General features: G+C 22.9%; 1 protein-coding gene and 1 pseudogene across 1 annotated transcript; both read right to left on the bottom strand.

Moving 5' to 3' along the window:
• Window positions 1-43,751: 43,751 nt before the first annotated feature.
• LOC145831715 (uncharacterized) lies at window positions 43,752-48,772 on the bottom strand. The gene is made up of 2 exons (XM_082939028.1): window positions 48,205-48,772; window positions 43,752-44,056 (listed from the first exon to the last, which is right to left on the bottom strand). Exons 1-2 carry the CDS (start codon window positions 48,770-48,772, stop codon window positions 43,752-43,754), a joined length of 873 nt encoding a protein of 290 aa, XP_082795154.1.
• Window positions 48,773-98,107: 49,335 nt separating this feature from the next.
• On the bottom strand, window positions 98,108-211,318 carry LOC145831714 (uncharacterized; annotated as a pseudogene).
• Between the last annotated feature and the right edge of the window lie 77,040 nt (window positions 211,319-288,358).

Below are 288,358 nucleotides of genomic sequence, written 5' to 3'. Positions count from 1 at the left end.
TCAGTTTCTTTTAATGTTACAAGTTTGGTACTAGCTAAAAAACACTTTTGATTGGCCTGCATGCAAAATTGGTGTTCCGTACGAAAAATTCATAGTGCCAAAATGTCGCTGTGAAAAATTTCATTGTAAAAAAGTGACGTTGTGCAACAATGCTGCCGTAAAAAATTGTAATCATGAAAAAATGTCGCCGTGAATAAGTATCTCCTCTTGCAATTATGACTCCGTTCAAAAGTATCTTTTCGTTCAAAATAGACGCCATAAAAAAAATACTTATCATTTAATTACTTATTTTCGTTCAACTAAAAATAATTAAATTAGTTTAAATACCTATTTCTAAGTAGAAAGCAACATATACTTTAAACGTTTTAATAAGCTCTTATTTATAAATAAAACTTTTACTACGAAATATTACTTAACAAACTAACAAGTAGTAAATAGTTGAAATCTAATAAGAAACATTAAAATAAAGTTTATAAAGTATGTACAAAAAAACATGATCAACAAATAATGTAAAACAGATTGTAAAACTAACTTTAGTTAAGCTTAAAATAATAATCACTTAAAATTATATTAATTCTGTTACAAATTAGTGATGTTACTTAGGTTTACCCATAAGTATTTAAAAATTCATAGTTATACTATTTCGTTAATTAAAAAAAAGTTTTGTTTATATTACAACTTCAACTTTAACCACAAAAATGTGGCACAACAAATTTTTAAGCACATAAAACATTTTAGCTATTTGGTTTAATTGTATATTTTTAGTAAAAACTTTTGGTAAAACTAATTATATTATGTTTGTTTGTAACTTTTGTGTTGTGTTCTTAATTAGATGTAAAATACTCGAATTACCCTAACTAAATTTCAAATGAGAAAATCTATTGAAACACTACATAACATTTTAGTTTAATTTATTTTTAAGATTACAGTTATTTTGATTTTAATTAGAATATTTAATAATAGGTTATCTTGTTTACGTTAGGTTGATATGAAAATAACGTTGATTTCATTAATAACATGTCAAAAACAACAATAAAAACTTATTGCCACAATTAAGGGCTCAAATTTTTTTTGAGTGTGCACAAAACTGTTTGAGGGCAGTTCTAATAAAATACATACACCAATACAAATGATAAATTTGCAGGTAAATTTAGATGACGTCTAAGAGACAATTTGAGAAATATGATATTTAGCTTTTTGCTATTGACAACTAGTATTTGAAGTAAATTTGTTTTATGTGCTGCTAAAATAAAACATTTTTATGTAGCCAGTTACTTCAAACAAAATATAAGTAAGTGTTTATTACTTTTGATAAAAACTAGTTTTGTAGTTTACAAATATTTTTTTTAGCTGTGGGTTTGTAATTTGAATTTATTTTCTTTTTTTTTTCATTTCGTTTAATTGATTGTTTTATTACTAAAGATTTGAATATTTAAATGATAAAAAAATATTTGCAATAGATCCTAAGAAACTTTATAATCATGTGGTGTACGACTAGATAACCGAAAGGTTCTTTTGTATACCATGACCTTGGACCAAACTTTTAAGCGCTTATTTTACCGTTCAAAAAACAATGACAATATTACTGGAAATTAAAACATAAAAATTCTTTTTGATATCTTATTATACCGTTATACTGTCTTATTGTTTTTAAATTTGTTAATCAGAATCAATTTTACACACTTAACAGAGCAAACAAGTTTTAATTAAACTCTAATATCTAACTTTGATGAAATATTTTTTAAATTTTAAGCTTTAAAGTTTTACTTTCAAGAAAAGTAGATAACATTAGATAAAGTAGTAACAGTTATCTGAGTAATAAATAATCACATTTTAGCATTTTGTTATATTTTTTTCGCAAGTTTACTGTCCTACGCCGGACCTAAGAATTAAGAAATCGATTTTACTTAAAAGACTCATAAGGTAAATAAGAAAAAGAAATAACATAAACAAAACAATAATGTTAAAAATCAAAAAAGATGACAAATTAGACTAACATAGAAAAGAAAGTTAACACATAATAACTATACCAATTATCTTATTTACGATTCGAAGTAAAAATTATATTTTCAGATTGTAAAGTTCAACACTGATATTAACATTTTTTAATTGAAGACATTTAATTAAGTTTACTTAATTAGTTAACTTCTAAAACATCACATTCGTTTTGTAAATTAAATTTAATTAAAAGGTTATAATTATGTCAGCAGAAAATTTTAAACTTTAATTATTAACTTATATAGAAAAAAATTTTAATTAAATATTTAAGAAAGATAACGAAGGAATTCTATGAAACTAAACTTTTTGATTAGTAGTTTTTTATTATTTAATTTTCATCATTTTATACATTATAAGCTAATCATTATATCAAAATATAATATATTTAAAGATTTTGATAATGGCATTCATAAAGTGTGTTTTGTTAAAATTTCCTAAAAAGTCTTTGCTCTTTAGTAGTTTGAAATGTTAAAATACACCAAAAAACTTTGTTCGTTTTATTCACTTTTCATGAGATTGGTTTAAATGCATGTTTTAGTTTCTTTTTTATTATTTACTATTATTTTAAAATTATATATAATATTAAAACTTTTTTGAAAATATTTCTTGATGTCTATATCTTTTAACTTAAAAACTATTAATAACCTTATTGCTTTGTTTTAAGTATTTTTATAATAGGCACGTTACTTTTTTTTTAGTTGTTTCAAAATAAGTGCAACAAGGGTATTAAACTTGTCTTATTAAGTGTTGTATTAACGATTTTCTACAATATTAAATATATCACAAACATACATTTTTGCTCGTAAAACACTTTTTTATATGTTTTAAATACGAGTAGGAAAAAAGTTTTTAAGAAAAATTGTTAGGAAAAAAAAACATGACCCTACTACTATTAATCACAAAGTTGTTTACTATTGTTTAAAATAAACAAGTAATATTGTGTAATATTATGTAGACATAAGTAACAAGTTGTATATCGTAATATTGTGTTTTTATGCATACTTACATTTCTTTTTTATAGTGATTTAAAGCGAATTCAATTAAAAGTAATTGCGTGAAAAAACGAAACAATAAAATTAATAAATAAGTCAATTTTTAGACTGATAAATGATTTAGTTTTATAAACCTTTAATTTAATTTTTTTTTAAATTCAATTTTTTCACTATATATGCTTACGTGATTTAATTTTTGTTTTATAATCAACTCTTTAACTAATTAATCAGTTTGTAGAGTAAGATTTTTTACGTTTTTTATTTTTATTAAAGTTCTACTGGCTTCTACGTTAGTAATACATACTTAATAGTACATTTTTTTAAAAACCAAATGGTTCAATTTTTTACTACCGTTTTATAATAAAATGTTAACACTTGAAAACTTAGTTTAACAAGTTAATGACGCATATGTTCAATATTAGGTATTAATTACAGATTATTAAAAATTGAAAGACAAGACAACAACTTATAATTTTTCACTACAATATATTTTTTCCTTGATCAGATTTTTAATTCATTTGTACATTAGTTATTATCTAAAGTCTTTCAATGACGTCACAGAAATTAACTAGTAAATTTATTTGTAAATATTCTATTGATTTAACAATTCTGGAGTTTTTTGAACACATGTTTTAAATTTTTAGCACACAATTGTGTCAATATTTTGTTAATGCTCCGATCTTAATGAACTAAAATGATTAACTTACATATTTCACTTTAACAACATAACCTTTTCGATAATCAGACCACAAGTCGGTGGTAGGCTGAGACCGGTTTCGACTTTATTAGGACAAATTAATCATGACTGAAATACCTAAAAACATTATAAACTTATATGTTAATCACTAAAAACTAATGTAAGAATAGTACACGTAGAGATACAGCAAATAAAATCATATACATATAAAAGCATATATATCTATAAAATACAGCAGATAAGGATTTTAATTTGAAAACCATTAATTTGCTACTACGTTCACAATTAACATAAACTTTTAATACAAAGAATTGTATTTGAAAACTAGATTATTTTATTAAAACTTAAGTAAAAGTAACATAAATAATAACTTGTTTAATATAAATTTATTAAAATACTCAGTTTCAGTTTATATTAATTAATAAAAATTTATTTTTTCAACTATTCCAGAACTAAAGTTTTAAAATAAATTATAGCAGTTATAAATATACTTTTGAAGAAGATTATTAGCTAAACTATACGAAAAGTAAGTTAAAAAAATATGTTCTTTTATTTAATTCTTACATGCATTTTACATTTGAAGTTCATTAGAAAATTAATTTTGAAATGAATATAATAAAGCTATGATGTATTACCAGTAAACACTATGTAAAGTGTTACAAATAAATTAGAGCCAGGCATTTGACTTTTAAATTCCAATTTTAAAGAACTGTTTTTACTACATGTTTGTGGCTTATAAGAACTGTTGTAAGTTTATCTATAAACTTTGTTCAGTTAATATTAGTGTTAAAACAAAATTATATCGAACTCTACTTAAATAAAGTTTTAAAGTTTTGTAACAACATTTTCACTCTGTTTTTAATGATGAGTAAGCAAAAACATCATACTATTAAAAAATATACTAAAGTATTTTTTTACAGTAAGCCAAAATTTAAACACATCAAATATTTGAACTTTTAGCTTTTGTACATATAAAATTTAAAGAACATAAAATACTGTTGTTGATAAAACAAAAAAATAATTAGATTTAAACCAAATAATTAACATCTTCAGTTTTATTAAAAAAAAACCTTTATTATAAACTTTCAAAGTTATGGCCAACTAATTTTGCTACAATCAATCAATCAATCAAATTTGCTACAATGTTTTGCTGAATTTTATATTTAAAAGTTTTTTTTAATCCTCAGTACTTTTGTATTAACTTATGATTATTTTACTTTAATTTGTTTATTTATTGTAAGTTTTGCTGCGTTTTCAAATTGTTCATGCATTAAAATAAACAAATGTAGCTAAAAAGTCAGTTTTGATAGAAAAAAGAGTAATAAAAAATATTAGAAACGATTAAGTAACATTAGCAATTGTAAATTAAAAGTTACAGTGACACCTATCATGTTTAAGTCAGAATTTTTCTCATAATCGTAAATAACAAACATTTGGATAAATTATTGTGATTGAATTATTTTACGATATTCAATTCATAAATAATACCGCAAAAAAAAACTTAAAACTTTTAATTTATTATTATTGAAAGAAAAATAATGAACTATATAACTTATTTTTTTTATTTTATCAATTTAACAGCCAAATTTTGTGGTACAATTTCATCTCTGCAATTTAAGTTTATGATAAGACTTACCTTCATTTTATTTTAAAATATTCAAATTCATAGAAAAAATAAAATGACTCAAAGTTACTCAAAGTGATATTTAGCAATTTAATAATCAAAGTTTTATAAAGATCTTCAGAGTTTGTACAATATTTTTATCAATAATATCTAGATAAAACATTCAAATAGTTAAAAACGTAATTAGTTACTGTTACTGACTTATTAATACCTAAACTTATTCTCAACTCAGTGTTATATTTTAAAATCTTAATAAAATTCTTAAATAAATTAGAGTTTATCAGTAAAAACATTAAGTTCATCAGTATGTAAAATAGGTAAAATGTAAATATATTAAATAAATCTATATACCTAAACAAACATAATATAGTTTGTCAAAGTATATTTTTATATAAACATGAAAATATAAAAAAAAACTTAGAAAATAAATTTGCAAAAACAAAGACCTTTAGAAACAGATAAACTTTTCTAATTAAAACTTGTTATAAAAGTTCATTAAACAAAAAGTTTAAAGCTTCTAGTGACGTTTTTCGCATAAAATGTGGTTTACTTTAAAACTATATAATAAAAGTTTTTATCATATATACGTTGTCAGTTTTTTCAAAAATATTTTAAGCCACTTACATGTGGCTATTCAAAAATTTACAAATTTAGGTTTTTTTATATTAATTGTTTTTAAATCGCTAAAACGTTATAATGTTTACTATCTAGCATTAGTAAAATCAGATTTTTTAAAATTAGCTGGGAGTAAAACATCACTAATTATTAGATAAACCATTTTTATATATTTTTTTGTTCAGTTTTAAAATAAAACAGTAAGTCAGTCTTCCATAAGTATTATTTAATGTTTTATCTAAAATTCGTTATTAATTGATTTGTAGAAGATGTTTCAAAAAACTTAATTTTAAGTTCATAACCACAAGCAGGGTCGTGTTTTGACTGGTTTCCTGTTTCCTGTAAACCCCCTTAAGAAAAGAAAAAAAACCCTTGGAATATCACTAAAAACGTTGTTTGATTATTTGATGAACTTTAAATAATGAATATTGAATTTATAACACTGAAAGATTATAAGTATCCGTAACAAAAATGCTCGTTTTTGCCAAGCTGAAATATAATACAAAAAAACTTTAATTGTAACAAGATAATAAGTAAAAGTTTTAAAGTAGCATTTTTATTTATGAAACTCTTTACTTTAATCCTTTTAATTCCCATTCTAAATTGTTACTTAGTATAAATAACTGTTGATAAGTATTGTTTTTTAAACAGTAATTATAATTTTACTTAAAAATATTCTATATAATCTTTAACGTTTTATTTTACTTAATTGATTCGATATAATAAAGTTGTTTGAAGCTTTTAAACCTAGAAAATTATATTCAAAGAGAAAATTTTGAGATATTAAAACATTTAATTATAATTTAAAGATATTTTAATTTTGTTGTTTTAGTTTAAACAATTTTTAGTTAAAATTTATTCTTTTATCTTCTTATGGTATTTTAATACTTTATTTAAATTTTTTGATTTTTGTATATCTGTTGGCCATAAAGTTAGTTCATGATTTTTTGAAATGTTAAACTTAAAGAGATTTCAAAACCATTATTGAAATCCCTGCACCATCAGGCAAACATTTAATTATTATTTAATATATTTTAGTTGATTTGTATATGTGTAAACATTTTTTTAGGTAATTTTCAAATTTTATAAATTAAATTACTTGAGTTTTTTTTTTAATTTAAATAGATATATAAATGTAAAGTGTATAAAATGTAAAAGAAAAAAATTGTAGGTAGTCCATCTGTACTAGAGGTACAGAGTACTGGCCCGCGGAGTGAAAATGACCGGCCTTCAAACTTTTTTAAAATTTTCAATGGATAAAGTTAAGCCGCCAGTGGGTGATCCGGCCTGCTAAGCATTTTCAAAATTTATTTAAAACAGTTATAACCAACTTTGTTAAAGGACTTGAGTTTTATTAATTTTGAAAAGTTTTTAAAGATGACTCTGGATAGTTTGTAGTCACTCAGGATAGTTTGTTTTATTCGAAATAGTTTTTACATTTCTGAAAATCTTAACCCAGTTTCATGTTTCTAAATTTTGAATGAGATTTAGTTTCAATTTTATAATCAATTTTCTTGGAGAACTTGATTCTTATCAACTAAAAAAGATAAAGGATTTAAAAAACTATTTACAGTTAAGGTCACTCAAGAAAGTTTATTTTGACTAAAAGAGTGGTTAATATTTGGCTAGTATAAACCCCTCTTTGTACTCAATATTGACACAGATTTTTTTATTGAGAGCTTAGTATTGAGTATACTAATGAACATTGAAAAGTACTAATTATGGTTTCACTTGTTTTGGTTTACGAACTGTATTCTTTTTTTTTTAAATTAATTTTGCATCAGGTTTGTTAATCCTTATTTCAGAGTAAACTTTTTTTATTAGAGTATTAATAAGCATACTTATTTATTTACTTTTGTACTTAGTGAGAAAACAAGAAATACTTAGCAGTGTATTACAAACAGATTCGTTTTATTTTACCTTAAGTTTCAATGGCCCTATAATAATCAACAGTCTTAATTTTTGTTGTTTTATTTATACATAAGTATTTTATTTATTTTTTTTTGAGATCAGGTTTTTGAATATTAAATTTTTTTTAAAATTGGAAAGCTAGTAGGCAATTTGGTCTTTTAAGATTTTAGATTTTACATTAACTATTCATGGACTAACTTTGTAATTATTACAAGAAAAACAACTTAACTTAAAAAGGTTCGAAGTTAAGTGCGACATACTCAAAAAATATTGACAAACTTCTAGTTTTCTTTATTTTAAAACAGACATTAAAACTAACAAGAGCGACAAGAATTATTAATACTAATTTTTCATTTGCACAATTGGTTTTCGATTAACTTACTGATACTAATTATAAACTACACCCTTTCTAATAAATTTTTTTTGTATCTAATAGATATAAAATTAAATTTTTAGTACATTAAGTCATATTTATAAAATCAGTTTCAAGCAAACAATAAATAAATCAAATAGCCACTTTATTTGTGACTTAAAACTAGCTTCCAATTACCATCGCTAAACGTTTGATTATATATTTTTTTGTATTTAAGATTTAGTTAAATATTAGCGGGTTAGGTTCAATTGCGTCATTTTTTGATTTGAATTCAAATTTTTCATTAGAACTTTGTTACTTATTTAAAGGCTAATTATGAAGTTGGTTTATGTTATAACGTTTTATAATTCTTCGTTTTTTTAACTGTTTTAGTTTTAGCTTTATCGTAACATCATCGGATTTTTATTCGCTTAAACATACTGAGTAAAAGTTATATTCTTAATAGTATTTTACCATTTGTAAACTTAAACTTTAAGTAACATTCTTTAACATCATTGTCAAAAATTCTTGTAACAGTTGTTTTTTATCAAGTTCTTAATTTTGAATACAACTTTTTTCCGTGGTGTATGACCCAATAACTAAAAGGTACTGATAAAAATATTTTCGAGAATTTGTTTTGGTTGTTTGATAAACAAAATATTGGCAAAAATTAAGAGACGTTGATAAACAACTGACTTCAATACTGTTTGCGCTTTTGATTCGTTTTAACCAATTGCTTAAACATAGTTTAGAAAGTAAAATATTCAGATTAGTTTATAAAAAAGAATTCTTAAACACTTTTAAGTCTGCAAACAAACAATTTTGCTTCTTACTTAAAACAAACAGTTAACAATGCTTACTTGATAAAAACTATAATTTCAGTAAATTATAAAAAGGTATTAAAAAATATTTGTCAACTATTAACTCTCTATAAAAACTAAATTTTAAAGAATCTTTAACTTTGTAATGATAAAATATTCTTTAAGTTAATGTAAAAAACAAAATATAAGTCTAAAAACCGAATGCTAGGTATTTTAAATATATAAAAAGTTAAGTAAATCAAATTTTTTTTTTTATAAGCTTAATTTTGTTTGTTACATTTAAATAATTTTTATACTTTAAATTAAAATTAATTTTTTACTTGACCCACCTAGACTGTAAAATATATGCTTATAATCACTTAGTGTATTATTATGACTTAACCATTAATACATGAATTCTTTAATTATAAGTTAATTTCACAATAGTTTACTAGTACAAGTCTAAAGTATTATAGCATTTTGACATTTAGAAGTTAAACTTTTTATCAAAGTTCTACAAATTTATATAGTTTTTGGTATAACTATAAGTTTTGAAATACTAGGATATGCGATTGCTTTATTTATTTTATAAATGTTAAAGTCTGTATTAAAATAAATACATTTATATAATCAAATTCGAGCCAAATTTTTTCTTAAATAAAAAAATGAAAATAATTAATAGTTTTACAAATTTTCAGAACCTTTCGACAAAATAAATAAAATCTATTTAGTCAAAAAATATTTCTAATGAGTATGTAAGCTCATTGTCATTGTTGTGGCAATAAATATAAAATTATGTCTAAACGCAATAAATCTGAAAATAGGTCTTTGAAAATTTAAATTTACTAATGTTTCAAAACTACACTTTAAATAAAAATTTACTATAGTCAAAAATATTATTTATAGGTCTTATTTTAGACTGAAGCTTTTATTCTAAGCTTATCAAAAGTTATCTACCATAGATATAAATTTTGAAAATTTACATTCGAGCTCATTTATATTAATTTAACGTGCGTATAAAGAAATAGTTATATAATAATATTAACGCAACACATATCAATAAACTTAATCTTTATTATGTTGTAAAGTATAATAATTATAATTGATTGATTTTTTTTTTATAAAGCACTTGTGTTGTATTGCATTTAAATCAGCCATTGATCAATAGAAACAGAAAATCAATAGAAAATTGTTTTCAGGTACATACTTGTAAAAATTATATTTTTGCTTTTTAATATTTTTCTATACTAGTTAAAAAATTAATTACTTATTATTTTAAATTTAAAAAATCTTCTATATAAACATGTAAAGTATCTTTTTAAAATCATGTAAATAAGTTTTTAATCAAACTCAATTTTTTATTGTATCGTTGAACAAAGTAAAATAAAAATATTAACAATGCCTCGTTGAGGAACTGTGTTCTTTAATACTTTTAAAATAATTTGAATAAAAGTATGTATTTAAGTTTGTTTAAGCGCATTAAATTCAAAAATTTTTAGATCGTCGTAGCGTTGTAACTCACAACATGTTTACTATTAGTATATTAAATATAATTATGCATTTATGTGTCGATTGCATCACCAGAATGTTTTTACAACCAACAGTTATGTGGCTATTTATTTTTCAGATTTATTAAAAAGCTTCTAGAATAATAGCTATAATTATAGTTTGTTTTAATTATTAAATTTCATTTTATTTCAGTACAACTAAAATGTGATAGGTTATCAAAATAAGATTCTAAAATCAAAACATTATCAATAACTTTCCTATTTTAACTGTTGACAAAAAATAGTTAATTTCAGCTAATTTTAGCTAAGGTTTAAATATCTTTAAGACGTCATGAAATTGTCACAACAAAATATAATTTATTTAAAAAGCACAAATGAAAAGGGAATTAAGTAATTTTATTAAACAATTTGGGGATGAATTGTAAGTCATTAAAATTTGGCTATTAATTTAAGTAGAAAAAAAATGTAGAAGTAACTGAGACATGCAAACTAATTTCATGAAAAGTAAATAAAATGAATTAAGTGGTTTGAAATGTTTAGAAATTTTTTAAGTTTATTATTCTTACTTCAATAGAATTGTGAAAACATGATACAGGCTTCAAGATTTTAAAATAATTTACAAAATACTAATTAAGTTCATTAGTTTCTAATTGTATTGTTTTAAGCAAGAAGTATTTTTAGTGTTTTAATTATTCAACTTAATAGTTAACAAACACATTGGAAGCGTTTTAATAAAAACTTATTTAAATTTGGGTGTCCGAAAGGTCTTTGTGTCAACCCAAGTTCTTAGTTAGTTAACAATTTAGTTAAAATTTACGGAAACTAACAACGAACGTTCATATTATTTTTACAAAAATATTGTATGTTAAATTATATAGTTTACCGTGATTACAAATTTTTTATTTTGTACGGCTTATTAGCTGAATAACGAAAAAAAAGTTCTCTAAAGTGTACTTAAAAATTGCATTTAACTTCAGTTATAAAAACTGTATTCATAGAATACGAACATAGATTATGTTTGAATGAACTTTTATAATTTTTCCCTTACTGTCTTTATCATTGCTTTTTATAAAATTAATTAAATTTATACTTAATTAATTAACTACTTGGATTGTATAAGTTAAAAAAACTGTATAAAGCATATTGTTTCAAATTTTAATAATTATAAAAATTTTCTAAAAAAGATTACAATTTACTTTAAATTAAAGCCGCAGTGCATTGTTTTTAATTATCATAAAAATATCAAATAATTTTTAAAAATTTAATAACGATTAGTACTTTAGAACTAAATAAAAGGCTTTAGGGTAATAATTACATAAAAATCTTCAAAATTTTTTGATAGAAAAATTAAACTTTTTATTAATTCTGTTCACTTTCTAATAAATATTTATAGCTTCTGTTTTTAGTCTTATTTTTGATAAAATTTTATTTATATTATACTTCAATAACATAAATGAATAGCTTTTAAAAGTACACACAGTTAAAAGTTGAAAAACAGAATTCATCTACATATAGTTTCTGAGCATCACTTCAGATTTTTAGGATTTTAATCATTTTGTAAACTGTATAGTTCGTAGTGGTAAAAAATTTAAGTTTTGATGGATTTAGCAGTTAAAAAATACACAAAATGCAGGATGCCCATCGTGTAGTATTAAAGAGCTAGGTAAAAACAATGAAGCTTTAATAGACAAAGATTAGTTATAAATGTATTACATGTACAATTAATAAACAATTATTCTTTCGTTTGAGCTAGTTTGCTTTATCTTAAATTGTAGGTTTCTTAAAAAAAATTAAAATTTTTTTAAATTATATAAAAAAGCACTACTATTCAGCAATTACCAAAACCATGTTAAACTATTTTGGAAAAAAAAAAAAGTTTTGTTTTTGGAAGTTTTTTTATGATTTTAAATTTTAAACTCTACTTATCATAAATGTATCATACAAAGTGTGTAAAAACATAATTCAAAACTGCTAAGATTGTAGAAGTTAATTAAACATAGGTTGATTTCTTTATTAGCTAGGTTAACATTAGTAGAAATATTTTATCTAAAAAGAAGTTAAGCTACTTATAATAAAAATCTTAAATACAAATAAAAAAAAAACAGCAGATGTAGTGTTATATTATAAAAAAATAGACAAGTAGGTACTTTGATTTTTTTTTGTAGATTTTATATAAAACACATATTAAAAATTTGTTACCTTACTTTAAAATATATTTTATAAACGATAAAATAAGAAAAAAATGTTAAACGAAAAGATAAAATAACTGTAATTCTACAAAGCCTTACAAAGTTTAGTGACATCAACCTGAAATTGCAAGCAAATATTATGCTATGGTTTACGATTAAAAATAATCAAAATATTTAAATACTGGTTTTAAAACATCGGGATTGTTTACCACAAGATCTGGTTGGTGTCTAGTTTTACAAATCTATAAAACTATATATATTATAAACAAAAAAATATATTTTGTATATTAAAACTAAACGACTTATATCACGTAAAATCTACACTTTAAGTGCTTTAATATACTATCTCTATTAACTATATCAATAATAATTAAAAGATCAAATTGTAAATATTAAGGTGTTCTAAGTAACTATGTAAAATATATTTTAAAAACTAAAAACAATCGTTTTTTTTGATTTTTTTTTATGTTTAAAAAATTTATTTATATTAAGAAAAAAAGACTTCTAATCATCAACACAAACATTAATTATTCAATTAACTTTTTTATAATATAAAAATCATGTCAATAAAAATTTTTTACTGAAAAAATTTTAAAATTATCCATCTTAACGACTTCATATATACTATAAATAGCATTATGACGATTTGCCTCACTAATCAAATGGTTTACTATCATTTCTAACTCGCTATCATTTCTAACCTGATCATTTCTAACCCGATTACTTCTAACCCGATCATTTCTAACCCGATCATTTCTAACTCGATCACTTCTAACCCGATCACTTCTAACTCGATCACTTCTAACCCGATCATTTCTAACCCGATCACTTCTAACCCGATCACTTCTAACCCGATCACTTGTATCCCGATCACTTCTAACCCGATCACTTCTAAGCCGATCATTTCTAACCCAAAAAATTTCTATCCCGATCACTTCTAACCCGATCAATTCTAACCCGATCACTTCTAACCCGATCAATTCTAACCCGATCGCTTCTAACCCGATCATTTCTAACAAGATTATTTCTAACCCAATAACTTCTAACCCAATTAAACCCGATCATTTCTAACCCGATCATTTTTAACCCGATTATTTCTAACCCGATCATATCTAACCCAATCATTTCTAAACCGATCGTTTCCAAACCGATCATATCTAACCCGAAAATTAATAATCCAGTTTTTTTAATATTCAGAACTTGTCATTTACACGAATTTTAATTTAATTTTAATTCTTAAATCAACTGGTAAGTTGTATATAAAGATTAAATGTAATTAAGTTATAGTTAATTATAATAAGTAAACTATGAAAGTTTAGTGTGGAAAACAAATTATTACGCATTTTTTCTTTTTTTTAACAGAATTTATGTAGGGCGAATTAAATTTACATTTTTCATAAAAATTTATTAGTTATCAAAATTTAAAATTGCAAAAAAAACAATTATTCTCACGCTTAATAGTAAATATTTCTAAAATAATTTCCTTGATATCTTTTAAAATTTATTTTTTTACAGGTTTTCAAAAACACAAAAACTTAAGATTATTTAGCGATCATTAAATATGAAATGTAAGTATATATTATTAGATTAAACTATATAACTTAAAAACTTATAACAAAATAATAAAACCAGTTTGTATTGTGAAACCTATTATATAGGTTTAAAATTTTAATAAAGAAAAAACTCATCATATTTATAGAAATTTAGAGGTGCAAAAAACCACCGAGATTAAAGTCAATAGACTGCAAAATGACTTAACTGTAATGAATAAAAAATAAATATGTTTTGTGTAATAATCGTCTGGAAAAATATTTGATTAAAAGAAACAAATAAATTAATGGAATTTTTATAAAATTCTGCTCCTAATTATACTTAATTTAACTATAATTAATTTATTATTCTATTTCAAAATGTTTTAATTTAATACTTATTTTGTTTTTACTTACGTTATTTCAACTTCTCATAATAAAGTAATTTAAAGAAATGTTTGTCAATTAAATTACTAATTTAAGTCGCAATTAAAGCATAGGCGAGATTTATAGATGTACTTAAATCGATCTGGTTATACAAATAAACTTGTCCGTTCAACAATCAGTGTTAAAAATTTTATTGCTCTAAAACTATGTAGGAATTTATTAATGATGTGAAATCTAGACGATCAATCGACATAACAACTTTTGCGGTTTAGTTATATGACAAAACTGTTTTAACAGCTAGTTTCTATTAAAAACCATGCTTTTCCACTTAATATATCAAAAGTTTTTAACTTCTCCTAATGCTTGTTTGAATTACATAGTCTTAATAGGCCTATGCAAGTTGCATAACAATTTGTATAAGTTATTAAGATGAAACTTAAAACTACCCTACTATAAAAGATTAATACATTAGTAAGCAATAATAAAAAATTTACGTCAGACTTTCAATGTAGTTTTTAAACCGTAATATAAAAGATTTTGTATCTAAATATTACAATTGAAAGAGTTTACTTTTTAAAATTTGCTTATGTTCAAACTATTGTAGTCACGTAAATTACAATAAGATCTAACTAAAATATAATTATCATTGATTATTTTTAAATCCTATAAAGAAGAGTTCAAAATACTTTAAAGTAAACAATTTAGTAAATTGTGTATGATTAACGAAAAACGTTTAGGACAAAATATCAAAAAACAAGGTAATAAAATATATTAAGATTATACTAAGTTAATACTAAAATTAAAATTAATAATAAAAATGTTTTTATGTACCACATTAAAATTATTATGTATTTAAGTAACTAAAAGTTCAATTCTTTTTAATTGTTTTGATAACTTCATTACGACTAGTTTGTTTTTGCATGGAATCCAGATTAAAAATAAAAACGTAACTAACATAAGTAAAATGGGTTAGAAACGATCGGGTTAGAAATTATCGGGTTTAATTGGGTTAGAAAGGATTGGGTTTAAAATGATATTGTCATAAATGATCGGGTTAGAAGTGATCGGGTTAGAAATGATCGGGTTAGAAATGATCGGGTTAGAAGTGATTGTGTTAGAAATGATCGGGTTAGAAGTGATCGGGTTAGAAGTGATCGTGTTAGAAGTAATCGGGTTAGAAGTGATCGAGTTAGAAATGATAGCGGGTTAGAAATGATCGGCTCCCAATTCAAATAACTATGTTTTATAGTTATTTGAAAGATATTTAATTGTATTAAAGATAAACTAAAAATTTTAGTTATGTCATAAATTACATTAAAAAAAAGCGTAAGTTATTTAAGTTTCTAAAATAATTCAAATATAGATTTATTAACACAAATTAAAAACATACGTGGAAGTCAAATTGTAAGTTACGGTGAAAAAAATACAAAGAGTATAACTGATTTTATTAAGAACACTCACAAAACAAACATTTCTACTATTTCCATTATCTTAAAAATTAATTTCTTTAATGTTGAATAAAAACATTTTGGTAATGATTTTTATTAGGAAACGTATAGATAAATTGTTATATTTATACATACTTATTTTTATTTTATTGTAATAACCCATTTTGAGAGTTTGAAAATTTTATTTAGTATTTTTATTTAGCACTGAACACAACCAAAATGTAACGTCGTGCATAAGGTTTGCGTGTAAAAATGTCGCCGTGCAAAATGACCCAGTGTGCAGAAATGACCCTGCTTGCAAAAGTGTCTCCTCGTGGAAAAGTGACGCTGTGCAAAAGTGTCTCCTCGTGAAAAAGTGAACCTCCGTGCAAAAAAGCTTTAAAAACTTTTTGAAATTTATACCACAAAATGTGATTTGTGTCTAATTTTTACGAAACCTGTACAACTATGATAATTACAAAAAAAATTTTGAACATTAACATAAATACTAATTAGAAAATAAAAGTTTTTGATAGCATAAAAATCATATCAAAAACAGATTTTACTGAAATAAATTATAAAGTAATCCATATTAACGACTTTTTCTCAACACTAATGATGACAATATGATGATTCACCTCACTAATTAAAATAACTTTGTTTTTTTTTAAGTTGATAGGTATTAATTTTATTGAGCAAAAATAAAAATCTATGTCACATAGTTTTACCAGCCAACTGTTGATTATGTTTCCAAAGAACTTAAAGGATTTGTTATTCAAGGTTTTTTAATTCTTTTAAATAAGATTTGTTTACATCAGTATAAAACAATGTCAAGTTGTAAGTTATAAAAACAATTAAAAACTGGTATTTTATTAAAATAGAAAGTGTTTTGTTAGATGAGTTATTGATTTTTAAATTAAAACTTTATTGAAAATTACAAATCATCAAGTTAATTAATTAAGCTGATGTTAAAACATAATTAATTTATAGCATAAAAATGTTAAAACAATGTTTCTAATTTCTTATAACTTATAATTAAAAAAGAATAAATAAAAAACATATAGATAAATTATATTACTCTTCTTAAAACAAGAAAAAGTTAATGAACTGATTTTTTTATTAGTCAACCGTGAATTATACTTCGAAGAAAGTGAAAAAGCATTTGGTCATTCATACCCATTATTTGTAGTGAAAGTGAATTTTTATCTTCTGTTACACATAGTATGTATAAATCTCTATTAAATTTATTAATATAATTTAGCCTACAATTTGTGGCATAAATTACAAGACGTTAGTTTTAAGAGACTGTTATTCAAAATCTTGCTTTTCAATGCGTTAATCTGATTATTAGCTTTAATAAAAATTCATTTTTTTTAGTTTCATTAAATAATATTATCTAGTAAAAAATAATTTCTATTTTGACATTTAGACCAGAATTTTTAATATGTTTTTTAACTTGTTTGAATTAAAATAATAAAATCAAAATCGTGTTCACACAACTATAGCAGAACAAAAAATTAACGAAAACATTTTTATTTTTAATACTTATATTTTACCGTCAAATTAACTTTTAGAACCTAAATAAAAGTTTTAACTATATTAAATATTTTCTAAGTGTCGTAATCAAACAAAAAGCGCATTTAAGATATAATTTAATTTTTGAATAATGTAAAATTTGATATATAACTAAAAATATAGTTACATTTGAAAATAAGAAATGAAAATCACCAAAAGCGTTGTGTTTTACCCAAATCAAGTTATTTTTTAGGATTACTACATAATTATTCTTATTTGGTGGTTTTATTAGTTATAGCTTATACTGAGATATACCTTATATATAATATATTTAGTTTTTTATACTTTAATATCAATTTTAACCAAATACGTATGATCACGTTTAATATACCTTATCGTTAATAGAAATATGCATTTTTTGTACAAAGTCATTTTTGTAATAAACAGTATTACAATTCTAAGCTTAACCACAATAAATAAGTTTTTAATTAAAATAAAATAAATTTTGCATTATCTATTTTTCAAAAAATCTAACTAAACTTTATACATACTTATATAACCTAATTACCCATCATATAATAACTAAAACTTAAAAAACAAGTTTTGCTATATGTTTTTCATATGATTTAGCTATACTTTCAGTAGTTTTTGCCTAGTTTGTCAAGTATTTTAGTTACAGAATTGAAGTTTGATGATCCATTTAGTGGTAAAATTAAAAACTGTCTGATTTTGAATATTTTTTATGATTTACAAAAGCACCATAACCACTTAGTTGTTATTAGAGATAAAAATACCTTGGTAAGTTCGTGCAATAGAATTTTATGCGTTATAAATTAACAAACAGCCATATTCAAACAATATAGGTTTTATATTACTACATTTGCAAAAAACTTTTTCGTTCTGCTCAATTTTTGATTTACTAAACGAAAATATTTTGTTATCAAATTCAATATTTTAGTTTTAGTATTCAAAACTGTAATATATTAATGGATATGTAGATAAGTCTTATGAAGTAACCATTATATTTATGTTTGAAGAACTTATTATACTAGTGACATTAATCATTTTACATACTTTTCTTAGAAATATGAATATTTTGAAAAAGTAAAGATAGAACAGTATTTATTTTTGATTTGACAAAATATTATTTGAAACAAAACTTTACTAATATGTGGCTATGTTTAAATATTTCTGTTATATATATAGTTTAGCATAAAGGGATTTCGATTTTATGGTGATATGCACATTAATTTTCTAAAATAGTTTTGTTTATTGTAACGATTTTCTCTTCTATATACTGTAAAAAAATTGGACTTAAGATGTTTGCGTTGTTTAAAAACCTCTTTTCTTGTATTTGAAACAAGCAAATTCAATTATAAACTTATTTGAGCTGTTACAAAAATTATGAGGTTTTTCGGAAAATATAAAAACTATTGCAGTTAAGTAAGGCAATGTTTGTTTGTCTTGTTTGTTGTATACTTTACTCACAAACTATATTTCAACTAACAACTTATTAAAATTTCTAAACAATTTTGTTTTTTATTGTTCCTTTAACCATTGATTTAAAAATAATTTTCATCCGTATATACTGTTTATGTTAAAAAAGATTTAAATAAATCTTAAACTTCTATCTACTTTGTATCGCGATAAAAAGTATGCAAGTAGATATGTATGCCTTTTTTAGGTTAGAATCTGACAACTTTTTAGAATTTGACATATAAAAAAATGACAAATAAACACTTCGCGTTAAAATTATATTTTTGTTCTAATACAAATGTCAGTTTTAATTACCATTTATTGTTAACTTTATTACTAATTACCAGTTATTATAAATATATTTAACGTATATCTTACTTTGTAAGTTTTAGACGTTAAAATTAATTTATTTCAAAAAAAGTATTCTTTGATAGCGACTTTTAGTTTTAAAAAGCTTCTAAAAATACCACACTTTTTATTACCGTTTGTACGAATACTTGAGTAAATTCTAGTTAAATATATAAAACCAAAAAAATTGGAATATTCATGTTTTAATTAATATATATTTAGTAATTAATACTGTTTTTTTTTTTTAATTTGCATAATTCTTTCTTTTTACAATGCCAATTTACAAGTTTTTATTGGCATCGAATTTAATACTATTTTTATAGTACTATTTAAAATGTTATATTACAGAATTTTATGTAAGTCTTTTCGAAGTTGGTTTAACAAAATTAGTAATACTAATTTGTCAAACTAATATTGGTAATTACTTCACATTTTTTGTTTAAATCTTATATGACTTTGTTTTTGAAGATTAAACATTTCGGAATAGTTAAAAAAACCTATTTGTTAACCTTTTTAAACTGATAATAAAACATTTTAGTAAAGTATATTCAATTGTATCACACTTTGTTTTACTTTTAATCGATTAAATAAAGTTCCTTGTTAACAGATATAACATTTAGATTTCATTTAAAGTGTAAATTACGTTCGAAACTGTAAAAAATAAACATTTTGATATTTAAGTTTCACTTTAGTAAATTTTAAGTAGGTAATATTTTATACTTTAAAAATTTATCAAAACAAAAGTGAAGATTAAGGCAGTTTAATTAACTTTGTACTAACTTTAAAATACAGTTGTTAAGATATTCTTACTCTGATTATTAACTGCATAAACAAAAGTAAGTTTTACAAATTTTAAATGGCCTTAATAGTCTAAATTTATTAACAATTTTTACCAGGTTATGGATTGTTTAACATTTGTTCTACAATGAATTTGCAAGGTGATTATGAAAGACATATGTGTGTAACTTGTAGAAAATATTTTAAATCAAAGTCAGCATTGGTTAGACATGAAATAACTCATATTTGTGAAAAACCTTACAGTTGTGATGTTTGTGATAAAAGTTTTTCTCGAAAAGGTTGTTTAAAAAGATATCAGCTTACTCATTCAGGTTTGAAGATTTACCAATGTGATGTTTGCAAAAATTGTTTTGCATATAGACAAGCTTTAAAAAAACATGCAACAGTTCACACTGATGATAAACCATTCAAATGCGAACAGTGTGATAAGTTTTTCAACATAAAGTCTAACTTGTCGGCACACATGTTGGTTCATAGTGGTAAAAAAGATTTTAAGTGTAAAGTTTGTAGTAAGAAGTTTGCCCGAAAAAATTATGTAAAACAACACATGTTGACTCACACTAAAGAAAAGCCTTATGAATGTCAAATCTGCAACAAAAATTTTAGATTAAAAGGAGAATTGAACAAACACATTCGAATTCATACCGGAGATAGACCATTTGGATGTGATGTTTGTGGTAGAAGATTTAAACAAAGTTCAAATAGGAATAGTCATTTAAGAATTCATAAACAATGATTTAAAGTACATCAAGTAATAAACATAAAAGTTTTCTTTATATAATTTTGTCACATTTTATATAACATTTTGTAATATAATATATGATTTATATTGACTAAGTTTAAATGAATATATTAATTGATTTTTTTTAAGCTTTCACCTTGCAAAACTAAAAAACCTTTATACATTCAAAATGCTTCCTTAGTTTAACTTTTTATAATCTTTTTTTAGTCTGTTTGTTCTTATCTTCTTCGTAAAATTTAAATTATTAGGAAATTATTTAGTTCTCATTTGCGGTATTATTAAATTTTTTTTTTTTTTCATATATATTTGGTTTTCTAAAGACAGCTTAAACCAATTATAAAAATAGTTTAAATGCATTGCTGGTCAATTTATCTAATTGTTGTACATGTATAAATGTCAATAAAAATAATTTTATATGATTATTTACTTCAATAAATATTTATTAAAAGTTAAATTATTTTAAGCTCTGCTATTATTGTTTTTTTGTTATTGTTTTGTTGAGAAAAAATGTTGTTTTAGTATACTTAACGGTAAAAGTAGTATTTATATTTTATAAGTAAAAATCTAAACTTTTTAATCTTATGTTTAAATTTTCATTTGTCTAAATTAAATTTTAAAAACCAGTTTGTTAAATTGCAAAATCCCAAACACTTACATTGCTTATTGCAATAAAAAAATAGTTTTTGTTTAGCCAGTTAAAAGAGCAACTGATAGTTATTTCTTTTAAATTATTTAAGTTTTGCTTAAATATAATGGTAATCTACTGTAACAGTTCTTTAAGAGTAATAGCTTTCATAGTAATGTATATTTCAGTATGTTTTAAAAGTATGTATTAAAAACATGTGAATAACAAATGAAATACATAAAATGACACCAAATTTTACTCACATCAAAAAAAAATAAATTAATTATTTTTGTTAAATACAGCATTGGACAAACTCTTAAGAATTGAAATTTCTCAAATAAAAACGTAGCGATTAAGTTGCAGTTTGTTGACTTCAGTAAAATTGGATGAAATATATTTTATTTGATTAAAATATCTGTTAAAAAAGCTGTAATTGATACTGTCAACTTTTAAAAAAATACAATGAATGTTTTTTGTTAAGTTGGAGTATGCCGCATCGCTATGTAAAACTAAAAACTCAAAGTTGATTTAGTTTTAATGAAAGTATTAAACTCTAAACATATTTAAGTTATGACAATTGCGTTTCTGTTAATAATAATCATTTGCTTTCGCCGTTCTAGGAAAATTAGTATCAGTGTATTTATATTTAATGGATAGTTTTTTTGCTGAGCTTCTTTATATCAGGATTTTGAAGTCATAGCATTGAACTGCATGAAATAACAATAAATAAAGTAAGACTTATTGCACTTCAGTACGAATAAGACGAAGTAAATTATCAAAATAAAAACTTAATAACAAAAAATTGTTTATACTTTTAATATTTTAACAGTTGATAAAAAGTGTTTAAGTTGTTATAAGTAAAAGTTGTTAAATTACCTTTTATAAATTTAAACAATATCTTTATTTTGTTTTTTTATCTACATAATGAGTCTTTGAGGTTTAGTGGCCAAGGTTTTAATGTCTAGGTTGAGCACGAAAACTAAATTAGTGTAGCTTTATATTTATCTTATAACGATCAATTATCATTTTTAAGTAATAAATAAGTGTCAATTGGTTTAACTCTACTAGCTTAACTGTTTTAACTTTGTAATCAAAAAATAACTCTGAAGCCATTTGCATGAAAAATAAACAAAGTTTAAACGAAACAGCCAATATATCTAACATTTATATTCAAAACATCTGTATAACCGGTGAGTATAATAAAACTGTGTTGCTTTATAAATAACTTAAAACAACATTTTTAACACTTAAAAATAATAAAGAATCGTATATTATTTAAACTTTATAAGCTATACTGTAGTTAACTTTCTAATCAAAATTACCTACTGAAGCTGTTTGCATGAAAAAAAAAGCTAATAAAAACCCTTATGTTGAAAATCGTAATTATTTTTGACAATGTATCTACTTTATTTAACTTTTCTTTAAATTATGTTTAAAAAAAATAGTAAACTGAGTCATAAATGTTTCAAAACAATCTTAAAAACATATATTTTTAGACGATAAATTTTTGTAGAAATGTTTCAATTTTTAATTAAAAATCAACAATTTTGAAAATAAGCACTACAAGCATAATATATTTATTCGTATTGAAAACCTTAACAATACATAATTATTCAAAATAGTAAATAAAAATTTTCTTTATTTTTCAGAAAATAATATTAAAACTCTACTATTTAAGTTTTTTACTGTCGCGGTATATAAACTATTTTAAATAAACAGCCGCATTTATGTAGTGAAAATATTTGCTACAACGACTTAATCAACTAAATTAAATTATACTTTTTTATCTTCAAATTTTATCCTCAAACTCAAAAATCTGCTAAGTCTAAAGCAACTAAGCAATCTTGATACAGTCTGATTAGTATTTTTCCTTTATAATAATGAACACTTTATTGTTTTTTTTTACTTAGTATAACTGTTTCAAAAAATCAAATTAGCATTTAAATACTATAAGATGTCCATTACAAAATAACAGTTAAAAAACTTATAAATTAAAACAATACAGTTATGATTTATAATCAACTAAATTAAAATATACTTTTTTATTTTCAAACTTTAGCATGTGGTTTGTTGAATAAACCAGATGACGTCAACTATAGCAGGGAAAGTTAAACTGTAAGTAAGTTTCAACCAACATAATTCGATTAGGATGCTAGTATTCTATACAGATTCTGCTAATTAATTACAACATGTTTTAAATTTAGAAAGTGCATTATGTTGCCTGACAATTCAATATTTTAAAAATAAATAATGTCAAAATAAATTACTGTTCTAAACTATTAATTTTTATTTGTTAAAAAACAATAAATATTTCAAAATTAAATTAAGTGACCATTTTTGAATAAATAGACAATTAAAGTTTTTCTTAATATTAGTAAAAGTATATTGAACAAAAATAAGACACTAAAATTATTTGGTCTAAGGACCTGGTGCACAAATAACCTTTCAATTACCGAGTCGCACACCACGGATAAATTTTTTATCCAGGACACTATTACAGCTAAAAAATTGAAATTCTTAACAATACCTTTTTATCTATACTAGAATTTTTTAGTTATGCTAACTAGTCAAAAGCGTTAGATGTATGTATAGTAATATGAATTTCAAAATGAAAAACTATTTGAATAAGTTATTAAAACTTTTTCGCATATTTTTTCTACTACTTTGTTTATCAAATATCGCAAGTGCAATCACCAATAAAATACTAAATTATTATTTTAACCTAAAACTTAAGTAGTTGTTATGTAGTAAAACTTTAAAAAAACTGAATTGCCTGAGTCTCAATTACGGAAAATCTATGAAATTTTACGAAGTTCCCGCAAAAATGATATGACCTCTTCATTTTGTCTTTATAATGAAATTTTATAAAACAATAACTAATTAATATTTACATTCTAGGCAGTTAAATTACTTTAAGTTGTTTAATTAATTCATGTAAAACTTCACTCATATATGTAAATATATATATTTCATATGAAACTTGTTGTTAATGTAGATTTTAATTTTTATTTTTAATAATTTTCATTAAGTTTAATACTATTACATGCTGGTAGCTAAATAAGAAGTCTTAAATATTATCTTTTCTTTTATTCTTAAGTGATTTTAGATCTAAATAACCATTTTAATAAAGTAAAAGTTTTTTTTTTATTATAGCAGCATTTGATTGGTTTTATTTAATTTTGGTGATTCATAGTACAGAATTAAGTCATTAAAACAAGTAATACTATTTTGTGTTAATGGGTCAACACATTTCAACAAATCTGTGAAAAACAAAAAAAAAGATTTTCATAACTCGGTCGAAGTGTGTTTTAAAGAAAAGTTTTAAACTTATAGAGAAACAATTTTCAATGAGTAATTTTTTGGTATGCAAAGCTTAAACCAAGATGATACTCAAAAAAATTTAAAAATTGTAAAAAATTAAAAATAAAATTATGTCTAGACTCTATGACAAACTAATTATTGATTAACTATTTCGAATTAACTTATTGTTTCATGGTTAATAACAAACTAAATATTTTATAATAACGAAAAAGTATAAAAACATGTATAAAATAATTTAATAAAATGTTAAAAAAGTTTCAGTTCAATACAAAAGTTTTTGTTGTTGAGCTTATTAACATTGCAGAAAAAGTAAAATATATTCTAAGTTATGTTTAATTAATATTATTACGACCATTTAATACTTACAAACAAGAGATTTGTAGAAATGATTTTTAATGGAAATATTTGAAAATTCTAATTTTAGAGTTTATAAAACAGTAGGTTCTTTAAACTTTTATTTCAAATGTTTAAAGCTTTTAGTGACGTCGTTACGTTTTAAAATGAAATATTTTTTAATTCTAAACTATAAATTAAAATTAAAATAAATATAGTTTAGATCCAGTAATTCAAATGCATAAAAGCAAACTATATCAAGTATTAACACTTGGCTATCAAACAATCTAAGAAAAAATAAACAAGCTTATTATGAGAAGTATTGGCAGCATGCGACTAAACCAAACAACTAAAAACGATTTAAATAACAATTATTATATTTGTTATTATAAATAAACACATGACAGTCAAGATCAGTAAAGAAAATGAAACAAACCTGCTAACTATTTAATTATGTTAAACAGTTTTGTTTTTAATCGAAAATACAAAATTTTATAAGATTTTTAATTTTAATACAGCTTTTTACAGATTTTGTAAAAGTTAAAGAAGTTTAAAGTACTAGATTTATTATCTAAATTTATCAAAACTTAGAAAACTTGAAATTTCTTTATAAGTTACTTAAACATTTTAAAGTCGATTTGATGTATTGAAACTGTCATAAAAATGTTTAAGAAGTTTGTTAAACAATAACAGTTAAAATAAAATCAATGGAGTTAAAAAGTATACTGTACAAAAATTGAAGATAGTTTTAGCCACAAAACTGGGACTACAAATACCGCTGACTTAACCTTTCAAGCATTGGAATAATTTGTGTTAAATTTATTTTTTACAAATAAAACAAAAGTTTAAACATTAAGTTATATGACATCAACGCAAACTTAAACAAAAATTATGTATGGATGTGAAGTATTAACTTAACTAAGTTAAAAAAATACTTTTAAACTGCAAAAAAAAATGTTTTATTTCGTTATAGTAAATGTTACTTTCTACTTTAAACAAGGTAAATTAGTTTACCAACTATTAAATTTAATAAAGAGACTATAATTTGATTGTAATTTAATATACTTTTTATATTCTGAGTTTATAAACAAAAGCTAAAATATAAGGCTTTACATTTAACCATAAATTTTAATCGCTTTTATACTCAAGTATTAAAATGCACCTAAAATACTTATATTAAGTTTGTTTTAGTAGTTATGAAAAATCAAAAATAAATATTATCGAAAATAAATTAAACTACATCTGAAATAACCTTGAGCTAATTGAAATAACTCAATGTCTATAACTAATAAAATAATTTAATTTATATCTAATGTAAAAACGTACATTTAAATATTTTAGATGACGTCATTTGTTTATATCACAAAATTATTTTTAAATCTTTTTAACAAATATAATGAAATGAATAACCTAGAGCGCCATTTTTACTTTTACATCTTTTTACTTTTTTACTTTTCACACAGAAGAGTAATTTGAAAACACATCAGCTTACTCATTCTGGTTTAAAGATTTATCAATGTGATGTTTGCAAAACATGTTTTTTTCTTAAGAGGTACCTTAAAACAGCATTCATTAGTTCACACTGATGATAAACCTTTTAAGTGTAACCAGTATGATAACTATTTGCTCTAAATAGTAAATTAAAAAGACACATATTTATTTATAATGGTAAAAAAAATTTCAGTGTGGTATTTGTCAGTAGAAATTTACTCGAAATTTTGTCTTAAAACAGCACATGTTGACTCACACAAAAGAAAAATCTCATGAATCTGATGTCCGCAAGAAGAAGTTCCAACGGAAATCTCATCTAAACACTCACATTAGAATTCATACAGAGATAGACCGTTTAGATGTAATGTTTGTGGAAGACGATTTTCACAAAAATCAAGTTTAAACGCTCATATAAGAACTCACACTGGAGATAGACCATTTGGATGTGATATTTGTAGAAGGAAATTCACACAAAGTTCTAATAGAAACAGTCATTTAAAAATTCATAAACAATGACAAAAGTTTTTACTTTAAATGATTTGATATTTGTCTAACGATGAATATAATGTATAAAAGTTTGTCATTTATTTGACAATTCACAATTTTTTGTTTTATATAATATTTTAACTTTATACAATGTTTTTTTTTTTCATCTGTTTGTTTTTATCTTTTTAGTAATCCTTATTAATAAAGAACTTATCAAATGTTAATCTACGATAACATCTACGATGATTGTAATAATATTTTTTTTTACTATAACCAATGTGTAAAACCTTCATTGCAGATGCTAAAGTATTTGTTTTGTTAAAACTTAAATTAAAAGAGTATTTTTTTATAGTTGAAAATTGCTATAATTACTTTATAAAAGTTTAAAGAAAAGTAAGCTTATTGTTGTTAGTTTACAGAGCAAACATTGTTGCAAGTTTATTGTGACTCGTAAAATTCTGCTCAAATAAACTAAGCACAAAAAGATAGTATACTAAAAAATCAATTATAATAAACTTGTTGGTTTACAATTTATTTCAAAACTAGTCAGAAGCTATCAGAAACGTAGGTTGTTTCAGATTTTGTCGATATTCTTGTTGTCGTTAATTCAATTTTTTGACATATTTTAGTAGCTTTAAATATTCTCTTGATATCAACTGTAAAATGTATAAATTAATGTGCATTTTTATATTTCTATTAAATATAGATCTTTGCTGCAAATTTAAAATGACGTCAAATTATTATTAAAATTACAAAACAAATAAAAAGAAGTAGCTCAAAGTTTTGCGTCAATTGTTCTCACTACAACTTTATTTCTTTAAACAGACATCTTGTGTTTTAAAACAATAAAATTAAAAATATTTTGTTTTGTTTTGATAAGTTCAAGAATATTATGTTGTTTAAATTTTTACGATATATAATTTTATTCATTAGAACATAAGAACAAGTAATCAGATTTTATTCCGTGAAAAATACTTTATAATATTAATACTTTATGTCCACACAAATTTTAAAGCACTCAATATTAAAAACTGTGTAATTGAAATAAAATACAAATTACTTTATAAGTCAAGTTATTATTACAAGTAAAATATTTATCAAATTATTCTTACTTTATTACTAACATATTTAATAATCAAAACCAAACTTTTATTACCGAATTTGCAAAAAAAATATGTTGTTTTTCTAAGTTCTTTGCATTATAAAAAATTACTTAATTTAAACATTTTTTTACAATACATGCATATAAAGCTTTAAACTTTCATAAAAAAACTTTTTTTATAATGTTCTAAATGTGTTAAGAGTAAGGAAATCAAGACAACAAAACTTCATTAAAAGTGTTAAAACATGTTCAATCATTTTAAGTTACTTATAAGATAGCTCAATTTTACTTTTCCTTTGGTTAAAATTGCAGTTTTAAAACAATAAAAAACATTAAATAGTACTTAGTCATGGACAGTTATATATATAAAATATACATAAGGTTTTGTAATTTTTTAAAACCAACATAATCAGTTTAAATTTATTTAAAAAAAAAATGCGACCTAAGTAAAAGCTGTTTAAGTTTTATGTGTCTTAAGGTTGCTTATAAAAAAAAAATTCAAGATTAATTAAAAACACAAAAAAAAAATAGTATTAAGTAGTAAATAAAATTGTTAAAATAACTAGGTTTAAGTTGAAAAAATCGAAATAAAACACCATAATTAACGTTTAAAATTTACCTCCTGAGTAAAGTACTTTTTTAGAACTTCTTCTTGCTTTTATTTATTAAACTAGTTGAGAGAGAAATTATATTTTATGATCTAGATTTTATCTAAATTAACTTTATATTACTTTTATTTTTATAGTAAGAAAATAACTTTTTTATTTTATTGTAAAGGATAATATATGTTTTCGAAAAATTTATATATCAAAAAAAAAGATAAGTTTTATTCATAATTATTTATAAAACATATTTTCATTTCATAGTTTTTTAGGCTATTAAGTTTCGGGTTTAAATGCAAAAAAAAGAAACTGAAATAGTTAGTGTAAATGGGTTAATTAAAGTTTTATTTTGTTTACAAAACTATACTTAATTAGATTTTGTATAAAGCTGAGTAACAAGCTCTAAGTTACTCACTATACAATAAACGTCACTCGGTTATTGTATAGAGTGTAAATTTATAGTGTAAAAATTTAACTTAAAATTGAATTAAGCTTTGTGATTTATTAGTCACTTATCTTTTTAACAAATTTTGTTTTTAATTAAATTAAGTTGCTTCAAATATCGTTGTTAAAACCAAAGTTTTAAACAAAATGTTTCTGAATTGCTGCTAATTTGCCTTTGTTAATATAATTATTTAGCATTGCATGGGAATAAAATTACTGGAATTAAAATTTATAGTCATTTACTATTGAGAGAATCATTAATTGTATTGAAAAAACTTCTACTATTTTTTTCTGTACGAGTATAAGCAGCAATAAGATGTATAAAACTTTTGAAGTAAAACAAAAAATATCAACTGTAACTAATTTTATAAATTTTGTAATTTAATAAAGTCAGAGTTTGTGGCAAATTTTAATAAAATAAAATAGGATTTTAATTAAGTGAGCATTTTTATCAAAATTATTATTTTGATAACAAACTTAGCCTTAAAGAAAATTCTAAATAAGTTATTCAAATGTAATAACTTTTAATTCTGTTTGCTATAAAAGGATATTAATATACAGAGTTACTTAGATAATTTCTCAATTTCATTATTCAGTTTATATCTTGAGTAGTAAATTATTTTTCTTCAATCTCTTTTTTTTCAAAGCTTTTCAAAATAACCATAGTGTTATATCGTATGAACTATATAAAACGAAAACATTAAAACGTTAGTGGTATGTAATAAATATTTTAATAAAAACAGTTTTTGTTCATTATATAACTCTGCATAATACTCAAGCACAATAATCAAGCTATGCAAATTGTATTTTAGTCATAAATAAACCACAGTTTCGTGGTATAAAAACATGGTAAAAAAACAAAACCAAAAAATTTAAAAGTGTATATGCTTTAATATTTAATTCTAGAATATAACTTTTGGCATAAAACCTATAGTGTAAAACTAAATTCTAACCGACATACTTTTATTTTTTATATTATTACTTTGAGTTTTTTAGCTCCTGTTAATTTTATCTTATTTTTAAAAGCTTTAGCTTATTAATATATAATTCAAATTTACCTAAACTTTTTTTGGTTTACACATATTTTTTATCACAAACTTCATAGTTATTTTTCTTAATCAAAATAGATAGCTCGATTGACTGAAAAGTAAAGAGCTTGTTTGAAAAATAAAACAAAATCTAATAATAAAATAAATAATTTAATTAATTGTAAGTTATATCATAGCTTGAAATTTTTGAATCATCATAAAGACAATCTGTAAAAAATTAGTTTTAAATAAATGTCAATTTTAATTTTAAACAAAATAGTTGTATAACTACATTTAATAACATATGTATTTTTTCTGTTTAGTACAGATTGTAAAACTTTAATTGATATAACTTAAGTTGATGATATAAAATTCATAAAAAATGTTGTTTTAATTTATACAGTTTAAGTAAAAGAAGGTAAATGTCGTAAGTATAAAGTATACTTTTGTTTATAGATTTATTTAAATAATTTGTTAGAACTACAGACCTACGGCTGAGAGTAAAATTATAAATGTCATTTTTACATCATAAAAAGCTAGTCTTTACGAAAAAAATTAAGCAAACACTTGTATTATTTTAATGTAATTTGCAGCATAAAAAAGAATTAACCACAGTCACCTATACTACTTTAAATATTTGTTGTAAAATAAAGAAGTGTAACAACATGTTTTTTCAAATAATCTATTATTTACGTCACTTAGTTTTACCTACACATTTTTGATTATTCTTATTAAAAAGGTGATTTAAAATTTCAAGGTCCTACTTAACTAAACAAGCTCCTACTTAAAAAAGCTTTTAGCTCACAGTTGTGTCAATACTATATTTATGAATTGTTCTTAATGATTTTAAAATGATTAACTTACGTTTATCAGGTTAACAATACTAACTTTAAAGAAAATGTTAAAATCAAAACATAACAATAGTAATTGTAAAACAATTTTGTTTTTAATAAAATATAAGTCAAAAAAAATCCTTTGATATTTTTGAATAATTAAAAAACGATATAAAATGAAAGGTATACTTAGCTATACTAATATGCTGAACCAACTTCGTAACAACAAAAATAAATTGATTTATACGCTAATAAGAATTGTATCGCCACTTTTTTGTGGTTAAAATTTATGTTCCTGCATGCTAACAAATTTTTACTTTTTTCATAAAATATATTTTCAATAAAGTACAAATTATTCCAGTAAAATGTAACTGACGACATTAACCGTTACTACTTAAGCAACAGAATAAATACAATTTACTTAAAAGTGATTCTTAAGGTAGGCTTGATTAAATTCGCATTTTTTTTCGATAATGGTTTTTGATACGAAATTTTCAAAAAATTATATTCATGTGATTTTTTTTGTCTGTTAAGAAGTTATTTAGTTTTTATCTTTAATTTAGTATCTAATTTTCGAAAATTGTGTGAAGTTTAGCTGCCAATAAAAATCTCGAACAATTTTTTTCAATCAAAGTTATTGTACTATCATAAGAGTAAAGTAAAAAACTTTAACTAATAAAGCCTTAAGAGCAACAATATTTTTTTTTACTACTTTTAAAAACATTTACACACGATAAAGTTTTAGGTTTAAGTCTAGGTTGAAAAAAATTAAATTTTAAAATTTGTATTATCGTCATAACAAACTAACTTATAAAAAATTTTATAAAATTTGTTTTTATATAAAATATTAATAAACATATGCTGACTTTATAACAAACATATTTTTACCACATATATTTTACCACATTTTGGCTAATGTTTTTGTATATATTAAAAGTAAGAGGATAATATAGTATACCTAAACAAAAAATTTGTATTTTTTTCAGAAAAGTTTTGAGTTTGTAAAGTTTAAAGTAATTAAGTAAATAAGTAATTAATTAAAGTGAGTTAGTAAAGCATATGAATTACAAAATATTAAACGTAATTTGATATTGGTTCAGATAATAATAAACTAGCACTACAGCGTTCTAGCCCATAACTACAGATGTTTAATAAACAAGTTAAAAGAGCAAAAATAAAATATATATATTAAGAAGTTTTTTTTTCATAAATAAACTTAGTTACGTCACGATGCTTAAACTAAAGACTTTTTTTAATAAATAACAAAAACTTAGAATATTAGCAAACAAATCACTGATTTCGTGACATGTTTTTAAAACTTTTGTTAAGCACATATAGACAAACTTCATTTTTAAGGCTTTACAAACGTATTTTATACAAGTTTTTACAAAGTTATACTTTTTAGCTACAAATAACTGTACAACTTTTATTTTAAAGTTAATGTTTAAACTACTTGAAAACTTGTGTTACTAGTTTGTAACTAATTAAATAAACATAAAAAGTAATTTGTTTCTAATATGATAGTTATTTAGCAATACATCAACAGTTGGTTTATAGTTTTTTTAAGTTTATGTGTAGGTTATAGTTCAATAACAAAATAAAAATTAAATAATTCTTATGTACTACTTTACTTGAAATTCGAATTCGAATAATTAACCTGCTCTTATGTCAGTAATACTTTGATTAATGAGTTGTATAAATATATGATAACTGCAATAATGCTAATTTTTATTTAATTAGATTTTTTATTATAAGTAGAACTTAAAAACACATTGACAAGTTATTATGATATGTTTTAGCTAAACGACAATTCAAAAATTTATAACTTAAATTCCAACTATTCAAACTAGGACATCCTGAATTTTGACAGTTTAAATTTTAACAATTTAAAACATTAAATTTATAATGTTGCTTTTTTATTGTTTGCTAAATTTCTTTTTTTTTTATTTAAAAGTAGATGAGTGTTTCTATTAACGATAAAAGAGCAATAATTTTGTTTTATTAATTACTTTCTAATTATCGCTTTTTACTAAAAATTCGAAAATATTAAATTAAAAATAAATATCATTTCGGAAAATATAAAATATGTAAAATAAGTTTAAGTTTTATTAAAAAAAACATTGTATGTTTATAGTTTTATTAATTATTAAAGGTCTTGTTAAAAAGTTTAATTGCTATAAAAACTCTGTTTTAGCAACATAAAGTGGCTTCAAAATCTTAGCTTTAGTATCAATGTTTTGAGCTTTTTTACTTTATATATCGTGGTTTAAAACTTAAGTTGTTTTTGAAAATATACAATCTATTCTTAAGAAAAAAATTAATTAAAATTATTCGTACCATAAATGTATAATATCAAGTGTGTATAAAAATAACAAACTGCTTAAGTTAATAAAAAAAAGGTTATTTCCATAGTTAGCTAGGTTAAGATTAATTGAATGATTGTATCTAAGAAGAAATTAAGCTACTTAGAGTTAATAAGTACTAAAATAAAAACAGCATACATAAAAATATACTAAAGTAAAATAGAATACCAACTTTCCTTTTTTTTTAAGTTTCAAATAAAGCATAAATTAAAAACTATTTATTAAATTAAAAATAACTTTGATAAAAATAAAAATGTTAAATAAAAAGATAAAAAGAAAACTCTAATTATTAAAACTTTCAAAATTTAGTGACATCAACTTGAGTTTCCAATCCAATATTATGCTATAGATTACGATTATAAACAATCAAAATAATTATACATGCTTTAAAATATCTCGAAATTTTTACCACGAAATTTAGTTTGTGTGTAATTTGTACAAAACCTAAAAACCTATTCATATTATAAACATTTTTATATTTAATTGTTGAAAACAAACAATTTTAGTAATGAAAAACCTACACTTTAAGAGCTTTAATAAATTATGTCTACGAACTATATTATTAAAGATTGTAAGACTGAGTCTTAACTATTAATAAATAATTTAATAACATAATGATGAGTATATTATATTACATAATAAAAGTATAATAATAGTAATTTAAATTATTATTAAGTACGTAAAAAATAGTTTAAAAATAACAAAGTTAAATAAAAAAAACAAAATATTAATTAATTTGTAAACATTAACAAAAATTCATTATACAATAAAAGTTTTTGATAACATAAAAATTATGTCAAAAAACATATTTAGTTAAATAAATTTTAAAGTTATCCATATTAACGACTTATTTTCAACATTAATTGACATTATTATGATTATACTTACTTATTCAAAAAACTTTACTTTTTTTTTGTTTAAATGTTTTTATTTGTATTAAGCAAATCGTAATTTTGTCACATAGTTTTACCAGCCAAATGATGATTATACTTTCAAAGTATTTAAGGCATTGGTTTTTTAAATTTTTAAAATTATTTTAAATAAGATTTGTTTACATCAGTAAAAAACATTGTTAAGTTGTAAGTTAAGACTAACAATTAAAAAACGCTATGTCATTAACATATAAATTGTTTTGTTAGATAAGTTTTTGATTCTTAATTTAAAACATTATTGAAAACTACAAATCATTAAGTTACTTAATTAAGCTGATTTTAAACATATTAAATCTATAGCTAAAAATCTCAAAAAAAGTTCTAATATATATACATTACAAATATGTGGAAATAAATATACACCATATAAAAAATTAAAATTAGTTTTTTCAAACAAGAAAAATTAATATACTGATATACTGATAAAATAACACTGAGAAAACTTAATTAGTCTTACTATTCTTTAAATTAAAATTTTTTATCATAGGTTTTTCAGAGTTACTATTGTTCAAACATTAAAATAGAGACTTCAGCAGATGATCAAAATGTAACGATACGTTATTTTATTCCAATTTTCTATTTTCTAATTGGAAACACTTTGTTGTTCGGAAAGCTAAATTTGAAATTGTTGCTATAACAATAGGCTTCAGTCAAGTAAAAGAGTATTGTAAGCTTGGACATTGTTAGAGTGAGTGGTCTGAGTTCTGAGGAAAGAATTGAAGTGAAGTTTATTGTCTTCCAACAGAATCAACTTTTCCTGAGTGCTAGTGACTAATTTTATTGACTTTTTTTTATAAGCAAAATACTTAAATTGTTTTTAGACAAATTTAAGTATTTTCTTGAATTTTGTTAACATTGTATAAAATTTTATAACAATTTATAAAATTTTATTGATTTTTTTCATACCTGAGTTTTTATTGTAATTTTTTGTCTAATTTTAACTACCTTGTTCATTTTAAGTTTTTATATTTTGTTACAAATTGGTTTACTATTAAGTTTTTAGTATATAAATTTATTTCAACTATTTTGTATTTTATATTATTAAATAATTTTTATTAAAGTAAAATTAAACTATGTCACGGGTCAGTCCAAACCCAGAGTGTCTTCCAGACACTAGAAACTTCATTTCGTTTTGTCTACAGGAATGGTTTTGTTTTCATATTCAAGTTCGTGTTTAAAGTTAGCTTGTCGTAGAGCAACTTGGTAGATTTGCTTTGCATTATCAAAAGTTCTTGGGTCTGTAGACACCCTATTTATTCTTTTCTCTATCATTTTATGTAGGTTTATCCTAATTATCGTCGGATGGATATACATATTCACAAGTTTATAAAATTATCGAGTGTTTTATATAAAGTGCAGTAAAAAGTATACAAAACCTTTGACATTTGTAGAGTTAGACTGAAAAATCATACTTGAACATCGTTGTCCGAAATCCGGATACGTCTTTTCGTGTTTCTTTTGTTTTATTTTGTATTTTCTTCTTTAAGATAATTAAAAGTAATCTTTAATACATTTTTTTGTTATATAATTTTTATGTTTTACCTATAAGCTATTGTTAACTAGTAATAAACAGCTATATAACTTTGGCCTACACACATTTTTAACTATTTAAGTAATTTGTTAACTTTTAAATTGTTATAAAAATTTTTTAGTTGAACACTAAAATTTTTACTAGCTCATATGTATTAAATTATATGTAACAACTTTTCGACTTATAATGTTTGAAAAGTTTCTAGCAGTTGGCTGTCAATTAACAATTCTTATTTGTTTCCGCCGTGTTTAGAAAAACAATAGCAATGCCTTTAAATTTAACTAATAAATTATTCTTTAGTTTATTTAAATCAGTATTTTGAACTCATAGAGTTTAACTACGTAAAATAAGCTTTAGTTTAGAAGAACTGAGATTCGTTTAAATTGTTACTTTAAAACAACATTTTGTGATTTTGTTTTCTGGAAATAAGTATAAATGATTTAGCTTGTTCAGTAAACCTCTTTAAGCAGAATATAACTTATAACGATTTGAAGATAATATGTATAACAACTTTTTATGATACTGATAATAAAATTTATGTACTTAACAAAGGTCGAAATGACTTAGAGTAAACTTTTGCTTACTATTAACTTAAAATATCAAAAGTAAAGTAAAACTGAGCAATCTATTGTTTAAGAATAAATACGTTAAATTAAAAGTTTGTTTTAAGACATCTAAACAAATATGTCTATTTAAGTATAAAACAACAGTTTTCAAAGTAATTAATTATTTAAATTAATTTCATTACTTTATTGTAAATTAATGATACACTATTAAAAAGTTTTAAAAAATATATATAATTAAGGAAATAAACCATTATTTTTACAGTAATCAAAAATACTTAAACATTACTCTAAAGTAAACAAAGACACCTAAACAATATCAAGTAGTGTAAATCTTATGTATTTAAAACGAAATAAGTTATCATTTCAATGATGTAAAACTTACATAAACGAATTTCAAAAAATTATTCTTTAATTATTTTTAATTGTAAGTTTAATTTATAAGCAAAAACTAATAAAAAAAACGTTATTAGTAAACAGGAAAAAAAAAACTTTAAGTTGCCGACAAGTGTATATAACAAAAAGTGTAAACTATGATTGCTAAAAACAATAAAATTGTAACCGAGACGTGCGGTTGTAAAAATCTAATAAAAAGTGAGTTTAAACGTTATATTAATTATCAAAATAAGGTTTTATTTAAAAAAAACTGATTGTGTTTTTATTCTTTTAAATAACTATATAAAGTTAAAAATCTAAAGCTATTTTAATTAAAACTTTTAATCTCTAAATACGTCACAAAGTATAAAGGAAAAAATATTTTTTTTATTAAAAGCATAATTTAAAAGTAATTTTTGAAAAAAAAATCTTTTTTTTTCTGACAGTATTTTAAGTCACTGACCTGTGGCTATCAAAACCAATTGTATAAACTTAGATAACAGAAAAAGATAAGAAACAGAAGTAACTGAGAAATGCCATTGAATTAAACTCAGAAGTTAAAATAAAAAAGTCAATAAAACTAATAAAAAGTTTTTCTGCATTAAAAATTATCTTAGAAATTAACCAGTTTGTTAAGCTTTCTAAAATTTCTTTAATTAAAAAAATGTTAGTATTCGTATTCAACTATACATTCTGATCATATAATATTTACTACAAAACATATATATAAGTTTATTATTATAAGTTTTATGTGTTAACTTTGTTTTTTATGTTATTCTATAAATTTTCATTAAGTCATCTTTTCTGATTTTAAACAATACTATTTTTTATATATGATTTTTCTTTTTCGCTTTTAACTTATCAGTCTATAAGCTTAAGAAGCCCAATTTGTAATGCCTTGGTCCAGCGTAGAACAGTAAACTTTATGTTTAAAGCCTTTTTTATATATTTACAATACATTTATCTTATTTAACTTCAAATTTACATAGAGCATAGTCATATACGTTTAAAAATGATCTACGAAAATAATTCTGTTATAGAATATACAGTTTTTACTTTTAATTAACAAAATAAAAAACACCATTACAAATTTAATATATGTAAAAACATCATTAATAATAAAACTTACTATGAAATATTATCTTAGTTAAGGGTTTCTGATAAGTAGTTACTGAAGTCTAAGGTGATTTTACCGTAAATAGAATCTCGTTTTTAGGTAAGTAATATGTTTAATTTTTAGTAAGTTATGATACATGATAGATTATTAATATGGTTTTAGTAAGTTATGATACAATTTATGACAATTAACTTAAATAAGCCACATTTACGTGGTGAAACAATTTGACGTTCTACTCATGCCAACATTTACAATAAGTATTTCTTTTACTTTTAAAACTAAGAAAGAGGTTTGTGGGATAAATTAGTAGACGTCATTTACAGCAAGGAAGTTTTTAACTACTTAATTTCGTTTTTAAATAGAATCGATTTATGAATTTCAATTTTTTTCTAACAGTTTTAGCTAATATATTACAAGTTGTTTTGAATTTAAAAAAACAGTTACTTAACAGTTTAGTATTTTAAAACAATTTGTGTCGAAATTAATAAATTTGTGTAAAATAATTTTTGAAATTAATAAAAAATTATATAAATTTTTAACCATTTTAGATTCTGTACAACAGTTAAAAAGCTTTACTTTTGTTAGTACTAGTATATTGAACTAAAAACAAAAAACATTCACACATCACGGATAACTTTTTTCCAAGACATTATTGCAACTTCAAAAGTTAAATTTTTTAACAACCTTTTACCTTTTTCTTAAAACTAATTTTTTTAGTTATGCTAACTAATGACTAAATACTAATAGATCTACAAATATCAAAAGAAATATAGGTATCTAAAGTAACATGAACTTCAACATTAGATTCTATTTGAGAATGTTATTTAAAGCTTTAATAATTATTAAATACTTTTCGGTAATTATTATAAGTCATTGACATGTGGCTGTTCGAAAAAACACAAACTATATTAACATAAAATGATAAAAATGTAACCAAAGACGTGCAATTGAATTATGCAAACTAATGAAAAATGAATAAAATTAATAAATTGTTATGCTGCATTTTTATTTTCTAACCTACGAAAGTACAAATACTTTTTAGGATAGTTAAACAGAATATATTTTCATATTATATTTTCATATATAACTTCATTTAGACTCCTTAATGTTCTGTGTTTTGGTTAATGCTTGGCTAGTTATATCTAAAATAATTTAAATTAAAAAAAATGACTAACTAACAGATTTAGTTTTATAGAAATCCACATATCATCTTACTTAGATAACTTGTTACTTAGGTAGTACTTAGATACAAAATTATCATTAAGTCATCTTTGTGATATTCAACTACGTTATTTTTTCTATTTTATTATTTTATCTTTTTTGTTTTTAACTTATGAGTTTATATAAGTTATGTTAACAAAGTTTTAATACCTAGGTCCAGCGAAGGACAGTAAAGTTGCAAAAATAATATAACAAGTTAGTAAAATATTTATAATTCACAAAAATAATCTGACTCACACAACTGTGCTAATAATTGGTGTCAACTATTTCAATCTACATAAGTGTGGCTTTATATATGTGTTAAAACTATCGTAAATCTCTTTAAAGTAATAAGTAAGTGTATATTGTTTTAATTTTATTCGATTTACTGATTTAACTTTCTAATCAAAAATGAATTCCGAAACCATAAAAAATAAACAAAGTTAAAAAATATTTTCAAAACCTTGTTAATTAATCTAACAATATATTTACTTTATCTAAATTTTATTAAGAATTCAGTTTAAGTAAGTATTTTAGTAAACTGAGTCAAAATGTTTGAGACTAACCCAGGGTAACAATTTAATAGACTTGTTTCAACTTTTATTTTAAAACTAACACTAATGAAAACACAGCTGTACAAGCATAATGTATGTATATTATAGATCACAACAAAAAACAACCTTAGAAATGGTTTATAGAACATTTTTTACTGAAAGTTGTCGTGATTTTACGAAAAAATAAAAATTGAAAAGATTAGTTTTTATACAGTTACGGTACATGATAGTAAATAAATTTAAACAAACAACAATTATGTGGTGAAAAAGACTCGAAGAAAAACTCAGACCCATATTTACAAAAATATAATTCTAATTTTTAAATTTAGCATGCGGTTTATGAGACAAACCAGATGACATAAACTGTAGCAACGAAAGTTGTTTATACTGTTATATATTAAATATTTCTAAAGCAAAACAACAAGTAAATTTTAACTGAGCAACTACATAAAAGTTTAACGTTTATTGCTTAATTTACTATTAATAATTTCTACTATTTAACAAAAAACTACAATTAATAAACTTTATTATGTTTTAAAAAGACATTCAAGTCTTTTTTTAAGTTTTCTTTGTTTTCTAAACTTACACCTTTTATTAATTAATTTAGTTTAAATTAATCTAGCTTAACTTTACTTAGACTGTGAATTCCTGAAAAAACAAACACTATTAGATTTCTAAAGACTACTTACAAATTTTTAAAAATAAAACATAGTACCTATTTTACAACGTTTTAATAATAGCTCGCGTAGTTTAAAACTTCAAAGTACAGTTAAAATTATTTCCATTTTAGAAAGTATAGATTTACTAACATTTTACACACTTACTATATACAAAAATAAAAATTGTTGAGCATATTTTAAATTTACACATATATATAAGCTAAGCTGCAAGATGATATTGAAACAGTGCGCAAAGTTTAAAGTCATAAAGTTGACTTTTAAAATTAAAGTTTACTCTAAAACAGAATGAAGCTTTTCATTTATATGAAAAATCTAACGTATAAATCTTTGCACACTATTATATGTTATTAGGTGTACATAAATCTATAGCGAGAAGTTTAAGAAATCTCCCTTTTTCGCACGAAATCTGAATTAAAAGTAATTTTAAGATAAATAATATTTTGTTCATTACTATCCTTAACAGCTGATAAAAATTATTCAATAAAGTTAAATTATTCTCGTACAGTATATGAATTTAATAATTTAAGGTTATATGTTTTACTAATATTTAATAAGTTAAAAACTAATAAGATTTTTTGACTTTTTCTACCTATATAAGTTAATTTTTAACCATATTATACATTATATATTAACCATATTTAAGCCAAAATTCGATCAATACAACTATTATTTCATATTAGATTAATTCGTCTAACTTTTTCAGATGGCACCAAATAAGTACATATGCTTGAAGTTTTAAATATTAATTAATTAGTGACGTTAAATATATTTACAGTACTAACTCTTATAAAACTATAAAGTTAAAATTACAGCTGAATTACAAAAGTTTTTGTTTGTTTTGTTTCAAAATTTTTTACCACATAGAAGTGGCTTAGAGAAAAACAAATTTTTTCTTACTTTTTACAGATAAAATGACTAAGTTTTCGAAAATTTTAAAAACATAATAAGTTGCTTAGTTTGTTGGGTAAGATTAATTTGATATCTAAAAAGTCCGTTTGGATTAGGCCTGCAAGTACTGTTATTTTAATACCCCATTTTTTAAACATTTTGTGTACTTCTTTTGTTGTGTTTTATGTGGTTTTTGGCAATTTTATGTAGTATGTAGTTTAGTTTATAAATATAAATATATTTGTTTCGATGTGTACCTAAATCTATTTCAAGAAGTTTAATAAATCTCTTTTTTTTCACAAAAATAAATTTTGAAATTTTTCAAACTTAAATAATATACAATGCATTACTATCATTGACTGATATGCTTAAAAAAAGGCTATTTAGGTACATGATAGTTTTTCAGTTCACAACACTTTGTTATTTTAAACAAGAAGACTAATATAAGTGTCTAATTTTTTTAAAACAGTAGTTTTTCTAGAAAGCTTGAAAAGACTAGTTTTTAATTATTAGTTAATTTCAATTACTTCTATCCTAAATAATTGAAATGATATTTTTATAACTATTACTCTTTCTTTTAAGTTGATTGACGTAACTAAATGATAAACTTTAAATTATTTAAATACAAACTAAGGTTGTAATATACTATTTATTGACATTTATACATCGATTTGTTAAACTGATCAGCATTGTACATTGTGTTTAAGCAGTAGATCAGAAACGAATATACAGAAAATTTCAACGACTCTAATATCATCTGAAATTAAGACTAAAAAAGTTCAATTTTACTTAAAAGATAAAAAAAAAACAGATAAAACTTTTAAAAAGTAATATATATATAGTCATAATTAAATAGTATTTTGTTTTATTAAGCTATTTAGTTTTGCTTATCAAACCTAGTTAATAATATTAATTCAAACTTAGCCATTATAAATAATATATCAGCTCACAAGTAGAATAAAAAGTAGCAATTCATAAATTGTCGAATAAGTAAACAAACTTTTGAACAATGTTGCATTATTAGATAAATTTTAAGTCATTAGAAATTAGAACTTTTGTCGTTGTCTATGAACTCTAAAGTGTTAATATATATAAGAACTCGTTTTAGTTATTCTTCCACTAACATCACATCTAAATGGTCTATCTCCAGTATGTTTACTTATGTTTTTGTTTAAATCACTTTAAAATGAAAACTTAATTTTAAAGTATCACATTTACGAGGATTTTTTTAGTGTGAGTAAACATATGTTGTTTTATATGATGTTTCGAACAAGCTTTTTATTTTAAACTGAACACTGAATTTTTTTTTCACCACTTTGTATCAACATGTGTCTTGTCAAGCTAGATTTCTGTATTCTATTTTTATCACATTGTTCATATTTAAACGATTTACCATCAGAGTGAAATAATGCATGCTGTTATTTGAGTGAAAAACTTATTTTTCAAAAATAACATTGACAAATCTTCAAACTAAAATGAGTAAGCTGAAATTTTTGAAACTACTATTAATACTAAAGTTCTTGTCACAAACTTCACTAGAGTTTTGTATGAACTATTTTGTGAATACCAATTCATGACATCACATTATTACATTCAAATACTTTGTTTATCGAACGACAAAAACTCTTCAAAAGTATTACTAAAGACCTGATGATTGAAAACATTTTTTTGGTTTTTGAGTCATACACCACGGTCAAAGTTTAATGTTTTATCAAGGATATTTAAAAAAAATTGAAACAAGTTAAAATTTTTAACAATTACAAGCTAATGAACTATCATCTTTTCAAATATTGTGAAAGGTTTTATATGTACTCACAACAACTGTTTTAGTTTTAATGAAATAAAACTCAAAATACTGTTTAAAAGTGTAATTAGTCAAAGCGTTAATGCTCATTAGTTTAAAAATCAAATCAAAAAATTTCGACATACTAGTGGTACTAAGTAAAGAGAACAACTTTTAATCATATGCGGGACAATGTAACATGATGCCATTAGTAGTTTTAATATAAAATTCAAATTATAATAAAGTTTTTAATACATTGAGTTTACATAAGACTATTAGTAAAAAAACAAAATAAAGTAGCATACCAGAGGGATAACAGCTGCATCAGATTAAAAAGCAACATTACATTGTTTAAATATAAAATCTATTGTTTATTATTTTGAGAAACTTTTAAAAATAATTGTCAATGAAAAATCTTCAGTTATAGTAAAAAGATACCTTTAATGCTAACCAGTTATCTAAAAAAGAAACTACAATTTTAACTAATTAAGAAGTTTTAACTATTGGTTAAGCGTTTTGTAAATAATCTATTACAATTGTACAGTGTTTAAGTAAAAAAAATTTCCCGCAAACTTCACACTGAAATTCTTATTTACCACAATGTATCAAAATGTGTTTTGTCAAACTGCCTTTTCTCACACTCTTCATATCTAAATGGTTTAATATCAGTATGAACTATTGAATGCTGTTTTATATAGCTTCTTCGTGCAAAACATCTTTTGCAAACATCACATTGATAAATCTTCAAACCGGAATAAGTTAGTTGATGTGATTTTAAATTACTTTTGTGTGTAAAATGTTTATCACATGTTTCACAACTGTAAGGTTTTTCACCTGAATGAACTCTTTTGTGAACAACTAATGCAGATTTAAATTTGAAAAGTTTCCCACAAGTTACTCAACGATGCTTTTTATCATCAACTGACATTTTGTAATGCTAAATAATCCTAAATATTTTATGTTGTAGTTTATCATTTGCATAAACTTCTATGTATGTTGAAAACTCTAAATTTAGAAATTGTATTTTAATTGCGAAAATTAGTATGATCAATACTAGTTTTGGTATAAAAATAAGTGATGATATTGGTGCGGCTACAAATAAAATTAGTAAGATTTAAATTATTTCATTTAATAATTCTTACAATATTTAGGCTAATTGCTTTTATCAACATAATTTGTAAGTTACTTAAGGTTTTATTTTAATTTCTAAAAATTTAATTTTTGTATATTCACAATTTACTTAAATAAGTCAAATATAAAAACAATTAAATGAAAAATATACTTTAAATTTTTAAGAAATTTTCGTTAATTGTAAGCTGAAAATTTTATTTTTGAAATTAGTGAACTCTGTTTAAATGATCAACCGTTAAATAATTTGTGACACATTCTGTGTAATTATTAATTAATATTATTTAGTATAAAATGAGCTTATAGTAAAAATACTTTATTTTTTTTCAATTAAAAAAGTCTGTTTTTCGAAAGCGTTTAATCTACCAAAACTTATACATTTATGGGTATAACTTAATATACTAGTTTAATAGGGTCGAAAATTTTTTATTATAATGATCGGAAAACCTTAAAAAAAATTACATAATAACGCTTCAACATAATATACATGAGTATTATGGCTAAAGTTTTTAATTTGATACCCAGGTTAACATATATAATAAAAATAAGCAAAAAAAAAACTATTTCGTGAGTAAAGTATTTTAAAAACCTACTTAAATTCAAATATGAGTGATTGTTGTTTTATAACTTTTATAACTCTAGAAAGCTAATTTACTAAAGAAATTATAACAGAAATAAATACTAAGTGGCTTTTGTACTTTTAAATGCTTTGTCAAATTAACAGTCAGCATCAAAAAGCTTGGATCTTAAAAAAGTTGTTGTATAAGCAAATAAAACTATATATTATATAGTAACTTGTATTGTTTAATAAGTTATGAACGTTAGAGTCAATATTACTAATCAAAAGCTAATAATGTTTATTGTTAAATAAATTAATAAAAAAACAATGGTAGTGCACGGTTATAAAAATATTTTAATCATTTAAGCATCTATGAAATAAAGCTGGTATATATTTTGACAACAATCAAACTAACTACTGAAAAAAAAAAAACCGTTAAAAAATTTTAACTACTTGCATAAAAAATTTATGTCATACTCACGACAATTTGCATAAATGAACTATTTTTAAAACTAAAACAATATGTATAATAAAAGTAAACAATTATCTTATAAATTAATTATTTAATTTTTTAAGTATTATTTTCTTAGACAGTCGTAATCAGTAATTAGTTAAGATTTAATTAGAAAGTGAATTTTAAGTTACAAATTTAAAAAAATAAAACTTATAAAATGTTTTTTTTTTGGTTTTAACAGTTTTATATTTTTACATTACAGATTAAATTCAAACAGATATTGATAAAGATCGATTTATACTCTAATTAATTTCTAATTAAAAAACTTCAATGTATTTAGAAACAGTCCTTTCTAAGTTTTTGCAAATCTAATCGAAATTTCATATAATTTTTCATGAAGCAAAAACAAACTCAACAGAAGCTTATAGAAGCAATACGTTAAACTGTTATTATAACTTAAACAAGCTTCGATTTTAATAATCTAAGTTAAATTAAAGCAATCCAGTGAATTCAGTTTATGTTTTTACATAGCGATGCAGCATATTCTAACTTGGTAAATTTATCATTGTTTTTTTTTCTAAAGTTGGCACTGTCAGCCACAGCTCAATTAATTTAAATTTAAACCTAATTTATACTAGAAAATACTTAGAATCTTGTTTTTAGACTTGTATTTTTCATAGATGTTGTTTTATGCCGTTTTATACTTAAAATTTATGTATTTAAATACAATATTTATGCTTCTTTACATTTTAGTGATCATAAAGCATAAACTATTAATAAGTTAGTTACTATAAATTAATCGTAAACTTGGTTGCCAGTTAGTTATGACTTACAAAATAGATTGTCACAATAAACCATATTAATTAATTTCAGCTAAGTTCCTTTATATATGATCAAAGTTGTTAATTTTATTGAAACTCTATATGACGTCATTAAATGTTTAAGGATATAGAAACATTGTTTACACATAAAATTTATCGATTTTCATAGCAAATGAATCTTATTTAACGTACTAAATAACAAAAACTTTCATAACGGTATTTAAAGCATTAAACTTTTTTAAATTACGAAAAATAAAAAAAAAAACTTAAATAATTTTTAAAGTAAGTATAAAGGTTTCAAAAATAAAAACTAATTGTTTATCTTTTATCTAAGTTAAATTTTGTTTTATTAATAGTTTTATAAAAGTTTTTTTTGTCATATTAGTTTATTATTAACTCAAAAACAAAATATCGTTAAAATTTTATGTTTATAAGATTTACAATAGTTTATTCTAACTTTAAACAAAACATCTCACATTACATTAAACTGTAAAACTCATAAATTAAACAATTGATTATGTTACTTCTTTAAAGGCGGGCTTAGATTTTCCCACTAGCTGTTGTCTTCAAAGCGCCAAACTACATTTGAATTTCATAATGTTGTTGTCATCAGTTTCATTCACTCTCCCGCCTAACACGTCATAATGGAGCTAAAATTTGAAAATTCAAAACAAACAACCTTCTAGCGATGGCCATTTTGTTATGACGCTATCATACCAGGTATAAATACTAGGTTTACTGAAATCAAAAATAATGAAATCAAAAACTTTAAACTTTTCTTATTCTAAAAACATTCATTTTTAGAAAGAAATTTAAAATATATGTCTAATTAATAAAAGACTAAATTATATTTCATCTAAGAATTATGCAATTTCCTTTTTATCTATTTTAATTTAAAAACTATGAGTACTGTCATTTTAGGGAATAGTAAAACTAAAACTTGAACATTTTGTTAACATAGTGTGATAAAATCTAGAAATTAAAGCTAAGTTTACAAATGTTAAACAAAATATGTTTTAATTATTAAGCTCTTTATATTGAGCATTGTACGTCATAGAGTTTTGTAACATATGTAACATTTAGTGATAAATTATTATTATATAGCTAAGCTACTTGAAATAATATTCAACCTCCAAATTAAAACAATTAAAACCAATTCTTAATCTTTGAAAATTCCAAAATTTCACGTGCTTTTGCATTTAAGATAAATTACAAACATAGTTCAATGTGTTTGTTAACACCTTTTATAAAATTGTCTTATATATAATATAATTTCTTGCGTAAAAATTGTTTAGAATTGGAAACCCTTATTCCATCTATTAGTATTTTGTAAACTAAATTAATATTCTATTTTTTGTATCACTTTTATGATCAACATGTTTAGAATTTAGACAGTTAAGAACAGTTCTGTATAATTTTATAAGTTTGCGCGATAAATTAAAATGTTTATATGAAATATTTTATATTAAAGATGTACTTTAGTATCACTTGTAAAACTAAAGATTTTTTTAAATATTAAAACACGCTTACTTTAAAACTAGAAAATTTTATTTTTCAAAAGGACAAACATTTAGACCAAAAACTATATTCAGGTAAGATATTTTAGTTAAATTATCATAACCTAAACATTAACTCAAACAAATCTTTATTTTTTACAACTAAATAATCTCAGAATTAAATAGGTTAAAAAAAAAACAGTACAAACACTTTCAAGTATTATTTATTTTTATACAGCGTATATAAGACATATAATGCGATAACAACTATCTATTTTGAAAAAAGGCAAAAATATTTTTGAAATTCAATGATCTGTTTCAATAAAGGACTTTATTAACACATTTAAACATATAAAGTACCCATGATTCAGTTTATTAGCAAGATGTTGTTAGTCAAATTAAGAATAAGGTCATTTCACAAAAAATATTTCAAAAATGTTTAATTTATAAACTTTTTAAATACATTAAAATTGTTACACAAAATACTGTCTTTTATTACTAATTAATCGGTCTCCAAAAATAATTATTCTGGTTATTAAGAAATTTTCATTTTTTATGAAATTTCAAATGATTGTTTCTATTAGAACTCTGTGTAAATCTTCTACCACAAATATCACATCCAAATGGTCTAACTCCAGTGTGAATTCTGATGTGACGGTTTAAACCTGATTTATGAGAAAACTTCTTCTTGCAAATTTCACAATCATAAGGCTTTTCTTTAGTGTGAGTTAACATGTGTCGTTTTAAAGGATAATTAACAGCAAACTTCTTTTGACAAACATCACACTGAAAATCTTTCTTACCACTATGAAGTAACATGTGTTTTGTCAAATTAGTTTTTAGAGTAAAGCTTTTATCACACTGTTTGCATTTAAATGGTCTATTATCAGTATGAATTACTGCATGCATTTTTAAATATTGTCTTCTAGCAAAACATCTTTTGCAAATATCACACTGATAAATCTTTAAACCAGAATGAGTGAGCTGATGTGATTTCAGGCTACCTTTTTGTGTAAAACTTTTATCACAAACATCACAACTGTAAGGTTTTTCACCAGTATGAATTCTTTCATGCATAACCAACGCTGACTTTGATTTAAAATATTTTCCACAAGTTACACAAATATTTCTTTTGTAATCACCTTGCAAATTCATTGTAGAACAAATGCTTAATAATCATAAACCTTGTAATAATATTAATAATTTCTAATAGTATCAAAGCTACTTACAGTTTATTAAAATTGAGTGCTACCAATAAAACAAATCATAATATTAAAGTAAAAAAAAGAAAATGATGCAATCAAAAAGCAGTATAGTATTTAATTAAACATCCTTAACTTTTACTTTTTACTACTTACTTAAATGATTTAAATGTTAATTAGTAGTAGTATTTTTGATGATATAAAGACATTTTAAATAATTTATTAAAACGGTTTTTTCTTTTATTATCATAGAGTTTTATATAACTGACTAACCTAAGAAACTTAAACAAGTTATGACTTACTCAACTATATTTAATTTAACTATTGAAAAATCGTTAGTATAAAGGTTTTATTACAAATAATCATTTAATTAACTTCATTTGATAAAAAAAAGGTACTTAGAATTGTTAAAATGATTTGTATATAAATAAAATTTCACTGACCACAAACAAACTATACATAAAACAAAATGGTTTATTTTAATAAACTTTATTTTTTTATAATAGTTATACTACCTTAAAAAGACTGATAAAAAATATTTTAACATAATTTAGATATTAGTTATAAATCTAGAATATTAAAATTTATACCAAAATCAACTCATATACTAGTATGGTTGAATAAAGATAAGCAGATTAAAAATAATATGTATCGAGCTATTTGTCTTAACTAACAAATATTGCTTGTTTGTTAATATCTAAAAAGCGTTTTTGAATAATAATAAATGTGCAAATAAATAAGGACATTCATGACGAGGTTTCAGTAAAAAAAAGTAAAATAGTCGTTTAAAAACCTTTATTAAGATTGTTATTTTAATATGTGTTTTGTTTTACAATTTTTTACTTCATGTAGGTTTTAATTTTAACCATTTTTTAGAGACTTTAAGTTTTTAGCATGCGTCATAATTAGGTTATTTTCAAATTTTTCTTATTTGAAGGATATAAGTTCTAAATTACCTTAATGTGCAAAGTTAATGTAAACAAGACTTCTTTTTGATACAAATCTTTTTTAAAAACTTTAGGCTATTTGGTAATTTTTTGTTGAAGTAGAACAGAATTAAAACATCAAACTGCAGTTCTTTTTAATATAAAAATTCTAAAAGTCTCAAGACTTCAAAATATACATTTAAAATAGATTAAAAAAATTGTTTACTAAACCTATGTTTTGTCGTCAAAAAATAGTAAAATCTAAACTTTGATGACAATTTATGTTAAAAAGTACAACAATATGACAGAAGAGTTTTGTAGAATACATATCTACATTTTTTGATTTCTTTGCTTTTACGTTAAATTTGTAATTAGATGTTTTAATTTCGTAAAACATTTATTACTTGATTTTTTCCATCATTAAATTTTGGAGTTTGCTAAAAATCAGAATTCACAGCAACATGTTTTTTACATAAGAACAATTTCAAAAAACTAACATTTTGCTTGGTGAGCTTAAAGAAACCATTTAGTAATTAAAAATCAATTTATTAAAATTATTAGAAAAATAAATTTGTGTTGTGCTACTATATTGCACTACTGTTGTTGTAAGTTTTGTAACCGTCGTCCTGAAATTCAGAAATAGTGGTAAATCATGTCAAATACTACTGTGAAGTCTGTTTTATTTTGTTAACATAAGCAGTTGTTTAATTAAAATATTTAAAGTACGATCCAAAATTAAGAATAAATACAAAACAAACACTCAAAAATAAAAAATAAAGTATTTTTTTAATAGTTATTTAGTTTGTTTTGGTTTACGAAAATAAATCAACTTTTAAAAAAGATTTTTCTAACTTAGTTTGTGAACTATTGCTTAAACTTAAAAGCTCGTTTTTCAAAAGTACGACCTAGTTTTACTTTCAGTTTTAACGTCTTTCAGTTTAATAATTAATTTTTATCAGTTGATCTGGTTTTATCAGTTTTTCAAAATAAATGAGATTAAAGCAACTTATAACTATGTTATCAAATTTTTATCATTAATTTTTAAAACTTTTATACTCTTAACTCAAAAATCGAAATAAAGTATGTTTATGATTTAGTTTTTCTTTAAGATAAAGTTTTACCTATTAACAATCACGGGAGTTTTATGATTGAATTTAGTAAAATTTTTACTTCTTCTAAAAAGTTCTAACATTATAAAAGATTTATATCATTTTAATAGTAATTTTTTTGAGTTTTAATTTTGGTGAATTTTCTATGATTTTAAAAGATAACTTTTGACATTCTCAAGAGTTAAGTAAACTTTTAAACAAATTTATTTTTGAAAGACTGTTAAACAAAAACTGTATTAATACCAAAAAAAATATTATAAATTACAAGAGGGATAGTTAAACTTTTACAAACCATTTTATAAACCAATAACATAACAGATGCTCATTCTTCCTTCAGTTTTTTTATTCTAAAACTTAAAAAGCTGTCGGTGTTTTTGTACTAACACAGTACAGAGTTAAATCATTGAAGCAGCCTTTAATTTTAGGCTAAAATCTAAAAGTTACATTAATGTAAACTTATTTTTATGATTAAGGTTCGGAAGCCAATTATAATACAAATAATTTAAAAACTGATAAAAAATAAAATAACTGAAACTTCTAATGCATTAAAAAATTTAAACTCTTAAAATAATTTACAAAATTACAAATTATTTGTTTAGGTTAAAAGATTTAATTTCGTAAACTTTTAAATAAAAAATTTTCTTTTGATAGAAAGTTTGGGTTTTCTATATTATTGTCACATCACTGTGATTTCAAAATTCACTTCATCTGCACAACACAACTTAGATTAATAATACTTTCTATATAAGATAACTTTATTAAGCTAGCGTCCACTCGGAAAGTTAAACGACATCATTGAATGAAAAAGATTTGATTGTTAAAATGTTTTATCAAACTTATAGCTAAAAAACCTATAACAACAACACAAATCTACAATAAACAATAAGCCAAATGACAAAAGCTGCCTTCAGTACAAACAAGCATCTGAATTTTTAGAACTAAAAGAAAAATTTAAAAAATAAACAAGAATTACAAATTAACATGGAAAATACTTATAAGCGAAAAAATTCTTAACCAGGAACAATAAGATGCAGGTTGTACTTAAAAGAAGCTTTATTAACAATTGAATTGTGTTTAATGTAAGTTTATAATTATAAATGGGCTAAGCAACATTTTTTTAGTTAGATAAGTACATGAAATTTAAAGTCGTAAAATACGGCAACATATTTACAGATAATTTGTTAAACATATTTCACGTTGAAAACAAACTTTTTAAATTATGCTTACCTGCTAAAAGAACATGATAATATCACAAAGAGTGCATTTGTTATTATGAATTGAAAACTTCATTAACAAAATAAACTACTTCAATTATAAAAACATAGTTTTTTAAATGCAACAAATCGTATTAGAAATACTAATTTATTATATTTAAACTATAAATATGGTATATATTGAAAAATTTATAATATCAGTTAATTAGAATAATAAGTATGATTAGTTTACTATTTTTTATTTGAAAGACGTATTCTATTACCAAAGCTCGAAAACTATACTAAACTGATACAGTTATAAATATACTATTAAACAACATTGCAAACTTCAAAAAAGGTTATATGACAAAGTAATTTTAGAAGTTGATTCAAAATCTTTGTGCTTTTAATAACGTATTCAATGCTTTCGAAATTAAAATTTTAGTTAAACAACTTTTTTTTAAACTTAACTTTATGAAACCATGTTTCATTTATAGTAATTTTTTCAAAAATAAGTAACATCAAAGTTTAATCTTATTGCGCTATTTTATCACATGTTTGTGGCTTAAATAGACATGGTAAATAAACTTCTCAGAAAGTTCTGTAAAATTATTATTGGTATTAGCACAAAGTTATGTTGTAGTCAATTGAGTTTTTAAATTTTTTAAACTTCTTTAAACAACTTCCAATTAGCTTTTTATTATGAGTAATTTATGTCTAATACGACATTCAAAAAGTTTTTTTTTTTTTTTTTAAAGCAAATTATAAATTATAAAATGTTTACACCTTAACTAGATTGTCTAACAAAGCTTAGAAAAAAATTGACGTAAAACTTTATAAATATTAAAACAACATAATAATCAGCTTTAAACTAAACTATTTGTTATGTTAAGTTTTAAAAACGAAAATAGCTGCTATAAACATTTAATTTAATGCAAAACTTGTTCCAACATTTAATATAAAACTAATGATTTATATTAAAAAACAAAGTTAAATTTAAAAATTTTTAGTATACTTTTAAACGTATAACAGCTTTGAGCTTAAACAACAATTATATAACTTGAATTGTATTAAATAGTGCGATTTTTTAATCCTTAACACTTGTTATATATGTTTTATTAATTTATTTTTACTTTTTTATTTTAATAGATATTTTTGCTGCAAAATTAATTAATAAATTTTTTTTACTATTTCTAATGATAAAAATTAGCCAAGTTTTAAACTTACTTTAATAACTACTTATAAGTGGTAGATTAGTAAAATTTCAATTAATAACATTGAACTTCATGATAGTTTATTCTAATTAAAAATCGGGTTATAATCAACTATGTTCGAACACATAATAGTTTATGACTATTTTGTCCCTTTTGGAAAAATAGCCTAATATTACAGAACGTTATTTTATATTAGTTTAGAATAACAGTTTTAGTTTAAATCAAACGATAAGTTATAGCAAAGCCTTTAGTATAAAAAATACATACATTTACAATTATTAGATACTAAATGATTTTACTACTCTTAAACTACGTCAGGTAAGTTTACTCACAAATTTTACATTACTTTTAAAAATAATATTCAGCTTAAAATCAACAATGCATATTTACACATACCAACAAATATTTTTACCACAACTTGTGGCTAGACTTTATTTTTTGATCAGTGAAGTATAAAACTTTCAAATAACTTGATTCAAATTTGAATTGAACTGAAATGTATTGAATTATTTTTACATCTAATGATTAGTTATACTTTGTTAATATAAAGTATTTATAAGCCGTTAGTATAACGAGCAAACAAATGTTTACTTGACATTTTTATGAAACATCAAAACTCTATAAAATTAAATTCTATAAAAGCTAAAATGTAAAGAAATAGATACATTTATAAAAATACAGAATTTAATATTATTATATATCAAAATATACGTAAACAATATGCAATAACTTTTGCAACCTACTTGCTAAAAAAAATTATGTTTAGATTAAAATATATAAAGTTTTTTACTAGGTCATATTATATTTTAAGAAAACTATAATTTTGATTATAACTATAAAGGCTAATCTTATTATATTAGTATGGTTGAAATTTTCGTAGTGTTTTGTAAGTCTTAGCCAAATTTTTCACTAATCTTGCATTTAAACAAAAACTTGTAGTCAAACTTAAGTCTTGTATATAATTAAAAAAAATAAATTTAAATACTGAAATATATGAAAAAAGAGAAGTCTAAAAACCCGATGATAAGTGTTTTCTACCACAAATTCACAATACAACCTTTTTTAATGTTATTTTTTTTATAAAACTTTAACTTTTACTTTAGTCATTTAGTTGTAACATAAACTTAAATAAAATTTTTAAATATATCCAAGTAAAACTTTTTATCTCATACCGTAAGGATAAATTTTTGTATTTTGTTTATAATGTGATAAATTTTTAATACGATAGTTAAAGTAATACAAACAATATTGAAAAATTAATAGTGTAAAAGCAGAAAGCTTTGTGTACACATAATAAATTAGTTTATCATGTTTATAAAATTTAAGTTTTTAACATCGCCATTTGTGCTTTTATGTGGTATCTTGAAATTATAAGTTTCAATTCCTTTGGGTCAACAGAAACTCCTTTTTTTTTCTACAATACTACAAATAGTAACATATTTATTTATAACATTTTGTTAAATCTGTTATTATCAGTTAGAAGTAACGTATAAGTAATTTTAACGCTAAACAATGTAACAAAGAACAAATTTATTAATTGAAAAAACTATTTATTAAACAAAACTTTTTTTCAGCAACTGTTCTTTACACTTTTAATAGATATGTGCAACTAATAATAAAATATTTGTCAGAATGTCATATGTTTTATGAATCAAATGACTATACATTTATAGATATGTAATATAAAGCATAGAATATATTAGTAGTTAGAAAATGATGCTAAAGTTGAAAATCATATTTGTAAATATAATTAACTTAGTTAAAAGAACTTGGCATTTTTACTCAAAACTTAGTAAAGTATGAAAAATTACATTTACATTTAAATGTTTCGTTGTTATGTCTACATTTTTAACTAATTAAGAAAACTGTTGAACATTATTTCAAGTTGACAAGTAGCATATTTAAAAAACTTAAAATCCTAAAAAATTTTAAGTGACTATTCATGTGTTTTCAACTAAAAAAGTAAAAAAAAAACTTCTGCAAGTAATAAAAACATAAACTTATAATATTACAAATGTTTTTAAACTTTAATCAAAGTATAAAATAGTTGTTTAAACTAATAATTGATTTATATAATTTTTAAGTAACTTAATTGCTAGAAAATTATAAAAAATTAAAGCAGTTATAAGCATACTTTTGAACATGATTATAGATTTTGATACTAGTTTGGCCATAGATTATTAGTAACTTTAAAGTAATATATTTTATGGTTTTTGCATGTAGCTAATAAACTGTTAAAACTTCAGAACATTTCATGCACATGAAATAAAAACAAATATTTAAAACTTGCATTCAAAAGTTTAAAAATTTTTGGCAGAATTTTGTTACGTAATATTAATATGTGTACAATTAATAAATTGAGTACTTCACTGATAAAAATGTTTATCTTGAATGTTTTTATTTTTGAAAATTTCTTCAAAACGAACTAAAAATAAGTAATTTTTTTCTTACTAATTTATAATTTTTTTTGTATAACATTATAATAAGATTTGAAGTATATAAAAGAATATAAATTTAAAGATTTAAAGAATTTAAAATTGAAGTATATTTTTCATTTAAGTGTTTTTTAATTAACTTATTAAATTATATGTGAATACTCAAAAAAGTTAAATGTTAAGAAGAGATGATAAAAACAAAGGTAACTTACATTTAAAATGATAAAAGCAATTGGCCTAATCAATGTAAAAAATATTAAATGCAATAAATTTAAATCTTACTACCTTTATTTGTAGCTGCACAAACATCATTACTTTTTTTATACTAAAAATAGTATTAATAGTACGAATTTTTGAAGAAAAATATAGTTTCAGTTTTGAGTTTCTAACTTACATAGCACTCCATGCAAATAATAAATTACAAGTATAATATATTTAGGATTATTCAGCATTACGAATGTCAGGTGATGATAACAACCACGTTTGTGTAACTTGTGGGAAATGTTTTAAGTTCTCATCAGCATTGGTTAGACATAAAAGAGTTCATACTGGTGAAAAACCTTACAGTTGTGATGTATGTGATAAAAGTTTTACACACAAAATGTATGCGATTAAAATATTTAGTGGTTCGCCAAAAAACATTGATCACATTTCTTATTTTAACTTTTTTTTAAACTGAACATACTTTTTTTTAGTCTTAAAACATAACGTTATTGAAATAATTTCTTTTTAATTATTCTAGCTGATAATTTCAAATATGAACATACATTTATTAAATTTATGTAACTTCTTTATTACGCTATTCCAAATTATGTCATATTTTTATTAAAAATAGTATTTAGATATTGAATTACTACAACCATTTAAAATAGTTGCAGCCCATTAACAACTTATTTTTTTAATAGCCTGAGATTTGTCCATTTTAATATAAATACTACTCAAAATCGTTAAAATTATATTATATAAAGAGACAACCTGTTTTAACGATTTGCTGTTGAAACATAATATCTATAATAATACTATAAATTTTTTTTTATTTCTCTAAATTATTATTATATTAAAATAAAGAATTCAACTTATTATTTTTTAAAGTCTGATTTGTAGTAGAAAAATCTTAAATTTAAATTTTTTACTGTTGAACTTTTATTTTGTTCATGTATGTTGTTTTATGCAGTAACTTAAGGATTATATATTAAAATCTATGGTTTACGCTTCTTCACATTTTATTTTGCATAAAGAATAAAATATTTTAACATTTTAGTTAGTCATTTTGTTATGACTTACAAATTAATTTATTAAAAAAGATAATAGCTATTGTTTACAGCTGAGTATCTATATATATTATCAAGGTTTTTAACTTCGTCGTAACTTTATATGACGTCATTTGATGTTAGAGAACAAAAATATATCGTATAGTAAAAAAATTACTAATTTTTAATAGCAAATCTTGCTTACTTTACGTACTAAATATTTAAAATATTCATAACAGTAACAATATATTAAAGTATCTAACTTTGTTTTTCAGCCACCAAATATAAATAAATCTAAATAATTTATAGAATCAGTAAAACATTTAGAAAAATGTATTCCTTTTACTTAAATCGATTATGTTTTAATAAACTAAAAAGTTATCTATTAATATAATTGTTTTTACTGATTACATAAAAATACAGAACCATCAGTTTGTTATGTTTACAATAACTTATTTTAAACTTAAAAAGCATCTTAAATAACTTTAAAATGAAACACTTATTATATTATACATTTTTTTATGATAAATCATTTAAGGCAAGCTTGCATTTTCTAACTAGCTGTTGTCTTCTGAGCGCCAAACTTTATATGAATTTCATAATGTTGTTGTCATCAGTTTCATTCACTCTCCCGCCTAATACGTTATAATGAAGCTAAAATTTGAAAATTCAAAACAAACAACCTTCTAGCGACGGCACTGTTGTGACACTATTACACCAGGGATAAATACTAGGTTTACTGAAATATTTATAATGAAATCATAAACTTTAAATTCTTCTAACTCTAAAATCATTCATTTAAAGAAAGAAATTTAAAAAAATATGTATTGTTAATAAAAGGCTAAATTACATTTTATCTAAGCATTATGCAATTCCCTTTTTTTTTTAATTTGAAAACAATGAGTACTGTCTATTTTAGGGACAGTACTCATAAAATAAACTAAAACTTAATATTTTTTTGTTACCATGTTGTGATAAATTCTAGTAGTTAAAGCTAAGTTGACAAATGTTAAACAAAATATGTTTTAATTATTAAGCTCTTTATATTGAGCACTGTACTTCATAAAGTTTTGTAACATATGTTAAAATTAGTAATAAATTATTGTTATATAGCTAAGCTGCCTGAATTAATATTGAACCTCTAAATTAAAACAATTAAAACCAGCTCTTAATCTTTGAAAATTCGAAAATTTCACGTGTTTTTCAATCAAAATATGTTAAAAACATTGTTCAATGTGTTTGTTAACCCCAATTATAAGTTTGTCTACTATTTTAATATTTTAATATTTTAATATTTTTGAAAAATTGTTTAGAATTGGAAACCCTTATTCCATTTATTAGTATTTTGTAAACTAAATTAATGTTCTAATTTTTTTGTATCACTTTTATGACCAACATGTTTCGCATTTAGTCAGTTAAGAATAGTTCTGTATAATTTTATAAATTTGCGCGATAAATTAAAAAGTTTATATTAAATATTTTATATTAAAGATGTACTTTAATATCACATGTAAAACTAATTATTTATTTAAATATTGAAACACGCTTACTACTTTAAAACTATAAAATACATTTTTAAAAAGGACAAACATTTAGACCAAAAACTATATTCAGGTAAGATATTTTAATTAAATTATCATAACCTAAACATTTACTCAAACAAATCTCTCTTTTTTACAACTCAATAATAACAGAATTAAATAGGTTTAAAAAATAAAACAGTACAAACACTTTAAGTCTAATTTATTTTTATACAGCATACATATAAGACATATAATGCGATAACAACTATCTATTTCGAAAAAAAAAAGCAAAAATATTTTTAAAATTCAACGATCTGTTTCAATAAAGGACTTTATTTTCACATATTTAAACATATAAAGTACTCATGATTCAGTTTATTAGCAAGATGTTGATAGTCAAATTAAGAATAAGGTCATTACACAAAAAATTTTTCAAAAATTTTTAATTTATAAATTTTTCAAATACATTAAAATTGTTACACAAAATACTGTCTCTTATTACTAGAATAATCGGTCTCTAGAAATAATTGTTTTGATTATAAAACAATTTACATTGTTTATGAAATTTCAAATGATTGTTTCTATTAGAACTCTGTGTAAATCTTTTACCACAAACATCACATCCAAATGGTCTATCTCCAGTGTGAATTCTGATGTGACGGTTTAAACCTGATTTCTAAGAAAACTTCTTCTTGCAAATTTCACAACCAAAAGGTTTTTCTTTATTGTGATTCAACATGTGTCGTTTTAAAGGATAATTAACAGCAAACTTCTTCTGACAAACATCACACTGAAAATCTTTCTTACCACTATGAAGTAACATGTGTTTTGTCGAATTAGTTTTTAGAGTAAAGTTTTTTTCATACTGTTTGTATTTAAATGGTTTATTATCAATATGAACTACTGCATGTATTTTTAAATATTGTCTTCTAGCAAAACATCTTTTAATCACACTGATAAATCTTTAAACCAGAATGAGTAAGCTGATGTGTTTTCAGGCTAAATTTTTGTTTAAAACTTTTATCACAAACATCACAATTGTAAGGTTTTTCACCAATATGAATTCTTTCATGCATAACCAACGATAACTTTAATTTAAAATATTTTCCACAAGTTACACAAATATTTCTTTTGTAATCATCTTGCAAGTTCATTGTAGAACAAATGCTTAATAATCATAAACCCTGTTAAAGTTGTAAAATAGAATTTACTACTACAAAGGCTACTTAAAGTTTATAAATTGCTCAATACTGTTAATACTAGAAGCAATAAAATAGCTTGTAATAATATTAATAATTTTTAATAATATCAAAGCTACTACAGTTTTCTGAAATTGAGTGCTACCAATAAAACAAAAAAATAATATTAAAGTAAAAAAAGAAAATTTTGCAATCAGAAAGCAGTATAGTATTTAATCAAACATCTTTAATTTTTACTTTTTACTACTTACTTAAATGATTAAAACTTAAGTTAATAGTGGTATTTTTGAGGATATAGAGACATTTTAAATAATTTATTAAATTTTTTTTTATTTTATTATCATGGAGTTTTATTTAACTAACTAACTTAAAAAACTTAAACAATTTGTGACTCACTCAACTATATTTAACTTAACTATTGAAAAATAGTTAGTATAAAGGTTTTATTATAAATAATTATTTAATTAATTTCATTTAATAAAAAAAGGTACTTAGAACTGTTAAAATAATGTGTTTACTAATAAAATTCACTGACCACAAACAACGTATACATAAAACAAAATAATTTAGTTTAATAAACTTTTTTTTTTCTAATATTTATACTACCTTAAAAAGACTTATAAAAAATATTTTAACATAATTTAGATATTAGTATTAAATCTAAAGGATTAAATTTTATACCAAAATTAACTCATATACTAGTATGGTTAAACAAAGATAAGCAAATTAAAAATAATTAAGTTTAGAGCTATTTGTCTTAACTCAAAAATATTGCTTGTTTGTTAACATCTAAAAAGCTTTTTTGAATAATAATAAATGTGCAAATAAATAAGGACGTTCTTAACGAGGTTTCAGTAAAAAAAAGTAAAATAGTCGTTTAAAAACCTTAATTAAGATTGTTATTTTATTATGTTTTTTTTTTACAACTTTTTACTTCATGTAGGTTTTAATTTTTACCACGTTTTAGAGATTTTAAGTCTTTAGCATGCGTCATAATTAGGTTATTTTCAAATTTTTATTATTTGAAGGATATAAGTTCTAAATTACCTTAATGTGCAAAGTTAATGTAAATAAGTCTTCTTTTTAATACAAATCTTTTTAAAAAACTTAAGGCTATTTGGTCATTTTTTGTTGAAATAAAACAGAATTAAGACATCAAACTGCAGTTCTTTTTAAAATAAAAATCCGAAAAGTCTTAAGACTTCAATATATACACTTAAAATATATTAAAAAAGTTGTATACTAAACCTATGTTTTGTCATCTAAAAATAGTAAGATCTAAATTTTGATAACAATTTATGTTTAAAATCACAACAAAATGACAGAAGAGTTTTGTAAAATACATATCTACATTTTTTGATTTCTTTGCTTTTACGTTAAATTTGTAATTAGATGTTTTAATGTCGTAAAAAAGTTAAGACATAACATTTATTATTTGATTTTTTCCATCATTACATTTTGGAGTCTGCTCAAAATCAGAATTCACAGCAACATGCGAGCAACATGTTTTTTACATTAGAACAGTTTCATAAAACCTACGTTTTGCTTGGTGAGATTAAAGAAACCATTTAGTAAATAAAAATCAATTTATTAAAATTATTAGAAAAATAAATTTGTGTTGTGCTACTATATTGCACTACTGTTTTGTAATCGACATTTAAAATTTTAGTCCTGAAATTCAGAAATAGTGGTAAATCATGTCAAGTAATACTGTGAAGTCTGTTTTATTTTGTTAACATAAGCTTTTGTTAAATTAAAATATTTAAAGTACGATCCAAAATAAAAAATAAACACGAAACAACACTCAAAAATAAATAAAAAAATATTTTTTTAATAGTTATTTAGTTTGTTTTGATTTACAAAATTAAATCAATTTTAAAGAAATATTTTTCTAACTTAGATTGTGAACTATTGCATTAAACTTTAAAGCTCTTCTTTTAAAAGTACAACCTAGTTTTACTTTTAGTATTAACGTCTTTCAGTTTAATAACTAATTTTTATCAGTTGTTTGGGTTTTATCAGTTTTTCAAAATAAATGAGATTAAAGCAACTTATAACTATGTTATCAGATTTAAACCATTAATTTTTTAAACTTTTATACTATTTACTAATAAATCGAAATAAAGTATGTTTATGATATAGTTTTTCTTTAGAATAAAGTTTTACCTATTAACAATCACGGAAGTTTTATGATTAAATTTAGTCAAGTTTTTACTTCTTCTAAAAACTTCTTCTAAAAAGTTTAAACATTATAAAAGATTTATATCATTGTAAAAGTTATTTTTTTTTAAGTTTTAATTTTGGTGAATTTTCTATGATTTACATCAGTATTACAGAAGTTTTAAAAACCCTAACATCAGCGATATTTTGTAACTATACTACACAGATAAAAATATGCTTTAAAAGATAGCTTTTGACATGCTTAAAAGTTATAAAAAACTGTATATATATCCAAAACAATAGTATAAATTACAGGAGGGATATTTAAAGTTTTACAAACCATTTTATAAACCAATAACATAACAGATGCTCATTCATCCTTCAGTTTTTTTTTTCTAAAACTTAAAAAGCTGTCGGTGTTTTTGTACTAACACAGTACAGAGTTAAATCATTGTAGCAGCCTTTAATTTTAGGCTAAAATCTAAAAGTTACATTAATGTAAACTTATTTTTATGATTAAGGTTCGGAAGCCAATTATAATACAAAAATTTAAAAACTGATAAAAAATAAAATAACTGAAATTTCTAATGCATTAAAAAATTTAAACTCTTAAAATAATTTACAAAATTACAAATTATTTGTTTAGGTTAAAAGATTTAATTTCGTAAACTTTTAAATAAAAAATTTTCTTTTGATAGAAAGTTTGGGTTTTCTATATTATTGTCACATCACTGTGATTTCAAAATTCACTTCATCTGCACAACACAACTCAGATTAATAATACTTTCTATATAAGATAACTTTATTAAGCTAGCGTCCACTCGGAAAGTTAAATGACATCATTGAATGAAAAAGATTTAATTGATAAAATGTTTTATCAAACTTACTAGCTAAAAAACCTATAACATCAACACAAATCTACAATAAATAATAAGCCAAATGACAAAAGCTGCCTTCAGTACAAACAAGCATCTGAATTTTTAGAACTAAAAGAAAAATTTAAAAAATAAACAAGAATTACAAATTAACATGGAAAATACTTATAAGCGAAAAAATTCTTAACCAGGAACAATAAGATGCAGGTTGTACTTAAAAGAAGCTTTATTAACATTTGAATTGTGTTTAATGTAAGTTTATAATTATAAATGGGCTAAGCAACATTTTTTTAGTTAGATAAGTACATGAAATTTAAAGTCGTAAAATACGGCAACATATTTACAGATAATTTGTTAAACATATTTCACGTTGACAACAAACTTTTTAAATTATGCTTACCTGCTAAAAGAACATGATAATATCACAAAGAGTGCATTTGTTATTATGAATTGAAAACTTCATTAACAAGATAAACTACTTCAATTATAAAAACATAGTTTTTTAAATGCAACAAATCGTATTAGAAATACTAATTTATTATATTTAAACTATAAATATAGTATATATTGAAAATTTTATAATATCAGTTAATTAGAATAATAAGTATGATTAGTTTACTATTTTTAATCGAAGGACCTATTCTATTTCCAAAGCTCGAAAACTATACTAAACTGATAAAGCTATAAATATACTATTAAACAACATTGCAAACTTCAAAAAAGGTTATATGACAAAGTAATTTTAGAAGTTGATTCAAAATCTTTGTGCTTTTAATAACGTATTCAATGCTTTTGAAATTAAAATTTTAATTAAACAATTTTTTTTTTAAACTTAACTTTATGAAACCATGTTTCATTTATAGTAATTTTTTCAAAAATAAGTAACATCAAAGTCTAATCTTATTGCGCTATTTTATCACATGTTTGTGGCTTAAATAGACATGGTAAATAAACTTCTCAGAAAGTTCTGTAAAATTATTATTGGTATTAGTACAAAGTTATGTTGTAGTCAATTGAGTTTTTAAAGTTTTCAAACTTCTTTAAACAACTTCCAATTAGCTTTTTATTATGAGTAATTTATGTCTAATACGACATTCAAAAAGTTTTTTTTTTTTTTTTAAAGCAAATTATAAATTATAAAATGTTTACACCTTAACTAGATTGTCTAACAAAGCTAAGAAAAAAATTGACGTAAAACTTTATAAATATTAAAACAACATAATAATCAGCTTTAAGCTAAACTATTTGTTATGTTAAGTTTTGAAAACGAAAATAGCTGCTATAAACATTTAATGTAATGCAAAACTTGTTTCAACATTTAATATAAAACTAATGATTTATATTAAAAAACAAAATTGAATTTAAAAAATTTTAGTATACTTTTAAACGTATAATAGCTTTGAGCTTAAACAACAATTATATAACTTGAATTGTATTAAATAGTGCGATTTTTAATCCTTAACACTTGTTATATATGTTTTATTAATTTATTTTTACTTTTTTATTTTAATAGATATTTTTGCTGCAAAATTAATTAATAAATTTTTTTTACTATTTCTAATGATAAAAATTAGCCAAGTTTTAAACTTACTTTAATAACTACTTATAAGTGGTAGATTAGTAAAATTTCAATTAATAACATTGAATTTCATGATAGTTTATTCTAATTAAAAATCGTGTTATAATCAACTATGTTCGAACATATAATAGTTTATGACTATTTTGTCCCTTTTGGAAAAATAGCCTAATATTACAGAACGTTATTTTATATTAGTTTAGAATAACAGTTTTAGTTTAAATCAAACGATAAGTTATAGCAAAGCCTTTAGTATAAAAAATACATACATTTACAATTATTAGATACTAAATGATTTTACTACTCTTAAACTACGTCAGGTAAGTTTACTCATAAATTTTTCATTACTTTTAAAAGTAATATTCAGCTTAAACTCAATAATACATGTTTACACATACCAACAAGTATTTTTACCACAACTTGTGGCTAGACTTTATTTTTTGATCAATGAAATATAAAACTTTCAAATAACTTGATTCAAATTTGAATTGAACTGAAATGTATTGAATTATTTTTACATCTAATGATTAGTTAAACTTTGTTAATATAAAGTATTTATAAGCCGTTAGTATAACGAGCAAACAAATGTTTACTTGACATTTTTATGAAACATCAAAATTCTATAAAATTAAATTCTATAAAAGCTAAAATGTAAAGAACTAGATACATTTATATAAATACAGTATTTATTTATCATTATATATCAAAATATACGTAAACAATATGCAATAATTTTTGCAACCTACTTGCTAAAAAAAATTATGTTTAGATTAAAATATATAAAGTTTTTTACTAGGTCATATTATATTTTAAGAAAACTATAATTTTGATCATAACTATAAAGGCTAAGCTTATTATATTCGATATGGTTGAAATTTCCGTAGTTTTTTGTAAGTCATAACCACATTTTTCACTAATCTTGCATTTAAACAAAAACTTGTGGTCAAACTTAAGTCTTGTATATAAGTAAAAAAAATAAATTTAAATACTAAAATATATGAAAAAAGAGAAGTCTAAAAACCCGATGATAAGTGTTTTCTACCACGAGTTCGTAATAAAAACTTTTTTAATAATATTTTTTTATAAAACTTTAACTTATACTTTAGTCAATAAGTTGTACCACAAACTTAAATAAATTTTATAAATATATCAAAGTAAAACTTTTTATCTCATACCGTAAGGATAAATATTTATATTTTGATTATAATATGATAAATTTTGAATACGATAGTTACAATATTAAAAACAATATTGAAAAATTAATAGTGTAAAAACAGAAAGCTTTGTGTACACATAATAAATTAGTTTATCATGTTTGTTAAATTTTAAGTTTTTAACATCGCTATTTGTGCTATTATGTGGTATCTTGAAATTATAAGTTTCATTTCCTTTGGGTCCACAGAAACTCCTTTTTTTTCTACAATACTACAAATAGTAACATATTTATTTATAACATTTTGTTAAATCTGTTATTGTCAGTTAGAAGTAACGTATAAGTAATTTTAACGCTAAACAATGTAACAAAGAAAAAATTTATTAATTGATAAAACTATTTATTAAACAAAACCTTTTTTAAGCAACTGTTCCTTACACTTTTAATAGATATGTGCAACTAATAATAAAATATGTGTCAGAATGTCATATGTTTTATGAATCAAATGACTATACATTTATAGATATGTAATATAAAGCATAAAATATATTACTAGTTAGATAATGATGCTAAAGTTGAAAAACACATTTGTAAATATAATTAACTTAGTACAAAGAACTTGGCATTTTTACCCAAAACTTAGTAAAGTACGAAAAATTACATTTGCATTTAAATGTTTCGTTATAATTTCTACATTTTTAACTAATTAAGAAAACTGTTGAACATTATTTCAAGTTGACAAGTAGCATATTTAAAAAACTTAAAATCCTAAAAAAACTAAAGTGACTATTCATGTGTTTTCAACTAAAAAAATTAAAAAAAAACTTTTACAAGTGATAAAAACATAAACTTATAATATTAAAAATGTTTTTTAGACTGTAACCAAAGTATAAAATAGTTGTTTAAAGTAATAATTGATTTATATAAATTTTAAGTAACTCCATTGCTAGAAAATTATAAAAAATTAAAGCAGTTATAAGCATACTTTTGAACATGATTATAGATTTTGATACTAGTTTAGCCATAGATAATTAGTAACTTTAAAGTAATATATTTTATGGTTGTGCATGTAGCTAATAAGCTGTTAAAACTTCAGAACATTTCATGCACATGAAATAAAAACAAATATTTAAAACTTGCATTCTAAAAGTTTAAGAATTTTTAGCAGAATTTTGTTACGTAATATTAATATGTGTACAATTAATAAATTGAGTACTTCACTAATAAAAATGTTTATCTTGAGTGTTTTTATTTTTATAAATTTCTTTAAAACGAACTAAGGATAAGTAATTTTTTTTTACTAAGTTATAATTTTTTTTGTATAACATTATAATAAGATTTGAAGTATATAAAAGAATAGAAATTTAAAGATTTAAAGAATTTAAATTTGAAGTACATTTTTCATTTAAGTGTTTTGTAATTAACTTATTAAATTATATGTGAATACTCAAAAAAGTTAAATGTTAAGAAGAGATGATAAAAACAAAGGTAACTTACATTTAAAATGACAAAAGCAATTGGCCTAATCAATGTAAAAAATATTAAATGCAATAATTTAAATCTTACTACCTTTATTTGTAGCTGCACAAATATCATTACTTTTTTTATACTAAAAATAGTATTAAAAATACGAATTTTTGAAGAAAAATATAGTTTCAATTTTGAGTTTCTAACTTACATAGCACTCCATGCAAATAATAAATTACAAGTATAATATATTTAGGATATTTCAGCATTACGAATGTGAGGTGATGATAACAACCACGTTTGTGTAACTTGTGGGAAATGTTTTAAGTTCTCATCAGCATTAGTTGTTCACAAAAGAATTCATACTGGTGAAAAACCTTTCAGTTGTGAAGCTTGTGATAAAAGTTTTTCACGGAAAAGTAATTTGAAACAGCATCAGCTTACTCATTCAGGTTTAAAGATCTACCAGTGTGACATTTGTAAAAGATGTTTTGCTAGAAGATTTATTTTAAAACAACATGCATTAGTTCACACTGATAATAAACCATTCAAATGTGAACGATGCGATAAATTGTTTACTCAGAAGAGTAACTTGACAAAACACATGTTGATACATAGTGGTAAGAAAGATTTTAAATGTGAAATTTGTCAGAAGAAGTTTATTCTAAAAAGTGTGTGAAATCTGTAAGACAATGTTTTCGCGCAAATATAACTTAATCACTCACATAAGAATTCACACTGGAGATAGACCATTTGGATGTGATGTTTGTGGAAGAAGATTTTCAGCTAGATCAAGTAGGAACAGACATCTGAGAATTCATAAACAACGACTTAATGATTTGAAATTAATATTATGAAAAATTATATGAAAGTTTTTTACTTATTCAACACATTATAAGTTGCTGTTTAATATACTATTTTGCGAACCGATATATGATTTATATAGGCTAAATTTAAATTCAATATATTAACTAGGATTTTGAAATATTTATGTATGTAAACTAAAATACTTGATTTAAACAACATTCTTCTACATTCTTTATTTAAAACTAATTTTTTAGTAGTTTTATCAGTTTGTTCTTCTATTATAAGCGAATTCATCTATGGTATTATTAGAGTTATAAATTTTATTTATTTGTTTTTTATAAGTAATATAATGCTAAAACTAATAATAAAATTGCATTGTTGGTAATTTATAAGATTTTTGTACATTTATATATGTCGTTAAGTAGTATAAGGAACTTCATTTCAAATTTTTTCCTAGTTTCTACTTCATTCGACAAAAAAAAAGACTTTTTTATAGACTTAATATAATAGTGAATATCAGATAGCTTAGTTGTATTATTTTGGTAGCACTGCTATCATTGCGTTTTATATTAAATATATATAAAAAAAAAATGCTTGTAATCTGTTTAATGATAATAGTAGTAATATTTAGATTAATCTAAGCGTTGTGTATATTTTTAATTTCAACTTTTAAAATTCTTACTTTGTTTAATTTAAATTTTAAAGATTAGTTTTTCTACACAGCTTAAAGTTCACTCTCTGAATTGGAATTGGTTGATGCAATCAAAACTAAATTTGTGCTGCACAAGTTTAAAAAGCAAGTCTTTTTATTAACTTTAAATTATCTTGTGCTTAAATACAATGGAAGTCTGTTATGAAAATTCCTTAGGAGGTTTTGTGATATCTTAAACTTATATGAATAAAAGCAAATATATACCCAAGTGCGTAAAATTAACTGCACATTTTACTCTAACGTATTTAGATTAAATAAGATTAATTACTGTAATGTCTACTGTAAAATCTGTAGTTAAAAAAGTCAACTTAAAAAAGAATTAAATGATAATTTTATTAAGTCTGAGTATGCTGCTTTGCTATGAAAAGTAAAAAATGCAAATCTATTTATTATTTCATTTCATTCTAAATTAGATTTAAAACTCGTTTAGAAAAGACGACAATTAAAGGTTTTGGAAAAACATTGTAGTTTTTTTTTGTTGAGTTGTATTAAGTGGTTTTTTCCGTAAATAAAACTTTTGTACTAATTAGTTTTTTAATATAAAACGTATTAAATAATTATCGAACGATAAAAAAGCATTAAAAAATTTGTTGTATGACCTGTATTTCGCAAAACCGATTATAGAGTCATATTCCACGAATACAGTTAATGGCTGTTGAGGATTTTTTTTTTGCTTCCATAACAAAAAAAATTTGTTATCGTATAAAAACTAACAAGTTTTCAAAAAGTATAACAAATTAATAGTTTTATGTATGTTATTCAACTTTATTGTCTTAATTCTTAAACATTTTGCAATATTATAAAAAATTTAGATTTTTCTTGACTTACCTAGATTTAAAACATTAAGAACTTAATTAGAAAAAATGGTAAAAGTCTACTGAACCGAAGCTTGGACTTGCATTTTCCGTCAGACAAGCTCAAGTTCACGAGGTTTGATCATACCAATTTCGATCATCAAACCACAAAGCTTCGATCATCAGACCAGGTCAAAAAATTCAGGCCACAAGCTTTCGGCAGACTAAAAACTTGCAGTTCTTGGTTGTGACTGACTGATGAGTTTTAGTCAGGACGAAACTGGTCTCAGTCTACAAGTTACAATACTACGAATTTAAAAAAAATGCTAAGTGTAGCTTTAATTAAAATTATTAGTTTTAAGTAATAGTAAGGTTTAAATCTATTTAAATATTATCATACACTATATAATAAATATCATTGTCAATTTATTGAAAACAAAAGTACTATCAATAGTAATTGAATTTTAAATAATTCAATACTTCTAAATACACATAAAATATATCAACAGTAATGTTTAAACAGCTGGAAAATGAAAAAATGCAAAAGAAAAAAAAAATGTTTTTTTATATTCCAAGAAAAAATATTTTATTTTAAACAAATGTGTCTCAAAAGTAATTTGGAAACTAAAAAGCTGTAAAAGAAACTTGTAGACTCTGCTAAGTAAGATCAATTCAAGAAAAGTAAAATAATTTGTTTAGCCTTAAAAGATATATATATATATATAAACTTGTTTAAAAGTATGATAAATATTTTCAAAAATCAATATATATGTTATGTTCAATTAAGACAAAAATTAAATTGAGTTCATTACTTAACAATTGTTTCACGCTAATGCGATGATCACAAGTAAATAAACTAACAAGTTGCAATACACAAACACTTTATTTAATTATAGATGAGTAATTATATTGTTTATTAAACGAAAAAAAAATCCGCTCAAAAAGTTTAGTGTAAGGACCTGGAGTACAAAGGAACCTTTCAGTTATCGATTTGATGATTTAAAGTTTATTAATTAAATTTTAGTAGTTTTCAGCATGTTATCTTTAACGTAAAATCAAATAATAACAAGAAACAAAAACAAAAATACAATATAAAAAACATAATTATAAAATTAAAACTAAGGTAGGTAAAATGAACTCAAATTTAATAAATTTAGATTTTAAATGAAATTTTGTGAAATGTGTACATTTTCCCACCAATTCTAATCTCAAATTTAAAAGTTTGTTGTTGTCGGTAAATGCAGTTTCAAGACTCTCCAAATTGCAGAGGGTGCAAATTTACTAGATCTATTTTGGTTACTACGATGAATAATCTCGAATTTTATTATATTTCTCCAATCAACGTTGCTAGTATTGATTTTGTGAATAAATCTACTTAATTTTGTAAATTCTTTATTTTTTGCATTTCTAAAGGATTGCGTATGTTCAAAAATCTCCTTAAAATTTTCTTCCAGTTGAACCAATGTAAATATTTTCCTTATTGTTAAGCAAAACTGTTGCTTTATAAATAACTCCTTTAGTAAGGCATTCCATAATCATTTTTTTACTATATTGAGTAACTTTTATAAAACAAAGCATACCATGAAAATAATACGTTTAGTAATTACTACCCAATTTTTATGGCTTAAAATAGACTTGGCGTACTTTGTAACAATTAAACTTTTATTTAAAATTTAAAAATTAAAGTAAAATGTTGCACGTTATGTCTATTTGCGTCATTGCGATCTTATTTGATAGCAACACTTTTTTAAAAAGCAAAATGTTTTATGAATAGCATAATTTATTTCGAATTTCATTGTATATTCATCTTTCTAAAATATCTATTCTGAACACTAATTGTAAATAGTAACATAATTTTTTTTTCTTATATATTAGTTTTATAGAGAAGCAAGACGACGTTATAAAACTCTTTTTGACAAAGTCTTATTTATTTTTAAATCAGATTCTTAGACTTAATTAATATTGGTAATGAGGTATGAATTAACAAAAATATGAGTTTAAGTGTGCTACATTGTTGTTGCTTTTAAATTAGAAGCGAGGGCAAATGCAAAACATTTAAAATTTAGATTAATCTATGTCAAAGTTTGGTTACTAACTTATGGGATAATATTGATTGATATCAAATAAAAAACTTTTTTTATTTGTAATTCATTCGAGTTTTTCGTTTTTATTTGGTTTTGAAAAACAATATTCATTTAGATTTATACATTAGCTAAGTGTAAATTTTAAATCGACTATAGCATACATTGTGAGTTTACAACGTAAAATATTAAGTTAAATAAGAAATTTGGTTAAGCTTTGTATTTTATAAGTCACTTATCTAATTAATAAACTTAATTTTTAGCTAGACTCAAATTATATCAAATATTGTTTATCAAAAGTGAAAAGTTAAAAAGTATGTATATCATGAAGTACTTTAGTGACCTCGTAAATTTATTATTTGCCATTTGTTTACATGTTAGTTAACATTGCAACATTCCGCGTAACGTACACTTCAAAATTCTAAGACCTCAAACGTGGCAATATGAGTTTTCTATTATTTTAGTTTTGCTATTAATGAAATCAATATAAAAGTAAATTTTCTCACGTTACTATTATAGCCATACTAAAAACATTCTAATCAAAAACTAAATACCAGCGAAATTTTGATATATTTTCTCAATTGAAATTTATTTAAGGTAATTTATAGTAATTTAAAACTAATTAAAATTTAAAACACGACATAAAAATTACAAGCATACGTAATATATTCACAAAGAAAATAAGCTTATATTATTTAAACCCATTTAAAAAATAAGGTAAATGCTTAATAAAATATAAGAAAAACTATTGTATTAACGTAACTTTCATTCAAATTAATTTTGCACATTAATGTAACTTAGTACTAACATCCATCGAAAAAAAAAAATAATAAAATGTTACAAACTAAAAATGGCATTAAAAATATGTTACAAATAAATTATGAACGTTTATTCGCTAAAATTTAAAAATATTAAGTTTTAAAACACAAACGTTGGTGCTAATTAAATACCGCTTTTAAAGTGATTAGAGCTAAAAATAAAACTAAAACTGTAGACAGTAAAGAATTACCAAAATTAAAAAACATAATTATTCATTTTTTTAGAATTAGTCTTTTTTTTAAAAACAAACTATTGTTAGTATAATTTTTATTTTTAAACAGATTTATATAAGAAGAGCTAATAGTTAATAAAAGAAAATTTTTAAACAACACAATATTATTAAATACCATTATTTGAAATGGTTTATTATTCTTACTACGAGTTTCTAAATCTACAGACTAAAATTAACAATTTTTAATTACGGTTCGTTTACAAATTTTAATCTATGCAAAAGTAACACAAAATGCGAGCTTGGCTAATGTTATTTTGCTAAATTCTACGATTTAAATTTTAATCACTTGATGACGTTATTAACCCCACCAGCAAATGTTAGTTTTATGAAATTTTATTTATTCAAATAACGCCACAAACTCTCAAACACTACTGCTGTTGAGCTGTTGTTCAGTAAATTTTGACAGCCACAGTAATGTGGCAAAAAATTTAACTACTTTGTTTAACTCTTTACTATGTAACAATTTCAAGTTATAAATCAAAAGTGTAGTTATGAGCAATAAATAATCCAAAAGTTGTATATATGTATTTTATTAAAATCGTTATTATACTAGTATTGAAAAATGTTGAGTAAAAAGATTTTTTTAAAGTATTATATAATTTGATTATAGAAGGTTGAAACATAATTTCATAAGTGTACGAATTAGTTATAATCAAAATTTAATTTTGACATAAAGAATTAAAGCGTACATAAAAACAAGTAAAAATAAATTCTAGGTGTTTTTTGAAAATAACTAAAAAAAACATATTTTGGTATAACGATATCAGAATCTGGCTTTAGTTTTAGACTCTTGTTTATATTGAAAATAAACTATATACTATTTATGGTATAAATTGTAGTAAAATAAAAAGTTTTAATTAATTCTCCGGATAGGTTTTCAACAAAACTATTATAAACGACTTAAAAATAAGGTAAAATTTTATTAGGGCTACATAGAAAAACTTATTCTACTTTAAATTGTTTTTTTAAAGTCAGGCTAATTCTATACAGCTCTAAAGTTTCCGACAAATGCATCAAGCTTATTTGTTTCATTTTTTTTAGTTCAAAATTTAGTCTAATTTTTTTTTGCTAAATTTTAGTGTAGTTTTTTTTATTTTAAATAATTTTATTATAAATTTTGTCTCCATAAAGTCTTTATGTTTTAAGTTAAACATCAACAAGTTATACATCAACAAGTTATTGTTGTAATAACAAATATTAGTTGTTGCAATGATATACTAGTATTCTTTAAATTAAGAAGTTTTAAACATATTATACTATACTAAGTTATTAATTTTGATTAATATGAAAAAATTAATTAGCAGTTTTTAGACTCTCGATTAGTATGACAGATCTAAAAAAAAAATAATAAAATATCTAATAAGTTTTAAACCACCAATAATTTACGAAACATTATGATGTAATCAAAACATAGAAAAAGGTTGACACAAAAATCCACTGTTCACAACAATAATGTTAATTGACGTATTGGTTTTTTTTTAATTTATAAATTTGCTATTTTTTTTTTGTACTATTTTTGACTTTTGCTCACTTATTTTGACTGTGATTACGATTTAAAGGTTTTTATTTCGATGACGTGAGGTAATACTGCTCCGTGAGTTTTTTTTTGTATTTTAAATAGAAGATAACATTTAAAAAATTAAAAAAAAAATTAAACTATTAACCATTAACTGTTGGAAATCTTAATTTTCATTTGAAGTTAGTTAGATTTATTTCTTTTACTATTTATATCTTCTAAACATTGTTTCGACTCAATTAATGGAACTTAAAAATTGTTGTGAATACTTAAAAAGCTTTAAATTTTTTAAGTTCCGAAAGGTTCTTAAGACTAAAAACCGAGAAAGTATTTAGAGTTTTCTGTAATCCACTATTCCTTTGTACAGATTTTCTGAAAATGATTTTTTTTGATCATTGATTTAAATTTATTTAAATTTTTTAGCTTAAGAGTCTTTGATAAGACATTAAACTTTGTTTCGCTGTGTATGACTCATGACCAAAAACTTGTTTATTTAACGGTATACTATCAACATCTATCCGCCTTCAAAATATACCTAATCAAACCCAACCACGTTCAAAATCAAACTATTATTTGTTTTATTTTCTGTTTTTTTTTTTTTTATTTATTTTATATTTTTTTGCATTTATTTTTTTTCTAACTATCACTGTAACCCCTTACCCTTACACTCAATCAGTAACTGGTTCTCGAATTTGACTGGGTGGATTTAAACTGGGTGGATTTGAACGTATCTCTATCAACGGTTTTTGTATGAAAATTTTTTTTAAATTTGTTTTTGTCGTATTAATAAACAAATTATTATAATAACGTGACGTCACCAGAAATTCATGTTTTATATATTATTCTGTTATAACTTCCAATGCAACTATACAGATTAAACTTAGCTAATACGCTAACATCTAGGTTATTTCAAACTTCCAAATAAATTCATATGAAATAATGAAAAGAAAAAGTAAACATGACAACCATATAAAGTTTCATAAGAAAATTATATGTTATAAAGTTAAAGAAAGAAATAAACAAAGATGTTTAAACACATGCTACAAACTAAAACTATTATATCAAAAAATGAAATTTACAATATACTTATGACGTTATTTTGCACTAATACTAAATATTACTCTATATTCTATAAATAAACAATATCAATAAGTTCGTCATGTGTGTTTCAACAGTTTTGATATTTTTACCACAATACTGTGGCATAATGTATTTTTTATTTGTATACTAACCACACACTGTAATAAATTATTAAAAATAGAAATCATAATAAAAGTTTTAAACGCTTAGAGTAGTTTCAATTAATTTTTTCGATTAAACTGGCTTCGGGTTTCGTTTCGCATATAAAATTTATTTGAGTAATAGCAAATCCTTTAACATATATTTAATACATATTTAAAAAAATATTAGATACAAAATAAGATTACGACTTTTAGTTACGTCATGTAAGTTAACTCGCCAGCTTTACTTTATTTTTATACTTTTAATAGCTAAAACTTAAGACAATATAAACATTTAATGAATTGCCTATATTTTTACCACAAATTGTGGCTAAATTATACTGATGGTCAATAACTTCTTATATCTTGATTAAAATTTGAATTGAACACAAACATGACATTTATTTTTATATCTAATAATTAAAAACAACTTTGTTAAATTAAATCTTTAATAAGCTTTAAGAATACCCGAGCAAACAAGATTGACTTTAGAAATTGATAAATGCGTCATAACATAAAAGTATTTAAGTCATGTAACTGTGACTACAAAACTGCCTACAAAATCTGAACTTTTTTATTATAATTTAAGGTTTTTTATCTACACTAACATTGACGGTAAAACATTAACGTACAATGCAAAATTAACTTTACTTACGTTCTACTTAAGTTTCATTAGTTTCATAGTATCATTAACAAGTTAGTTTTTATTATACACACTTATTGAAATGTAATTAAAACTAAAACGTAAAGGTACAAATTTTATAAAGTTAACAGAACTTCCATTTTGCACTACTGTTTCAAATTGAGATCAAAATTTTGTAATGGATTATTAATTAAATGTTCAACTAAATGTTATTAACTATATTTTACAAAACTTATATTGTGCACTAATGTTGAACTTTCAAACTAGTCTAGTCGGATAATTATTAGTTATAGTGATTAAAATCACAAGTATTTTACTGATCATAGTTCTAACAAACTGTTGAGAACTTAGCAACTGTTTATTACCTTAAAGTTATCAGATGACTTTGTAAACCAAATAAATAACTTTTTAGAAAAAAAAAATCTAATAACTATAATATTACTTCAGTCGTCGACAATCTTTTTAAGTCACAGCACATATTTAAAGTTTCATTTATTTCTTGAAATTAATTAAAATATAAATAAAACATGTATTGTTATTTTCATTTTCTAAATTTTAAGCTTAAAACGCTTAAATGCTTTAATAAACTGTTTGAAGTTTTCTTGTTATAGCAACTTTTAAAAACAAAAAGTTACTTTCAGTTACGTCAAACCAATCAGTGTTTTTAAAATTTAAAAAATTGTAAAAAACCTAAGATTGAAAAACTTAGTCATTTAAACGTAAGAGTATTTTTACAATCACATGTTAAACCAAAAACCTAAATTATAAAGAATTGACATTTTAGTTAAACACTGTAATGTTTGTACAGTGTTTGTACACATAAACATTTTTACACTAAATAAAATTATTTATTTCATTGTCAACTTACTTAATCTAAGTAACTTTCAAACCAAGTACATAAACTTTTGTATACATAGAACTACTATCTGTCTTTTTGAATCTTTCTTTGAACATAAGCAGTGAAGATAAAAAATGGTTTTTATATTATATTCAGGAACTTAATAGTAAAACTAAAAAATATATTGTTTTTTTTTCGAAAAAATCAGTTTAAAATATAGTTTTGTTTAGCTTGAAAAATTTACACTTTATAGGGCCGCAGCTTTTTCTTTGCGGCCTGCATTACATTTAAATAAAAAACATGCTCGCAGGCCGCAGATTCACACTTAGTGGCCGCAGTTTGTCTACCCTTTCTTATAAATTTCTTTATTATTTTCTGTTGTTATAGTTTATACTTCTTTTTAAACTGCCCCATGTCAGCGGCTCTAAATATTACCCCCTACATACTAGACAATACTACTCTAGTATCTTTTGATTTATGCTTTAAAAATAAAGAATATTTTGTTAAAAAATTTAATGACGTCACTTAGAGATTCATGTTTTTGATAAAATAACTTACAAACAAGCAAATCCTATCAACTATTAAAATAAGAAAAAAACTTTGTTTTAAGATTTTTTTTGATAACTTACTTTGCTTTATTTGTACTTAAATACAATAAACTTTACACTAGCTAATGTTTTCAAGGTATTTTTATTTTGTATATAGTGAGGATAAACTAACTTTGATTAGTGTTAAGAAGTGTTTTAATTTCTTGTTGTAGTTATATATTTAAAACTTCTGTAAAATGTATTATTAGTTTAGCATAGAAAACGAAGTCAGCTTATTTTTTTTAACCATTTATAGAACACATTTATCCTTAATCTATAAATCTCTCATCTTTAGTTTACTTTTGATATTCAGCCTTAAAAGAAAAAAAAATCGGATATTTCTACGCTATATAAGTCATTGCAATTTACAACAACATTGCATTTAAATATAACATTTTATAATAAATTTCGTAAAAACTTTTGATTCGAAGTGTTTTCAAATCTTAACACGTTAAGAACTGCTTAAGGTAGTTTACTGAACAATCTAAACGTTTTAAACATATTTTGAAAGAAAAAACTAACTGTTAATAATTCAAAATGTTAGCTTATTTCATGTAGTTAAATTTTATGACTTTAAAATCCTGATTTAAATAAACTAAGTGAAAATTTACTTGGTAATAATTTAAAGGTATTGCTATTAGTACTCCGAATAAGGCAGAAGCAAGTAAGAATTGTTAGTAGACATTCAATTGCTACAAACTTTATCAAACGCGATAAGTATAAAATTTATGACATACAATTTCATACATAATATACTAGTAAAATTTTAGTGTTAAGTAGTTTAGATTATTTAGAAGTTAATTAACAGTTTAAAATTTTTGTAGGCCACAATCGAACTTTAATATTTGTTTTTTGCTAGCTAAGATATATTTATATGTAAAATATAAATATGTTGTAAACATATCATAGTATATTTTTGATAGAAGTTATTAAGAGATGAATCTACAAAATAAAATACAAAAAAGCACAAAAAACTTAATTAAGATTTCGCACAATGATGTTAAACTATGTTACTTCAAATTTAAAAAACAAATGTAGAAATTATTAAAAAACAGTTCTAATTATTTTTTTTAATAAAATCAAATTACAAAGATAAAACTTGTAAAAATAAAATGCTAATAAGCAAAGACCTTTTTCTTAAAAAGTTTAAGCGGATAAACTGCTTGAAAACTTAAACTGTTACGATAAAATTTTAATGATTGAAATTAAAGAAAAAATGTATTATGAAACCTAATAATATAAAACAATTTTACATCAAGGCTTTAAATAAGTTTTAAAGTTCTGATAAAAAATTTGAATTCAAATCCCAATACCGTAGTTAGACTTATCCCGCAAATGGTTAACTAAATCTTAAATTTAAAATAAAAGGAAGTCTAACGTCAAGCGAGATAGTTTCGAAGCTAATTTTAAGTCACAAACAAAGTGGTTAATGAAAATGTTAATTTACTTTTAATACTTGGAGTTAAAAGTATCTTTAGAAACACTAAAAAAATAATTTTTATATTGTTAAATACAAAATGGCTTACAAATAAGGGTATAGTTTTTGATTGTTATTAGCAAAATAATCTAAAAGCATTAATACAAACTAAAAAAAAAAGATTTCTTATTGTTGTTGCTAATTTAAAGATGTAGTTTAAAATGAATAAAAAATTTATTACGCAAACAATAATAATTTTACTGTCCAAATATAGTTTAATTGTGACCACTGTGTCAACAGCTGTTTCGAAAGACAGATAGTCAATCTCTTCAGGCTTCAACAAAATAAGAATAAGCACGTTTTAGGCAACTATTAATAAATACAAAATAACTATTCATGCGTAAAAAGAAAGTAAATGAAAGTAAAAATAAACGAAAGTAAAATAACGTAAAAATAAAAGTAAAAAGAGAGAGAAAAAACTCTTTTTTCTCTCTCTTTTTACTTTCATTTACTTTCTTTTTACGCATGAATAGTTATTTTGTATTTATTAATAGTTGCCTAAAACGTGCTTATTCTTATTTTGTTGAAGCCTGAAGAGATTGACTATCTGTCTTTCGAAACAGCTGTTGTTAAACAAAATAAACTATAGCACTCTATTTGTAGAATAAAACTATAAACTTTAGAACTAAACAACTTGATGATAAGTTTTTGTGACTTAAAATTATCCTTAGACCTTGCATGCACTTTAAAAAAAAAACGATTAATTTGTATCTGAAAAACATGAGTTGATTAAATTTGGAGTACGTCGATTGCGTCATTGCAATTTTACCTAGTTGCTTAGTATTTCTTTGAAATTTAATAAATTTAAAGCTAAATTTTCTTAAAAAGTTTTGTTTCAATTTTTTTTGGTCTATAAGATCTTAACTTATAACCTTATTATTAAAAAACATTAGTTTAATAAAAAGTTTAAATGTTTTGAAATAATTTAAATTATTAGAAATTCTTTATAAATTAGTATTTTATTTTCATAGTTATTTTACAACTCATATTTTTTGTATATAAGCCGAAAGTTGTTGTCTAAGATGCTGTTGTTGATGATCTTGCTGTAAAAATCATGAACTATAATTGATAACGCGAAACATTTCAACTCTGATGATAATGGCCGTAATAACTACTGATTAAAACTGATCAAACGAACATTGACTATAAACTCATAATAAGCTGACAATGTCTGAGAAATGGGATGCGAATGATTTAGCTGTATCAATTTTTTCCACAAAAGGTTGCTTCAGTACTTCGCATTTAAGCCCGCTTGATTATATTTCATCAGCAGTTTTACGCGATTAAGCCTGCCTGGTGAGTTCTAATTAAGCGAAACCGGTCGTAGGTAATTTTTTTAATGTTGTTGATCTTTTAGTAAAGTTTATTCATTATAAAGCTAAAGAACGAATGAATTTCAAAAAGAAAATTTATTTTATTTCAATTCTGATTTTAATTAGCACAGCCAATAGCAGATGGTAACAACCCTGTTTGTAGGCTGTGCTTAAAAGAATCAACAGCCGTTATGTATGCGTTAAAAAAGGAAGGTTGTTTAAATAAGAGGAGCGAATTTATATCGTCTTAATCTATTATCGTATAAATCTATCTTTATTTAATAGTTGAAAAACTATAGTTTTATTTGACAGAGCTAATTTCAAACATCAACTTAATTGTACGCAGTTACATTTACCACTTTATTTGTGACTTAAAGTTAGCTAATAAATATAGTTCACATAAAAGTGGATATTTTTTGTATTTAAAATAAAGATATAGTTAAACATTCGCGGCATAAGTCTGATTGCATCATTTCGATTTTATTTCAAATTTTTAATTAGAATTTTAAAACTTATTCAAAACCTAATTGTATAGTTTATTCAATTTTAAGCGCTTTATGATTCTTTTTTGTTTCTATAACTGTTAAATTTAAATTTCATCGTAAAGTTAACAGTTTTTCTAGTATTTTATTTGGTTTTCAAAAAATAATAAAGAATTTTAATTTAAGATAAAAAGATATTTAATTGGTTAACTCTGTATTTAAAATGCTTAAAAAAAACATATGATAGTAATAAGTAAATATTATATATTTTTTTATTTATTGTACTGTATTAAATTAAAATATATTAAAACTAAAAGAACCAGAAAAAATTTATTAACTTAACAGTTGTTTATCAAATTCAAATCTGTTATTTATAACAAAAGTATTACAGACATAACTAACTTACTCTATGAAAAATTAAGTTTTTTATCAGGAGAAAATATTATGAAATAACCAGAATAAGAATAAATTTTTACAAAGAGAATTTCTATTCTGAATTATATGTTGGAATAGATAGAGTTCTTACAAATTTTTATTTTAAATTTTAAACTCTACACACTTGTATATCTATTTATAGTGAATTTTTTTTTTCAAGTAACTTAATCTATAAAAATTTAAATTTCACTAAAAGCAATGTTTAAACTTATACAACTAAATTAAAATATGTTTATAAAAATTTATTCTAGTTTAAATTATTTTATAGTGTTGTTTCCTGATAGAAAAGTCATATTTTTTATGGAGTAAGTCAGTTATGTCTGTAATATTGTGTTTTAAATAACAAATTTGAATTTTGATATATATTTTGCAAGTTCATAACATTTAAATAAAATTTAAAGAAAACTTCAATTTTGATTTAAATGTTAGTATAGATGGAGTTCTACAAATGTTTCTGTTTTTAAATTTTAAACTGTTATATTTATATACCTGTTTATGAAAAAATATTTTTTCAAGTAACTTAATCTATAAATAATGGAATTTCACTTTTATATTAATTAAAAACTTTTTTTAGACTCATACAATTAAATTAAAATATCTTTTAATTTTATTTAAATGTTTGCCTGATAGTGCAGGGATTCTAATGATGGTTTTGAAATCTCTTATATTTTAAAATTTCAAAAAATCAAGAATAAACTTTATGGCTAACAGATATACAAAAATAAAACAACTAAAATAAAATATTAAAGTACCATTAAATTATATAAGAATAAATTTCCAGGTGGTGTAATTGTCTAGATGATTTTGAAACTCTCTGAATTGAACTTGTCAAAGTTTTAACCCAGTTGGTTGACACATAAACAAATAATATACATGTTTAATTACAAACTCAACAGTATTTTATAACAACATGACACATAAGCTTCACACAACATTCTTATATACAATAAAATAAGTAAAATATAAATTTAGTGATTATATTGGACACTTTGAAGTAAAATTGTACTTACTAGTTCAAAAGCAATACTTAATTAACAGTTAATTACACTAATTTACAGTTTATAATGGAAACTAAGAGCTTCTTAGTAAAAAGTTTCCTGGGAAAAAAATGCTACTTTAAAACGTTTACCTATTAGGACGTCACAATTAAAATTATATTTAAAATCTAATTCAGCTGGGCAAAAACGAGCATTTTTTGATAAGTAAACCTTTCAATTTTCCAGTGTTATAAATTCAACATTTATTATTCAAAGTTTATCAAATAACCAAAACAAAGTCAATAAACTAATTTTTTTTTTCTTTTTTCTTTTCTTTTTTTTTTTTTCACGGGGTTCACAGGAAACAGGAAACCAGTCAAAACACGCCCTGATCTACACAAGACACAACAATAAAAAGCAATCCAAATGACAAAAACTACCTCCAGTATAAACAAGAAACTAAACTCTCAAAATTAACCCATAAATTAAAAATTGAAAATAAGTTGATAAATATTACAAAGGGAGAAAAAATAAAAACCAGGAACTATGAGATGTAGATTGTGCTTAGAAGAAGCTTTATTAGTACTTGAATCTGGTACAAATTGCATCAACAAAAGAACGGAATTAATGAAATCATGCAGACACAGAAACATTTATAAACCGAAAAGCAGACAAAAATTTAACCAAATCATAATTAAAGTACGAAATAGATTATTTTTTTGATTTTTTATTGAGTTTCTGTTGACATTTGGATTTAATTTAGAAAATATATTTTTAGATAGTTCTTAATTAAACTTAGATAAACTTTTTGATAGTTGTTAAATCCGTTAAAATTTTGACTGTTATGTTACCTTAAAACGATTTAGATTTTGAAATCTTCAGCGACTTTGAGTTTTATTAATGTTTTGGTGACTCTTAGCTTAAAATCACAATTTTAGAAAACTCTTAATTTCATTTAGATAAATTTCAAGGTATAAATATTTTGATATTATTTTTAAAAAAAAGTTTTAAGATCAGTTTTTTTTCTTTGACTCATAATATTATTATAAATCAATTCGTTTTTATTTAAACTAGTACCAATTTTATCTAAATATACTCTGATATGCTTGAATTTTCGAATATTCAACATTTTTGTTTTTGTTTATATTCTTCACGCATGAATAAGTTTTTAAATATTAGTATAGTTAACTAACATTGTTATATGCAGTTTCATATTCTTTTTTTGCTTGAAAAGGTCACAATTCCACCGAACCGGTCGCGAATAAAATATACAATTTGCATAAATCTTTTTACAATCATCCTTAAATAAACTAAAATTTGTTTTCTGTCTTGAAAATGTATAAAAAAAATTAATAATATAAGTCTAAAAAATTGTAATAAAAGTATAATTTAGGAATTGATTTTCTCTATCAGAATACAGAAAGTTAACTTTTCTAAAATTAAATATTTTATATTTTACTTATAATAGAATAATTATACCTGTATCGGCCATCTTTGATGATCTATACCATTCGTTAAACTTTTCGGAGAATTGAGATTTCACACCCTGTATCGACCAAAAATAATGCCTCAGAATTATTATCCAATATAAATAACAAGTTTTTTGGTAAATTTTTAAAACGAACGGGTGAAGTTTTTTTTATTTAATATTTCTAGACATTATCACTTTTAAAACTTTTAGTACTTAAAGTATTACTATTACTTTATTGTTTACAAGAGACTTATTATGATCATTTATAGCAAGTTTATGTTCTTTTGTAATTTATTAAGAGGATTGTTGTCTCATCGTTTCTTCCTTGCTGCCGGGACGACGGGGAACCGTTGTCGATTTTTGTATGAGCATGAGCATAATTTTGTATGAGCATAAAGACGTGAACATGAATTAGAATAATTGTAGTCTCTCTTTTCAATATCTCGGTACCTTTTGAAAGATTGATTGGAGTTGTTGTTCATATTATTTCTATTTCGATGTTGGTAACTATTATTATTGTTTATATTATTATTTCTTTGATAGGACTCTTGTTCGGGCTTAGAGCGATATCGGCCTTGATAATTTTTTTCTAGAGGTATACCGGTTTTAAACAGATCTATGTAGCCTATTGTAATTTACTTGACTAGTTTGTAATGCGCTTTCTTTGTGAGCATTCCGAATAGCTTGACTTTTACGCCTAAAAACATCAAAATTTACGTCGTAATATTCTTTAAATTTTGCTTTTTATTGTGGAGGGCATTAAATACGCAAGAAAAAACTTAACTCTGTCATCTTCTAGACACTTGTCCCATTTGGTTGCTTTCGAATAAATTTGATTAAAAGTGGTATTTGTTTCCCAAGTTGGAATTTTGTATAAAATTTCGGTTAATTCGTTATCGCGGTGTAAACAGAAACTTTTTAGCGACTTATAATTTATATTACCTCTTTCTATAATCTTATAGTAGTGTGAGATATCTTCCCTCGGCCAAAACCCTATTAGACAGTTGTATTTTTCTAAATCGCTTATAACATTTTCGTCGTACAGCTCTTCCTCGAAATAGATGATAGTTTCGCGAGGATTTCTTACAACGTTTTACCTTTTAAATTATTTACTTAGTCTTCGTGCTCTAAGTGTATCGTTAAAATTATTTTTAATATTATTTTGGCTGTTTTCATAGTTATCAAAAAACTGTTCGCTTTTTTGTTGTAAATTGTGATCGCAATAATCTGGTATTTGTTGTACTTTGTTTTGATTTAACCTAACATCTAATCTTTTAATTTCATTTCGCAATCTTTTAAATTCCTCCTGCACATCTAGTGTTTGGACCTTTCTTAATTTTTGGTTGTACAATGACCGTGTTAGCGCAAGATCGCCTTTGGGATTAGATGTCAAAAAAAAATTTTCCCTTCGATTATAACCTTATTTGAGTCAAAACTATTCGTTAAAGTTAGATTTCGCGCGAGTTTCTTATAAAAAGTTTTTACTTATACTATGCTGCGAAAATTCCGGGTCGTTATCGGACGCTGCGTGGTCTCCAATCAAACCTTTGTCGGCCATCTGTTCCTTTATGACTTCCTTGCCCTTTTTTATCGAACTTGTCAGAATTTCTTGCACGGAGAGTTTCTTTGACTTTGTGGGCTTAAAACGGGATGCTTTTTGGGCATTTATTTAGTTTACTTATATACTTTCTGGTAGGTAAATATAAGTTTTAAGTGTGAAAAAGTTAAATAATGCTTTTAAAACTACAATAATAGAGAGAGACACACAAACACACAATACAAGTTAATACTAACAGTTCACGATAGAAATCCTTTTGATCCCTGCTTTACAACATGTTAATCGTTAAATTCTTCGTCGCAGCGTTTAAGTGGATTTTACGACTTGATTGATAGAAACAATTTCTTCAACTTTTCTCACAAGTGGAATAGAGTCAAACTCCGTAATGCCGTATAAACCAAAAGTTATTTAAAAGGGTAAAGCTATTTTTAAATAACTGCTTACATATGCACTAAAAAACGCATTAGCTCTCTTAAATAATTAAGATTGTTGTGGGAAAGCTTATCAAAATGCATTATTTTAACAAAATATTCCCACGCCCTAAAATCATAAAACATTTATTACTTATGATTCCCGTTATAAATATTTTTTTTAGAGTTCCCACACTATCGGTACATACTAAAATACTAACATACAGTTATATAATTAGAAATAAAATTTTTAATTAATTTATTCATTTTATTGACGTTTACACGTGAAAAATTCTTAATAAATTGACCAGCATGGCGTTTAAAATATTTTTATAATTAGTTTAAGCTGTACTTATAAAAACAAATACATAAAAAACAAATATAAAAATAACTTCAATGACTCTGATGTTAACGTAGATCAACACTTAATAAGTTCTTTATAAATCAGTATTACTAAAAAGATAAAAACAACCAGATGAAAAAAAAAGATTGTATAAAGTTAAGTTTAAGAAGCATTTCGCTTCAAAAGTTTTGCAAACGTGATTAAAGTATCAATTTAAACATAGACAATTTAAATCTCATACATTCTCACAAAATATTATATCAAACAGAAATTTGTAAATTTTCAAACAAATGACAAACTTTTGTACATTATATTCTTAGTTAGACAAATATCAAATCCTTATAAGTAAGAACTTATGTCATTATTTATGAATTTTCAAATGATTGATTCTACCTGAACTTTGTGTGAATTTCCTTCCACAAATATCACATCTAAATGGTTTATCTCCAGTGTGAATTCTTGAGTGAGTATTTAAATTTGATTTTTTTGAAAATCTTCTTCCACAAATATTACATCCAAACGGTCTATCTCCAGTATGAATTCTAATGTGATTGGTTAGGTGAGATTTCCGTTGGAACTTCTTCTTGCAGACATCACATTCATGAGATTTTTCTTTTGTGTGAATCAACATGTGCTGTTTTAGGACAAAGTTTCGAGTAAATTTCTTCTGACAAACATCACACTGAAAATTTTTCTTACCACTATGTATCAACATGTGTCTTTTTAAATTACTATTTAGTGTGAAAAGTTTATCACACTGTTTACACTTATATGGTTTATCATCAGTATGCATGCTTTTTCAAGGTACCTCTTTGTGAAAAACATGTTTTGCAAACATCACATTGATAAATCTTCAAACCAGAATGAGTAAGCTGATGTGTTTTCAAATTACTCTTCTGTGTAAAACTCTTGTCACAAATTTCACAACTGTAGGGTTTCTCTCCTGAATAAACTCTTTTGTGAACAATCAATGTTGATTTCAACTTAAAACATTTTCCACAAGTTACACAAACATACTTTTTGTCATGCATTGACATTATGTTATGCTTAATAATCCTAAACTCATTACATTTGTTGTATATTATTTGCATGAAGTAATAACTGTGTTAAAAGCTTAAATTTGTTAAATCATATTTTCTTGCAAAAAATATTGTATTACCAATTTTAATATTGGTACTAAGAAAAAAGATATTATATTGGTGTAGCTCAAAATAAAAGTATTAAGATTTAATTCATTGACTTCAATAGTTTTAACAATATTTAGCCGAATTGCTTCTAACAATTGAAGTTGTGAGTTACTTTTGATTTTAATATTTTTTCTAATCATTCAATTTTAGAATAATAACAGTTTACTTAAATTATTTAATTGAAAAATAAAAATGTTTAAATAAAAACATACTTCAAACTTTAAAAAAAATTTAATAAAATATAAGCTGTGTTACTTTTTTTGAAATTAAATAACTTTGTTTAAATGGTCAAAGTAAAATAATTTGTGACACACGTTGTTATATCTTTTTGTAGAAATTAAACTTTAAACTTAAAAAAATATTTCATAAAAAAAAATTTATTCGATTTCACTTAAAAAACTAAGTGAAATACTATATTTTTTTTATAAATGTTCACAAAACAAAGTAAACTATAGTTATAAAAAATTTGGTTACATACTAGTTTAATTTATTTGTAAGATATTTAATAAAATATTTAGAATACCTTAAAAAACTTAAAAACAAGACTCTTTAACATAACATGGTTATGAGTACTAAAACTGAAGTTATGAAATTGATAAGAAAATTAAGTTATATACTGGTATGAAAAACCATTGAGCAGGATAAATGTATTATTGTTTGATTAGAATGGTGCCTTAAAACTTAATTTAATTCAAATATGAATGTTTGTTATTTTATGACTTTTATAACTCGAGAGGAAAAATTTACTAGAAAAAGTTTTAACGGAAAAAAAAAACTTAAGTGACTAATGTACTTTAAAATGCATTTGCAAACTATCAATTAGCATCAAAAACCTTTAGCTTTTTATTAGTTTCTTAGCTTTTACTGTTTTAGCAACTAAAACTCTTGCACATTAATTACTATAAAAAGTATTAATAGTTAGTTTTATTATTAAATAATTTTTACACGTAAAAGTCATTTAGAAAATTTTATAAGTCAAAAGCTAATTTAATCAATTGTTTAATGAAAAAAAATGAATACAATTTTTACGTAAATGTATCTAATTTCTTTCAAGTATTAATAAAATAAAACTATTAAGAGATGACAAAAGCTGGTTTCAAAGTTAAGAAAATATTCAAAGTTACAAATATAAATAGAACCTGTTATGAAAATTAAATAAAAATTTACTAAAACATTATATTTTGTATTACAAGAAAGTAAACAACTAACTTATAAAAATACATATTTCGTTTTAAAACAACTTATTTTTCAAGATAGTCAGTCGTAAAAACAAAATCAGTACTCAGTAAAGTTTAAATTATAATTTAGTTTAATTTACATATTTTCAAAATAAAACGTTTACAATTTACTTATTTTCTTCAAAAAGTTGTGTTTTTATACACTAAAAGTTAGATTAAAACAGAAAACGATACAAAATTTTAATTTGGTAGTGTATGTTTAATAAGATATGCCACTGTAGTAAAGTTGAAGAACTAAGTTAAACTACTCGAAAATTAATCTGTTTAATGGAATTGATAAACTATTTCGGCATGTTTATATCTTTGTTTTGCTTTTTTAAATAAGTTTATATTTAAAACATAAACATTAAATAAAATGAATACTAAACTAAAGTTTTTACTTTGTTAAATTTCGCCACAAAGTTCGACTTTTCAAATCGGTTAGATTAAATGATTATAAACGGTTCATACTCTTTGTAGATCAAAATGTTTTTACAGGCTAAAAGATGCATATAACCGTTATAAGATTAAGATTTAACAATTTAACTAATAACTTGAACTAAAAGTACATAGTTGACTTGTTTTATTTTTGAATTTGTGACTGTGAATAGTATTTAAATGCAAGAGACTAGTTTTCGATTTTCAAATAAACTCTTGGTAAGCCACGGTTTTGTGGTAAAAATTTTTCGAAAACAAGTTTAATAACATTTTTTAAACCTAATTAGTTCTGTTCATTAAAGTAATTTACAAAGTGTGGCAAAAAACACCTATAAGTCAAAACTGTGTTTATTTAATTGTTTTTTTTTTTTTTGAAATTAAAAAAGAAAATAAACTCTAAAACTGATAGTACGTCAACTGTATTTATAGCATAAACGTCTTGCGAAAAATTATAAGATACTTTGCTTAACACTTGTTTAAATCATATTTTATATTTCAAGTTACAGTAGTGACGTCATATTGTTTCATTAACAGTCGCTAATAATAACTTAAAATATAAAAGAAAACGATTTAGTAAATTATTATGGTTTTGTTATTGTGTGTATTTTCAGCTACAAAGTGTGGCTACTATTAATCTGAACTGAGAATTTTAAAAACTTATTTCTTTTATGAGGGATATCATGTTTAATAAATGATTATTATATTAAAACGTACATTAGTTATGTTTCAAATAAAAACAGTTTAGACAAAAAAAGTAAACTTTTTAAAATAATCATTATTAAGTAAATTAAAAAAATTTATTTTTTTGCTACAGTGACAGTTGGATAGTTGTGGGTCTTTGAATTTTACAATCGGGCATACTTGTATATAGTATTTAAAATTTACGTAAATAACAGTACTCAAAAGTTTTATGCTTTCAAGTAACCATACCGAATTATTGTATATCAAATATCTTAACATTGAAAAGTTAAAATCATAAATGTTTACTGGATAAATAATTTCAAAAAATGTTTAACGGCAAAATGTACAACGTTTAGTAATGTAGTTATCGGTGGCGTAGCATAGTACTTTAGTCAGGGGGTCAAAAAAAAAATCAATATACTCCAGTAAACAAAAAATCTTTTCTATTAAAGAAAAAAGCTTCAATTTTTTTAATATACAATATAACAGTGATAACATCACCTTATTTTACAATACATATATTACACAAAACTATCTTTGAACCAAATAAAATTAGTTTTATAATTAGAATAGATTGCTTGCTTATTTAATGTAGGTTAGGTAATAATGTTTGCAAACTATATCTGAATTATAACAAAGTAAAAGCAAGATAAACTTAGTTTTTTCGTTATTTTTAAATATTTATTAAAAATAAATCTAAAGTTTTCACAAAATAAACATTCAAAATGATAAAAGTAAAACACAAGACATAGTAAAAAACTATTTTATGGCAAGTTTAAAACGTAAGACTTAATGACAGCAAAAATAATATCTAAAAAAACAAGAAAAAACATGAAAAATATTTTTTAAGGAATTAACAAAATACAAACATTTCTATAATAAAAAAACTAAAATTGCAAATAACTTAAAAAACAAAAACAAAGTTATAAATAAACATTTGAAAGTGAATTTTTCATATAAAATAGCTTGATAGTTTTAAAGATGATAACAAAATAAAAATCAATATTTATTTTATATTAAAAAGATAAAGTTGTACTAAACTCTTACTTTGAGATATCGCAATTTTTGATATACTATCTTTATCTTTATTTTAAAATTTTTAAGCAAATATGTAAAATCTTCGGCAACGGGTCAAAAGCGCACAAATATGAAATTGCACGTGGTTAATAAATTGTATGAGAGAACAAAATTGCACGATCTAAACTTGCACGAAGCCAAATTTGCATAAGCGCACAAATATAAAAATTACACGACAAAACAAAATTTCACGAAGACGATTTTGCAATTAGGGTCAATTTTGCACAAATTAAATTTTGCACGAGAGTAAAATATACAGAAAAAAAATAAAAACTTAACAAAAAAAATTCAAAAGTAAAAAAAGTTACTTACCGAGAGTAAGGGTTAGGGATAACAGTAATAGTAAAAATGAAAATAAAAAAGTATCTTATTAAAACTATATCAAAAATAAAAAATCTACCGACAGAAAGTAATGGTTAGGTGTAACAGTAAGAATATAAAAAAATTAGTAAAACAATTTATCGACCGAGGGTAAGGGATAGGGGTAACAGTGATAAAAAAAAAAACAGACAAATAAAATAAGATATATTTTAATAAATAAATTAAATAAGAATAATAAAAAATTAACCCTTGCAAAATTATCCGCTAATACAAAAGTGTCTTCGTTAAAAAATGACCTTTCGTGCAAAATTTTTTCGTGCAATTTTGTCCACAGGTGCAAAATTATCTTCGTGCAGATTTGTAAACCCGTGCAATTTTGTCCCTTAGTGCAAATTTGTACACTCGTCTAATTTAGACAGCTACCCAAAATCTTCAGTATTTAAATTAAATTCAAAATAAAGTTTTACGATAAATCCAAAATGCTAGTTTTTTTCAGTCTTAATTAATATATTTTTAGCTATGTCGAAATATAAAACTGTAAAAATAAATCTTAACAAATAAAGAAAATCTGAAATATAAAGAGTGTAAAAATAAAAAATTTGTACTGCTTGAACTGTGGGCTTGTGTAATAGTAATACCTAGTGTTGTTATGATGTTTTTCAATATGAGCTTTTCAACTTCAGATAACTTTTCAATCTGACATTTATCTAGATTTGCAACATTCCCTACAATGTTACTTTTGGTACATTGCATATTAATTTACGTAACAATCTAAAAGTTTATCAAAAGTAATTTATTCTTATATTTTGAATATAATTATACACATTTTATAAAATAGAAAAATCATTATGTAGATATTAGGATTTTATTGCCACCTTTAGAGAGAAATAACTGTCTAGAGTTTGTGAAAAAATGTCCTGAGTCATCATGATCACTTAAATTCCTTTAATTTTTTTTTCAAATAACAAAAACTGAGCTTTTCAAAAAAATTGGTTAGATAACAACAAATAAAGCAACTTGACAAACTAAACACCATTCATAATCTAAAAAACAACTATCCTGAAAGCTTTTAAAAACATTAAAACATTAGTTTTTTTTTTTAACACAAACATATCCTAAAAAAGCCTGAGTTAAAAAAAAAAAATGTTTTAAGTTATCCTGAGCTCTGCTGAGTCATACTAAAGTTTTCCAAAATTCCAATAAATACTGAGTTACCCTAAGTTTGTAAAAAAAAGTTTACTAACAGTTTTTAATACAAAACAGGATGTTTAAAGGATGCATTTTTAACGGTAAATTTTTTTTTAATTTATTAAAAGTTCACAAAAAATATATCCTTTCCTTTTTCTTAAAATTAGTTTATCTAAAATCGTTAGAAGATAGCAACTTTTAAATGATACAAATAGTTTGTAAAAAAAAAGTTTTATTACTATTAAAATGTAATGCAAAATTAAATAAATTCAAAATCAATCAGTTTCGTTTACTAGATTAAAAACTATTTAGAAAAGATATGTTTCTATAAGTTGCTTAAAAATTATTCATGATCTGATTAAACAAACTTAAAAAATTATTTGCTACAAAATTTAATGAATTTTTCAACTCTATGGTTGATAGAATAACAGTCTTTGATTTGTTCATTATCTTAGTATAAAAGAAACTTCTTAGATAAAAAATTTAAGTTGACTGAAATTTAAATAAAACCTGTAAAGTGCGGTTTAGATTGTAGTTACAGTATGAATTGTTTATTTATTAATTGTTTTATTATATATATATATTTTTTTTATTTGTTGTTATTAAATATTAATTATTTTATTAAGTCATGTTTTCAATAGTTTTTATTACTAGTTTGTTTTTATTTTATTAGTAGTTGTTCATTGCTATTTTTAATGCATTTGTTTATTCTTGTTTTATTATCACAAAAGTTTCAGCTTGATGGTTTTTTTACAAAGTGTTAGCATTTTTCCTGGTAGAAAAATCAACTATATTTGTTATACTACTGCGGTGCACTACAATAGGTGTGCGCTTTTTGAATCTTAACTTATATAGAGTTTATGAATTCAAACGAAAAATCACGGAGTTTTACATCAAAGCCGGTACACAGGATATTAAACTTGTTTATAAAACGGCAAAAATGTTATCTCAATGTTTATTTTTTAAAGATCTTCTGAACGAAAATAGTTGAGTCACGAATAAAGTTTTATGTCTTATCAAGGATTTGTTATTTAAAAAGTAAAAAAATCTAAAACAAAGGATCTAAAAACTCATTTTCAGAAAATTTTTCAACAAAATGGTGATTACAGTAAATGAGTAAATACATTCGTATATTTTCACCTTAGGAACTTCATCTCTTTTGTACTAATTTCTAAAGATTTTTTTAAAAGTATTAACAAAAGTATTTTAGTTCCCAATAATTAAGTTGAAGCAATGTTTATAAAATAAAAATAGTAAAAGAGGAGATAATTCTAATAAATTCAAAATAAAAACTAAAGTTTCCAACAGTCAGTGGTTAAAAATTAAAAAATAAATTTTTAATTTGTTTTTTTAAATAAAAGTTAATATTTAAAAAATCTAAAACATGCAGGACAATATTACATAACGTCATCATAATAAAAATATTTTAATCATAATTACAACCAAAATTGTAAAATTATATAAAAATGAATGTTATCAATTGATAATTTAAAAAAGTTAAAATATCAAAAAATTAGTTTAAAAAGTTTATCAAAGAAGCACTGTTTAATTTAAGTATGACCTTTAATAAATAAGCAGTTAGGTAAAACCGGAATCGCAAATGTTAAGAAGTATTGACTAGTTGTTAAGTGTTTTGTTAAAAATGTGTTACAAATGTATAGTATTTGAATGTTAAACTTTACTTAACTTTTTTAATAGTTTTGTTGCTATCATATTGTTTGCTTTAAAGATATATGAATTTATAGTAATAGTTTTTTAAATAATTTAAACAATTTATTTAAGCTATATATTTAAGTTATTAAAATAAAATATAACACTTTATTTTTTTTTAAGATTCTATTTATAGTTTCGAAACAATAAAAAATATATTTTGACTACGTTGCTTAATTTCTCCATAAAAAATAATTTCTAAAAAATAAACAAACATTTTGATTAATCACTTCTTGTGACTTAAAATTAACTTTAGTCATAGCTAGCATATAAACAATAAGCGATTGGTTTATAAAATAAAATATGAACCAACTGTTTACAGGATGTGTCACTTGCGTCATTGTGATTGTGACCAAATTCCTAAAATTTTCTCAGAATTTCAATATTTAAAGAATATTTTTTATAGCTTAATTTTCTAAATAATTTGTGTTTTATATCTTTGTATATTGTAGAAAATTGTTTTTGCATTGTACATTATTTGTACACATAAACATTTTTATACTAAATAAAATTATTTATTTCAATGTCAACTTACTTAATCTAAGTAACATTTCTAACCAAGTACATAAACTTTTGTATACCTAGAACTACTAAATTTTTTTTTTTTAATTTTTAACATAAGCAGTGAAGATAAAAAATGATTTTTATATGATATTCAGGAACTTAATAGTAAAACTAAAAAATATATCGTTTTTTTTTTGAAAAAATTAGTTTAAAATATAGTTTTGTTTAGCTTGAAAAATTTACACTCTTTAGGGCCGCAGCTTTTTTCTTTGCTATCCGCAGAACATTTAAACAAAAAACATGCTCGCAGGCCGCAGATTCACACTTAGTGGCCGCAGTTTGTCTATCCCTGTCTTACAAATTTCTTTATTATTTTCTCTTGTAATAGTTTACTTCTTTTTAAATTTCCACATATCAGCGGCTCGAAATACTACCTCCTACATACTAGACAATATTACTCTAGTATCTTTTGATTTATGCTTTAAAAATAAAGAATATTTTCTTTAAAAATTTAATGACGTCACTTAGAGATTTATGTTATTGATAAACTAACTTACAAACAAACAATTTTTATTAATTCTTAAAATAAGAAAAAAAAATGTTTTAAGAATTTTATTTTGATAACTAACATCGCTTTATTTTTACTCTAATACAAAAACTTTACACTAGTTAATGATTTCAAGGTATTTTTATTTTGTTTATAGTAAGGATAAACTAACTTTGATTAGTGTTAAAAACAGATTTAAATTTTTTTTGTAGTTATATATTTAAAACTTCTGTAAAAATGTATTATTCGTTTAGCAAAGAAAAACGAAGTCAGCTTAATTTTTTAAACCATTATTTATAAAACATATTTATCATTAACCTATAGATCTCTCAACTTTAGTTTACTTTTGATATTCAACCTTAGAGAAAAAAAAATCGGGATATTTTCTCTATATAAATCATTGCAACTTTTTCTAAATATAACATTTTACAATGAATCTCGTATAAATTTTTGATTCGAAGTGTTTTCAAATCTTAACAAGTTAAGACAGAGACTTTAAGTAACTGAAATTATTTTAATAACTTAATATTGAACAATACTTCTAGTATAGTTATATTCTATATACTTTTTTTCTTTTTTTCTTACTTATCAATATCTAAGAATATATACTTATTTAATTATAGTTAACGTATTGAAAATATAAAAGACCAAAATATTTAATTTCATTTGGTCAAGCAGAGATATTATTTTATTTTCAGTCAAAAACTCAAATTTTTATTTTCTAAACTAGAATCAATTTAATTAGAAATTTTGAAATAAGTTATTTATAAAAAAGTAAACTCAAAACACTCGAAACCAAGCTCAATTAAGTTAAGCTAATGGCGAAATATTAGTAAACTATACTAATTTTAGTACTTAAAATTTAAAAAGTCTAGTTTTTAAATAGTGTAAAAAAATGTTTATTAGTCTATTTTTAGTATATTACTGAAGTAGAGGTCTTGAACTGTATACAAATATTAACAAGATACTGTAATTTGGCTCTAAATGCGTTCTATCTATTAAAACTTTCTAAATATAAAAATCTAAATGATACTAGAAAACAAAAATTGTATACAACTATATTTCTAGTTACAAGTTTAAGTTTTTTTTTTACAAGTAATAAGTGTCTTGAATTTCAAGTTTTTAGCAACTTTTTTAAAAGTTCCAGGTTTGTTCCAAAAACTTTCGAATTCCATATTTTTGTCTTAATTGTTAGTTTTTAGATATTTCAAGGTTTTCAGGTTATTTGGCAGCTATGTAAAATAATATAATTTTTGAACTAACCTTAAAAAAGTAAGTACTGCATTGAATCAAAAAACACCTTACCTCCTATGCCTTTAATAATTATTATAAAAAAAACTGATCAAATAAAAATTCCTTTTAACATATTATACTCTTTTGAGGTTTAACAGTTTAATATTTCAAAGAGCTGCTTTACTTAAAGGAGAAGCCAAACCATTTTTTTTATTTAAGCCTAACATTCGAATTTACAAGGTTTCCACTATCTGAGTGATCATAAACTAGCCTGTGTATATCAAGTTAAACTGAGTCAGTCTGAGTTTATAAAATAAAATAATAATTAAGACAAACTTTAAACAACTACCTTAGTCCAAGCTCATAAAAACTAAACTATAAAAATGTTCCAAACATGACATAATAAAACATAATTGTTACGTTTTAAAAAAAGATTTGTCAATTTGTTGTCAATAAATCTGTCTCAAGTTACCATCTACTTTCCTTTTGTGTTGAGCAGTTTTTTCAAAAGTAAAATTTTTTTTTTCCTACTTATTAAACATGTTATATTTTATTTCTAATTATTTATGGAAGGTTGTGCACTAAGTGTTTTCTATAATTATAAAAGTCTGTTTTTTAACAGTCTTCTTAAAAAATAAGTTAATTAAGATTATAAAACAATATTTGTGGATAGTTTTAGGTACACAATTTCGTTCAAACTTGCTTATTAACCTTGTATATAATAAAAAACAATTTAATTTTTTTTTGACATTTTAATTGACTTACTTTAGTTTACCACATAAACTTTTCACTGAATTGCATATTTGTTCATTTGTTATTCAATGAAGGTTTGTTTTTTCCAATTAAATCGAAGTCAGCATTGGTTAAACATGAAAGAATTCAAACTAGTGAAACCCTACAGTTGTGATATTTGTGATAAAAGTTTTGCTGTAAAAGGTAGTTTGAAAACACATCAAGTTACTCATTCTGGTTTGAAAATTTATCAATGTAATGTTTGCAATGTAGATGCTATGCTCGAAGAAGTAATTAAAAACAGCAATGTGAACAGTGTAATATAATGTTTATTCTAAAGTTTATTTTGACAAGGCACATGTTGACTAATATAGGTTAAAAAATTTTCAGTGTGATGTGTGTGATTAAAAAAAATTACTCAAAATTTGATTTGAAATAACACATGCTAACTCACAATTAAGAATTATTAAGAAAGATTTTTCGCACAAATCAAGTTTAAACCTCAGAGTTCACACTGGAGATAGACCATTTGGATGTTATGTTGGTGGATTAAGTTTTAGACAAAGTTAGCATAATAATAGTCATCTGAAAATCTATAAACAATTATAAATGCTTATATTACGAAAACTCTAAATAATGGATTTAACTTTTTGTGATGAAAAAGTTTGTTGCATAAATTGTTTATTTTGTAATATATATAAATCTATTCAAATATTTGTTTGAAAAGACCTATTTTTTACATTATAAGTGTTAATGCTTTTTGAAATTAAAATAAATTATTGAGACACATCGTTGATTGTATCTAAGTTTCTAATAAGTTGTTTAAATATATAATTTCGATTATAGTTTTTTAACCGTAAATTAAACCAATTAAGCATAATTAGTTTCAATAGCCGCTGCAAAATTTGTCTTTAAAACATATAAAGATGGCAATTTAAGGAACAGTTTACACTTTTAATATAGAATAGCTAGTCACCCATTTTTTTAATTTATTAACTGTAATGCGTAAAACTCGAGGAAAAATCACTTAAATTTTAAAAGCAATTTCATTAGCTAAGCTAATTTTAAAACTAAAAATTAATGATTTTTATCACTGCCGCATAATATTAGGATATTGTTTTACTTTTTAAAACGTTTTTTCTGTATTCCTTTAACTTATTTCAATTTGAAATATTATTTCTACTCCTACTGAAACCATATAATTAAGAATGAAAATTAATTAAAAGTTATAAGTTAGTTTAATTAATACGAGCAACTTGTACACTTTTTTTTTACAAATTCAGAATTATTTTCATTATAACAACTTATTTAAAATTTATTCTTTAACAAAAATTGGAACACAAAACGCTTAAATCTTTCTCTATAAAATAATTTAACTTGTCAAAAACAGTTTTAATAGTTAGCTTGAACTAGCCATTAAAGTTACCTAATTTACTTATACATAGAAATAAATGAAACTATTAAAACATTTTAGATTTGCAAACATCAAAATTGAAAAAAAAACCTAGTTAACCTAAATATTCAATTTAAGCTTAGTCCATACAAATCATATATTATACGACAAAATAATATATAAAGTTGCAATTTATAAATATTTGAACAGACAACAAACTTTTACACAACATTGTTATATTAATTTTTAAGTATAAGAACTATTTTTATTGTTTATGAATTTTTAAATGAGTATTTCTACTAGAGCTTTGAGTGAATCTTCTTCCACATACATCACATCCAAATGGTCTTTCTCCTGTATGAATTCTAATATGACAAACTAAAGTTGATTTTAATGTAAATCTTCTACCACAAACATCACATCTAAATAGTCTATCATCATTGTGAGTTCTTAAGTGAGCGTTTAAATTACCTTTCAGTGAAAATTTCTTCTTGCAAACTTCACATTCGTGGGACTTATCTTAATTGTGAGTCAACATGTGCTGTACTAGGAGAAATTTAAGAGCAAACTTTTTCTCACAAACTTTACACTAAAAATTTTTCTCACCAATATGTATTAACATGTGTGTATTCAAGCTATACTTTTGAGTAAAACACTTTTGACACTGTTCACATTTGAACGGTTTATCATCAGTATAACTATGGCATGGCGTCTCAATGTACTTCTTTGTGAAAAGCAACTTTTACAAATATCACATTGATAAATCTTCAAACAAGAATAAGTAAGCTGATGTGTGTTCAAATTAATTTTAGTTTTATTATCTTATTTAAATTACTTTGGTTGATCCTGTTGATGATTTATTATCGGTTTCAGATACTTTTTCTTAATATCTTATCTAGTTTACTCTAATTGATCCTGTTGATGATTTATTATCGGTTTCAGATACTTTTTCTTATTATCTTATTTAGTTTACTTTGGTTGATCCTGTTGATGATTTATTATCGGTTTCAGATACTTTTTCTTATTATCTTATTAAGTTGACTTTGGTTGATCCTGTTGATGATTTATTATCGGTTTCAGATACTTTTTCTTATTATCTTATTTAGTTTACTATGGTTGATCCTGTTGATGATATATTATCAGTTTTAGATACTTTTTCTTATTATTTTATTTTGTTTAACTTGGATGATCCTGTGTTTATCATCGGTTTCCGATAGTTTTTTTTAGTATCTTATTTAGTTTACTTTGGTTGATCCTGTTGATGATTTATTATGGGTTTCAGATACTTTTTCTTATTATCTTATATAGTTTACTTTGGTTGATCCTGTTGATGATTTATTATCTGTTTCAGGTACTTATTCTTATTATCTTGTTTTGTTTACTTTGGTTGAGCCTGTTAATGATTTATTATCGCTTTCAGATATTTTTTCTTATTATCTTGTTTAGTTTACTTTGGTTGATCCTGTTGATGATTTATTATCGGTTTTAGATATTTTTCTTATTATCTTATTAAGTTAACTTTGGTTGATCCTATGATGATTTATTATCGGTTACAGATACTTTTTCTTATTATCTTATTTAGTTTACTTTGGTTGATCCTATTGATGTATTATTATCGGTTTCAGATACTTTTTCTTATTATCTTATTTAGTTTACTATGGTTGATCCTGTTGATGATATATTATCGGTTTCAGATACTTTTTCTTATTATCTTATTTTGTTTACTTTGCTTGATTGTGTTGATGATTTATTATCGGTTTCAGATACTTTTTCTTATTATCTTATTTAGTTTGTTTCGTTAGATCCTGTTGATGATTTATTTACGGTTTCAGATACTTTTTCTTATTATCTTATTTAGTTTAACTTGGTTGATCCTGTGTTTATCATCAGTTTCCGATAGTTTTTCTCAACATCTTATTTAGTTTACTTTGGTTGATCCTGTTGATGATTTATTATCGGTTTCAGATACTTTTTAATTATCTTATATAGTTTACTTTGGTTGATCCTGTTGATGATTTATTATCTGTTTCAGATACTTTTTCTTATAATCTTATTTAGTTACTTTAAGTGATCATGTTAATGATTTATTATCAGTTTCAGATACTTTTTCTTATCACCTTATTTAGTTTACTTTGGTTTATCCTATTGGTTATTTATTATCGGTTTCAGTAATTATTTCTTATTTACTTATTGAGTTTACTTTGGTTGATCCTGTTGATGATTTATTATCGGTTTCATATCCTTTTTCTTATTATCTTATTTTGTTTACTTTGGTTGATCTTGTTGATGATTAATTATCGGTTTCAGATACTCTTTTTATTATCTTATTTAGTTTACTTTGGTTGATCCTGTTGATGATTTATCATCGGTTTCAGATACTTTTGCTTAATATTTTATTTAGTTTACTTTGGTTGATCCTGTTGATGATTTATTATTGGTTTCAGATACTTTTTCGTATTATCTTATTTTGTTTACTTTGGTTGATCCTGTTGATGATTTATTATCAGTTTCAGATACTTTTTCTTGTTATCATATATAGTTTATTTTGGATGATCCTGTTGATGATTTAATATCGGTTTCAGATACTTTTTCTTGTTATCTTATTTAATTTACTTTGGTTGATCCTGTTGATGATTTATTATTTGTTTCAGATATTTTTTCTTATTATCTTATTTAGTTTACTTTGGTTGATCTTGTTGATGATTTATTATCGGTTTCAGATACTTTTTCTTATTATCTTATTAAGTTGACTTTGGTTGATCCTGTTGATGATTTATTATCGGTTTCAGATACTTTTTCTTATTATCTTATTTAGTTTACTATGGTTGATCCTGTTGATGATATATTATCAGTTTTAGATACTTTTTCTTATTATTTTATTTTGTTTAACTTGGATTATCCTGTGTTTATCATCGGTTTCCGTTAGTTTTTTTTAGTATCTTATTTAGTTTACTTTGGTTGATCCTGTTGATGATTTATTATGGGTTCCAGATAGTTTTTCTTATTATCTTATATAGTTTACTTTGGTTGATCCTGTTGATGATTTAATATCTGTTTCAGATACTTTTTCTTATTATCTTGTTTTGTTTACTTTGGTTGAGCCTGTTAATGATTTATTATCGCTTTCAGATATTTTTTCTTATTATCTTATTTAGTTTACTTTGGTTGATCCTGTTGATGATTTATTATCGGTTTTAGATATTTTTTCTTATTATCTTATTAAGTTAACTTTGGTTGATCCTCTTGATGATTTATTATCGGTTACAGATACTTTTTCTTATTATCTTATTTAGTTTACTTTAGTTGATCCTATTGATGTATTATTATCGGTTTCAGATACTTTTTCTTATTATCTTATTTAGTTTACTATGGTTGATCCTGTTTATGATATATTATCGGTTTCAAATACTTTTTCTTATTATCTTATTTTGTTTACTTTGGTTGATCGTGTTGATGATTTATTATTGGTTTCAGATACTTTTTCTTATTATCTTATTTAGATTGTTTCGTTAGATCCTGTTGATGATTTATTTACAGTTTCAGATACTTTTTTTTATTATCTTATTTAGTTTAACTTGGTTGATCCTGTGTTTATCATCGGTTTCCGATAGTTTTTCTTAGTATCTTATTTAGTTTACTTTGTTTGATCCTGTTGATGATTTATTATGGGTTTCAGATAGTTTTTCTTATTATCTTATATAGTTTACTTTTGTTGATCCTGTTGATGATTTATTATCTGTTTCAGATACTTTTTCTTATTATCTTATTTTGTTTACTTTTGTTGATCCTGTTGATGATTTATTATCGGTTTTAGAAACTTTTTCTTATTATCTTATTAAGTTAACTTTGGTTGATCCTGTTGATGATTTATTATCGGTTACAGATACTTTTTCTTATTATCTTATTTAGTTTACTTTGGTTGATCCTATTGATGTATTATTATCGGTTTCAGATACTTTTTCTTATTATCTTATTAAGTTTACTATGGTTGATCCTGTTGATGATATATTATCGATTTCAGATACTTTTTCTTATTATCTTATTTTGTTTACTTTGGTTGATCGTGTTGATGATTTATTATCGGTTTCAGATACTTTTTCTTATTATCTTATTTAGTTTGTTTCGTTAGATCCTGTTGATGATTTATTTACGGTTTCAGATACTTTTTCTTATTATCTTATTAAGTTTAACTTGGTTGATCCTGTGTTTATCATCGGTTTCCGATAGTTTTTCTCAACATCTTATTTAGTTTACTTTGGTTGATCCTGTTGATGATTTATTATGGGTTTCAGATACTTTTTTATTATCTTATATAGTTTACTTTGGTTGATCCTGTTGATGATTTATTATCTGTTTCAGATACTTTTTCTTATAATCTTATTTAGTTACTTTAAGTGATCATGTTAATGATTTATTATCAGTTTCAGATACTTTTTCTTATTATCTTATTAAGTTTACTTTGGTTTATCCTATTGGTTATTTATTATCGGTTTCAGTAATTATTTCTTATTTACTTATTGAGTTTACTTTGGTTGATCCTGTTGATGATTTATTATCGGTTTCATATCCTTTTTCTTATTATCTTATTTTGTTTACTTAGGTTGATCTTGTTATGATTAATTATCGGTTTCAGATACTCTTTTTTATTATCTTATTTAGTTTACTTTGGTTGATCCTGTTGATGATTTATCATCGGTTTCAGATACTTTTTCTTAATATTTTATTTAGTTTACTTTGGTTGATCCTGTTGATGATTTATAATTGGTTTCAGATACTTTTTCGTATTATCTTATTTTGTTTACTTTGGTTGATCCTGTTGATGATTTATTATCAGTTTCAGATACTTTTTCTTGTTATCATATTTAGTTTATTTTGGATGATCCTGTTGATGATTTATTATCGGTTTCAGATACTTTTTCTTGTTATCTTATTTAATTTACTTTGGTTGATCCTGTTGATGATTTATTATTTGTTTCAGATATTTTTCTTATTATCTTATTTAGTTTACTTTGGTTGATCCTGTTGATGATTTATTATCGGTTTAAGATACTTTTTCTTATTATCTTATTTTGTTTACTTTTGTTGATCCTGTTGATGATTTATTCTCGGTTTCAGATACTTTTACTTATTATCTTATTTAGTTTACTTTAGTTGATTCTGTTGATGATTTATTATCGGTTACAGATACTTTTTCTTATTATCTAGTTTTTTTTTACTTTGGTTGATCCTGTTGATGATTTATAATCGGTTTCCGATACTTTTTCTTATTATCTAATTTTTTTTACTTTGGTTGATTCTGTTGATGATTTATTATCGGTTTCAGATACTTTTTTCTTATCATCTTATTTAGTTTCCTTTGGTTTATCCTATTGGTTATTTATTATCGGTTTCAGATATTTTTTCTTATTTTCTTATTGAGTTTACTTTGGTTGATTCTGTTGATGAATTATTATCGGTTTCAGATACTTTTTCTTATTATCTTATTTAGTTTACTTTGACTGATCCTGTTGGTGATTTTTTATCGGTTTCAGATACTTTTTCTTATTATCTTATTTAGTTTACTTTGGTTGATCCTGTTGATTGTTTATTATCGGTTTCAGATACTTTTTCTAATTATCTATTTTTTTTACTTTGGTTGATCCTGTTGATGATTTATTATCAGTTTCAGATACTTTTTCTTATTATCTAATTTTTTACTTTGGTTGATTCTGTCGATGGTTTATTATCGGTTTCAGATACTTTTTTCTTATTATCTTATTTAGTTTACTTTGGTTGATCCTGTTTATGATTTATCATCGGTTTCAGATACTTTTTCTTATCATCTTATTTAGTTTTCTTTGGTTGATCCTGTTGATGATTTATTATGGGTTTCAGATACTTTTTCTTATTATCTTATATAGTTTACTTTGGTTGATCCTGTTGATTATTTATTATCTGTTTCAGATACTTTTTCTTATAATCTTATTTAGTTACTTTAAGTGATCCTGTTAATGATTTATTATTGGTTTCAGATATTTTTTCTTATTATTTCATTTAGTTTACTTTGGTTTATCCTATTAGTTATTTATTATCGGTTTTAGATATTTTTACTTATTTTTTTATTGAGTTTACTTTGGTTGATCCTCATGATGATTTATTATCGGTTTCATATCCTTTTTCTTATTATCTTATTTTGTTTACTTTGGTCGATCCTATTGGTGATTTATTATCAGTTTCAGATACTTTTTCTTGTTATCATATTTAGTTTACTTTGGATGATCCTGTTGATGATTTAATATCGGTTTCAGATACTTTTTCTTGTTATCTTATTTAATTTACTTTGGTTGATCCTGTTGATGATTTATTATTTGTTTCAGATATTTTTTCTTATTATCTTATTTAGTTTACTTTGGTTAATCCTGTTGATGATTTATTATCGGTTTAAGATACTTTTTCATATTATCTTATTTTGTTTACTTTTGTTGATCCTGTTGATGATTTATTATCGGTTTCAGATACTTTTACTTATTATCTTATTTAGTTTACTTTAGTTGATTCTGTTGATGATTTATTATCGGTTACAGATACTTTTTCTTATTATCTAGTTTTTTTTACTTTGGTTGATCCTGTTGATGATTTATAATCGGTTTCCGATACTATTTCTTATTATCTAATTTTTTTACTTTGGTTGATTCGGTTGATGATTTATTATCGGTTTCAGATACTTTTTTCTTATTATCTTATTTAGTTTCCTTTGGTTTATCCTATTGGTTATTTATTATCGGTTTTAGATATTTTTTCTTATTTTCTTATTGAGTTTACTTTGGTTGAATCTGTTGATGAATTATTATCGGTTTCAGATACTTTTTCTTATTATCTTATTTAGTTTACTTTGGTTGATCCTGTTGATGATTTTTTATCGGTTTCAGATACTTTTTCTTATTATCTTATTTAGTTTACTTTGGTTGATCCTGTTGATTGTTTATTATCGGTTTCAGATACTTTTTCTTATTATCTATTTTTTTTACTTTGGTTGATCCTGTTGATGATTTATTATCGGTTTCAGATACTTTTTCTTATTATCTAATTTAGTTCACTTTGGTTGATCCTGTTGATGGTTTATTATCGGTTTCAGATACTTTTTTCTTATTATCTTATTTAGTTTACTTTGGTTGATCCTGTTTATGATTTATCATCGGTTTCAGATACTTTTTCTTATCATCTTATTTAGTTTACTTTGGTTGATCCTGTTTATGATTTAATATGGGTTTCAGATACTTTTTCTTATTATCTTATATAGTTTACTTTGGTTGATCCTGTTGATTATTTATTATCTGTTTCAGATACTTTTTCTTATAATCTTATTTAGTTACTTTAAGTGATCCTGTTAATGATTTATTTTTGGTTTCAGATACTTTTTTTTATTATCTCATTTAGTTTACTTTGGTTTATCCTATTAGTTATTTATTATCGGTTTCAGATATTTTTACTTATTTTTTTATTGAGTTTACTTTGGTTGATCCTCTTGATGATTTATTATCGGTTTCATATCCTTTTTCTTATTATCTTATTTTGTTTACTTTGGTCGATCCTATTGGTTATTTATTATCGGTTTCAGATACTTTTTCTTATTATCTTTTTGAGTTTACTTCGGTTGATCCTGTTGATTGTTTATTATCGGTTTCAGATACTTTTTCTTATTATCTTATGTAGTTTACTTTAATTGATCCTGTTGATGATTTATTATTGGTTTCAGATACTTTTTCTTATTATCTTATTTAATCCTGTTGATGATTAATTATTGGTTTCAGATACTTTTTCTTATTATCTTATTGAGTTTACTGTGGTTAATCCTGTTGATGATTTATTATCGGTTTAAGATACTTTTTCTTATTAACTTATTTAGTTTACTTTGAATGATCCTGTTGATGATTTATTATTGGTTTTAGATAGTTTTTCTGATTATCTTATTTAGTTTACTTTGGTTGATCCTGTTGATGATTTATTATCGGTTTTAGATTTTTTTCTTATTTTTTTATTTAGTTTACTTTGGTTGATCCTGTTGATGGTTTATTATCGGTTTCAGATAGTTTTCTTATTATCTTATTTAGTTTAATTTAGTTGATCCTGTTGATGATTTATTATCGGTTTCAGATACTTTTTCTAGTATCTTATTTAGTTTACTTTGGTTGACCTGTTGATCATTCATTATCGGTTTCAGATACTTTTTCTTATTAACTTATTTAGTTTACTTAGATTGATCCTGTTGATGTAATTATTTATCGCTTTCAGATACTTATCTTATTATCTTATTTGGTCTACTTTGGTTGATCCTGTTGATGATTTATTATCGGTTTCAGATACTTTTTCTTCTTATCTTATTTAGTTTACTTTGGTTGATCCTGTTGATAATTTATTATCGGTTTCAGATACTTTTTCTTATTATCTTATTTAGTTTACATTGGTTGATCCTGTTGATGATTTATTATCGGTTTCAGTTAGTTTTTCTTATTATCTTAGTAAGTTTATTTTGGTTTATCCTGTTTATGATTTATTATCGGTTTTAGATACTTTTTCTTATTATTTTTTTTAGTTTACTTTGGTTGATCCTGTTGATGATTTATTATCGGTTTCAATTACTTTTTCTTATTATCTTATTTAGTTTACTTTGTTTGATCATGTTGATGAATTATTATCAGTTTCAGATACTTTTTCTATTATCTTATTTAGTTTACTTTTGTTGATCCTGTTGATGGTTTATTTTTGGTTTCAGATAGTTTTATATTATCTTATTTAGTTTACTTTGGTTGATCCTGTTGATGAATTATTATTGGTTTCAGATACTTTTTCTTATTATCTTATTTAGTTTACTTTGGTTTATCCTGTTGATGATTTATTATCGGTTTCAGTTAGTTTTTCTTATTATCTTATTAAGTTTATTTTGGTTTATCCTGTTTATGATTTATTATCGGTTTCAGATACTTTTTCTTATTTTCTTAATTAGTTTACTTTGGTTGATCTTGTTGATGATTTATTATCGGTTTCAGATACTTTTTCTTATTATCTTATTTAGTTTACTTTGGTTGATCCTGTTAATGATTTATTATCGGTTTCAGATATTTTTTCTTACTATCTTATTTATTTTATTTAATTGCTCCTGTTGATGATTTATTTTCGGTTTCAGATACTTTTTTATTATCTTACCTAGTTTACTTTGGTTGATCCTGTTGATGATTTATTATCTGTTTCAGATACTTTTTCTTATTCTCTTATTAAGTTTACCTTGGTTGATCCTGTTGATGATTTATTATTGATTTAAGATACTTTTTCTTATTATCTTATTTAGTTTACTTAGATAGATACTTTTAATGATTTCTTATCGGTTTCAGACACTTTTTCTTATTATTTTATTCAGTTTACTTTGGTTGATCCTGTTGATGATTTATTATCGGTTTCAGATACTTTTTCTTATTATCTTATTTTGTTTACTATGGTTGATCCTGTTCATGATTTTTTATCGGTTTCTGATACTTTTTCTTATTATCTTAATTAGTTTACTTTTGTTAATCCTGTTAATGATTTATTATCGGTTTCAGATACTTTGTCTTATTATCTTATTTAGTTTACTTTTGTTGATCCTGTTGATGATTTCTTATCGATTTCAGATACTTTTTCTTATTCTCTTATTAAATCCTGTTGATGATTAATCATCGGTTTCAGATACTTTTTCTTATTATCTTATTAAGTTTACTGTGGTTGATCCTGTTGATGATTTATTATCTGTTTAAGATACTTTTTCTTATTATCTTATTTAGTTTACTTTGGTTGATCCTGTTGATGATTTATTATCGGTTTTAGAAACTTTTTCTTATTATCTTTTTTAGTTTACTTTGATTGATCCTGTTGATTATTAATTATCGGTTTCAGATACTTTTTCTTATTATCTTACCTAGTTTACCTTGGTTGATCCTGTTGATGATTTATTATCTGTTTCAGATACTTTTTCTTATTATCTTACCTAGTTTACCTTGGTTGATCCTGTTGATGATTTATTATCTGTTTCAGATACTTTTTCTTATTATCTTATTTAGTTTACTTTGGTTGGTCCTGTTGATGATTTATTATCGATTTCAGATTATTTTTCTTATTATCTTATTTTGTTTACTTTGGTGTCTCCTGTTGATGATTTTTTATCGGTTTCAGATAATTTTTCTTATTATCTTATTTAGTTTACTTTGGTTGATCCTGTTAATGATTTATTATCGGTTTCAGATACTTTTTCTTTTTATCTTATTTTGTTTACTTTGGTTGATCATGTTGATGATTTATTATTGGTTTCAGATACTTTTTCTTATTCTCTTATTAAATCTGTTGATGATTAATTATCGGTTTCAGGTACTTTTTCTTATTATCTTATTGAGTTTACTGTGGTTGATCCTGTTGATGATTTATTATCGGTTTAAGAAACTTTTTCCTATTAACTTATTTAGTTTACTTTGAATGATCCTGTTGATGAATTATTATTGGTTTTAGATAGTTTTTCTGATTATCTTATTTAGTTTACTTTGGTTGATCCTGTTGATGATTTATTATCGGTTTTAGATACTTTTTCTTATTTTTTTATTTAGTTTACTTTGGTTGATCCTGTTGATGGTTTATTATCGGTTTCAGATAGTTTTTTTAGTATCTTATTTAGTTTACTTTGGTTGACCTGTTGATCATTTATTATCGGTTTCAGATACTTTTTCTTATTAACTTATTTAGTTTACTTAGATTGATCCTGTTGATGATTTATTATCGGTTTCAGTTAGTTTTTCTTATTATCTTATTAAGTTTATTTTGGTTTATCCTGTTGATGATTTATTATTGGTTTCAGATACTTTTTCTTATTATCTTATTCAGTTTATTTTTGTTGATCCTGTTGATGATTTATTATCGGTTTCAGATAGTTTTCTTATTTTCTTATTTAGTTAACTTTGGTTGATCCTGTTGATGATTTATTATCGGTTTCAGATACTTTTTCTTAGTATCTTATTTAGTTTACTTTGGTTAATCCTGTTGATGATTTATTATCGGTTTCAGATACTTTTTCTTACTATCTTATTTATTTTATTTAATTGATACTGTTGATGATTTATTTTCGGTTTCAGATACTTTTTTATTATCTTACCTAGTTTACCTTGGTTGATCCTGTTAATGATTTATTATCTGTTTCAGATACTTTTTTTTATTATCTTATTAAGTTTACCTAGGTTGATCCTGTTGATGATTTATTATTGATTTAAGATACTTTTTCTTATTATCTTATATAGTTTACTTAGATAGATACTTTTAATGATTTCTTATCGGTTTCAGACAATTTTTCTTATTATCTTATTTTGTTTACTTTGGTTTATCCTGTTGATTATTTATTATCGGTTTCAGATACTTTTTATTATTATCTTATTTAGTTTACTTTGGTTAATCCTGTTGATGAATTATTATCGGTTTTAGATACTTTTTCTTATTATTTTATTTAGTTTACTTTGGTTGATCCTGTTGATGATTTATTATCGGTTTCAGATAGTTTTCTTATTATCTTATTTAGTTTAATTTAGTTGATCCTGTTGATGATTTATTATCGTTTTCAGATACTTTATCTAGTATCTTATTTAGTTTACTTTGGTTGATCTGTTGATCATTTATTATCGGTTTCAGATACTTTTTCTTATTATCTTATTTAGTTTACTTAGATTGATCCTGTTGATGTAATTATTTATCGCTTTCAGATACTTATCTTCTTATCTTATTTAGTTTACTTTGGTTGATCCTGTTGATGATTTATTATCGGTTTCAGATACTTTTTCTTATTATCTTATTTAGTTTACTTTGGTTGATCCTGTTGATGATTTATTATCGGTTTCAGTTAGTTTTTCTTATTATCTTATTAAGTTTATTTTGGTTTATCCTGTTTATGATTTATTATCGGTTTCAGATACTTCTTCTTATTTTCTTAATTAGTTTACTTTGGTTGATCTTGTTGATTATTTATTATCGGTTTCAGATACTTTTTCTTATTATCTTATTTAGTTTACTTTGGTTGATCCTGTTAATGATTTATTATCGGTTTCAGATATTTTTTCTTACTATCTTATTTATTTTATTTAATTGATCCTGTTGATGATTTATTTTCGGTTTCAGATACTTTTTTTTTATCTTACCTAGTTTACTTTGGTTGATCCTGTTGATGATTTATTATCTGTTTCAGATACTTTTTCTTATTATCTTATTAAGTTTACCTTGGTTGATCCTGTTGATGATTTATTATTGATTTAAGATACTTTTTCTTATTATCTTATTTAGTTTACTTAGATAGATACTTTTAATGATTTCTTATCGGTTTCAGACACTTTTTCTTATTATTTTATTCAGTTTACTTTGGTTGATCCTGTTGATGATTTATTATCGGTTTCAGATACTTTTTCTTATTATCTTATTTTGTTTACTATGGTTGATCATGTTGATGATTTATTATTGGTTTTAGATAGTTTTTCTTATTATCTTATTTAGTTTACTATGGTTGATCCTGTTGATGATATATTTTCGGTTTCTGATACATTTATTATTATCTCATTTAGTTTACTTTAGTTGATCCTGTTGTTGATTTATTATCGGTTTCAGATACTTTTTCTTATTCTCTTATTAATTCCTGTTGATGATAATTTTTGGTTTCAGATACTTTTTCTTATTATCTCATTAAGTTTATTTTGGTTTATCCTGTTGATGATTTATTATTGGTTTCAGATACTTTTTCTTATTATCTTATTCAGTTTATTTTTGTTTATCCTGTTGATGATTTATTATCGGTTTCAGATAGTTTTCTTATTTTCTTATTTAGTTAACTTTGGTTGATCCTGTTGATGATTTATTATCGGTTTCAGATACTTTTTCTTAGTATCTTATTTAGTTTACTTTGGTTAATCCTGTTGATGATTTATTATCGGTTTCAGATACTTTTTCTTACTATCTTATTTATTTTAATTAATTGATACTGTTGATGATTTATTTTCGGTTTCAGATAATTTTTTATTATCTTACCTAGTTTACCTTGGTTGATCCTGTTGATGATTTATTATCTGTTTCAGATACTTTTTTTTATTATCTTATTAAGTTTACCTAGGTTGATCCTGTTGATGATTTATTATTGATTTAAGATACTTTTTCTTATTATCTTATTTAGTTTACTTAGATAGATACTTTTAATGATTTCTTATCGGTTTCAGACACTTTTTCTTATTATCTTATTTTGTTTACTTTGGTTTATCCTGTTGATTATTTATTATCGGTTTCAAATACTTTTTCTTATTATCTTATTTAGTTTACTTTGGTTGATCCTGTTGATGATTTATTATCGGTTTTAGATACTTTTTCTTATTATTTTATTTAGTTTACTTTGGTTGATCCTGTTGATGATTTATTATCGGTTTCAGATAGTTTTCTTATTATCTTATTTAGTTTAATTTAGTTGATCCTGTTGATGATTTATTATCGGTTTCAGATACTTTTTCTAGTATCTTATTTAGTTTACTTTGGTTGATCTGTTGATCATTTATTATCGGTTTCAGATACTTTTTCTTATTATCTTATTTAGTTTACTTAGATTGATCCTGTTGATGTAATTATTTATCGCTTTCAGATACTTATCTTCTTATCTTATTTAGTTTACTTTGGTTGATCCTGTTGATGATTTATTATCGATTTCAGATACTTTTTCTTATTATCTTATTTAGTTTACTTTGGTTGATCCTGTTGATGATTTATTATCGGTTTCAGTTAGTTTTTCTTATTATCTTATTAAGTTTATTTTGGTTTATCCTGTTTATGATTTATTATCGGTTTCAGATACTTCTTCTTATTTTCTTAATTAGTTTACTTTGGTTGATCTTGTTGATGATTTATTATCGGTTTCAGATACTTTTTCTTATTATCTTATTTAGTTTACTTTGGTTGATCCTGTTAATGATTTATTATCGGTTTCAGATATTTTTTCTTACTATCTTATTTATTTTATTTAATTGATCCTGTTGATGATTTATTTTCGGTTTCAGATTCTTTTTTATTATCTTACCTAGTTTACTTTGGTTGATCCTGTTGATGATTTATTATCTGTTTCAGATACTTTGTCTTATTATCTTATTAAGTTTACCTTGGTTGATCCTGTTGATGATTTATTATTGATTTAAGATACTTTTTCTTATTATCTTATTTAGTTTACTTAGATAGATACTTTTAATGATTTCTTATCGGTTTCAGACACTTTTTCTTATTATTTTATTCAGTTTACTTTGGTTGATCCTGTTGATGATTTATTATCGGTTTCAGATACTTTTTCTTATTATCTAATTTTGTTTACTATGGTTGATCATGTTGATGATTTATTATTGGTTTTAGATAGTTTTTCTTATTATCTTATTTAGTTTACTATGGTTGATCCTGTTGATGATATATTTTCGGTTTCTGATACATTTATTATTATCTCATTTAGTTTACTTTAGTTGATCCTGTTGTTGATTTATTATCGGTTTCAGATACTTTTTCTTATTCTCTTATTAATTCCTGTTGATGATAATTTTTGGTTTCAGATACTTTTTCTAATTATCTTATTGAGTTTACTGTGGTTGATCCTATTGATGATTTTTTATCGGTTTAAGATACTTTTTCTTATTAACTTATTTAGTTTACTTTGGTTGATCCTGTTGATGATTTATTATCGGTTACAGATACTTTTTCTTATTATCTTATTTTGTTTACTATGGTTGATCATATTGATGATTTATTATTGATTTCAGATACTTTTTCTTATTATCTTATTTAGTTAACTTTGGTTGATCCTGTTGATAATATATTATCGGTTTAAGATACTTTTTCTTATTATCTTATTTAGTTTACTTTGGTTGATCCTGTTGATGATTTATTATCGGTTTTAGATACTTTTTCTTATTATCTTTTTTAATTTATTTTGGTTGATCCTGTTGGTGATTTATTATCGGTTACAGATACTTTTTCTTATTATCTAATTAAGTTTACTTTGGTTGATCCTGTTGATGATTTTTTATTGAATTCAGATACTTTTTCTTATTATCTTAAATATTTTACTTTTGTTAATCATGTTAATTATTTATTATCGGTTTCAGATACTTTGTCTTATTATCTTATTAAGTTTACTTTGGTTGATCCTGTTAATGATTTATTATCGGTTTTAGATACTTTTTCTTACTATCTTATTTAATTTACTTTAATTGATCTTGTTAATGATTTATTATCGGTTTTAGATACTTTTTCTTATAATCTTATTTTGTTTACTTTGATTGTCCTGTTGATTATTAATTATCGGTTTCAGATACTGTTTCTTAATATCTTATTTAGTTTACTTTAATTGATCCTGTTAATGATTTATTATTGGTTTTGAATACTCTTTCTTATTATTTTATTTAGTTTACTTTGGTTGATCCTGTTGATGGTTTATTATCGGTTTCCGATAGTTTTCTTATTATCTTATTTAATTTACTTTAGTTAAACCTGTTGATGATTTATTTCCTGTTTCAGATACTTTTTCTAGTATCTTATTTAGTTTACTTTGGTTGACCTGTTGATCATTTATTATCGGTTTCAGATACTTTTTCTTATTATCTTATTTAGTTTACTTTGGTTGATCCTGTTCATGATTTTTTATCGGTTTCTGATACTTTTTCTTATTATCTTAATTAGTTTACTTTTGTTAATCCTGTTAATGATTTATTATCGGTTTCAGATACTTTGTCTTATTATCTTATTTAGTTTACTTTTGTTGATCCTGTTGATGATTTCTTATCGATTTCAGATACTTTTTCTTATTCTCTTATTAAATCCTGTTGATGATTAATCATCGGCTCAGATACTTTTTCTTATTTTCTTATTGAGTTTACTGTGGTTGATCCTGTTGATGATTTATTATCTGTTTAAGATACTTTTTCTTTTTATCTTATTTAGTTTACTTTGGTTGATCCTGTTGATGATTTATTATCGGTTTTAGATACTTTTTCATATTATCTTTTTTAGTTTACTTTGATTGATCCTGTTGATTATTAATTATCGGTTTCAGATACTTTTTCTTATTATCTTACCTAGTTTACCTTGGTTGATCCTGTTGATGATTTATAATCTGTTTCAGATACTTTTTCTTATTATCTTATTTAGTTTACTTTGGTTGGTCCTGTTGATGATTTATTATCGATTTCAGATTATTTTTCTTATTATCTTATTTAGTTTACTTTGGTGTCTCCTGTTGATGATTTTTTATCGGTTTCAGATAATTTTTCTTATTATCTTATTTAGTTTACTTTGGTTGATCCTGTTAATGATTTATTATCGGTTTCAGATACTTTTTCTTTTTATCTTATTTTGTTTACTTTGGTTGATCATGTTGATGATTTATTATTGGTTTCAGATACTTTTTCTTATTAACTTATTTAGTTTACTTAGATTGATCCTGTTGATGATTTATTATCGGTTTCAGTTAGTTTTTTTTATTATCTTATTAAGTTTATTTTGGTTTATCCTGTTGATGATTTATTATTGGTTTCAGATACTTTTTCTTATTATCTTATTCAGTTTATTTTTGTTGATCCTGTTGATGATTTATTATCGGTTTCAGATAGTTTTCTTATTTTCTTATTAAGTTTACTTTTGTTAATCCTGTTGATGATTTATTATCGGTTAAAGATACTTTTTCTTAGTATCTAATTTAGTTTACTTTGGTTAATCCTGTTAATGATTTATTATCGGTTTCAGATACTATTTCTTACTATCTTATTTATTCTATTTAATTGATCCTGTTGATGATTTATTTTCGGTTTCAGATAATTTTTTATTATCTTACCTAGTTTACCTTGGTTGATCCTGTTGATGATTTATTATCTGTTTCAGATACTTTTTTTTATTATCTTATTAAGTTTACCTAGGTTGATCCTGTTGATGATTTATTATTGGTTTAAGATACTTTTTCTTATTATCTTATTTAGTTTACTTAGATAGATACTTTTAATGATTTCTTATCGGTTTCAGACACTTTTTCTTATTATCTTATTTTGTTTACTTTGGTTTATCCTGTTGATTATTTATTATCGGTTTCAGATACTTTTTCTTATTATCTTATTTAGTTTACTTTGGTTGATCCTGTTGATGATTTATTATCGGTTTTAGATACTTTTTCTTATTATTTTATTTAGTTTACTTTGGTTGATCCTGTTGATGGTTTATTATCGGTTTCAGATAGTTTTCTTATTATCTTATTTAGTTTAATTTAGTTGATCCTGTTGATGATTTATTATCGGTTTCAGATACTTTTTCTAGTATCTTATTTAGTTTACTTTGGTTGATCTGTTGATCATTTATTATCGGTTTCAGATACTTTTTCTTATTATCTTATTTAGTTTACTTAGATTGATCCTGTTGATGTAATTATTTATCGCTTTCAGATACTTATCTTCTTATCTTATTTAGTTTACTTTGGTTGATCCTGTTGATGATTTATTATCGGTTTCAGATACTTTTTCTTATTATCTTATTTAGTTTACTTTGGTTGATCCTGTTGATGATTTATTATCGGTTTCAGTTAGTTTTTCTTATTATCTTATTAATTTTATTTTGGTTGATCCTGTTGATGATTTATTATTGGTTTCAGATACTTTTTCTTATTATCTTATTCAGTTTATTTTGTTGATCCTGTTGATGATTTATTATCGGTTTCAGATAGTTTTCTTATTTTCTTATTTAGTTAATTTTGGTTGATCCTGTTGATGATTTATTATCGGTTTCAGATACTTTTTCTTAGTATCTCATTTAGTTTACTTTGGTTGATCCTGTTAATGATTTATTATCGGTTTCAGATACTTTTTCTTACTACCTTATTTATTTTATTTAATTGATCCTGTTGATGATTTATTTTCGGTTTCAGATACTTTTATATTATCTTACCTAGTTTACCTTGGTTGATCCTGTTGATGATTTATTATCTGTTTCAGATACTTTTTTTTATTATCTTATTAAGTTTACCTTGGTTGATCCTGTTGATGATTTATTATTGATTTAAGATACTTTTTCTTATTATCTTATTTAGTTTACTTAGATAGATACTTTTAATGATTTCTTATCGGTTTCAGACACTTTTTCTTATTATCTTATTTTGTTTACTTTGGTTTATCCTGTTGATTATTTATTATCGGTTTCAGATACTTTTTCTTATTATCTTATTTAGTTTACTTTGGTTGATCCTGTTGATGATTTATTATCGGTTTTAGATACTTTTTCTTATTATTTTTTTTAGTTTACTTTGGTTGATCCTGTTGATGGTTTATTATCGGTTTCAGTTAGTTTTTTTTATTATCTTATTAAGTTTATTTTGGTTTATCCTGTTGATGATTTATTATTGGTTTCAGATACTTTTTCTTATTATCTTATTCAGTTTATTTTTGTTGATCCTGTTGATGATTTATTATCGGTTTCAGATAGTTTTCTTATTTTCTTATTAAGTTTACTTTTGTTAATCCTGTTGATGATTTATTATCGGTTAAAGATACTTTTTCTTAGTATCTAATTTAGTTTACTTTGGTTAATCCTGTTAATGATTTATTATCGGTTTCAGATACTTTTTCTTACTATCTTATTTATTCTATTTAATTGATCCTGTTGATGATTTATTTTCGGTTTCAGATAATTTTTTATTATCTTACCTAGTTTACCTTGGTTGATCCTGTTGATGATTTATTATCTGTTTCAGATACTTTTTTTTATTATCTTATTAAGTTTACCTAGGTTGATCCTGTTGATGATTTATTATTGGTTTAAGATACTTTTTCTTATTATCTTATTTAGTTTACTTAGATAGATACTTTTAATGATTTCTTATCGGTTTCAGACACTTTTTCTTATTATCTTATTTTGTTTACTTTGGTTTATCCTGTTGATTATTTATTATCGGTTTCAGATACTTTTTCTTATTATCTTATTTAGTTTACTTTGGTTGATCCTGTTGATGATTTATTATCGGTTTTAGATACTTTTTCTTATTATTTTATTTAGTTTACTTTGGTTGATCCTGTTGATGGTTTATTATCGGTTTCAGATAGTTTTCTTATTATCTTATTTAGTTTAATTTAGTTGATCCTGTTGATGATTTATTATCGGTTTCAGATACTTTTTCTAGTATCTTATTTAGTTTACTTTGGTTGATCTGTTGATCATTTATTATCGGTTTCAGATACTTTTTCTTATTATCTTATTTAGTTTACTTAGATTGATCCTGTTGATGTAATTATTTATCGCTTTCAGATACTTATCTTCTTATCTTATTTAGTTTACTTTGGTTGATCCTGTTGATGATTTATTATCGGTTTCAGATACTTTTTCTTACTACCTTATTTATTTTATTTAATTGATCCTGTTGATGATTTATTTTCGGTTTCAGATACTTTTATATTATCTTACCTAGTTTACCTTGGTTGATCCTGTTGATGATTTATTATCTGTTTCAGATACTTTTTTTTATTATCTTATTAAGTTTACCTTGGTTGATCCTGTTGATGATTTATTATTGATTTAAGATACTTTTTCTTATTATCTTATTTAGTTTACTTAGATAGATACTTTTAATGATTTCTTATCGGTTTCAGACACTTTTTCTTATTATCTTATTTTGTTTACTTTGGTTTATCCTGTTGATTATTTATTATCGGTTTCAGATACTTTTTCTTATTATCTTATTTAGTTTACTTTGGTTGATCCTGTTGATGATTTATTATCGGTTTTAGATACTTTTTCTTATTATTTTTTTTAGTTTACTTTGGTTGATCCTGTTGATGGTTTATTATCGGTTTCAGATAGTTTTCTTATTATCTTATTTAGTTTAATTTAGTTGATCCTGTTGATGATTTATTATCGGTTTCAGAAACTTTTTCTAGTATCTTATTTAGTTTACTTTGGTTGATCTGTTGATCATTTATTATCGGTTTCAGATACTTTTTCTTATTATCTTATTTAGTTTACTTAGATTGATCCTGTTGATGTAATTATTTATCGCTTTCAGATACTTATCTTATTATCTTATTTGGTTTACTTTGGTTGATCCTGTTGATGATTTATTATCGGTTTCAGATAATTTTTCTTCTTATCTCATTTAGTTTACTTTGGTTGATCCTGTTGATGATTTATTATCGGTTTCAGTTAGTTTTTCTTATTATCTTATTAAGTTTACTTTTGTTGATCATGTTGATGATTTATTATCGGTTTCAATTACTTTTTCTTATTATCTTATTTAGTTTACTTTGTTTAATCCTGTTGATGAATGATTATCAGTTTCAGATACTTTTTCTATTATCTTATTTAGTTTACTTTGGTTGATCCTTTTGATGATTTATTATCAGTTTCAGATACTTTTTCTTATTATCTTATTTAGTTTACTTTAATTGATCCTGTTGATGATTTATTATCGCTTTCAGATACTTATCTTATTATCTTATTAGGTTTACTTTGGTTGATCATTTTGATGGTTTATAATCGGTTTCAGATACTTTTTCTTGTTATCTTATTAAGTTTATTTAATTGATCCTGTTGATTATTTATTATCGCTTTCAGATACTTTTTCTTATTATCTTAATTAGTTTAATTTGGTTGATCCTTTTAATGATTCAATATCTGTTTCAGATACTTTTTCTTATGATCTTATTTAGTTAACATTGGTTGATCCTGTTGATGATTTATTATTGGTTTCAGTACTTTTTCTTATTATCTTATTTAGTTAATTTTGGTTGATCCTGTTGATGATTTATTATCGTTTTCAGATACTTTTTCATATATCTTATTTAGTTTACTTTGGTTGATCCTGTTGATAATTTATTATCGGTTTCAGATGCTTTTTTTATCATCTTATTTAGTTTACTAAGGTTGATCCTGTTGATGATTTATTATCGGTTTTAGATATTTTTTCTTATTATCTTATTAAGTTAACTTTGGTTGATCCTCTTGATGATTTATTATCGGTTACAGATACTTTTTCTTATTATCTTATTTAGTTTACTTTGGTTGATCCTATTGATGTATTATTATCGGTTTCAGATACTTTTTCTTATTATCTTATTTAGTTTACTATGGTTGATCCTGTTTATGATATATTATCGGTTTCAAATACTTTTTCTTATTATCTTATTTTGTTTACTTTGGTTGATCGTGTTGATGATTTATTATTGGTTTCAGATACTTTTTCTTATTATCTTATTTAGATTGTTTCGTTAGATCCTGTTGATGATTTATTTACAGTTTCAGATACTTTTTTTTATTATCTTATTTAGTTTAACTTGCTTGATCCTGTGTTTATCATCGGTTTCCGATAGTTTTTCTTAGTATCTTATTTAGTTTACTTTGTTTGATCCTGTTGATGATTTATTATGGGTTTCAGATAGTTTTTCTTATTATCTTATATAGTTTACTTTGGTTGATCCTGTTGATGATTTATTATCTGTTTCAGATACTTTTTCTTATTATCTTATTTTGTTTACTTTTGTTGATCCTGTTGATGATTTATTATCGGTTTTAGAAACTTTTTCTTATTATCTTATTAAGTTAACTTTGGTTGATCCTGTTGATGATTTATTATCGGTTACAGATACTTTTTCTTATTATCTTATTTAGTTTACTTTGGTTGATCCTATTGATGTATTATTATCGGTTTCAGATACTTTTTCTTATTATCTTATTAAGTTTACTATGGTTGATCCTGTTGATGATATATTATCGATTTCAGATACTTTTTCTTATTATCTTATTTTGTTTACTTTGGTTGATCGTGTTGATGATTTATTATCGGTTTCAGATACTTTTTCTTATTATCTTATTTAGTTTGTTTCGTTAGATCCTGTTGATGATTTATTTACGGTTTCAGATACTTTTTCTTATTATCTTATTAAGTTTAACTTGGTTGATCCTGTGTTTATCATCGGTTTCCGATAGTTTTTCTCAACATCTTATTTAGTTTACTTTGGTTGATCCTGTTGATGATTTATTATGGGTTTCAGATACTTTTTTATTATCTTATATAGTTTACTTTGGTTGATCCTGTTGATGATTTATTATCTGTTTCAGATACTTTTTCTTATAATCTTATTTAGTTACTTTAAGTGATCATGTTAATGATTTATTATCAGTTTCAGATACTTTTTCTTATTATCTTATTAAGTTTACTTTGGTTTATCCTATTGGTTATTTATTATCGGTTTCAGTAATTATTTCTTATTTACTTATTGAGTTTACTTTGGTTGATCCTGTTGATGATTTATTATCGGTTTCATATCCTTTTTCTTATTATCTTATTTTGTTTACTTAGGTTGATCTTGTTATGATTAATTATCGGTTTCAGATACTCTTTTTTATTATCTTATTTAGTTTACTTTGGTTGATCCTGTTGATGATTTATCATCGGTTTCAGATAGTTTTTCTTAATATTTTATTTAGTTTACTTTGGTTGATCCTGTTGATGATTTATAATTAGTTTCAGATACTTTTTCGTATTGTCTTATTTTGTTTACTTTGGTTGATCCTGTTGATGATTTATTATCAGTTTCAGATACTTTTTCTTGTTATCATATTTAGTTTATTTTGGATGATCCTGTTGATGATTTAATATCGGTTTCAGATACTTTTTCTTGTTATCTTATTTAATTTACTTTGGTTGATCCTGTTGATGATTTATTATTTGTTTCAGATGTTTTTCTTATTATCTTATTTAGTTTACTTTGGTTGATCCTGTTGATGATTTATTATCGGTTTCAGATACTTTTTTATTATCTTACCTAGTTTACCTTGGTTGATCCTGTTAATGATTTATTATCTGTTTCAGATACTTTTTTATTATCTTACCTAGTTTACTTTGGTTGATCCTGTTGATGATTTATTATCTGTTTCAGATACTTTTTCTTATAATCTTATTTAGTTACTTTAAGTGATCATGTTAATGATTTATTATCAGTTTCAGATACTTTTTCTTATTATCTTATTAAGTTTACTTTGGTTTATCCTATTGGTTATTTATTATCGGTTTCAGTAATTATTTCTTATTTACTTATTGAGTTTACTTTGGTTGATCCTGTTGATGATTTATTATCGGTTTCATATCCTTTTTCTTATTATCTTATTTTGTTTACTTAGGTTGATCTTGTTATGATTAATTATCGGTTTCAGATACTCTTTTTTATTATCTTATTTAGTTTACTTTGGTTGATCCTGTTGATGATTTATCATCGGTTTCAGATACTTTTTCTTAATATTTTATTTAGTTTACTTTGGTTGATCCTGTTGATGATTTATAATTGGTTTCAGATACTTTTTCGTATTATCTTATTTTGTTTACTTTGGTTGATCCTGTTGATGATTTATTATCAGTTTCAGATACTTTTTCTTGTTATCATATTTAGTTTATTTTGGATGATCCTGTTGATGATTTAATATCGGTTTCAGATACTTTTTCTTGTTATCTTATTTAATTTACTTTGGTTGATCCTGTTGATGATTTATTATTTGTTTCAGATATTTTTCTTATTATCTTATTTTGTTTACTTTTGTTGATCCTGTTGATGATTTATTCTCGGTTTCAGATACTTTTACTTATTATCTTATTTAGTTTACTTTAGTTGATTCTGTTGATGATTTATTATCGGTTACAGATACTTTTTCTTATTATCTAGTTTTTTTTTACTTTGGTTGATCCTGTTGATGATTTATAATCGGTTTCCGATACTTTTTCTTATTATCTAATTTTTTTTACTTTGGTTTATTCTGTTGATGATTTATTATCGGTTTCAGACACTTTTTTCTTATCATCTTATTTAGTTTCCTTTGGTTTATCCTATTGGTTATTTATTATCGCTTTCAGATATTTTTTCTTATTTTCTTATTGAGTTTACTTTGGTTGATTCTGTTGATGAATTATTATCGGTTTCAGATACTTTTTCTTATTATCTTATTTAGTTTACTTTGATTGATCCTGTTGGTGATTTTTTATCGGTTTCAGATACTTTTTCTTATTATCTTATTTAGTTTACTTTGGTTGATCTTGTTGATTGTTTATTATCGGTTTCAAATACTTTTTCTAATTATCTATTTTTTTTTACTTTGGTTGATCCTGTTGATGATTTATTATCAGTTTCAGATACTTTTTCTTATTATCTAATTTTTTTACTTTGGTTGATTCTGTCGATGGTTTATTATCGGTTTCAGATACTTTTTTCTTATTATCTTATTTAGTTTACTTTGGTTGATCCTGTTTATGATTTATCATCGGTTTCAGATACTTTTTCTTATCATCTTATTTAGTTTTCTTTGGTTGATCCTGTTGATGATTTATTATGGGTTTCAGATACTTTTTCTTATTATCTTATATAGTTTACTTTGGTTGATCCTGTTGATTATTTATTATCTGTTTCAGATACTTTTTCTTATAATCTTATTTAGTTACTTCAAGTGATCCTGTTAATGATTTATTATTGGTTTCAGATATTTTTTCTTATTATTTCATTTAGTTTACTTTGGTTTATCCTATTAGTTATTTATTATCGGTTTTAGATATTTTTACTTATTTTTTTATTGAGTTTACTTTGGTTGATCCTCATGATGATTTATTATCGGTTTCATATCCTTTTCTTATTATCTTATTTTGTTTACTTTGGTCGATCCTATTGGTGATTTATTATCAGTTTCAGATACTTTTTCTTGTTATCATATTTAGTTTACTTTGGATGATCCTGTTGATGATTTAATATCGGTTTCAGATACTTTTTCTTGTTATCTTATTTAATTTACTTTGGTTGATCCTGTTGATGATTTATTATTTGTTTCAGATATTTTTTCTTATTATCTTATTTAGTTTACTTTGGTTTATCCTGTTGATGATTTATTATCGGTTTAAGATACTTTTTCATATTATCTTATTTTGTTTACTTTTGTTGATCCTGTTGATGATTTATTATCGGTTTCAGATACTTTTACTTATTATCTTATTTAGTTTACTTTAGTTGATTCTGTTGAAGATTTATTATCGATTACAGATACTTTTTCTTATTATCTAGTTTTTTTTGCTTTGGTTGATCCTGTTGATGATTTATAATCGGTTTCCGATACTATTTCTTATTATCTAATTTTTTTACTTTGGTTGATTCGGTTGATGATTTATTATCGGTTTCAGATACTTTTTTCTTATTATCTTATTTAGTTTCCTTTGGTTTATCCTATTGGTTATTTATTATCGGTTTCAGATATTTTTTCTTATTTTCTTATTGAGTTTACTTTGGTTGATTCTGTTGATGAATTATTATCGGTTTCAGATACTTTTTCTTATTATCTTATTTAGTTTACTTTGGTTGATCCTGTTGATGATTTTTTATCGGTTTCAGATACTTTTTCATATATCTTATTTAGTTTACTTTGGTTGATCCTGTTGATAATTTATTATCGGTTTCAGATGCTTTTTTTATCATCTTATTTAGTTTACTAAGGTTGATCCTGTTGATGATTTATTATCGGTTTTAGATATTTTTTCTTATTATCTTATTAAGTTAACTTTGGTTGATCCTCTTGATGATTTATTATCGGTTACAGATACTTTTTCTTATTATCTTATTTAGTTTACTTTGGTTGATCCTATTGATGTATTATTATCGGTTTCAGATACTTTTTCTTATTATCTTATTTAGTTTACTATGGTTGATCCTGTTTATGATATATTATCGGTTTCAAATACTTTTTTTTATTATCTTATTTTGTTTACTTTGGTTGATCGTGTTGATGATTTATTATTGGTTTCAGATACTTTTTCTTATTATCTTATTTAGATTGTTTCGTTAGATCCTGTTGATGATTTATTTACAGTTTCAGATACTTTTTTTTATTATCTTATTTAGTTTAACTTGGTTGATCCTGTGTTTATCATCGGTTTCCGATAGTTTTTCTTAGTATCTTATTTAGTTTACTTTGTTTGATCCTGTTGATGATTTATTATGGGTTTCAGATAGTTTTTCTTATTATCTTATATAGTTTACTTTGGTTGATCCTGTTGATGATTTATTATCTGTTTCAGATACTTTTTCTTATTATCTTATTTTGTTTACTTTTGTTGATCCTGTTGATGATTTATTATCGGTTTTAGAAACTTTTTCTTATTATCTTATTAAGTTAACTTTGGTTGATCCTGTTGATGATTTATTATCGGTTACAGATACTTTTTCTTATTATCTTATTTAGTTTACTTTGGTTGATCCTATTGATGTATTATTATCGGTTTCAGATACTTTTTCTTATTATCTTATTAAGTTTACTATGGTTGATCCTGTTGATGATATATTATCGATTTCAGATACTTTTTCTTATTATCTTATTTTGTTTACTTTGGTTGATCGTGTTGATGATTTATTATCGGTTTCAGATACTTTTTCTTATTATCTTATTTAGTTTGTTTCGTTAGATCCTGTTGATGATTTATTTACGGTTTCAGATACTTTTTCTTATTATCTTATTAAGTTTAACTTGGTTGATCCTGTGTTTATCATCGGTTTCCGATAGTTTTTCTCAACATCTTATTTAGTTTACTTTGGTTGATCCTGTTGATGATTTATTATGGGTTTCAGATACTTTTTTATTATCTTATATAGTTTACTTTGGTTGATCCTGTTGATGATTTATTATCTGTTTCAGATACTTTTTCTTATAATCTTATTTAGTTACTTTAAGTGATCATGTTAATGATTTATTATCAGTTTCAGATACTTTTTCTTATTATCTTATTAAGTTTACTTTGGTTTATCCTATTGGTTATTTATTATCGGTTTCAGTAATTATTTCTTATTTACTTATTGAGTTTACTTTAGTTGATCCTGTTGATGATTTATTATCGGTTTCATATCCTTTTTCTTATTATCTTATTTTGTTTACTTAGGTTGATCTTGTTATGATTAATTATCGGTTTCAGATACTCTTTTTTATTATCTTATTTAGTTTACTTTGGTTGAACCTGTTGATGATTTATCATCGGTTTCAGATACTTTTTCTTAATATTTTATTTAGTTTACTTTGGTTGATCCTGTTGATGATTTATAATTGGTTTCAGATACTTTTTCGTATTATCTTATTTTGTTTACTTTGGTTGATCCTGTTGATGATTTATTATCAGTTTCAGATACTTTTTCTTGTTATCATATTTAGTTTATTTTGGATGATCCTGTTGATGATTTAATATCGGTTTCAGATACTTTTTCTTGTTATCTTATTTAATTTACTTTGGTTGATCCTGTTGATGATTTATTATTTGTTTCAGATATTTTTCTTATTATCTTATTTAGTTTACTTTGGTTGATCCTGTTGATGATTTATTATCGGTTTCAGATACTTTTTTATTATCTTACCTAGTTTACCTTGGTTGATCCTGTTAATGATTTATTATCTGTTTCAGATACTTTTTTATTATCTTACCTAGTTTACTTTGGTTGATCCTGTTGATGATTTATTATCTGTTTCAGATACTTTTTCTTATAATCTTATTTAGTTACTTTAAGTGATCATGTTAATGATTTATTATCAGTTTCAGATACTTTTTCTTATTATCTTATTAAGTTTACTTTGGTTTATCCTATTGGTTATTTATTATCGGTTTCAGTAATTATTTCTTATTTACTTATTGAGTTTACTTTGGTTGATCCTGTTGATGATTTATTATCGGTTTCATATCCTTTTTCTTATTATCTTATTTTGTTTACTTAGGTTGATCTTGTTATGATTAATTATCGGTTTCAGATACTCTTTTTTATTATCTTATTTAGTTTACTTTGGTTGATCCTGTTGATGATTTATCATCGGTTTCAGATACTTTTTCTTAATATTTTATTTAGTTTACTTTGGTTGATCCTGTTGATGATTTATAATTGGTTTCAGATACTTTTTCGTATTATCTTATTTTGTTTACTTTGGTTGATCCTGTTGATGATTTATTATCAGTTTCAGATACTTTTTCTTGTTATCATATTTAGTTTATTTTGGATGATCCTGTTGATGATTTAATATCGGTTTCAGATACTTTTTCTTGTTATCTTATTTAATTTACTTTGGTTGATCCTGTTGATGATTTATTATTTGTTTCAGATATTTTTCTTATTATCTTATTTTGTTTACTTTTGTTGATCCTGTTGATGATTTATTCTCGGTTTCAGATACTTTTACTTATTATCTTATTTAGTTTACTTTAGTTGATTCTGTTGATGATTTATTATCGGTTACAGATACTTTTTCTTATTATCTAGTTTTTTTTTACTTTGGTTGATCCTGTTGATGATTTATAATCGGTTTCCGATACTTTTTCTTATTATCTAATTTTTTTTACTTTGGTTGATTCTGTTGATGATTTATTATCGGTTTCAGACACTTTTTTCTTATCATCTTATTTAGTTTCCTTTGGTTTATCCTATTGGTTATTTATTATCGCTTTCAGATATTTTTTCTTATTTTCTTATTGAGTTTACTTTGGTTGATTCTGTTGATGAATTATTATCGGTTTCAGATACTTTTTCTTATTATCTTATTTAGTTTACTTTGATTGATCCTGTTGGTGATTTTTTATCGGTTTCAGATACTTTTTCTTATTATCTTATTTAGTTTACTTTGGTTGATCTTGTTGATTGTTTATTATCGGTTTCAGATACTTTTTCTAATTATCTATTTTTTTTTACTTTGGTTGATCCTGTTGATGATTTATTATCAGTTTCAGATACTTTTTCTTATTATCTAATTTTTTTACTTTGGTTGATTCTGTCGATGGTTTATTATCGGTTTCAGATACTTTTTTCTTATTATCTTATTTAGTTTACTTTGGTTGATCCTGTTTATGATTTATCATCGGTTACAGATACTTTTTCTTATCATCTTATTTAGTTTTCTTTGGTTGATCCTGTTGATGATTTATTATGGGTTTCAGATACTTTTTTTTATTATCTTATATAGTTTACTTTTGTTGATCCTGTTGATTATTTATTATCTGTTTCAGATACTTTTTCTTATAATCTTTTTTAGTTACTTTAAGTGATCCTGTTAATGATTTATTATTGGTTTCAGATATTTTTTCTTATTATTTCATTTAGTTTACTTTGGTTTATCCTATTAGTTATTTATTATCAGTTTTAGATATTTTTACTTATTTTTTTATTGAGTTTACTTTGGTTGATCCTCATGATGATTTATTATCGGTTTCATATCCTTTTCTTATTATCTTATTTTGTTTACTTTGGTCGATCCTATTGGTGATTTATTATCAGTTTCAGATACTTTTTCTTGTTATCATATTTAGTTTACTTTGGATGATCCTGTTGATGATTTAATATCGGTTTCAGATACTTTTTCTTGTTATCTTATTTAATTTACTTTGGTTGATCCTGTTGATGATTTATTATTTGTTTCAGATATTTTTTCTTATTATCTTATTTAGTTTACTTTGGTTAATCCTGTTGATAATTTATTATCGGTTTAAGATACTTTTTCATATTATCTTATTTTGTTTACTTTTGTTGATCCTGTTGATGATTTATTATCGGTTTCAGATACTTTTACTTATTATCTTATTTAGTTTACTTTAGTTGATTCTGTTGAAGATTTATTATCGATTACAGATACTTTTTCTTATTATCTAGTTTTTTTTGCTTTGGTTGATCCTGTTGATGATTTATAATCGGTTTCTGATACTATTTCTTATTATCTAATTTTTTTACTTTGGTTGATTCGGTTGATGATTTATTATCGGTTTCAGATACTTTTTTCTTATTATCTTATTTAGTTTCCTTTGGTTTATCCTATTGGTTATTTATTATCGGTTTCAGATATTTTTTCTTATTTTCTTATTGAGTTTACTTTGGTTGATTCTGTTGATGAATTATTATCGGTTTAAGATACTTTTTCTTATTATCTTATTTAGTTTACTTTGGTTGATCCTGTTGATGATTTTTTATCGGTTTCAGATACTTTTTCTTATTATCTTATTTAGTTTACTTTGGTTGATCCTGTTGATTGTTTATTATCGGTTTCAGATACTTTTTCTTATTATCTATTTTTTTTACTTTGGTTGATCCTGTTGATGATTTATTATCGGTTTCAGATACTTTTTCTTATTATCTAATTTAGTTCACTTTGGTTGATCCTGTTGATGGTTTATTATCGGTTTCAGATACTTTTTTCTTATTATCTTATTTAGTTTACTTTGGTTGATCCTGTTTATGATTTATCATCGGTTTCAGATACTTTTTCTTATCATCTTATTTAGTTTACTTTTGTTGATCCTGTTTATGATTTAATATGGGTTTTAGATACTTTTTCTTATTATCTTATATAGTTTACTTTGGTTGATCCTGTTGATTATTTATTATCTGTTTCAGATACTTTTTCTTATAATCTTATTTAGTTACTTTAAGTGATCCTGTTAATGATTTATTTTTGGTTTCAGATACTTTTTTTTATTATCTCATTAAGTTTACTTTGGTTTATCCTATTAGTTATTTATTATCGGTTTCAGATATTTTTACTTATTTTTTTATTGAGTTTACTTTGGTTGATCCTCTTGATGATTTATTATCGGTTTCATATCCTTTTTCTTATTATCTTATTTTGTTTACTTTGGTCGATCCTATTGGTTATTTATTATCGGTTTCAGATACTTTTTCTTATTATCTTTTTGAGTTTACTTCGGTTGATCCTGTTGATTGTTTATTATCGGTTTCAGATACTTTTTCTTATTATCTTATGTAGTTTACTTTAATTGATCCTGTTGATGATTTATTATTGGTTTCAGATACTTTTTCTTATTATCTTATTTAATCCTGTTGATGATTAATTATCGGTTTCAGATACTTTTTCTTATTATCTTATTGAGTTTACTGTGGTTAATCCTGTTGATGATTTATTATCGGTTTAAGATACTTTTTCTTATTAACTTATTTAGTTTACTTTGAATGATCCTGTTGATGATTTATTATTGGTTTTAGATAGTTTTTCTGATTATCTTATTTAGTTTACTTTGGTTGATCCTGTTGATGATTTATTATCGGTTTTAGATTTTTTTCTTATTTTTTTATTTAGTTTACTTTGGTTGACCCTGTTGATGGTTTATTATCGGTTTCAGATAGTTTTCTTATTATCTTATTTAGTTTAATTTAGTTGATCCTGTTGATGATTTATTATCGGTTTCAGATATTTTTTCTAGTATCTTATTTAGTTTACTTTGGTTGACCTGTTGATCATTCATTATCGGTTTCAGATACTTTTTCTTATTAACTTATTTAGTTTACTTAGATTGATCCTGTTGATGTAATTATTTATCGCTTTCAGATACTTATCTTATTATCTTATTTGGTCTACTTTGGTTGATCCTGTTGATGATTTATTATCGGTTTCAGATACTTTTTCTTCTTATCTTATTTAGTTTACTTTGGTTGATCCTGTTGATAATTTATTATCGGTATCAGATACTTTTTCTTATTATCTTATTTAGTTTACATTGGTTGATCCTGTTGATGATTTATTATCGGTTTCAGTTAGTTTTTCTTATTATCTTAGTAAGTTTATTTTGGTTTATCCTGTTTATGATTTATTATCGGTTTTAGATACTTTTTCTTATTATTTTTTTTAGTTTACTTTGGTTGATCCTGTTGATGATTTATTATCGGTTTCAATTACTTTTTCTTATTATCTTATTTAGTTTACTTTGTTTGATCATGTTGATGAATTATTATCAGTTTCAGATACTTTTTCTATTATCTTATTTAGTTTACTTTTGTTGATCCTGTTGATGGTTTATTTTTGGTTTCAGATAGTTTTCTTATTATCTTATTTAGTTTACTTTGGTTGATCCTGTTGATGAATTATTATTGGTTTCAGATACTTTTTCTTATTATCTTATTTAGTTTACTTTGGTTTATCCTGTTGATGATTTATTATCGGTTTCAGTTAGTTTTTCTTATTATCTTATTAAGTTTATTTTGGTTTATCCTGTTTATGATTTATTATCGGTTTCAGATACTTTTTCTTATTTTCTTAATTAGTTTACTTTGGTTGATCTTGTTGATGATTTATTATCGGTTTCAGATACTTTTTCTTATTATCTTATTTAGTTTACTTTGGTTGATCCTGTTAATGATTTATTATCGGTTTCAGATATTTTTTCTTACTATCTTATTTATTTTATTTAATTGATCCTGTTGATGATTTATTTTCGGTTTCAGATACTTTTTTATTATCTTACCTAGTTTACTTTGGTTGATCCTGTTGATGATTTATTATCTGTTTAAGATACTTTTTCTTATTCTCTTATTAAGTTTACCTTGGTTGATCCTGTTGATGATTTATTATTGATTTAAGATACTTTTTCTTATTATCTTATTTAGTTTACTTAGATAGATACTTTTAATGATTTCTTATCGGTTTCAGACACTTTTTCTTATTATTTTATTCAGTTTACTTTGGTTGATCCTGTTGATGATTTATTATCGGTTTCAGATACTTTTTCTTATTATCTTATTTTGTTTACTATGGTTGATCCTGTTCATGATTTTTTATCGGTTTCTGATACTTTTTCTTATTATCTTAATTAGTTTACTTTTGTTAATCCTGTTAATGATTTATTATCGGTTTCAGATACTTTGTCTTATTATCTTATTTAGTTTACTTTTGTTGATCCTGTTGATGATTTCTTATCGATTTCAGATACTTTTTCTTATTCTCTTATTAAATCCTGTTGATGATTAATCATCGGTTTCAGATACTTTTTCTTATTATCTTATTAAGTTTACTGTGGTTGATCCTGTTGATGATTTATTATCTGTTTAAGATACTTTTTCTTATTATCTTATTTAGTTTACTTTGGTTGATCCTGTTGAAGATTTATTATCGGTTTTAGAAACTTTTTCTTATTATCTTTTTTAGTTTACTTTGATTGATCCTGTTGATTATTAATTATCGGTTTCAGATACTTTTTCTTATTATCTTACCTAGTTTACCTTGGTTGATCCTGTTGATGATTTATTATCTGTTTCAGATACTTTTTCTTATTATCTTATTTAGTTTACTTTGGTTGGTCCTGTTGATGATTTATTATCGATTTCAGATTATTTTTCTTATTATCTTATTTTGTTTACTTTGGTGTCTCCTGTTGATGATTTTTTATCGGTTTCAGATAATTTTTCTTATTATCTTATTTAGTTTACTTTGGTTGATCCTGTTAATGATTTATTATCGGTTTCAGATACTTTTTCTTTTTATCTTATTTTGTTTACTTTGGTTGATCATGTTGATGATTTATTATTGGTTTCAGATACTTTTTCTTATTCTCTTATTAAATCTGTTGATGATTAATTATCGGTTTCAGGTACTTTTTCTTATTATCTTATTGAGTTTACTGTGGTTGATCCTGTTGATGATTTATTATCGGTTTAAGATACTTTTTCTTATTAACTTATTTAGTTTACTTTGAATGATCCTGTTGATGAATTATTATTGGTTTTAGATAGTTTTTCTGATTATCTTATTTAGTTTACTTTGGTTGATCCTGTTGATGATTTATTATCGGTTTTAGATACTTTTTCTTATTTTTTTATTTAGTTTACTTTGGTTGATCCTGTTGATGGTTTATTATCGGTTTCAGATAGTTTTTTTAGTATCTTATTTAGTTTACTTTGGTTGACCTGTTGATCATTTATTATCGGTTTCAGATACTTTTTCATATTAACTTATTTAGTTTACTTAGATTGATCCTGTTGATGATTTATTATCGGTTTCAGTTAGTTTTTCTTATTATCTTATTAAGTTTATTTTGGTTTATCCTGTTGATGATTTATTATTGGTTTCAGATACTTTTTCTTATTATCTTATTCAGTTTATTTTTGTTGATCCTGTTGATGGTTTATTATCGGTTTCAGATAGTTTTCTTATTATCTTATTTAGTTTAATTTAGTTGATCCTGTTGATGATTTATTATCGGTTTCAGATATTTTTTCTAGTATCTTATTTAGTTTACTTTGGTTGACCTGTTGATCATTCATTATCGGTTTCAGATACTTTTTCTTATTAACTTATTTAGTTTACTTAGATTGATCCTGTTGATGTAATTATTTATCGCTTTCAGATACTTATCTTATTATCTTATTTGGTCTACTTTGATTGATCCTGTTGATGATTTATTATCGGTTTCAGATACTTTTTCTTCTTATCTTATTTAGTTTACTTTGGTTGATCCTGTTGATGGTTTATTATCGGTTTCAGATACTTTTTTCTTATTATCTTATTTAGTTTACTTTGGTTGATCCTGTTTATGATTTATCATCGGTTTCAGATACTTTTTCTTATCATCTTATTTAGTTTACTTTTGTTGATCCTGTTTATGATTTAATATGGGTTTTAGATACTTTTTCTTATTATCTTATATAGTTTACTTTGGTTGATCCTGTTGATTATTTATTATCTGTTTCAGATACTTTTTCTTATAATCTTATTTAGTTACTTTAAGTGATCCTGTTAATGATTTATTTTTGGTTTCAGATACTTTTTTTTATTATCTCATTAAGTTTACTTTGGTTTATCCTATTAGTTATTTATTATCGGTTTCAGATATTTTTACTTATTTTTTTATTGAGTTTACTTTGGTTGATCCTCTTGATGATTTATTATCGGTTTCATATCCTTTTTCTTATTATCTTATTTTGTTTACTTTGGTCGATCCTATTGGTTATTTATTATCGGTTTCAGATACTTTTTCTTATTATCTTTTTGAGTTTACTTCGGTTGATCCTGTTGATTGTTTATTATCGGTTTCAGATACTTTTTCTTATTATCTTATGTAGTTTACTTTAATTGATCCTGTTGATGATTTATTATTGGTTTCAGATACTTTTTCTTATTATCTTATTTAATCCTGTTGATGATTAATTATCGGTTTCAGATACTTTTTCTTATTATCTTATTGAGTTTACTGTGGTTAATCCTGTTGATGATTTATTATCGGTTTAAGATACTTTTTCTTATTAACTTATTTAGTTTACTTTGAATGATCCTGTTGATGATTTATTATTGGTTTTAGATAGTTTTTCTGATTATCTTATTTAGTTTACTTTGGTTGATCCTGTTGATGATTTATTATCGGTTTTAGATTTTTTTCTTATTTTTTTATTTAGTTTACTTTGGTTGATTCTGTTGATGGTTTATTATCGGTTTCAGATAGTTTTCTTATTATCTTAATTAGTTTAATTTAGTTGATCCTGTTGATGATTTATTATCGGTTTCAGATATTTTTTCTAGTATCTTATTTAGTTTACTTTGGTTGACCTGTTGATCATTCATTATCGGTTTCAGATACTTTTTCTTATTAACTTATTTAGTTTACTTAGATTGATCCTGTTGATGTAATTATTTATCGCTTTCAGATACTTATCTTATTATCTTATTTGGTCTACTTTGGTTGATCCTGTTGATGATTTATTATCGGTTTCAGATACTTTTTCTTCTTATCTTATTTAGTTTACTTTGGTTGATCCTGTTGATAATTTATTATCGGTTTCAGATACTTTTTCTTATTATCTTATTTAGTTTACATTGGTTGATCCTGTTGATGATTTATTATCGGTTTCAGTTAGTTTTTCTTATTATCTTGGTAAGTTTATTTTGGTTTATCCTGTTTATGATTTATTATCGGTTTTAGATACTTTTTCTTATTATTTTTTTTAGTTTACTTTGGTTGATCCTGTTGATGATTTATTATCGGTTTCAATTACTTTTTCTTATTATCTTATTTAGTTTACTTTGTTTGATCATGTTGATGAATTATTATCAGTTTCAGATACTTTTTCTATTATCTTATTTAGTTTACTTTTGTTGATCCTGTTGATGGTTTATTTTTGGTTTCAGATAGTTTTCTTATTATCTTATTTAGTTTACTTTGGTTGATCCTGTTGATGAATTATTATTGGTTTCAGATACTTTTTCTTATTATCTTATTTAGTTTACTTTGGTTTATCCTGTTGATGATTTATTATCGGTTTCAGTTAGTTTTTCTTATTATCTTATTAAGTTTATTTTGGTTTATCCTGTTTATGATTTATTATCGGTTTCAGATACTTTTTCTTATTTTCTTAATTAGTTTACTTTGGTTGATCTTGTTGATGATTTATTATCGGTTTCAGATACTTTTTCTTATTATCTTATTTAGTTTACTTTGGTTGATCCTGTTAATGATTTATTATCGGTTTCAGATATTTTTTCTTACTATCTTATTTATTTTATTTAATTGATCCTGTTGATGATTTATTTTCGGTTTCAGATACTTTTTTATTATCTTACCTAGTTTACTTTGGTTGATCCTGTTGATGATTTATTATCTGTTTAAGATACTTTTTCTTATTCTCTTATTAAGTTTACCTTGGTTGATCCTGTTGATGATTTATTATTGATTTAAGATACTTTTTCTTATTATCTTATTTAGTTTACTTAGATAGATACTTTTAATGATTTCTTATCGGTTTCAGACACTTTTTCTTATTATTTTATTCAGTTTACTTTGGTTGATCCTGTTGATGATTTATTATCGGTTTCAGATACTTTTTCTTATTATCTTATTTTGTTTACTATGGTTGATCCTGTTCATGATTTTTTATCGGTTTCTGATACTTTTTCTTATTATCTTAATTAGTTTACTTTTGTTAATCCTGTTAATGATTTATTATCGGTTTCAGATACTTTGTCTTATTATCTTATTTAGTTTACTTTTGTTGATCCTGTTGATGATTTCTTATCGATTTCAGATACTTTTTCTTATTCTCTTATTAAATCCTGTTGATGATTAATCATCGGTTTCAGATACTTTTTCTTATTATCTTATTAAGTTTACTGTGGTTGATCCTGTTGATGATTTATTATCTGTTTAAGATACTTTTTCTTATTATCTTATTTAGTTTACTTTGGTTGATCCTGTTGAAGATTTATTATCGGTTTTAGAAACTTTTTCTTATTATCTTTTTTAGTTTACTTTGATTGATCCTGTTGATTATTAATTATCGGTTTCAGATTCTTTTTCTTATTATCTTACCTAGTTTACCTTGGTTGATCCTGTTGATGATTTATTATCTGTTTCAGATACTTTTTCTTATTATCTTATTTAGTTTACTTTGGTTGGTCCTGTTGATGATTTATTATCGATTTCAGATTATTTTTCTTATTATCTTATTTTGTTTACTTTGGTGTCTCCTGTTGATGATTTTTTATCGGTTTCAGATAATTTTTCTTATTATCTTATTTAGTTTACTTTGGTTGATCCTGTTAATGATTTATTATCGGTTTCAGATACTTTTTCTTTTTATCTTATTTTGTTTACTTTGGTTGATCATGTTGATGATTTATTATTGGTTTCAGATACTTTTTCTTATTCTCTTATTAAATCTGTTGATGATTAATTATCGGTTTCAGGTACTTTTTCTTATTATCTTATTGAGTTTACTGTGGTTGATCCTGTTGATGATTTATTATCGGTTTAAGATACTTTTTCTTATTAACTTATTTAGTTTACTTTGAATGATCCTGTTGATGAATTATTATTGGTTTTAGATAGTTTTTCTGATTATCTTATTTAGTTTACTTTGGTTGATCCTGTTGATGATTTATTATCGGTTTTAGATACTTTTTCTTATTTTTTTATTTAGTTTACTTTGGTTGATCCTGTTGATGGTTTATTATCGGTTTCAGATAGTTTTTTTAGTATCTTATTTAGTTTACTTTGGTTGACCTGTTGATCATTTATTATCGGTTTCAGATACTTTTTCTTATTAACTTATTTAGTTTACTTAGATTGATCCTGTTGATGATTTATTATCGGTTTCAGTTAGTTTTTCTTATTATCTTATTAAGTTTATTTTGGTTTATCCTGTTGATGATTTATTATTGGTTTCAGATACTTTTTCTTATTATCTTATTCAGTTTATTTTTGTTGATCCTGTTGATGGTTTATTATCGGTTTCAGATAGTTTTCTTATTATCTTATTTAGTTTAATTTAGTTGATCCTGTTGATGATTTATTATCGGTTTCAGATAATTTTTCTAGTATCTTATTTAGTTTACTTTGGTTGACCTGTTGATCATTCATTATCGGTTTCAGATACTTTTTCTTATTAACTTATTTAGTTTACTTAGATTGATCCTGTTGATGTAATTATTTATCGCTTTCAGATACTTATCTTATTATCTTATTTGGTCTACTTTGATTGATCCTGTTGATGATTTATTATCGGTTTCAGATACTTTTTCTTCTTATCTTATTTAGTTTACTTTGGTTGATCCTGTTGATAATTTATTATCGGTTTCAGATACTTTTTCTTATTATCTTATTTAGTTTACATTGGTTGATCCTGTTGATGATTTATTATCGGTTTCAGTTAGTTTTTCTTATTATCTTATTAATTTTATTTTGGTTTATTCTGTTTATGATTTATTATCGGTTTTAGATACTTTTTCTTATTATTTTTTTTAGTTTACTTTGGTTGATCCTGTTGATGATTTATTATCGGTTTCAATTACTTTTTCTTATTATCTTATTTAGTTTACTTTGTTTGATCATGTTGATGAATTATTATCAGTTTCAGATACTTTTTCTATTATCTTATTTAGTTTACTTTTGTTGATCCTGTTGATGGTTTATTTTTGGTTTCAGATAGTTTTCTTATTATCTTATTTAGTTTACTTTGGTTGATCCTGTTGATGAATTATTATTGGTTTCAGATACTTTTTCTTATTATCTTATTTAGTTTACTTTCGTTTATCCTGTTGATGATTTATTATCGGTTTCAGTTAGTTTTTCTTATTATCTTATTAAGTTTATTTTGGTTTATCCTGTTTATGATTTATTATCGGTTTCAGATACTTTTTCTTATTTTCTTAATTAGTTTACTTTGGTTGATCTTGTTGATGATTTATTATCGGTTTCAGATACTTTTTCTTATTATCTTATTTAGTTTACTTTGGTTGATCCTGTTAATGATTTATTATCGGTTTCAGATATTTTTTCTTACTATCTTATTTATTTTATTTAATTGATCCTGTTGATGATTTATTTTCGGTTTCAGATACTTTTTTATTATCTTACCTAGTTTACTTTGGTTGATCCTGTTGATGATTTATTATCTGTTTAAGATACTTTTTCTTATTCTCTTATTAAGTTTACCTTGGTTGATCCTGTTGATGATTTATTATTGATTTAAGATACTTTTTCTTATTATCTTATTTAGTTTACTTAGATAGATACTTTTAATGATTTCTTATCGGTTTCAGACACTTTTTCTTATTATTTTATTCAGTTTACTTTGGTTGATCCTGTTGATGATTTATTATCGGTTTCAGATACTTTTTCTTATTATCTTATTTTGTTTACTATGGTTGATCCTGTTCATGATTTTTTATCGGTTTCTGATACTTTTTCTTATTATCTTAATTAGTTTACTTTTGTTAATCCTGTTAATGATTTATTATCGGTTTCAGATACTTTGTCTTATTATCTTATTTAGTTTACTTTTGTTGATCCTGTTGATGATTTCTTATCGATTTCAGATACTTTTTCTTATTCTCTTATTAAATACTGTTGATGATTAATCATCGGTTTCAGATACTTTTTCTTATTATCTTATTAAGTTTACTGTGGTTGATCCTGTTGATGATTTATTATCTGTTTAAGATACTTTTTCTTATTATCTTATTTAGTTTACTTTGGTTGATCCTGTTGAAGATTTATTATCGGTTTTAGAAACTTTTTCTTATTATCTTTTTTAGTTTACTTTGATTGATCCTGTTGATTATTAATTATCGGTTTCAGATACTTTTTCTTATTATCTTACCTAGTTTACCTTGGTTGATCCTGTTGATGATTTATTATCTGTTTCAGATACTTTTTCTTATTATCTTATTTAGTTTACTTTGGTTGGTCCTGTTGATGATTTATTATCGATTTCAGATTATTTTTCTTATTATCTTATTTTGTTTACTTTGGTGTCTCCTGTTGATGATTTTTTATCGGTTTCAGATAATTTTTCTTATTATCTTATTTAGTTTACTTTGGTTGATCCTGTTAATGATTTATTATCGGTTTCAGATACTTTTTCTTTTTATCTTATTTTGTTTACTTTGGTTGATCATGTTGATGATTTATTATTGGTTTCAGATACTTTTTCTTATTCTCTTATTAAATCTGTTGATGATTAATTATCGGTTTCAGGTACTTTTTCTTATTATCTTATTGAGTTTACTGTGGTTGATCCTGTTGATGATTTATTATCGGTTTAAGATACTTTTTCTTATTAACTTATTTAGTTTACTTTGAATGATCCTGTTGATGAATTATTATTGGTTTTAGATAGTTTTTCTGATTATCTTATTTAGTTTACTTTGGTTGATCCTGTTGATGATTTATTATCGGTTTTAGATACTTTTTCTTATTTTTTTATTTAGTTTACTTTGGTTGATCCTGTTGATGGTTTATTATCGGTTTCAGATAGTTTTTTTAGTATCTTATTTAGTTTACTTTGGTTGACCTGTTGATCATTTATTATCGGTTTCAGATACTTTTTCTTATTAACTTATTTAGTTTACTTAGATTGATCCTGTTGATGATTTATTATCGGTTTCAGTTAGTTTTTCTTATTATCTTATTAAGTTTATTTTGGTTTATCCTGTTGATGATTTATTATTGGTTTCAGATACTTTTTCTTATTATCTTATTCAGTTTATTTTTGTTGATCCTGTTGATGGTTTATTATCGGTTTCAGATAGTTTTCTTATTATCTTATTTAGTTTAATTTAGTTGATCCTGTTGATGATTTATTATCGGTTTCAGATATTTTTTCTAGTATCTTATTTAGTTTACTTTGGTTGACCTGTTGATCATTCATTATCGGTTTCAGATACTTTTTCTTATTAACTTATTTAGTTTACTTAGATTGATCCTGTTGATGTAATTATTTATCGCTTTCAGATACTTATCTTATTATCTTATTTGGTCTACTTTGGTTGATCCTGTTGATGGTTTATTATCGGTTTCAGATACTTTTTCTTCTTATCTTATTTAGTTTACTTTGGTTGATCCTGTTGATAATTTATTATCGGTTTCAGATACTTTTTCTTATTATCTTATTTAGTTTACATTGGTTGATCCTGTTGATGATTTATTATCGGTTTCAGTTAGTTTTTCTTATTATCTTAGTAAGTTTATTTTGGTTTATCCTGTTTATGATTTATTATCGGTTTTAGATACTTTTTCTTATTATTTTTTTTAGTTTACTTTGGTTGATCCTGTTGATGATTTATTATCGGTTTCAATTACTTTTTCTTATTATCTTATTTAGTTTACTTTGTTTGATCATGTTGATGAATTATTATCAGTTTCAGATACTTTTTCTATTATCTTATTTAGTTTACTTTTGTTGATCCTGTTGATGGTTTATTTTTGGTTTCAGATAGTTTTCTTATTATCTTATTTAGTTTACTTTGGTTGATCCTGTTGATGAATTATTATTGGTTTCAGATACTTTTTCTTATTATCTTATTTAGTTTACTTTGGTTTATCCTGTTGATGATTTATTATCGTTTTCAGTTAGTTTTTCTTATTATCTTATTAAGTTTATTTTGGTTTATCCTGTTTATGATTTATTATCGGTTTCAGATACTTTTTCTTATTTTCTTAATTAGTTTACTTTGGTTGATCTTGTTGATGATTTATTATCGGTTTCAGATACTTTTTCTTATTATCTTATTTAGTTTACTTTGGTTGATCCTGTTAATGATTTATTATCGGTTTCAGATATTTTTTCTTACTATCTTATTTATTTTATTTAATTGATCCTGTTGATGATTTATTTTCGGTTTCAGATACTTTTTTATTATCTTACCTAGTTTACTTTGGTTGATCCTGTTGATGATTTATTATCTGTTTAAGATACTTTTTCTTATTCTCTTATTAAGTTTACCTTGGTTGATCCTGTTGATGATTTATTATTGATTTAAGATACTTTTTCTTATTATCTTATTTAGTTTACTTAGATAGATACTTTTAATGATTTCTTATCGGTTTCAGACACTTTTTCTTATTATTTTATTCAGTTTACTTTGGTTGATCCTGTTGATGATTTATTATCGGTTTCAGATACTTTTTCTTATTATCTTATTTTGTTTACTATGGTTGATCCTGTTCATGATTTTTTATCGGTTTCTGATACTTTTTCTTATTATCTTAATTAGTTTACTTTTGTTAATCCTGTTAATGATTTATTATCGGTTTCAGATACTTTGTCTTATTATCTTATTTAGTTTACTTTTGTTGATCCTGTTGATGATTTCTTATCGATTTCAGATACTTTTTCTTATTCTCTTATTAAATCCTGTTGATGATTAATCATCGGTTTCAGATACTTTTTCTTATTATCTTATTAAGTTTACTGTGGTTGATCCTGTTGATGATTTATTATCTGTTTACGATACTTTTTCTTATTATCTTATTTAGTTTACTTTGGTTGATCCTGTTGAAGATTTATTATCGGTTTTAGAAACTTTTTCTTATTATCTTTTTTAGTTTACTTTGATTGATCCTGTTGATTATTAATTATCGGTTTCAGATACTTTTTCTTATTATCTTACCTAGTTTACCTTGGTTGATCCTGTTGATGATTTATTATCTGTTTCAGATACTTTTTCTTATTATCTTATTTAGTTTACTTTGGTTGGTCCTGTTGATGATTTATTATCGATTTCAGATTATTTTTCTTATTATCTTATTTTGTTTACTTTGGTGTCTCCTGTTGATGATTTTTTATCGGTTTCAGATAATTTTTCTTATTATCTTATTTAGTTTACTTTGGTTGATCCTGTTAATGATTTATTATCGGTTTCAGATACTTTTTCTTTTTATCTTATTTTGTTTACTTTGGTTGATCATGTTGATGATTTATTATTGGTTTCAGATACTTTTTCTTATTCTCTTATTAAATCTGTTGATGATTAATTATCGGTTTCAGGTACTTTTTCTTATTATCTTATTGAGTTTACTGTGGTTGATCCTGTTGATGATTTATTATCGGTTTAAGATACTTTTTCTTATTAACTTATTTAGTTTACTTTGAATGATCCTGTTGATGAATTATTATTGGTTTTAGATAGTTTTTCTGATTATCTTATTTAGTTTACTTTGGTTGATCCTGTTGATGATTTATTATCGGTTTTAGATACTTTTTCTTATTTTTTTATTTAGTTTACTTTGGTTGATCCTGTTGATGGTTTATTATCGGTTTCAGATAGTTTTTTTAGTATCTTATTTAGTTTACTTTGGTTGACCTGTTGATCATTTATTATCGGTTTCAGATACTTTTTCTTATTAACTTATTTAGTTTACTTAGATTGATCCTGTTGATGATTTATTATCGGTTTCAGTTAGTTTTTCTTATTATCTTATTTAGTTTATTTTGGTTTATCCTGTTGATGATTTATTATTGGTTTCAGATACTTTTTCTTATTATCTTATTCAGTTTATTTTTGTTGATCCTGTTGATGATTTATTATCGGTTTCAGATAGTTTTCTTATTTTCTTATTTAGTTAACTTTGGTTGATCCTGTTGATGATTTATTATCGGTTTCAGATACTTTTTCTTAGTATCTTATTTAGTTTACTTTGGTTAATCCTGTTGATGATTTATTATCGGTTTCAGATACTTTTTCTTACTATCTTATTTATTTTATTTAATTGATACTGTTGATGATTTATTTTCGGTTTCAGATACTTTTTTATTATCTTACCTAGTTTACCTTGGTTGATCCTGTTAATGATTTATTATCTGTTTCAGATACTTTTTTTTATTATCTTATTAAGTTTACCTAGGTTGATCCTGTTGATGATTTATTATTGATTTAAGATACTTTTTCTTATTATCTTATTTAGTTTACTTAGATAGATACTTTTAATGATTTCTTATCGGTTTCAGACATTTTTTCTTATTATCTTATTTTGTTTACTTTGGTTTATCCTGTTGATTATTTATTATCGGTTTCAGATACTTTTTATTATTATCTTATTTAGTTTACTTTGGTTGATCCTGTTGATGATTTATTATCGGTTTTAGATACTTTTTCTTATTATTTTATTTAGTTTACTTTGGTTGATCCTGTTGATAATTTATTATCGGTTTCAGATAGTTTTCTTATTATCTTATTTAGTTTAATTTAGTTGATCCTGTTGATGATTTATTATCGTTTTCAGATACTTTATCTAGTATCTTATTTAGTTTACTTTGGTTGATCTGTTGATCATTTATTATCGGTTTCAGATACTTTTTCTTATTATCTTATTTAGTTTACTTAGATTGATCCTGTTGATGTAATTATTTATCGCTTTCAGATACTTATCTTCTTATCTTATTTAGTTTACTTTGGTTGATCCTGTTGATGATTTATTATCGGTTTCAGATACTTTTTCTTATTATCTTATTTAGTTTACTTTGGTTGATCCTGTTGATGATTTATTATCGGTTTCAATTAGTTTTCTTATTTTCTTATTTAGTTAACTTTGGTTGATCCTGTTGATGATTTATTATCGGTTTCAGATACTTTTTCTTAGTATCTTATTTAGTTTACTTTGGTTAATCCTGTTGATAATATATTATCGGTTTAAGATACTTTTTCTTATTATCTTATTAAGTTTATTTTGGTTTATCCTGTTTATGATTTATTATCGGTTTCAGATACTTCTTCTTATTTTCTTAATTAGTTTACTTTGGTTGATCTTGTTGATGATTTATTATCGGTTTCAGTTAGTTTTCTTATTTTCTTATTTAGTTAACTTTGGTTGATCCTGTTGATGATTTATTATCGGTTTCAGATACTTTTTCTTAGTATCTTATTTAGTTTACTTTGGTTAATCCTGTTGATGATTTATTATCGGTTTCAGATACTTTTTCTTACTATCTTATTTATTTTATTTAATTGATACTGTTGATGATTTATTTTCGGTTTCAGATACTTTTTTATTATCTTACCTAGTTTACCTTGGTTGATCCTGTTAATGATTTATTATCTGTTTCAGATACTTTTTTTTATTATCTTATTAAGTTTACCTAGGTTGATCCTGTTGATGATTTATTATTGATTTAAGATACTTTTTCTTATTATCTTATTTAGTTTACTTAGATAGATACTTTTAATGATTTCTTATCGGTTTCAGACACTTTTTCTTATTATTTTATTCAGTTTACTTTGGTTGATCCTGTTGATGATTTATTATCGGTTTCAGATACTTTTTCTTATTATCTTATTTTGTTTACTATGGTTGATCATGTTGATCATTTATTATTGGTTTTAGATAGTTTTTCTTATTATCTTATTTAGTTTACTATGGTTGATCCTGTTGATGATATATTTTCGGTTTCTGATACATTTATTATTATCTCATTTAGTTTACTTTAGTTGATCCTGTTGTTGATTTATTTTCGGTTTCAGATACTTTTTCTTATTCTCTTATTAATTCCTGTTGATGATAATTTTTGGTTTCAGATACTTTTTCTTATTATCTTATTAAGTTTATTTTGGTTTATCCTGTTGATGATTTATTATTGGTTTCAGATACTTTTTCTTATTATCTTATTCAGTTTATTTTTGTTGATCCTGTTGATGATTTATTATCGGTTTCAGATAGTTTTCTTATTTTCTCATTTAGTTAACTTTGGTTGATCCTGTTGATGATTTATTATCGGTTTCAGATACTTTTTCTTATTATCTTATTTAGTTTACTTTGGTTAATCCTGTTGATGATTTATTATCGGTTTCAGATACTTTTTCTTACTATCTTATTTATTTTAATTAATTGATACTGTTGATGATTTATTCTCGGTTTCAGATACTTTTTTATTATCTTACCTAGTTTACCTTGGTTGATCCTGTTGATGAATTATTATCTGTTTCAGATACTTTTTCTTATTATCTAATTAAGTTTACCTAGGTTGATCCTGTTGATGATTTATTATTGATTTAAGATACTTTTTCTTATTATCTTATTTAGTTTACTTAGATAGATACTTTTAATGATTTCTTATCGGTTTCAGACACTTTTTCTTATTATCTTATTTTGTTTACTTTGGTTTATCCTGTTAATTATTTATTATCGGTTTCAAATACTTTTTCTTATTATCTTATTTAGTTTACTTTGGTTGATCCTGTTGATGATTTATTATCGGTTTTAGATACTTTTTCTTATTATTTTATTTAGTTTACTTTGGTTGATCCTGTTGATGATTTATTATCGGTTTCAGATAGTTTTCTTATTATCTTATTTAGTTTAATTTAGTTGATCCTGTTGATGATTTATTATCGGTTTCAGATACTTTTTCTAGTATCTTATTTAGTTTACTTTGGTTGATCTGTTGATCATTTATTATCGGTTTCAGATACTTTTTCTTATTATCTTATTTAGTTTACTTAGATTGATCCTGTTGATGTAATTATTTATCGCTTTCAGATACTTATCTTCTTATCTTATTTAGTTTACTTTGGTTGATCCTGTTGATGATTTATTATCGGTTTTAGATACTTTTTCTTATTATCTTATTTAGTTTACTTTGGTTGATCCTGTTGATGATTTATTATCGGTTTCAATTAGTTTTTCTTATTATCTTATTAAGTTTATTTTGGTTTATCCTGTTTATGATTTATTATCGGTTTCAGATACTTCTTCTTATTTTCTTAATTAGTTTACTTTGGTTGATCTTGTTGATGATTTATTATCGGTTTCAGATACTTTTTCTTATTATCTTATTTAGTTTACTTTGGTTGATCCTGTTAATGATTTATTATCGGTTTCAGATATTTTTTCTTACTATCTTATTTATTTTATTTAATTGATCCTGTTGATGATTTATTTTCGGTTTCAGATACTTTTTTATTATCTTACCTAGTTTACTTTGGTTGATCCTGTTGATGATTTATTATCTGTTTCAGATACTTTGTCTTATTATCTTATTAAGTTTACCTTGGTTGATCCTGTTGATGATTTATTATTGATTTAAGATACTTTTTCTTATTATCTTATTTAGTTTACTTAGATAGATACTTTTAATGATTTCTTATCGGTTTCAGACACTTTTTCTTATTATTTTATTCAGTTTACTTTGGTTGATCCTGTTGATGATTTATTATCGGTTTCAGATACTTTTTCTTATTATCTAATTTTGTTTACTATGGTTGATCATGTTGATGATTTATTATTGGTTTTAGATAGTTTTTCTTATTATCTTATTTAGTTTACTATGGTTGATCCTGTTGATGATATATTTTCGGTTTCTGATACATTTATTATTATCTCATTTAGTTTACTTTAGTTGATCCTGTTGTTGATTTATTATCGGTTTAAGATACTTTTTCTTATTCTCTTATTAATTCCTGTTGATGATAATTTTTGGTTTCAGATACTTTTTCAATTATCTTATTGAGTTTACTGTGGTTGATCCTGTTGATGATTTTTTATCGGTTTAAGATACTTTTTCTTATTAACTTATTTAGTTTACTTTGGTTGATCCTGTTGATGATTTATTATCGGTTACAGATACTTTTTCTTATTATCTTATTTTGTTTACTATGGTTGATCATATTGATGATTTATTATTGATTTCAGATACTTTTTCTTATTATCTTATTTAGTTAACTTTGGTTGATCCTGTTGATAATATATTATCGGTTTAAGATACTTTTTCTTATTATCTTATTTAGTTTACTTTGGTTGATCCTGTTGATGATTTATTATCGGTTTTAGATATTTTTTCTTATTATCTTTTTTAATTTATTTTGGTTGATCCTGTTGGTGATTTATTATCGGTTACAGATACTTTTTCTTATTATCTAATTAAGTTTACTTTGGTTGATCCTGTTAATGATTTTTTATTGAATTCAGATACTTTTTCTTATTATCTTAAATATTTTACTTTTGTTAATCATGTTAATGATTTATTATCGGTTTCAGATACTTTGTCTTATTATCTTATTAAGTTTACTTTGGTTGATCCTGTTAATGATTTATTATCGGTTTTAGATACTTTTTCTTACTATCTTATTTAGTTTACTTTAATTGATCTTGTTAATGATTTATTATCGGTTTTAGATACTTTTTCTTATAATCTTATTTTGTTTACTTTGATTGTCCTGTTGATTATTAATTATCGGTTTCAGATACAGTTTCTTAATATCTTATTTAGTTTACTTTAATTGATCCTGTTAATGATTTATTATTGGTTTTGAATACTCTTTCTTATTATTTTATTTAGTTTACTTTGGTTGATCCTGTTGATGATTTATTATCGGTTTCCGATAGTTTTCTTATTATCTTATTTAATTTACTTTAGTTAAACCTGTTGATGATTTATTTCCTGTTTCAGATACTTTTTCTAGTATCTTATTTAGTTTACTTTGGTTGACCTGTTGATCATTTATTATCGGTTTCAGATACTTTTTCTTATTATCTTATTTAGTTTACTTTGGTTGATCCTGTTCATGATTTTTTATCGGTTTCTGATACTTTTTCTTATTATCTTAATTAGTTTACTTTTGTTAATCCTGTTAATGATTTATTATCGGTTTCAGATACTTTGTCTTATTATCTTATTTAGTTTACTTTTGTTGATCCTGTTGATGATTTCTTATCGATTTCAGATACTTTTTCTTATTCTCTTATTAAATCCTGTTGATGATTAATCATCGGTTTCAGATACTTTTTCTTATTTTCTTATTGAGTTTACTGTGGTTGATCCTGTTGATGATTTATTATCTGTTTAAGATACTTTTTCTTATTATCTTATTTAGTTTACTTTGGTTGATCCTGTTGATGATTTATTATCGGTTTTAGATACTTTTTCATATTATCTTTTTTAGTTTACTTTGATTGATCCTGTTGATTATTAATTATCGGTTTCAGATACTTTTTCTTATTATCTTACCTAGTTTACCTTGGTTGATCCTGTTGATGATTTTTTATCTGTTTCAGATACTTTTTCTTATTATCTTATTTAGTTTACTTTGGTTGGTCCTGTTGATGATTTATTATCGATTTCAGATTATTTTTCTTATTATCTTATTTAGTTTACTTTGGTGTCTCCTGTTGATGATTTTTTATCGGTTTCAGATAATTTTTCTTATTATCTTATTTAGTTTACTTTGGTTGATCCTGTTAATGATTTATTATCGGTTTCAGATACTTTTTCTTTTTATCTTATTTTGTTTACTTTGGTTGATCATGTTGATGATTTATTATTGGTTTCAGATACTTTTTCTTATTCTCTTATTAAAACTGTTGATGATTAATTATCGGTTTCAGGTACTTTTAATTATTATCTTATTGAGTTTGCTGTGGTTGATCCTGTTGATGATTTATTATCGGTTTAAGATACTTTTTCTTATTAACTTATTTAGTTTACTTTGAATGATCCTGTTGATGTATTATTATTGGTTTTAGATAGTTTTTCTGATTATCTTATTTAGTTTACTTTGGTTGATCCTGTTGATGATTTATTATCGGTTTTAGATACTTTTTCTTATTTTTTTATTTAGTTTACTTTGGTTGATCCTGTTGATGGTTTATTATCGGTTTCAGATAGTTTTTTTAGTATCTTATTTAGTTTACTTTGGTTGACCTGTTGATCATTTATTATCGGTTTCAGATACTTTTTCTTATTAACTTATTTAGTTTACTTAGATTGATCCTGTTGATGATTTATTATCGGTTTCAGTTAGTTTTTTTTATTATCTTATTAAGTTTATTTTGGTTTATCCTGTTGATGATTTATTATTGGTTTCAGATACTTTTTCTTATTATCTTATTCAGTTTATTTTTGTTGATCCTGTTGATGATTTATTATCGGTTTCAGATAGTTTTCTTATTTTCTTATTTAGTTAACTTTGGTTGATCCTGTTGATGATTTATTATCGGTTACAGATACTTTTTCTTAGTATCTAATTTAGTTTACTTTGGTTAATCCTGTTAATGATTTATTATCGGTTTCAGATACTTTTTCTTACTATCTTATTTATTCTATTTAATTGATCCTGTTGATGATTTATTTTCGGTTTCAGATAATTTTTTATTATCTTACCTAGTTTACCTTGGTTGATCCTGTTAATGATTTATTATCTGTTTCAGATACTTTTTTTTATTATCTTATTAAGTTTACCTAGGTTGATCCTGTTGATGATTTATTATCTGTTTAAGATACTTTTTTTTATTATCTTATTTAGTTTACTTTGGTTGATCCTGTTGATGATTTATTATCGGTTTTAGATACTTTTTCATATTATCTTTTTTAGTTTACTTTGATTGATCCTGTTGATTATTAATTATCGGTTTCAGATACTTTTTCTTATTATCTTACCTAGTTTACCTTGGTTGATCCTGTTGATGATTTATTATCTGTTTCAGATACTTTTTCTTATTATCTTATTTAGTTTACTTTGGTTGGTCCTGTTGATGATTTATTATCGATTTCAGATTATTTTTCTTATTATCTTATTTAGTTTACTTTGGTGTCTCCTGTTGATGATTTTTTATCGGTTTCAGATAATTTTTCTTATTATCTTATTTTGTTTACTTTGGTTGATCATGTTGATGATTTATTATTGGTTTCAGATACTTTTTCTTATTCTCTTATTAAAACTGTTGATGATTAATTATCGGTTTCAGGTACTTTTAATTATTATCTTATTGAGTTTGCTGTGGTTGATCCTGTTGATGATTTATTATCGGTTTAAGATACTTTTTCTTATTAACTTATTTAGTTTACTTTGAATGATCCTGTTGATGAATTATTATTGGTTTTAGATAGTTTTTCTGATTATCTTATTTAGTTTACTTTGGTTGATCCTGTTGATGATTTATTATCGGTTTTAGATACTTTTTCTTATTTTTTTATTTAGTTTACTTTGGTTGATCCTGTTGATGGTTTATTATCGGTTTCAGATAGTTTTTTTAGTATCTTATTTAGTTTACTTTGGTTGACCTGTTGATCATTTATTATCGGTTTCAGATACTTTTTCTTATTAACTTATTTAGTTTACTTAGATTGATCCTGTTGATGATTTATTATCGGTTTCAGTTAGTTTTTTTTATTATCTTATTAAGTTTATTTTGGTTTATCCTGTTGATGATTTATTATTGGTTTCAGATACTTTTTCTTATTATCTTATTCAGTTTATTTTTGTTGATCCTGTTGATGATTTATTATCGGTTTCAGATAGTTTTCTTATTTTCTTATTTAGTTAACTTTGGTTGATCCTGTTGATGATTTATTATCGGTTACAGATACTTTTTCTTAGTATCTAATTTAGTTTACTTTGGTTAATCCTGTTAATGATTTATTATCGGTTTCAGATACTTTTTCTTACTATCTTATTTATTCTATTTAATTGATCCTGTTGATGATTTATTTTCGGTTTCAGATAATTTTTTATTATCTTACCTAGTTTAACTTGGTTGATCCTGTTGATGATTTATTATCTGTTTCAGATACTTTTTTTTATTATCTTATTAAGTTTACCTAGGTTGATCCTGTTGATGATTTATTATTGATTTAAAATACTTTTTCTTATTATCTTATTTAGTTTACTTAGATAGATACTTTTAATGATTTCTTATCGGTTTCAGACACTTTTTCTTATTATCTTATTTTGTTTACTTTGGTTTATCCTGTTGATTATTTATTATCGGTTTCAGATACTTTTTCTTATTATCTTATTTAGTTTACTTTGGTTGATCCTGTTGATGATTTATTATCGGTTTTAGATACTTTTTCTTATTATTTTATTTAGTTTACTTTGGTTGATCCTGTTGATGGTTTATTATCGGTTTCAGATAGTTTTCTTATTATCTTATTTAGTTTAATTTAGTTGATCCTGTTGATGATTTATTATCGGTTTCAGATACTTTTTCTAGTATCTTATTTAGTTTACTTTGGTTGATCTGTTGATCATTTATTATCGGTTTCAGATACTTTTTCTTATTATCTTATTTAGTTTACTTAGATTGATCCTGTTGATGTAATTATTTATCACTTTCAGATACTTATCTTCTTATCTTATTTAGTTTACTTTGGTTGATCCTGTTGATGATTTATTATCGGTTTCAGATACTTTTTCTTATTATCTTATTTAGTTTACTTTGGTTGATCCTGTTGATGATTTATTATCGGTTTCAGTTAGTTTTTCTTATTATCTTATTAATTTTATTTTGGTTGATCCTGTTGATGATTTATTATTGGTTTCAGATACGTTTTCTTATTATCTTATTCAGTTTATTTTGTTGATCCTGTTGATGATTTATTATCGGTTTCAGATAGTTTTCTTATTTTCTTATTTAGTTAATTTTGGTTGATCCTGTTGATGATTTATTATCGGTTTCAGATACTTTTTCTTAGTATCTCATTTAGTTTACTTTGGTTTATCCTGTTAATGATTTATTATCGGTTTCAGATACTTTTTCTTACTATCTTATTTATTTTATTTAATTGATCCTGTTGATGATTTATTTTCGGTTTCAGATACTTTTATATTATCTTACCTAGTTTACCTTGGTTGATCCTGTTGATGATTTATTATCTGTTTCAGATACTTTTTTTTATTATCTTATTAAGTTTACCTTGGTTGATCCTGTTGATGATTTATTATTGATTTAAGATACTTTTTCTTATTATCTTATTTAGTTTACTTAGATAGATACTTTTAATGATTTCTTATCGGTTTCAGACACTTTTTCTTATTATCTTATTTTGTTTACTTTGGTTTATCCTGTTGATTATTTATTATCGGTTTCAGATACTTTTTCTTATTATCTTATTTAGTTTACTTTGGTTGATCCTGTTGATGATTTATTATCGGTTTTAGATACTTTTTCTTATTATTTTTTTTAGTTTACTTTGGTTGATCCTGTTGATGGTTTATTATCGGTTTCAGATAGTTTTCTTATTATCTTATTTAGTTTAATTTAGTTGATCCTGTTGATGATTTATTATCGGTTTCAGAAACTTTTTCTAGTATCTTATTTAGTTTACTTTGGTTGATCTGTTGATCATTTATTATCGGTTTCAGATTTTTTTTCTTATTATCTTATTTAGTTTACTTAGATTGATCCTGTTGATGTAATTATTTATCGCTTTCAGATACTTATCTTATTATCTTATTTGGTTTACTTTGGTTGATCCTGTTGATGATTTATTATCGGTTTCAGATAATTTTTCTTCTTATCTCATTTAGTTTACTTTGGTTGATCCTGTTGATGATTTATTATCGGTTTCAGTTAGTTTTTCTTATTATCTTATTAAGTTTACTTTTGTTGATCCTGTTGATGATTTATTATCGGTTTCACTTACTTTTTCTTATTATCTTATTTAGTTTACTTTGTTTAATCCTGTTGATGAATGATTATCAGTTTCAGATACTTTTTCTATTATCTTATTTAGTTTACTTTGGTTGATCCTTTTGATGATTTATTATCAGTTTCAGATACTTTTTCTTATTATCTTATTTAGTTTACTTTAATTGATCCTGTTGATGATTTATTATCGCTTTCAGATACTTATCTTATTATCTTATTAGGTTTACTTTGGTTGATCATTTTGATGGTTTATAATCGGTTTCAGATACTTTTTCTTGTTATCTTATTTAGTTTATTTAATTGATCCTGTTGATTATTTATTATCGCTTTCAGATACTTTTTCTTATTATCTTAATTAGTTTAATTTGGTTGATCCTTTTAATGATTCAATATCTGTTTCAGATACTTTTTCTTATGATCTTATTTAGTTAACATTGGTTGATCCTGTTGATGATTTATTATTGGTTTCAGTACTTTTTCTTATTATCTTATTTAGTTAATTTTGGTTGATCCTGTTGATGATTTATTATCGTTTTCAGATACTTTTTCATATATCTTATTTAGTTTACTTTGGTTGATCCTGTTGATAATTTATTATCGGTTTCAGATGCTTTTTTTATCATCTTATTTAGTTTACTAAGGTTGATCCTTTCGATGATTTATTACGGTTCCAGATACTTTTTCTTATTATCTTTTTTAGTTTACCTTGGTTGATCCTGTTGATGATTTATTATGGGTTTCAGATAGTTTTTCTTATTAACTTATTTAGTTTACCTTGGTTGATCCTGTTGATGATTTATTATCGGTTTTAGATACTTTTTCATATTATCTTACTTAGTTCACTTTGGTGTATCCTGTTGATGATTTATTATCGGTTTCAGATACTTTTTCTTATTATCTTTTTTAGTTTACTTTGGTTGATCCTGTTGATGATTTATTATCAGTTTCAGATACTTTTTCATTGTATCATACTTAGTTTACTTTGGTTGATCCTGTTGATTTTTTATTATTCGTTTCTGATACTTTTTTTTATTATCTTAAATTGTTTACCTTGGTAGATCCTGTTGATGGTTTATTATCGGTTTCATATACTTTTTCTTATTATCTTATTTAGTTTACTTTGGTTGATCCTTTTGATGATTTATTATCGGTTTCAGTTACTTTTTCTTATTATCTTATTTAGTTTAATATGATCCTGTTGATGGTTTATTATCGGTTTCAGATACTTTTTCTTATTATCTTATTTAGTTTACTTTGAATGATCCTGTTGATGATTTATTATCGGTTTCAGATACTTTTTCTTTTATCTTATTTAGTTTACTTTGGTTGATTTTTTACCTAATATAAATCAAGTATCAAAAGTTAAACTAATGATTTTAAATTCTCAAATCTTTATTTCAGTAGTAAACAAACATAAATCTGCATAAAATTAACATAATAATCTTGTTTGTACACAACTGATTATATAAGATGTTGTGTTCATGTTATTGCTAAATTGCAACCAAATATGAATATAGCTGTTACTGATTTTATATCTATCCCTGGAGTTATTATACTTATTAAAGTTAGTATAATTTAGTAAAAGTTTTACATATAATGTTTTAAATTAAAACTTTATAGTTACGCATGTATTAAAATTTCTTTAGAAAGGTTTTTCATTTAAGGTTTTATTTAAATACAATTATACTTTAACACAAAATCTATATTATTTTACCCTAAAAATTCTGATTAAAAATGTATATGATATTTGATAAATAGTTTTGTTCTATAATATAATTTTATTGCAAATTGTCTGCTTAAATTTTATCGGAAAAAGTTTAATATTTTTTTTTACCAAAATAAAATTTGAAACTATTTGAAATTAAATATTATACAGTTCAATACAATTGTTGACTGCTAATAACAAATGCTTTAAAATCAGCTATTTCTGTACATAACTATTTTTCAGATCGCATCATTTTATCATTTTAAAGAAGAAGACTATTTAAGATACCTGATTTTTTAAAACAATAGTTTTTAAAGAAAGCTTACAAAAACTACTTTTTAATCAATAATTAATTCTAAATATTTCTATCCTAATATAACAAAATTATTTATTTAAAACTATTACTCGTTTCTTTTAAGTTGAAGTCAATGTGTTCATACAGCTACAAAAAGTACATATGGTTTGAGCTTTATAAAAAAAAAAATTTTCAAACTATTCGCGATTTCACATATTTTTTTAACATTTATCTTTTAAAATTTTAAAGTACAAATTACGGCTAAAATATGAAAACATTTTGGCTCTGTTTAAAATTTTCATCACATAAAAAAGGCTTCCAGGAATAACGTTAAAACAAGTTTGTACGTTTTACATTTAAAATGATTAAGTTTTTAAAAACCGGAAAAATATTCAGTTACTTAGTTTGTTATATATTAAAAGCAAAACAAAACAATAAAAAAGTGAAAAGCATACGATCATAAGTTTTTCAAACATAAAAGTGGCTTACAGTAAAAATACTAAATCCTTAGTTTTTACCTATGTTAATTCGAATATTTAAAAGTTTAACGTAATGTTTTTAACATCTCTATTTTTTTATCTTGAAACAAAACTATAGTTCAAACTAACAAAAACACTAATACAACAATTTAACTACTTAAGAAAATCACTATAAAACTAAAAATTAATATTAGGTAAATTAAAATAAAAAAGAATCTTAAAACATGTAGAGCTATTTAATAAAAATAATTGAAAAAAAACTATATTTTAAAAACGTTTATTAAATATAATATAAAAATATATAAATGAAAATTGTTAAAAAAGGTATTTAATATTTTTGTTTTTAAGTTTTGCTATAGGTAGCTTAAATATCGCTGTTTTATAAAAACAGCGTTTTTTATTTTTATTTTTTTTTAGATGTTTAGTTTGATTGCTTATTTATTTAAATAATTGAATTTAAAACGATTTTAATAGCCACATGTCAGTAACTTAAAATATTCCAACAAGACAACCCTTTATTTTTAATAAATCTACTTATATTTGATTATGAAATAAAATGCAAATGTTTTGGTGAAAAACTTCATGACGCCATTAGGAGCATTAATAATTGAAATTATTCACTATCATTTTACATTTCATATAAGGAAAAAAAATCGTTGTGTTCGATCTTTCTATTTTTTTAAAACCTTTTTTCAAGTTTTTGGTGTTTCCAACTAAAAGTTATTTTAATGTCTTTTAGTTTTGAGTACATTTTTATTATTATAAATGAATATCATCATAAAATAAAATAGATTTGTGCAAAAAAACAGCTCAATATATTTTAGTAAAAAGTTATTATACACAAAAAATACTTTTACTTAATTTAAAGCTTATAATTAGTAGTAAAAAAATAAATCAACAAAATCTAAAAACATTTTATAAGCGAAGCAATAACAAAACCAATTTTTATAAAACAAATAAAACATAAAATTAAACCCCAAACAAAACAAAAAACAATACCATAATAAAAAAAATCTTTTAGACTTCCCACCTATGATACTAAAAATATTGAGTTAAAAATACTTTTATTGTTGTTTCATTAAAACTAATATCTACTGAAATAATCGAAATGACGTCATTTGCTTTTTCCCTAAAACTTTGCATAGATATTTTAAAATAGATAGAAGCCACGTTTTCGTGATTCAATTTGAAATGGCACTTAAAATTTTTACCACAACATTGTGGATGTTAAAGTATTGTAATTTAAAAACTTTAGTTAATCTATCTAATTATTTTTATCTATTTCATTTCTATAACAACTGACCTCTTAAATACATTTTTTCATTGAAATTTAATTAAAAAAACTTTTATCCGTCATAACTATCAATTAAAAAAAAATTACTAAGAATAGTTTTATAGATGTTACCTGAACATTATATAAATGTGTACCAGTATAGTTTTAAAAAGTAACTTATTAATTTTTAACGGTTTATTTAAAAAAACTGCTATTTTTATTAGAATTTTAAACAACTTATTTTTTTAATGATACTAACTGCTTTCAATTTTATCAAGTAATGAATATAGTTATCATAGTTAACCGTTGTGTTAACATTTGTTGGTTTGGTGTTATAATTCTAGTTTATTACACGAGGATTTTTCTATGATAGTAAAAATAATGTCAGTTTTTTATTTAGTTAGTTTTGAACAAATGTATAATTAAATTAAAACAGTTACTTTATTGATTTTAGTACTTATTAAATTTTTGTAACAAAACTTAGTGACAAATAATAATTTGATTACAAATGATACTTTAAAGTTTTATTTTTAGTTTTTAATTAAACAATGTTCTGATATTTTTTCAGCTTTTTAGCTGCCTAAACTACTATAAAAGCTATTTTAATACTTATTTAGTTTTTTTGTGGAGTTACAATGTTGGGCATCGACTTGTATTTTTTTAATTTTCATTTTGATTGGCCAAATGTTGAATTTAACTTAACTTCAATAACTTTATATTTTTTTCACTAGTAAAATTATTTAGATAAACAATGTTTAATATCTTAACACTAAGAGGCATTGATAGTCGGATATTTTATCAAATACGAAACGTTTTACAACCACCATTATTAAAATTAGCCAAGAATATATTTTTACTATTTCTAGAATGTAAAAAAGCTTATGTCTAATAGAATAATTACTTTCTAAACCAGGGTTTCCCAAAGTGGGCGATATTTCCCCTGGGGGCGATTTTAGTAAGTCGGGGGGCGATATTTAGTAAGGGGCGAAAGGGTGGGCGATAACTAGTAAGGTGGCGAAAAGGGGACGATTTGAATATTTTGGGCTGTCATAAAAGTTTTACTTTTTTTCTTGCTATTTACTAATTTTAGCTTGCTATTTAAATATTTGACCCTGACGTAAAACAAAAACAAAAACAAATATTTTGTTGACGTAAAATAAACAAAAAAAAATCAAGTACTTATGACTCCTACTTTCAAGTAAATTACATATTTTCATTTATATGTTTTATTGTTTGACAATTACGTAGATCATAGACGATCGGAATCCCTCTTACCATTTTATAACCTGACATATATATTATTTGATATCATAAATAGTTTGTAAAAATCTATGTTATCTATTATCAACTATCACCTCATGATACTTTAAACTGTTTTTTGAAAAGTCACTAAGTTAGACTAAGAAATAAAACTATACAGAGTTGCCAATTAACCTAGAAACCTTGAATTTGACAATTTAGGCAAAAAAAAAACCTAAAAATTTGGAATTTTAAACAATTTCACCATCTTATATAGTAAAATTTTGGTTTGACACAAAAAAAAACTATCATATAAATAAAAATATAAATCCCTTCGAGGCATATCTTTTTGAAGTAAACGGCTTACAGAAAACCTTCTCAGACTTACAAACTGACCTTGAACTTAAAGTAAATTTTTTTAAAGAACGATATGAAAGCTTCTGGACTCGACAAAAATAAGGCAAAAGTATCCAATCATTTTAGAGGAATTAAGATTGTTGTTTATAGTTTTTCCTTCTAGCTATGTTGTTGAAACTTAAACTTTCAGTTCATTATCAATATCTAAAGCAAAAGATCTTATCTAGATATTTGTAGAGGAGGCTTTATTTTACTGATTAAGAATCAGATTAGAAAAACTTTCAAGCAGTCATGAACCTCATACTTAACATTATATTAGATTTCAGTAGCAGACATTATTTTATGAAAGTTTTTTTTTTTTTTATCTTTTTAAATACTTCTTACTTAACCTGATTAGTGTTGTATTTAAGTAGTCTTTTTAAAATAAAAATTTTATTAAGTTATTATTATTATTTAAATCTGTTAAAAGTTTTATTTTGACCTGATTATTTTTGTCATTTAACATTACACTAAAAGTTTTTATAATGTAGTTGTTAAAGTATTTGTTTGAAAAAAAATTAATTTGACATAATTTTATTATTACTTGTTTAATCTGTATAAATAAAAAAATCTTAATAACCAGTTGCGTTTTTATTTCAATTTTTTTTTTTTGGTTTTAAAAAAGTATAGATTTAAAGTCTCTACTTGAAGTGATTTATTTGAAGTATTTTTCATATTAAAGATTCTTAAACTCAATTTTATTTTCTAACTTGATTTATTATTGTTAAAAAATCTATATATATTAAGGAATTTTAAACTATTAATACAACTGTTTTTTTGTTTTATCTTTACTTTTAATATATTAGTAATTAAAATGTCTTGTTTGTTTTAATAGTTCAATACTAGCTTTTAGTTTTTCACTACTTCTGGTAAACTATTATAGGCTTATAACTAACGAGTTAATTAAGTTATTTAGTGTTAACTTCTCAATGTCCGAATTTCGTTCTATGAGAGATTATTAAAATGTCAGGTTTCAGTTAAGATTTCAGATGGATAACGTACGTTTAAGATCAAGTCAAATTTTGATAACTTGAAAACTATTTGTGCAAAATAAACAAAATTTAGTATTTTGACACTTAATCTTTTAAAATACACTTTCAATTTGGTTTTCAGTTCACAATAGTATTTCTTAGATCACAATAATACTAAGTCATTTTATTACAATTTTGCTTGAATTGTTTAATTTTCTTATATGTTAATTTATTAAATTATGCAGCCCGCAATTATATTTTTTTTAACGAGTTTAAACTAAATAAGACTTTTAAGTAAATATGAATTGCTGATTACAAAAGTTGTTCACCACTACTCTAAAAGTTTCATTAGTTTTAAAAAATTCATATTTAAACAAGATTGATTACAGATTACACAAGGTTTTAATAATTAAGTATTTTAATACACATTACTGGGCTTATAAGAAAACAACTGTAACTTATTTTCTCAAGCCCTGTAAACTACTTTGAACACAGCCCAAAAGTGCGTGCTTAAGAAATACCAGACTAAATAACATTTCAAACACAACTTTTTTGGCTCAAAAGTTTGTACTTAAGAGAAAAACTACTTTGTAAAATCGTGGGGGGGGGGGGCGATTAATTTACAAATTTCCGAAATGGGGGCGATCTAATAAATTAGTTTGGGAAACCCTGTTCTAAACACTTAACAATATACATTTTTATTTTGGATTATAAAAAATTTAACAATTATTGAAATAAAATCATATATGTTATTATACTGACTCGTTGAAAAAAAAATAGTTAGTTTTAAACACAAAACCATGTAAAAGTTTTTAGAAATTAATAATCAATAATTAGTTTGTCAGAGAATCTAAACATAATTGTATTTATACTATTTTTTTATTTTTTTAAATAATTTTATATAAACCTCTTGTGTATCATCATGGTTTATTATATACCAAACTTAAATTTACCTAATTGAAAGTTGTTAGGCAAAACTGCTTTTGACAGAGAACAATTTTTTTTTAAGAATTTTAGGTATTTTTGTTTCACTTTTAAAGCTTATAGTCTTGTTCAAAAGTATATTTTTAGCTTCTTTAAGTAATTATAAAATTTTAGTTGAGGAAGAACAAACTTATTTTCAATAACAATTTACTTAAACTAAACAATTAATACAGTTGATAGTCTATCAAATTAATTTATATTTTATATTGAGTTTTAATAAAATATGTTGGTACTCTAACACAAACTGTTATACTAAAAATTCATGTGTTTATTGCTTAAAGAATTTCATGTTATTAACATTGCTTTAATCTATACAACAATATATAATAACAAATATACTAATGGTGTTATTTCTACTTTCATGCTTTTTTAGCTGGTAAATGTAAAACAGTAAGCTTGTGGTCATGTAAAGAATGATAAATAAATCTAATGCATATGTCAAGTGTATATGTTAAAATATTAGCAAGCTTGTGTTTTATGATTTAATTTTTTTATCAATACTAATCCCGTACTTCAAGGCTTTAAACTTCGTGTGTATTTCTTATCTAAAATTAATGCTTAAAAAGTTGTTTTATAGTTCATTTATTATTTTAATTTTGTAGGTTAGTAATCCAATACGTTTTGTTGTAATTAAAAATTATGTTTTTATTACTAGTATGATTTTAATTTATTATTATAGTTTATAATTCTTAGTAAAAGGTATTGTCATGGTAGTATTTTGATTTGTCCTGTTTTTCAGCAAATTAGTTGAATCAGCCAAACTTTAAACTTCATACCTTTATAACTTTTTAAATGTGTAAGTTTGCCATGAACACTTGTGATAAAAGTATTCTAACGTAGTGATTAGACTTTATGTTTTGGATTCCGTAAGTTTGTGGTTTATATGTTTAACAAAAGTAATGTTTTACTAACTTTTAATTCATTATAGAAATATCACTCATTTTAACGATTTAATTCTTTGAACTGTTTAGTAAACTGTTTAGTATGAGACCAACGAAATAAAATGATAAGACATTTTCGATAATATATTCAATATAAGTTATTTAAAAGATGAAGATACAAAAAAAAATGCTAAGAAGCGCAAAAAATTTAATCCAGATTTTGGACAATGATGTTAAAATATGTTACTTCAAGTTTGAATAAGAAATGTCCAAATTTTTGATAAACAGTTTTAATTATATTTTTAATAGAATAACAGTACAAAGATAGAACTTGTAAAAATGAAATGCTGAAAAGCAAATAATTGATTTAGAACCTTTGAGCAAATAAGCTGCTGGAAAACTTATACTGCTAGGATAAAATTATAATAATTGAAATAATTATAGAATCAAATAAGAATCATAAAACCTCATAACATAAATCAACTATACAAGTCGGCGATAATAAGTATTAAAGTTCTAATAATAAATTAAAAATAAAATTCAAATGACGTAATCAAACTTACCCCGTAATGTTTAACTAAATCTTAAACTCAAATATTAAAATTTTACCCAAACTGTGAACTTAATGTATCCATCTTTAATTTTTTTTTTTAAATGAAGTTAATGTTTGTTGGTTGTTGTTTGTTAAAACTTTTGTTAGGTGTAATTTAGTGATGTATAATTATTTGTACAATATTTTAAGGCTCTTAAAATTTTAAAAGTGATTGATAAGAGAGCCAGAAAGCACAAATATTTTATGTTGTTTAAGTTTTAGAAAAAAATTTTTAGTAAGAAATGTATAAAATACTAGAGAAATTAAATTAAACTAAACAACTTAAATCATAAGACAGCCTCTCAAGCTTTGGAAAGTAATTAATTATTAGTTTTATTGTTGGTTATCGATAGTATTTCTATTCTAGAAGTTTATTATAAATAGTAAAGTACTTAAAAATAACTTAAGAAAAGCAAAAAATGGTTTAAACTTCTTATTATTAGTACATCCATGTTATTGCATTTAAAGTTATGAAAAGTTGTTATATAATTTACCAAACATTTCTTAAAAACATTCTTGTTTTTAACTTACAGTAGTGAGGTCATATTATTTTTACTAATAGTCTTTAATAAACAAATTAAAGATAAAGAACCACAATACTGCAATGCGGTTTAAGTATCTGTATTTTAGAGTAAAATATGACTATTTATTAATAGATGATGAATTCTAGTTTAATATTTTGTAACGTTTTAAATGACCTCACTTTTAAAAGTGTATTTCTTAATACACGTATAGTACTTAAAAGGCTTAAAATTTTTAATTAGTCACGTTTTATCACTTTAACACAGTATTTCTTAATTAGAACTAATTAAACTTTGATTATTAAATTTATAAAAGTAAACAAATAATTTACGGGATACGAATACTAACGTCATTGCGATATATTTTATAAGTTTGTTTTCAATTTAACGTTATAGGGGGTTTTAAAAGATTATAAATGTAAATAACAAGTATTGTTTTAATGAAACTTAATCAAAACTGAAGTAGAGCACAAATAAAGCAATCAAAACATAAATAAAGTGTATTAATCTCAGTTATTTGTAGCATACTAAATAGAAGTAAAATTAAACAGTGGGAAAAATTGTTAATTTTTTTTTTTAACTCTGCAAATTTACTTGTATTTGTCGTTTAAAAAATAAATATGTAGCATTTTAATCAATTCTACTTCTTTTTATTGATATTTTAAAAATAAATTTATAATACTTTTATTAGCCACGTAATATTGTTTTGTGCAACAATTTTCAAAATTAAGTAATAAATTCAATTTGTTTCAATAATTTATTTAAATCGTTTCTGTCAAGAATTTCAAGTAACAACCTAGTGGCTATCATAAAATTTAGAATCTATTATAACTAATAATTGAAACTTAATTTTATTTTTACCGTACAAATCTTCGACTTGTTTTATATTATTTATATAATTTTTATAGTTTTATATAAGTTTTGATTTTAAACATAAATAGTTAAATATTGGTAACAAACTTGAATCGATCAAGTAAAAACAATTTAGTATTTTTCTTGTTCACTTAACAGTACATTTATTATGTCTTAATATTGGTTAATAAATAATATTTTATTTGAATATTTAACAAAAACCTATATATATTTTAAATTAAAGTAGTGATGTCATATTTTTTTCACTAACAATCTCTAATAAATAGTTCAAAATATAAATAAAAATAGTTTGTTTTACTTTTATGAATTTTCTGCATGCATATTTTAAGCTACAAAAAATTGGCTCTATATTAATCTTAAAAATTTTGTTTTAAAACTATAATTTTTGTTACACTTTTTGCAATGTTTTATATAACTTAACCATTAAAACTACATTTTTTTAAGCAAGTTCTATATTATTATATTAGTCACATTTTCGACTTGAAAAGAATTAAAAGGTAAAGGCCTTCTTAGTTAGAATGAAAGTTTGGTTTAAATATTAATATAAGTAAATAAAATACGTATGGGTTAACTTTACCTGCGTCATCGCGCTCTTGTTTTTTTTTGCAATAAGTGGCTTTAAAAATAATTGAAATATTATAAACTTTTAAGTTGTATCAAATTATGTAACAAGAAATATTCTAGTAAAAATTTTAAGTTTTATCTACATTATGTTTATTATCAATTTTTATCATAAAACTAAAAAAAAAAGGTTAGTTAGATCAATTTATTTTACAATCTAAAACTCAATATTTTTTCTAGTTGTCTTCATTCAAAACAATAAAATTACATTTTACTTAATTAGTTTATAATCACTATAGTTAGCAAATGTAAGTATGCTTAAAAACACGAATTTCAAAATAAAGAGCATGTAGGACAAATATATTTAACATATATTTTATAATAATGACGTCATTTGATTTTGACAAACATATTTTAATGTATTTATTGTATTTAAATAGAGTTTAGTTTTCTTATCTATATTTTCTCTTTGTAGGAAATGTTTTAAGCTGCAATGTGGCTATTTGTGAAACTACTAAAATTTTTAAAACAATTAAACGGTATTAAAAGTTGTTTTTTTTAATTTTTAAGTTATTCTATGTAGACTTATTGTATATTACTTATTATAAGACCCTTAAACAATTTTTTGAGCAAAATTTTTAAAATTATATTTTCTAGTACTTAAATTTATATTTCAATTTTTTTCTCCTCGAAGAATACATCAAACTTTTATAAACCTAATAATAATTATAATAATACTATAGAAACAATGTTATTTATTCTAAATAATATCAAGGAAATGTAGTATTTATTAGGTGGAAAATTTAATTTAATATGGTATTAAATTTAATGTGGAGCACATGCCTGAATAATAAAAAACTGTATTATTTACTGTCAATTTTTGTAATCACTATCAAACATAATTTAAGCGTAACCACAAAGTTGTAGATGTATTGTATAAAATTAATAACATTTCTACAAAGAAAATGTATATACTTTAACTTTTTTAAATAAAATAATTTAGTTAAATTTATTATAAGACTTCTAATTAATTATATTTATTCTGTTAAAAAGATGTCAGTTAGGTTTACCCCGAAAGTTTTTTAACTCTCTTAAGTATAAAGTATGAGAGTTTACAAAGTTTTGTGTCTGAGTTGGAACTTAAATTTTAAGCACAAAAATGTGGCAACATGAATTTTTCAGAACATAAAACAGTTTTCTTTGTTGTTATTTAGTTCAATTTAAAATATTTAATCAATTTTTTAAGTGTAAGTGAGTACATATATGTTAATAATCTTATGTCATGTTTCTAATTAGCTGTAAATCACTAAAGTCTTCACTGACTAAATTTTACTTTGAAAACATACTTAAACATTGCAGTTATTTAGTTTTTAGTTGAAATATCTAATTATATGTTATGTTGATTACTTGAGGTAGATGAGTTAATAACATTGCTTTCATTAACTACATATCATAAACAACAATTACGAGTTATTGCCACATATGTGGGCTAAAAATTGTTTGTTTTGTGCTCAAGTTGAATTTCTGCAATTTCAAACAAAATTATTTACAAATAAAAATGTTAAACTTGTAAGTAAATCAAAATGACGTCACAAAGAGACAATGTGAGAAACATGTTGCTTAACTTTTTGGTTTTGACAACTTATATTAAAATTAAATGTAATGTAGATAAAGCGAAAAATTTAATGTCGCCAGTTACGTTAAACAAAACATTGGTGAGTATTTATTAGTTTTTATAATTTTTTTATTTTTTAATTTGACTATTTTATAAGATAAGTTTAACTATTTTATTCAACTTAAATTAAACTTAGCTGTGTACTAAAGTATTAGATAAACCTATGTACGAACGCACTGTTCTACTTTTCTCTGCTTTTAACCCTGAATCCTTTAAGTAAGTAAACAGCTTAAAATCTATTCCCGTTAGGTAACTACAGATGTAAAAAAAGTAGTATAAATTTAAAAAATAAAATTGTTACAGCATAAGGAATTTTATTTAAATATGTTATTTAGCAAAAATTGTATGCTTTTACAAATTTTTAAAGTTTATAACTACGCTATACAGAAATTATAAAACTCAAACATTGATATTGAAATAGTATACGTAATTAATATGTTGGGCTCAAACTAAGTTTATGAAAAATTCCTAGTTTTTAGTTAGTTTTTGAAATCGTACGTTTTAAAAACCTAATATCTAGTCACAATTAAAATATGAGCACAGAACATAAAATCTAGTATTCATAAAAAGAAACTGTGTAAACTTAAACTTTTTTAAACAGCAAAGTTTATTTAAATTTACAATTAAATTACATTTATTCTGTTGTAAACTAGTGACGTCAATTGGATTTACCTGTAAAATTATTAACTCTCTTCAATATATAAACTATAAAAACTAAAAAATTAAGTGAACATGTTAACTAAAATTTTAGTGAGAATATCTATTTAAGTTTTACAGTTATCTAGTTTTTAGTTACAGTTCATAATAAGCTCTACTGTTAATGTAAGAATCATATGTTATAATTTTACTTCATTAATCACATTTCATAAACTAAAATATGAAATAATAACCGCATTTGCGTGATAAAAGTTTTGATGTTTTTAACGTTAGGATCTCTGGAATACTGCATAAAATTATTTACAGTTGCATATAATAACTTTGTAGATAATATAAGACTCACTAAGACAGTTTTTGATAAGCATACTTTTTACCTTTGGTTATGATAACGAAAATTTGGAGTAACTTTAGCTTAGTTAAAAGTAAGGTTCATGAAGCCAAAAGTTAGTTTATATGAAACATAAGCTTAAAATATAGATTTCTGCATTAGATCATTTTGCTTTCTGAATTATATTTAGTTGTTTTAGAATTTTTTTTCATATTATTTATAATTTTAGTTTTCTATTAATACTTTGTGTAAAAAAAAAGATTTTGTTACTTTAATATCAAAATTTTTTCAACTAAAAGGTTGTTAATAATAACTATTAAATAATTAGTTATTTAAGTTATTGATAGTTATAAGTTTTATAAGATTTATAAGTTATTTAAAAATTGATAGTTATAAGTTTTAAGAGTATTAATTTTTAGACTTAACTTTTTTTTTCCCTAAAAACAATGTTTTGAAAATTCTATAAAAGTACAGGTTTCATCGTTAATAATAACTTTCAAATGTTTTTATAAGACTAAATTATTTCGTTTCTTTAACAAATTTGTTTTGTAAAGTCTGTGTTATAAATTATGTGAAGATCCAAAAACAGTTAAAGTCAAATTAAACTATATGTCGGATAAGTTATATATAATGAGTTTACAAAGAGTTCAAAGAATAGTATTAATTAATAAACATATATCGTTAAGAATAATCTTTTAGGTTATGTTCATTATGTCACAAATTCTGTACTGAACTTTATCTATAAATTATAGCAACTTCAATTATAGCAATTTGAGCAACTTCATAGTAGAACCTTTTTACCACGAAAACGTGTTTTTTTTTTTTAATGAAATGTTTTTTAGTTAAAATAAAACTATTGTGTTTAAATATTGTAAAAAACATTTACTCATTTTGTAAAATCTTAGCTTTTTATTTTAAACGCTTTTTAAGTTTAATAATAGATATTTGGTACAACATGGCACTGTAGTAAAAGTAAAAAAAAACTCGAAATATTAAAAAACAACATTTTACTACTCGAAAATTCAAGTGTTTAATGAAATTCATAAAATACTTAGACAAATATATATCTTTGTTTTCTCTATTAAATAAGTTTGCAGTTATAACATTTAAAGTTATTAAAATGACTATTAAAGTAAAGTTAATTTTTCTACAAGTTTTGACGTGTTAAATCGTTTAAATTAAATGTTTATATATGGTTCATTTACTTTGTAGCATAAAATACATATTAGTAAGTACATATTAGAGATATAAAAAAATAAACCAAGTAATAGTTCAAAAAGTACATTATTTATTTAGTTTATCACTTGCAATATATCATTATATATAAATAGCATCAAATTATAAAGAAACAAGTAAAAAGAAACATATTTTTTTTACAGAGATACTAAATACCTTTTTATCAGTTTTTAAGTATTTCATTATAAGAGAATTTTTAACATTATGATACACTATTTTCTAAATTTTGCATAATAATAAATTACAAGTTTAGTTATACTACATACTACATGTTATGTAATGAAACGTTAGCACATATTGTTGTTTATAAAGATTTAATGAAAATTGTCAGTTTAAAAACTTTCGATTTCTTTTTATTAAAACCATTTTATCCACAATAAGATACAAGGACTGTTTTTGTTAGTTAAAACCTAGACTTCTACAAGATAAAGTTGTTAATAACTGATCAGAACTTTATGCTTTAAAGATTTGATAATAGTATAAAAATAAACTATTTTTGGCATTTTTTCTTAAAAGTTTAAAAAACCATTACAGCTTTAAAATTCTGTATTGAATAACAAAAATAAGCGCTCAAAATAATGAGCCCTACGATCTAGTGTAAAAAAAAACTTTTCAGTTATTGATTCGTATTCAACTTAGTTACAGTTTAATGGAAAATATAACATATGACAGGGCAGTACTTCAAAACAAAATTGTGTTTTTAGTTCTAACATAATGCTTTGTGCTAAATTTTAGTAGTTTCCTTACTAAAGATCTCAAATATATTTATTAGTCGAGAGTGATTCGCTTTGATAGTCTAAAAAGTTTCTAAACCCATTTATATTTTATTTCGCTATCAAATATTATTTAACATTTGGTTTTATCAAAAGACAATGTTGGAGTTACTGATTAATATCAGCAAACGGTTACTTTATATTTTAACAAAATATTCCGTTTGCAGATTCATTGCTGACTCACTAAAACACTTTTAATTTAAAAAACATTAGTTTTGTTGCTAGAGTAAAGTAGTTTGAATAAAAAATTTTATTAAATTATTAAAAACTATAAAACTATTAAAAGCAGTCTGCTTTTCTATAACGTTTTTTAAGGAAAATTTGTTCTGATTATCAGTCAGTTGTTAACAATACTAAGCCACCACGCCGCGCGTTAGATTTTTTCTACTTTCAGAGTTGTAACTTTTTGAGACTTATTCAGTTTTTTAATTACGCAAAACTTAAAAAATTTTTTTTAAGCTTAGTTAAAATATTATTAGAGTTTAGTTTTGTTTATAATATTTAAACAGGTATTTGATAACAGCTTTAAACTTTAAATATGTAAAAAGCTATAAAGTAACAAATGTTGATGAAAAGTAACAAACTCGAACTCCGTTAAAAACATGATTCTTAATTTTATTCCTATAAGAGTTTGTTATATTAAATAAGAGTACAAAAACTTGTATTTTAGCGCAGTAAAAATTATTTTTTTATGATTAAGTTAACAGGTCTATGTTGTTTTTTTTAACTTAACCGTTTTGATGGTCATTTAATAACCTAAGTATTGTATAGATATATTTTTTTTAAACAACCAAAAATTTAGTTTTGTATTATAAATATAGTTTCTTAGTTAACTATTTCTTATCATAATAATTTATACTTTATTTTTTCTTGTAGATAAGTTTGTTGTAAATAAATCTATTAACTATGTATAAAAACTACGTCATTAAAACATACTAAATAGTTTAAAGTTCGAAAAAAATGCCTTAGTTTTAGTTAGTAAAAGTTTTATTTTGTAATATTAACAAACTAAAACGGTAATTTTGTTTAAACTAAATCACGTTTTAAACTTATTTAAAAACCATAAACTTCAATTCTTTTTTTAAATAGTAGAGTTTTGCAAGAGTTAAATATAGTGTATTTTTAGTTAGTACATTGCGTTTTAAAAACACTGATTTATTGAGTAATTTAAAAAGAAAAAAATTGCCCGGTTTAGGGCTTTTAAACTATTAACCTGAAGTCATTTTGTTCATTTTGTTGCAAGTTTTAAGAACTGTTGACTTTTAAACAAGTCTTTTTTTTTTTGTTTAGCAAGTTGTTATCTAACTAGTAGAACTTTTCTTTGTGACATTATTTAGTGTCTAAATAACTTTTACTTTACTACGCATTAAAAAGAACAGATTTAACAAAACTTGATTAATAAATGTATTTTTTTTCTGTTGTATTTACACAAAAGTAGAAACTTCTGTAAACCCAAAGGATTTGAAACTTATATTTGTAAGAAACCTTATAGTACAACGAATTAGATAAAAAACTTTAATTTCGAAAATATAAGTTTGATAATATTTTATTATGTTTACATAAAGTTTGAAAAAAAAATTCTTTTAATAATATACTTTTATGTTATTCGTTTGAGTGTAAATATCGTATCTAAAATGTATCATTTGTTAATAATACTACAACAGCTTTACCAAAGGGTATATAGTGAAAAGTAGTATTGAATATAATATAGTTTATATTTAAGTTATTTAAGTTTGTGGTAAAACTAAACTACGTAACTAGATTTTAAAGTTTAAAATAAAAAAAGAAAGAAGACTAACTAAAACTTAATAAGTTTTTTTGATGAATATATAGTAGAAAATTCTTAATATATAGTTTTTAGCCTTCTATATTTTCGTTTATTTTTTATTATGCAATATTTAATTTTAAGCTTTGTTACTTTTCAAGCTTTACGTTTTTTTACTTCTTACTTTTTATATAGCATTAGTAATTAGTAAATTTTAATCGTTCACTTTGTTGTGACTTACAAAACAGAATGGCTAACTCATACATATTGAAAACTTCAGCTAAGTTTTTTCACTTCCGATCAAAATTAGTGTATTCTAGATAATTCTTTGACGTCATTTAAAGTTTTTAATATGAAGTTGTTTTCCAGATCAAAAGTGTTTGTATGTTCTATATGTGTGTTTTATTTTATAATAAACTGAAAACTCTTTATTTCAATAAACTTCTGATAACATTGAAATATTAAAGTAAACCTGTTTATAAAATTACAAAACTAATAAAATTAAATTAAACTTAAATCACTTTTAACCTTGCATTGTTGTGTTTTAAGTATAAAAATTTATCGAGTAAAAATAATATAAATAAAAATATCTATGAATACAAGTAATCTGTTTTTAATTGTTAAGATAGTTCTTTTAAAAGCATTTAAAATTTTTTAGAATTCAAAGTCAACATTAGTTTCTATTTATTACTAAACATAGTAAAATAAATTTAATCTAAATACTTTTAAACTTGATTTAGTAGTGTAATTATAACAGTACTGTTTGTTAAATAAAATATTTTAGATTATTTTAAGTTTCACTAACCGCGTTCTACGTATACAATGTTAGGTGCCTGGTTTATAACACAACGTGCGCTTTAACTTGGATAATAGATGTCTCCAATATAACGAGTAAACTATAATTGATTGAAATAAACTCCAATGACTTACTTACTATTTACTAAAGGTTTAATAAATAAGTTACTTATACTAATTTAAACGTAGTTCGAGTTTGTGATAATGAATTATATTTACAATGAAATTGCGAAACAAAAAGGTGATAAAAATACTATACAACATAAAGCCAATAAACCGAGTTGTTAATTCTTTTAAAAAATTAAAATACATTAATCAAAGAAGCTGAAAACTTAGTGTTTGTTTAAACTAAATTCATAAATGTTTTAAAAGCGAACTAAACTCGATAACCAAGAATAACACCATTAACTACTAAGTGCAGCGAAAAGCCGCCATGACATAAGTTAGCTGCCACGCGACCGAAACTAAAAGTCAATTTTTAGCGCGACTTTTCAATTTATACTCCCCTTGAGAGAAAAGAAGAAAATAAATAAGAGACAATTACCGCGAGAACGGCAAAAAACTATGAAAGTATTTCAAAAACTAAATTAATCAAATAGTGAAACTTTTGAAATATGGTTATTATTTAACCGTTTGATGCGGTTTTGTTTATAAATTTATCACGTTAAACCTAGTTTTCAGAACGAGCATAAAGTTATTGTTATAGGAAAATTTATTAATTTTTCAAAAAACATAAAACTTTAATGTCAATTATTTTCCTTATCTTAAAAGCTATCTAAAATTTTTTTTTTTATTTTAGAGAACGCACCTTTGCCTTTAATTTAAAAAAAAATTATTTAATTTGGGGTTGGAATTATTTCATGGGGTCCCTCCAAAAATAAAGGTTTTTTTTCGTTTTTTTTCATCAAATGGTATTAGAACCAAAAGTAAATTTTTTTTTTTAATTTTTTTTTTTGATTTCCCTTAGTTTGCATGTTATAAAAACTCGTAAATAGTTATTTTATAAATAATGTTAATATCTTTTACGATTTGGCCCAAAATCAAAATGTAGTATATTACACTATCATTTGCCTTGGCCATTTCCTAGATAAAAAATTGATAAAAGGAAAAAAAAAGTTAATAAGAATGTGAATATACAACAAATTTAATTAAATTATTTTATTTTAATTTAGTTTAAATTATTTTTGGTGCGTTCTCTAAAATAAAAAAAAAATTTTAGATAGCTTTTAAGATAAGGAAAATAATTGACATTAAAGTTTTCTGTTTTTTGAAAAATTAATAAATTTTCCTATAACAATAACTTTATGCTCGTGTTTTCAGAATATCATAATTCTATATACTATTTAAATCAAATTAAACTATCTTAAACTTTAAATTAAGTTCGATTTTTTCTTATAAAAAAAGTTAAAAACACACGAAACTGTACCATTTTTTTAGTTATGTCGTAACTAACTTTTCTTATGTAATTTTGTAAAAAAATAATGAACATTTTTTTTGTTTTACATATTTGATGCTCCATGACTATTTTTATTTTTTTATTAGAGTTGATATAAAACTCAAATCTCAAGCGATTTGACAAAAACCTTTTTATTATTTAATGGAAACTTATTTAATTTAACTAATAACAACAATAAGGAAACAGTGTTGATTTATATATTATGTAGTTTAGTTTTTTGTTGAGTCTTAATTATTCGTCTATTATTAAAAGATTAAAAAGTTATGAAGCTTAATACTAGGTTTTAACTAAAATATATTTTTGCAATCTTATGCTGCACATGTAAATGATGATTATGATAATTTCTTAAGTGTTTTTTTTGTCAAAAAGGAACAATTTTTTCACTTAAATAAAATAATAACCGATTAAGATTACAACTACGATACATTTAATTTTACAACGTTATCTCAATTAAAGCTAAACATAAGAACAGCACATAAAACTAACTTAAAGTTGAAAACATTTTTTGTAAAGAAAAGTAAAAAAAAAATGAGCGTAAATAAAAATATACAGTTAAGAAAATAAATTACTTTTAACAAAAATTCTTAGAGACAAAATTATGCGGAAATTACATTTTTATGTTTATAACTATAAAATTATAAACACCGTATAAATAATCAGTACCTTGCTTGATTAAAACTAGTTACGTTTTGGCTAAAATAATTTATTAAGTAAAAGTGATTTAAAATTAAATTAAAACTAATACAAACTAGTACCTAGATATCTAATTGTTAAAAAAAAGTTATTACAAAAAATTTCATTAAAAAAGAATTACTTATGCATGTGCAAGTGGTTTCTTAAGCTGTAATAAGTAATAACTTGTAATTAAAAATTGATTGAAATAAATCTTACTATGTTCTAATTTTTGTAGTATATTAACAAAGGCTAATATTTTATCAATTAGTCATCATTAGCTTAATAATAGCTACTTTTTTAGATGTAAACACTAAGAACTTAGTTTTTTGAATTATTTGCTTACAGTTTAATTATCTTAACAATTGTAAATCATACGAATTTTAATCTTTACTTGCTAGGATAAATATAGTAAGGATACTATATACTTCAGAAAATTCTCAATGTTTAATAATATATATAGTATATAAACTATATAAACTTGAAAAACCTTTTTAATTGTACAATGAAAAAGGACTTTAGTTGAAGCTAAAATTTACTGTGTATGTTTGAAACGAAATTTTATTTAAATTTTGTTTAAAATAATTTTTTTATTGTAATTTCATTATATATAAAAAGCTTAGTGTATCATTTTTTATCGACTATTTCACTACCTTCAAAAAAAAACTTTTGTAATAGTATTCATACAAACTCTGTTTGTGATATACTTAAACTTATTTCTTTTTCTTTTGTTAATCAAATTAGTCTTGCTTTTCACAAATTAATTTAAATTAAATGATCATTGAAAAAAAAAACTAGTACCTGCTAGTTAGCTGCGTTTAAGCATATAAAAAAGTATATTTACAGCAAAAATATTATATAAAAATTAAAACAATCATTAGTTGTAGTCATATTTGAAGACATTTTGAATAGCTTAAAACTTTATCATTAAGAACACAATATGTAAACAAATACTAACTTAGTTTTTAAATTTACAGTGTGATTTATAACATACGGTGTTAAGCTATATGACATAGTAATGTTTATTGAAATTTTAGTTAAATGTCAGATAAAGTTAACTTTTATTTTACATCTAAAACTATACTTTAAAAATATTCAAATGTACTATGATTCTAATATGTAAAATAAAAACTGTAAGGGACTCAAAAACGGAACCTTAGAGTTTGTAACTAGAATGTTTTTACGTTTGACAATTATCACAAAAATGCATTGTGCAGAATTTCAGACGATTAAGGAAAACATTTAGGTAGATTTTTTCAATAATGAAATTAAATGATAATAGTTAGAAGCAAATTAAAAGTGCATCTAACTTCAATAATCACTACAATTTGTTTAATTTTATATCTCATGTGTAATTTTTATAATGTACCATACTTTGCAGCGAAAAAAGTACAAAACTATTAAAACATTTAAACAACTTTAATCTAATGAAGTTTTGTTTTTTGATGAATCACATACAGTATTTTTCCAACAAACTTCAAACTAAATGACTAAATATTTAATTTTATATTATTGATAGTTAGCCAACTGGACTAACTAGTTTTTTTAACAAGATACCCTGGCTATTTTTTCATAAAATTATTTTTTATCAGTAATTTTTTGTCTGAGTACGCAAATGTTACCAACAATTTTTTATGTTATAAATTTATATTTTTAATGAAACCGAACTAATACAACATATATTATAAGGAACATGAATTTAACACAAGTTTAAGTTAATTTTTTTTTTATGTTTTAAAATGTCGTATAATATTTTACTGAATTAAAAATAAATCTAACAAGTTTATTTTAAATTGTAACAAGCTTACAAAAAAAAATAAAAAAAAGATAGAGTATGTGAAACAAAAATTCATTTCTATACACAACATAAAGTTAATTTATTAGAATGTAAATTTATTTCTAAATATTTACTTAATAATTAAACATTATATTATTAATTACTATTCAATTATTTTTAGGGTTGTTTTTCTTAATGTGAATTAATAATTACTTCTGAACTTTTAGTATAAACAGTTTTGAAAAAGTGTATTAAATTATTGGTTTTAAACCTAAAGAAGAGGATACTAATACGGTTAAGTATTCAAATTAAATCAAGAAAATGAAACAAAAGTTCGAACTTTTATTGGATTTCAGATAACTAAAAGTTTCACTTAACACTTTTTTCTTATACTTTTCTAGATTTTAGCTTTTCTCTGCAAATCTGCATTTCATCTTATACTAGTTTTTCACCTTAAATATTTAAAATAAAATGTTATAGCAGTACAGCAGACCATATTTTTCTAATTTTTAGTAATGAAATGGTTGAGTTTTAAAGAAGTATCCAAGATTTAAAAAGAAAATTACCCAAGTAGCCATTAAGTTTAAAAATAAATAAAAATGCAGAAGAAATAAAAGTAAAACTAATATTTTTTTTGTATATTTAAATTTTTTTTAGTAAAAAGATGTTAATTTAAAAACAAAGTTTATTGATTAAACACATTTGCAGTCATATTACTGTTCTAATTTTAATGAAGTCATTTGGTCTCAAACTTTAAACTAGAACTTATACACAGAATATAAATATGTATATAAATATTAAAATTATTATCATCTATATTTTGAAACTTCGAAACCATAGTTGCTGTTTATTCACTATTTGTTTGCTAAAACTGTTCCAAACTTTCAGCTTGAATTTTTAATAATATAAAAAACTTTCTTTTGAACAAAAAATATATTACAAAATCTTTTTTTTTTTTGTTAGCTAACTTTTATAGTATATGCATAATAAACTTTTATTTACGTAACCAAAAAGTTAAGATTGACTGAAAGTTAAAACTATTCTAATCAAAATTCATTATTTCTCCTTTAGTAGTTGAGATATCTTTATTTGTTTTCTAAAATCAAAACATTAAATACTAAAAATTAAAAAAAAAAAATATTAATGTTCGTTGTTAAAATACAGGATGATTTAAATTCAAAATATCGTATTATTATTCGATATACTTTACTGCCTACTGATATATTTCAGTTTTCTTATAGAAATTTGAACATGTAAAAGATTCAAATATTTAAAAACGATTATTAATTGTTAAATGAAGTTAGTTTTTAACATTTAAAAAATATGACTCAGTCGTAGAAAAACAACAATTAACCTCTTTAAGTTACTATGTAATAATTGTGCTTATTCGTTGATAACCTTTTTTGCGTTATCACAAGTGTTTTACGTTACTGCATGTGAGCAACTAGATAATTTATGACGTATACATATAGTTATGTATATAATAAAATTAAGTTTACAAGAAATGAAGTTAATTTATTCGAAATAATTATTATTTAAATGTATTGCTCCTTAAGTTCGTTAACTGTTATGAAAAAAAGCAACCAATGCGAAAACAGTATGTTGCCAATTTTAAAGTGTTTTATTACAACAAACCTTTGTTTTTTTTTACAGTTACAAAGAATTACTGTATAAAAAACCTAAACTTACAAAAAGTCATTATGATATTTAGAAACTAACTAGTTAATAAAAAAAATACACTCTAAGTTGAATTAAAAATTAAATTAGAGTAAAATTCACTCTAATTCTTAATTACAAATTCTAAAAAGCTGCTCACTAGAAGTGTTTATTAAGTTCAATAAACTTTATTTAAGATCTGTATGGTAAATTGAACTGATTAAAAGATTAGTTTAATATAGTTTAAAATTTACGACTTAAAAGATACTTTAAAAATGTTTATTTTTCTGAGATATTTAAACATAACAAAACTTCAAATTACTAATTAAAATCTTATATTTTACGTCTTACTAGCTGTCTATAAAATTTTTTATATAAAAATTTCAAAAAAAAAAATTTACCATGTTATTAATTAATAACTAATCAATATACAATTAAAGAGCTAATAAGGTTATTTAATAATGCTGTTAGACGTTTTTACGATAACCTTACATCCGAAAACAAAAAAAAAGTATGATGTATGTTACTTTATAAAATTATAAAATGTATTATCATTGTGTTACATAACAATAAATAATTATTAAAACTTGAAATTTACAACTTACCTTGTGATTATCAATAGAATTTTTAGACTGTTTAGAATTAATTGTGTAATTTGTTTAAAATTTGTTAAAAATTAATTTAAGTACACACTTTGAGGGAAAACTTATGTAAAATTATTTTTGATTGTATTAGTTTCATTTGATATTAAGATTTAAAAAAAAGTTAGTCAAGTTTAACTTAATAGCTGATCAAAAAATCATAAGTAAAACTTGTTTCAAAGGTATAAAGTAGTTAAAAATAGTTTGTAGATATAAATATGAACTATTTTTTTAATTTATATATAGTAATAACTCAAAATAAAACACATTAATTAGAAAAAAAAAATCTTGAGTACAAAATAAGGTTAGTATTAGTTAAGTTACTTAAAAATTTATATCTAAAACTAATTATAGTCCAGGCTTTACTTGACGTCAAACTACTTTTAACACAAACATTAGTATACTTATTAACCATTAATAGAAACTAATTGTTGTTAAAATGTCTTACAAATAGTTCATTATTGTTTTCAGTAACAACAATGTGGCAATTCTTAAAAAAAATCTGAATATTGAGCTTTTTTTTTTGATTTAATTGGCTAACTTTTTATTGCTAATTTTGGAAATAATTTCTTTTATTTTGAATGATCTTATAAAAAGCAAGATCTTGTAAAAGTACTGTCTTGTTTGTGTTCAGTAGAAAGAAACAAAACTATAGACATGAAAAAGTGGTAATTGTTTATTAATTAGTACCTTACATTACTTAATTTCAGAAATAATTTTTTAGTATTTTATTAAATATATGAGTTTCACTGTTAAAGCAAGTCAGAACAAAATTACATTTCAAAATTAATTAATTAAAAAAAGTTAATTAGTTAAAATTTAGCTTAATAATAAAAGTGATAAAAAATAATCAAATATAATTCTAAAAACTTAGCCTATATTGTGATTTAGTATGTTACCGTTTATAAAACAATCAAACTATTTTATAGAAATTGTGCTAATAGTAGTATTTATTGATTTAAAAATACTTGTAACAAGCTATTTACTAATTATTTATAATAAGTAGCAGCAATTAATAATATCTAATTAATATTAAAAATTTTAGTTTTATTAAAACAGATGTTTTCTGTATAAGTAGCGTTTGTTCTTAAAAAAAGAAATAATTTGTTCATTTGATAAATTTCCTAAATAAATAACATAATTTAAAACTAGTCTAACAAGTACAGTTTCAAAAATAAATGATATTTTTCGTTCAGAAAACATAATTCTAACCTTCAACAAAAAAAATTAGACAAATAACTTTTTGTAATTTTTTTTTAATTTAATTTTGTTTGTAAATAATAATAAAAAAACAAAATATGTGTCACAACACAAAAAGTTTGAAGAAATATTCTGAACAATTACTTCAAATATTAAGCATAGTTGTTTTATAAAGTTCGATTAAAACCTAATTGTGAACTAAAATACTTAATAAACTTATGTAAATGTTTAGCTTTTCTTTTAGTTACTCGAATAAAAACCCTTCACATAAACTTAATAAATAACACATATAAAAATATTTATAAAGCAAAATTTAGATGTAAATAATTTTTCTTATACCAAATAGAGGAAATGCTGTTACTAATTAAAAATATCGTTAAAATTAGCTTTAACAACAAAAATTAACAATAGAAAAAACAGGATAGCTTTTTTTTTTTTAATTAGATAATATCTTGCTTATCTTAAAAATAACTAAATATTAGTATTACTTAAAATCTAAAATTAAATAAGGTATATGATAAATTAAAACAGTTAAAGTTTTTGAAAAAAATCTAGCTATAGCATAAAAAATTTTCACTAAAATATATTCTTAAGAATGGACTGTATACTTTTTAAAATTATCAGAGTTTTATACTACGCTGTACGAAAATAATAAATTTCAAAAAATGATACAGAGATTAAGATTTATATATTAATATATGTTGCTAAAACTAAATTCATGATATACTCTTAGTTTTTTATTAAGATTTTGAATTCCTTTAACTTAATAAAATAATAGTCTGTTTTTAAACATGTTGTTCTTTTTTTTTTTATAATACTACAAAAGACAAACTATTTTGGAAAATATTCCTTTTTTACTTTGATTAGGCTTAAACTATCATTTTTATATTTTTATTTTAAGAACAGATTTATATTTTAACTTTTATATTATTTATCGAACGGATTATAATTATAGTCATTTTTTAGAAAGTAATAGAAAAATAAACAACTATTATACAAGAGTTTGTCTGTTAAATTCGATTCATCATTACTACGACAAAATTATCTACTATTAAATTAAAAATTACATAAATTTATTATTAAAATAACTTAGTTGTTGCTTAATTGTCGCGTAAGTTTTAAAACGAATTCAGTTATAGTATTAGCTATAAATTTCAAATACATCAGCCATCTACCATTAAAACGAAGAAATAATTAAAGTAATAACAATTTTTTTTAAATTTTAGTGTGTGATTAAAACATACTATTTTAAGCTACATGACACAGTAATATAAATGTTTATACTAGTTTAGAAAACTATGAATATTTTTTGTTTTAATTTAGTATTATTTTAAAATTTAAAGTTATTTTAAGTGTGATTTTGTAGTGTAAAAATAAAATTATTCAATTATTAGTACGATTTTTTTTAACAGTTGTTTTAAATATGTAAACAGTGAAAAGTTTATTTTTGCAAAAAAAGACTTAAAGTATTAATCAGTTTTTAGCGAGAATGCTTAATGACATTAATTTGAACAAAGTTAAGGAAAATAAGCAAAGTCGGTTTTAACACATATAAATAAATGATAGTTTTTTAGACAAGATTTAGTTTATTCGGTTTTTATTAAACAACTACAAGGACGCAAAAAAAAAGTCAAAATTTTTTGAACTGCGATCTGATTGTTTTTTATTTGAAAAACAACTTATAAAAGTAGAAATAGTTGTTATTAAAATGAATGTTTTTTTATCAGTATTTTTAGTTGTGTAATTTAGATTACTAACTAATACTGACTTAACTAACTGTTCTAAAATAAGCTTCCAAAAACTTTTTTCACTCACTCCGGCCGTCAAGAAGCTTTTAAAAAAAAGTTGGCCTTCTAACTATAAAAAGTAACTAGTTAGAACTTGATATTGATTAAGGTTTATACGGTTATTTCTAAAAAGCTAATGTAAAACTGAGTTTTCCTTAACTATGTTGTTTTTAAATAAGTATCATTGATTTTTGGTGCTTAAATATTTATCAAAAGAGTAAGATTTTTAATCTTTTTTTGTTTTATTTAGTACTAGTATTTTACGCAAGCAAGTATTAAAATTTACACTAACCAATTAAAAAAAAAAGTCACCTAAGCTAATTAAGTTATTTTTATAACCTTTACTGAGTAATACCTTTACGACTTTCGTACTTAACCAAAACGGTATAGAATTAAGGTATTAATAAAACTTTTTATTGTGTCACGACTTATAATAAAGTTAAATGAACGTTAATAAACACTCTGTGAATTGATGATTTGCATTTAAATGTTAAATAATGTTAAAAAATAAAATACGTTAAAGGTAATTAAGTTTTATGTAAAAAAATACTTATCATATTACCTCATCATAAGTTCTATTAAAGTTTAAAAATAAATTTACAATTACAACGAAAACTATAGTAAATTAAGTTTACTTCAAGACAACTATTAATAAAACAAAGTAGTTGCTGTATCAGATCATTAAATAATATTGTATTTTGTTTAAAAAAAGTTACCGTTTGAAAACTTTAAAAAATAAAAACATTTATCAATGAAGCAATGTTGAATTACAGTATAACCTCTAATGAATACGCAGTTAGTTAAAATAGGAAATCGAACAAAACACACTAAGAAGTTTTGAGTTTTTAAGTGTTTTGTTATTTGTTTTACAAATGTTTGAATGCTGAGTTTTACGTAGGTTTTACATAAGTTTTTTTCTTTGTATAATGTTTACTTTGTATCTCTAGTTTTGTAGCCATTATACTTATTTTTTCAGCCTTTTATTGAAGTTTTTAATTAAACTATATAATTATTTATTATTTTAGAAGCCTTTTAACAGCTTCAAAAACTTTAAAAGTAAAATTTTGCTACAATAAATAACTATTATAAAAAATATAATCTAATAAAAACTTAATTGCTTGAATGGTCACTACTTGTGACTTAAAATTAACCTACAACGCAACAACTACTGAAAACAATAAGCGATTAATTTATATAGAATTATATGAATCATCTACTTACAAGATGTGTGACTTTTCGTCATTGCAATATTTACTAATTGCTAAATATTTGTTAAAAACTCATTACACATTTTTAAAATCTAACAATTATAGATTCTAACAATAATTAAAGTATCTTTAAAATTAATGTAACTTGTTTAAACTTTCCCTTTAATAATTTTTAAACTAAATGAAAAGTATAGCTATAATCTATATAATTAAGTTTTATAAATTATTTTTTAGTAAAATTTTCATAATTGCTTTTATAAACAATTATTATATCGTGCAGTTTTTCCTTTTTCTAATATTTACATTACTATTTGTTTTTAAATCTTTAAAAAATGAGCCTGATTTGTAGTTTAGTTAAACACTGCTTACAAAACAATCATGTTTTTCTAGATATTATGCTTTTAGTATGGTTGGATTTATAATTTAATTAAAGTTTTCAATAATTTTATATTTGAAGAACTAAAAGTGAAAGATATAAGTTAGGTCTGAAACTACAGATATCAATTAAAGCAGTTGCTTTATGCATGTGTAGCTTTTGTTATTATTTTAAGCTTAAAGTAAAAGTTAAGCATAAGTTAGCTAAAAATGAATTATAACTTGGAACTAGTCTAACAAAAACATCTTTATCAACTATTATTAATTGAACTGTAATAAAACATAATTAAGTGTTTATTTAAATGTTTCCTGTCGTTAAATTAAATTAAGCCTAAGTGTTAACTTAAAACTTCAAAAAAAAAAACCTAATGATCTCTACAAAACTAATAACTGTTTACATAAATTTTAATTCTTTGTATAAAACATACGGTATTAATAGAAAAACACACAGTAGTGTATATAATTAGAATGTTTTAGTAGACTGCAAATGATAGTAACTTTTATCTGTTCACTTATAGTTATAATTTTTTTATTTTTAAGTTTCCTAATTGTAACTTTGTAGCAAAAATAAAAGTTATTAAAATACTAATATGATTTATTTAAAGAGTTGTGTTAAGTATTTAAACAAAAATGTTTTATTAAAAAAAGACCTAAAATATTAATCAGACGTTAGTATGATTGCTCTATCGCATTTAATTAACAAAATATAAAAAAAGTATTACCACTGTTTTTATATAAATAAGTACAAAAACTATATTATTTGAAACAATTTAACTCATCTGTTTTTATTTTGTTTTTTGTTTTTGATATGTTTTGAGATTTACAAATCAATTTTAGTTCATTCAGTAATTATTAAATAGTTGTATTATGTCTAAGTTGTAGTTTTTATTCATACTACATTTTTTAACAAAAAGTTTAAGTTTACTTGCTTTCGTTATTCATAGTAACGATTTGAATTTTATATTTGAAGTACATAATGTTCACCAACTAAAAAATTAAAAAATTTTCGAAAATAAAGATTTTGCGTTTTTATCAAAAAAAAAAATTATCAATAGATAGTTCGATATTATAAAATTAGCTATTTCATATAGCTTATAAATTTGTCTGGCACAAAAGCTAACAAGTTATATCACGTTTAGCTGTTATTTACAATAAAGATAATGTGTACTGTTATGGGTTTACACTACACAACGTCATTTAAATTTTAACAATTTTATTAAGTAACAAACTAATAACAATAAAACAAGGAAGTAAAAGAATAAACTAAAACATTTTTGTAGAAACAACATAAAAGTAAATTATGACAATAAAATTTTATTATTTCTAAATAATCAAAAGACTACAAATTATTTTATTACTTATCAAAACTATTTTTTTAATTTTGTTGCATTCTAATTCTTACAAAGAATCAATAGCTACATCTAAACTTTTACTATAACCAGTTTTTAAATAAAATATTATTTATTTTATTTTAAAGCAAAGAAGAGGATAGCCTAACTAATATCTGATCATAAAACATAAGTTGGAATGATAGGTAAATGTTTTAGTTAAAAAAGTTTTCCTATCATTTTCTATAATTTATTGCAAATCTGCCATCATCTTGAATTACATTTTAAAATTTTAAATGTTAAAAATGTTTGCTTAGTAAACTGTACAGCAGACCGTAAATTGCTTATCGTTTATAATGAAATGGTTGAGTTGAAAAAAAAAATCTCCAAGTTCTAAAGCTTCAAAGTAAAACATACCTGAGTTCCATTAAGTTTAAATTTAATTGAAAATGTGTAAAAGATATAAGTCAAATTATTATTTTATTTTTGTATATTTAAAATGATTTAGTGATAATTGTTTATTTATAATCAAAGTTTCGAGTTTCTATCTATTTTCGAGTTTTAATACTATATTGACGTCATATTAAGTTTTCGGAAAAGACTCTGTTTTTACCAAAAAAATATTAATGCACAATAATTTGTATAATCTGCAGTTGTTATAGAAAGAAAAATTTAAAACTACTAAATTTTGGCTATAGACTAATTAAATAGGAAAATTAAGAAGAATTAAAAATAAACACTGTTTACTACCTAATTGATATGAAACTTTTATTCTTAGTTTTTGACACCATTATACCTATCTATTTCAAATGACATTTGACTAAACTTTAAAATTTTCATATGCGGGGAAATGTTACCTCACTTTATTAGAAGCTCTGATAAAAATTTCAAAAACTAATTCACAGTTACAATCAAAATTATTATACATTGAGTTTACATCTAGACTATAAGTATGAAAAATAAAATAAAAAAGTTACATGTTTTTTTATATAAAAACTACTTGTACAATGTGTAAAAATTAAAACTATCATTTGATAACTTTAAGAAACTTTAAAAAAAATTTTATAAAAGCATTATTGAGTTATAGTATAACCTTTAATGAATAATCGATTAGTAAAATGAGTAATTTCCGACTTAACGAATTTAGTCTATAAAACTAAACTTAATTTGTTATAGTTATGTGTTTTAACTACTTTGTTACAATTGTATAGTGTTGGAATATCAAATTATATTTAAACAAATTAGATTTGTTGTTAATATATTGTTAACTTTGTAACTAGTATATAACTTTTATCAATAAAGCTATGTCTAATTAAAAAGAAAAATTGCCTTTAGTGGTAAGCAACTAATTTAAATATAATTTGTAAACTAAACATTTTAATAAGTTTTGAATAGCTGTTAATTGTTTTGTTATCAGTGTGTTTCAAATGTGTAGCGTTCGATTGATAAACTTTACTTATATTTTTCATTAGTACTGTTGTTAGTATAATTTTTGCTTTTTTATTGATAAAAGAATTTGTATTCTTGGTTTTTGTAAAAGTTTTACACATTACTTCAGCTTTTACCTAAACTTATTTAAAATATATAAGTTTTTTTAATATTTTAGAAGCTTTTTAATACTTTGGTAAAACAAAAAAGTATAAACCAAATCGTTGAATTATATACTTTGGTAAAAAAGTCGACACATCGAAGTTTATATTTTATGCATTTATAAATAAAGAAATGGCTGTTATAAGTTAAAACGTAATAGCGTGACTAAAAGTTAAAAAGTTAGTGTGCTTATTAGCTAGAATTTAATTTTTATTAATACAAACTTTTAAAAAGACCAATAATAGTTTTACGGGACATTGTTTAATTTTTTACTTTAAACTTACAATAATACAAAACATTTTTTTTAAGAAACTACATTATATTATCAGCAGTGATATTTTCTTTAAATTACCAAAGTTTATGTGAAATAGTTATTAAGTAAAAACTAAAAAGTAATTATAATTAAGTAAAGCAAATCTTTTTTAAACAAAAGAATGTAGTTAAAACTATCATAAAAGTAGTTATAAACAAATTGTATTTATTCTTTTATAAGCGAGTGATGACAATTATACTCGACCGCAAAACTTTTAAACTTTCTTTAACTTATAATAAAGAAAACTTAAAAAGTTCTATCTACATTCTAATTTGAATTTTTACCATTTAAGTGTGGCAATACAAATTTTACATCATAGTAAACAGTTTTGTTTTGTGGTTATTTAGTTTAATTATATATTTCTAAATACACATTTAGTGTAAACTATGTACGTAAACAAGTATGTTTTTAACTTTTAAACCGTAGTTTAATATATGTTTTAAATTGTTAATTTATTTTTATTACGGAAAACTATTTAAAACTACAGATAAATTGTTTTTTGTTGCCACATTTTTATTAAAGATTATGTTGTGCTAACAAGAGAAACGAAAGTCATATAAACTAATTTTATTAACATAATATTACAAACAACAATAACAAAAAAATGTTGCCACATTTTGAGCGAAAAACTTTTACTTGCACGTATTCGTAGAATCCACAATTTTAAATGTAAAATTATTAATTTTAAATATAAAAAACCACGTCTTCCTCAATTAGTAATTCTTTTAATAGCCACATGTAAGTGGCTTAAATTATCCTTAAAAAAACAGAGAACGTTTATTTAGTAAAACACTTTTATTATATAGTTTTTAAAGTAAATTACATTTTATGCGAAAAACGTAACTAGAAGCTTCAATTCTTTTTTAATTAATTTTTATAATAAATTTAAATAACCAAATATCTTTGTTTTTGCAAATCTATTTTCCAAGTTTTTTATATATTTTTATGTTTATACAAGATCATACTTTTCTAAACTTTATTATGTTTGTTAAGGTATATATGTTTATCTAATAAATTTATATTTTATATCTTTCACATACTGAGATACTTAATGATATTTTACTAATAAACTCTAATTTATTTAACAATTGTATAAAGAGTTTAAAATATAACAATGAGTTGAAAGTAAGTTTAGGTATCAATAAGTCACTGAGAGTGATTAATTATGTTTTGAACAATTTGAATGTTTTATCTTGATCTATTTTATAAAAATATTGTATAAACTCTGAAGATGTTTATAAAACTTTGATTTTTAAATTGCTAAAAATTTATCACTTCTCTTTAAAAAAAATATTAATAACAAGGACTGAATAAATAAAAACAGAAGTAAGTTACTAAATTAGTTTTATGTTCTTTAGTTTCTAAAACGTGCTTAAAAGTAATTTAAAATAATTCAAACTATCTTTTTACGTAAAGACATAAATAATATGCTATTTTTATAACTTTTTTAAAATTATTTTTAAAACTACTAGTAAAGTTAATTAAAATTAACATAAAACTGAATATACGCTAAAAAAAATAAACTAATTCAAGTGGAATGATAAAAACTTCTACAAATTCTTTTCTTAATTGATTTAAATATGTTTTGAAGATAAGTGGTAATCTAGTTTTTGAATTTTTTTTAAATAATTTACATACTTACAAAATAAGTTAAATTTGTTTTAGTTATTATTAAGGTACCATAAACAAACATGTGAACAAACTACACTGCATTTACTACAGTTTAAATTTAGAGAAATTATAATTTTGCGAATGTGATGACAACTATTAGATTTGCAGAATTTCAAAGCAAAATATTTGTGTTTATATACTAACGCTTTTACTTAAATAAAATTATAATCCATCGTCTCAAAAAAGTATGCAAGTCTTTTTTTAATAATTTGTCATAAAATACTAGTTTATTTGTTAACCATCTAAACTTATAAACTAAAAAGTAACAATTTTTTTTAATGTTTGTAGATTTTTACGTGTAAATTTATAAAACTTCAATCAATAAAAGCGGTAAAAATGTTTGATAAACAATGATATATGCTATCCAACTTTTATCTAAAATTTTTTTATTACATGACGTAAAACAACTCTTAAATAAATATACATATGTTTCAATTATTTCTGCAAAAATTTCGAACTGTTATTGATCGTTTAATAAATTTTTAAAATATAAAAAACTACATATGTTATATTTAAAACGACTCTTGACGTTTTTTTTAAGTTATTTTTTATTACACATGTATTAATTAACAATCGAAGATAAACACTGATAAAAACGATAAATATGATACACTAAACAGTTTTGTCTCACTATCTTAAAATTTTAATCAAACTTTTATTATTTTTATATTATATAAATGCTGACTATTATTATTCAAATAACTTTTTGGCGTTGAAAAGTATTTATGTAATTTCAAAAATTCAATGCTTCATATTCGAACATGAATATTATTTTAGTTCGCGTCATACCAGTCTGTTATTCTTTTTAGATGTTTGGCATAATTGCATGCTGTATTTATTTGTTAGATTTATTTTCGCTGATAGTTTAAAGTTCGGAAAGGCTGTTTTAGAAAAAAATTTAAAACTGTATTAAAAAATGTTTTAAACTACTCGTGCTATATTTACTTTTGTTAAAGATTTAAGAATTTATGCATTTTGAAAATTTTAGAAAGTTTGCATTAGATTAGGTTAACGGATTTATAGCCACATGTCAGTATCTTAAAATATTTTAACATGAAAAGAAGTAATTTTTAGCAAACTTTTAAATTTTTAGTATTTTTTCATCATTTAATATGTAAATTTTGGGTGAAAAATTTCATTAAGTCATTGAGCGCGTAATAATTTAAACGATTCTCATCATTTCAAGTAATAAAAGTGTTAAAAAGTTATTTTAAAGTTCGATCTTGTTAGTAATATGTCATACCTATATTTTAAGTCTTTGGTGTATGCAACTGAAAACTGATTTGACGTTTTTTCAGTTTTAGTACATATTTATAATTACAAATGATTAACATCATAAAAGTAAAAAACTTGTGCAAATAAACAGCTCTGCATATTTCATTATAAAGTTATTATATAAACAATACTAAACTTTATTTTTATTTAATATATAAAAGATTATGTTTATTATTTAAAAATCATATTAAAAAAAAACATATTCTATATTAAGCAAAGCAATAAAACAGTTTGAACAAGATGCATTATTTAGAAGTATTTAAAGGTTTTTCAATTTATGTTTTGTAAAAGAATGCTATAACTTTGAAGTATTGAAGCATTTGAAAGTATAAATATACTCTGTAAAGGTTGTTTTAAACAAATCAGATAAAAACATTGAAAGAGAGCTACAACATAAAAGTACAACTTTAAGAGTTTTTGTACATGCAACGTAAATATTACTTTAAGTAACCTTTTTTGTTATTTTATCGAACCAATTATTTAATGAAATACTTAAAATGATGTCATTTTATTTTTCCTCTGAATTTAAATGTTTTAAAATAAGATGAAGTTAAGTCTTAATCATAACCTCAAACTGCAGTGCTGAAATTATACAACAAAATTTGACTGTTAAAGTAATCAAATTTTAAAATTAAACTGGTAAAATAAAATTTTCAAATTAAATAGAACATTATTTTTTCTTTCAACAATAATAAACTAAAAGCTTTAAGTTTTAAATATGAGGTATTATATAAATTTCAATATCGTAAACTAATTTAATCACAATAATTTAGCCAAATTGTTGTTACATACGTTTATAAGAACATTTTTGACTTAAACATGATAGGTGTCACTGTAACTTTTAATTTAAAAAAGTTAATGTAACTTAATCGTTTCTAATATTTAATCACTCTTATTTCTTTCAAAACTGACTTTTTAGATACATTTGTTTATTGTAATGCATGAAATAATTATAACATGCTTTGTTTGAAGTATTTATAAGTTTAAATTATACAATGTTTTTATCTATGGACACTATTCAACAATTAAACAATTAAAAAATGCTATGTTATTTAAATATCATCTAAATCTTTAAAAAATGTTTATTAGTATTTTTTTTTTAAATGAACAGTTTTTATGTTACTTTTGAAATTACTTTCCTTGAAAAAATCTGCTATTTTACTTATGACAATTTCTAAACCTAGATACTAGTTTTTTCATGACAATACTTAATTTAAATTTTACCAAGAAATAAATATTGTTATTATCATCAACAGTAACTTTTTTTTACCATCGTTAACTTTGATTTTATTCCAAACCATAGTTTAAAATTATAAAACATAATAGTACTAATTTTTTATAACATTACTATTTAATATTTTAATTAAAAAACACAGATTGGAGTCTAACTAAATCTGCTCAAAGTCCTTTTTTTTTCATTACCTTCAAATTTTGTTGTATGAAAAATAATATTAAAATGTTGTATATACACTGTGATATTTGAGAAAAATTTTAGAATTTTATAAAAAAAATTAAATTGTTACAAAGTAATTAAGGGTAACTCAGAATGTTTTATTATTAAATCATAAACTTAAAATGTTGTGATTTAAAATAAAATGTCTTTATACGTTTTATAATTCTTTTTCATTACACAATGACTGTTCCCAGTGAGTATAAATAAAGTTACTAATTTATTTAATTAGTTCTGAAAAAAATTACAAAACAATATTTAAAACAGAAATTTATAAATAGTAAAGAACTTGTTTTATTGATTGAATACATATTAATATATTGTAACAAAATTTAGCCTCAAACTCCAAAGCTCTAAAAGTTATAACATTAAAGTTACTTTAATTTAAGTATCAAACAATATTTTGTTGTTTTTTACAGCTTACTAGCTGCACACACCACTTTAAAATATACTTATTTAGTATATAGACAAAAAATAATTGGATCGGAGTAAAAATTTAATTATTTTCTTCAACTATCAAAATGCCAACTGTAGCTTAGTTTTAATAGTTTGTTTTTGTATAATTAGGTCTCTATTGACAAGTAAAACTTTGTATATGTTTTTTTTTTACAAATAGATAAAGTAAAAATTGATAACTTAACCTTTTATAAAATGATAAAAACTTTACAAGCACCATGATTATATTTAGCTTACAATATTCTTACAGAATACTAATTCTGCAATGCACACAAGCTTATTTCTGAGCCAAATTAATGTAGCATAGACAATATTTAGTTTTTAAGCGTTTAACAACATACAGCTTGTTATTGAACTAAAATAAATTTGCTGAACTTTGAAATAGTTTTGTATATGTTGTTATACTGTTAATCTGAATATATCTATTTTGTTTTTAGACATAGATCAATGTTCAAGTGATTTAAAAATAATTTATCAACAATTTATTTGTTAGATAATTTAGACTTGGTTTAAATATTTTTTATATTTATATTTTGTTTTTACGTTTGTTAGCAATTTTTAGTAACTTCATGATGAATATAGTTTTGGCTTATTTCGAACATACCAAAAAAACTATTAGTATAAAACTTATTGAAAATTATTAGTACTTTTAACATTTAATTTTCTACCACTGCAACATAACTTTGTGCTAATTTTAATACTAATTGTATACCATTTTCAGAGACATGTTTTGTAAAATGAATAAGCTACAATCACGTGGTAAAAATTAAATTAAAAAGTGAAAGTCTAAAGTATTACATACGGCTTTAATTTTATTTTATTTACTTTAACCTAATGTTTACTTTTAATGCAACATGACGTCATTAATTTAAATCTTGAAATATTTTTTTTAAATAATTAATAGTAAACTATTTCTAAATATATAAAACAATTAATAGTAATAAATCGTTTGATATTCTAAGTACAGGTTTACAAAATTCTTTATATTTAAAGTGTTTGTTCTTTTTTAATATGCAACAGTTTATTTTAGTACAGCAGTTCCCAACCTTTTTGATGCCCCGCACCCCTAAAGTCTCTTAATTCTGTCTCGCACCCCTAACACTATATGCTGTAATAATTTAATTATAAGTTGATTATAAAATTATTGATTTCATTTATCAATAATGTGGATTTTAATTTTTATTATAGTGTAATATATCAACAAAAATAAAATACCTGGAAATTTAAAAACATAACAATCTATATTCGAACAAGTTTTATCTACTTTTTGAAAGATAGAAAATATCTGAAAAAAGCTTAAATTGTACTGTTTGTTGTCAAAATATATTTAATAATAAATTCATACAGATTAGCTTATTAATAATATTAAAAACTAACAATGTGAATTCTTAAGTAATATTTTTTATAAAAAATGCATTATTAATAGTAACATAAAACTAATATTTATTATTTGGCTTTTCAGGTTTATATTAAATTCATATTTTATCAAACTTTGATTATGATTTATAGGTTTAATTAGTATAAATTTTACTTTAATTAGTTTTAAGTTAAGTAATCATAATAAGTTTTATCAACTAATGAAAGCTTAACTCAAAAATATTTAATTTTCAAAATTTATATTATTTAAAAAAGTGGAAAGTAAAAACAGGGCTCATAACAGTTTGTACAGCTTATGGAATTTTAGTAAACATTAACAAGCATTAAAAATAAACTTAAAATATTGCCACAACTAAATTGATGTGCTGAATGATTTTTGATATGATTATGTTTTCTAATGCACAGAGGAAAATATTAAATAAATATAAGTAAACAGAAAATAAAAAAGTTTAGTAGTATTTTCTAAATTGAGCTTGTATCAATATATATATATATGGTTTTTCAGAAACCATATATATAAATATATTGTAGGAATTTTGTAGAGAAATTTGTAGGAATATATTGTAATTTTTTTAAATGCAGCTAAATTAAAAACATACTTAATAGCTAAGAATAGTTTCTTTAACTATCTTCAACTTCTAAGATTTATTTATTTTGACTTTAAGCTACATTTTAAATAAAATCTAAGAAAACTAAAAACGAACGCTCACAAAACTTTTACCAGTAAATTTTTATTTCCTCTATCACAAGTTATATTTTGTACAGCAGTTAGCTGTACAATCCACACAAAATTATTTAGTTGTATAACTTACTTGTAATTTAAATTCAAATTAACTTTTAGAAACTGTAAATCAAAAAACACAAGTATAACAATCAGTAAGTCAACAATTTATTTTTCATTTGTATACTCTCATTCTCATTGGTTTTTTGCAAATTGTTTAAATAGCTTATTATGTCTAAGCTTTCGAAATATACTTTAATTAAAAACTTTAAAAATATTAAAAACATTATTACATTTTGACTTAAAATCAAATAAATTATTTTTACCAATATACATTCATTTGTATGACCATAACTGATAAAAGTTGTAATAGCTTTTCTCGAGGTATTTCTCCTAAATAAAAAATGTTTTTATCTTACATCGTTTCGGAATGTTTTGTTTAAACTTTCATACTAATGTAATGCAAATTGTTTTGTTTCACAATGTAATATTTTCTACCAAGTGTAACACTTATAAACTTCTATCTAGTTAAATTTCTTTTTCAATTCTTTATCCAATAGCATCTTGTATGTAAATTAATCTTAATTAGTACTTTTTATTTTACTCTGCATAAAGTATAAAGACTATATTCATTATTGAATAATTTTGATCCGGTTAAAAATAAAATTACAGATCAATTAGTACTCATAAATATTTTTACAAAATTATCTTTATTTTTTTAGGCGTTCAATATAAACTTTTATTTTAAAAACTTTTTTTAGCTAAGTTTTAATGTTTTGAGAAAGTTTTTTTTAATCATAAAAAGCAAAATATTTTAAAAATATAATTTTTTAATATTAGCTGAATTAATACTTGAATAATATAATAAGAAATAAGAAAAATTAATTTGAAACAAGAAAAATCATCTATAAACATTGAAGTTATAAAATATGTATGCATGAAATATTTTGATTTAAATAAAAATATTTTAGTATTTATTATATTAAAAAAATATTTATTTGATCGAATAGCATGGTTTTGGTTTAAGATTAGTAAAAAAATATTAGTTTTTATACTAAAAGTTTGCATTTTATACATAAGGACGAAATCTGTCGTTGTTTCTCCTGTATAGTATTTAACTTATGCAGTCTGGAACTTTTAGAATATTGGGAAAACTTCTCGGTATTTACAAAAATATAGTTCTTTTAGACTTCTAAATGCAATATAGGCAGTAACTTAGATGAATTATTGCTAGTACATAATAATCAGTTTACCCATTCTTACGGTAACATAGTTTTTTATTACAGATACTTATTAGGAGAGTACACACGTGTTCTTTATATATAAAGATATTGAAAGCCACATGTTAATGGCTTACAATACTTCTGGTATAGATAAGGATATTTACTTTATTTACATTTTATTAATACTTTTATCGTAAATAATATTTTGTGTGAAATTTTTTTTTTACGTAAACTAAAGATTTAATTTTAATTTTAACAACTTCAGCGATCAACTCTCAATAAAAACTTATAACATTAAAATTTTAAAACTCTTTTATTTCATAAAAACAAGAAAAATGGGGAAACTAGTTTAGTTTCAAAAAAAAACATTTTAGACGAAAGTTAGTTTTTTTAGGTCAGGAATATTTATAAATCTAAAATTTTTCTTATTCTAGTTTTTTTTTGTTTTTTGAATTAAGTGTTTTAAATCAATTAATATGTGCTTAAGCATATTTAGTTTTGCTAATTTATACAGTTGAGTTTTACTCATGGTTATATGTAATAAAGTTTTTATTTATTAGTAAAAATTTCTTAATATTTATGTCCTGGCATAAATCAAAGTGATTCATTATATAACTCGTGGACTGTAGCTTAAAGTATATAACGTTTATTTTATTTGTTGAAGTATTTCGATTAAATGTTATGATATAACTTATGTTTCATTTAAACAAAAAACTTTTTTATTAATTTCACTTTTATTAATTAATGAACAAATTACATTTTTTTTCTGTTACAACTTTGACGTTTTTTAAAAAGGTAACCTAAATAATATAAAACATTTAACTTTTTTATATACTTTTATAATTTTATATCTCTTCTCTTATATAAATAAAATCTTAGTTAGCATAGTATAGACTTATTACTTAAATAGAAACATGAACTGTAAAAATATTTAAGTAAAATATTTGTTACTTTCAAACATAAAGTATTAGCATCAACAAATTATAGTTTGGAATATATTTAGCAAACTAACAGTGATTAAACAGCCACTTTGTAGCGGCTTCACAGTTTCTAAAAGTAGACTGTTGATTTTTAATACTAATTTGCAGATATATATTTTATGATATATTTTTAACTTTAAAGGTTGAAACTAAATGATCTCACTAGGAGACTAGAGAACTACAAAATTTCTAATAAAAAAGCAAACTAGTTTTGATTTATAAATAAATACCTATAACCAAAAAACTGTTAGTTTTATCTTTATATCTTTGAATTTTTGTTTAACTTCAAATTTATTACTTACTAAATTAAATTTTACTTCAAATATTTAAGCTTGGGGATAATTTACTCTCAAATGAAACTTTTTTTTATCTTAAATAAAATTTGTTCATATCCAGACAATACATCATTCTAACTTTTTTTTTTAAGATTGATACTTAATTTAAATAATAAATCGTTTTTTTTTTTTAGATTTAAGTACAATAGCTAATATTTTTTTATTTCATTGAGTCTATGTATAACTAAAAATTTGTGTATCAATATTATTAAGTATTAGTATTTTAATTTGAACATTAAGTATTATGTTATAGAATTAAATGTAAATAAAAGTTTGTAAACTAGAAAAAATTTAACGTTGTAACTTTAGTTTTGACTGTCAACTATTAAAGTATAAAAATTGTTATTAACAAAAGCTTTAAACAAAAATGTGCTTTATAATAAAATTTAAGAAAAAATCTTTGACTATCAAAAAAAACTCAAAGCGACAAAACATTTAACTAACTAATAACTTTTTATTTTGTTAACAATTCAATTTAAGTTTACTTAAATTTTCCTGAACTATTTTTTTTTTTGTTGTGTTTACAAAATTTTTCAGTTTAAATTAGTGTTTTTAATTTTTATTACTTCTATTTTTAGCTTGTTACATTTTTAATAAATTTGTTAAACTTTTAATGACATATTGTTTTATTAACCAAGAACAGTACATATTACTTCATGTATAAAATTACTGAACATTGATCGATTTGGAAGCTTAAATGAAAATTTTAATTAATAAACTATTATTAATAGCAACGTATGGTTATTGAAAGTTTTTCCGATAAAAAACAAAATTAGATTTTTTTTTAAATGTGTTCTTTTTATTTTAGTTACAAGACATAAACCTTAAATGTTTCTTTCTTTTAATATTATTATCAAAACCAAATAAGTTTAAAACTTTTATTACAAAAGTAGTATAAACAAATACTGCAACTTTGACATACTACAACTATTTATCAAAAGCCATCAAACTAGATTTTAGTTCATGATGCTAATTACATCTGGAAAAAAATTATCAGACTAGTAGATTTGTTAAAAAACTAAACCATGAGTGAACTATAATTTAGTTATTTGTTAAAACTTAATAAAACTGATTAAATTTATCATATTAAAATGTAAATAAGTTTTTGCTTACTTTATGAAAACATAGTTAGAAAATTTATAAATCTTGACAGTATAACTATGGGTCAATAAATAAATATCTAAAACGCAGATAATTATTTTCAGTAACTACAGAATTATTAGAAAAAAATGTTAGCGCAAGTTATAAAGTAGCAAAACTAAGTATCAAAAAAAAAACCGTTTATAGTTGAAAATTATTTAAAAAAATTGTGTTGGCGTAGGAAGAACATTTTTGTTTATTTCTTAAAAATCATAAAGAAGTCGTGTTTAGGAAATGTCTAAAGATTAAAAAGCCGCATAAACCAAATTAGGACTTAAATCAATCTGTTAAGATGAGGTAACCGATACTACATATATTGCTCATTTTAGAAGTTTTATTACAGGTGGTTTTCCTACTTTTGAAATTTTAGAAACATTTCTAGGTGCAGTTCCAATACATATCACAACAACAGATAGAAAAAAATTAATAGCAAAGGTGCAATGCACAAGTATAAAGATTTTAAAAGTACAACATTTTGCTTCTATTTTTATTATATAATTAAGTTAAAGGTTAAAGAAAAATGTACTATAAAATGTATAAAAAAACAGATACTGTTTAGCTATTTTAAATGTGATTTTTAATATAAAATAATTATATAGTTGAATTTTTGTGTCAAATAAAAATTACATTAATTTACATGTAAAAGTTGTTTAAAATTCCAAGTTTTTTCGATAATTCACAAATTCGTGACTTTTTCAAATTTTTTAAGTATAAATTGTCAAATTCCAAGCTTTTCCGATTTTTTTTTGCAACACTAATTGTTCACGTATACAACTAATACAAATAGAATTTCAAATTATATCAGCTGCAAGACTTAAAATTTAAAATATATTTTAATTTAAACCAACACTGTTCATTAAACAAAACATACATCATAAATTTAATTTACCACTCTTTAAAACAAAATGTCTTATTTTAGCGTACAAAAAGCAATTTTAGCCAAAAACTGAAAGATGACTATATTTGCCTGAGATTTGAAGTCTTAAAATAGTTATGGTTTGAGTGTGTGGCAATTTTTATCTGTTTATTTGTTCGAATTTGAACTATTTTGATTTAAAATGTACAAACTTACTAATTTACCCTTTCTCAATCTAGTTTGTAACAAATAGGTAGTTACGAAGAACAGCAAGTGTTTAAATTAGTATGCAAGTCATAAAAATCTTTTTTTTTGACCAAATTACATTGTTTGAGTCAAAAATTATACCTAACTTTTCTTACTTATGTCATATATATAGTTTTAAATGTGCCTGTACACACTTACGTATTACATGTAGAAACAATAATGTTAGAAAATTATGCATAAACTAAATTTTCTCTCGTTGAGTATTAAATAAGAAGTGGTTAACAATATGAGCATCTTTTTTTAAATGGTGTGCATAGAAATTAATTTAGAATGCTAGGAAAACTTCTAAAAAAACAAAAGTGTCAAAAACAAAATAAAATTAACCTTTTTTTTAAAATTATTATCATTATGCTACTTTAAATGTTTATGTGCACACTAAAATATAAAATTTAGTAAAAAAACAAATTTACTAGAAACTTGGGTATAAGAAATTAAAAAAAAAAACTAAACTTTAAAGAAATGACATTTTAGTTAATTACTGTGCATTACTTTTGTACAAAACAGAAAACATTTGTATTTAGCTTTTACCAAAAAGGTATTATATATTTATCTTATAATTCAAAGCATTTTTAAAACACTTTTTCAGAAAAAAATTTGCTGTTATAAAATGAAAGTTATTATAAAATTTAGTAACAAAATCTTGTGGAATGCTAACTTGTCTTTTTCACATTTTTAAGCTAAATTAGTTTTCTTTTAAAATTCTTTTAAAACTTTATACAAGAACTTAAAATCAATTTAATCAAACGAATTTGAGTAAGAATATTATTTTGCTTAGCCAGCTACATTACGCGAGTCTCAAAACTTTCTTTCACCGGTTGCATACCATTCAAAAAAATAACGTGCTCGCGGGCCGTAGATTTACCCTTCGCGGGCCGCATTTGGTCCAGGGACCGAAGTTTTCCGACCCCTGATCTAAACGAAAAGATTACTAAATACGAACTGAATGAAATATTATTTTTTGTGTAAAAAATAACAACAAACATATTAAAAAATGTCTTTTATGGAAAAACTCGTTATATAAAAAAATAAAATCCATGAATAAGACAAATGACTCATTATTAAATGTCCGCTTTACTTAGACGATTTTTAATAGGTTAACATTTTACAAGTACATTTAAAGGACTAAAAGCGTTGTGTTTTATCCACTCTGAGTACTGAAAAATTTTACTTTGATATTCTTTTTTAGACTGTTAGATAATTATTTCTTATTCTGGTGGTTTTATTAGTGATACCTTATCCTGTATTTTTAGTATTTAGAACTTTTCTACCTTGTAAGTTCTAACAAAAGTCATATGTTCAGACTTAACATACCATTTAGCTTTTAGAAATAGGCCGTTTTTATTTGAAGTCACTTGTTTTATAAACAGTAATACAATTCTACGTTTTAAAATAAATTCAATAAAGTTTGTGTTATTAAATTTTTCAAAGTTCTTATTCAATTTATTTATATTTATTTTTAGCTTCTGTACAGTAACCTAATTAACCATTATATAACAATTAAAACTTATACAACATGTTTTTCTATACTTTTTCATTTTATTAAACTAAATTTTTAGTAATCTTGCATAGTTTGTCATTTTAATACTTTTTTTTACAGAATAAGAGTTTGATAATCTGTTCAGCGGTTAGAATTATAAACTGTCTTATTCTGAATAATTATTTTTCATACTTTTAAATAGTACCATTATAATTAGTGGTTATTAGAGTTAGAAATACTCTAGTATAGTTGTGCTCTAGTAATTTAAGCGTCATAAAATAACAAACAATCTTATTCAAATTAAAAGAACTTATAAAACTGCAATTTTTTTTTTGTTTCTGCTAAATTTTTCTTTCACCAAACGATGGCCGGGGTTCATTTTAATATAAAATTCAAGTTTTAGCTCTAGTATTCATAATTATAGAATGTTGAAGGAATATGTAGGTAAGTCTTTTTGAGATAGTCTAACTTTTGTATTAAATGTTTTAAGAATTAATTCAATTTTAGTCTTTAATCATGTTTTATATTTTGGTTAGTGTAATAAAAATGTTAAAAAGGAAAAACTAAATAGTTTTTAAATACAATTAAAAAGATATTGTTTGAAACAAAACTTTACTAATAAATATTTGTAAGTATAAGTGTCGTAAAGTAATTTTGTTTTTATGTTGATAAGTAAAATAACATTCTATAATAATACATTTAAACAATAACATTTTCTGCCTGTTGTAAATATTATAACAAAATTTTAAATTCAATAAGCGGTTTACTACTTTGAATATTAGTTGCATAAACAATATTTAATTTTTATAAGCGTTAAGTAGTCTTTATTTAGATTTAGGATTATTCGCATAAGTAATAAAAAGAAAATGTTAGTTGATGATAAAAAGTATGTTTGTGTAATTTGCGGAAAACTTTTAAAGTTAAAATCAGCACTACTTGTTCACAAAAGAATTCATTCAGGAGAAAAACCTTTCAGTTGTGATGTTTGTGATAAGAGATTTACACAAAAAGGTAGTTTGAAATCACACCAACTTACTCATTCTAAGTTGAAGATCTATCATTGTGATGTTTGCAAAAAATGTTTTCAATGAAGAAATACACTAAAAAGCATGCAATAGTTCACACTGATGAAAAACCATTCAAATGTGAACAATGTGACAAATGTTTTACTCAGAAGGGTAACTTGACAAGACACTTAATGATACATAGTGGTAGAAAAGATTTCTAGTGTAAAGTTTGTGAGAAAAACTTTGCTCAAAAATTTGTCCTTAAACAACACATGTTGACTCACACTAAAGAGAAGCCTCATGATTGTAAATTTGCAAGAAGAAGTTTTCTCAGAAATTAGGTCTAAACCGTCATGTCAGCATTCACACTGAAGATAGACTATTTGGATGTAGTGTTTGTGGTAGAAGATTTACACAAAGTTCAACTAGGAACAACCATTTGAAAGTTCATAAAGAATGAAAATTTGTTATTTAACAAAAATCCTTATTTCTGGAGACCGATTTTTCTAATAATTAAAACAGTATCTTGTATAACGATTTTAATTTTTTTTGAAAGTTTATAAATTAAAATTTTGTGAAATATTATTTTTACAACATCTTGCTAATAAATTGAGTCATGAGTACTTTATATGTTTTTATGTGTGAAAAATAAACTCCTTTATTGAAACGAATCGTTGAATTTCCTAAAATATGTTTTTTTAAATAGATAGTTGTTATCGCATTAGATGTCTATATATACGCTGTATATAAATAATTAAACTTCAAGTTGTTTTTACTGTTTTATTATTTAAACTTATTAAATTCTGAGATTATTGATTTATAGAAAAAAAAAAGATTTGTTTGTGTAAATGTTTAGGCTTTGTCAATTCAACTTAAATAATTTACATGAGTATAGATTTTTGTTTAAACTTTTATCGTTTTATAATATATTTTCCAGTTTTTAAGTAAATGTGTTTTAATGTTTGAACAAATCTTTAGTTTTACAAGTGATCTTCAAAAAAATCTTTAATTTAAAATATTTCTATAAAAATTTTTAGTTCATCGTGCAAATTTATAGAAATATATAGAATTAATCCAACTGTTTAATTGGGAGACATATTTATAATAAAAGCGGTACAAAAATAAAGAATATTAATTTAATTTACAAAATACTATTAAATTGAATTAGGACTTCAATTTTAATAAGTTTTTACGCAAGAAATTAAAATAGTATATAGTTTTAAAATTGGGGTTAACAAACACATTGAATAATGTTTTTAATATATCTAAAATGTAGAAAAACGTGAAATTTTGGAATTTCAAAGATTAAGTATTGGTTTTAATTGTTTTAGTTTAGAGGTTGAATATTAATTCAGGCAGCTTAGCTATATAATGATAATTTAACATTAAGTTTTACATATGTTATAAAACTCTATGAAATACAGTGCTCAATATAAAGAGCTTAATAATTAAAATATATTTGTTTAACAATGGTCAACTTAAGCTTTAATTACTAGATTTTATCAAAATATTTAAACTAAATTATCAAGTTTTCGTTTTACTATTCCTTAAAATTGACAGAACTTATAGTTTTTAAATTCAAATAAATAAAAAAAGAATTGCATAATGCTTAAATAAAATGTAATTTAGCCTTTTATTAATTATACATATTATTTTAAAACTTTACTCTATAAATGAATGTTTTTAAAATAAGAAAAGTTTAAAGTTCATGATTTCATTATAAAAAAATCAGTAAACCTAGTATTTATCCCTGGTAAAATACATCATAACAAAAAGGCCGTCGCTAGAATGTTGTTTGTTATGAATTTTCTAAATTTTAGCTCAATTATGACGTCTTAGGCGGGAGAATGAATGAATTTGATGACAACAACATCATAGAATTCAATATTCAGTTTGGTGCCTTGAAGAAACATCTAGTTAAAAAACCAATACTCACTGTGAATATCTAACCAAAACTAAAACCAAAATCTAATGTGGATGTCTAACTAAGACTAAAACCGAAATCCATTGTGAATATCTAAGTAAACATAAAACTAAAATCCAACTTGAGTACCTAATTTTACTAAAAATTTAAATCCACCGTGAGTATCTGATAAAAAAAACTATATAAATAGGTTATTTAAAAATATAAAACAATAGTATATAGCGCAACTTGTTTAAAAATGAATCAGTTGCTCAAATAAATTTTATAAGTGCTTAAATAAGTAGATATAAGCATTTTTTTTTAATTTGAAATATTTAAACATTATGTAAATTTACTAAAGCCATCAAGAAATTAAATAATCACTCAATGACGTCATAGAGCTTATAAGTAAACGCTAGCTATAAAAACATTGTACGTATATAGCATACACTTTTGATTACTTAAGCTGATAATTTTTATGAAAGTGCTGTTCAAGTAAGTTTGAAATTATAGTAATGTAACAAAAACAAATTTTAAATATGAGATAAAACCAAACAGTTAATCTTTACGAGATTTTACAATTTTTCAGTTTACATAATTTTATGTTTTTTATCAAAACAAAACAAAAGTTATGGAACGGGTCTAAATTGCACAAAGATAAAATTTCACGAGGTTAATAAATTGCATGATAACAAAATTGCAGAAAAGCACAAATTCGCACAAAGCCAAATTTGCAGCAGGGCACAAAACTGCATGACGAAATAAAATTTCATGAAGAAGATTTCGCACCAACGGTCAATTTTGAACGAGATAAATTTTTGTGATTCAATAATGTTATTTAAAGTTATTTAACGATGATTTACGTTTTGTTTATAGTAGCGTTCAGTAAAAATAATTTTTGCCATTAGCTACACTATCAAGTACTAGTTGTTAACCTAAATTGTTAAATGTCATATTTCTTAAAATTCTTTAATTGATGTCGCTTAGATTTACCTACAAATTCATAAAGTATAAATGTAAATATATTTTTAAGATTGCTAGACTCAATTTAATGTTCACGTCAGAATTTTACGCGCAAAATGAATCTTTGATATCTTTGTTATTTTTATGTTATGTTAAACATTCTATTGTTAACATATATAACCTTAATAAAAATATTGTAACTAAAAACCAAGGAACCGTAGAGTTTAAAAAACTTTTTTTTATGATTAGAAAGTTAATTTTTTTTTGCCTAATCAAAAACACGACATAAAAGTAATAAAGAATCGTAGTAAAGCTACTTACTTTACACAAAAAGTCTTAATTAAAAACTAAAATTGAACTAAATCAGTATACATAAGTAATTTAAGTAATAAAAAAACGTAAAATAAGCACTGTCAAATAGTATAGTCGTTCCAAGTTTTCATTACATTTTTTCTTATTGTTTTTAAAATCTAAAAAGGGTACTTTTTTTTTATAACTGTTACCTCTAATCCTTATCCTCGGTCAGTAATTTTGTTTTTGTTTGTTATTTTTTTTTAGTTATGTTGTTTTTATTCTAATTTTTCTATTTTTGGTATGACTGTTACTCGATACTGTTTAGCACAACTTATTTAAAAATGAATCAATTGTTCAATTAAATTAAACAAGTGCTTAAATAAGTAGATATAAACTTTTTTTAAATTAAAAATATTTAAACATAGTGTAAATTTACTAAAGCCTTCAAGAAATTGAATAATCACTCAATGACGTCATAGAGCTTATACGTAAACGCTAGCTTTAAAAAATTGTACGTATATAGCATACATTTTTGATAACTTAAGCTGAAAGTATTAACGAAAGTGCTGTTCAAGCAAATTTTGAAGTCACAGTAACGTGACAAAAACAAATTTTAAATATAAGATAAAACCAAACAGTTTATCTTTACAAGTTTTTACAATTGATCAATTTAAAAAAAAATATGTATTTTATCAAAACAAAACAAAAGTTATGGAACGGGTCTAAATTGCAGAAAGATAAAATTTTACGAGATTAATAAATTCCATGATAACAAAATTGCAGAAAAGCACAAAATCGCACAAAGCCAAATTTGCAGCAGGGCACAAAACTGCATGACGAAATAAAATTTCAAGAAGACGATTTCGCACCAACGGTCAATTTTGAACGAGATAAATTTTTTGTGATTCAATAATGTTATTTAAAGTTATTTAATGATGATTTACGTTTTGTTTATAGTAGCGTTCAGTAAAAATAACTTTTGATATTAGCTACACTATCAAGTACTAGTTGTTAACCTTAATTGTTAAATGTCATGTTTCTTAAAAGTCTCTAAGTGATGTCGCTTAGATTTACCTACGAATTCATAATGTATAAATGTAAATATATTTTTAAGATTGCTAGACTCAATTTAATGTTCACATCAGAACTTTACGCGCAAAATGAATCTTTGATATCTTTGTCATTTTTATGTTATGTTAAACATTCTAATGTTAACATATATAACCTTAATAAAAATATTGTAACTTAAAACCAAGAAACCGTAGAGTTTAAACAATTTTTGTAATGATTAGGAAGTTAAACATTTTTTAATTAATCAAAAACACGACATAAATGTAATAAAAAATTGTAGTAAAGCTACTTACTTTACACTAAAAGTCTTAATTAAAAACTAAAATTGAACTAAATAAATAAAAATAAAGATAGACTGTTTTCTATGCTAAAAAATGTAAATAGCCACACTTTTGTGCTTAGAATTACCTACACAGTAAAAGAAATGTTTTAATTATTGAAGTGATACTTTTAAGAAAGTTAAATAAGTATTCTTGGTATATATAATTGACGTCACAACTAATATACCTATTCTAAGTCTGTGGCTTATAACAGTATAAATATAGTTTATTTATAAGTTATAATTAGAGTAAGTTTAATTAGTTCTGTTATTTAAATAATTTTAAGTATCTTCTTTGTAAAAAAATATTTATAATGTTTTGTGATCATAAATAAATCGTGACTAGAAATTAAACTGTGATTACTTAATTGTAATTAAGTAAAAACAATCATTATTCAATAATACACATATGCTCGACATTCAAGCTTATTATACAATAACTTAATTTAGTTTTCCATTTATTAAACACTACTCTTTAAAATTAATCTCAATAAATACAGTGTTTTCTATAAAAGTATTTATTTTTTTTTAATTGATTGTACTTACTTATTTTAAAATACACATAAAAACTAGCAAAAGCAGTAATAACTATTAGTACTGTTTTTTCATTTGTTTAAGTGGTTTTCGATTAACTTGCTGATACCAATTATAAACTACACTCTTTCTTTGAAGTCTTTTTGTATTTAATCATTTTAAAATTAAGTTTTCAGTTTATAAATTGGTTTTTATAAAATTAAGTATCAATTAAATAATAAACAAACAATAAACACTTATTATTTGTGAATTAAAACTAGCTTCGAAGTACCATCGCTAACGTTGGATTTTTTTTCTTTGATTATAAGGTTTAGTTAAACTTTAGCGGGCTAAGTTTAATCGTGTCATTTTTGGGTTAAACTCAATTTTTTCATTAAAACTTAATTAATTATTTTTAAGTTAGTTGTGTAGTTGGTTTAGATTATAACGTTATATGAATTTTTAATTCTTATAACTGTTTCAATTTTAATTTAATGGTAACATTATCAGGTTTTCTAGCAGTTTATTTTGTTAGACATACTCAATAAAAGTTATTGCTCACTAATATTTTACCATTTAAAACTTTAACATTAATTATCATACTTTTTTTGTGTGTCTATGTATAATATTTTGTATTTTCATCTTTTAAACAATTAAAAGTCAAATTTAAACTAATTTCTATCGAATTTTTTTTTAATGAAACAATAAAATACTTTATGATGTTTTATTTTAACATTTATATATTTAAGTTATAAGAAAGTACCAACTAGTAATAAATAATTATTTAAGTTTGGTTTTTTGCTACACACACTTTAAACAGTTTAAGCAATTTATTAATTTCTAAATAACTTTAACAAGTTAAAACTAAAATTTATACTAATTTATTATGTATCACACATTATAACATTTTAACTTAGAACGCTTAATAAGTTTTTTGCATGTCTAATTTGCAATTTTTATTGCCTCGCACTTATTTGGAAAACTAGTATCAATAACTTGGTATCTAACTAAATAAAATATTTCTTAGTTTTTTTAAATCAGGATTTTGAAGTCATACAACTTAAATGCGTAAAGCATGTTTGAATCTTGAAGCATTAAGATTGTTTTAAAGTGCTGCATTAAAATGAAAGCTTGGTGTTTTTATTTATTTAAAAATTGATTCAAAAGATTTGGCCTGATCTGCAAACTTTTATTGATCACACAAAACTTATTAAGATTTGAAAACAGTTCGGCTTACCAAGTTATATGAAACCTGTGGCTAAAAAGAAGTTACTTTAAATATTTCTTGTAAAAATCAAAAAGTTAAAAACATGTTTCTCAAGTAGTCCCTCATTGACATTACTCAGATTTACCTGCATGTTTATTATTTGTTTATGACTTAGTAGTCCTAATAAACGAAACCAGTTTTAGAAACTGATGTTGGTGATCGTGTTGTCGTTAGTTTATTTTTTTAAGCCACATTTTAGTAGCCCTAAATTTTTCTGAAACTTTCTACAGATTATACAAACTATTTTGCAAAAATTTACTTTTAGTAAAAATAGAATTTTGCTGCAAATCTAACATGACGTCAATGTAATACTAACAGTTCAAAACAATTGAAAAATAGTTATGTGCTAATTATTTTAACCAAACCTTTTTTCTTTAATAGGCATCTTATGCTGAGTAAAATTGATTCACAACAACTAATCTAAAAGATTTTTGTTTTATACTTTTTTTGACAACTACGAGAAAAACTGTTTTTTTGATATACTTCTATACTGATATAAGATTATTCATTAAACATCAGCATAACAGTTAGTATTTAGTTATGATAGTATTAATTCTATTCAAAAATACTATAAATTAACCAATTTTTTTATTTGAAACAGTTTATAAAAATAATAACGTTGAAAACTATGAAACTGAATAAAAATTACCATTTGTTGGTACCTCGTTACTTCTTACCTAAACATTAAAAATACTTTTTGTAAAATCTTTAAAAAATTTGAAGACTATTCTTAACCAAGGCAATAAGACCTAATAAAAGTACTAAAATATGTTTAATAATTTTAAGTTACTTATGAAATGTCTCATTATTACATTTCCATCGCTTAAAATTGCAGTACTATAACTATTCTAAATATTACACTATAAATAGTCATGGAGCAGCAAATATACAAAATATACAAAATATTTGTTTTAGCTTTTAATATATTAAACTAGTTAAGGAAGCATATATAGTCTATAACTTTATCAAATTTAAGCTTTCTTAACTATATTTATTGATATAAAAAAAAAAAACTGTCTTCTAATTGTAAAGAACAATAAGTTCTTTTGAAAGGACTATTTAAACAATCAAAAACAGTAAGCTTTTATTAATAGTAATTTTTGTATCTATACATTTTCATTCAGTTTTTAAGGCCATTGAATTTAAAAAAGCAATCATAAACTAAATAGTTTTGTATAAATAGGTTAGTATAATTTAAGAAATAAACTTGATTTACTTACCAAAACTTTATTTATTTAATATTTTATAAATCACATATAAAAAAAATTATGTTTAAAAAGATTTTTAGTGACGTCGCTTAGTTTTACTTACACAATTATTTAATTTGGTACATCATTCGTTTATCATTAAGACGTTTTGATTTATTGACTTATTAAACTTTTTAGCCTACAAATTAGGCAATATTCTTAATAATGTTATTTATGGTGTTTTAAATGTAACCAGTATATTTAACTTACTCTTTTCCCCATAACTCTATAATCAAAGCATTTTAACTAGAAACTAATTAAAGGTAATGTTTATATATTGTTTTAATAAAACAAAATTTTTAATAAGTTCTATGTTAACTAATTTAAAATATGCGTTAAGTTTAAAGCTATACGTAGCATATTAAGTTATACTAAAAGATTTAAGAAAAAGCTAAAATGCTTGAATTAAACGACTTAACTTCCGAATCAAACTGTTTTATATGCAAAGTAACATGCATTATTTTTAAACTTTTGTGTTTGAAATTTGAGTTCTCTCTCAAAATAAGAACTTTTGAAGTTTTCTATATATATATATATATATATATATATATAAAATAAGGTTAGTGTTTAAACTTAAACACTTTCAACTGAGCCCACTTGAAGGGCTTTTAAATAATTTATTTAAATGGCGATTTTAAAAATTCTGGAACATATGTTTCACAAAGCTTTATTTTTTCATAAAACTTTGATCATCAGCCAGTTAAATTCAAAATAAAAAGCACTGTACTAAACAAAGATACAAAAGTTATGCAAAAAAACAAAAAACAGTATGACGTAATATTGTACATTACAAATGTTCAGTACAAAAATCGGTCTACCTTCTAACTAATCAAACAACTAAAATTAACGAATTCTAGTTGAAAGAGTTGGGTTGTACAGGGACGATGGTCTAGCTGTACTGCCCAATTCTTATGGCTTTATAATTGAAAGGCTAAAAAAACAAACGCACGCCTTCTTCAAGTCTATGGGGTTAAGAGTCACTATTGAATCACCAATGTTGACGACTGACTACCTGGGTGTGAAGCTCAACTTGCATGATCTCTCCTATATGCCTTATAAAAAGCAAAACGCAAAAATTATGTATATAAATAAATATTCTAGCCACCCAAAAAATATTATAAACCAAATACCAAAAATAATTAATAAACGTTTAAATAAAAGATCAAGCAACGAAGAAAACTTTTTAAAGACAAAACAAGATTACGAACTAATAATGAAAAAATGCGGGTACAATGATAAACTTAATTTTGAAACAACGGAGCAAAAAAACAAAACGACCAATAAAAGTAAAAGAAAACGAAATATAATTTGGTATAATCCCCCATTCTGTACTTCAGTTAAAACAAACATCAGCAGAGAATTTATAAATCTAGTAAAAAAACATTTCAACAAAAATAACCCATTATCAAAGATATTTAACAAACATAATATGCGAATCAGTTATTCATGTATGGCGAATATGGAGAGATTAATCAAGTCACATAATCAAAGGATTTTAAACAAAAGTAATTCAATCAAAAATCAGTGTAATTGCGCCGGTGGCTGTAAATACAATTTGAAGGGGGGCAATTGCCGGTCAGAGAACATTATTTACAAGGCAACAGTTAACTCTGACCTTGAAAAGAAGTTCTACATCGGCTTATGCTCCACTCAATTCAGATTTCGGTATGCCAACCATAAAAAATCCTTTAAAGGTGGTGTATCCGAAAATGAAACTGAGCTTTCGAAGTATGTTTGCGGCCTTAAGCGCAAAAACATTGATTTTAAATTAACTTGGGAGGTGATAAAAAGAGCACAGTCAATAGCAGATGGTAACAACCCTGTTTGTAGGCTGTGCTTAAAAGAATCAACAGCCGTTATGTATGCGTTAAAAAAGGAAGGTTGTTTAAATAAGAGGAGCGAATTTATATCGTCTTGTCGACATATAAAAACGCTTCTCTTAAAACACAACAAATTTTGAAGCATTTTGTAGTCAATTAACTGTTGTTTTCGTTAATTTTAGTTGTTTGATTAGTTAGAAGGTAGACCGATTTTTGTACTGAACATTTGTAATGTACAATATTACGTCATACTGTTTTTTGTTTTTTTGCATAACTTTTGTATCTTTGTTTAGTACAGTGCTTTTTATTTTGAATTTAACTGGCTGATGATCAAAGCTTTATGAAAAAATAAAGCTTTGTGAAACATATGTTCCAGAATTTTTAAAATCGCCATTTAAATAAATTATATATATATATATATTTAAGCGAGTTTTAAAGTTTTCTTGGAAAACCTAAAGGACTTAGCTAATCGTTGTTAGTTTAAAAAGAAGAAATATAATTTATTTAAAAAATATTTTTATGGTAACCTTAACTAAATAGTTTTATTTTAAAAACATTAGCTCTATTTTTATTAATGCTTTTTGGTACAAACTTATATAACTTACATATATGTTTCTTATAATTTTTGTCTAATAGTTAAAAAGTTAATTAATTTATTATTTTTTATATAAAACATTCTACGTGAATTGTGGTTAGATATGTAACGTATCTTAGTTAAATAATATAAATTACTTTTTAATCTATCTTTTTTTTTATCAAAAGAACAATTAAAAAATAAATAAATAATGCCTTGTCGAGGTACAGTGTTGTTTTAATACTCTGAAAAAATTTCCAAATAATAAAGTTTTTATATAAATTTATCTAAAGCTCACTAAAGTTTAAAACTTTTATATCGTCAAAGCGTTTTAACCCATAACTATATTTTGTTATTTAAATATATAATAAATACATTTATGCATTCATCAGTCGATTTCATTTGCACAATATTTATACCACAAAAATTTTGTGGCTAACTTTTTTTTTGCTTGCCAAACTATTAAAAAGCTTTTAAAATGATAGATAAATATTTAGTTTTTTTAAACAAGTCCAATTGAAGGCTGAAATAAATAAGTAAAATGATGTCAGAAACTAAAAATACAATTTTTTATATCAATTAAAAAGCAAACAATATACCATCAGAAAATACAAACTGAGTGTAAAAAAGTATAAATTAACTAAATTTTAGTATCCAAAAACTATATACTTATAACACATTGATAACAAAACACATAACTTTAACAAAATAAGTTTAGTTAATAACTATAAAAAAACTTCTTAAAATGTTTTCAATCCTATTGTAGTTATTTTCTTATTCTTTAAAGGTTATACTATAAAATCAAAATTGCTTCATTGATAAACTTTTTTACACATTGTACAATTTTTATTGTGATCCGATACGGCTGTTTTCCCTTTGATATGCTTTTTTTACTAATAGTTGGGATGTTAACTCCATGTCATAAAATGTTGGTTTTTATATTTCTAGATGTCTGTTTATACTTGATGATGTATTATACTTGTGATGTTTTTACTTGTCTGTATAAAACAAAAGAAAGAAGTTCGTCAACTTCACGTACTTAATACTAATTTTGTACCACTAATAGGTGGATGGTTCTTAGCTTTTATAGTAAAATAAGTGAGTATTTTTTCATCTACTTGTAAAATTCTTCAACAATATTAAAAGTTGGTTAATGAATGTTAAATATTCAGCTTTGATTACTAATGAAGACGTTAAAAGTTCAAGTATTTAAATATAAGAATTTTATCAGCGTTCCAGTTACTGTAATCCAGTACTCTGTAGTAAAAATCTCTAAAGTGCCTAAGGATGCAACTTTTAAATCTTTTTTTCTATGATTTAAATTAATTTTTCATTAAAAAAAATCAATATAAGACTAATTAAATATTAAGCCCTTGATAGGATTAAAGTATGAAATGTGGTCTACTTACGTGGTACTTAATAACCGACAGATTTTTTCGTTTAGTGAGGATTTAAAAAGAAAATTGAAAATATGTTTCCGTCCTTCAATAAACAAATATTGTCATATAATTTGGTGAAGTCACTAAATATATTATAAAAAATTCTAAAATGGCATGAAAACGTTTTTTAATTAGTTTTTTAAGCTAAGTTTGGAAAGTGAGATATTCAAATCAGTTTATAATTAAAATTTCTCAAAGGTTTCTTAGTCTGCATTGTCGTAACAATATGGTGATAGTATTTAATTTTTTCTTACTTGATAATTATCTAAATATTAAAAATGCTTTCATTTAAAACATAAATTAAACAATTAGTAAAAATTGATATGTAATAAACTTTTTGAACCTGTAGAGTAGGTACGATTGTTGTCTTCAATTAGAGTGACTTGGGTTTTCGTTAAAGTTTTTGTTTTTAAGTTTAGTTAAGTCGCACGAAACAGAGAAAATACATACTCTGTAGGATTAGATATAAAACCATTTTAAATACCCAGAGTTACGTCATTTATGTTTACTCACAAACTTGACATTTTGAAAGATAATAAGTAGCTTTAACGAAATATATTTAATAGTTTCTCTCAGTTGACGATATTTTTACCACCTCTTGTGGCTTAACTATACTTTTTAATCATTCAAAATAAAAGTTTTGAATAGTCTGATTTAAAATTGAGTTGAACTCAAATATATTAACTTATTTTTATATCTTATAATTGGTTGAAGCTTTGTTAGTATTAGTAATAAAACTTTGTTTAGCTGTTAGAAAGACTAAAAAAACAAACATTAACTTAACATAACAATAATAATGAACTATACCACTTGACCAACAACTACAGCATCAAAGAAAACGTTCGACTGGCTTCGTTCTTGTTAGATATATAAATCAGGCATACTTAATTTGTTTAAAGTTTAACACAACTGACGTATCGAACGCTTAAAATGCTTGTTCAAAGAAAAAAAGTTTGTGCTATTTCTTCTTAAAAGAGCAAATGTTTGTCGCTTCTTTTATTTAGCAAGAAAGTTATTTGCGGGCCATAGCTTTTGTGAAAACTTATATTTTGACTAAATATAAAAATAAATTAATGCGTTTATATAACGAAATACATAAGATAGGTAGCACATTTTAATCCACACAAAAAAAAATGTTATATTAAATACGGTTAATTTATTTGATAATTTACTTGCTTATTAAGCACTAACATCGAAGATCTACACAGAGTTCACATAGAAATACACATTTGAGTTCATAAAAAATGATCAGAGTTTCTATTTTTAAGACTTTAAATTTATCTTAACATATATATGTTGTATAAAAGTTTATTATTTATTTGACGATTTATAAATTTCTGTTTTATTTACTACTTTGTGAGCTGATATGTGATGTGTTTAGGCTAATTTAAACGGATATTTTAACTTTGGTTGTTAAAAATTTATGTTTAAAAACAAAAAAAAAAAAAATTTACCAATATGGTTTCTTAATTTGACTTTAAAGATAGTACTTTTTTTTATTAAAAAAAACTAAACTTGTTTAGAACTTAAATACCAGAGGTACTTCTAAAATATTTTATTTTTTTTATATTCATTTTTAGCTACTTCTTTAACTATATATACAAATATAAGCTTCTGTTATCAATTTATTAAACTGATGTACAAGTAGAGATGTCAAAAATAGTATAAAATAACTTCAGTTTGTAAGTTGATGTTAATGTAATGTTTTGTGTTTCTACTTTATTCCAGTTAGAAGATCAATATAAACTCTTTACATACAGAAAAGTATTTTGTACCTGATCTAATACAGTAAATGCATCTAAAGTAAACTTAAATTGTTTTTCTAGCAGTGCTATCATAGTATTTTATTTTAAATATATTGAGTACTAAAGTACATCTTGAGACTTCTTTAATAATAATAGTAGTAATCATAAAATTAATATAAAAGCAATATATATTTTTTTAGCTAAAAATATTAAAGTTTTTCATTTGTTGAAATTAAAACTGAAAAAAAATTACGTCTGGAAGCGAAATCGCATTAGTTGTTTGCTAAAATAAAAATAAAGTTTGTGTTGCGCCAGAGCAAATGTTTATTATTTTATTTAATTTGTTATAAGTTTTGCTTAAATACAATTGATATCTACTGTTATAAAAGTTTCACGGCAATAGCGTTTATGAAAACTTTTATTTAAAATAATTTATACGAATAAAAGCAAAATTAATACACTAAATAGGGAGTAAATTTTACTTTCCCGCAAAACTATATAAAATATTAGATTACACAAGTTTATACGATTAAGCAATGAACTCGCTTATTCAGAATTGGTGTTTATAAATGAAAACGTCGCGAGTGAGCCCTTACTTGCTGACCTCCGCACATTTTGGTGAACTAATTCAACTTGATTAAAGCGATCATTGAAAAAGCTGTAACAAAACTTGAGTAACTATTTAATCACTGGAGATTATTTTTTTATATTAACGATACAACGAAACTGATAGCAAATATTAGCTTTATAATATTATGAGTGTTTTGTTTATTACTTTCTAAACATCGATCATTAATAAAAACTTATAGAGTTGTTTTATATGTTAAAGTAGAATCATTTAACGAAATTAGAAAATATAGTTTAAGTTTACTGAAAAATGATGAATCTCTGTATGTAAATGATTTTTTGATTTTTTTGATTATTTAAATATCAATAAATAGAACAACATACATGAAAATTAACTTTTATTTTTTTAACTAATAGATAGACAAACATAATCGCTGAATAATATTTGGTCTTAAGAACTAAAAAACCTTTCGATTATTGAATCGCACACAACTTAGATTCCTTTTAACATCTTGTACAGGACTTTTTTCGTTGTAATGTTTATAATAAACGTTTATTTAGAATCCAAAAACTTACTAAAATCAAAAAACTTCTATATAATTAAATTTTAGAAACATATAATGACTTATATTCTCAATTTGAATATCATTGTTTGAGTTTTATAACTTTTTTATAACGTGTATAAAAACTTAAACAAAATTTAAAAGTATACAGTCGGTCCTAAATAATACATTTAAGTAAAAATCGGATATGCATAAACAACATTTATTTCTAAAATTTATACTTTTTTTTATCTCTGTATTTACCTAATCAGAATAAATTTTAAGCTGTTTACTTATTTTAAGGGTTCATAGTTAAAAATTGAGATATAAATAGTGCGTACTTACATACTTATATTAAACATTGTAGAGCATAGCTAAGTTTTTTCAAAGCTTGATAAAATAGTAAAGCTTATATTATCTTTTAATTCTAAATCATAAAAACTATATTTTGCAGTTCATTTTATTGTAATCCAATTGACTAGACATTTTAACTTTATTGTCAAAAAGTTTTCTAATTTAGAAAAGTTTAACAGTACATTAAATCCATGTGGGTAGCAATTTGTTGCATTTAAAAGCAAAATACTATGAATACCTAAGACAAAAACTTTTAATTTAATATAATATACAAATCAGATTTAATTAATTTTATAAAGTTGTACAAGCAGTTGTTTTTTGAAATTTTTATGCAACTATTAAAAAAAAAGCTTAAAAATTAAAATTTTTACGCAAAACAAAAATAACAAGTATTGTAAAGAATCGAAAAATACATATACTAGTATACACAAAATAATAAAAAATGTGCTTAAAGTAATTTAGTTTTGTGCAAAGTTTTGATATTAAACGTTTTTGAATCATTTATTTTAGGTTATGTTATCCCTGTAAAAACAATATAAAAAGTTATCATTAAATGTAAATGTTTTTAGTCAGAAATTATATTAGTAAATTTACTTGTTATTTTTTACTTAATTTCTAGAAGTAAAATATCAAAACATAAGCTTTACATATTTGAGTAGTCAATTATATGTTTTCTACAAGTGTTTGATGAAAAACGTCTGTTTAAAAAACTTCGGCATTTAGCACGTAAAACACGTTCATCAAAATTTTAAAAACCTAGACTTGACTCAGTCTCAAAATGCTATAGTCTTTTTTAATGAGCTTTAACTTGTGTTATGTGTATAAATTATAGACAAAGAAGTTATAATTAGATTATATCTGTACTGTTTGAATAAGAAGAAAAAGTTTAGAAAGGCAAAACTGCACACTTTTAAAGCAGTTTAGTTTACTTTAATGTATGAATATAAAGTAAATGATAGCCACACGTTAGTGGCTTAAAATACTAAGAAAGTGAAAATAATCACACATAAATTTATTAAATTTAATTTAAAAACTTATCATAAATAACATTTCGTGCGAATGAGTATTGACGTAACTAAAAGGTTCTTTTTTTAATTTTTTAACTTCAATGATCGACTTTCAATTAAAAATTGTTAGCTTTAAAATCTTTAAAAATTTTAATAAACAACCAATTTTTTTTAAACTTAAAAAATAATAATTTATTTTACAAATAAAAAACCTTTTTATATGCATATTAACTTTTTAGGTCAAAAAAAGTTAAAAAAATTTAAATAGGTTTTTAATATAATTTAATTATTTTTAATTGAACAAATAAGAATAATTTAATGATACGTATTTAAGTATTCTTATGAGTTTAAAAATAAAAGCTAGCATCTAATTTTTATATTACAGCCTTTCAAAAAAAAAATTAATTATTTTTTTTGCTTTTAAGTTTGTCAAAAGAGCTTTTATATAAGTCAAAGAAAACCGACCGAAAAAGAAAGAATTATATATAAAAGAAAAATACAATAACCATATCAAATGAGTTTATACTATTAGTATTATTTGTTTGGATATTAATATTTATTCACCTTTAAAAATGAGTATTGAGAATTAAAAAAAAAAATTGGTGGTTTTAAAATGATTAAACTTTTACTGTTTGATTATAAAAAACCAAAGGTAAACAAATTTTAGAAAAATAAATAAATTGTTATCAATTATTTTTATCTTTTTTATTAACTATTATCAACATATTTTTTACTAACCAGTAATTAGATATTTTTCAAAATTTTACTAATATATAAAAATTTCTATATTTTAAAATTATATACTTCCTTTTATGTTACATATTACAACAAACTTATTCTTTGTTGTAAACAATCTAGCAAAAGTGCACAATGCAAGAAGTTAAAAATTAAAAAAGTTAAGTATTGTTTGTCACCGACTGAAGTCATTAATTTTAACCCAGTAAACGCTAGTTTTACAAAAATTTATATAATTGAAAACAAAAAAAAAATATTATATGTTTTATATTGACAACAACTATTTGAACAAATTTGAAACGCACAATAATGTGCCAAACTAAAATAATTATTAAGAAAATAAAAGCAAAGTTAACTTTTATTTAGTAACAAGATTGTTCAAACTTAAATAATTAAAATTACTTTTAGCATTTTTTTTTATTGCAACGCAATATACTGAACATTTTATTTTTAATGACAATAATGTTTTGCAATATCATTGGGAAAAGTTTAGCAGTATGTTAAAATCATTTATGTAGTAGACATTTACATTTTTAAGTAAAACATTATGAAAACATAGCACAGAGTTAAAATACAACTTTAAATACAAACTGATGGAATATACTAATAAGTTTATTTATCATAAATAACATTTTGTGCGAATGATTTCAGTATTTTTAAACATATTTATGCATTCAGTTAAATAAAAGCTTATAATTAGATTTATCATTCAAAAAAGAGTATTGTAAAGAATTTTCAAAAAAGAAAACTAGTACGATAAAAATGTTGTAAAATATGCTTTAAGTATTTTAACTTATATAAATATTTTAACGTTAAAATGTTTTTTATACTTGTTTTCTTAATATTGTGCTACCCTTGAAAAAAGCAATATAATCATTAAATTTTAATAAATTTTAACCAGAAATTGTTTTAGTAGATTTACTTCTTAGTAAATAAAAATTAACTTTGTTTTTTTCTTATAAAAGTTGTTTTATTTTGGCACATTACTGTGCCTTTCAAATTTCTAATTTAGTTCTAGGTGTTATGATACAAAAAAAAAATTATTTAGTCAATTACATATTTTTATAAGCTAATGTTGAAAATATTTTGAAATTTAAAAAGTAAAATGTGTTAAACTCAACTTTAAAAACCTAGACACTTCGGTCTTTAAATGCAAGTATCTTTTTCAATGATTTTTACTTGTATTATGTATAATTAATAGACAAAGATGTTATAAATAGCTTATATCTGTACTTTTTTACTAAGAAGAAAAAATAAACACAAGTTTAGGAACGCAAAACAGCACAAGTTTAAAGTACACTTGCGTGTATAAAGTACTAATCGTGTTAGTGGCTTTTAATACTTCCGTTCGAGTATATGTGTATATTTTTATTATAAAACTTTATTTACAATTTAATCGTAAATAATATTTCATGCCAATGACTTTTTGACGATTTAGAGAATTTTCTTTAACATCTTACAGACGAACTTTCAATCAACAACTGTACTATAAATTTTGAAACTTTAAATTATTTATTTAAACATTTAGTATAAGTGACCGATTTTTTTCAAAGTTTTAAAAACAGTATAATAATTTTTAAAAGCAGTTTTTATTATGCAAGTTTGTTTTCTTAACTTAATAATAGTGATAACTCTTAATCACCTTTATATTTATTTATGTTTGAAAACAGTTTTTAAATTAATTTATGTGCTTAAATATTTTTAGTTTTCTTAATGCATGTGTTTGAGGTTTTTTTATTTATTCACATTTTATTTTATTAATACAGTAATATTATTGTTTGTATACTGTTATGATTCAAACTAAATTACTATAGTTTTTTTAAGTAAAAAATAATCCAAACTCAGTGTTTTTGCTTGAATATTTTAAGTTTAGTCTTTTAAAAATGAATAAAACTTATGTTTAAACTAAAAAATGAAGCTTGTTGATAATCATAGGTTTATTATTTAGTTTTATGTAAGAAATAAAGTGTTTTTTTCTAATTACTTTTATACATTATTTTTAAACGATAAACTTAGAAATGAAGGTCATTTAATTTTGTTCATATATTTAATTTTAACTCTTCCCCTGTTTTAATAAAAGTTTAGTGTATATTTACTAGAAAAATTTAATTAAGTGGAAAATGCTCTTGTAAAGTACTTGTTTCTTTCAAATCTATACATAAATATTAAAAGCTTTTATTTTTAAATTTTGTAGCAGATAGTGTATAACTAGCAACTTTTTAGTTGGTTAAAAATTTCAAAAAATATATTGACTTATTTTAATAATTATATGCAAATATATTTTCTCTGATATAAATTAAAGTTTAAAGGTGGAAAATAATTGATATCACTTGGAGACTAAAGACAGGTAGTAGAATTACAAAAGTTCTTATAAATGTAGATCATGGCTTTAAACTAATATATTATTAGTAGTGCAAGCTAAATGCAGTGAAAAATACTAGTTTGAATTTCATCTCTTCAATATTTAAAATTAATTTCAAACTTATTAGGTGTTAATCATTATTTTACTTTAAAAGTTAGAATAGGTTATTTATTTATTGTTTCATACTAAATGGTTTGCGGGCTATGTACAGCTTTACAAGAAAATATTTTGAACATTTATAACTATTGATGTAGTTTTAGATGAGATGCAGATTCGTAGAGTAAAGGTACATTTTATAAAAGTATAAAACAAGATAAGTTTAACCAGTTAATTTTCTCTAGATACATTCTAACTTTCGTTTTATAATCTGAGATTTATTTTATTGATTAAGCTTTTCCTGGTTTTCGGTTTAAAGTTAAATAATTAATACTCTCTAAACAAATAAGTGAAAAAATAAAAAACTAAAATAGTTTTTTGTTTTAACTTTAATATCAACTGTTAATTTATAAAGTAAAACTAAAATAGTGAAAAATAATTTAAAGTAATACTAAAAGTTTAAAAATTGTAAAAATTTTTAAAGAAAAAGTTCAAAAGTAATCATTGAATGTCATAAAAAACACTTAGTAAACAATAAACAAAGCTAATAAAAAAATGTTGATCTAGTAAAGTTTTGTCTTTTGATACATAGTTTTTTGCGTTTAATTGTTATTTACAGTCACAAAGTTGAAAAATAAAAAAAATTATTTTTTTTTTCAAGAAAATTATTAGTCGCATTAATAAAACATGTAATTAGTATTTTTTAATTTAGAATCTATGCAGCTAAGAAGATGTAACAACTTGTTAGGCCACAACAACTATGAATAAATATTTTAATCAATTTATAAGAGCTTAAGTTTTTGGCAAGGTTTAGTATAATAAAAACCTTTATGTTTGAGTAAGTTTTTTTTTTTTTATGTTTTTGTTTTAAAAATAAATAAAGATTAAACAAGCTGTATAAACCTATATTTAGCTGTAATAATTTTTAATATTACTTGCTTAACAAAGGCCATTAGTAATTTTCACTTGCCTATTCACTTGCTTTTTGTAGTTCAGTTAATTTTACCTTGTTTCAAAAAGCCTTTGCGAATCCTTTATATAATTTAACTTATATTTGACTTGTTTTTTTGGTTTATACATAGTTTTTAACGCAAATTAAACAGTTATTTGTCTTAACTAAAAAACACTGTTTGATTAACTAAAATATAAACAACATAGTTAAGTTATAAAAAATGTATAAACTGTTTATTTTAAAATTATAAAACAGTATACTATTTTATTATTCTTGAAAGGATGTTTTTTTTTGCCAACGAAACCAGGTAGTAAAAATTTTAATTTGCATAAACTTTATAAAACAAATATCTTTAAGATAGAGTACAGTTTATGAATATAAGATCGTTTAAAACTTTCATTTAAAGAATGGAAACATGTACTTTCTAAGAACTCTTAAAACAACTTATTAGTAAATAAAATTACAAATATGTCTTTTTAACAATTTTTAAACCATTAATTGATACTTTTAAGTATGTATATATTTAAATACAGGAATTTAGATTATATACCTGAATCAGTACTATAAACGAAATTTTAATTGAAAAAACTTTTACTTTTAAGTAATCTCAACGTTCTCAAGTTCTTGGTGTTACAAAGTATATAAGTTAAAAACTTCAAACCAATATTTATAGAATAATTTTATAAGGAGCCTATATACAAATAAATCCAAATAAAAATCTCTACTTTTTTTACACTTGAATTTTTACAAAGTAGGTAATCAGTTAACTAACGAACAATAAATATAACTTTAATTATTATATATAAAATATTGATATGTTAAACGTGTAAATGTATAAAATTAAACATTATCGAAAAACGTTTACAATAAGTTTCAAATACGTTTTTGCATTCTGCAAGTTATCAATAAGTGTCAAAAGACTTTTTTATACTCCTGGTCATTTGAAAAAAGTGTTTAATGTTGACTTTACTTGTCAAAAACTAAACAAAGTTAACACTATTTAATAAACGTAACTTTCAGTTAAAAAAAAGAATTTTCTAAGTACGTTTAACAACATGTGTAGTTCTTTTGTTTATTAAATTTTGTATAAATTATTAATGATAAAATTTATGTTGACAATACCGAATGAATAGAACATACTGTTTTACATTCTACTCTACTTGCTGATAAAAATAAACCAGATTTTTAGATTTTTCAATTAAAACTTTTAAAATGTCGATTAACAGTTACATCTTAATTAATTTTATTAAATTTGAAAAAATTATTTTGTTTAAATAAATATATTGTTAGAATTTATTGTGTTTTAAAGTATAACTATTGAAGGTGTTTTAATTTTTAATAACGATATTGACAACTTAAATGTGACTTTATAAACTGATACCACGTACAGAAGAAGTTTCAAAAATTTCAGTAAAATTTATTTTTCGTAATACAGTTAAATTTTGCATGACAAAATGATAACATTAATAATTGATTTTTTTTCGCGAATTGCAGTATAAAATTATTTTAAGTTAAAATGATATTCATATTTTTCAGTATATAATCTTCTGTTCTTCAAATTTACCCATTAAATAAGATGAAATTACAGATGTAAGTTGAAAGTTTATAGTTTTATTAAATATTAACTAAAGTAATTAATAACAGTTACTGCCATAAACATAATACTACTAAGTGAAAAAGTAATTATAAATATATTTCACATAATTAAGTTAAGTTAGTTTCAAATGTTTTATAATTTTTATAAATATATTTTTAGTAAAGCAATCTAAAACAATTTAAAATTTTTCATAATGAATAAATTTTTTTTTAAATAAAAATATTTTTAACTTTAATTAAATTCTTAGAAGCCAGAAAGTTGCAGCTTAAAATTCGTGACCAAAACTCTTTCAGTGATTTCTTTTAGTAAAACCCTTGATAGAAATGCAATGCTTAGTTTGCTAAAACTAATAGTAATTATTTTTTAAATAAAAATTAAAGACTGTTGGACAAGACAGCATGACGCTCCTAATATAAGTACTGTATTTTTAACTACGTTTTCACTGATAATAAATATAATTTATAATGGTTTAAAATAACATTATTGCACAATCATAAGTAAAGTTCAACAAAATCAATTAAATAAAAGTTTAATTAAATAAAATATAATTAAATAAATAAATGTATAAAGTATGAGAAAAATATTTTATAAAAATTGTTTATGATACTACAATAGGCTCCTTATGGAAAGCTAAAAATAAAAATGCAATATAATATATTAATTAGAATATCAATATAAAAATAAAAATATTAATTTTATTTAAACTCATCCCTTGTGTTTTTCAAATTGTTCACTATAAATTTTAAAAAAATCTTCCTAATATTATTTAGGAAAATCCTATTGTAAGATTTTTAAAGTAAGAAACAATGAATAGTTTTATTTATTTTTAAAGTTGTCTTTTATTTAAGAAAATAAAAATATGAAAATAAAGTCAACTTATTCATTTATAGGGCAAGAGTGCTGTATTATTTATTTGTGTTTTTAACTCTAATAAGTTGATTATAATCTCAACATTTAACACTGTCATAATTCCTTCAGAATTATAATTTTATCTCTTATTGATAGCAAAATTTCATATTCACTGAGGTATATCTAAATGCTTATCAATTAGTCAAGTAACATAAGTTTACTAAGTCTAAAGATATAGAGAGGTGAGTCAGCATTTAAAAAATATTTTAAATTAAAAATATACAATAAACTTAGTTTGTGTAATATGAAAAAAACTTAAAACTTTTATTTCTTGAATTTTTTAGAATTCTAAAATGAGTAACTAAACGAGAATGCGTAACGTCTAGAGTGCGTAAAGATGCGAGATGTTACTGTAGTTATTAGTTTTAGAATTACAGTACTGAACCTGATACCAAAAACAACCTATAGTAGCATGGTAGAAAAAAATCAACAAAAAAAAGTTACAGTGTAGTACTACTAAACTAATTATAATTAAAACATGATTCTTAGTCATTTTTTTCTTTTATAAACTAAAGTACAAAATTACTTAAGTATATGTATAAACGATAGTGAAAACTGAGTTATCATGGTGTTTCTTAAAGTTAACGTCTCGAGTGCGTAAAGATGCAAGAGGTTACTGTAATTATTAATTTAAATAATATTGAAAACTTTTTAAGCGAGAAATTAACATTTAGTAAATGTTAAAGTTTGTATTAAACAAAAAGGTAAAAATGTATATATATATATATTAAGATTGAACTAAGCTTTTAGTTTTCATATAAAACAAGATGTAAAGAATAAATAAACATGGCCTCAAAACTAAAATTCTTAAGAAAACTTAAACTATTGGTGTTTAATATTTTATATCGTAAAATTTCGCAAAAAACTAGCAAATAGAGACGATATATACTGGTGTTTAAAAAAAAAATTATTTCAACTAAGTTAAACAGTAGCTTCAATCAATAGTATATAACCTTTTGTACTTGAAAGATAATAAACAATGAACTTTACCGCAAGATCAACAACAACAGCACCCGAGACAATCCTACGACTGTTTTCGTCCTTATTAGGACTAGTCAGGCAGGAAAAGTCGTGAGAAACCGCTATTGTGATCTTAAACAAGCGGGCTAAAGTACAAAGTACTGAAGCGACCGTTTGTGGGTAAAGTTGAAAAAATGACACAGCTAAATCGTTCACAGCCCAACGTCTGAGACATTGTCAGCTTGTTGTGAGATTATAGTCTGCGCTCGATTAATCAGTTTTAGCCAGTATTTATTTCGGCCATCATCAACGAAGTTGAGATGTTTTATGTAATCGATAATAAACAATAAACTTTACCGCAAGATCAACAACAACAACAGCACCCGAGACAATCCAACGACTATTTTTGTCCTTATTAGGACTAGTCAGGCAGAAATAGTCGCGAGAAACCGCTGTTGTGATCTTAAACAAGCGGGCTTAAGTACAAAGTACTGAAGCGACCGTTTGTGGGTAAAGTTGAAAAAATATACTTGAAAGATAAAGGAGTTCTCAAACATGGTCGCTCATTTAAGCAAAGTATGTTATTATAATTAGTAATATTATTCTTAGTTTGTTAAATTATAGCTCACACTAAAGCCATTGTGGTTATTTGAATAAAACAAAAAATGTGACACGATTAGACTAGCTGAAAAAACTCAACAATAGCTTAGGCCAAAAGTCTGGTAAATTGAAAGGAAATCAATTAATAGTTTCAATAATCGGTTACCAATATTTTTTTTTTGCTTAAGTTCATTGCACAATGAAATTTCGCTTAAAATACTCTCTTTATTTTTAAGAGTTTTAACAAATTAAAGTTGTTTAAATCAGTCTATTGTAAAACAAATAACATAAAACAGTCATTTAGTTAAAAATTAGTAAACAGACTTTCTTACAAAACGTACAACATAAATGACATAATTAGTTTCGTTACAATAAAACTAATTTATCAACTTTTGATTTTTTAATGATATGTTTCAGTTATTTCGCTTTCTAAGTAAACGTTTGTTTTATAAAAATTCGCGCGTACAAAAAACATATTTTAACCAAAACTTAATTTACTAACACTCTATTAGAATAGAAACTTTTGAAGCTACCTTTTTTGTTTCAAATAAAAAATAAGAAAATAAAAACAACAACATTTTATACGATCAACATTTTTTTACAGAAAATATTATACCCTTTTTTTTGGTCAAAACCAATCTAAACGTTGTAATTTAATAATATACATTTTTTAAAACTTTACCTTGAAGTTCCTGCAAGGTACGCATTTAAGAGGTATGAACTTATGGTATGATATGCACTTGTTAATTGAAAAAACTCTGTTTTTAAAATATAATTTTTGTATCATTTCAAATTAAAGAAACACACCTTAAATTAGTAATACAGAAGTATTATATTTAACAATACGTTGTACTGTATTTACTTAAAATAACTTCAAACAAAAGGAACAACAAAAAATTTATAAACTTACGAACTGTATATCAAATCCAAAATTTTATAAAACATGTTAGGTTTAATTCACTTTAAACAATACAGAATAGTGCATTTTAAACGTGCAATATTGATTAAAACAAAGCAATAAAACGTACATTAATAAGTCATTTAAAATTTACATATATGAAAACAAAGAACATTGCTATTGACTTACACATACTAAATTTTTTAAATATAAATAGAAAACTATTTAAGCTAGCAATATTAACAAAAGTAAATAACATTGCAGTTAAGAATTATTACAACTAGACTTTTTTTAAACATGTCTATTAGTGTAGCTTGTATATTGTGTTTAGCAGACCTTTATTTGATTCATTTTTATAAATTTTAAAACTCTAAAGTAGTCTTTTACAAAAAAAACTTTAAACAAAAGCATGATTAATGTTTTTATAAAAATTTGTCCCCTAGTGATGTCATTCAGTTTCACCTTTAAACAACAACTTATATCTAAAATATATATTTGCAAACAAATATTTTAAATTAAACAATCTATTTTTAATTAAAATATATATTATATAATATATTATATAGTATATTATTATCTAATATATTAAAAGTATATATATGTTTGTAAAATCAGTAATATATGTTTAGTTTTGATTGTTGAATGTGTTGAATATAAGTAAGAATAGTTTGCTGAATTACTTACTTGTAATAATAACTTGACTTAGAAAGTAATCAGGTAGTTATTGAGTAATTTGTACTTTAATTTACTTTCATATTTTTCAATGTTGTTTGCTTTAAAATTTGTATGGACATAAAGAATTAATATTTTAAAGTATTTTGACGCAACTTAAAACTAATTACTAGCTTTTATGTTTTAAAGACTAAAATTACAAAATAAATAGTAAAAAAATAAACAGAAATATTATTCGGAAATTTATTAAAACAAAATGAAATATGCTTAATTTTATTGCTTTGAAACATTTTTTCTAAAAATAGGATGGCTTTTAAAAGAATAGTTAGCAAACGTTTTTGTTTTTCTATTACATTGACGTCATGTTAAATTTGCGGCAAAACTGTAATTTTACTAAAAACATATTACTGCTCCATAACTTTTACACTCTTCAGTTAATATTTATGGAACATTAAAAGCTACTAAAAATGGCTAAATAATTGAATTAATGACAATAAGATTACCAACAACAGTATCTGAGACAACCTATGACCAGTTTCGTTCTTATTATGAGTAATAAGTTTTAACTAAAAATAAGTATTCAGGCTATATTGAAATAAAGATAAGTAACGTTACTCATGAAATGTTTGGAAAACATGTTGTTAACTTCTTGTTATTTACAAATATTATTGGTCATAATTTTAGTGAAGCTAGGAGTAACAAAACTTTTTTATGTAAATAAATACTTCAAATAAGTATAATTAATTATTTAAATAGTTTAACTAGACTTGTTGTCAATTTTTTTTTAACCCTTGGTCTGTAATCTCTACATGTTATTTAAATGAATATATTTATAACAAATGCATTTTAACTTAGTTTAAGCTAAAATATTTACAAAAAGTTACATTCGCTTTGCTTCATTTATACTTAACTCTTTACGACGTATCTATGTTCAATAAAATTTTTAAGAATTTTATGCTCAACTAGGTTTGATACTTTATTAATGTTAGATTTTAGAATTTTAACTCTATTCAGTGCTAAACAAAAATATTGAACAAACTTTTCAAACTTTCAAAATGAGTATTTAAAATCTAATGAAAAAACAGTATATATGAATATAATAATTTAAACAAACGTTTTCAGATAGAAAGTCTGTACCAAAACTATTTTTTATAACAACGTTAGAAACAAACTTTTGAAAATACTTTATACAGTTTGTTATTATTTTGCGAGTGTTCTTGGTTTTAATAGCTTACAATTAATAATACAAACATTTCAAGTATAAACCACATTTATGTGGTAAAAATATTTTACAAAAAAATGCGACCCAATAGCTTACATATTTCATTTTATTTAACCATAAACATTAAAAAATATTTTGTGATACAAGCAAATGACGTCAATTAAAATTTTTGTATAAACGGTTTTACGTTATGATATTAGTTAGTATCTTGTTTTATTATTTATGACTATTAACTAACTTCAAATAGCTCCAGCGTATTTCAGATATAGTTTAATTTAAATTTGATAACTATTTTCTTGAATTTACAAAACTACTAAAATAAACTTAATAAAAGATTTTGAGTTGCATTTTAAATTTTTAGCAAAAGAGCAATTAAATATCATATTAAATTCAAAGCCTTAGATGCTAGCTTTTGTTTTTTAACTAACATTAAAAAAAGTACTTAATTCCTACCATTAAATTACTATTTTAGTTCATCTAAAAATTCTAAAGTCAGTTTAAATACCTATTCTAACGTAGAAAGCAACATTCACTTCAAACTTTGAACTTCAAAATTTCAATGACCTCTTTTTTATAAAAAACTTTTACTAGGAATTAATACTCAACAAACAAACAAATAGTAAAATAGTCGAAATGAAATAAGAAACATAAAAATAAAGTTCATAAACTACGTAACAAAAAAAGTGATCAAAAAAAGAGTAAAATAGTTTTTAAACATTGAGTTTAGTTGAGCTTAACATAAAAACACTTAAAAATTATATTTACTCTGTTAGAAATTAATGATGTCACTTAAGGATACCAAAAAGTATTTAAATTTCTTTACTATATTATTTCAAAAGTTTAAAACGTAATTATAAATTTAAGCTTGAATTTTCACCACGAAAATATGGGAATATAAATTTTTCAGCACTTTACTTTATGTACTTTATATAGTTTATTACAATACAGATGTTAATATTTATAAAATAAATGAAGTATTTGTAAGTCCAACAATTTTGAAACTTATAGTTATAATAAGCATTGTATAAACTTTATAAACTAAGTTAAAACTTTTTAATTAGTAAATGACAGACTCCTATAATACTTCAGACTTTTGTAAGTAAATTAAATAAAAACATTTTTTTTTTTTAAGTAATGACCTCTACTATTAATAATTAAGTGAAAGCTACTGCACTTTGTTATTATAAAGCAAATATCTTGTTATTGAAGTTAGTCAATAGAAAGTTGGTCTTTTATGTGCTTCTAAAACTCAACTTCATTTAACAACATATGATGTAAACACAAGTTTAAGTTAAGGAAATACATCACAGACGTCAGTTAATTTTATTTTTAGACCATATTTACTTGAATCCAAATACTTAAATCTTATTTTTAGACTTATAATTGTTCATTTATATTGTGTTTTATGCAGTAACTTAAAATTTATGTATTTACTTACAAGGTTTACGCTTCTCGACATTTCAGTTTTCATGAAGAATAAACTATAAAAAAAAAATAATTAGTCATTTTGTTATGACTTACAAAGTAATTTTTCAATTGTATATTAATTAACTTCATCTAAAAGTTTACATATACGATCAAAGTTTTTACTTTTTAAAATTTTTACATGACGTAATTTTATGTTTAAAATTAAAAAACATTCTATACTAATAAAATTTGAAAAATTTAAAAAATTAATGTAGCTTAATTTATGTACTTAATAATATAAAATTTTCATAATGGTAGTTGAACTCGCGAAGCAGTTTCATAATAGAATGTCAATGTATTTATGTAAAACTTAAAATAGTTTATGGAAATAACAAACATTTGCTCTGGCGAAGCACAAACTTACTTTTATTTTAACAAGCAGTTAAAGTGATTGATCTTCGAGCTGTAAAAAAAATATTTCACTTTAATTTTTAACAAATGAAGAATTTTGATACTTCCAATTGAAAACTTACACATTAGTTTCATATTAATTTGAAGATCAATTCTATTATCCTTAAGCAAGTTACAAGACACACTTTGATTATCAAATTAATATTAAAAGCAATGATAGTAGTGCTACAAATATAATTTAAAAGTTTAGTTTAGCTAGTTTACTGTATTAGATAAGGCACAATTTACTTTTTTATATTTAGAGATTTTATTTCGTTTGTCTAAATAAAATAAAGTAAAAATATAGATTAAAGTTTATAAAGTAAAGAACACCAACTGAAATAATTTTAATGACATCTACACATAGACAATTTGAAAAATTTGCTAGCATGTAACTACATAGTTTAAGCGGTAGTTAAAAACAAATATAGAGAAAATCTAAATGACTAAAAGTTTCGCCCATAATCAAGTTTTAAACAAGTTCAATTTTTTCTAACACGGAAACAGGTGAAACTTGCCAAAAAATTAATATAAAGTTAAACAGAGAAACTGTTTTGTTTAATATAAATATTTTAGTTTTCGGACATAAATATGAAATAAAAATAAATGTAAAACAATGATCCCTTAAACTTGATAAAAGCTATTAGTTTTATTTTAAACATTGTACTTGACTTTTAAAATCCTGTGTAGTTAAGGATAAAATGCAAATGAAGTGTTAATTGTTTTAGTAACTATATTAAGTTAAAAAGTACTTATAGGAAAAAATCTTTTTTATGTTACACTTTTTTATTTGAAGTGTTTGAATACAAGGCTATCCTAGTATATGTTATGTTATGTTTTAAACGTCTATAAAATTAGTAATAATATCAAAAAGCAAATTTGTTTAAATAAGGAATAGAAAATTCTTTCAAAAAACAATCTTTAAATTTTGCATGATGTTGCTAAATAAAAATTATAGAAACTAACAAAGTTTGTTTTGAAAGAATTAGAAAATAATGTTGTTATACAGCTTATAAAATTAATAAAAACAACTAAATTAACTTTTATAAGTATAGTTAATTAGCTTTAAAGTTAGACAAATTAAACAAATTACTTACATAAAGATAATTTATTAAAATTCAAACACAGGTCTTTCAAAGTTCGATGTTACTTTTAGATTAATTGTTTTCAAAATAAATAATTTAATAACTTAAATACTTTAAAAAAACTATATTAAAATATTTTTAATATTTTTTATTTGACTTGACTAATTTTCAAAACTAATCTGTTTTAAGTATAGTAGTTAGTAAAGTATTAGAAACTAAAATATTGATTCTTACAAAAAAGTAGATGGTAATTTTAATTTGATTTTTTTTAATTTTCTAGGTTGGACTAAAACAAAATAATTTTTTTTTTTAGTTCATCTATAAGTAAATTTTAAATCTTGAGTAGCACATCAAAATGCATTAATCATTTGAAATACTAAACCAAGTAATTTATATCTTATTTTAAGAATGTATAGTTTAGATCTCTTAAAAATTTAGGTGATTATGTTGGCGACCTACCCTTAAAATACAAACAAAGAAACATAGAAGTATTGAGTCATAAAAAGAACTGACGAAAATAATTAAAGCAAAGGAAAGCTATAAATCCTTAAACATCTGAAGTTTAAAACATAAAGTCTCTTATGAAAAGTAACTATTCGTCTAAACTTTATTGTTACATATATAAGTTTTTTATGTGTTATGTTAATATAACCTGAAAACTAATAGAATATTAACTATGTATTTTTTACCTATATAGTGTACTTAATACTACATTAAGACACGTTTAGTTACATTTAAATTAAAAAACTCTAAAACTTGATATTAGTTACGAAATGATTTAAAACTATATATTTTATATTAGTTTCATTGGCATAAGGGATTCTGTCAAATTTAAAAATAAAAATACTTTTTTGAAGTTAAATACTTGAAGCTTTTATAACTATACTTAACATTTTTGTTAAAAATAAAACGAAATGTTAAACAGTTTGGAAAACTTTTAGTTTTTGATGATTTTAATAGGAACAGAAAAAAGTTATTAAAATGATAAGCTAACTAAACCAAAGTTAAAAATAATAGTAAGTTAATATGTCGCTCATTAAATTTTGCAAAAGTATTTAATTCAGTTCTATTTAGCTAGCAAAATTACTATAAAAATTTTTGGATATTTCCTACCACCTATTAGTAGGACTTATTGATAGCATTATTGATAAAAACAGTTTAAGTATGAAGCTTGAATTTTCTCAAGAAAAACTTCATAAAGAATATGAGTAAAATGATGTATTTTTATAAAAAGTGTTTAAAAACGAAGTATATAAAACTAATTTTGGTAATTATAAAATTATTAATAAATTTTTTCTTCAGATTTATATATAAATTTGCTCTTTTAAACAAGTTTTGAAAGAAAATCCTTTTCTTGAGTTAGTGGTGTTTGTATTGTGACATTTTTTTGTATAGTTATAAAAGTTAATTAAGACGACGGCAAAAGACTTTGTTAATTTATAATTTTATTGAATTTTTAATAGAGCAAGATGACTTCACTGACAAGCACTAATTTAATACTTAAACTTTATAATGAGAATTAAAGCTATTATTAAGTTATTTTATTAGTCACTAAAGTGTCTGAACGTGTTTTTAATCTTTTCATATTATACGCATAATAATAATTTGTGTTAAAATCTAATCATTGTTATTTAGAAAAACTTTCTAAGCTACTTAAAAAAAAAATTGCACAAAAAGTTGTTAACGAAAATTTTTGAAAGAAATGTATCAACAAGGTAATACTCATAGATAAATATTTTGAGCCACTAATCGTGGCTACACGTCATAAATTTAATCATGTTATTGTTGATATGTAATTACTTTGTTCACATATACATATAAGTTAACTGTACAACTTTTAAGTTGTTTTTATTTAATAATAACATTGCCGAACATAAATATTTTAACTTGCAATACAATCACTGAACAAATATTGTTTTTAGTAAAATGTATTACTTTTTTGATTTTTTTTTCATAGAATCGAATTTTTTTAAAGGTTATTTTAAATATTTCTTACCTTTTAAATGAATGATTAGAAATGATTTTGAGTTTTAAATTTTATTACTTACGGTATTAAAAGTAAAACTGAAAACAAATGTTTTAAAGTAGTTTTTGAGAAGTTTTTTTTTTATTTCTATACAACATCGTTATACTAAGCTATTTTTAACAAAACTTTTACTGTTGTCATTTCCAAACCAATAAGCAAATGCCTGTAATCAAACTACATAATATATTGTTCTCACACTTCAGTATTAATGCTCAGAAGATATTTAAAAATATTTAAAAAAAATTATTAAAATCATTGTATATAGGATTTATACATTATATACAATATTATTATTTGTTTTTTCATTAATCATAAGAAATATATGTAAAGTATTTGATATCTTAAACATTAAATAGTTTCAAACAACAAACGCTCTAAATGTACTAAATGTAAGTGTTTTAAGAATGGTGTTCCTTGAAAAATTAACATTGTTTTTTCTCAAAAACCATTTATTTAATAATTGAAACTGTAACTAAATCTGAAGAATTTTGAATTGACTTTAAATATTTGTTTTAGATTTATTATAACTTTTAAGCGAATGAACTACTTTTTAATGGATATAATGTGTTTGTAATTTTCCAAATCATTAAGCTACTAATGAGTGCTATTTACTAAACGAGATGAGTAATGTTTTTACAAAAACAAATTCAAGTGCTGTTTTTAAAAAATATTCTAAGTTTTATTATTCTAACTTATAAACGTTATGAAAATTTTTTTTTTAACGAAATTAAGTAATAACGAAAAATAACTACAAATTTTTTCTTATTATAATTGAATTATGTATTATTTATCTTTTTATCACCTTGTAAAATAGAATACTAAGTTGTATTAAAATGTTTTGAATAATCATGTTATATGTGTATATAAGATACTAGACTTATTGCAGTGATATATGTGCCAGTGACAATTTTAATAGTAACTGAAGATAAAATAAGAATTTCAGTTTTGAGTTATAAAAGAAAAACAATATATTAAAAATGTATATTAGCAAGTTCTTATTTTATAAAATATTAAATTAACTATTATTAGATTTAGTAAAGTGTTGTGTTAATGTTAAAGAAAGTATAACTGCTTAACTTAATAAAAATAACTGTGTGTTAATTAATATTTGAATAATTAAATTAAAACATTGTTTTAGTTTTTAACATATTAACAAAACATTTTTTAAAGTATAATAATTCGAAGATTGTTCCATATATTAAGACACAATTCAATGAATGATACATGTTACGAACAATTTTATAAAACTAACATTATTTTTGAATAATTTTATAAACATATTATAAGATATTTTTATAGACATTTTTACTGTTTCACTATCTTGTATTATCTTAGTGTTAAGTTAAGAAAGTTTTTAGTTTTCTAAAATTTCAAATTTATCATCTACAAATATATAAAATTTTGTGTAAAAAAACATCTTGTTTAAATATACACTTTTTTTTTGTGTACACTACTTTGCAATTTCTAACATATTTTTTTTTTATGTTTTTATGTCATTTTGAGTATAAAAGTTCAAAAACTGTTTAGATTAATAGTAACATGAATTTTATTTTCACTTAAAACTTTCACATGTCACCGTTTGAATTTCAAACAATATGGTTAATAAAATAATAAAAACTTTAAGTTTTAGCTGCTATATGCAGCTTCAATTTGACGATGCTGCAACGTAGTCGACTACGATTAACAATGCAAATATGTTTCTGTTTATGAACAGTTCAAATAAACTAAGATTAAAATCGTAAATAAAAACATAACATTAGAGACGTTAAAAAACAAAAAGCGTTTAAAATTGGCATAAACTTTTATTTAAACTAGCATAAATTTTTAAAATCGTGACCAGATTTTTCGACATAAAAGTTATCAAGTTGAGTATTATTTTTTTTTTCAAAAGAAAAAAAGACTTAAAAAACAATTAGTTATAATAGCATCTTAGTTTGATTCATATTTTAATTTTAGAATGAAAACATAAGACGATCAACTTTATTGTTAAAAAAAATTTTAAGTTTTAAAAAATCTGTATCGAGAAATTTATAAAGAACTTTTTAAAAAATAACTATATAAAAAATAACTTTATAAGAAAATTTTAAGAGTAAAATATATACTAAAAAGTTTTCTAAAATCAACGTAATTTTATATCATATTTGTTTGAGGCTTATTATATAATCAATTTTTAACTAAAATTGTTATTATTAGTAGTGATTTAACTTGTTTGTAAGGTTAAAATTTTAATAAATTTAAGAGTTTTTGAAAACAATTATTAACTTTTTCTTATATTTATAACTGCTATTTGAACAATGCGTTTGCAATTTTCTAATTCATAAAGCTACAAATGAGTGCTGTCTACTTAACATTTAGTTTTTACAAAAACAAATAAAAAGTTTCAGTTTAAAATACAAAACTTCTAATTTTTTTTTACTTCAGCTTATAAACATTGAAAAAAAAAGTGAATTTTTTTAGAAATTAAATAAGTAACGATGAAAAATTTAAATGTTTTTTTATATTAATGTTATATCAATAGATCATCTTTTTATTACCTTGTAAATTAGAGTAATAAATTATATTAAAAATGCTTTGAATTAACATATTTAAGACAGAAAGCGTTGACATATGTGCTAGTGACAATTTTAAAAAAACTTAAGGTAAAACTAGGGTTTAGTACTCAGTTTTAAAAGATAAAACTCTTTTTTAGCAAAATATCATGTTTAACACATTATATTAAGTATTAATGAACTTAGTTAAAAACTGTGTAAGTATTAGAAGCAGTATAGTTGTCAAACTTAACATAACTTTTTTAAAATACATGTTAATTTATACATAACTGTGTAGCTAAACTAAGATATTACTTAACTTTTTTTTTCATTTATTACATTTTATCAAGAGAACGCAATTTTTTTAAGGTATAATATCTAAATTTTAACTTTATCTTTATTAAAGATACAAATCTATGAAAAAAAATTGTAGAAAACTACGTGTTATAAAAAGTTGTAAAAAACTACTACTTTCTTTAAAACTTTAAAAAACATGTTAGAAAATATTAATTATTTTGTAACTGTAAAACTATCTTATTTTCTTAGTGGTAGTTATAAAATTACTTAGTTCAAAGTTGTACTTTTAAAGTAAATAAAATTTTATGTTTCAATAATTATAATTTAAACCCAACACTTTTTTTTTATTTATTACATTTTATCAAGAGAACGCAATTTTTTTAAGGTATAATATCTAAATTTTAACTTTATCTTTATTAAAGACACAAATCTATGAAAAAAAATTGTAGAAAACTACGTGTTATAAAAAGTTGTAAAAAACTACTACTTTCTTTAAAACTTTAAAAAACATGTTAGAAAATATTAAATATTTTGTAACTGTAAAACTATCTTATTTTCTTAGTGGTAGTTATAAAACTACTTAGTTTAATGTTGTTTCAAAGTTGTACTTTTAAAGTAAATAAAATTTTATGATTCAATATTTATAATTTAAACCCAACACTTTTTTTTGTACAGCATTTTTTGTTTTATAACATATTTTTTTTTTACTTTTTAGTCATTATAAGATTAACAGTTCAAAAACTGTTGAAAATAATATAAACATTAACTTGATTTATACCTAAAACTTATACATGTCACTGTTCGAATTTCAAACAGTATGGTTTTCAAACTAATAGTAACTTGAAATTTTAGCTGCTATATGCAGGTTTCAAAATATTGCAATGTCTTAGATTACGAAGATTATGATAAATGAATCAATACGCTTCTGTCCATGAATTGTTCAAATAAACTAAGATTAAACCGTAATTAAAAACATAACACTAGAGACGTTTTAGAAAAAAAAAGCGTATAAAACAGCTCTTATTTTTTGTAATTTTGTATTAATTTTTAAAGTTTTTTCAAATAAGATACTTCCAGATAGAAGTTATGAAGTTGAGTATTTGTTTTAACAACAGAAAAAATAACTTTGGAAAAATTATTAGTTATAATAGCATGGTAGTTTGATCAATATTTTCATTTGCTACCAAAACATAACTGGATCAACTTTATTGATCAAGTCTTAGCAAACCTAGATCGAGATTTTTATAATGAACTTAAATTGTAGTTTTATTTTTTCAAGGGTAGATAATCACTAAAATGTTTATTTGAAATGTATGAATTTTAAAATCAAAGTACTTTTATAACATTATTTTCTTAGGGAATTTATACAATAAATATTGTTCGATGTTTTAATAAAATTCTAAACGTAATCTTTTTAATAATTTATGTAATATTAAAAAATAAGGAACGTAAAAATTCTATTCCTAATACTTGTTACTAATATAAGTACAAAAAACTCAAGATTTAAAAAAAAAATAAATAAAAGACTTATCAATGCAAAGAGGACAAATAAACTTTTAAAAAAACCTTTATAATCTATATAGAACTAAATCAAGTATCGTAATTGATAAATAAATATATACATAAATTGATTTTTATTGCCATTATAATAACATTTTATACATAAGAATTAAATTTTGATGTACATTTTATAAGATTACAATATATGAAAAACTATACATCCATGTATAATAAAAAGTTTTAATTCAAATTGTTTATGAGATGTGTAAACAGTTGTAAAATTTAAATATGAATAGAAAATATAAATACTTTAGTAAACTAAATTTTTAAGACACTTCTCTGTGACCGGACTATAGACAAACAAAGAACTTTAAAAGTGTAATTTTCCAGATCATTAATCAATCAACGGTACTTGTTACTGTTTTGTTGAGTAATATTTATACAAAAACAAAACTACTACCCAACAGTTAATTAGTCAAAGTAGACTTTTGTAAAGTTTTCTCTAGTATCTTTTAATTTTGATTATAGTTTTGTTTTTGTCCTAGTTTTACATTACGGTATTTTTTTTAATATAGTTGTAATTAGAGATAAATAACAATTAAAATATAGTAATTTTTGTATGATGATTTTTATAACATAGTTTATTGAACACGAAATAAATTAAATGTTCAAACATTTTTAGACCTTGTATATAAATCGGTTATCGGGTTACACACCAACTTTTTAGTTATAATGTAAAAAAAAATACATTTTTTTCGCTAACATATTAATAAGTTATCAGAATAACTTACAGGTTATTTTTATTTTCTAGTTTGTTATAAAAAACTAAAAATGAGTACTGAACCAAAAAATACAATGGGCAAACAATTTTTTTTTTTGTTAAAATATCATATTTTTTATAAAAAGGTTTTTTTTAAGAAATCAAAAGTTTTTAGTCTAAGAAGTTTTTAAAAATCGAAGACTAAAAAATTTAAGGATTATTTTTTTATTTATGTTTTTTTAGTTGAGCAAAAATTATTTTTCTATTTTATTAAAAACTACGATAATTATTTATAAAGACTCATTACTATAAAAATATTTAAAAAAAAACAAATCATAAATAATACATATCTTGGTCGTAAAAAACATTTTTAGAGTAACTCAAAGTTTTTAATGAAATGCTAAACAAAATCTTTTTTAATCATTTTTGTTATATCAAAAAATTAACAGTTCAAAAAATTTATCCTTAAATTTAATAATAAAATTAAAAGTAAAAGTGTAAGACTTTAAGTCTAAAAAAACTAAAATTTATCAATGTAAAGAGAATATACATATTTCTAAATACTATGTAGTTTTTTTAAAACCAAGTCGTCATGGTCAATAACAAAATGCCTTAATTTTTTTTTTAATGAGATGCTTTATTTAAATTATACACTCAACAAACAAATCGAAATATATAAAAACTAAAGACTACATTTAATAAAAACAGCACCTTTAGGTATCATCAAAAATTTTGATTTCTATTGTGTATAAAATAGTAACGATTACAAAACTTAAAATCTTATAACAGAAAAAAAAGTACTTGAAAAAGCTTTTATGCAATTAGACTACAACCTAACAGAAATTTGCAGTTTTAATTTTCCAGATCATTAATTTAAAAACGGTACTTTTTACTATTATGTTGAGTAATAATTATACAAAAAGAAATTACTACTTAACGGTAAATCTTATAGGAATCAGTCAAAGTAGACTGTTGCAAAGCTTTAATGTTTTGTTTGTTTACTTTTACACACCAGAGTAAGCAGTATTAGACTTGTAATGCATTTTAATTTTGATATTAAACTATAGTTATTATATTGCTGTTTTTTTAACATTGTTAATAAAAGTTAGGAAATGTTTTTGATATAGGAACTAAACTAATATGTTTTAGAAATGTTATTTTAAGGATTTTCTCTATTTTCTATCAATACTAATATATCTTATTAAACACGATAAAAATCAATGCTCGAGTTTTTCGGTAAAGGACCTAGTGTATAAAAAGACATTTCGGTCATCGGGCTAAAAATCAAAAATTTCATCAACTTGTTGATATCTTATTTTTTTTTGCTAATATTTATACTATATAACTTTAAAGTTATTTATATCTGATAGTTTTTAGTACTGAAAATGAATACTGAACCTTAAAATATAATTCCTAAACGTAAACTATTTTAGTAAAACTTATTACTTTTTAAAACGTTTTTTAAAGGTTATTTCAAATATTTTTAGTTTTAAAATGAGTAATTAAATGTGTTTTTGAGTTTTACATTTTGATAATTAACGGTATTGAAACTAAAACTGAAAACAAATTTTTAAGTTAATTTTTGATGAAGTTAATTTTTTTATTTTTCTTTTCTGTATTTTTATTACATAAAAATATTTTACCTTTTTTTTCCCAAGGATGTAAAAAAATATTTAATAACTTCAACTATAAATCAATATAGTTATATTTTATTTGACCAGAAATTTTTACTTAGATTTACTATAACTTTTAAGTTAATGAATTTTTTTGTAATGGATATAATGAGTTTGTAATTTTCCAAATCATTAACCTACTAATGAGTGCTATTTACTAAATGTAATGAGTAATGTTTTCACACAAACAAATTCAAGTGTTGATGTTTGATAATATTCTCACGTTTACTATTCTAACTTATAAACGTTTCACAAAGATTATTTTTTTTCAAAGTTTAAGTAATAATGAAAAATAGTTACAAACCGTTTCTAATTATGATGAAATCATGTATTATTTATCTTTCTATCACCTTATATATTAAAAAAATAAATTTTATTAAAAGTTTTTTGAATAATCATGTTATATGTATGTATAAAAACTACTAGACTTTTAGCAGTGACGATGTGCCAGTGACGATTTTTAATAGTAACTTAAGATAAAATTTGAGTTTTAGTTTTAAGTTTTAAAAGAAAAAAAAATATAATAAAAATGTATATTTTCAAATTCTTATTTTATAATACATTAAATTAAGTGTTATTGAATTTAGTAAAATATTGTGCTAATGTTAAATAAAGTATAACTGCTTAACCCAAATTAAAATCGCTTTTTAAATAATTAAACTGTGTAATTAAACTAAGATATTGTTTTAGTTTTTCACATATTAATAAAACACATTTGTTAAAGTAAAGTAATTTAAAACCTATTTATATATATTACGACACAATTCAATGAATGATACCTGTTACGAAAAATTGTACAAAACTTACATTATTTTTGAATAGTTTAATCAACATATTATGAGATATTATTCATTTTAACTGTTTAACTATCTTATATTATCATAGTATTAAGTTAAAAAAGTTTTTAATTTCACATTGTTTCAAATTATCATCTACAAGCTAATAAAACTTTATGTAACAAAATATTTTGTTTAAATATACACTTTTTTTTTTTGTACAGTACATTGCAGTTTATAACATAGTTTTTTTAAAAGTTTTTATGTCATTTTGAGTATAAAAGTTCAAAAACTGTTTAGATTAATAGTAACATGAATTTTATTTTCACTTAAAACTTTTATATGTCACCGTTCGAATTTTAAACAATATGGTTAACAAAATAACAATAATTTAAAGTTTTAGCTGCTATATGCAGCTTCAAATTGACGATGCTGCAACGTAGTCGACTACGATTAACAATGCAAATATGTTTTTGTTTATAAACAGTTCAAATAAACTAAGATTAAAATCGTGAATAAAAACGTAACACTAGAGACGTTAAAAAACAAAAAGCACTTAAAATTTGCATAAACTTTTATTTAAACTAGCATTAATTTTTAAAGTCGTGACCAGATTGTTCAACATAAAAATTATCAAGGTATGTATTATTTTTTTCAAAAGAAAAAAAGACTTCAAAAATAATTAGTAGTTATAATAGCATCTTAGTTTGATTAATGTTTTGATTTTAGTATTTTTAGTTATTTTTGTAATATTAAAAAATAAGGAACGTGAAAAAATTAATACTATAATTTGTTATTAAATAAATACAAAAATTCTAGACTTATTTTAAAATAAATATAAAACTTATCAATGTTAAGAGGATATATATACTTTTTAGACAACGTTTTTTATATTTATAAACTACGTTTACTGAAGTATTGTAATAGTCGACAAATAAATATATGCCTTAACTGATTTTTTATTGCCATTTTTAATAACATTTTATACTTAAGAAACAAATTTTTATGTACATTTAATAATATAACATTTTATGAAAAACTACACATGCATGTATCATAATAAGTTTCGATTCAAGTTGTTTATGGGTAAGTAAACGGTTGAAAAATTTAAGTTCAAAAAGATAATATAAAAACTTTAAAAATTAATTTTTAAAACATATCTCTGTGACCGGACTATAGACTAACATAAGTTTTAAGTTGTATCTTTCTAGATCATTAATCAAACAACGGTACTTATTACTGCTATGTTAAGTGATATTTATACACAAACAAAATTACTAACTAACAGTAAATCTTGTTGTAATTAAACGAAGTAGAACTTTGCAAAGTTTAAATTTTTTTTTTTTAGTTTTATACAATTTTCAGCCAATTTTAAATTTCTAGTGTTTTTTAATATTGAATACAATTGTGTTTTTACTTTAAAATTTACATTACGGTATTTTTTTAATATAATTGGAAAGATAAATAAAACTTGAAATATAATAATTTTGATATAATTATTTTTTTAAAACATAGTTTATTAAAACGAATGAAAAATAAATGTTTAAAGATTTTTGGACCTTGTTTACATAAAGGTCATCGGTTGACACACCAGCTTTTAGCTATTATGTGAAAGGTAAAATAAAATTCTTTTGCTAACATATTATTAAGTTATCCGAATAACCGTCATGTTACTTTTATTTTTTAGTATGTTAAAAAAAACTTTAATTGTGTATTAAACAAAAAATTCGATTGCTGAACAAATATTTTATTTCTTTAAATGTCATATTAAAAGAAAAAAGGTCTTTTTATGAAATAAATTTTTATAATATGATTATTTTAGAGTTTTTCAAAAGTCAATATAAAATTTTAAATTTTATTTATTTATGGTTTTTAAGTTTAGCAATAAAAAAATATTTTTTTTATATTTAATTAAAAAGACAAAAATTATTTAGGAAGACACAATACTGTAAAAATTTATATAAAAAATAAAATTTGAAATAAATCATTTCTAGGTCATAAAAATATCTTTAGAACCATTTAATAGCAGAATATAAAAAAAAAATAATATAAGAAATAATCTCGTAAAGGCTAAATTCAGACTTGATAATAATTTGTAAATATACAAGTTTTAAATGCTAATTTGCTTGTAATTTAATAACGAAACAGATATTGCGTTTAAAGTTTCTAAATTGTGATAATGCTAATACTAATACTCAATATATTCAAAGTATATAACATTCGGTTAATCCTTAGTTGTATTAAGATGGTGAACAATGTTGTCAAGTATGTAGTTGTTAAATTTATATGTATAAAAAACATGTTAATAGTAATGAAGTATTTTTCAAAAGAAAAAAAGTTTAACTCTGCGTTTGACAAATATAAATAATTTTTGCAAAAAAAATAATAACTTTATTTGCTATAATTTCTTATAAAAATAAAATTATAAACATTATAGAAAAACATTAAACTATTAAATGATAATGACTATTAAAAAAATTATTTTGATAAAGATATATAGTTTGCTAAAGTTAACTAACAAAATTTTTAAAATTTATTCAAATAAATATCAAAACATTTGTGTTGACATTTTATAAATTAATTGAACAATTTTTACCAGTATTTATTTCGGCCATCATCAACAAATTTGAGATGTCTCGCACCATCAAAAAAAAAATAGTGACCAACAACAACAGCAACAAAGAGGACATATGACGGCTATTACTTTAAAATTTATAATTTTAGTATGACAGTTTATAACATAAAATTTTTGAAGTTTTTATGTAATTTCGAGTTTGAAAGTTCAAAAACTGTTTAAAATAATACTAACAGAATCTTGTTTTTCAACAATTATTTATATGTGACTGTTGAAATTTTAAACAATATGGTTTCAAGTCTGATAATAACTTTAAGGTATAGCTGCTATAAACAACTTTAAATTTCCCTAAGAACTTGTGACTTTTGCGAAATAAGTATAAATATTTCTGATTATCAATAGTTCAAATAAACCAAGACAAATTTCGTAATTAAAAAGATAACTTTAGAGACGTTTCAAAAAAAAATCTAAAAATGGCTTAAAAACTTTTGTTAAATTGTTTTAATGTTTTTTTAACCAGATAGCTTTAAATAGTAGTTTTCAAGTTAAGTATCCTAGTTTACACAAGAATAATTAATTTTAAAAATAGAGTAGTTTGATCAATATCTTAACTTTTAACCAAAACATAACTGAACCAATTTTATTAATTAATTTTTTACAAATCTAGATTTTTTAATGGACTTAAAAAAGACTTCTAATACTTTAAGGGTAAAAAAATCACTAAAAAGTTATCTAAAATCATTGTAATTTTATACTAAAATTTTTTTTGGAGATTTATATAATCAATATATCTCTAAAATGTAACAAAATTCCAAACTAAATCTTTCAAACCATTTTTGTTATATCAAAAACTTTTAATTTAAAAAATATATCTCTATAGTTTGTTACTAAAATAAATAATAAACATGCAATTTTAAGGAAGATAAAAGTAAAACTTGTCAATGTAATGAGTATATATATACTTCTTTAAATACTTTTTAATTTATATAAAACTTAATCAATTATTGTCATTATCAACAAATTCATAAATTCTTATATTGATTTTTTAATGCCATTTCAATATAATTTTTTACTTAAGATATAAACTTTGATGCCTATTAAACAAAGATTACATTGTTTGAAAAACTACACGTCCATGTACTATAATAAGTTTTAATTTAAGTTGTTTTTTAAAATAGTTAACAGCTGAAAAAATATTTAAATACTTTAAGAAAATAAAAATCAAAACACTTCTCTTTCACCGTACTATAGTTGTGTCTTTCCAGGTCTTTAATCAAATAACGGCACTTATTACTGTTATGTTCAGTAATATTTATACAAAAACAAAATTACTACCCAACAGTAGATTTTGTTGTAATTAGACAAAGTAGAATTTTGCACAGTTTAAATGTTTTTTTTTTCAGTTTTATTTGATTTTCAAATGCTTTTAAATTTCTAGGTTTTTTTAGTATTGAATATAGTTTTTTTTTATCTTTACATTACTGTATTTGTTTTAAACATAGTTATAATTAGATATAAATATAAATTAAAATATAATAATTTTGATATAAAGATATTTTTTTAAACAGTTTATTGAACACGAAAAAAATTAAATGTTAAAACATTTCGGGACTTTGTATATAAAAATGTCTTCGGTTTACACACCAACTTTGAGCTAATAAATGGTGTGAGACTCGATGACCGAAAGGTCTTTCTCTACACAAATCACTTGACCATAGTTGTGAGCATTTACATTTTTCTTTCTTTCTTTTTTCTAGTAAAGTATTGATAAAACAATTTAAAAGTATCTTGAAAAAAATTTAAATCATTGTAAATATAAATATACACAATTTAAACTAAAATGTATTAAATTATTTCAAACTTTCATTATAATCTGTTTAGTCAAATTTAATTGTTCATTAATTTAATTTAAAACATACTATGAGTATACAAGTTTATTTCAAAAATTAAAATTCAGTGTTTATTTTCTACCTTAAAATTTAACAACCTAACATATAAATAAATTCATATAACTTTTATTTTTGTTATGAAAACATAAAGAATTATTTTGAAACGGTAATGTTTTTCTTTTCCTTCTAAACGCGGATAACGTAAAAATGGTTTTACAACGACATTAAAATTAAAGCTTCTGTGAAATTTACAGTCGTTAAAAAGTAATCAACAGTATTTGTTTTTCAGAAAAACTAGAACAACTAATTAGAACTTTCAAAGTTTTACATATATAGTTTACATACGATTTTATTAACGACCTAAAGAATGTTATTATATGTTTAAAAAAAGTTAAATAGTACTAAATGATTAATTTTATTATTTAAATAAAAATATTAAATATTCAAATAAACTTTTGACATTCCACTAAATTGAGCAATCTTTATTAAGTTAAGAAAAATAACTATAAAGCTAATGAAAAGTATTATATGCAATTCAAATTTTGTTTTAAATGATTAATAGATTTCACCGTTATAAAATATTGTTTAAAGAATTATCCCAAAGCACTTAGCAAGATTTGGAAAGTTTTTAGTGGTGATAAATTTTAAAACTTTTTGTACCAAAAATTCTATTTTATGATAAGTGTTTTTTTTTTTTGAGAACCTTTATTAAAACAAGTATATAATAACATTACTTATAACTTTATAAAATTATTCATTTTATACTATATCGTAACCGGAACGCGTCTAAATTGCACAAAGATAAAATTAAACAAGCGTACTAAATTTTACGAGAAAAAAATTGCAGCGAGGGTAAATTTTGAACGATTCACATTTTTCCACGAAAGTAAATTAATTAAAATAAAAAACAAAAAAGTTATATAAACAAGTATAAAAATAAGCTACTGACCGAGGTTAAGGGTTAGGGTTAACAATTAAAGTAAAATAAAAGCAAAAACTAAAATAAAATAACTTACCAAACTAGGGTAAGGGTTAGGGGTAACAGTGATAGTAAAAAAAGCAAAAACTAAAATAAAATACCTGACTAAACGAGTATAAGGGTTAGGGGTAACAGTGATAGTAAAAAAAAATTAATAAATATAAATAAATAATGTAATTTTTTTTTTCATTAAAATAAAAAATTGATCTATGCAAAATCATATCCGTGCAAAACTGTCTGCTTGTGCAAAAGTGCTTTTATGAAATTTTCTGCAATCGTGCCATATTGTCCCCTCGTGCAATTTTGTACGCTCGTGCAATCTAGACAGCTACCCATTGAACAGATCTTGAAAGAAATTTCTAAATGTTATCTTTTATATCTTTAAAATCAAAGATGAACATTTAAAATTTATAAAAACAATTTTTATAAATCTCTTTGAAGTTTATAATTCTTTAAAAACAATACTTTGTACTCTATGCTAAAACTTAAAGATTGCCTGAAACTTTTTACAAAAGTAAGTTATTAACTTTTTATTTCCAGTTTTACTTGTTAAATCTCTAAATTTGTTTTTATTTGAGTTTATTCATACGTCATAATTAAAAGTTAATTCTTAAGCTGTTAAACAACTAAAATTATTTCCACTTTCATTTAACATTTATCTCTTGAGAATGAAACTCGTAAAGTTTTGAAAACCTTTGTGAAATAAACTATAAAACGAAATGAAATAAATCTATTAATTATAATTTGCATGTGGTATATAAATAAGTTAAAGTGTTGCGGTTTAAAACACGTAACTTCTACAATTAAATAGATTTTTTTTTATATTTAAATTAACTTAATATGTATCTTTTACATTGTATTAAAAAGACTTATAAATATTTTTTTCTAATTGTAGTTAATAATCAAAGTAACAGCAACTTTCTTCAAAATTATAATGTTATGACATTTTTTTTATTATCAACTGATAAATTAAAGTAATAAGTAGTTTTAAAGTTAATTTAAATGATCATTTACGGACTATGAGACATATAACAAAGTCATATTTGCTAGTGACATTTTTTAAAAATAAATTAGGATAAAATTAAAGTTTTAGTTTTTAGTTTTCAATAAAAAAATTAAAACAAAAAAAAAACTGTATTTTAGCAAGTTATTATTTTATATTAGATTAGATTAGGTATTATTAAGTATACTAAAATATTATGTTTATGCTAAACGCAGTATAATTCTTAACTTAATACAAGTTTTGAGATAACTTTGATTCGCTTTTTAATAATATATAACTAGATATTTCAACTGAGATAGTAATTTACTTTTTTAAGTTTAAAAAAAACAGTGTTTTTTAAACGTTTTTCAAAGTTTGATGTTTTTTTAAATTTGATTAAAACACTAATCTTCGAATAAAACCTGTTTCGAAAAAAAATAAGAAACTAACATTTTTAAAAGTCCTTTTAACAAAATGTTACAGAATATTAATCTTTTTTTAACTGTCTAACTATCTCAAACAAAATTAGTGTTAAGTTATGAATGTTTTAATAGTTTAGTATTGTTTTAAACTTACAATTTAAAAGTTGATAAAATTTTAAGCTACATGATTTCTAATTTAAACCAAACGCTTTTTTTTGTACAGAATTTTGCAGTTTATAATATAAAATTTTTTAAAAGCTTTTATGTCATTTCAAGTTTGAAAGTTCAAAAGATATTAAAAATAATACTAACGGTTCCTTGTTTTTCTAATTTTATATTTTAATACTTAATATACGAATGTTGGAATTTTAAATAATGTGGTTTCAAGTCTCATAATAACTTTAAGTTATAGCTGCTATAAGCAACTTTAAATTTAACACAACATCCGTGTGACTTTTGCGAAATAAGTATAAATATTTCTATTCATCAATAGTTCAAAAAAGCTAAGATAAAAGTCGTAAATAAAAACATAACACCAGAGACGTTTTAGAAAAAAAAGGTAGTAAAATTAGCGTAAATTTTCTTGTGAAATCGTTTAAACTTTTGAATTTATATCAAACGAAATAGTTCATATGGGTAGTTATCAAATTAAGTATTTAATTTTACACAGAATAACTAACTTAAAAAAAAGAGTAGTTTGATCAACTTTTTTTTTCTAACCAAAACATAACTGAAACAACTTTATCAATTACCTTTTAACAAACCTAGATTTTTATTATTATAAGGGTATAATAATCACTGAAAGTTATCTAAAATCATCGTAAGTTTATATTTTTAAGTTGTAACAAAATGTTAAACAAAATATTTTAAATTATTTTTGTTTTATCAAAAAGTAGGAACTCAAAAAATTTATCCCTTAAATTTGTTACTGATATAAATAATAAACATGCAAGATTTATCAAAAATTAAAATTAAAACTTATCAAGGCTAAGAAGATATATATAGTTATTTAAAAAGTTTTTAATCTATAAAAAATTTATTCCAGTATCGTCATTGTCAACAAATAAATATATGCATTTATTGATTTTAAATACCATTTTCTAATAACATTTTATACTTAAAAAATAAACTATAATGTATGTTAAATAAAGATTACATTTTAAGAAAAACTACACTTACATGTTTTATAATAAGTTTTGATTCAAGTTGTTTTTTAAAATAGTAATCAGTTGAAAAATTTAAAGTTGAAAAGAAATTATAAATACTTTAAAAATAGTTTTCGAAAACACTTCTCTGTGATCGGACTATAGACTTACATAAATTTTAAACTTGTATTTTCCAGATCATTAATCGAACAACAGTACTTATTACTGTTATGTTGAATAATATTTATACAAAAACAAAATTACTACCCAGCAATAAATCTTGTTGTAATTAAACGAAGTAGAATTTTGCACAGTTTAAATGTTTTGTTTTTTAGTTTTGTACAATTTTCAACTGTTTTTGAATTTCTTGTATTTTTTAATATTAAATATAATTGTGTTTTTACTTTAAATTTTTACAATACGGTATTTATTAAATACAATGTCAACATAAATAAAACTTGAAATATAATAATTTTGACATAATTACTTTTTTATAACATAGTTTATTGAAACGAATGAAAATTAAATGTTCAAAGATTTTTGGACCTTGTTTACATAAAGGTAATCGGTCGACACACCAGTTTTTAGCTATTATGTGAAATGTAAAATAAAATATCTTTGCTTACATATTATTAAGTTATCCGAATAACCGTCATGTTACTTTTATTTTCTAGTATGTTAAAAAAAAACTTAATCTGAGTATTATACCAAAAAAATTAAATTGATGAACAAATATTTTTTTTGTTAAAATATCATATTTTTTTACAAAAGTTTTTTTTTTAATAAAATTTTTTTAATGGTTATTTAAGAATTTTCAACAATCAATAACTAAAAATTTTTCAAATTTAATTTTTTATTTATTTATATTTATTCTTTTTCAATGAAAAAGAAAAGAACTATTTCTGTAGACACATTAGTGTAAATATATATATATATAAACAAATTATAAATGATACATTTCTAGGTCATTAAAACATCTTTAGAGTGACTAAAATGCAAAATAAAAAAAAAACAATAGAAGAAACTAAATGTAAATAATCTCGTAAAGGCTAAATTTAGTATTGAAAACATTTTGTAAATATACAATTTTTAAATAAAATAGAAATCCAAGTTTCAAATTACAAAAGGATAAGAAATAGAATAGCAATACTATAGAAAAAGGTTTTGAAAACAAAAACACATAGTTGGCCAGTAGTGTACTGTGCTGTTTCAAACTTATTAAATTTATATACAAAAATTATAATTTAATACCTAACACCTCTTCAAGTAAGCCACAAAAAAATAGTTTGTTAAATAAACATAAAACTATAAATAGAAAGTAAATTTTATAGGTTAAACGTAAAAGACTGAATTCTTTTTTTAGCATTCAACTTAAGCAAAAACCTAGGTATAAGAAGTCATTTTTAGTGTTTCTGGTTAGCTCCGGTAGAACTGACAGTCATTATAAAGTAATTAGAGTCAAGATTGTTAAGATTATAAAGTAATTAGAGTCAAGTAACAGACATTGCGTTTAACGTTTTCTAACGGTGAAAACTGTACTACTAATACGCAAAATATTAAAAATCAATTAACTTAAAACTATTTCTAGTTTTCTTTAGATGGTAAAAAACATTGTCAAGTAAGTTGTTGTTAAATTTTTTGTATAAAAAACGTATTAACAGTAATAGAATATTTATCTGCGTAAGACAAAATTGATTATTTTATTTCCTATAATTGCATATAGTAATAGAGTTATGATGTATTATAGAAAAATATTAAACGTTAACTATGTTAATAAAAAAGAATAGTTTGCTAAAGTTAATTGACAAAACTTTCTCTATATAATTAATCATAAATCAAACTGTTAATTATAACACTTTATACTTTGATTGAACGATTATTAACAGTGTTTTTTTGAACATCATCAACAAAGTTAGGATGTTTCTCAACATACGTTTTCGCAGTAATAAATAACGACCAACAGCAACAGCTTAGAAGACAACATACGACGGATTAAATAGTTTATATAACTTTCACTATTTATGAGAGGGTTTAGACAAGGATAAAGTTTTTACGTAACTATAAGATCTAAAATCAAGTTCTAGAAGATTGCATATCAAATAAAGCTTATAAAATAAAACTTGTGAATTGTTAAACGTTTTTAAATAGCTAAAGCATACACGTGTTTACAATTAGAAGTAAGCCATGCGTTTGTAATTAGAAGAAAAATATCTGACATAATTTTTTTAATACTTTGTTCCTATACTTTTTCATCATATAACTAAATTGTAACTTTAACTTTTTTAGCTTGATATCATTAGGTTCATTTTGTTTTTTATATTTTATTACACAAAGCTTTTCAAAATCATACAAGATTTCTTTGTCAAGTGATAAATTGCACATCCTGTCAAAACTCTGACATTGTTCAAAATTTTAAAGTTTTAAAACGATGTAAGAAAAGCGAACTTTACAGCCTTAAATCAATATTAATTGAAGAAAAGCGACCTAAATTTAATACGCAAGTAGCATTAAATGGTAAAACAAAATTATTAACAACCTATTAAAAAACATACCTTTAGTTTTAGTTACTGAATCTCTAATTTTTACATTTATTTTAATTTATTCATACGTCATAATTTAAAATTATTTTTTAAGCTATTCACTCAACGAAAATTTTTTCAAATTTCATTCAAAATTTATCACTTGACAAAAAAATCTTGTATGATTTTAAAAAGCTTCGTGTAATAAAATATAAAAAACAAAATCAACCTTTCGATATTAAGTTGCAAATGGTATATTAATACGTTCAAAAACCTTCCTATAATAGAACTTTTTTTAGATATTTAAAACCGAATAAATAAAATTGTTAATTAATAAACCTTTAAGTTAAAACTAATTCAGACAGGAGACGAAAAAATTGTAAACATATTTGTAAAAAAGTATTAAATAAACAAATTTTAAGAGTAACGACTTAACAACGCAAAAGCAGAATACATGTATACAACATTTTACTTTGAGAAATTACTGGTATTAATAATGTATTTTGTTTGAGTATTTTTTAGAAATATCTCGTAAAATCAGTTACTAGATCATAAACATTAAAAAAATAAAGTAATTCATGTATAAAACAAGTTTAAGCTCGTTTAAAAATAACATTAAATAGTTTAATTGTAACACTACTTTTTATTTTGTCTGTATCTATTAAGTCATATAAAAATAGTCTTCAATTTGAAAGTTTTTAATTGTTGATAAAATATCAGTATGATTAAGTTGGACTTATTGATTAAAATAAAGACTAAAGATAATATTTGCAAAATATTCTACCTAGATTTAAAGCATAGAAACAATTGTTTCTAATTATGTTTGTTGTTTATATTTTAATTTTCATAAAACGTACTGACATTTGTTTGTGAAACTAACAAAATTTTTAAGAAAGTTTATCTCATTAAAAACCAGAATTGAAAAAAAAACTAAAACAACTTAAGTTTGTAAAATATAAAAGGATAAGCAACAAAATTTTGCTAATTTTTTGATCGGTTAGTTTGCAACTATTTTTAATTTTTGTGCATTTTTACAAACTTTTAACTTGTTAGCATTGAAAATTTTATTTAGAAGCTTGTAAGTCAAATTATCAGGTTAAAAGTTGATGCTAATGATTAAAATTTGAAAAAAAAAAGCTTACAATATTGAAGTTCGTTTTCTTACTTATTTATTACTTAAAATTTGTTTGACAGTCAAAAAAAAAAATTAAAACGAGTAAAATATTTATTAAAGTTACTTAATGAGAAACTAAGAACATAAAAAACATTTAAAATTGTTGAAAGTTGTACAACTTCATTTAAGTAATACTGATAAATAGTAGGTTATGATTTTAAGTATACTATATTTAGAAATTTAATTACACTTGATGCTTTTTATGTTAACCAAACAAATTATATCTTCTGAAATTTAGAAAAACAGCTTGTAATTACATTGACAATTATTTTGTGTAGAAGCTGCATGATTAGAGTTAAACGCTTTGTTTTTACTGCAAACATAACTTTATAGCGTGACAGCTGAAGTTATAAACTCAAAATATTTTTATATTTATTAAACATACTCCAATTTTTTAAGCTTTTTTATTGATGTTTAGTTAGTTTATTTTTGTTTATTTTTCAATGTATTGTTTAAAACTTTATAAAGAAAAGTCATTATTAGGTTAAACTTATACAAAAATATTGTTTTACCTAAAATTAAGTTAACTCGTTTTGCAGAATAATTTTTGTAAAAACTGTTGAAAATCAAGACTAAACATCCGTTTTGAAGAAATCAAAAAAACAGTATAAAGTAAAAACTATGTTAAAATAGTACAACAGGTACAACTTTCTAAGCAAAAAAAGTTAATAAATAATATTAAGTTTAGTACAATAGTTTTTTTAAATAAATCTAAAAACTCATATAGACCAGAAGTAAAATTACATTTTAACACTTTTTTTTAATTTGTCGATGCATATGTAAAGATTATGTATTGCTATTCTCAAAAATATTTTAAAAATACAAAAGTTTTTAAGATATAATTTTGTTATATTTTTTAAAATTTTTGCTGTATTATTATTCTTCAACTATATATTAAAAAATCAAATAAATTTAAGAACAATATTTACTTGTACGGACCAAACAGTATTAAGTATAAGTTTAAAGAAAGAAATTGATGACTTAGATAAAAAACATCGCAACAAAACGTCAAATACATTGTAAAAATAGCTTTAAACAATTTAAACTACATCTTGTGTTAAGTTATTTTAGACTTCTAGTAGGGTTTTTTTAAGTAAAACTAAGTTAATTATTAGCAAATATTTTTATTTTTTTAGAAATTAAAGTTCAATGTTTATTTTCTACTTTAAAAAGTTAACAACCGGAAATAAAATAAATTCAAAAAATATATATTTATTAATAAAACATAAAGCTTGAAACGATTAGTTTTATTTTTGCTTTTAATTTTCAGAGAACAATAATGTAAAACTGTTACTACAACGACATTTAAAACTTAAGCTTCGGTTAAAGTTACAGTCGTAAAAATTTAATCAACAGTGTTTTTTTTTCTAAACCAACAAAACAAAGAAAGAAATAAATGGTTTGAAGTTTTATCTACAAAGTTTAAAAAAAAAACTAACAATTTCCACATTATCATTACCGTATTATAAAAGTTAAAATATACAAAACAATTAACTTTTCAACTTTTAAAAAGATATTAATCCAGTTAATATTTTATCAAACTTTAAGTTGTATTTAGATCACTCTATAAAGTTAGTTTTCTGTTGACGTTAAGACGTTAAAGGTTATCAAAGTTGTGTTCGACTCGATACAAGTTTGTCGTGCAAGAGGTCCTAAGTAATATTTTTAGCGTTTTGTCGTTTAAAAAATAATACTACAAGATTATAAACAAGCTTATTCGTACTAATGAAATACAAAAAACAATCAACGCTTTATACTGATTAAAGTAGTTTAATTACATTTTCAGGCTTTAAGACAAGCTGCATGTTATAACTATATATAATATATTTTAACATAAAAATGTTATATTGTTAAGCGATTTAAAGTATAAATAAAATACTTATCATAAGTATAATATATTGTATCACACATCACCTTAGGAATTAAAACTTTCTGCGAAAGTTTTGTTGAACTAAGAAATAATTTATTTAGTTATAAGCTGAGGATTAGATAAAACAAAAACAATGTACACTTGTCTCTGCTGTACAAATAATCTTAGTTTTAAAGGCTTAATAATATAATTTACTAATAATATTTTAAAAACATAAAACATTTTAGTACTTAGTTTTGTATAAATAAAAATTTTATTTAAAATAGAAAAAAACCTAAATATCTATATGAAAAAAAGTATTTTCTAATAAACTTTATATAATTTTATTTCTTAATTGTAATTTTGCATAAACCTAAAGTTTTAACATTCTCTATTTTAAACTTCAATCTCATAGATTACAATGAATGTTTTATATAATCAAGCGAAAAATATAATAAGCTGTTGAGTGCAATTTTGCATCAAGTTTTTACTTTTTTCGAAACTTTACGAAAATAGGAGAAACGATAATTTTTTAATTACATATGCACTATTGCACTTTTCACTACATAAAAAAAACTTCTTACAAAAATTAATTTCAGCAATACAGAAAACTGCATCAGTATTGCAGTTCTGTAGCTATGAATGTATATTTATAAATGTTTATCTTATCTTAAAAACTTATGTTTAACAAGGTATGTTTAGAAAACATATAAAAAAAAGATAGCAATAGTTATAACTTTTGTGTTTAAAATTTTTCAGAATTGTTTTCTTGATAACCTAATGCAACTAACAAACTAAATCAATCAACTCACTTATAATTTTTACGTTACAAATTTATAAACAAAGATTTTTGTAAAATCTTTTTAACTATTGTCATTACAACAACATTAAAAAAGCTAAATATAACATAAGTATAGATGCTGTTTAATCTGTATCAGTAATTTCTTATACTGTATTTAATGCAAAATACATATTAGATGTTCTTGCTAAACACTGTTTTATGACTTGAGCAATTGATTGACAGCAAAATCTAAAACATTCATTGATGAAAAAGTGAGAGGTGAAAATTTATTTAAACAAATAAACAGCAGTACAAAAATACTTCAAACTTTTAAGTTAAAATCAGTAGTTTCTGAAGTCCAATATATGCAAGGCTAGTTGATATTTTAACATTTTGGCTTAATGAAAAGTATAGCCGTCAAAAATAATAAAACCATAGAATTAACAACTTGTTAACTAAGAAAAATAAAAACTGCTGTATAAATGACAAGGGCAGTAGTTTTACGCTAGGTAACTGATACTGTGAGTCGTTTGTTGCATTTCAATTAATATAGTGTTCGTGACTAAGCTTCATTTTTTCTAAGCATTAGGTGGCGTAATATAGCAACCAGGAAATGCATAAAACAAAACGATAATTAAAATCTAGTGATAAACAAATTAAAAAAAATGTAATTTAGAGCTAATGGTAAAGAAATATACCGGGTTTTGTATTTTGAGTTAGTAAAATCAAATTCAAGTCTATTTTACAATCCATATACCATACTAAAAAATTATACCACGACATGTTTAAATCCACATCTAATTGAAGAAAAACTTTAAGACAATCTTTAAATTTACATTAAATTATAATGATTTAAAGTAAAATAGTATGAGTTTCAAGGTGTAATAACAAGTTCATGGCCTACAAATTTACAAATATTAAAAAAAAAGTATATCGAGTACGTTCCTTCAACTATTTAACACTCAATTTGTACTTTTAAATTAAGAAAACTAGTTTAATAACCCGAAGTTAAATCGATGCATCTTAACTTTAACTTTTAAAATAAATAAAAAAAACAGTCTGCCTAAACTGACTGCTGTTTATTTTAATTTACACGAAAAATGCTGGAAAAATAATTTTAACGATGACATTAAAAATTAAAGCTTCTCTAAAGTTACAGTCGTTAAAAAGTCATCAAAATTGTTTCCTCATGATATAACAGCAAAACAACAAAATTTATGGTCTTGAAGATTTACTGTTATATTTATAAGTTTAAACAATAAAGAAGACAAGTAAAAACACACTTTAAATCTAAATCTTGGCTATTTTTTCAAAGTAACTCATTCAGTAGAAAAAAAATAACTTGTAAAATAAAAAAATATTCAAAGCTTTAGTGTGCTAACTAAAAGTTTACAAATTTTGTATTAACGTTTGTTAGTTTGAAGCACATAAGGTTGAATATTTTATAAATGTTTAAAAATAAATATTTTAATTTCATATAATTTACAATATCAATATTATATATTGACCCACTATCAAATTATTCTTTACCTTATATTTGAACTTATATAGATTATGTTTAAGAAAATTTAAGCTGTACAATTTGTAAAACAATGTCAAAAAATATGTTTTGCAGAAGAATATTAACTGAAAATAAAAAATTAAGCATATCTAAAAAAAGATAAAACTTCTAACTTTAATACCTTATTGTAAGAAAAATTACAATGACTAATCATTTCTATTATGTGATCTGTCTTATTTAAATGTTAACAATGCTATCATACTTTTAAGTTAAAAAAAGCGGAGACTTAAAAATTAACATGAAAATCACTAATCTTAAATGTTTCTAAAAGGAAATTCATTAAGTAAAAATAGTTATAATATTAAAATATTACAAATTACATTAAATAACTGAAGTATGCTACAAATAGTGTGCCAAACCGCCAAAAAGTTTACAAAACAGAACTTGTGTGGTATTTACGCTTGTTAAGTAATTGTAACGTAAAGTTTGAGCATTTATAAACAGTTCATGTGTTTTAAATTAGAAAAAAAAAACGTTTGATTAGACATAATAAGTAAAAAGACTACTTTCAATCTAATACATGTAGAACATTATTTTCGTTTGTGTTGAAACACTTTTTAAAGACTGTAGTTTAAAATTCTTATTAGTATTAGAAATTTAAATTAAACTAACTGTTATTTTCAACTACATGGTTGATGAAGAACCTTTAGAAAATATTAATTAAAACAGACAGACAATATAGTGTACTGAAATATAGGTAGTAAAAACGTCTGTAATAAATAAACGTAAAGTTTAACGACTTAAAAACTACGCAAAAGCAGAGTATGTGTATACAAAATTTCACTTTGAAAAATAAGGGTATTAATAATGTATTTTGTTTAAGTATTTTTTCAGAAAAATCTCATAAAAACAGCTACTAGATAGTAAAAAAGAAAAAAAATAAAATATATCGATGTTAAATAAGTTGAAGCTGGTTTAAAAATAAGTTTAAAAGTTATAAGATTTATTTTGGTTTAGTCTGCATTTTTTGTTTTATTTTAAAAGCATACATTTGAAAGTTAGTAAATTTGTTCAAATTAATAGTACTACCTCAAGAAAACAAAAAATGATTACGGGATTAATTTTTTTTTATCTTATTTTGTACCTAATAAATTTTTTATACTAGTTAGCTTTTTTTACTTTAATATTGAAAAACTATTTTTGAGTTTTTTTAGCTTCTCATAGTAGTGTTATGCAATTCCGATTAAAAAAAAAATTTACAACGCATTTTCTACATGTGTTTCAATTTTTTTGAATTTTTTTTTTTTGAATCGTATTTTTTTTTAAACTTTTGCCACATATTTAGACAAAGTTACGAAAAAACTAGGTTAGTCTAGTAAATATACATGTAGTAGGTTTTGAAAAACTTTAATTTTGTTTATATCTACTTAGGTAAATTAGATTCAAAAGTTAGACTAAAATTATTAGTTTGTATAAAGTATCAATGAAAAAGAAATAATATAATTTTTAGCAGTTTTTTAATAATTTTTATAGTTAATTTATCATTTCGTTACTTCTATCAAAAAATCTTAAGGTGTTTAGATTGTCAAAACTTATAACTCTTTTAACAAACAAACTCAAAAAATTAGAATTATTAAACCAAGTTTTAACATTATTTTTTGATTTTTATTAAAAAATATACGCATATTTTAAAAGATTTCTTAAAGCATATAATCTGATTAAACAAGATTAGCTTAAACTAAAAAAAAATTTAATAAAATCAAGTTTGAGATGATAATATTTTTTAGCATTTAGGTACTAGTAAACATATTGATTAAAAAGTGGCGCACAGAAATTAATCAATATTCAGAATAATCACATTAAAATTTTCTGTACTATCTAAAACGTGTTCGCTTACTATTTCAGCAAGCCATAAGCTCGTCTAATGAACTTATTTATGAAATTTTTTAGTCAAGTTCGTCAGATAATTTTTCAGTTTGTTTTTAGTTTGATAACACAATCGTTACTAAAGTAAACGTAAATCTTATGTTGAATAAGTATATTCATTTAGATTAAATATCAGATTTTTAAGTAATTTGTTGTTTTATCAGTCTAATACGTTCTTAATACCTAAGTACATAAAAAATTAGTTTCTTAACTAAACAGAAAATGACGCTTTCTAAACAGGCGCCAATTTTATATACAGTAAAAACTATTTGCATATTTTAGATATAAACTTTTTGTTGTTTAATGTTGTCAACCAAACGCCAGTTTTTATTAACTAAAAATCATCATAAACAATTTCTAAAAATAATCAATATTGAAAAGTTTAAATGATAGTCTGAAATAAAGTAATAAAGTTTGAAAGTTTTACGCTTTACTTATTGTACTTACACTTTTTAAAAAATATGAATTTACTATCTTTTTATACTTTAAACAAGTTTAGACATAAATTAATTCAAATTTACTGGTTTTATATGATTTCATAGTTTCTTTACGTTTAATTTTAACTGAAAAACTATCAAAAAATCTCATTCAGCGTGAAACAGATATATTATAAAACAAGTTTAAATAGTATGGAAATTTTATAAACTTTTACACACAGTTGACACATATAAATAAAACGTTAAATGCCAATGAATATTTTATCGAGTTAAACTTACTTTTCTCAAATTTGAATATTTTTATTTAGCAACAGTCACCTTTTACGTTCAAACTAAAAACTTATCCTTTTGAAATTGTTTTATTTTATTTTTGTTGCGATTTAGAACAAAATACAAAATAGTACTTTAAAATTTTCATTTTCAAATAAAATCATTTTGTCTAACTGAGTATTTTTTTATTATCATTAATGTTTGTTTAAACCAATAGTTTCTTTTTTATTAGTAATAATTTTTTTAATAGCTTTAAGGTAATAGCTTTAAGGAAATATATAATTCAACAGGAAACAACTAACGAGAAGCAATTAAATATAAATGAGACAATTAAATTCAAAGTTTACTATTTAACACTATTGAACACTGTTTTTTATGCTTTTATGCAATGGTCACAAATTAATCAGTTCTATAAAGCAAGATTTAAAAATCTATAAATACTTTTTTTTTTCCAACACACTCTGATAGTAAAATTAAACAATTTGATTTAAGATAAAACTTGAATTAAATATTCTTGGGTAGCTTACTCATTTTAATAAAAGCAAAATAAAACAAATAACTATTTAATAATTATAAGTATATGTTCAACTTTTTTTTCAAGTATTAGATACTGATAGTTAGAACATTGTAAAATACAAGATAAATATATTTTACGAATAAGTTTAAACTTTAAACATACAAAATTAGTGCACAAAAACTTTGTTTTAGAAGTGCTTAAAATCAAATAATTTAAACTAACTGTATTCAAATTCTGATACATCTTATATAACATCTATCTGCTGTGAGTAATAGTTATACAAAGTTTAGGTAATTTTTTTTTATGTTTATTTTTAATTAAAGGTAAATATATATAAGCTTATCTAATCAAGATATTGTTTTGGTTTTATTTATCAATTTTAGCTAAACTTCTTAAAAAAGTATGTAAATAATAACATATATTTTAATATAAAAATAGAACTCAGTTAAATAGATAAATGTTAAAAATACAGTATATATGTATAGTTTAGATATACAATAAGTAAATAACGTGTCAGGTAAGAATAAGTATTTAAATTTAGTTTGATAAGAACAAGTGACAAAAAAATTGGTTAACTTTTATTTGAAAATAAGTTTGTTTTAAATTTCCAAGTTTTAAAAGATAAATAAATACATGTAACACTCCATTAAGCTTTTTAAAAAAACACGTTTAGTTTTTATCACGATAAAAAAATATTGGTCACATCTCTTCCTTTGTTGTTCACTCAGTCGTCTGCGAAACAGACTTCGTGTTTATTCACCCGTGTAGCAGGTAAGTATGACGTCACAATGCAGTCGCTATGTAGAAGCTGTGAACGTTTCCAAGTTTATTGTCGGGTTATTCAGTTGCTGTAAGGTCGTTTTGTTGTTTTTATTATTATTTTTATACTTAAACATTGTTTTACTTTATTATTTTTACAGGTTACATAACCGTGTAAAATTAAATTTAATAATTATTATGTACTTTATTTTAAGTACAGGTTTTATTACTACTGTTGAATTTTTTGTTTTTTAGACACATATTAAAAGTAAAGGTTTTTGTTATCAGATTTTGTACTATAAAACAATTTTACAAAGAAAGCCTGTTAAAGAATTTTGTTATTTATAGTCAAGATTTAACAAGTTGCTTTGCGTTATGAAAGGTGAACGTTAAAATTTAGTTCCATCTGTAAAACAGACTTATTTTATTCCTTTATGTAAATGTCCTAAAAATAAAGCAGTGATGTTGTTATTGCTAGTTTTAGCCGTAGTCAAGGGTTAAGTTTTACAAAATAATATTATAGAAAGTTTAAGTTTATGTTTACTAACTGTGTAATGTATCCCTAAACAACACCTTAATGGTTTTTATTGTTAGAGCACTACAAAGATCATGTTTTGAAAAAATACTTTAGTTAGTGTGTAGAAACAATGAAAAAATAATACTTGTCGATAACAAATTAGTTTAAGTTTTCATCACTTAAAGTATAACGATTTAAAGCGATTGAAAACTTTATGAATAATAAATTATCTCAGTCTGAATCTAACAACACTTTTGTACTATAATCTAATTAGGCAACTTTTGTCTGAATAAATAAGTAATTTGTAAGAAAAAGGCATTTCAATAAGTTTGATATTTTTTTTGCAATTTATTACTTACAACTTCTTTGAAATATTACTTTAAAGCACTGGAAATACGTAATAAAATACAACTTATTGTCCAAAGTTACAAAAGAACACAGTGATTTATCAGTGGAGAGAAAAGCCAATAATAACAATGATTAACAATACAGAGTGACAATGATTTGCATTGAAAATGTCAGCATTGTCACTTTTAAAGCGTTTTTTTAATGACAGGTCTTTAGTTTAAGGATGGTCTTTTTAAAATTAAAATAATATTTTGATTTTGGTTGGTTTTTTATTTTTAGTATTAATGATATTTATAAGTTATTTGTTTTTTGCTTTTTGAATTTGAGTATTATTAAAATGTATAATTTTTTTTCTCAAGCAGTATTTTTTGAAAGTGTTTAAGCATATTTAAACAAGTTAACTAAATGCTGTAGTATTCTTTAAATAAACTATATATAATTTTTAACAAAACTCTTAGCAATTACATTGTACAAAACATTTTAAATGTTGGTTTATAAACTAAACTAAGCATTATTTAAACTTTCAAAAACTATTACTATTTCCTTTTAATATTAAACCTTAATAATGAAGTAATTTTTATTATTAATTCCAATGTAAACTTTTTAACATACAAAGTTAAAATTAAGCAAAATCCATAACTTAACTTTTTTTATGATCTTGGGTTATGTAATGTTTCTTGTAGATTATAATGGTTAATAATTAATATATCACTGAATTTAGCCTACTTTGGTAATAAAAATATTGTTCTTGAAATATTGGGTAATTTTATAAGCATGAAACACTTAGTTGTTAGTTTTTCTATTAAAGCAAAAGTCTACTTTAGATATTCATTAGGTATCCAAAAAAAAAAATATATATTATGTAAAATAGAAACTTATTATTTCTAATTATAACTTGAAGTTAGAGTCAAACAAAAAAACGGATTTTAATAAAATTTAAAATTATTGTGAAAGTTTTTATTAAATAATATATTAAAATATTACTAATAAATATCGACAATTGCGCAATATCAAACTCTAACATAAGCCAGATTTTTTTTTACTTTCAAATACAGCAATAACTTTACATAAGCATTTACCGACAATTTTTGATACCAGTATATATTTTTTCAGATATTTAGTATAGAAGTGTAGTTTGAAAGTTCTTTGTTTGTTTATGGATAGACTTTATAAGTATACAAATTGGTTTTTCGAAAGTAAACTTTCAGTTTACCAATTTGTATTTTAGTCATTGTTAATTTAAAAAAAAAATTCTTTTTAGCTATAAAAATTCATTATTAGTAATTTTACAAACAAAATTTACATTATAGTTAAGCTCTTTTTAATTTTAGTTTTAAAATTTTAAAACTAATAGCTGGTTTATAAGCATAAACTTCATGTTTTAAGTATTATGGATTGTGTACAAAAAATGACTTTTAATATAAAGGATGTTAATTCCAAAAATAATTTGTTTATGCGTTTATAAAAATAAAGTACATAAAAAACTTAAAAACCTAAAAATTTTTACATAAATTTATTATTATGTTTCAATGTATACTAATTGAAAGAAGTATAAATAACTAACAATACGGTATGAAAGTAAATTTTTGTTAATACATTTTATCTTGATTTATAATTTATGTTAAACTATCGGTCGTGTTCAATTTCTCTAAATGTTTTAAGAGTTTAAAGTTTAAATAAAAAGAGAAGCTATGAGTTTTATTTCATAAAACTGTGTGTACTATCTATTAATTAAATTTAAAATGCTTTAACTGTGTGTTTCTTAAAGTTTCTTATATTAAAATAACAAAACAATAGTTAAACAATGGTATACCATATCATACACCTTATGGTTCCCTAAATCTTTAATATGGAATTTATCATACTAATCTAAAATTTTAAATACATTAAATAACAAAATAAAAAACGAAAATGATAATAAAGTAGTTCAACAGAAAATAATTAAAACGTAACGATTTGTCATACATTTTGTTGATATGGTAATTAATAAACTAACTTATCAAATAAACCTAATAACAGGTTAAAAAATCGAAACAACAATAAAGTAAATTTACAGAAAATAAGTAAAATATAAATAATATGGCATGGCACATAATACACAGCTTATTGGAAATGGTCCGGTCACATTCCACGTTCCCGGGAAAATTATGGATTATTCTGATGTTCGTGTTTCGAATATTAGTTGTTGCGAGGATAGGGGACAACGTGTATTATGACGAACAGGTAAGCTGTATTGTTACGTCATAAGTATTAAAAACACTTAGGGAACAACATAGTTGCTTTGTTACGTCATTGATATGATGTTTATAAGTGGTAGATAAATAAAGGTATGCTGTATCATTATTGCTTATTTAGCTAAAATTTCAACTATTTTTACGAAAAAGTTGCTTAATACGGCATAATATAGTCTTAGCAGCAGATAGGTAGTTCTATGAAGGAACTACCACAAAGTTTTTTTACGTTATGAAACGCAAAAGCAATAGACATTTTAACAAAATAAAAGGTAAAGGTTAAAAAGCTTTTAGTTTCTACCGACAAAGATACGATTTAAATGTCATATTAAGTAGGATAGTTTTTACAGCAGTTCGACTTTATACTTCGCATAATGAGTTACTAAAATATGGCTAGGAATTTCTTTACTAGTTGTATAGCCTTGGTAGCCAACTTGGTAGCCAATATAAACATTTAAGATATTTTTCTAATTATAAGTAATATGAGTTTAATTGTGGATAAACTGTGATGTTATCTTTATTATTGTTTTAATACAGTTGTATATGTGTACTTACATTTCAATGTACAAAGTCCTTTTAATAAAATAGTATTCTGATAACAGGATCAATTTTTCTGCAACACACAAACCCCGGGATGTAATCAAGTTAGTTTTAACCAAATCTTTAACTAAATTTATATAGTTGCTTTTATTTATCTTTTGATAATAAGCTATGCTACGAAGAAAAACATTTTTTTTATGCTTATTTTAAGACTTTTTCACCGTTTTATTAGTACTTTTTATATTAAATCAAAAAGTAAATTAAACTATTGTTTGTATACTTTTTTTAATCAAACAGGTCTGCTTTAATGCATTTTCACCAATCTCACAATTGAGGTTCTGGTCCCTCATGGTGCTGACAGTTTCAACTCCGGGGATTTTATTTTTCATATACGCTACACACAAAATTTACCACGCTTCTATTAAAATTGAGGTTTCTTATTTTTAATTATAACTATTGTTTTTTTTTCGAAATTTGTCAAAGTTTGTTTATATTTCTTGTTTATTTTTGTTCTATCTGTTATTATTTGTTTTAAATCTAAAATTTAATAACTTTTTCTATAGAAAGTTGTACTTATTCTAAGCTGACCAACATTTAAAGATTTTTCTAACAAAAAAAAAACTTAAACTAAGCTTATTGTTTATAAACTATTAAAACTATTCTAAAAAAAAAATAGTTTTAATTTTTCAACAATGCTTAAATACTGTTCCATTTTAATTATTATTTTACTATAAAAAACTTTGTTTACTTCATTTTGATCAGAGTCAGAACATCCAACAGCAACAAGATAATGATGATAGACCTCCTAGTGATAAGAAGTTGCCTAGCCACAGGGATCTTGAATCCTTGGGTAGTTACTTACACCCCCCTGGTAGCAAGAAGCGGAAACGAAAGGTCCGTTTAAATAAAAACAGATGTTATACTTTTACAAATCAAAGAACGCAAAATTTTGAATTAAAAAAACTAAATTATAAAAAAATAAAAAAAAAGTTTTTTTTAGCTAAAGCTTTTCGTTTACATTCTAAAAACTCGTTTCATAGTTTAAGAAATTAAAAAAGTTATTTAATAACTTTTTTTTAAAACAATTTTGTTAAAAAATCACGTGTTTCTTAAACATTATGCACAAATATTTAATTTTGTAAAAATCAAGATAAAGTTTTATTAAAGTATAAGTTAACATCAGAAGTAAACACACCGACTAACAAAAAGCTTAAGATTATTAAACAAAACTGGAAATAAATTTATTAATGTTTGTTATTTTTACAGGTAACATCAGACACTGCACCAACTTATAAGGAGTGCATAATAAAAAGGGACGATTCTTCGCTGTATAGGGAAATACCCAGGAGTGAAACAAGGAGGAGAAAGAGAAAGGAACTTTACGGAGGTGGAGGGGAGAACGCAAAAGAATTCAGAAGTTTCGATGGAACTACTGTGAAGTTAGTTTAACTTTGAATTTTTTCTATAGTACATTGAAATATGATATAATTTTAAACTTTAAAACAAACATGTATACAAAATTTAACAAGCTTTAAACTTAAATATAATGAAAACTTATAAAAAATTTTCAAAAAGAGCAAAATAAAAATTTATACCCAATTAGTTGAGGAGGCTATTTTTATTTTATCTATCTATATCTTTTTACGTCACACTGCTTTTTTAAATTCAGTAGCATTTTGTAGCAACTTAAAGCAAAAACAGGGCATCAGGTACCACTTTAATAGTCTTATACAGAACCTTTAGATTTTCTCATTTCCTTCTCGTTTCATATTAGTACTTAGGTATTTAAACGGTTTTATTACAATTCACGTTTTTGTCTTATAAAACGATTTAATGCGTTAAAAAACAAAAAAAAAACAATTATTTTTTTTAAAACTTACCATAACAAACAGACTCCTGCCGATAGAAGACCGCAGTTCAAACGACAGACCGTCGCTTCCGGTTTACGAGGAGATAGTACAGGGTTGGTTAATATTAATAACCAATTAACTTGTTATTTATAAACATTAATAAAATTTCTAGGCAGAAGGAGGGGTTTCGTTAAAGCCAATCAGACGAAGAGTAACGGTAAGGGGGAAGTACCCCAACTGAAAATGCTAGAAAATAAAATTCTCTACAGGGCGTATTGGTGGCACGTTTTATTTAGAAGTATTTTAGAGGTTATTGATAAAAGCTTTTTTTTTCATAAATTCCTTAACATTGTAAACTTAAGGCAGTTGATAACTTTTTGTTTTTAATAAATTTCTATACAGAACTTATTTAGATCTACAACACAGTGCATTAATTATTATTTATTTGTTAAAGAAAACCTATACAGGGCTTGCTGTAATTATCAAAAGTATTTTAAAGGTTATTATGAACTATTTATACTTAAAAAAGTTTTAGACAGGGTATTTTGAAGTTTATTGATAAATTTTTTTGGTCAAATCGAATCCTAAGTTTATTTATATATTTTAAATAAAATTCTCTATAGGGTTATTAATAGTGTATAGGTTCATATTTAAAGATTTTAATAAATTTTTTTATTTAACTATTGTTATTATAAAAATCCTGTACTGGGCTTATTCATTTTACGAGATGTTAAGAAAAAACTTAGATGTTATTAATAATTGTTAAGTATTAATAATTTTAAAACTTTCTAATGTATACTAGGAAATAGTTTAAACAAATATATGCTGGTCTTTACTGTTTAGATAACTTACCTAGCTTTTTTGTATGGCTTTCCTTTAAGTTAATTATTTATATGTCTAATTTTATGCTTATAGTTAGCAAAGTAATTATATATACGTTTAAAAAATCTGAGTTTTGTATAAGTTCCTTGACTAAAAGTGTTTATAGTTGAAAATTTTTTGTATTATTTTTAGTAATGGTTGTTTGTTAAACTATTTTTATTAAAAATCTTAAAATAAAGAAGTTCTGAAAGCAAAGTAATAAGCATTCTCAGTTTGCTTAGTTATCATATGTACTAAACAAATACCAATAAAAATTAAAATTCTGACCATAATTTGGTTGATAATACCCAAGCAACACTTTGAAATGCTCTAAATTTGAAACAGAATTACAAAACTATAAAAACAACTAGTCCATTTTCTAATATAAAAAGACAGACTACTTTCAAATCAGTCATTAATCTGTTTTTAGAAGTTTAATTAACTTAAAAGTAAACTAAACTACATCTTTAAATGTTTGTTTGTAATTTTTTTAGTACAGGAGTCAAAATTTTTACAAATAAACGGTCTGTGCTTTTTACTGAAAACAGTAAGAGCAAAATTAAGCTTATATAAAATATAAATTAAAAAAAGTATTTTTGATTACTGAGCTTATGTTTATTTTCTTACAAATTAAAAGTTTAAATTTAACAGCTAAACTTTTCGTTTAAAGTAGGTATTTCAAATAATTTTGGCTTTTGAAGATTTCATTTGTAATCTTGCATGTTACTTATGAAAAGCTGTCTACCTCTGATTAGTTAAATTATTTTTTTATCGTATTCGATAATAACTTTTGTAAAACAGTTTATACTAAAATTGGTACCACTTTTTACAAATACACTTTGTTTATAATAAATTAGATTTAGCTTATCTAATATACATTTAACAATTTTATGCTTAACATTTGTTATAAGCATACAGACTTCGCATACTTTACTAGACAGTTTAGATGAACTTCAGATTAATGATAAAAGGTTTAGTATGACCTGTATAAACTGTGTTGAAATTTTAAAAGTTTTAAGAAAAACTCTTTAACTTTAATCAACTTTTTATTAGTAATTTTGGAAAGATTTTAAAACACTACTACTTATTGAAATCTAGACATACAAAACAAGAATAAACAAGTTTAAAGTTTTTTTAGTTCAGTGCTTTTATGATAGTTCAAATGAGTTTACAACTGAATAAAAATAACTTTAAACATATTTTTCAGTTTTAGAAGTTTGACAAATTTTGTAATAAACTAATTGACTTAATTAACCAAGTTTTTGTTTTTACATATTAAAACGTGATGAAAAATACTTACTCATTTTTGGCTTAATATCAGTGAGAGTAGAATAAAGTTTTGATTAAGCTAAAACAATGCATGTTTAAACTTTTTCTAACCAAAAGTGGTGTATTGAAATTGTATCAAAACCTAGCTTGTATAGAAAAAATGTTTCACTAGTTTTATAGTACAACAAAAACCATAGCTTTTCAAAAAGGCATTGACTACTTTATACAATGAGGTCATATAAAAAAGAAAACTTTTAAATCTTATCAATCAATGTGACCTTTTTCAGTATTGTTTTGCATAAAACAATGTAAAACAAGATACAACTGCTGCATTGAACTAAAACTATCGATTTTTGTTTTTTGTTCTGCAATTTTGTTTTTCAATTTAGAATTATAAAGCAACCTTATGATTTAAACACAAAAACATTTTTTTTGATTAATTATAAAACATTGTACTTTTGAAATTTTACTACATTTTATGTTTGTAAAATTGGTTCTATAGTGTTAGCGTTAAGATATTAAGATACTAATAAAAGAGATATTTGATAAATAGAGTAACTTTACTAAGTTGTAAGTTTATAATAAAAAAAAAACTTACAATGTCAGCTTATTCAATCAATTCAAGTCGTTTTAAATCGTAAAATAAAATTTTAAAGTGCTATTAAGTTAGTAACGAACCATAATCAACAACTATTAACAAGTAAAAAAGAAAACACAAAATGTTTTGATTAACAATGTTAAAGTCTTTTATGCTTCAGTAAAAATAAAAACAGAACGAATTACAATGAAGTTTACTTTTTGTAAAATATATAGTGTAAGATTTTTGTAATAATTCATTAAAGATTATATATTTAGCTTAGTTTAAACATTTTTAGGGTGGATTTTTATACTTGCAATGGTGGTTATACGGATTTGAAGTATCAGAACTGTTTGTTTGCCACAGAATGCCTTGTAGCCAACCTACTGACTGTTACATATCAAGACCAACTGAAAAAACTGTACTACTGTATATCATGTTTTCATTAGGTTAGTAGTTATAATTTTTGTACTACTTAAAAAAAGTATTTTTTTCTGACACAGCTTTAAAAAGGTAATTTTCAAAATCATGTTTGCCTTTAGGTTGATCATTATATAATTCTTACTATTTCAAAAGTTGTTGTTTATATTTCGTCTTACTACATAATTGTACTACTACACACAATGTTTATAGTTGGTGATAATTTATTGTTTTAATACTTTAAATAACTATTGTTACATATACCGTTTCACTAAAAAGTCTTTACAACTTTAAATTATGTTCTCCTTAAATTTTCAATCTTGTAAAACCTGTTTTTTAGTAAAATTTTCTTTTGTTTTATAAAATAAAATAAAACTAAGTTTTGAATAAACTAAAACATAAAAGACTACATGAAATGCAATTGTATACTACTTTTAAGTATATGTAAATAAACAATATGCAGAAACAAAAAATATATTAGTCACTTATTAAATTGCAAATTATTTCATACTTGACAGCTTATGCAGTGAAATAAATTGTTAAAATATTTTTAAGTTTTTCATCATAACTAAATTAACTATTTAACCAGTTTAATCGGTATAGAGAAATTCTTAAGTATTCACCTGATTAAGGATTAATGTTTTGGTAAATGTTTTTTAGCCTTTTTAATTACTAAAATGTTTAAGTTTTCTTAATACAAGTCGTTTCTATTTAATCTAGGAAAGTCCTTAAAAATTTCTTATTTCAGCTAGCTTTATAATCTTAATTAAATTAAATTTTTTAGTAAGTAGCATCACTATAAATCTATTTTTTTACGCATGAAAAAAATGTTTGTGTGTTAAAATTACCATAGCCTTTATACAGAGTAAAAAGTCAAATTGTATAGTAACAAGTAATAAATAAGTTTTTATTTAAACACTTTTATGTGAGAAAACAATTTAGATGAAACCTTTAATTTTTTTTTACAAAATTTTTACCTAGTATGCATAGTTTATGTTTAGAGTATGAACCTTAAGTAGCACTTTCTAGAAACATTTTGTTCAAGGCAAATTATGAGCATTACTAAATTTTATTGAATGATGTTTTTTTTTTCATTCAAAATATAATAGATTTAACTTCAGGATTATTAAACAGTATAAAATTCTTACTTAATTTAATTTTATTTAAAATGTTTTAGGTTCAATCTCAGCCTTGTTGAGTGTGATGGAATTCTACACGCTCGGGTGGAGGAGGTTTAGAAACTCAGTTATTTGTTGCTTCGCAACGGAACCATCGAACAATGAAAATATATCACACGATAAAATTATGCTAGCAAGGTTCAATTCAACAATTTTATAGAGAATTTATAGGGTAATGTGAAACAAATTAAACAAATATTGAAGATTTTCTTGTATAAGCCTGTTCGCTGAAAGCTTTTTTTAATCTATTTGCTATTTAAAGTCTTTGAAAGCGTAAACAAAGTGAATGTTTAACATTTTTATATAACCAAAATTTTGATTAAAATTTGGTTTAGATAGTTTGATTTAAAGCGTTCAAGTAACTCTAACATTATGCAAATATGTAGTGTATAAAGAAAAACTTATTAAAAAGCGTCAGCGCAAAATTTTTTTATGGAACACTTAACTTAATGTTGTATTTTTATGCGTTTCTCACAAACAGCGTGGCAACAGGTTCAACGAGAAACGCAACGATGACGCAACAAAGAAAGATGACGTCAGAATGAATATACCCAACACCGGATTGTCCCAGTACGTTGGGGGGAGAGGCATGAAATGTGACGGATTAAGCTTGGACAGTGCTAGCAGCAACACCACTATTGAAAGCGTTTAAATATAGTGACGTCATAATAGTTTTGAAACTCTGTAGTGCAAGCAGCAACACTACTATCTAGAGCGTTTAAATATTGCTACGTCATAAAAGTTTTGAAACTTTGTATTGCAAGCAGCAACACTACAATGGAGAGCGTTTAAACTTTGTGACGTCATAACAGTTTTAAAAACTTAATATCGCCAGCAGCAACATTACTATCAAAAGCGTTTAAGCATTGTGACGTCATAAAAGTTTAGAAACTTGATAAAGCAAGCAGCATCAAGTTGCGACATCATAAGTAGAAAGGTTTTGGGTTTAAGCAAAATTCGTTTAATTACCAGAAACTTAACCTCGAACTTTTGTTAGCAACATAATACTGTTAGCAGAACAACTACTGAGAGGGTTTACTTATTGTGACGTCATAAAAACTTTCAATTCATACTAAGGTATTTTGAATGACGTAACTCTTTGTGACATCATAATACATTGTGTTAGCAATAAGAATCAAATTTAAGACCATTGATACTGTCGAGTTTACCAAACTTAACTTCATAATTGCTTTATTAGCACGTGTTTATATAATAATCACCCCAAAATGCTAAATATCACATTTCACTGTTTAATTATGATTACTCGCTAAATATTATTGCTAAACGTCCACAAATAGTCAAAATCGCCATTCTAAAAAGCTAACTATGTTCATGTTCGAAACTAAATTACGAAACATTTTTAAACATAACGATCTCTACAAAATGTTTTTAGCTTTAACACGGTGATTTGAAAAAGTTCAAAAGATTTAGATATAAAAATTGTTTTATTTAATGCGCATATAATACTTTGCTTATTTAAAATGATTATTAAAATGTTATTTCTTGAATTTAAAAAACTTTGAATTTAATTAATAATTTTTATAACGCATTAAGTTTTAAGTTGCTACTTTTACAAGCGCTTAAAATCAATTGATTATCTTATTGTAAAAGATTTTACACAAAGCTTCTTCAAAATAAAGTTAACGCAAAAAGTTGAAATGTTTTTATAAGATTTTTTTCATTTTGACTTTAACAGTTAATTTAAAAAAAAATAACGCTTAATAACTTTTACTTTTTTTTGTATACTTGATTTTTTTGTTTCAAAAAATATTAAAGTATAAGTTAAAAAAAAACATAATTTTATTAAAAAAAAAAACATAATTAAATCCTTTAGTTGTTTGAAAACTCAAACAGACCTTTTTTTGTAACATTAACTGTTTTTTATCCAAGGTTTTAAAAATGTATTTATATAATGTAATATTTTAATTAAACTTTTGTTTTTATCAAAATGTTTAGTATAACTTTTTTTCTACTTGAACGTTTTGCTTTTATTCAAAATTACTTGTTTTTTTTTTCTTTACAACATGTTTTAGAATTAAATGACATAACTTTGTTTTAGACGCACAAGATAATTAAGTATACAATAACAAAACTGTATTTATTATTTTCTTATCAGTCATATCTTTCACTTTTGTTTTTAAAACGTTTTTGATTTTTTTTTTTACATTCGATGTAATTTCATTTAGAAGCTGTTTTTTTTTTTTCCAATTTCAAAACTAAACATTTACATATTTTTTTCAATCTTTTTTAAATATAAGTGTATATCGAAAAAAAAGTATTTTGTTTTAGTTCAAAAAAATTCTTATTTAATAAATATGTTTTTAAACTAAGGGAAAGTAATATAGTATATCTGAATCATTAGTATAATAGTTATATAATCAACTGCATTCGTGATAAAAGATTAATTGTTACATAAATAAAAAAAAAATACGCACTTACTATATGTTGGAAGTTTAGTTAAGTACATTAGAGAAAAATATTTGAAACATCATAAAATAACTTTATAATCATACTGTCATAAGTTTAAGCACATACATAAAAAATTTTCACTAATCTATTTATAAAGCCAAATATTTACAAGTTCAATAGACATTTATTGTGGTAAACAAAAACTTTAAACTTTTATGTTTTGCCAAATATAAACAAATTTGTGGTTTTTTTATATTTTCTCTATTTCAAACTCTTTGCTTCGATTTTCATAAATAATTCATAACAAATTTCTTTCACAATTTTGTTGTAAACAAATAAAAAATATAAGCATAAGAAGATTTTTTTGAACCTTTTTTTATTTTGTAAGTGAAAAGATGATAAGTAGATTTTTATTTAGTATATTTTATTAAATATTTCACTTTATCTAATTAAAAAACGGTCTTACTTAAAATACATTTTGATAATTAAATTAAAAAACCATAAAACCATCCAAAACTTTGGATTTTTTTTAAAACTTACAAAAATTGTATAGCACTTTGTATTACTAAGTCTAAAACGTTAAGAAAAGTATTCAGGCTAAAATAAATCGAAATATTTTTTTTTCATTTATCTAACTTGAACATCATTAAATTTTCGTATTTTACAAATTAGCATTTTCCATAAAACTTTAATAACTGTTTTTATGTTGTAGAAGCCAAAATAATGTGTAAGTTTTTTGCTAGGAAAAATTGCTATTTGATAAATAATCACATTAAATTTTCGAAATTTCTCTAATTACTAAAATGAAATTTTAAGCTAACACTTTTAATCAATAGGTATAAGATTATGAAACTTATAAGCGGCCAAAAACCTTGTAACTGAATTATAACTGGAAAATTTTCATTAAACGAAAAGTGTATGGTTAAAACATTTTACTAGTTTTTTAATGATACAATGTGTTGTATAAGATTTCATGATATGTTAAATTTTAATTACCTTAAAACAACAACCCTCCTTAGAAAATATTAACGTTATTTTGATTTCTTAAACGAATGTATTTCCTTTTTTTAGATGTTCTAGTTTCAAACAACATCTGTTTTATTATGAAATATAAAAAGTTAACGTTATTTTATTTGTTTTTTGTTAAAAAATAAATTAAAAGGCCTGCTTAAAACTATACTAGTGCAAACAAAAATAGATATGTGCAAGAAATTTTTTAATTTTAATAAACTGAATGTAAATATGCTTAATTTTGAAGTTTTATGAAAAGAATAACTTTAATGTTATTGTTCATTTTATTTAAAAAATATATTTTTTACTTTATTACTTTCATTAATTTGAATATCGCTTGGAAATTTGAAAATTTTAAAGCTAGTTAAATCATTTTTCAAACAACTCTATAAAGAAAGTTAACTTATAATTACCTTGTTCACTTTACCCTTTAAAACTATTCAATAAACAAAGCTATATGTCAATTGTACTAGTTTGTTAACATAAAACTACCTAAAAGACAAGAATTAAAAACAATTAGTTTAAATATTCTAAAGGTATCAATAATCCTTTAAATTCATAAACACCTACTGTAGATAGGAGATGTAAATTACAACGTTTAATAAAAATTTGGAAATATTAAAATACTTAACTAATAAGAGTAAACTTTTAATATCTTAATAATTCGCGTTTGTCATCAAGTTTAATCGTTCTGGACAAGACGCTAAGCAATATTCGAGTCGTGTAGGACTCGATAATGGAAAATTGTTTCTGTACACAAAGTCCTTGGACAAACTATTTTGAGGGTTTTGTTTTTGTTTTAAAAAAATATTCTTTTGTATGTTCCTTAATTAAATAAAATTTGTAGTTTACATGGATACTTAAGAAAATGAAAAATGTAGCTACAACGAGTGTTTAAACTTTTACAATATCAATCATAGTAAAATCAATTTTAAGTTCAATAAAGGTTTTTTAACAACAATTTTTTTATCTTAATTATTATTTAAAAAAAACTTATTTTTTTTACGCACGTGTTAACTAACTTATTGTTTAAAATTTAGTACTTCTACTTAATAATACTTTTTGATATAAATTTAACAAGTTTAGTTCTCAGGATAATTATTGTTATTCAACCTGGCAATTATGATGAAAAAATATTTAGCTGTTTTAGAGATCATTGGTTATGAATATTATAAAAACTTCGTTTAAACAAGATTATTAGAGATATCCTAAATTAGACATCAACTAAAGGGCTTAAAATATGCTAAAAAAATTATTTGTCGGTAATAAAAAATAAACTTTAGTAAAAAGAGTTTGTTTCAAACACTAAAAGTTCTATTTATTAACCTAGCAAAAAAGGATACCAAAGTATAGTCTTGTTTGTTGTAATAATAACTAGTATAAGTTTGTAGAAAAATAATAAATACACTATATACATATAAAAAACTAACTCAATAAAAATTAATTAGCTGATTTATAGAAACTAAAAAGAACATCTACTTAACATTTAAATAGGATAAATTAATTTTCAACTTAAAAAAATATTTAGTTGAGTTATAAATTATGTTAAGATATAACAACTTTTAGAACGTATTCGTGATGGTGAAATGATCGCAGAAATGGTGAAAGAACAGTTGTACATTAATGATTATTTTTACTAAGTAAACTTTTGAGTGATTTTTTTCTTATTTGTCTGTTAATTTTATTGGTAAATATTTAATGGTCTATTTTTAAAATTTAAGAGTGTTGACTTATTATAATAGGTATTTATTTCTTTACAAATTTTTCCACTAGATAATGATGTACACATAAATTGCAACCTTTAACATCTTTTTAAACATTAAACATAAAAGCTTAATTGATACTTCAATTACCAGCAAACTAATTACCACGTTAATTCTTACAGTGATCTATCTAAAAATACTTCTTATTTAAGATTTTGCGCTAATAAATATTATGTTTTCAATAATGTTGTGTACAGTTAAGGTATTTAGAAATACTTAAGTTTTGTTTTAACATGAACAAGTTTTAAAAGTTCTATGTATTTAAAAATAAACATATACTTTTTATATACATGTTATAAACACAAAAATAAGTCGAAAACGTATTAAAAATATAAAAGTTTTCTAACTTTTTGTCGTGATATATTTACTACACAAGAAATTTATTATAAAACTTATCAAATTTAATGTAAACTGAATTAATTGATAAACTGTAATTTTTGAATAACTTTACGACCTAGTTTATTAAATTTTACTACTTATAATTGTTGAAAGAACTATAAAAGTTAAAAAAGTTTTTGAAATTCATAAGTAGTTTTAAAATAAAATCTTTTAAAAGTATAAACTAATTGTATAAAACCAGAAATAACGATAAAATTATTGACGCTTGAAAATTTGGTAAAAGGACCAGCATAGAAAGACCATCCAATAATCGAGCTACAAACTAATGTTCTACTTTATCTATTTTGTGTTTTAAAACATAAATGAGAAGTACAAAAACAATTTTATGAATGATTGTTAATAATGTTAGTATACAACAAATAAAAAACATATGTCTAAAAGGTCAAAAACTTTATAATAAAACTTGCATGTTTAGAATACAGTTTAAAGTAGAACTTGAAATCTTTTTAAACCAATAGTATATTTCTTTAGTGCAGAAATAATCTGCACTAATAAACTAGAAATAAACAGGTTACAGCAAAATTTTTAATTTACAGCTTATTTTTTGTGATTTTTATTGTATATCATGCTTTAATAACTCAGTATCTCTGAATAGCTGCAAAATCTTAGCATGTTACAAAAATTAAATCTTGTTAAAACATTAATATTTCTTAATTTCTAAATTGATTTTTAGCAAAGTAAAGTTTCGGTAGACAATGTTTAAAAGATTTGAACAAAAATTTAAATAACAAATATTATGTACTAGGTTATCTACTACAAATTTTATAACTACTCAGAATAAACTATATATTGCTTAGTAGTTCTCATATGATAACAAGTTTAATAGTCCTTTAAAAGGCGCTTAGCAATATTTAAGTTGTTTAGGACTTAATAACGGAAAATGTTTTGGTACATCAAGTACTCAGACATAACTATTTATAGGTTTTTTTCGTTTTGCAAGTAAAATTTTTTGTAACATCAAGAATTACATAAAGTTTGTAGTTTACATTGAAACTTATAAATAAAAAAATTTAGTAACAATGAATGTTTAAATTTGTACAAATATTTTATTTAACCATTTAAATATTTAGCTTTATTTTAATTATTATATTAATTAATAGTTAAATAAAGTTAAAGTTCAGTGAACGTTTTAAACTTCAATTGTTTAAAAGGATTTTCATTTGAAATAAACAAAATTATTTTGTTTTTTATGTATTTACAAAAAATAAATAAACGATGGTTTGAAAATCTACCAGTTTATTGCAACATTTTGTTCAAATTAATTTCGGACAACAGTCCTTTATCAGTGAACTTTAAAACTCTGTTTTTTATGTAGGTAATAATTAATTTAATAGTACTTAGTAGTTTTTAGTGTTTACATAAAAAATATTAAGAAATAAAACTAAATTTGAATTAAAATAAAGATAGTTCATAAACTAAAACAATATTGATAGCTAATAATTATTTTTTTGATATAGAAAACTTTTATTTAGCTTTTCTAGTTATGAAGTAAATATTTCAACAATATGAGAAGATTGTTTTTTGGAGAGTGATTGCTTTTTATAACAAGTCTTTATAATCATTTTATTATAAATTTATTATTATGATAATCATAAATTTAAAAGAAAATATATGTTATGTTGAACTTTTTTAATTCTATAGTCAATAAAAATTAACTTAAATTTCAAATAAAAATATTTCATAAAGTTAATATGAAAACTTACAGTATTTTCAAAAGGATTGAAAGAAAATTTAAAACAAGATATTTAATTTTATATAAAAATATAGCCATGAATCAAAAATAGATCAGCTTGTCGAATTACAAAATGATGAAGTTATAAAAGGTTTAATTTGTTTAAGATCTAAATCACAACGCCTTAAAGCTATTAGTAGTTTATTGTAGTAAACTAAGAACCTGAAACAATTTTTTATCGAGTAATATTTAACTTACTAACTTAACAAACTATTTATTCTTACGCTAGGTAGAGATGTAGACTAAATTTGCAATTTAATCTTATTTTTAAACATTTTAAAAGCTTAAATGATACCTCAATTACCGGTAAGCTAAATACAACTCTAATTCTTACAGTGATTCATCTAAAAAAGATTTATTTTTTTAATTTTTGTAATTAAAGATATCATGTTTATAATAGTGTTATAAACAGTTGAAGGTATATGATAATTTTTAGAAATTGTTTAAAACTCTTACAAAAAGTAATCTTATCGTAAACAAATATTTAGGACGATAAAACTATTGACGCTTAGTGAAAACAACTTTATAAATATATTAGTCATCGAGCTACACACCAATGTTTACTTAATTTGTTTTGAGTTATAAAACATCGATTGAAAGAACAAAAACACATTAATTGAAAAAAATTACTTTTATAAATAATTATTATGGTATTAGTTTATAAAAAGTTTCAAAACAGAAGCAACATAAAAACACTTAAAAACAAAACATGCATGTTTAGTTGAAAGCTACTTTGTAAGCAAACATTATATTTCTTTAGTACAACAAATGTAATTATTACATCACGTGCATAATATTAAATTGATCGACATCATATTTTTTGTGACGATTTTTATGCACTATTTGATTTTTAATCTCTTAATAGTTGGATAATATTCAGCATATTACCAAAAATTACATTATTAAAATTTAAATATTATTGAAATAATTAATTCAGAGCGAAGTGTAAATTGAGTAGGAAAGTTTTACATTAAACTTTGTAAAAAAAGTTAATTAATTAGAAAATTATACTAGGTTATTGTATGACAATTAATTAAACTCCTTATTGTTTAGTAACTTTCATTTGTAAACAAGTTTAATAGTCGTTATCAAGATTGTTAGCTATTTTCGAGTAGAAAACAGATATATTTTTTCTACACCATGTCCTTATATCAATTATTTCGGCATATTTTTTTGTTCTACAACTAATTACATACCTTTTGTGTTTTTACAAATATTTAAATTAGTGGTACACATTGACACTTAAAAAATGACAAACATAGTTTTTACGATTTTTAAATGAGTGATAGTATTTATTAAACTGTTTGGTTATTGAATTTAATCATATTAACAATAATATATAACTAAAACACAGTGAACCTTTTTAACTTGAATTTTTTACAAATTATCATTCAAAAAAAAAACTTGAATATGTTTTACAAGCACGTAAAAACTATTTTATTAGTAATTAGTAGATTATAGTGTTCAATAACTAACATTAATAAAACAAGTTAGATTTAAATTAAAATTTTAAATAATAAAAAAACTAAGTGAGTGATGCAACCTAAAATTTTAGAAGCTAACAAAATATTTATTAAAGTATGATCTAAACGTACGATAGTATATATTCATGATTACATTCAAAGTTATATACGAGTGACTTTATAAGTTTAATTACTATATTACTATTTAGTTCTAATATCGTTATAGGATAATCATGATAAATCATTAGCGTTTATAAATTTGGTCGAAAAACCTGTATTGAAAGACCATTCAGTCTTTGAGCTAAACACTTATAATTTACTTAATATGTTTTGTTTTACAAAAGTTACATAAGTAGAACAAAAATGTACAACAAAATATTAAATATATGCCTAAAAGATCAAAAATTTAAATAAAACATGCATGATTAGAATACAGTTTAAAGTAGACTAAAATTTTTTTATACCAATACAATATTTCCTTAGTGCAGAATTAAATCCCTACGAAATAGCAAAATTAATTATTACATTACAGCAACATTTTTGATTGATATCTGATTTGTAAACTTTGTTTTTGTATTTCATGCTATAATAACCTTTAGCACTTCTCGAAAATTACAAATATTAAATGTTATTTAATTTTTGATGTTTTTAAATAAATAAATTAATCAGAGTAAAGTAAAATTCTGTAGAAAACTTTAAAAAACTTAGCATAAAACTTTTTAAAATATATTAAATAGGACAAAATATATAACTAATGAGAGTAAAATTTTCATTGTTTAATAATTGTCATTTGTCAACAAGTTTAATCGTTCTAAACAAAAAGCCTAGCAATATTTGAAACTTGTAGGACTTGATAACGAAAAAAATTCTTTTACACCAAGTCATTGGAAAAACTATTTTCAGGTTATTTTTTTCGATTAACGAGTAATTATATTTTCTATTTGCACCAATTACATAAAATTAGTAGTTCACATTGAAACTTAAAAAAGAGATAAATGTATTTACAACGGGTGTTTCAATTTGTACAAGTATTTTATTTAACTATCTAAATGTTTAGCTTAATTTTATAATAGTAAAATCAATCTAAACTTCGGTAAACGTTTTTTAACTTCAATATTTTAAGTATAAATATTAATTAAAATTTATACTTTATTTTGTTTTTTAAGCACGTGAGAACTAATTTAATATTAATCAGTAGTTTTTAGTGTTTACATGACAGAAACTTAGAAAAATAAACAAATTAAAATGTTTAATAAACTAAAATTGCAATCATAGATTAAACTTTAATGATTTCACAATATAATAAATAAAGTTTGACCTCAATGTGTAATAATATATAATCATATCATGATCATAGACAAAATTAAATACTAATGACATTATAATATTAATCACTATAACACGAACTAATTCGAATATCTTATATTATTTACATTGTACCTTGTTTTGTTTTGTTATTCGACATAATACAGTTTGTGACATCTTTTATGCACTATTTGGTTTTAAATATCTTAATAGTTGGATAATATTCAGCATATTACCGAAAATAACATTATTGAAATACAATTATTATTGAATTAATTAATTCAGAGCGAAGTGCAAATTGGTCAGGAAAGTTTTACATTAAACTTTATACAAAAAGTTAATTAATTAGAAAATTATACTAGGTTATTTAGGACAAAATGTATGACAATTAACTAAGCTCTTTATTGTTTAGTAACTTTCATTTGTAAACAAGTTTAATAGTCGTGATCAAGACGCTTAGCAGTTATCAAGTAGATAACAGATATATTTTTTTCACACCATGTCCTTGAAACAATTACTTTGTGCATTTTTATTTACACATACCTTTTGTGTTTTTACAAATATTTAAATTAGTGGTACACATAAAAAACTAAGAAAATTACAAATTTTCTTTTAACGATGTTTTAAATGTGTCCTAAAACTTGTTTAAGGATTTGATTGTTGAATTTTGAATTAAATCATGTTAATAATAAATTAAATCTGAAACCTAGTAAACGTGTTTTGGTTTGAATTTTTTTATTAAACTATAAATCAAAAATGAAATAAATAAATTGTGATTTTCAAACACGTGAAAACTATTTTATTAACACATAGTAATTTTTTAGTGTTTGCATAACGAATATTAAAAAAACAAATTAGATTAAAATTAAATACAAAAAACTAATAATAATCTAAATCAGTAATACTACTTGAAAATTAAAAAAATAACAAACTACTTATTATAGTTTGACTTCAATTTATGATAATAATTAATCATAATTACATTCAAAGCTACATAGAAATGACTTTATAAGATTTACCACTATAGTACAATTTACTTCTGATATTGTTATAGTATAACCATGATAAATTATTAGTGTTTAAAGATTTTTTCAAAGTCTGTATTAAAAGACCTTTCAGTCATCTAGCTCCACTTTAATGATCTACTTTATTTATTTTGTGTTTTGAATCAAATTTAGATCCAAAGTTTGAAAACAAAACATGCATGTTTAGAATACAGTGTTAAGTAGTCCAAAACAACTTTTTAAACTACAAGTAAATTTTTATAGTACATAATAGATCTGCACGAGGAAGCAATAAGAATAATTACGTCACATCAAAATTTTTGATTGACAGCTAATTTTTCAATTTTTTTTATGTTCTTATAAGTTATAGAATATCTCTTTACAGTGCTTATTCAATTATCTGGACTTAGCATACCCGGACAGTTTTGGCAAGAAAAAGATTCAAAAATATTTCAATATTAAACACTCAAATTCTTGTATGATACAAATATTTAAGCAAATATTTAAAGTGATTTTATAAGTGTTGCAATTTTTTTCATTATTATGACATAATAGTAATACTAAAGATTATATTCTATCTTTATTCAAAATTAGTTAAGTTTTTGAAAACCTTTGCGTGTAAAGTTAGTCAGTTTAGAAATATTTAAAGCAATGTTATTTAAAACATAAGGATTAGTTTTAAATTTAAACTTTCAATGTTATGTTTTAAAGGTAACTAAATTCTTTATTTTTAGAAAATTAATGTATAACAGCTATATTATGTTTGATTTTTAATTCAAACATCATTACAAAAGTTGTAAATTCATACACTTTTTGTTTAAGATTAGATGAACGACTATATATCTTTTTTTTAAGTTTTATAAGCTTGACACACTTAATATACGAAGTTTTATAAATAAAAAAGAGTTCTAAAAAAAGAAACAAGTTGCACTAACCATTGAAAACAGTCTAGAAGTTTGTAAAATGGTAAAAACAACGCACCAAAGTATTTTATGAACAAGCAGTTCAGTATAGGCAGTTGGACTTTGTACGGCATATTTTAAAATTAAGATAAGTATAAAAGCTTTAAAACAAAAGGAGCTGGGTCTAATCAAAGCCACAAAAAATAAAAAAAAAAAGAAAGAGACTGATTTGAAAAGCTTGAAAGTGCCCTTTATATTTGGTTTCGTCAGGAACGTGAGAAGGGTAGTCCAATAACTGGTCAAATACTCTTAGAAAATCCTTCTGAACTGCAACATTTTATTTACGTTGAACATTCTGGTAATTTTTAGCAAGCATTATTCATTTTCGTACTATAATGTTAATTTTTTTTTGTATTTATCCGGATATTAAATTATTCGAACATGTTTACATAAAAATCTTGCCCAACGTATCCGGATAAGTGAATAATCATTGTAGTTGCAAAATCTCAGGATGTTACCAAAATTAAATCTTATTAAAATGTTGATGTTTCTAATTTTGTAAGAAAATTAGAGCAAACAGAGGTAGAAAACTTTTAAAAGCTTTGCATGTAAATTAGAAAAAAAAAATTATGTACTAAGTTATCTAGAACAAAACATATAATTACTTAAAATAAACTTTCATTATTTAATAATTCGCATTTGTCAACAAATTCATTAGTCCAGGACAAGACGCTTAGCAATATTCGAGTCGTTTGGTGTTAATTTTTCGTTTTAAAATAATTATTGTTTTGTATTTTCAGCAGTTACACGAATTTAGTAGTTCACATTAAAACTTAAAAAAGTATAAAATTTAGTTACAACGAGTGTTTAAGTGTATACAAACATATTAGTTCACCATTAAAATATTTAGCTTAATTTCATTCACAGTAAAATCAGTCTATAATTCAGTAAACGTTTTTTAACTTCAATTTTTTTCACTAAAGTATCAAAAAAAAAAACTTAATTGTGTTTTTTAAGCACGTAAGAACTAATTTAATAGTAATTTGTAGTTATTACTGATTGTATAGCAAACATTAAGAAAAGAAATTAAAGCAATATAAAACTAAAATCAATAAGCTAAATTAGTAATGATAGTTTAGAATTTAACAATTTCACAAAATGGTTAATAAAGTTTTACCTGAATGTGTAATAGTATAAAATCATATCATGACCATAATCAAAATTATATACTAATGACTTTATAATAATAATCACTATAATACAATTTAATTCTAATATATTTTACTATTTACATGATATCTTGTTTTTATGTACAGTTTTAATTTCTATTGCTAAAAAATTCAACTAAGAAAGCATTATATATTCGAAATTCTTATCGAAAACATAAAAACTGTATTAAATCATTATTTTCTTTAAGCAAACGCTTAGCTTTCAATACTGTCTACTTTTTACCTTCGTGTAAGTTTACGGGAAGAAACTTATTTAAATAATTTTATTTTAATTTAAGTTTAGTCATAAACGTCATATATTGATTTTACAAAACTGAATTATATGTTATGATGTAATTATCAAGTTATTGTTTTTAGTCTAAGTTTGACAACTATAGATCTTAGTGTGTGTTAAAAAATATTTTTTTATATAATCAGATAGCTATTACAAAAAGATGTTTTACTGTTTTAAAGATTATAAAAACCCTATTAAAAAAATATAAAAACCCAATTAAAAAGAATAGTTTACGGATATTATAAATCGAATCTTAAATAAAGGGCTAAAAATATGCTAAAAATATTTTGTTTTCTAGGATAAAATGTTAATAGTTTATTTAATATAATTTATTTTTAACATTATAAACTTTACTTATCAATCAAGTAAACACTGTATAATAAAGCATAGTCTTTTCTGTCGATAAAATTACTACTATAAATTAGTATGCAAGTGGTAATTAAACTATTTATTCTTAAAGCTGTATGTAATAAAAAATGCTTGTTGACTTCTAGAAATTGAGATGAGCGCTATTAAACGTAAAGAGAGAATTCATTTTGAAATTAACTTGTAGACACGATATTTAGTTTAGTTAATAAAACTAATAGAACAAATTCGAATAAAGTTGGTGCAAAAATAAATAAAACTTATATGTTTATAACTGTTGTAAATAAGTAGCTAATTTTTGTGTGGTCTTCTTTATTTAGTATTTGTGATCATAAAGTAAATACTTTACGGTATGTTTTAAAGTTGTATTAGAAATGTGCTTTTTGGAGAGTGTTTAGTTGTTGTAACAAGTCTTTTTAAATGTAAGTTTGATACTAAAGAATATTTTCTGATGAGCAATGATCATTCTATAGTCAAGAAATATTAAGCTATGTATTAACTAACTATTTTTAAGATAAGAACTTTCTATTAAGTCTGTACGAAAACTTACAGTAGAGTCAATAAGATTAAATAAAAATATGAAATATAACTTTTAGTTTTTTAATAAAAATGCCATGATCAAAAAATACACCTAAAATACGTCTAATTACAAAATTATAAGGTTAAAAAACCCTCAAAAATATTGTTAAAATCCTAATTCACAACGGCTTAAAGCTAGTAGTACTTTAATTGTAGTAGACTGAGAATCTGTAACAAATTTTTTAATGAATATTGTTTTATTTACTTATTTTGCAGACCAATTATTATTCCAATAGATAGAGATGTACACCAAAATTACAAGCTTTAAAATTTTTTCGAAGATTTTAAAAGCTTAATTGATACTTTAATTACGAACTAACTTAATCACCAATTATAGTTTTATTTCTTTGCTCTATTATCAGTTGTATTCATCCGCTAGATAGAGATTTACACCGAAATTGCAAGCTTTAAAATTTTTCTGAAAATTTTAAAAGCTTAATTGATACTTCAAATATCGGCATATTTATACCATGCTAATTGTTACAGTTATTTATCTAAATACGCTTCCTTTTTGAATTTTTGTAATGAAAAACATTATGTTTTTAATAAACAATTAAAGTATTTAAAATACTCAAGTTTTTATTTAACATGAATTCGTTTTAAAAGTTCTATGTACGTAATAATTAATATAATGTTTTCATATTCATGTTATATTCACAAAAATAATAAAAAAAGGTTTATTTGAATAATAAAGATAAATGTTGTTAAAATCTCATGTTTTAAGAAATAAGTTGAAGACATTTCGGAAATATTATAGTTTTCAAATTTTTGAAGTGATATGCTTGCAACACTAGATATTTACTATAGAACTTTTATATAAATTGAATTAATTGATAAAGTGTAATTTGTGAAAGTATTTACGAACTATTTTATAAAAATATTTAAAACCGTTAAGATAACCATACAAATATAATAGTATATGAAGTTCTAAAAAGTTTTCAAATCAACTCTTTTTAAAGAGTAAACTCAACGTAGAAAAATATTTAAGGTGATAAAGTTGTTGACGCTAAAAATTTGGTAGTCGACAAATCTCAGTAGGTTACAAAAATCAAACCTTAGTAAAACTTTAATGTTTTTGAATTAAAAAACTAACTCAGAATAAAGAAAATATTGGAAAGAAAACTAAAAAACTTAGCATAAAAAGTTACATAATAAAGTTTTTATAGGTTGTATAGGAATAATAACAATACGAAATAACAAAAAAATAAAAATTTGTATAACTATTTAAAGTAAACTTTTCATTCTTTAGTAATTTCATTTTGTAAACAAGTTTAATAGTTCTGAAGATGACGATTAGTAGTATCCGAGTAAGAATCAACAACGGAAACTATTTTAGTTCAACTTTAACGATTTATTTTGAGCATTATATATATTTTTCGTTCCAAAAGCAATTAAATTATGTAGTTTCACCAATATTTTAATTAGTTGTACACATTGAAATTTAAAAAATCTAACAAGTGTAGTTTTGACGAGTTCTTAAATGTGTGACAATAGTTTATTAAACATTTAAATGATGAGTTTAATCATAAAAAATAAAATAAATCTAAAACTCAGTATTGTTTCTTAACTTAAATCTTTTTCAATAAATAATGTATTAATTAAAATATTGTGTGTTTAAAGCGCTTGAGATCTAATTTAATAGTATTTAATAGTTTTAAGTGCTTACATAACAAACATTTAAAAAAAGTTAGACTTGAGTTAAATTTAAGATAGTTAATAATTTAAAATAGTGATGCTAAGCTAAGTTAAACAATTTTACAAGTTGTAAACAAAGTTTTACCTCAATGTGTAATAACATATAATTATATCATTATAACAGTCAAAATTATGTACAAATATCTTTATAATTTAAATCTATATACTACAATTTACTTATATTATCAAGTTATAGTACAATCAAATCACCTTGTTTTTTATGTAATGTTTAAAATTCATTTACTAAAAAATGAAATAATTAAGAATTATTTATTCTAGACATTATCGAAAATTATAAAACGTTATATTAAATCTATCATTTATTTGAGCAAACGGTCAACTCTTATTATTGTCTACTTTTAAAACTTCTTTTAAGTTTACGTTATAAAACTATTTTAAACAGATTCACTTACTTTAAGTTCAGTCTAGATTTGATTGAAAACTTTTTTTTTAAAGCAAATTTAAGATTCTATCATAGTGACATTGAAAAGTACTTTTAAAATATAACTAGCTCTGAATATACTAAAAAAAAATTTATGAAAAATTTAAATCTTTAAAAAAATTAATTCCAACATTGAATTGCTCAATGTAACAAACAAGACATGTTTCGAAGGAGCAAAGTTTCAACAAATTATTTGTTACATCTCATAATATTTAACCATTAATTATAACTAAAGTTAGCTGTTACGATAAAGTAAACTTAAATTTGTACTATTACAAAATTTTCAACATGTTAAGAAGTGCAAAAATTTTTTTTTTGTAAATATTTATAAAATGATGCATAAATGTTTAATAGTTTATATATTCGTAATTTAATAATAACAGATTTATATATATTTTTTAGATTTGTATGATAAAATGTATACGTAGACAATAACTAAACAAAATAAAAGTGGTATTTGCTAAGTTTTATAAATACTAGAGTTAAAACCGGTTTTAAACTGCTAGATATTTAAACTGATTTTTATATGTTAAACTTGTTAATCGTAACAACTTAAACTTTTGGTGAACAATAACACCTTAACAAAAAATCAAACAGTTAAACTGGCCCTTATTAGAATATAAATTGTTAATTTAAAATAACTAATCTTAATTTCGAATTAGTTTGAGAAAACTCATAAGTTACATAAAAGTTATTTTATGAAAATTATAAATTATAACCCTATCTATATGTATTTACGTTTTATAATTTATCTTAAATTTTATTAATATTCGTAAAAAAAGAGTATGTCGTAATATATTTTATAAAATATAATAAGTTAAAGAAAGACAGTTCGTTATAAAATAATACATTGTCAGTTTAATAAACTATTCTCTAGTACTATCAAAAAGATTGTCAGAACTCTATGCATCTTGTTATCTCTTCAAAAATTAGTTTGTGTAATTCGTAAAATTTATATATATTTTTTGCTATATTATCTAGCTTTTTTAACAAAACTTACATCTTTGAAAAGAATTGACAAACAACTAGCTTGATTGTTTAGATTAAAGCATTTGAAAAAATTAGTTTAGCTATACTTTACAAAGATTACTTTAAGGTACACTAAATTACTTCAAAGATATTTTAAGATTAAAGGTCCATAAATATTTTTCTTTTTAATTAAAACTAAAATGTGAAAAATGTTATTTTAATTTTAATTAAAAGTTTAGTAAACTTTGTTTGTCTTAAAATTTTCAAGTTTTCGTAAATCAGTTTTTAAAACTTATTAATCCTAGTCGTGTTAAAATAAATACAAAAAATATATATATACCGAATGAAATATATCATATAAACTTAAAGTCTGTTTAAAAAAAAAAATTAAGTAAATAAAATGCGACTAGTAAAAAGCTTTATAAACCTCCGATAAAGATAAACAAGATAAACATCAGCAGTTGTTATTTAAAGTTTCACACAAGTTCTTCACTTTTATAATTAGTTTATAATGTGTAGCTTTTCAGCTGCAGTGATGTTAAATTGAGTCTTTATTTTTTTTGTTGACAGTGTTATGTTAAATTTACTTTTTATTTGTGAGCTTTAATGAAATAAAGTGTTTTGTTTTTAGTTTTTAAACTTCATAAATTCGTAAAATTGTAAAGTATTTTTTTTTAGTTTAAAAAATAGTTTATTCTTAACTAATACTTTGTTATTGGTTTGTAAAACTTTGTTTAAAGCTTTGATTAAACTAAGTTAAAAAGCTTCATATTTTTATTGCATTTAAAATTTATTCTAAAAAATGTATCCTTTTAAAACCAAAGTTTTTAAAACTTTAACTAACTAAAATTTTGATCTATTGTGAGCTAGTTTAGTCATAAGACATTTAGTTTTGTTAAAACTAATAATAAAAACTGAATTTAAAACATCACAATATGTTAATAATTGATGATATAGGGAAATGAATTTTTACTACAAATAACGTTAGTTTAAAAAACAATTTGAATACAAGTAAGTAAGAAAATATATATATATATATATAGCTTTACAAGTAAAACAATTTAATTTTAAAACTATAAATTACCATGAGTTTAACAATGATTATTTCTAACTATTTTAATAAAAAAAAATATTTTAACTTTTAATTAGAAACATAGTTGTTTTTAAAACTATAACACTAAATTTAAGTTTTTTTATCTTATTTGATAAAAAAATAAATACTATATAAACTCTAGTTTTCCATTGATTGGTTACAATTGAGAAAAAAAAAACTTCGAACTTTTGCATTTTTAATATAGCACAAATACGTGAAAAACAAATATGTAATTTTTTTAATAAATAAATAATTTTAAAATGTTTTATCAAGTCTTTAATTAGAATAGTATTAACTCCGTAAAAGTTATTTACCTTTGTTGAATAGAATTATAGAAAAAAAAAACATTGTTAGAAATATTTTATTAATGAAAGCCATGTTTACCTGTAAAATTTCAGTAAAATAATAGAGTTTTTACATAAATCATTTGTTTTTACCCTGAATAAAAAAAAAATATATACTATGTTGATATGTTAGTGTACCATTTTATTATAAAAAGTTTTATTTTTATTGAAGTTCTTGCAAAACCAATTTTTTATGTTTTGTTTAATTAATTTACTAAATAGTTCTAAGAACTGTTTGGCGATAGAAGTTTTTTATTCATTTAGATACAAGATATTTCAAAACTTGTTTTTTTTTTTTAGTATTTTTTTTAGTTAAACTGTTGTCAAGTTTATGTAATTAATTGTGTAATGTATAGGCTTAAATTGATTTAGCTAGATTTTATTTTGTTACTCTTGAGTCATAATTAATTGACTATAATTAATTATTTATTAAAAATATATTAGTTATTAATTTATTTCATTAAACCATAGTTAATTAATTTACTATGTATAATCTTTACTATATATATAATTAAATCCAATAAATATAGTAGGTTATTTTAAATTCTTACAAAATACTAAAATTTAAAGTTAATTAAAATTGTTTCATCCTTTTATCGAAAAACAGAGCGCCTGTTTTTTTTTTTTTTAATTTTGTTCAAAAGGGATTTTAAGATTACTTTTATTCATACCTAAAATTTTTTAGGAATTCTGTAAATTTATTTTTATTTTGGATCATATATTAAAGCACTTATACAGCGTTAATTAAATCTTCCTTTTGATTATTAGCGATTTTGTTCCTGGTACTTTTTAAGGTTTATTTAGCTGTCTTCAAAGTAAACGAAAAGAGAAATTTTTATTTTAAGCAGAATAATATGTTAGAAATTTATCAACTTAAAGCCTTTAGCATTGTAAACTAAATTTCCTTAAGTTTTTAAAAATAAAATGTATAACAGCTTTGTCTAGCCTCAGCTCACTTTCATTATCAATTTTTTTAATTGTTTATTCTTTTTCCTTAATTCTCTCTCTGTTTCGTTATCTGTTCTTTCGATGTTCGCAATGAACCTCAAAATAAGTGAATAAAACATAAAGTCATGTAAATTTAATAGTAAAGGTAGAAAAGTACATTTTCAATACATTTAAGTTGTTATTGAAAGTTAATTTACACTTTGTTAAAAACTTGTTTGTACAGTTTTACTTAATTTTGTAATAAGGAACTAACGTTTTAAAATATTACGGATTGTTTTGAACGTACAATTCGAGTTATTCGAAAAAAGACTTAATAAAAAATAACAACAGTTAGCTAATATATGTTTTTAAAACAAAAAAATTTTTACTGCAATAAAGAAACGGCTATAAAAAAACTACTAAAAAAATTTAAATATAAAACTATTTTTACACTTACATAATAACCTTGAACATCAATTTTTTTTAGTAACCAAGCTGGTGTAAAATATTTTTCCACACAACTACATACAAAAGAAATAAGTATTTTTTAGTTAACAACACTGTAGTACAAAGCTAAACTTATGTTTAATCAGACTTCAGATATTTTATATATAGCTGAGTCCTTTTGCTGAAATACTTTAAAATAAAGTTAATAATATATTTAAATTAAAAAAAAAATACTATTATAAACATTATTTAAATTAGTTTATATAAATGTTTTTTAAAAGAATTTAAAATAATGTATTTAATTTTAATTAACCAAAGGTTTCAATGCATTTTATTTGGAGCAATATAAGTTAATTTTTAAATCAGTAATTTTTTACTAAACTAATTTAATTCATATAAAATTCAGGTTATAGAGCAAACATGTAGTCCTTGTTATTTATAATGAAGTTATTAATTTTACAAATAAATCTTATTTTCAAATAAATATTCTGAAATGCTTTAACTTGTATAATTAAGGATATCAAGCTTTAATTCTTTTTTAAAGACTAACTTAATAGCATTTTGATATTTTACATGTATTTCTTCGTTCTTTAAAAAATAATGGAATTACTATTTTTAGCGATAATTTTTTTTTTAATTAAGTAGATTTATTTCATTCTAAGACTTTTTATTTAATAATAGTTTAAAGTATCTGCTTCTACAATCTTAGAGTTTAAACCAGTTGTGACTTTTTAACATAAATACTCAGTGTCTACAGAATAAACATTAATTAAATATGTTCAATAAATTATATTTTTTTAAAGGTAATAAACTATAACAGAAGTTTATATACAAGTAAACTTAGTTTAAAAATTTAACAAAAAGTTTTGTATTTTAATTTTTAGGTCGTACTGTTTATAAAGAAATACATTGATCTAAAGTTAAACATAATAAAGAAAAACTCTTTTCACAGCCTTTTTTTAGCAATTTTAATTTTAAAATTAATAAATCTTATTTACATATAGAATTCAAGGAAAAAATTGCACAGAGTCCTGTTATAGCACTGAATTAAAATTATAAACTCCATTTTTAGTTTTATGTAAATATTTAAACCAAACAACTAATTTAAACAAATATATATATAAAAAAATTATATAATCAAAAGTTTACTTTATTGAAACAACAACATATCATATTAATTTATAAGGTTGATGAAATATGTAAGAACTATACTTTTCATTAAAAAAAAAAATTAAGTTTTATTCTAATAAGACTAATGCAAAAATAAATTGTATTATTTAATGAGTCTATATTTTATTCAATAGAATCGTTAAATAAATAAAAACAGTATTAACAAAAGTTAAAGAAATGAATAAACCATAACTAATGAAAAAAAAAAACATTTTTTTTGATATTTACAATTTTATTCATCTATAATCAAGTACTAAAATATACACTTAAATAATTCAGTTGTATATATTATGCTTTAAAGTACAACTAAAAAAACAAAGCAAAGTATAACAAAGTCGAATATTAGTAAAAAAAAAGTTTTTACATAAAAATCGTGTGTGATCATATATCGTAAGTCATTTTAAGAAAGCATATAAAAACTTTACAAATAGAAAACAAATTCACAACCTATACTTAAAAGCTTAAGCATATTTGTTCCATGTAAAGCATTTTTTCAAATAATCTTTACATTAGCAGTTTTCGTTGTTCTGATTGGCTAATTGATTCTGATTCGACGTGAGAAAACAATGAGATTTAAATAATTTGCATGAGCATTGTGGTTTCACAGTAGCTGTTTAAAATATTTTACAACTAGTTTGAT

The sequence above is a fragment of the Thalia democratica genome, chromosome 3 (assembly GCF_965202585.1).
Source record: "Thalia democratica chromosome 3, ktThaDemo2.hap1.1, whole genome shotgun sequence".
In the NCBI taxonomy this organism is placed as follows: Eukaryota; Metazoa; Chordata; class Thaliacea; order Salpida; family Salpidae; genus Thalia; species Thalia democratica.
This window is presented reverse-complemented; position numbering and strand designations above follow the sequence as displayed.

What these genes read in the sequence shown, in the direction of transcription:
- LOC145831715 (XM_082939028.1), bottom strand. Translation starts at nt 48,772, where the DNA reads ATGAATTTGCAAGGTGATTACAAAAGAAATATTTGTGTAACTTGTGGA. An exon ending in TGGTAGAAGATTTACACAGA is followed by an intron (nt 44,057 to 48,204) that starts GTTCTAATAGAA and finishes AGCATCGTTGAG; the next exon opens with TAACTTGTGGGAAACTTTTC.